The 204297-nt window shown below is 46.9% G+C and overlaps 6 protein-coding genes and 1 pseudogene across 13 annotated transcripts; 4 read left to right on the top strand and 3 right to left on the bottom strand.

Annotated features, from left to right (window-relative positions):
* Positions 1-2672: 2672 nt before the first annotated feature.
* On the top strand, positions 2673-13737 carry LOC138803093 (synaptotagmin-6-like; the record flags this gene model as incomplete). The annotated part of the gene is made up of 3 exons (XM_069986932.1): positions 2673-2844; positions 4492-4642; positions 10800-13737. Coding segments are annotated over 3 exons (395 nt in total), but the record flags the coding sequence as incomplete, so codon positions are not given.
* Positions 13738-50151: 36414 nt separating this feature from the next.
* On the bottom strand, positions 50152-52805 carry LOC138803089 (olfactomedin-like protein 3). Its single transcript, XM_069986929.1, has 3 exons — positions 52291-52805; positions 51483-51768; positions 50152-51107 (listed from the first exon to the last, which is right to left on the bottom strand). Exons 1-3 carry the CDS (start codon positions 52402-52404, stop codon positions 50287-50289), a joined length of 1221 nt encoding a protein of 406 aa, XP_069843030.1. The 5' UTR covers positions 52405-52805; the 3' UTR covers positions 50152-50286.
* A 1506-nt stretch (positions 52806-54311) lies between these two features.
* Positions 54312-111073, bottom strand: LOC138803087 (homeodomain-interacting protein kinase 1). Its single transcript, XM_069986928.1, has 16 exons — positions 110886-111073; positions 97301-98378; positions 84825-84948; positions 81604-81723; positions 80568-80654; positions 78651-78835; positions 77404-77566; positions 76445-76670; positions 70616-70737; positions 69664-69798; positions 66181-66320; positions 64354-64533; positions 63489-63692; positions 61315-61556; positions 60077-60207; positions 54312-58979 (listed from the first exon to the last, which is right to left on the bottom strand). The coding sequence occupies exons 2-16, from the start codon at positions 98374-98376 to the stop codon at positions 58491-58493; spliced, it is 3624 nt and encodes a 1207-aa protein (XP_069843029.1). The 5' UTR covers positions 98377-98378; positions 110886-111073; the 3' UTR covers positions 54312-58490.
* A 1034-nt stretch (positions 111074-112107) lies between these two features.
* On the top strand, positions 112108-142343 carry LOC138803084 (AP-4 complex subunit beta-1). Of its 4 annotated transcripts, XM_069986922.1 has the most exons (11): positions 112108-112189; positions 115170-115313; positions 127412-127636; positions 128957-129087; positions 131238-131385; positions 132200-132696; positions 134104-134187; positions 136335-136438; positions 139035-139242; positions 139446-139727; positions 139958-142343. In XM_069986922.1, the coding sequence occupies exons 3-11, from the start codon at positions 127416-127418 to the stop codon at positions 140383-140385; spliced, it is 2103 nt and encodes a 700-aa protein (XP_069843023.1). In that variant the 5' UTR covers positions 112108-112189; positions 115170-115313; positions 127412-127415; the 3' UTR covers positions 140386-142343. The 4 variants fall into 4 exon arrangements, with proteins under 4 accessions (XP_069843023.1, XP_069843025.1, XP_069843022.1 ...); XM_069986924.1 differs by lacking the exons at positions 112108-112189; positions 115170-115313 and adding an exon at positions 123059-123080; XM_069986921.1 differs by lacking the exons at positions 112108-112189; positions 115170-115313 and adding an exon at positions 123691-123867.
* Positions 117067-123479, bottom strand: LOC138803085 (5' exonuclease Apollo-like). 3 transcript variants are annotated; one of them, XM_069986925.1, is made up of 4 exons: positions 122985-123479; positions 121725-121890; positions 121301-121483; positions 117067-120606 (listed from the first exon to the last, which is right to left on the bottom strand). In XM_069986925.1, exons 1-4 carry the CDS (start codon positions 123171-123173, stop codon positions 119531-119533), a joined length of 1614 nt encoding a protein of 537 aa, XP_069843026.1. In that variant the 5' UTR covers positions 123174-123479; the 3' UTR covers positions 117067-119530. The 3 variants fall into 3 exon arrangements, with proteins under 3 accessions (XP_069843026.1, XP_069843028.1, XP_069843027.1); XM_069986927.1 differs by having other exon boundaries at positions 123362-123476; XM_069986926.1 differs by having other exon boundaries at positions 121725-121938; positions 122985-123063.
* Positions 142344-142457: 114 nt separating the features above from the next.
* LOC138803086 (cAMP-regulated phosphoprotein 19 pseudogene) lies at positions 142458-155624 on the top strand (annotated as a pseudogene).
* Positions 155625-156535: 911 nt separating this feature from the next.
* LOC138803083 (tyrosine-protein phosphatase non-receptor type 22-like) lies at positions 156536-202869 on the top strand. Of its 3 annotated transcripts, none has more exons than XM_069986917.1 (24): positions 156538-156631; positions 157088-157207; positions 167965-168073; positions 169007-169083; positions 169202-169297; positions 169731-169769; positions 170149-170220; positions 170308-170367; positions 171731-171873; positions 172653-172719; positions 174666-174743; positions 177989-178075; positions 179398-179474; positions 179565-180358; positions 182437-182520; positions 182620-182774; positions 184300-184327; positions 189911-189970; positions 190879-190959; positions 191140-191249; positions 192875-192905; positions 197095-197172; positions 201853-201959; positions 202679-202869. In XM_069986917.1, exons 1-23 carry the CDS (start codon positions 156590-156592, stop codon positions 201915-201917), a joined length of 2553 nt encoding a protein of 850 aa, XP_069843018.1. In that variant the 5' UTR covers positions 156538-156589; the 3' UTR covers positions 201918-201959; positions 202679-202869. The 3 variants fall into 3 exon arrangements, with proteins under 3 accessions (XP_069843020.1, XP_069843018.1, XP_069843019.1); XM_069986918.1 differs by having other exon boundaries at positions 156539-156631; positions 182647-182774; XM_069986919.1 differs by lacking the exon at positions 197095-197172 and having other exon boundaries at positions 156536-156631.
* The last annotated feature ends 1428 nt before the right edge of the window (positions 202870-204297 follow it).

Here is a 204297-nt window from a genome sequence, read left to right as displayed (position 1 = left end):
TGTACACATATACACACATGCATACATAGACACAGGTGTGTGCACATGCTTTCCTTATGGTAAGGAGGGCCCTCTGGGAGCTGGTGGGTGACAGAGCAGGAGCTTGAAGCTTGTGAGCTGAAAGCTCGCTGGGGAGGGCGGAGGCTGCAGGTGGACTGCCTGTGAGGATGCGCAGCCTGGGAAAGGCCCCATTTGTCTCCTCCAGGAAGCCCTCCTCTGATGTCTGTGTCCTGGGTCACACCACCCCGGAGGCGCCCCTCAGCTCCTATGGAATCTGCCCCACACCCCCGGCATTTACTGTGTGTTTCCTGGAAAGCTCTTAAATATGAGCACAGATGCCACAAAGCAGTCATGGTGGGCCAGGCTCTGGGGCTATGCCTGTCATCCTAGCTTCAGGAGGCTGAAATCTGAGGATCAGGGTTTGAAGCCAGCTGAGAAGGGAATTCTGTGAGACTCTAGTTAACCACCAAAAAGCCAAAAGTGGATCTGTGGCTAAAGTGATAGAGCCCCGGGATTCAGCAGTAAAGCTCAAAGACAGGTAACCAGGCCCTAAGTTCAAGCCCTAGTACTGGCAGGCACACACACACACACACACACACACACACACACACACACACACACCACACACACACACACACACACACACACACACACACACACACACACACACACACACACACACACACACACACACACACACACAGACAAAATCCTCCGAAAATCCCGAAGGGTGTCTCACAAAGCCGTAGAGTGCAAGAGCAGGCTGGTTAAAATTCCCTGCTGCCTCCCCCAGTTTCTTTGAAAACCTAAGCTCTCTCATGGGCTGGGAAGGTGGCTCAGTGGTAGAGCGCTTGCCTTACATGCATGAGGCCCTGGGTTCAATTCTTCAGCACCACATAAGCAGAAAAAGACAGAAGTGGCACTGTGGCTCAAGTGGTAGAGGGCTAACCTTGAGCTGAAGAGCTGAGGGACAGTGCCCAGGCCCAGAGTTCAGGCCTACAACCGACAAAGAAAGAAAGAAAGAAAGAAAGAAAGAAAGAAAGAAAGAAAGAAAGAAAGAAAGAAAGAAAGAAAGAAAGAAAGAAAGAAAGAAAGAAAGAAAGAAAGAAAGAAAGAAAACCTAAGCTCTCCACGGCTGAGCTGTGGACATGCCTTCATCTAGTTGCCTAACCGTTAACCCTAATCCCTAACCCTAACTCTAACCCCTAATTCTTACCCTAACCCCAACCCCAACCCCAACCCTCATCTGGTTGCCTGTAGGAAAGCCTTCAACGCTTGGCCTTCTGGGCAGGGCTGAGGTTTCTCTCCTTCACACTGAACTGCATGTCAGGGGCCATGAGTCCGGGAGGCTTTTGCACAGGAGGCAGGGCTGCACCCTCGGGATTGCAGGGTGGGAGGGCATTGGACTTAGCCCACACCTGCCCATGCACACAGCCTGGACAAGGCGCCAGCCCCTCTGTGTCTGAAAGCTGTTATTACCTGTGGGTCATCTTCACCCTTCTTGAGCTGGAAGCCTAAATACTAATTATGATGGTGACCAAAACACCTGTGCCATGCGATACACTAGGTGTCCCTTCATCTGGATGAGTAGAAAATTTCAGGGTAGGAAGAGGGCATGAAATCCCTATTCAGAAAAACAGAATGGAGAGCCACGCTTGGGAGGCACACAAACATTTCAGTAACAAGACAGTTGCTGGCAGCGTGGAGACAGTCCAAGACACCATGGAGAAAGCCTACCAGCCTGGCCCTCTCCCAGGGCGGACTCCCTCACCCTCCCGGCCATAGCTCCTTCCACTCCACAGCTCAGAAGTGGCCAGGACATGACTTCCAGGGGAGCAGAAAGCAGGCTGCATCCCCTTCCTGCTGACAAATGCAAATGAGAGTATTGAGATATGGGGACCCAGCGTAAACAGCGTGCGGCAGCAGCTGTTCATGTCTCTCTGACTCCAGGGTGTTCCTTCAGCATCATGGAGGCCTTTTTGTTACCCCCTTGATCCTTTGCTCAGCAATGCTGGTGAAAACCTCCGGGGAAAACTGTCTCCAAACACATGAGAGAAATATGGGGTCACCTGTCACCCTGGCTATCTGGGAGGCTAAGAGCTGAGGCTCACAGCCTGAATCCAAGCCCACAGAGTAAAATACATGAAATTCTTCAGTTTATCAGCAAAAAGCCAGAAGTAGAGGTGTGGCTCAAGTGGTAGAGCACCCACCTTGAGTTGAGGGACAGTGCAAGGGACAGGCAAGAAGAAAAGGAGGAGAGGAAGAGGAAGAAGGGAAGGAATGAAGGAAGGAATAAAGGAAAAAAGGAAGGGAAGGAGGGAGGGAAGATAAAAAAAGAGAAAAAGCAAGCCAGGCACTGTGGGACAGAGGTGCAGGTCTGGGGCATGGGCAGTGTGTGTCTGGTCAGGCTGCATCTCTATTAGTACCTCATAAGAGTAAAGATGCCAGTGCCTCCTCAGAGACAGGTGTGCACACAGGTAACTTCAGGTGGCTTTGTTTCTCTCTCTCTCTCTCTCTCTCTCTCTCTCTCTCTCTCTCTCTCTCTCCCCCTCTCTCTCTCTCTCTCTCTCTCTCTCTCTCACACACACACACACACACACACAGTCAGCCCTCTGTGGCAAACAATGCTCAGGACATACCCTCTCTCCTTCACTCTGTTCCCGTCTGCACAGACCCCTATGTCAAGGTGTCCCTGCTGTGTGACGGTCGGAGGTTGAAGAAGAAGAAAACCACCATAAAGAAGAACACGCTCAACCCCGTCTACAACGAGGCAGTCATCTTTGACATTCCTCCGGAGAACATGGATCAAGTGAGCCTGCTCATCTCGGTCATGGACTACGACAGGTACGTGCAGCCCAGCCCCAGGGACACGGCTCCTGCCTCCACCCTGGGGCTTCTTGGCCTAGGACCCGGAGTTTGGGGTGCGGGCTCTGCCACCCGAAGGGACTTGAGGGAACCACGCGGGCCTCGGCTTCCCTCCCAGTGGCCTGTTTCCACCCATCGCTTCCCGTTGTCCCAGGTGGCGCCATGACCACTGGCCGTCCTTTAACATGCCTCTCTGGCAAGCCCCACACCTGTGGCTCACGCCTGTCATTCCAGCTACTCAGGAGGCTGAGATCTGAGGAGGACCATTCAGAGCTGGCCTGGACAGGAAAGTCTGTGAGATGCTTATCTAATTAACCAACAAAAAGCTGGGCATGGCTGGAGTTCAAGTAGTTTGGGTTTAGCCCGGAGCATAGAAGCCAAGCAAGGGAATGTAGAAGCCAAGCAAGGACTTAGAACACCACCACCGACAGGATCAGTCCCTACCACCTCGGCCCCGCATAGCCTTAGGCGAATTCTGCCCCAACTCTGCCAGTTGACTAAAAACACATCTTCCTGAACACATTCCTCAGCTCTACTCCTCTGAAGATGGGTCATGGCTGTGTCCTTCCCCTGGGCTCCCACGACTTTCCGCCACCAGGCCCACCACGCCTCCCAGCCCCGGTCCTCTTTGAGGGTGTTTTTTCTCATTTTTTGATTCTGCTCCCCATCAAGGCTGCCTCAAAAACACTGCCCAGCCACTGCCCCTCACGATTCCCTCTCTCCAGCTGTCCCTTAACAGAAGGAGACTGAGATCTGCGCTAATGCCTCGTCCTGGATTTTTTTTTTTCTTTACTGCGGGGACAGTTCTAGGATTTGAACTCTAGGTCTTGCTCTCTTGCCTGGCTTTTTCTGCTCCACACTGCTGCCACTCTACCACTTGAGCTACAGCTCCACTTCTGGCTTTTTTTTTTTTTTTTTTTTGCCAGTCCTGGAGCTTGAACTCTGGGCCTGGGCGCTGACCCTGAGCTTCTTTTGCTCAAGGCTAATGCACTTGAGCCACAGCGCCATGTCCAGCCTTTGAAAGTCGTTTATTGGAGCCTTTTGGACTTTCCTATCCGGGCTGACTTCGAACCACAATGGAGGTAGGATTACAGGCGTGAGCCACCAGCACCTGGCCACTTCTGGAGTTTCACTGGTTAATTGGACACAACAGTTTCTCAATTCATCCGTGTGGGCTGCTTTCGCACCTGTATCCTCAGATCTCAGCCTCCCAGCTAGCTAGGATTACAGGTGTGCCACTGGTGCCTAGCTACAGTCCTGGATTTCGAACACAAGTTCTCAGGCTCCTTGACTAATGTTACTTGAGTGGTAATGGATGCTCTTGCTGAGTGAATAAATCACGGCTGGGGGAGGAGAAATGGCTCTCAGCATTATCTCTCGTTAATGGATTCTCTTCCAGTGCTGCTGTCTCTGGCTATGAAGGGCTGGTCAGGTCACAAGGTGAGAGGCCATTGGTCCCTGGGGTTCCAGGCAAGCCCCTGGCCCTTGCTTATCTCCCTGTGTCTGATGGAGGTCGAGCAGCCTCACAGGCTCTGACCTCCCAGGCCAGCCCAGTGTTGGCCTGTAGCGCTCACCCTTCTGCCCAAGAGCTGCCTGGTGGCCAATGGCGGGGTCTGTCTTCCGCAGAGTGGGCCACAACGAGATCATCGGGGTGTGTGGCGTGGGGACCAGTGCCGAAGGCTTGGGCAGGGACCACTGGAACGAGATGCTGGCCTATCCCCGGAAGCCCATCGCCCACTGGCACTCCCTGGTGGAGGTAAAGAAATCCTTCAAAGAGGTGGGTGAGGCTGCCTGCCCGGCGCGTTGGCCGCTTGGCATTGTGGGCTGAGAATGGCAGCTGTGGGGCATCCGGGGCATCAGCGGGCGGGGCACAGGGTCCCGTGCTCCTCCACATAACGGGCACTGGGGAGACGGAGGCTGCCTGATGGGGCCCCTGACATGGGATGTTTCACAAGCAATCCTGGAGGTTGTCTTGTTTTCTGTTGTTCCGTGTTGGTACTGGGGCCTGTTGGAACTCAGGGCCTGGGCACTGCCCCTGAACTTTTTCACTTATTGCTAGTGCTCTACCACGGCACCACTAACAGCTTTTTGCTAATTAAGTGAAGAGTCTCGTGGACTTTCCTGCCTGATCCTCAGATCTCAGCCTCCTGAGTAGCTAGGATCATGGGTGTGAGCCACCGGCACCCGGCCAATGCTGAGTTCTTAATGGGAAAATTTAAACCTTGAAAAAGCCTTCCCAGCAAGCCACTGCCGGGCCTGAAAGTCTCCTCAGAGCCCCTGAGTTAGTCCTTTAGGATGCACCCCAGAGGGGAGTGAGATCAGAACCTGGGCAGGAACTCCTGCCATCAGAACACCCAGCTCCCCAGGCCCGAGCCAGGCTGAGTTTGGCATTTCCTTTGTGGATAGATGGCAGGTCGACAACTGCCAGAGAGCAGCTCTCTCCTTGCAAGAAAGGCTTCACAATCTCTCCGGAGAGGCACTGCTGTCTAGTGGAGTCCCCAGCCAGGCTGGCAGAGGCTGTGGCTCCATTTTTGCCCTCTCCTGGCTTGCTATGCATGCTCCTGGCTTGCTATGTACGCTGGAGCCCAGGGCTTCTCCTCCACTGTCAGGAAAACATCCCTTTAGCTGGGCACCAGTGGCTCCTGCCTATAATCTCAACTACTCAGGAGACTGAGATCCAAGGATTGCAGTTCAGAGCTTGAGCAGGAAAGTTTGTGAGATGCTCATCTTCAATTAACCAGCAAAAAGCCAGAAATGAAGCTGTGGTTCAAGTGGTAGAACACCAACCTGCAGTGAAAAAGCTAAAGGACAGCACTCAGATCCTGAATTCAAGCCTTAGTACTGGCATGCACACACGCACGCACCACAAAGAAGATAGAGGAGGAGGAAGGAAGGAGGGAGAGAGGGAGGGAGGGGGAGGGAGAGAGGGAGGGAGGGAAGAAGGAAGGAAGGAAGGAAGGAAGGAAGGAAGGAAGGAAGGAAGGAAGGAAGGAAGGAAGGAAGGAAAATGTCTCTTTGAGTGACATCAATGCTTGTCCCACTTGCCACCTGACCAATTTAGATCCTGTGGTCATAGCCTTGGTGAGCTCTTAGCCTGCATTTCTCGGGTAGATTGGGTCCAGGTAGTCAGACCAGGCTGAGCCTCTGCTTCGAATCACAGCCCTGTCTACATAAAAAGCTAGGTGCTGTACAGAACCCCATAGAGAATCGAATACCAAAACAAAGGCCTTTTTTGTTTAGGTGCTGGTGCTTGGGCTTGAACTCAGGGTCTGGGTGCTGTCCTTGAGCTCAAACCTGGTGCTGTACCACTTGAGCCACTGCGCCACTTCTGACTCTTTTTTTGGTAGTTTTAGTGCAGATAAGAGTCTCACGGACTTTCCTACCCAGGCTGGCTTGGAACTACGATCCTCAGACCTCAGCCTCCTGAGTAGCTGGGATGATAGGCGTGAGCCACCTGCACCTGGCAAAAAAGAGTGTTTGGTGGGCATGGGGCCCTTCCACCAAAGCTTAAAGCAGAGGTGCCTTTAAAAAGTGCAGCAGAAAATGTCCACCCAGCCAAGGACCCCAGGGCCATTCTCAGCCCCCCCACCCCGACTCCAGCCCTGGATGAGGCTGCTGCACAGCCCTGTGTGTCATGAGCCCAGCTAGCAGCCCTGGGCAGGCTGCAGCCAGCCTTCAGTCCTCAGCATCTGTTGAGGGGGCTTTGAGGGTGGGCATGGGACTGTGAGAGTCCAGGCGGCCGCTGCCCACCCCAGGCTTTGACTTTGGGTTGGTGAGGGGTAGGCCCGTCCCCTCACCTTTCCCAGGCCCAGAGCTGCAAGGGGCTGGCTGCCTTCCTTGACACACGGGGCAGACCCTGCACCCCTGATGTCTGGCTAGCCTCAGCAAAGGAAGCGTGTAGCAGGAGAAATGGAGCGCGGCACGCTCTGGTGCCAGGCCTGGGCCCCCAGGATCCTGATAAGTGCAATCTAATTAGTCCACATAATTGATTCCAAGTCTGTGTCTTTGAGAACTCTGACTCACTCTTCTTGACAAAAGAGAAAGATAAAGTAGAATAGAGCCCTTGAAAATGAATATTTGGTGAGGCAGTCGAGTTAACGGTCCGCAGAAAACAAAAAGATTAAATTGATTCATATCCCTCGGCTTTACTTTTTTTCATCACCTGGCCCTGGAGTGAGCGATTGAGTGTGCACAGGACTGCCCCCCCTTCACACACACATTTCCTCCTCCTATGATCATTTCTCTGCACAAAGAAGCTGAAAATGACATCCGTCTTGGCGATGGAGGATTTCAGCAGTAGGGACTGGTATGCAGTCTTCATGGACACTTTTATTAAAATGCATCTATACATCTAGGTGAGGGCTTGCGGTTCACACCTGTAGCCCTAACTGCTCAGGAGGCTGAGCTGTGAGGACTACGATTTGCAGCCAGCCTGGGTAGGAAGTCTGTGAGACTCTTATCTCCCATTAACCAGTAAATAACTGGAAGTGCAGTTGTGGCTTAAGTGGCAGAGTGCTAGCCAGGGGCAGAAAAGCCAGGTAAGGATAGCGCAAGGCCCTGGGTTCAAGCCCCAGTACACTAACACACACACACACACACACACACACACACACACACACACACACACACACACACACACACACACACACACACACACACACACACACACACACACACACACACACACACACACACACACACACACCTCAGCCGGCTAACATGAACTAACACTCCTGTGTGTTCACATAGCACTCTGTGTCCTCAACTGTCCTCACTGCTCACCTGCCTCCTCTTTGCTCAGTCCTGACACTAAGAGCCTTGCTCCTGGAGGTTGGATCTCCCTCCCAGCCGCACCATCCATAAAGAAATCTCCTCCAGCCAGGCACTGGTGGCTCACGCCTGTAATCCTAGCTACTCAGGAGGCTGAGATCTGAGGATCGCGGTTCAAAGCCAGCCCGGGCAGGAGAGACCGTGAGACTCCTATCTCCAATAAACCACCAGAAAACCGGAAGTGGCGCTGTGGCTCAAGTGGTAGAGCGCTCACCTTGAGCTGAAGAGCTGAGGGACAGCGCCCAGGCTCAGAGTTCAAGCCCCACGACCGACAAAAAAAAAAAAGAAAAAAGAAATCTCCTCCAGTGCCAAGAAGATAAATGACCTCATATCTGTAAAGCACTCCGTGTGTATCTTGTACCTTTCCTAGCTGAGTTTCAAGTGCTGTGATCATTTCTCTTTTTATTAATAAGAATAGAGGGCATCAAACTGGCTTGCCTGTTAGGGGTTTAAAATAAGGTTGAGGGAAACAAATTCATTGAGAAAGTATTTTCCCCTGCTGGGATCTCCTGTGAATAAAAATGCATTAAGCCAGATCCAGCACCTGCCCAGCTACGTACCAGCCCATTTCTTCCTACGTTCCTCCTTGGCGAGGTGCGGCCATCATCCATGTTTCCACACGCAGAGCCGGGTGGCTGGGCTCCTCTCCAGCTTTATTGCCAGGGGCCACGTTCAGATCGCCTGCTGTAGATTTCTGTGTGGGTCATGGCTGCGGCTTGGCCTCAGGACCTTGCGCTCTTGCTTAGTTTTTTTTTTTTGGCTGATACTGATGCTCTCCACTTGAGCCATCGCTCCACTTCTGACTTTTTGCTGGTTCATTGGAGATTAAGAATCTCATAGACTTTCCCACCCCGGCTGGCTTTGAACCACAATCCTCAGTGTTATCCCCAGAATTTGCTAGGATGTCGGGTGTGAGCTGTGGCCCTGGCTTTCCATAAATTTTACATTTCAACAGACCGTAGCACACAGCTGCCTGGGAACAGTAACCTTCCTGTTGGTGGGGGACAGGGTCTCTGATTTCCCAGAGCCACCTGGGTGTGTATTCTAGAATTATCCACCTCTCCATTCATGCACTAAGCTCCTCCCTTGGTTTATCATCACAGGAAAACTTGAGGCCTTAGCCGACAGTCCATGTTCTTTCTCCATTCATTCCAGATAAACAGTTACGCTCTGTGCGGCTACCCTGCGAGGAGTATAGGACAGAGGTGCTTTGTGTAGCATTTTGTAGCATTTTGTGTTTCCCGCTCTGGGCTGGACAGTTGATCCAGTTGTCTCTGTGGCCTGTGATCTGGAGAGGAGCCAGCAGTGACCGGGTGCCTCTTGCTGACCATCGAAGGCGGTCACCTAGCTCCACACAGCAGGATCTGCTGGCGAGAGCATTCCTCACGGTCTCACGCCACCTCAGGGTGTGCAGACTTGAGGCAGAAGGCCCAGGGGCCCAGGGGCCAGGCACTTATTGATTGCCCGTATCTCACCAGGGAACCCCTCGGTTGTGATTTCATTCACGCGGACGCTGCAAGCAGAGGGACTGCACCGGAGTTAGGAGTAAGTACCTGGAGTCAGGCCATTGGTTGCGCTTCATCTCCTCCCTCCCCGCAGCTCCCGCCGCACCGTGGCAGGATGGAGCGGAAGGGGCCAGAAGACCTGGCTCTGTGGCCAGGCTCTCTCTGCTCCTCACTGGCCGTCTCAACCTCTGTGTCTTTGTTTTCTTACCTGTAAGAGAGCAGGCAGGCTTTCCACGCGCCAGTGCTAGGGCTTGAACTCAGGGTCTGGGCGCTGTCCCTTAGCTTTTTCACTCAAGGCTGGCGCTCTACACGCTTGAGCCACAGCACCACTTTGGGTTTTCTGGTGGTTCATTGGAGATAAGAGTCTCATGGGCTTTCCTGTCTGGGCTGGCTTTGAAACACGATCCTCAGATCTCAGTCTGCCGAGTAGCTGGGATGACAGGTGTGAGCCACCACTCACTCCCGGCCCCCTCCAGTCTGGCCCAGTGGGATTGGGCAGGTCTAGGTCACGTGATGGCAGCCGAGGCTCAGCTGTGAGCCTTCAGGCTGGTGTGCTCAGGAAGTGTGAAGGCCCCTGAGGGGAGCGTGGAGGCTGAGCTTGGGGCTGCGGCTGGGCGTTGTCCTGCCGGTCTGGCATCTCCTTGGCTCTGTGGCTGTTCCCTGGGTGACAGAAGGTTTACCCTCAGATAGCTTAGCTCTGTCTAGACATAGCTGCCAGACGCCGTCCATCCTCCTGCGTCCAAACCCAAGCTGCATAAACCCAAGCCCACCCTTCCCCAGGCGAGATGAGAGGCGGGAGGACCATCTGACCACTTACCCGAGCTCTGTCTCCCTCCTCCCCCCCCCACAACATGGACAGGAGTTGCAGGGGAAGACACTGGCTCTGCGAACCTAGGCCACCCCCAGACAGGTCAAGAACATTCCAGGACTGAGTTCCTTGCCCTGGAGACGGGGCGGGGCAGGGCCTGGATTTTCCACTCCAGGCTCCAGCCCATCAGTCCCGGAGCTCCTGTCCATCACGCATCACCATGTGTACTTCCACAGTGGGCTAGAGGCCTGCAGGGGGCATGGGTCTGCGAGGAGAAAGCTGAGGAGAAAGAAGAAGGGCCGCCTCCCTCCCCTCCCTCCCCCTGCAAACCAGGTGCAAATACTGGAGCACATATCAAGACTGGAGAGCCAAGGCTCTCCGGGGGTTCTCTGTGGCACTAACGGCTGCCAGACAAACTGCAAATAATTCTTGCGTGGGATCGGGGCCATGAAGCCTCACTCCACACACTGGTAGCGTCATCTGTTCACAGCAAGAACAGTGCTAGACTTGCACTGAAATGGTCCACCACGGCAGCTCCTTAACACACGCACATGCACACACGTGGGTACATACACACATGCACACATGCAGTACACATGCATGCATGCACACATGCACACACACCACATTGTGAAGAAAGCCAGACAAGGCACTCCCAGCCTTCCTCCCAATTCTGCACAGCGGACAGCAAATCCATGTTGCTTGCGAGGAGCCCAGGGCATAGCCAGGGTGGGGTTGGAGTGGAAGCGTTAGCTCAATGGCTGTCGGTAACTGGGTTTCCTCCTCTGCAGTGGCAGGGCCGAGCTGCCAGCTTCGACAGCGAGAGTTCGAGCCCATCGCCAAAGCCGCCTCTGACGCCATGAGGGCGGCCGCACCGCGCCGCCCACTCCCCCGTGTCCTGTCTGCACTCGCCAGTGTCAGCGTCTAAGCGGTGTCTATGCAGCTGCTCCTGGCAGCACTGGCCCGACATCCATCCTGCGGCTAGATCCGTCCTCGTCTTTCCTGTCTCCCAAGGTGATGTTGTTGTGGTTTTTGACTTTGTATGGGTCTAATGTCAAGACAAGAAGAAATAAACAAATGGGTGACTAACAAAAAACTAATGAGTAGAGGGGGAAATGCCAAGGATGGAGAGCCAGAAGCTGGTTCTAGAAAACCAGATGAAAATAGCAAGCCGACTGTCTAGAAGAGCAGACTGACTGCCTGAAATTTTGTCTCCACCAAGCTCTACGACCCTGGAGAAGGAAGCAGTGGGTGTGGCCATGGCTGCAGTGGGTGTGGCCATGACTGTAGTAGGTGTGGCCATGGCTGCAGTGGGTGGAGCCATAGCTGCAGTAGGTGGGGCTATGACTATTTTCAGCACCCCACAGGGATATACAGATGCTCCAAAGACCTTCACAAGGCCAACATCAGCTTCAAGCCTCTGTTGGTGTGACACAAGCCAAAATCTCAACTCCTGATGTGCTGACATGGCAAGACTTCTGCAGCGTGTGGGTCTCCTCAGCTTTTTTCATCAACTAGAAACATCTTGATTCCTTCCTCACATTCTTCAGGAATGATCCTGCTTAAACTAATCTCACCATAGGTTTTCTGACGACTCACCGCAGTTAATAATGGCTCATGTTTGAAGGCAGGCTCTCCATTCTTGAAAATAACTTTTATCATGAAGAAAGCTAGGTACATATTTCAGGATGATTTATGTGTTATGCATAGCTTTTTAATTCCATGAAGTATCAAACAGCTGTCTTAAACGCCTAAACAGATAAAAGGAAACAAATCTAGATGAAGTGTTCATTTCTGAAGGAGGACTTTGGAACTCTAAGCCACAGACTGGATCTCTCTGGGAAGAACATCTTCTTGGTTAAAACCAATCAGCCTGAGCTTATTTCAGCTCCACAAACTCTGGGACAATTCTCATCTTAAACTTCAGTTCCATGACATATTAAGTATTCTGTGTTGTTTTAGTACTGGTGTTTTGTTTTACCTTTAGGTCTCTACCGTAGGCCAAGTTTACTTTAGGAAAAAAAAAAGTTTGAACTCTTCTGTATTGTAATAGCACATTCCTACAGTGCGAACGGTGGTGTTCGGGCCAAGGCCTCTGTCAGTCTTAACCCTCTGCCCTGGTAGGCACATAGGGGTGGTTTCCACCTCAACTTGAGACCCCATAGTGCCCCTTTCCGGAGCTGTGTGTAGAACTCACTCGTAGCCACTCAACTGGCAAACCCCTTCTTTCAACAATGGAATATCAAGAGCATAAACACTATCCACACACCTTGTGTCTTACTCTTTATATGTGTTATGTGCTGTAGGACAAGCGACCTAATTAAGCAACTCTCACTTGAAGCCAAGTGATCTGGTTTCTCCACTGCTAAAACCTGAGGTAGTGTCTGCTTCCTAATGTGATGAGGTTGGGTATGAGCCAGCGGGATAAGGTGGTGGTAAGAAAACTTTTCCTGGAGAAAAGTAAGTGTCGATAAATCTAGACTCCTCTGTGTATGAGCCTGGGGCTAGAGACTAATGTATGGAGATAACTTTCCTCCCCAAATGTCTTGTGAAGGACAGGCCTTCTGAGTCAGGCAGCCCTGGAAGAACACACTCACATCCTGACAAGACTCCCAGCAGGTGACACACTTCATCACGCTTCTCCACTGTAGACCCAGGCGGCCACCTCAGGGTTGCCTCTAGGAAGGAGACAACTGTATTTCAGAAGGATCCTGGAGGTTAGTGTGAGAGGATCCTTCCAGAAGTCATCTGTCAGCCCTCAGGCAGGGGAGGGCGCCCTTCGTTGTCGGCAGAAGGGTGCAGTCAGCGCAGATCTCAATGTTGCCATCCTCCTGCTGTCCACGTAGCTCTCTCCCTTGAGTAAGCATCCCAGCTTCAGAAAATCGCCACCAGAACAGATCACAGCCAGCCCCTCTACCACCCCAACATCTGCCCATCTTGATACCTTCCCACAGGAGTGGGGGCCTCCTGGGAAGGTTCTAGTTCCTGAGCCCTGAGGCCCCCCCCCACCCCGCCTCATCTGTCCCAAGGGAGACCAGCCCTGGTGCTGAAGTTCAACTGGTGCATGAATCACTGTTCATCTCATTACCCAACAAAGCATCTGCCCTGTGCACAGGAGAAGAAACTGAAACAGAAAGAGAAGAAACATATTCAAAGTGTGTTCACCTGTCAGCTTCCTCTGCCAGGAGAAAGTCCTTGTGCAGTGGTTGTGAGCTTTGCCAAAGTTGTGACAGGGATCCTGCACATAGACTTATTATATTATTATTATTTGCTAGTCCTGGGGCTTGAGTTCAGGGCCTAAGTGCTGTCCTTGAGCTTTTGTTTTTGCTCAAGGCTAGCACTCTACCACTTCAGCCACAGCTCCACTTCCAGCATGTTGGTGGTTCATGGTAGATATGAGTATCGTGGGCTTTCCTACCAGGGCTTGGAAGCACAATCCTCGGATTCCACCCTCCTGAGGGGCTGTGATTGTGGAGCAAACCACCAGCGCCCAGCTGTGATTATGGAACGAACCACCAGCACCCAGCTCGCACACACATTTTTATTTAAAGGAAAGAAAGAGAATAGGAAAGAAAGAACAGAACAGAAAAGCAAAGTTTCTTTCCCATTTTGTGGAAGTATTTCTGGGTAGAAAGATGCCCCTCCCCTCTGTTAATGAATGGAATTACTGCTTTGTGTCTTCTCATCCCTGTCAAAGCCTGGAGTTTTTATTCAATTAAATTTCTGTTTCTTGCCCAGTTCTCTTGTCATTCCACGTTCTTGAGAGTCTGCAGGCCGTGTACGTGGCATCCTGCAAAGCTTTTGACTTTGTCTTCCTCTGTATCACAGCCACCTCCATCCTGTGAAGGTGGGTGGGGGAGAGGACACCTGTGCAGCACAGGCTGGAATCCAAAGCGTTTGGGCCTCAGGACGGGGTTGCTCCAAAGCCCCTCTGGGTACACCTGAGCACACCTCACAACTGAGCACACCTCACAACTGAGCACACCTCACAACTGAGCACACCTCGTACCTGAGCACATCACTTCCTCCCACCAGGAAGAATTCTGCAATGCTGACCACACACAACCTGCAGACTTGACATTTAAAAGAGCTTCCATTCACAGGCTCTCCTCCCTACTCACCCCTTGTGTGGCTCCCCTGCTCCCCCCCCACACCCACCTTGGCAGTACTGGGGCTTGAATTTAGAGTCTAGGCTCTGCCCCTTATGATTCTTGCTCAAGGCTGGCACTCTTACCACTTAAGCCATTACTCCACATCCATCTTTTTGCTGGTTAATTGGAGAAAAGAATCCCACAGATTTTCCTGGCTTCAAACTACAATCCTCAAATCTCAGTCTCTTGGGTAGGTAGGATTTCAGGTGTGAGCCACCGGTGCCCAGCTCATACCCAGTTAGTAACTAACTTAAAGGCAGCGAGGTGGGGGAGGCCCATTCATTTCCACACCAAGATTCACGGTACTCTGCAGGGAGTTGAGGGCCGAGCAGCTCGGTGGCTCAGGGGGCTGCTTTGCCTTGCTAGCGTGCGCATATCTGTCCGCCAGCAGAATTCTGCCACATTCAGCCAAGTCCACCGCTGGAAAGCCTCCGGGGCAAAGGCATCACAGGCACTGCTAAGCCGCACGCATGCCACCTGCCCATCCCGTGGCTGAGAGCAGCCAAGGCTTGGTTCTCAGTCTGGCTACTGGCCCGCCTCAGGCCAGCAAGGTCGGAAAATACCCCACACGCCTCCAGAGACCAGGCAGCAGCCACCATGGGCCTGAGGGAGGAAGCGGGCAGGGCCTCCTGCTGGTGAGGCTCTGGAGAGCTGCCTGAGCTCTGCCAGCCAAGGATTCCATCGCTTCCCTCGCATCCATTGCCACCACCACTCCTGACCCTGCTAAACTCAAGTGGTCAAGTGTCTCGAGGATGAAATAGTGAGTGTGTGGTCCCTGGGACATTGTGGTGCACCGGGCAGGCTTGTGACGGCCACAGCACACCCGGCAGGCTTAGGAAGGTCACGGTGCCGCACCGGGAAGGTTTGGGAAGGCTGACAGCTGCACTGGGAGGTGACACGTTCTACCCCTTGTGGACTGACTCTTACAACAGATGGTTAGTACAATGTTAGTAAAGACAGTTTAAGGGAGAAAGTAGACATACTGTAAGGGAGGTGGAACAGAAGGCTACAGTTGCCCAGTGAAGAATATTACAGCCTAGGCCAGGCCCAGTGGCTCAAGGCTGTAATCCTAGCCACTCAGGAAGCAGATCAGAAGAACTGATGCCACCAGAGCAGAATGTCAGTGAGGAACACCCCGCCCCCAGCTCAACCAGTAGCTAGGTGTGGGGTGCACCTGCCATTCTAGCTGCATGGAAACTTTTAGGAGTGTTGAGGCAGGCCCAGGCAAGCATGTGAAACCCCGTCCAAAAAATAATGAAAGAATGCCTGGCACCAGTGGCTCACACCTGTCATCCTAGCTACTCAGGAGGCTGAGATCTGAGGATCGTGGTTCAAAGCCAGCCTGGGCAGGAAAGTCCAGGAGACTCTTAACTACAATGAACCACCAGAAAACCAGAAGTGGCACTGTGGCTCAAGCGGTAGAGTGCTCGCCTTGAGCTGAAGAGTGCAGGGACAGCGCCCAAGCCCAGAGTTCAAGCTCTACGACAGACAAAATAATAATAATAATAATAGTAATAATAATGAAACAAAAAAACAAGGCTGAAGGCATGGCTTAAGTGGTAGAGCACTGGCCTAGCAATCACAAGACCACAAAGGCAAAGAAGAAGAAAAAGTATCACAGCTTAGAGGATGAAAAGCAGCCTTGGGCAGCCAGGTAGTAGTGGCCTGTGCCTGTGATCATCCTAGCTACTCAGGAGAGGTCAAGGGAAAGAAAGCAATGTAAAAGTCCAGCACCAATGGCTCATGCCTATCATCCTAGCTACTCAGGAGGCTGAGATCTGAGGATCACGGTTCAAAGCCAGCCTGGGCACGAAAGTCCAGGAGACTCTTATCTCCAGTAAACCACCAGAAAACTGGAAGTGGCGCTGTGGCTCAAGTGGTAGAGTACTAGCCTTGAGCAAAAGAGCTCAGGGACAGTAGCCAAGCCCTGAGTTCAAGCCCCACCACCAACAAAAACAAAACCTCAACCCTATAACCTAGCCTCTCCCTCCTGCCCCACCTCCCCCCAGCCTGCTCAAGAACTTCAGGAGCTTGAACCCAAGCTCAAGATCTCCATTATGGTCTTTTCATCTTTTTTTTTTCTTCTTACATAGGTCGTCACTAATGTATTCAGTCAACTAACAGGCATTGAGCACCAGTATATATCAGATAATGTTAATTTATACCAGGCCTGAGTATATGCACATTAATGACAATAATAACTAATAGACACTATGCACTTACCACATGCCAGGCCTCGTTCTAAATGCGTGAGACACATCATCTCACAGACCCTGCTCTCAGTCCTGAAGGTTAGGGAACTTGCCCAAGGTCACAAAACCAAACCCAAGGTACTGAAAGAGAGCTCACAGCCACCAGTGGGAGGCTACGCTTACTTCTAACAAAACAAGGATCTTCCGGGAGCTCCAGAGAAGAAAATGGCCACACACATGGAAACCGGCTCTCTGGGCCATGCCACGCATGCACCAGAGATCTGAGGCCTCCTCCAGAAGGAACTCCTGTGCACCCATGCGCAATCCTGCAGTGGTGCGCCCGTGTGCAATCCGGAACGGAGCACTGTGCCTGTGCGCAATCCGGAATGTTCCCTGGGCAGCTCTGGTCTCCCTTCCTGGGCAGGGGCTGGCAGCGACCTCTTGGAGAATCGCAGTTTTACGCATCACCTTGGCACCACGGAGTCCGCCCAGTCCGGCCAGCCGCAGCCAGTCAGCCATCCTTTCTACAGTGCTTGGGGACGGGTGCCCTGGTGCTACCTGGCAGCTCCCCAGGAAGCAGCCGGGGCTGGCCCTGTACCATGCCTGGCTCTCCACAAAACTTGGGCCCTTCCACCAGGAGGAAAGGCGACCCTGTGACACCATGGGGTGGAGGAATGGGGGGGGCAGAGAGCATGCAGAGGTTCAGCACAGCCCCAAAGCCCCCACCCCACCCCAGCCGGCTTTCACACCCAGTACTGGAGCCATCTCGGCCGAGAACTCAGTCCCCGAGGGGAGTGACCTGTGACTCCTTCCCCGAGGTTGCTCTCTTCCCTGCAGTTTGGTGACACAGCAGGCATTACCTGTGACACGGAGCACTCCCCACCCCCCGTGGGCAGTGCCCCGGCTTCCCTCCGAGGCTGCCTCCAGGGCTCTGTGCCTGGGCAGCTTCACAGGTTCCTTCCAGCGTGGGCAGCAAGAAGCCAGAAATTCTACCAGCTTCTGGAAGTGTGAGGCCTGGAGGCAGTGGAGGATGGCTGGCCACAGCTGAAGGCCAGCGGGTCTTTGTTCTCTGAAGAAACCACCGTGAAATCCAAGAGCCACACCAGCCTCCTATCTGTCTTCCTCACATTACCAGTAACTTCCTCTTCCCAAGAAGCTACATGCGCCTGACTCCGAGGCTGCCCAGCCCCTGCCGGAAAGCCGGGGTGCTGTGGCCCTCAGCTCATTGAACCCCCAAGGCCTACCTGTTATGGAGTGCTCTTTTTCCTGCCACATTGGCCAGGCAGGTGGATTTTACTTTGACACCAATGTTTTTGGTAACTTCAAGCATCTAGAGCCAGAGATCTCGAAGCCAGAGACCCCTTGAACTCCCCAATCTTGCTATGGCTTGAATATCCACCATGTCTGATATACCACGATGAAAACACTCACCAGATGAGGCTGCCCGTTCTCAGACTTCTGCCCCACAGAACCAAGAGGAAAATTTCTCTCTCTCTCTCTCTCTCTCTCTCTCTCTCTCTCTCTCTCTCTCTCTCTCTCTCTCTCTCTCTCTCTCTCTCTCTCTCTCTCTCTCTCCTTCCCCCCTTTCCCTGTTGCTATCTCTCTGCCTTTTCTTTCTTCTTTCTTTCTATCAATGTTGAGGATTGAACTCAGGACCTGGGCACTACTGTCCCTTGGCTTTTTCACTCAAGGCTGGTACTCTACCACTTGAGCCACAACTCTACTTCTGGCATTTTGCTGACCCACTGGAGATAAGAGCCTTGTGGACTTTTCTGCCAGGGCTGGCAGGTGTGAGCCACCGGGACCAGCCCATTTCTTTGCTGTATAAACTACTTGATCTGCAGTATTTGGTCATCGGGGCAGGTAACACACTGAGCTAGCAGCCTGCCCGGGCGGGTCGTGTGCCCGCTCTATGGAGCCGGCCGTGGTCAGGTAGCTCTGAGTCCTAGCAAGCCTCGAACGGCCTCGCCTTCCAAGTGGGCAGCTTGAGACGGAGAGCAGGACTGCCATGCTGCTCCCCAGCGGAGAGGGGGTGGAGGATGCAGCGGATAAACCAAGTGGCTGAGTAATTAATTAGAATAACGTAAGTACCGAGCACTCACCAAAGTGGTGACATTTAACGAATGTCAGCCGCTATCTCACCCCTTCCAGCTCCTCTCTAAATGTCAGATCTCTCCCAGTCCCTTTTTCCCAGGACCTGCCAGGTGTGTATACCTCCGTTGGCAGCCTGGCTCCTGCCCAGTAGGTCAGCATGGCATGAACTCTTGAAGCAGAAGGCCGTGCTGTGGTGATGAAGAAGACACCCCGCACCGGACTGCAGCATGAGCTGCTCCCCCCACCGAGCCCCATTCCCCAGCCCCTTCTTGGCACCGGGAGATGCGCAGTGTTCTGCTCTCTGCCCCACCTCGCTACCACCAGCACCCTCCAGACGTCTCAGAGTTTTCAGGAGAAAAGCTGAGCTAAACTCCGGAGAGGAAGCCAGGTGATGGGGGCCTGGAGACTTGGACTCAGAGACAAACTGCTAGATGCTTATTCTCAAGAAGGAGTGTGGACCTGGGTACCAGTGGCTCATGCCTGTCATCCTAGCTCCTCAAGAGGCTGAGATCTGAAGATCATGGTTCAAAGCCAGCCTGGGCAGGAAAGTCTGTGGAACTCTTATCTCCAATAAACCACTAGAAAGCTGGAAGTGGCTCTGTGGCTCAAGTGGTAGAGTGCCAGCCTTGAGTTGAAGAGCTGAAGGATAGTGCCCAGGCCCAGAGCTCAAGCCCCACAACCAACAGAAAAGGGGGTGTGTGGAGACACAGCACCCCAAATTATGTCCTGCTGGGAGTCCCCAGCCCCTCCCCCATGCAGGCTGCAGGAGAGAGGGGAGGAGCCGCTCAGGCTGCAGAGATGGGGCTCCCCCAGCTGGGAGTGGCCAAGGCTGTCCTTTGCACCTCCTTTATCTCCCCCATCCCCAGTTTTTATTTTGTCAAGCTGTAAATTCATTGCTCAAAGCGGTTCCACCACTGGGCCCCTCCTCTGAGGGACAGGACTCTGGCTGGCTTGTCTGTCTGTCTGTGTCTTGTATATGCTTATATGTTATGCTAAACTTCCACCTGTGCCATTTGTCTCCCTGAGCCTGACTCTACTCAACACATTGTTTTCAGGTCCATCCATTACTCATATTATTTTGAATAAAATCCACACATATACGTGTGTATGTGTGCGTGTGTGCCACATTTTCCTGACCCCCACATCCGCTGTATCCATGCGTTGACCGTGGTGAGTGTGAGTGTGGCCTCGACCTGGGCATGCAGTGTCTCACTGCACTCTCACTCGCCATCCTCGGATAAACAGAGGCAAGCTCGGCTCACGCCCGGTCCTGTCTGGACCTTCCTTCAGCCGCAGCTGCCCAAGCTGGGGCTGCTCAGCGCCAGTGCCGTGAGCCACACGAACTTGTTTTCTTTATAAATCCTTAGTGTTTTCTGTTACACCAACAAAAGTGGGCTGGGCGGCACTCTGTCCTCCATCTTCCCTGAGATCTGCGCCGCTCCCCCTGCCTCCCCGCGCCCACCCCCCCTCTCCAGGTCAACACTGGGCGCTCCGTGTTGTCCCCCGCCTGCCTGGTGCCGGAATCGAATCTTCCTTATAGTGAGAGCTCCCCACCCCCGCTGGGGGCGCTGTCCCACTCCTGCTGGCACACAGCAGGACCTCGGGGGTTTGTGGGAGTGGGTGAGTAGGGGACTTCCACAGGCCCAGACAAAGCTCAGCCCCGATGCCCAGAAACTCCCGGGGCCAGCGCTGGCCAGGGCACTACCTCCTGTCCCCGGCTCCGTGAGCACGCCCTGTGGTCCCCAAGGCCGGGGACACTGCGGACCCCACGAGGCCAGGAGGAGGGGGACAGACTGCTGACCACTCCACAGCGGCACCGTGCAGCTACCCCCCCCCCCTGTGCCCCCATCAGCCCCCACTTGGCCTGGGAAACCTGGCCAGCATCAGGGAGAGGCAGCAGACTGGACCGGCTGCCTCTGCCCCTCCCCCCTCCCTTCCTTCCCTCTCCCCCCACATGTCTGCTGATGGATGCTTTCAATATTTTGTCCATTCTACTGGGGAGGTTTGGTTATAAAGCCACGCAGTGGGAGAGGGGAATGAGGTAGTTCATTGCTGATGAGGCGGGAGGACGGGCAGGTGTGAGCGGGGATCCAGGTCCCAGGGTGCATTTAATTAAGATCTGTGCTGTTCCCACACTGGATGCCGAGCTTCCTGGATGCCGAGTCCTGGTGTGGGTGGAGGAGAGGGCCAAGGGTCTGCCCGCTCCAAAACACATCCACAAAACCCAGCAGCGGCCGCCCAGCCTCCTGCCTCCCCTCACGCCTAGCCTTGGATTCTGCAAAAGAGAACAGAGAACACTGGGGAGATGCTCGCAGCCAGGCAGACAAAAGGACCAGAGGAGTGGAAGGAATATTTAAACCTCCGTTAGGCCACAGCTTCCAGTCACTCCATTTAAATCCTAACAAGGCCGGTGTTCCGAGATAACAAAGGCCAGTGTGTTTAATTAAAGGTATAAATGGTAGAAATATGAGACAGGCGCTTTTGCGAGCTGTTAATGAGGTGGATAGGAAATCTCTAAAAATAAACCGGGGCAAGTTGAAAGGGTAATTAGGGGTGCAAAAATAAACAGAGGGCGTCAATTGGAAAGGAGTTGACTGCCAAGGCTTCAGCATCACATCCTCAGTAGGTAGGGCAGGAGAGAGAGACAGAGAGAAAAAAGAGAGAAACATCCTCTCAACTTGCCTTTGACTTTTGTGTGTGTGTGAACTCAGGGCTTGGATGCTGTCCCTGAGCTTTGTCTGCTCGTGGCTGGTGCTCAACATGTAAGCCACAGCTCTACTCCTGGCTTTTTGATGGTTCTGTGAAGCTAAAAGCCTCACCGACTTCCCTGCCCAGCTGGCTTTGAACTGTGGTCCTCAGAGCTCAGTCTCCTGAGCAGTTAGGATTGCAGGCGCCTGCCTTTGACTTTTAAAAGCAATGTTGCGTGGCCCCTATAACCATGGAGCCACTGCAAGGCAGGAGATACCTTGCTAAAATGGGAAGTCCCCAAAGAGACTTGAGTAATGAGAAACGAAGAGCTGAGTGATAAATATCCATCAGGCCCTGCGTGTGAGCTGATCACTTAGAATTGTCTCTCTGTGTGTGGGTGCAAGAGTGCACACACACACACCACACACACAAACAAATCTCCACATGTGAGGTTTGCAGCCAGGGCCAGTTGTGCATGAGCAGAGTGGGTGGTTGCTACTCTTGAGGTGGATTTGAGATGCTCTTAATTCCACCCCCTCCTCATAATTCCATCCCCCTTAATTCCATCCCCCACCTCCCTCACCCCACCAAGTATCTCTCCCTTTTCCCATGATACTCTTCTCTAGCAGGTGCACAGTAACACATTAAGAATGGTGGTCAAGAAAGATCTTTTAGTTTGTGTGACTCAATCTGATTGTACAACCTTTATTCCACAAAATACCACCCACTAAGCCGGGCGCTGGTGGCTCACGCCTGTAATCCTAGCTACTCAGGAGGCTGAGATCTGAGGATCGCGGTTCAAAGCCAGCCCGGGCAGGAGAGACCGTGAGACTCCTATCTCCAACAAACCACCAGAAAACCGGAAGTGGCGCTGTAGCTCAAGTGGTAGAGCGCTCGCCTTGAGCTGAAGAGCTGAGGGACAGCGCCCAGGCCCGGAGTTCAAGCCCCATGACCGACAAAAAAAAAAAAAAAAAATACCACCCACTATCCCTTCCCACAATCCACCTCCAACTAGTGAAGTCAAATGTGGGGCAGGAAGTGAAGCTGTGGCTCAAGTGGTAAAATGCCAACCTTGAGTAAAAAAACTAAGGGAGAGTATGAATTCAATCCTCAGTACCAGCATGGGTGCTCATACGCATGCTATACACACACACACACAAACACACACACACACCAACATACACACACATACACACTGCCAAGCACCAATGGTTCACGCTTATATTCCTAGCTACTCAGGAGGCTGAGATCTGATGATCATCTGATGATCAGTTCAAAACCAGCCTGAGCAGACAAATCTAGACTCTTATCTCCAGTTAACCAGAAAAATGCCAGAAGTGGAGGTATGTATGAGTCAAGTGGTAGAGCAACCGATTTAAGTGAAAACTCCAAGCCGGGCACCGGTGGCTCACGCCTGTAATCCTAGCTACTCAGGAGGCTGAGATCTGAGGACCTCGGTTCAAAGCCAGCCCGGGGAGGAACATCCGTGAGACTCTTGTCTCCAATAAACCACTAGAAAACCGGAAGTGGTGCTGTAGCTCAAATGGTAGAGTGCTAGCCTTGAGCTGAAGAGCTGAGGGACAGCGCCCAGGCCCCCCAAGTTCAAGCCCCATGACCGACAAAAAAAAAAGTGAAAATGCCAAACAAGAGTGCAAAGGCCCTGAGTTCAAGCCCTGTGCTGGCACAAACTATAATAAAATAAGATAAATCCATGGGGGTCATTGGACGGTCTGACAATGGGCATTGGGTTGGAGCAGGGACCTCGCTCCTCCATCCTCATCTCCCCTGGAGAGCATGGAGCAGCCAGATAGCCAGGGGTGGGGAGGAAGAATGCCACCAAGGGAAAGGAAGGGCCCTGGGACCAGCATCCTCTGTCCACTCACTCTCCTGCCACCATCTCTGCAGACATCGGACCACACAGGGAGTGTGGACGACTGAGAATCGCTCCTCGGGATGCTGGCCGGGTCATGGAGTGCGACCTGTGAATTGTGAATTCCTTCTGTCCCTAAGGAACTGACAATGAGTTTATTCCCAAGCGTTGGCCCTGGCACCGCCGACCCTGGCTCTGAGAGTTCTGTGACCCAGGTGAAGGGATCCCATCCTCGCCGGGTGAGAGCCCCACCCGGCCCCCGCATGAAGCTGCTCGGGAGGCGCCAGACCTTGCGTGCTGCCCGAGGACCACAGGCCGGAGATGCTTGGGGACGAGACCTGGACCCTTTTCTTCCTCTCCTCCCGCCTTGGGGACATCCATGCACATCCAGGGTCTTGGTTTTGTGGAAATATAGATGGATCTGAAAAGCCAGATTTCTCTCCCATTTCTAGATCTGCTTTGGCTTGAGATTCATCGCAAGCAGAAAGTCAATGAATTCCAAGGTCAGAAGAGGACATGGAAACCAAAGAGAGCCATCAGACACAGCAGCCCTGGCCCACACCTGCCTTGTCCTCCTCCTGTACCCCAACCTTCCTCACCCTGCTCCCATGCCCAAGCCCCAGCCCGGCCTCAGAGCCCACCCCGGGGGGGCCACACTCTGTGTTTCCTCCTCAAATGTTAAAGCATCTGCTTCCAAGACTATCCACTCAACCAGACAACAGCAGTCACAGGATTGGCTGCCCTGGGGAGGTAAGCAGCCCAGGCCCAGGCTGGGGCACCAGAGCCCAGGGACTGCGTGATCCGAGGGCTGACACTACAACGGGAACCACGTGATCTGAGAGCTGACCCTACAACGGGGACCGTGTGATCTGAGAGCCGACTGTACAATGGGGACCATGTGATCTGAGAGCTGACCCTGCCAGTATCACTGGACAGGCTAAGAAGGGAAGGCAAGTCCGTTTCCTTCCATGGCTCACCAGAGTCTCTCAGGGAACCCTGTCCTTTTGTAGACACTTTCAGAGACGCTTTCATCCCATTTGGTTACATTTACAGCTGTGAGTCATATGTGGTTTTTGTCTTGTCTGGGTTTGTTTTTTGTTTCTTGTGCTAATACTGGGGCTTGAACTCTAGGCCTCATGCTCTTGTTTGGCTCTTTGTGTTCAAGGTTAGTGCTCTACCACTGGAGCCACAGATCTACCTCCAGCTTTTTGCTGGTTAGAGCTAAGAGTCTCAGACTTTCCTGCCCAGGCTGAAGTCAAACCAGAGACCTCAGATCTCAGCCTCCTAGCTGGGTGCCGGTGGCTCACACCTGTCATCCTAGCTACTCAGGAGGCTGAGATCTGAGAGTCATGGTTCAAAGCCAGCCTGGACAGGAAAGTCCATGAGACTCTTACTTCCAGTAAACCACTCAAAACCCTGAAGTGCTGCTGTGGCTTAAGTGTTAGAGCACTAGCCTTGAGCTGAAGAGCTGAGGGCCCTGAGTTCAAGTCCTATGACTGACAAAAAAAATTTTTTTAAATTCTCCTGAACAGCTAGACCATACACTAGCACACCGCTGAACAGTGGGCCACACACTTGCACACCAGCTGAATCTCCACAGGGATGCCCTGAAGCCCTGTTCCAGCCTTCACAGATCACCTCTGAGTTGGCCTGCCCTGAGATACATTATTGACACGATGTCCCCTCTTCTGTCTGTGACCCTGCCCAGAAGCCACGTCTCCTGTTCGCACAACCTATGAGGGCTGTGCCCTCAGCCTCCACAGGGCAGCAAGGGAAAAACCCTTGCTTACTGAGATGGGAGGAAGAAGGATTCCTAGAACAAGTACCATTGTACAGCTTTCTCATCCAGGTGTTGATCAAACCCCGAAGCTACAAAGGGCCCTGCTGGCGCTTGTTAGGCCATTGTCCTCGGGACCCTGCCTGCTGTCAGCGGGTGACATGAGTCACGAGGACCAGGCTCATACACTTCCGGCTGTTTAGAACCAGGCACTGGCCTGGTCTGACCGTCCTCCTCCCACGGCTGATCCGCATTTCAGCTCTAGCTGTGGGGGCTTCTCGGTGAGAACGAGTCTTCGTGGCTGACGCTATGGGTGGCTGGTCCCAGGCCAGTAGCCCCTCTTCCTCCCAAAGAATTCTTGCCTAATGGTGCACATATCCATCTTGGTAGATCAGAGCTTTAGCTTTGGCCCTAAAAGCTCAATGAGGCAGAAAATTAGGACTAGACCACAGTTCGGCAAGGACTATTAGGCTCCGGAGTGGGTTGCCTCTGAGTATTCGGAGAGCTCCAGCTACAGGCAAAATAGGCTCCCTGCACCAAATTACATAATCGCCCTGCTTTTTCCTGTGTGCTGGGAGACAGGCGTACTGGACGGAGCGCTGAGGGCCATTAGCTGAGCTTACGAGCAACAGATAACCTCTGTCCTCTCTGTGCACCCAGCCTCCGATCTTGGCTTGGGGGCAAGGTGGTCTGGGTCGCAGGCTGACTTGGAGGCGAGGGTTGGTACACACTGTAGCTTTCTTATCATGTAATTTAAAAAAATGTTTACTTCACTCCAGTGAGTTCATGGTGAGCGTCACACTGCAAACACCTAGAACGTGAAACCCCCATTTCTGACATCAATCCCCACTCTTCCTGCCACTATGCTGGTTATATACTCACCAGAGCTGCAGGTTAAAAATAAACATCTATATGTCTAAATGGAGAGAGAATCTGGCCACGAGGGAGCTGTATTTCCACACCCCAATTCCTCTCCCTTCTGTGCTCCTGGCCATCCACAGAATCCTCCAGAAGACACGTCTTCTGCTCCTTCTCCCCGGCCCATGCCACATCTCATCCAATTGGTTCTTCTCACCTCCCAATCAGCTCTTCCATCCCGGCCCTCCCACAGCCCCCAGCTCCTCCATCCTGGCCTCCCGCAGCCCCCCCTTGCAATCTCACTGGCTCTGTCCCCACAGTCCCTCCTCTGTCTTTCGCCCCCACTGCAGGCCCTGGCATCTGATCATGCCCTTCTCTGCTTAAACCACGCTGTGCTCCAGTGTCCACCATCACCCAGGGGCCATGGACCTAAGACGGAAATGTCCTTCGAACAACTCATGACTGGTGGTAGCGAGGCTCCAGCCCTCCCTCCCCCCCTCCCCCCCCCCCCCCCCGCTGGAGGGGAGGCGCAGGGACACGCGGCAGTAAACCAGTTCTAAGCAGAGACATACTTAGCAGGGCACAAGGGTGGCTCGCACCTGTCACCCCAGCTACTCAGGAGGCTGACATCTGAGGATCATGGTTGAAAGCCAGCCCAGTCAGGAAAGTCCACGAGACTCATCTCCAATTAACCACTAGAAAGCCAGAAGTGGCGCTGTAGCTTAAATGGTAGAGCGTTCACCTGGAGCACAAAAGCTCAGAGCCAGTGCCCAGGCCCTGAGTTCAGGTCCCATGCTCACACAGACACACACACACACATACACACACACAACACAGTGAACAGTCACGTGGTCCAGGGCTCAGGACGGACACACCGACCCCTTCAGGAAGGCTACGGGACTTGTTCTGGAGTGGGTGGCCACTGCTTGGCCCCCATGGTCAGCACTCCGGCCCCGGGCACAGGTACCTCGGTCCCTGTGATGATTTATGATGCTGCCCGGAGCAAGGATTAGGTACGGCACAAGCTCAGTGAGCAGCTGACAAACCGTTGGCCAGTCAGGCACAGGGTGACCTGATTGTTGAGGAAACAGCCCGACCGGTTAGGCCGAGCAGCAGGAGGTAGTCAGGGCTCAGAATGGGCAAGACAATGCATCCAGGCGGGGTACACGGCCCCTGAGTGCGAGATAAGCCGTGATTCTCTCCGGCCCTGCCCACTGGGCAGCAAGCACGGCTCACAGCCTCCGCCCCACGACCAGGAGGCTGCTATTGTCAGTGCTCCCCTTGTTTGTGTTTGTTCTTGTTTGTGCCAGTCCTGGGGCTTGAACTCAGGGTCTGGGTGCTGTCCCTTCGCTTTTTTTGCTCAAGGCTGGTGCTCTACCACTTGAGCCACAGTGCCACTTTTCAGCCTTTTGCTGGTTAATTGGACATAAGAGTCTCTCAGACTGTAATCCTAGCCACTCGGGAGGCTGAGATCTGAGGATTCTGGTTTGAAGCCGGCCCGAGCACAGAAGTCCAGGAGACTCTTATTGTCAATTAACTACTCAGACAGAGCAGGAAGTGGTGCCATGGCTCAAGTAGTGGAGTGCTAGCCTTGAGCAAAAGAAGCTCAAGGAGTTCAAACCCTAGGACTGGGGGGGGGGGGGGCGGGGGGGGGTGAGTCTTGTAGGTTTATCTGCCCAAGCTGGCTTTGAATCAAGATCCTTAGATCTTGGCCTCCTGAGTAGATAGGATTATGAGTCACACACCAGGTTATTATTTTAATGCCAAGAGATCTTTGAGGATGTGAGCAACAACAACAAACTCTGCACACTGGGGGAAAAAGCAACACCTGGCTGCATTAAATAAGGTAATATCTAGGAAACCCAACCCACGCCAGATGCTCACGGCTCCATTTGTATCACCAGTAGCAACAAAGGAGCAGAAACGCAGTCACTGAAGACCAATGGTTCCCACCAACAGCCCTGCCCAAGGCGGAGCGGGCAGGAGGAGCTCTCCGCGGGCGCATCCAGGGCTTGTGGCTCAACTCGAGCTCCCCAAATGCTAACATTGTGACTCTCCAGCTAATGTGTGTGTGCAGAACTGCTCTGCCCATGAGGGGAGCTCAGATCCGTGCTCCCGGGCGCCACTGCCGAAATACACCGCTGAAATGCAGCCTTGGATGGAACAAGCAATTATTCCCAGAGCCAGTACACCAAAGGTCTCTGCTTGTAGCTCGGACTGTCCGTGTCCCCTAAAGCCCATGGTAGAGACCCTTCTGCAGCCACCAGCTGTTCTTCGGGAAGGGGCTGGGTGCTGGGTCTTTGCTGGGACCCTGTCACTTCGTGCCCGCCAGCTCCCGTCACGAGCTGCAGCCTCACCCTTGTGTCCCCAGGCCCGCAAGTGACACAGCCCAGAGCCTCCAGAACCATGGGACAAAACAACGCATTCTTCTCTTTAAGTCGATTGTGTCCGGGGTCTTGCTTCAGTGACTCAGAGCTGACAGCCGGTCTACCCCGTGAGATAACAGAATTTCCCGCAGCCCGAGATCAACGACGCGCCGCAAGCCCCAGTACCCACTTCGCCGTGCCCACTATGGGGCCCAGTGTTTACGAATGCAGCCCTGGGTGTGGGGTGATGGCTGTCACGCTCCCCAAGAGGCCAAGAGCCACGGATGTGCACGCTGCACACACTAGGTCCCTGCCACACCGCGCCAGCAGCCCTCGCTAACCCCTAGATGACTACGACAACTAACCAGCAGGTTTTGTGCCGGTGCTGGGGCTTGAACCCAGGCCCTCACGCTCTTGCTTGTTTTGTCCCTCATGGCAAGGGCTCTACCACTTGGGCCACTTCTAGTTTGTTGGAGGTTTATTGGAGATAGAAGTCTCACAGACGTTCCTGCCCAGGCTGGCTTTGAACCACGCTCCTCAGATCTCAGCCTCCTGAGTAGCTGGGATGACAGGTGCGAGCCACTGGTGCTTCGCTGCACAGGTGTTTTTGCTTTGGAAGCTGCTTTTGACGTTTCAGAGCAGTAAAGGTGAAGGATGGTTTTATATGTACACACACAGTTATATGTAACTGATACACAGATTTGTATATGTGTATACAATATGCAATATATAATTATATAACATATAGTGTGTATTGTAACACGTGAGGTACACACTCATCACGTAAATCACACGTGCGTGTGTATGGTCTGCCCTGTCTGCCCCATTTCCCCTCCTCACTGCCATTGTTGTAACACAGGTATTCTTAGGAGATGCTGGGTGGCCCTCCTTCCCCCAGCTTTGGAGTGGGTGTATCCTTTGCCATGGTTGCTCCCCAGTACCCATCTGCCTGAGGAGAGATTAAATTGTTTCAGAATAATGCAAAAAAGGCAATAAGGAGCTAATATTGTGTTACTGACATTTAAAATGAGATTGCTCTGTGAGGCACTAATCTTCAGATCCTTGAGGGGCAGAATTGTCATTCTATTCAGGCTCAGAGCCCAATAGCTGGGCTGACCAGGTTTGGCACTGGCCTGGGGTGTGAATCTCTCTCCAGCTCTCCTCATCTGTTAAATGGAGTCTGAATTGTGCCCAACTCTATGTACACTATCTACCCTAGTAGATCACATAGAGTGTCCTTCAACACATGATTGTTGAAGAAGCAAGCACATGGCCAGGTGCTGATGGCTCACTCCTGTAATCTTAACTACTCAAGAGGCTGAGATCTGAGGATCATGGTTCAAAAGCCAGCCTGGGCAAGAAAGTCCATGAGACTCTTATCTCCAATAAATCACCAGAAAAACCAGAAGAGATGCTCAAAGTGGTAGAGCGCTAGTCTTGAGCAAAAGAGCTCAAGGACAGTGCCCAGGTCCTGAGTTCAAGCCCCATGATGGGCAAGAAAGTCCGTGAGACTCATTCCTCCAATTAACCATCAAAATGCCAGAAGTGGATCTGTGGCTCAAGAGCCAGCACTCACACACATAAAATCACCTCCATTGAAGTGTGGATGGTTCCTCTGAATGTTCCCAAATCCTACCCTGAAAGACAAGCAGACATCATGCACACATGCAGACATCATGCACACATGCAGACATCATGCACACATGCAGACGTCATCCACACACGAAGACATCATCCACACATGCAGACATCATCCACACATGCAGACGTCATCCACACATGCAGACATCCGCACATGCAGACGTCATCCACGCATGCAGACATCATCAGCACATGCAGACGTCATCCACGCATGCAGACATTACCTGCACATGCAGATGTCATCCGCACATGCAGACATCATCCACACATGCAGACATCATCCACACATGCAGACATCATCTCCACATGCAGACGTCATCCACACATGCAGACATCATCCACACATGCAGGCTCACTCATTCCAGGCCTGGAACTCCCAGGCAGAACTGGGCTGTTCGGGGATGGAGCTTCCACATGAAAACAAATGTTAGGGAAGAAAATCTCCCTTCCCCACCCCTGCCTCAACTAGAAACAAGGGTATAGCCGAGGGGCTGCAGGGAGACAGTGGCTAGGGAGGGAGGGGCCGGTGGATCTCGACGTTTGAAGATGCAGGATGCAAAATCTGCAAATGGCCAGAGCCAGAAGGCAAGACAGAGGGGTGGAGAAGACCAGCTCAACCAGCCAGGCACTGTGGCACTGCTCACGGGATGGGCTGGGGGGAAGCATGGAAATCAAGTGTCTTTGGACATGAGGAGAAGCCGGAGCTGGGGGTGTGAGTCACACTCCAGAACCATCTCCAGGGAGGGAAGGAACTCTCTAGGAGGGAGGGGGCTGTTGCCCACCACCACCCCTCCCCCACACCCTGCCTACAATTATGCAATGGCACTGGAAGCTTTTCTTCCCTTCCTCTTTTGAGTTTAAATTTTACTACAATTTTGTGTAAACTGTAGAAGAGAAGCTGTGTTAACACGTTGTACATTGACCTAGTTTCGCAGCAGAAATTACATAGCACTGATTAAAAACCCGGTACAATATTTGGAAAGTTAAGAGGAAACAGAGAACGCAAAGAAAAAAAAATAATGAAGGCAAATGAATCATTAAATTACAGCAAATATGTTCCTTTTACCATTACTTTCTGAGCGTAAGGAGGATAATGCATGCACTCTGCTAAAGATTTTAATTGCACAAAAGGCCACTTTGTGCGACCGCCCAAGCTATTCTGAGCATCTGTCTTCTTCTTTTCTTTCCTTAAGACGAGAATAATGGTGTCTGTGCTGACCTCCTACAATGGTCGGGAGAGGGTCCGATGAGATCACGGGAGCACAAATACTTAGCAAGTTTGCCCAAGAGGTGACCCTGAGTTCGGGTTCAACATACTCGGTCCTTGCTGCCCAGCAAAGTGCCTAGAGCGCCTCACAGGATGTCAGCAGAGGGAGAAAGCAAAGCCAGGCATAGGAGGCTCACACCGGTAACCACAGCTCAGAGATCTGAGCTCAGGAGGCTCAGACCTGAAGATCAGGGTTCAGAGTCCCTGAGACCCGTATCTCCAGTTGACCAGCAAGAAGCCAGAAGTGGAGGCATGACTCAAGTGGTAGAGCACCAGCCTTGAGAGAAAAAGCCAAGCAAGAGCATGAGGCTGTGAGTTCGAGCCCCAGTGCTGGTACACATGCATGTGCACACACACACAAAAAATAAAACCCTCAAAAGCTTAAAGCAGGCCCCATATCTAGGCCACCCAGCACTGCCTCCCACCCGTGTAGGCGTCCAGAGAACAAGGGCCTTGCGCCGGCCAGCAGGACGCCCAAGGCAGCTCCCCCAGGACTGGGGTGCTGGAGAGAACTGAGCAGGCATCTGCAGAGAAACACCTGTTAACACCCAGCCACAGGTGGGCGGTGGGCCCAGCCCGCCTCCCGCTGCCCGTCTGCCCCAGACACAGGCCAGCCCCAGGTTTAGGCTGTTTCTCCTGCAGACAGGGCTGCTGGTGGCCAGCTATGCTGGGCCTGCTCCCCGGCCCTCGGGGAGCCATGTGTGGAGCTATGCTGCACAGGTGCCTGCTCACTTTGGAACGGAAGGCTGAACGGGAACGAGAGCTAGATCTTTTATTTATTGCTGGTGGTCTTCGGTTCTGAGGAGACCCGTTCTCCCAGGCTGGGCTGGGCCTGGAGGCGGGCAGAGCACAGCCCGGGCTGTCCCTGAGCCCCTGGCCTGCTCCTGTCTCACTGTATCTGTACCCAGGACTGCGAGCAGGGCTGGACTCGGAGCTCTGCAGAGCCCCGAGGCTCCCACCTTTTCTCCCCACTACAAGGCCCAGGGAGATAACATCCAGGAAGACCAGGATTGCCCAACACTGTTGACTCACGCCTGTCATCCTAGCTACTAAGGAGGCTGAGATCTGAGGATCATGGTTCAAACCCAGCCCAGACAGAAAGTGCAGAAGACTCTTATCGCCAATGAACCATGCAAAAGCCGGAAGTGACACTGTGGTTTAAGTGGTAAAGTGCTAGCTTTGAGCACAAAAGCCCAGGGACAGCACCCAGGACCAACACCACACACACACACACACACACACCACACAGCCTTCACCTGCCTCCCTTGGTACTTGACTGAACAATTCAAATACTTCCTGAACTTTCCATTCCTTCCTGTGCTGAGAACATATCTGGATCCCTGCCAGCCGTTCCACATCTCCTCCCACTCTGAAATGCTCAGAAAAATGAGTTTCTCCTGCCACAGGAGACAACAAGGAAACAAAGCTAAGGACTATTTTTTTAATTAAGTATGAATGTGGTGTTCTTTGTAATAAATGGAAGTAGTTTTGTATTTCTTGGAAATTGATTTCTTTCCCCGCCCCCCACCCCCCACCAGGCCGAGAACTATATTTTTTTCCTGACCCGTTCACTTTGAAGCCCCTCCAAATCCCCCCGGGGCCAGCCGGGCACCAGTGGCTCATGCCTGTAATCCCAGCTACTTGGGAGGCCGAGGCTGGGAGAGCAGTAATTTGAAGTCATCCCAGGCAGAAAAGTCCACAAGACCGCTTCCTTCCTCCTCAGCCACAGAGCTGGGTGAGGGGCACACGCCTGCCACCCCAGCGATGCTGGGAGCCTGAAATGGGAGGATCACAGCCAGGGCCCGGCGGAGCTGGAAGGCTGGAGGCCTGGCCTGTCAGGACGTTCCTGCCTGGCGGGCTGAGAACCTGAGCTCACGACAAGTCCAGGGAAGCGGGAAGCAGATGCAGCGAAGGGGAGCCCCAGACGATGAACCCCAGGCCTGCTCGGCAGCTCTGAGCCTGGTCCCCCGCAAAGGACAGAAGGCTCCACTAACCTCACAGTTAGTCGAAATGACTCTAGTCCCGCTCTGCCTATGCCGTTTCCTTTTTTCTTCCTTCCAGAAGCCTGATCAGAGATCACAAAACCCTTGGATCTTCATTACTTACTCCTTAAACCCTGGCAAGTGGGCCTAGCACCATTTTTAGTTAAGGCAAAAATAGGATGGTGGTGGTGGTGGTGGTGGTGGTGATGGCGATGGTGATGATGGTGGTGGTGGTGATGGTGGTGATGGTGGTGATGGTGATGGTGGTGATGGTGATGGTGATGGTGGTGATGGTGGTGGTGGTAGTGATGGTGATGGTGATGGTGGTGATGGTGATGGTGGTGTGGAGAGGAAAGGTAAGGAAAAGGGAAAGGAAGAGCTGGCATTGACTGGATATGTACCGCCGTCAGGCACTGGGGTGAGCACCTCAGAGTCCCAGTGAAGTCCTTCCCCAAGCCACGTGGAGCTGGCGGCAGCCTCCAGGAGTTACCGCCTGCCCCCCCCCCCCCTTGGGAAGGGCTTGGCTTTGATTCACAAAGCATTCCTGATTGCTTCATTTACATAAATAGCTTTCACTGGTACCTAATCACCTCATAGCACAAAGATGATTGTGTGTTGATTACCTTTGCTTAAGATTAATTTCCACGTTAAACTGCGCCTGCTACTTCAGGCTTCTTTGTTTTGAGTACAAAATTGATTGTGTACTCAAACTTAAACATAATTAGAAAGAACCCAGCTCTGGGATACTAGGCTAGAATCCAGAAGGCTCACGAGTCCTCAGAGCGGTGGGAATTGCTAACTGGATGTTCTAGACAACTGGCCCTATGCTTTCAAGGTGGAAAGAACCGAGAGCCAGGTGGGGCCAGCCGTGTGGTCGGGTGCTTATTTGTGTGTATATGCCAGGTGGGGCTTGAACTCAGGGCCCAGTACTATTCCTTAGCTTTGTCCCTCAAGGCTGGTGCTCTACCACGTGATATCTTGAGAGGGTAATTGGAGATAAGAGTCTTGTGGACTTTCCTGCTTGGGCTGGCTTTGAACCGCGATCCTCAGACCTCAGCCTCCGGAGTAGCTGGGATGACAGGCGTGAGCCACCGGCGCCTGGCTGCAAATATACCTTTTTGTTAGGCAGAAAATGTATGTTTTTCTTGAGGAAAATAGATAAACTTCCCTTGCTTCTTCTTCCCTCCCTTCGTCCTCTCTCCCTCCTTTTTGTTTTCCTTCTTTCTCTCCTTCCTTCTTCCCCCTGCTTTCTTCCTTCCCTTCCTCCTCCTCCCTTCCTTCTTTCCTCCCTTCCTCCTCCTCCATCCTCTCACCCCCCCCCCACTCTCTCCTCTCTCTCCTCTGCTGTCTTTCCATCCTGCAACAACTCCCCGCACACCACCCCCGCCTGGTTTGGGGACGAATTCACCAGACAAGTGAAGACAGTCTGCATTTTCCTTAGTCACCGGTGAGTCACTCAGAGATGGCTTTGTTCCTCTGAAGACAGAGGAGGTCGGAAAGTTCCTCCCTGCAGGGCTGGCTGCCCACCCAGGGGCTCGGGCGAGTCACAGTGATGGATGGTTCTGTTGCTCGGGCAGGGTGCCTGCCAGCAACCTGTGAGCAAGTGCTTCTTCTGGGAGCATCTTCCTTCTGTGCCCGGGGCGCCAGTCTGGGATCCTCCCACAGAGAACCAGGCCAGGCCCGCACCATGACAGGTGTTAGACTGAGGCCTGCTCTGGGTCTGAGTCACCCTTGAGCTACTTTTGTGCTCTGCAACTTCGGGAATGGTTTTTAAACCTTCTCTAAGCCTCAAAGCTTCCCAGGTACTCAAAGGGGACTGTGGTCACACTGTATGCTGGAAATGTATTAAATGTAAGAAATGGGAGTATGAAATCAGTAGTGGAGACTTTGCAGACTATGTGTATGTGATTAATCGCAAATGTTAGTTGTGATTTTGGGTTTTTTGGAGGGTGTTTGTTTTTGTGTCAGTACCAGGGCTTGAATCCAAGACCTCACATTCTTGCTAGGCTTTTTCTGCTCAAGACTGGTGCTCTATCGTTAGGCACTGGTGGCTCATGCGTACAATCCCAGCTACTCAGAAGGCTGAGGTCTGAGGATCAAGGTTCAAAGCCAGCCCAGGCAGGAAAAGAATGTGGGACTCTTATCTCCAATGAGCCACCAAAAATCTGGAAGTGGAGCTGTGGCTCAAGTATAGAGCACTTGTCTTGAGCTGAAGAGCTCAGGGACAGCACCAGTTCACCCCCAGTACAAGCACAAAAAGGAAACAAAGGCAGAAAACTAGATGAACAAAGAGCAATGAGTTCAACTCTTAAACCATGATCCTGAAAACTCAAGAAACCTGAGAAAACATAATACAACTCTATTTACATGAATTAAACACAAACTCACACAGAAGACATACAACTCTATCACATGAATTAAACACAACTCACGCAGAAGACACACAACACTATTTACATGAATTAAAAACCAATACAGAAGACACACAACTCTATTCACATGAATTAAGCACAACTCACAAAGAAGACACATGTCTTTTAAAAGATTCAGCACTAAACAAACCAGACTAGGGATGGGGTCAGGAACTGGGTTTGAGGAACGAACGAACGAATGAATGAATGAATGAATGGAAAGAGTTTTGAGCAGACCAATGGCATGGGTGACATGAGCTGAGGGATTAGATCCAAAAAGGCTCCTCTAGCTGTTTCTCCCTGGCTCCCAGTTCCAGCCATCTGGGATTATCTAGAAACTTCCAGTCAGGCCCACCCACCCTGCCCAGGAGGGCCCAGCTCCTACTTCCCTCCCCTCCTACCTCCCCCTTCTACCTTCCCCCTACCATCCTCCCTCCCCTCAAATACCTTCCTCCCTCCTATCTCCCCCCACCTCCCTCCCCTCTTACCTTTCCCCCTATCTCTTCTACTCCACACCTGCCTCCCCTGCTCCAAGCCCACTACCCTACCTTGCCTGGACCCAGCTCTCCATTCACAGGAAAGCCAGTAACTCACAGATTGTGATTCAATTATTCATTCGAATCTTAATGATACTTAGGAAATGCCAAGCATGGATGTACTGAGAATGCAGCCGAAGGAAGACAACACACCCTTGCCCTTGAAGAGCTTCCATTCCAGAAAGGAGGCAGGACCTAAACAGAGAAGTAAAAGACCATGTCAAAGGTGGGGAGAAATAAAGCATGGGAAAGCTGGGCACTGCTGTTCACCCTTGTGATCCTAGCTACTTAGAAGGATGAGCTCTAAGGATCGAGGTTCAAAGCCAGCCTGGGCAGGAAAGTCTATGAGATTCTTATCTCCAATTGACCACCAAAAAGCCAGAAGTAGAGCTGTGGCTCAAGTGGTAGAGTGGTAGCTTTCAACAAAAAAAGCTCAGGGAGGGATTGGAGGCCTGGCTCAGTTAATAGAGTGCTAGCCAATGAATGAAAGCATCAGATACCAAGTTCAAGTCCTGATTTCAGGAACTGGAAAAAAAAAAAAAAAGCTAAGAAAAAGCCAAGAGCAAGCACAAGGCTCTAAATTCAAGCCCGGTACTGGCATGTGAACAGACACACACACACACACACACACACACACACACTGATCTTGCAGTTAAGCACTTCCCTGATTTGGGACACAGCAGTTGTCATAGCTTAGTCTCTCATTTTGTCTGGTGTGTTTTTTGTTTTGTTTAGTTTGATACATGGTCCCACAATGTGGCCTAGGCGGCCTCTAACTCTTGATCTTCCTGCCTCCTGAGTGCTGGCATTCCAGTGATTAACCACCAGGCCTGGCTCCCACCCAGCCTTTCCTGGTTCATTGTAGATATTGTACATCCCTTGGAGTTTGGGCGCTTTTTTTGGGGGGGGGGGTCTGAGGCTTGAACTCAGGGCCAGGGCTCTGTCCTTGAGCTTCTCTTGCTCAAGGTGAGCGCTCTACCACTTGAGCCACTGCGCCACTTCCGGCTTTTTCTGAGTAGTTTCATTGGAGATGAGAGTCTCATAGACCTTCCTTGAGCTTCATTGAAGGCTCCAGACAACAGTTGCTGTCCTCAGTGACGTGTGGACTAGCTCTTGAGCTTTTATCAAATGCAGTCCTTTAACTAATTAACTTGTGTTTTGTTTTTGGTTTGTGGAGTTGGTTTTTTTTTTTAAGATAAGGTCCCACCAGGAGCCCAGACTGGCCTCGAACTCAGTCTTCCCACATCAGCCTCCCAAGTCCCAGGATCACAAGTGTGTGCTACCATGCCTGGCTAAATTCAGTCCTCTAAAAGAAGGAACACACATGCATGCCGACTTTAACTTGAAACAATTCTTGAAGAAACCACAGAATCTGAGCCTTCTCTGGCCTGTCTTTGTTCACCAAGCAGACTTGGGGCAGGAGGCGGCAGGAAGCCCTCCCCTGGCCGGTGGCCTGAGGAGCCTGCAGACTTGTTTGGAGACCAGTAGCTTCTCCCTGGTGACTGCCCAGTGTGGGGCCGGTCCGCGGTGGGGACCTCCCCCAACCCTGGAGTCAGCAGCAGACTTGCCCAAGACTGTGGGGAGCGGACTTTGGCAAAAGGAGGGAGGCTCGGGGCAGGGACAGGAAACAGAGTAACCCAGAAATGGGAGATCAGATTGGAAACCATTAGAGCAACTAACTAAATCCAGGTGCCGGTGTTCATGCCTATAATCCTAGTTATTCAGAAGAAACCTTGAAATTAGCTTAGACAGGAGAGCCCATGAGACTCTTCCCTCCAATTAACCTCCCCCCCCAAAATTTGGAACAGGAGTCGTGACTCAAGTGGTAGAGTGCCAGTCTTGAGGAAAACAAAACAAAACTAAGGGACAGTGCCCAGGCCCTGAGTTCAAGCTCTAGTACTGGGTACCATACACACACACACACACACACACACACACACACACACACACACACACACACACACACACACACACACATACAGAGCAGCTAAAAATAAGAAGTGTTGTGCCTCCTCCATCCCAACCAGAACCACAGGGTGAGAGGAAGCCTGGGCTGAGGATTTGTAGCTCGCATCTCTCAGACAACCCACTCTTCATTTTTCCTCTGTAGCAGAGGCCATCTGGGAGTGGAAATGTGGAGAAACCTTCTACCCTGGCTTTCCATGGTCTCTGGGCTTCCCCCACCCCCCACCAATGACATCTGGAAGCTTCTCCCAGTAGCCAGACCTCAGCAGTAATCAAATCAGCCACGTCCCCTCCCCCTGAGGGAACGGCTGGCTCTGAAGGGAGCAGGCTCGCTGTGCTGTGGGGCCGGGAAGCTGCCCAAGGCCCTTCCCTGGGCCTGCACTGGGCCGCCCAGCCTTCCTGTTTTTATGGAGGAAACAGCACTCACAAGATCTGCACTCTAGAATGTTCTCAGTGGTGATTGGGCAGGGATAGGCAGGGCTGACAGAGGCAGGGAACGGCTGGCGGAGGCCTGGGCCTGATGGTGGAGCAGAGGACAGAGCTGTGATTGGTGGAAGGATTAACACTGTTGTAAATCTGTGTGAATGTGTATGTGTGAGTGGATGCGTGGGTGCACGCACGTGTTGCTCCAAGGCTTGAACTCAGGGCCTACGCATTGTCCTGGAGCTTTTTCACTCAACGCTGGTCACAGCTCCATTTCTGGCTTTTTGGTGGTTAATTGGAAATTAGAGTCTCATTGACTTTCCTACTGATATGGTGGAGGATGTAAAGATGGAATATGATATTTGACTTGGATTGTGTAAAATGGATAATGAATGATTTTTAAGATATAAATGTAAATGTGCTGTGGATAAGACTTCCCTGGTAACTCATTACTTTAGCTAGTAACTGTAATTGTAACTCTGTAACTCCATAACCCTGTAACTCTGTAACTCTGCTTCTGCTATTTTCTGAGCAGTGCTCACCCTAACCCAGCAGAACCATCACCACCCTTTTGTTCTATTCCCCTGCTTCCCACAACCAAAACCTTGGCGGGAAATTTAAACTTAAGGTGTGTATTTCTTGTAACAATCATTGGCTAAAACCAACACCCAGCCTCCCCCTTTCCCCTCCCTACCCCAAAATGCTTAAAAGCCCCTATGGGCTGGCAGTCCGGGTCGTTTCCTGGGATCCCAACTCCAGGTGCGATCCTGGCGCATCATTTCACCAAGGACTGAGTGGTCTCACTGCCCCTCCCCACTACACTACAAAGCCTGGCTTCCAACCATGAACCTCACATCTCAGCCTCCTGAGTAGCTAGGATTACAGGGGTGAGCCACCGGTGCCAGGCTCCACTGCTGTTGAAATCAGGGCAATGAAACATGAGCTTGGCCTGGTGGTTCACACCTGCAGTCCCAGCACTCCAGAGGCTGAGGAGGAGGGTCTCGAATTCAAGGCCATTCTTGGCCACACAGTGAGACCCTGTCTGAAACCATCCCACCAACCAAAAAGTGATGCATTGTCTTCCTGAAAAACTCGCTTTACCCACAATTGAACACCGAACCTTTATCGCCTTTCCCCCTGAGAGATCAGAGTTATAACAGGGGAGCTGAACGAGGCTGTGCGGGGAGGCTGGACAAGGATGGAGCCTCGGGGGCTCTGGCTGCATCATTCGTGGCACCTGTGGCAAATGAAAACATCAGGGATCTCACCGCAGCCACAGCAGCGCAGCAAGCTGAGCCGGGACAGTGTGCAGCCACACCTCACACATCCAGGATGGGACCCTGGCCGTGGGCCCAGCCCTGGATGCCCCAGGGGCAGTGGTGAGGGAGCCCAGCACCCAGGGAGGGAGCTGACAGCCAGTCCAGGCCTGGCCTCCGGGTGGAGCTGAGTGAATCTGCATTCCTCACAAGTCCACCTTCCAGTCATTAACCCCGGAAGCCTGCCAGGCTACCATATATATATATATATATATGCAAATCAGAGCGGGAGGAGATAAACCCTGCATTCTGACCTCTGACTTTTTCTTAAGGAGGTTTTTACTTATCTATTTTAAGAATACCAGAAAGATGTCAAGCTGTCCTCAAATCTGAAATTAATGACTGTCCCCAACGGAGAACAGGACACGGGCATTTTCTTTCAAAGTGGTTTCTGATTGTTTTCTCTCTGGGGGCATCAAGAGTCCTGACTTAAAGAGGAACTCGTTTTTTCCCTGATCTGACACCTCCCTCCCCTCCCCCCCCCCCCAGCCAGTTCCTTCTTTTGGGGAGCAGAGAGGAAATTCATTAACAAATCACTACAGAGCATTATTCATTTTGCTTGTCTCACTCAGGTGTTTAATATTAGAGTTACAGTAAATCACCCGATGTGCTCACAGAACCCGGGGCCGGCTAACAAGGCCCAACGGGGTCTTGCTAATAACCAAGCGCGGCAAGCTTGGAGGAGTTTGTTGATTCCCCACGTCTGGGGCTGAGCAAACTCATTACCTAACTCTTGGATTAAATTATGTGCAAAGCAAACCTCTCTCTTTGCTGCCCGCCGCAGAAATCCAAACAACTCAGACACAAACCACATCAGGCCTCCCGCCCCCACCAGAGCTGCTGGGAAATGAGGGGAGTGGCAGAAACAGGGGCCATCCTCTTCCCCACTCTTCTCCAGAGGGGCTGGGAATGGTGCCTCCATCGTACCCTTGCCCCAACAGCCTTTCCTGAGCAGCTGGCAACCAGCTCGGTGCCCTCCATCGCTCTCTCTTGGTCTTTGCTCTTTGCATCTTGCTAAAAACAGAATAACAACCAAAATATGGAATGTTATTCCTGGGAGCCAGCGGCTTGCACTTTGTAATCCTAGCTACTCAAGAGGCTGAGATACTTGGACTGCTGTGCAGAGACAGCCTAGTCAGACAAATCCAAGAGACTCCTCTTCAACTAGCCAGCAAATGGCTGGAAGTGAAGTTGTGGCTCAAGTGGCAGAGCACCAGATTTAAGGAGGAAAACCAAGCGATGCCCTGACCTTAAGCCCCTCTACCAGTGTGTGTGCATGCACAACGCACGCACGCACACACACACACATACATACACATGCAGGCATGCATGTGTGAATGTTGGAAACATGGTGAAGGACCTACCTAATGGCATCCTCTGCACAGTTCCACACAGGTGCATCTGGCCTTTGCTTGAACAGCTCTGGGGTCAGGAGCTCACTACCAGCAGCAAGGCGTCCCGGCACATGGCATCTCTCCTACCTTTTCCATGGAGGCTTCTTTTACATTTGTAGCCTGATAAAGCAACTGCAGCAAAGCATGTCTCTTTACCAGTTCGGTTATTTGGAGACAGTGCTTTTATTTCCCAGAGGTCTTTGCTTAGCGGTATTATCCTTGTTGTGATTTTTCTCCATTACCTGGGCATCATGCAGGTGACATGCCCTGCTGGAAGCTCAATTCCCCTGTCCATCTACCTCTCAGCTTCATTGTTGGGACTTAAAGAATGCATGCAAGGCAGGCGCCGTGGCGCACGCCTGTCATCCTGGCTACTCGGGGGCTGAGATCTGAGGGTCACAGTTCAAAGCCAGCCGGGGCAAGGAAAGTCTATGAGTCTCTCTCTCTCTCTCTCTCTCTCTCTCTCTCTCTCTCTCTCTCTCTCTCTCTCTCTCTCTCTCTCTCTCTCTCTCTCTCTCTCTGATCACACACACACACACACACACACACACACGAAAAAGAGCTTGCATTCCTCCATCTAAAGAACCCCAGGCTACTCCAGACAGAACTGCTCCTCCGGGGCCTACCTCCTCCTCCTTGGAGCTCCCGGAGCTGCCCATGTTCTCTTTGCCCCGTAAAACCTGGCTCCCAGGAACTATGTGCTGAAGGGAGGGTTGTTCGGAGGACAAGACCACCCCAGTTGGCGGGAGGAGGGTCCAGTCAACGGCTGCTGTGGGTTAGTTCCTGGCCCAGCCAGAGACAAAGGTGAATTCATGAATTGTGTGCCCAGGTTTCCAGGGGACGCGGAGCTGACCAAAGGGCCTTTTCCAGAAGGCTTTATCTATTTGTGTTTATTGATTTATTTTTGCTATGCCATATTACACAAATGTATTCCTGTTTTATTTTCTTGTCATGCGGGAATGGAACCAAGACCTGGGGCATGTTAGTAGCAAGTTCTCCGCTGGGGCCGACATCTACCACCTGGCCACACTCACTGTCCCACGGCCCCTGAGACAGTGGTGATCTTAGGTGGGAGCTGGCAGGCCCAGTTCTTTGACACAGCAGGGGCTGTGGGTGGGGGGAGCAGACCCCAAGTCCTCTGGCTCCTACAGGGGTCTCCACATTCCACACACCCCCCCCCCCGGCTGACCAACCAACGCTGTAATCTAGTTGCCTTTTTAAATCTTATGCCAAGACCGGGTTTTAAACTCAGAGCTTTGCACTCTCCTCTAGCTTTTCTGCTCAAGGCTGGCCAGCTCTACCACTTGAGCCACAGCTCTACTTTCAGCTCTTTGCTGATTAGTTGGAGATAAGAGTCTCCTGGACTTTACTGCCTGGGCTGGCTTTGAACTGCGATCCTCGGATCTCAGTTGTGTGGCTTTATGATCTGCAAAATGCTTTTGCATTCATCCTGTGCAGATAAGGAGGCTGAGGTGGAGGGGCCCAGGCCCTGGGCCGAAGGGGTCTTCTCCACCTTGCCAGTCCCTGTGAACCTGAATCACCACATGCCGGCAATCATCACCATTTATAGACAATAATCTGTCTACAGTTTACAGGTAGGCCTTCCACTGAGTCCTGATGTTAGATTTAAAGCAGATTACTCACATCTCAACTCAAATCTGGTATACAATTAACATTTCTTCAATGTCTCCCCATACCTGTCTCCCCTTACCTAATACCTAATTATCCCTAAGTGTTTCTAGTTACATTTTTAAAGCTTCCCTTAGATGTCTAAACTATATGCCACGGTAAAAATATCTCACCTTGATTAGGATTAGAAAGAGCTGGGAAGTAGAGAGAGGGGAAGAGGAGAGAATTCACAAGGTCATAATTAGGACTTAAAAGGGGTAATTTACCACCCCATGCTGGGAGAAAATGCGTGTAAGAGTGCAGGCGCTCCGGTGGAGTCGGGGACAAGACCCTTCGCTGCTTCTGTGCATTTCTGCATGAAGCCCGCGCCTGTTTCAAAAGCGCAAACTAATGTCACGTGTAGAATGAACGGGATAGACATGTCCCCCAAGATCCACTTGCCTACTGAAGGTGCAGACCAGATGACTTTAGGGCCTCCTCCTGCTTAAAACAGGTGATAGGCCTGGGAAACATGCCTGAGAGGCTGGGAATGGCTTAGTGGTAGAGTGCTTGCCTGTCACCAATGAAGCCCTGGGTTCAATTCCTCCCTAGCGCATAAGCAGAAAAAGCCAGAAGCAGCACTGTGGCTCAAATGGTAGAGTGCTAGCCTTGAGTAAAAGAAGCTCAGGGACAGTGCCCAGACCCTGAGTTCAAGCCCCAGGACTTGCAAACAACAACAACAAAAATGTCTATAATCCCAGTTACTCGGGAAGCAGAGGAAGGATTGCAGTCTGAAGTTAAATCAGGAGAGAGGGAGGGAGAGAGAGAGGCCATGCTGGATTCTTGTTCAGCGTGCACCCTTGGAACAGCCCTGGGAATCTGAGACATCATCTTGCCTTTGACTTTGACAGATCAGATCCTTCAGCACCATTCTGATTGCACTTTAACTTACAAATCTTTTTATTCTAGGGCTGGGATGTAGCTCAGTGGCAAAGCGCTTGCCTAGCAGGTGCAATGTCCTGGGTTTGATCTCCAGTACCAAAAAAAAGAAAAGAAAAGACAAAAAAATACAGTTAAAATCAAAAAACTTTTTATTCTATAGCATACAATTGTGTGTGCGTTCATGCATGTGCGCACGCACACCAGTACGGAGACTTGAACCCAGGGCCTGAGTGCTGTGCTTTAGGTTTTTTGCTCAAGGCTGGTGCTGTACCATTTGAGCCACATCTTCACTGTTTGGCTTTTTGGTGGTTATGGAGATAAAAGTATCACATGCTTTTCTGCCCGGGCTGGTTTTGAACCTTGATCCTCAGATCTCAACCTCCTGAGTAGCTAGGGTGACAGGCAGGAGCCACAGGTACCAGCATTACAGGTACAGCATTACATTATATTACTGCTTTGTGGCTGCTAGCTTTTGTGTCCTGGCCCGTAAATCTGCGCAGCTGTCAGATGTCTGCTGGCCTGTCTTCTCTGATGGTTCTGAGAGGGAGGCAGGGTTCGTGTGGACAGAGCTGAGGATGGGGTGAGGCTATGGTTCTCTTTCTGAATGTCTCAGCTTCATGGTCCACAGCTGTGTGACGCGGTGCCAGCCCCTCTGCCCCTCAGGAGCCCCACTGTCAAGCCAGGACGCTGTCACCAGCATTGCCCTCTCCAAGGACCCTGGGACTGCCGGACAAGCTACTTTGGCTCCCTTCTCCCTTCAGTGGAGAAAGCAGACCTGCCTCAGCTAGGCCCCACCCCAGGACCCAGCAGCCAGGTGCGTGCTGGTGTCCAGTAAATGCTCTATAGATGACTTGAGGACAGCTCTCATGGCATCTCTGTAACCTAACTTCTCATGTCGGCATTAGTTACTACACTGTGCATCCACGGAGTCTCCAGGACCAACCGTGCGTGGCAGACACTGCCGGTTCTTGTTCATGATGTCCTGCTTGCTGTCTTCTCTCCCCCATCACCAGTTGGCAATCTGGGTAGCTACTGGATCCATGCTGAGGTTCTAGGCCGCCCCCTCCCTCGGTGGGAAGGCTGACGTGCCTGGCTTGTAGCTGAACAGACTGCTTTGAGTTTGCCGCTCATCTGGGCGGAACACTGCTTGTCTGTGTGCCTGCCCGGTGGGGGGCTCTGCCATGGCAAGACACAAGTGCTTGTGGACATTGTTTACTCAACAAATAGTTGGGGCGCTGTCACTGAGCTCTTCAGCTCAAGGCTAGCACTCTACCACTTGAACCACAGCAGATCTTCCTGCCCAGGCTGGCTTTGAACCACGATCCTCAGATCTCAGCATCCTGAGTAGCTAGGATTTCAGGTGTGAGCCACTGGCGCCCCACTCTGAACTTCTTTTGCTCAAGGCTAGCACTCTACCACTTGAGCCACAGCACCACTTCTGGCTTTTTCTGTGTATGTGGTACTGAGGAATCAAACCCAAGGCTTCATGCATGCTAGGCAAGCACTCTACCACTGAGCCACCTTCCCAGCACAACATGTAGTTACTTTTTGTGTGCCAGTAGTGGCTTGAACTCAAGAGTCTTGAGTGCTCACTTGGCTTTTTTGTACAACTACAGAGTTCAGAGTTCATCAACCATCTTCAGTTGAGGATAGTCAGCCTGGTTTTGACCAAGTGCTGTTTAAATAAACACACACATGGACTGGGAAGGTGGCTCAGTGGTAGAGCGCTTGCCTTGCATGTCTGAGGCCCTGAGTTCGACTCCTCAGCACCACATAAGCAAAAAGAAAAAAGCTGGAAGTGGCGCTATGGCTCAAGTGGTAGAGCGCTAGCCTTGAGCTGAAGAGCTGAGGGACAGTGCTCAGGCCCAGAGTTCAGGCCCCACGACATGACCCTAAATAAATAAATAAAACACATACATGAAAAGATGTGTCCAAAATTAAAATGTTACGTTCCCGTTCACGCATTTCACTCTTGGTCCCTTATTGTCAACGTGTTTAAATCTTGTGAGATCTGTTGTTTCCCTGCCCTTGATTTTGTTTTTTTTTTCTTTTTATTTATTTTTTATTGTGAAAATACTGTACAGAGGGGTTACAATTACATGAGGTGCTCTTGATTTTGTGAAAAATCTGCTCCCCACAAAGCAAATGGTGCCCCCAAATAAAAGTGAATGTGCGGGGAAGGGAGGGAGGGAGGGGATGGTAGGGGGAAAACAATGGAGGGGGTAACAATGTTCAAGAGGAAGTGTACTCATTACCTCACTCATGTAACTGTAACCCTCTGTATAGTATCTTTACAATAAAAAAAAACTCCACCAAAAAAAAAAAAAGTGAATGTGCTTTGTTGAGGAGCTAGACTTGCCCCAAGGTGTATCCCATTAGTGGAAGTCAGATAGTGTTTTGGGAGAACTAATCAAGCATCTACAGGGTGGTACCGAGCTTGGTCCTGAACACGTGTGGGTTAGCTCAGCGGATCTCCTTGGATCTACACACTTGCAGACACTAAGGCTCTGCTGTGGATATTCTTCCGTGATGAAGCATTAAGTAGCGTTAGCAGATGGTTGAGGCTCACTCTGAGCTCAGACACTCTGACCCCAATGCTGCCAGACTCCTAGGTCTATGCTCCTTCTGAGAATACCAACTCGGATAGAAGAGACACCACTCTGAGCCAGTCGGCTTTCAGTCACTCTGACAAAATTTGTGAGAACAGGAACTCAAAAGGAAAAAAGATCACCAGGTGCTGGTGGCTCACGCCTATAAGTAAAGGAGATTCTTGTCTCCAAGTAACCACCTAAAAACCAGAAGTGGAGCTGTGGCTCAGGTGGTAGAGTGCTACCTTTGAGTGAAAAAGCCAAGCAAGAACATAAGGCCCTGAGTTCAAGTCCCAGTACCAGCATACACACACACACCACAACCATCATCATCATCACCATCATCATCATCATCATCCCAGAAGACAGAATCTGATTTATACACTGCTATGGGAGCCTGGGTGGCTCTCCTAAGAGTATTTGAGAGGCAAAACCCCAAGAAGTCATTATTTTGAATGTTCTAGAGAACTGTCTGCCTAGGTATTGCTGGAACCCAAGTTCTGGTGAGAAGGGGCTGGAGTTCCTCTTGAACTCTTCCCTTTTACAGTAATAGATTAGCCTCCACATTTGTAATTCTTATACGCATATAATAAATCCATAAATAGAGACTTAATCTGCACAGCTCTGCCTTGTGAGAACGGAAGATGCTGGCAGAGGACAGTGTCCAGCCTCTGTCGGGGCAGGGGAGGGCTGAGGAGCGGAGGCTGCAGCTGGGGGCAGCACTTAGCAGGGCAGGCCTGACTGGCTCTCTGGCCAGACACACAGAGTCTGGACAGCAATCCCTGGACCTCAACCCTGAAGGCAGGGAGACCCCGCAGCTCAGACGCTCTCATGGATGAGACCCGACCTCGGCCAAGAAGTGGGAGCCGTGGAAAAACACTGACAAGAGCCCACGAGGAAGATGTGCTGGGTTAGGACCGGGCTGGAGAAGGTATGCAGATACCCTGAGCCAGGGAGGAAGAAAAGGAAGGAAGGGGCTCCAATTCCTGCTGAAGCCCAGAGGAAGCAGATGGCTGGGCCAACGTCATTCCTGATGTTCCCCCCTTTCCCGGACGTGCTTCCTTTCTTCATTGTCTATTAGAAGATACTCTGTTGGACAAAGCGGTGCATTGATGCTCCCTGTATTACACGTGCTATACTGTATCTGACAGATTCCATCACTCTATTTTCACCTGCGTGCACAGTGCTTGGAGCACATTCACCCTGACATGCGTCCTTCATAGCCATCTTGCTACCTCCGGAGGGAACCCAGGACCCCTGGTTAAATGGGTAGAGGAGTACCGGGTTTTCTCTGGTAGAGGTGCTAAGGCAAGCCCCGAGGAGCCAGACCATGCTGTCAAAGAGGAGCGCTCAGCGGGTGGTGGACAGGACCCTTGGGGGGGGCACCATCTCTGCATGGCGATGGAAAATCCACATCTAGATGGACCTCCTTGGAGGACCCTGGGTTGGGGTCAGGTGTGGATCTCCTTTGTGGACTTTTAGCCCTACTCTCCCACATCACAGCCTTGCCACCCACCAGCGGTGCTCAACCACACCAGCGGTCAGCTCCTATGTCAGTTAGGCGGCAGGGGGAGGGTGTGTGTGTGGGAGGGTGTGCTGTGTGTGTGTGTGTGTGTGTGTGTGTGTGTAAAGCGGGATCAGGCCATCTTTTGCAGGCATCAGCTGCGGGGCTGCTTTCTAGAGCCACAGGTAACTCATATAATGAACTTGGACAGCTCATGGACTGCCCACCGCTCCACTCACCTTCTGAAAGAGCAGCACTGCTGCACAGAGGCCAAAGAGAAAAAAGCAGAACTAAACAGCTCTGCAGACACTCCCGCCCTTCCAGAAAAGCCTGAATGCGCTTCTCCAGGGCAGTCTTTGCCTGAGCGGATGGAGGGAGCCATTCTCTCCTCTCACTGAGGAATCTGGCAAGAAAAAAAAATGTCACAAGAACGAGCAGAAGCTCACCGAGGCCGTGCCAGGTCTTTGTAGAACAGGCCGGGCATGAACCGTGGAAGCCTCGCCGGGCACCGCGGCTCATGCCTGTGATCCCAGCTACTCAGGAGGGAAGGAAAGTCTGTGGGACTCTTATCTCCAACCAAGAAGCAAACACTGCCAGTGGAGCTGTGGCTCAAGGGGTAGAGTGTCAGCCTTGGGTGGGGAAAGCAAGCAAGAACACAAGGCTCTGCGTTCAAGCCCCAGTACTGGCACACCCAAGAAAACCAAACTTATTCCTTGCACCAATGCCATTTACACACACAGTCTAGAGTTACTGCACCTTGGCAGGGTCAGCAAAGCTATTTTAATCCCCAAACACCACAGGCACGGTGCCAGGCTCCAGCGGCTTTTTGTCCGCCCCATGGAGGACATGAGGAGCACCCTGCGGTGTGCACAGCCATGGGCACACGTGCACAAGCACTCTGGTCCCAATGCCACGCTGCGGCCCGCTTGGCCTGGGCCCGCCCCCCCTGGCCCGCTCTGACAACGCCTCCACGCCCCTCCACACGCACCCTGCCCTGGAAGGAGCCAGATGTTCCGTGGGCAGCAGGCTGGCAGGCGGTGATTACTGTTGCCAGCCACACATTAAAGAGGGCTGAACGGGAAGAAGTCCCACCCGCCCCAGACTCCCCACAATAGCGCCTTTGTGAGGTGCTTACCCCCACCCCCTGTTTCTCCCCCCTCCCCAGCCTGCCTCAGGAGCAGCCCTGCCTGAGAAGAAAGAAGACAAAAGGTGGATCACAGACCTGCCACAGCCACCCGTCTGTGTGTGGAAAGAAGCCCGAACCTCCGTACGTCCCCAAATAACTGCAAAGTGCCCTGCTGCCTGAGGTAAAGCACCCTAGAGCAGGGTTTTAGTCCAGGGGCTCATTCTGATCCCCCAGACAGAGCTCAGGGACGAGGCTTGGTTTACAGACTGGGGCAAAGACCAGCAGCATCCAAAGCCAGAGCCTCCTCCCAGCCTCCCAGACTCCCCTGCTGGCCAGGCCTGGGCTCAGAGGCCTAGGATGGAAATGTTAAGTTGCTAGGACTTCAGGGTGAATGAACTTCAGCCAGTTTCCACGCTGGTGGAATACATGAGTGGAGAGAAGGAAAAGTGGGGATGTGCTGGACAACATCTGGGCCGGTCACTGCCCCCTTCGAGGCCCACACCGCAGACGCTGTGACAGCAAGAAAATCAGAGCCCCACAGACCTGAGATTTCACAACCTGCTCAGGGTGGAGGCAGGCTGGAGGTGAGCACCAGGATTTGGGCTGGGGACAATCCACATCCAAGGTGACACTTGAAAGTTCTCACTAAGAACATGTGTAAGCTCGACTCCAGTTCCAACAGCAAAGCCAGGCTGCAAAGCCAGCACGTTCCATTTTTCCCGGTTCAACCCGTGGTGAGAATTGGCAGCCTGCTCTGGGTCCACATCTTGCAGCCAGAGCTCCGTGCTGTTGGAGGTACTGGGGGACGGGGTGTGGAGGCAGGCAGGCCCCGGCTGCTGCCTGCCGTCTCCCGGGAAGTCTGTGACTAGAGAGGTCCGGCTCTCTATGGAGAGGGCCAAGGCCCTCATACAGAAGAGGAGGAGGAGAACTGATCCAAGGGCAATACATAAACACAGGAGGAGGAGGGGTGGGGTTTCCCTTTAATGCAAAATGTTGCCACCCAAAAGTGATGTGGGGAAAGCCACAATCTTCAAACAGTGGCAGGATTGGAGAGGGTCAGTTACCTGCAGGTCCTGCCCTGTCCTGTGAGAATACTGCTGCTTATTGCCTGGGGTCATCCTCATTGGAGGCTCAGAGCTCTGGGCCTGAGCTATTCTAGGGCTAAATGAGCTGTCACGGGGCAGGAGTGAAGCTTCAGGGGTCACTGATTTAGCTCTAAAAGAATGGATGCCTCGAGATCTGGAGTTCCACACGAAACCAAAAGCCAGTGGCCACCCGGCGTCATGGCTCACGCCTGTCATCCTAGCCACTCAGGAGGCTGAGATCTGAGGATCTCATATTGAAGCCAGCCCAGGCAGAAAATGTCAGAAAATTAACCAGCAAAAGGCCAGAAGTGGAGCACCAGCCAAGGCCCAGTACTAACACTAAAAATAAAAACAAAACATTCAGGTGCAATTGGTTTGTTTGTTTTTAAAAAGTAGGCGACTGGAGTCACAATTTGGCTATATTTGATGAATGAGCAGCAGGAAATCTAGCAGGAATGAAAATGTATGGGGATAAGAGAGTCAAAGAAACATGGCTAGACCTCCTCCTCTTTCTTCTTCATCTCCAGCTTATAGACAATCTGGTAGCCATCATCCCAGGCATAGAGCTGGCGCTCGCGAGGGTTATAGCGGAGGCTGGTGTGGGCACCGTACCGTCGGGGAAAGTAGGAGAGTGCCGCCTGCTCGGGGGTCAGGGTGCCGCTGGCATCAAATGTGCACTGGATGCGGGCCCGGCTGGCAGGGCGGGTGTTATAGACGACGTACAAGGTCCCACAGATGACAAAGGCCGCCTCGGCGTTCTCCCTGGGACACGGGGTGTCCCACTGCTGCTCTGTGTCCAGGGTCTGGGGGTCTAACTTGGCTAGACACAAGTGCCTGGCATCGTCCCGGGTGGCATAGACGGCCCACAGGCCCTCCTCATCGGCCGCCAGGTCAATGTAGGTGTCCTCGGAGAGTGCGTACGGGGGGAGCAACTCCTCCGCGGGGAAGACCGAGCTGTCCACCACGGTTCGGTTTGCCAAGTGGAACTTGATGAGCTGTAACGTGTTCTCCAGCTCACCCGTGGCTTTTGGCCCTCCGGGAGGCCTCCGGGCATAGTAAAGGAACCCACCATATACCAGCTGCCCTGCGCCCACCCAGGGGAAGGGCACTCGGATTCGGGAAGCCTTCCGGGCCGCCATGGCAAGCGTGAAGTCCCGGAGCCTGGGGAAGACCAGGGCTGTGTCATTCTGGGTCCCGTCGAACACATAGATCTTCTCCGCAGGCCCCAGGGGGTCCTTGGTCCACATGCCCGCAGGGCCTCCGAACCTCTTCAGGATCTTCATCGACCTCACCTGGGCTACTGTGTAGTCACAGTCTGGTGCAGGAGAAAAGCAAGGGAGGGCAGGTAAGAGTCAGAGGCCTACGGCAGGACTCCTGAGGACCGGCTACCTGAAAGAAGGTGGGCACTGCCTGTGGGCGCCTCTGTTCTTGTGGCTGAGAGGGGACATCAGCGAGGCCAGGGCCCGAGGAACTCCCATCCTCCCCCCCCAGAGTGCCAGGGATAAAACCCAGGCCTCACACAAACCAAGCACTCAACCACTAAGCTACACCTGCAGCCCCAGGGACCTTCCTTCCCGGACAGAGATCCTCCTCAAACGGGTTCTGGAAGATAGAGCTACACAGGCCTAAGACAAAGAGAAGAAACCTAAGACTCCAAAAAAGAAAGCTGCAGATTGAGTGCATCACTGACCAGTCACTCTGTCGTATTTCTCATTTCTCCGGCTCTTGCCTTTGGCCCCGGGGCCTTCGGTCTCCTTCTCCTGGAGGTCCACACAAGGGGGAGCTGAGTTCTGGACCTCCAGATAGTCCACCTCGCGCTCCAGGCGGTCCACTCTCCCTGCGATGGTGTCCGCCTCCGTTCTCAGAGCCTCCCGCTCCTTTTCTGCCACCTCCAACAGCGGCAGCATCTTGTTCTTGAAGTCCCGCAACTCAGCGGCATGCCTACTGCTCTGGTCCTGGCACTGGGCCAGGCGCTCCTGGAAACGGGGAGTGGGTCGGGAGGGAAGAGGGGAGATCAGAAGGGAAGCAGGCTGCTGGGCTGTGGAGCTGCAACCACCAGCTGCGGGCCAGGGGGAAGAGGAGGAGCAGACTTGGCCAAGCCCGGCCACCCCACAGTAGCCAGGTGTCCAGACGTGCTAAGTGGACAGCAGCAGGCTCAGCGTCCTTCAGACTGCGCATCCCCTCGGGGCCTGGGACCGGGGCACAAACAGTCCTCCTCCATTACAGAATTGTCCTCTTGGAAATGACAACGCTAAGTACTTCAGACTGTTAAAGCGTGCACAGCCACACGTTCACTGCAGCTTCTCTGAGAAACCCCAACTCCAGCGGAACAGTCAGCGGCGCCTGGAGAGCCGCCCTCCTCGGTGCCTCCTCTTCCACCCCGCAAGGCCTGGGGACCCCTTGCCCTGGAACTGCTTTGGGGAGGGGGGGAGGGAAGCAGAATTATCAGGGATCCTCAGAGCCCTGACCCTGTGTGGCACCGGAGGGAAGCCCCTCACCTCCAAGGTGGCAAGCCGGCGCTCCATGTACTCCACAAGGTGGTGCTGCTGCGCTCGGAGGGGCTCAGACCATGCCAGGAGGAACAGGAGGAGGACTGAAGAGCAGGGCCCCATGGCGGCGGGGACGTGGGGCCGGAGGAAGAGTGTGGGCCTCTTCCTTCAGGCCTGCTGGGCTGCTGCGCTGGGCGTTGCAGGCGGGGCGGGGCTGGGCAGGGCGGGCCTTCCTTTCTGATCTCTGGGTCTCTCACTCCTCTGGAATGCCTTCAGTCTCTCTACCCCCCACCCCTTTTCCCGCCTGGCCTGATCAAACACAGATGGCCCCCAAGCACTGGAGCCAAAGCCTTAACCATCTCCAACCCGGGCCTCCTGCTCCCCAGGAGGGCACTGCAGCACGCAAGGCAGAGGCTGGGCAGCCAGCCACGCAGGAAAGGGACCTGGCCTGAGGAGCGGGCTCCGAGCTGGCACCTCTCATCACGCCTCCGGTCCCTGAAACAACACAAAACACATTTCCTGCCTTGAAGCGGGGTGGGGGGTGGGGTGGGGGCAAAGGGAAATAGACCGATAGCTCACGGGCGCCATCTTGTGGCAACCACCTGGTGCTACCTCCTGATTAAACCAAGGTTTAAACTTTACCCCAAAGGCAGTTTCCACAAAGCATTCAGCCAAATGGATTGAACTCACTGGGGTTTGTTTAGTAACTAAAATTAGATTTCCTATAGACTTCCCAATTTCTTTAAGAACCTATGCTGATCCCTCTGACTTAGACCAAGGAGACTACAACAGATTAAAAAAAAAAAAAAAAAGCTAGGCTCACGCCTGTCATCCTAACTACACAGGAGGCTAAGGTCTGAGGACCATGATTCAAAGGGGTAGGGAAGTCTGAGTCTCTTATCTCCAATTAACCACCCAAACTGGAAGTGGCACTGTGGCTCAAGTGGTAGACTATTAGCCTTGAGCAAGAGAGTTCGGGGACAGTACCCAGACCCTAGTTCAAGCCCCCAAACACACACACACACACACACACACACACACACAGAGCTCAGGGACAGTACCCAGACCCTAGTTCAAGCCCCCAAACACACACACACACACACACACACACACACACACACACACAGCTCAGGGACAGTACCCAGACCCTAGTTCAAGCCCCCCCCCCCCCCACACACACACAGAGCTCAGGGACAGTACCCAGACCCTAGTTCAAGCCCCCAAACACACACACACACACACACACACACACACACACACACACACACACATCCTGATGATGGGCAGACAAGGCTGGCAGTAGTTCTCCAGATAGTCTTGTACCAAAATTACAAACCTCCATTGGTCAGCACCAATGTATAGTCACTGATTTCAGGGACATTCTGTAATCTAAATCAAGTCTATTCCAACCTTCCTATTACTGAGAGAAAGCAGCCTGCTGATCATTTCTCCCCATTAAGAGTTCAAAAGGGTGTTTGCAGGCATGGCTCATGTCAGTACTCCACGTAGGGCTGCAGTGGCCCAAAATGGTTTGGCGCTGTTCATACAGTGAACTTGGCCGGAAGCACGTGTCAAAAGACATCAAAACTAAGGGATTTAGAGATCTGTAGTGACTACCATAGGCAAATCCCTTCTCCTTATCAAGAGATTGTGTTCACTTCAGAACCAGGAGAAATCTGGTGGCGGGGGTGGCATCTTCTCCACAAAAGGAGGCCTTAACAGCGTTGTCATCTTCCAGTGTAACCCTTGTTTGCATTTGGCTATTTTAGATGCTTGCTGCAACAGGGCAGGAAACAGTTTGGTTATCTTACCTCTTTAGTCTATTTCTTTCAAAGGGTCAAATCAGATGATCGTTCAGCAAGGGCCCAGGACATTCCATTTTACAGCAAGTATTTCCTACCTAATACTCATTTCCCTTAAGGGCATCTGTGTAATCTATAATGCCCTGCTGATGTTCAAATGCAATGTGTTTAGCCACTCCAAAGGTGTCATCTGTTTATCTTTCTACGGAAGAAGTAAAAACAATCACATGAATCAGAAAATTTACCCATTTTATTGATGCATTGCAATTGCTCTACATTTTACCATATTATGTAGAAAATACTGAAAATACAAGCTACTTTGTAAAACCAAAGACAAACATTGAATCCAAAGATAAAGTATGTTTTACACAATGGACCCTTTTCCCCGTAGTTAGTAATAAATTTTAAATATCTATTTCTTTAGTTAAAATGATTATTTTACATACTCCCTAAGTACATCTGCATTACGAACACAGCTCAGTCATTCTCAGAAACAATCTGTTTCTAGAGGCTTGTTGTAAAAGGAAGTGCACACCAGAAAAGGGAGAAAGCAAAAGTTTAAATCACACACAATAACTAGCATATCAAATACATTTAATAAAGTAGGAATTCCATTGCAATACCAAGGATTCAAAGCAGAAATACTAACGTTACATATAATGTACATATAATGTACTGCTACATGGAGTGAGATTATTTTTCAAGCTGAATTGAAACCACACATTATATAAAGTTTAGCAACAAACAACCATGTACACACATGCTGCACCATCAATCAATTAAAAAAAAATCAAAATAGGAAGCAGGCTTGGGCCACTCCTATAACTGGGGGGCAAACTCATTTCCTATCATAAAACAAACCACCTCAACGGTGGATTTCTGCCTAATAATGCGAAGTAACACACACTGCTGAACTGCTTGCCTGGCTCAGGGCAGCCAAGCTTGGCCTCTCTGGTGGAGAATGATGGGTGAGCAATCACAGAAGCAGGCTCAGGATGGCCAGAATGGGTTGACGTGGAGTTCTTATTCCTGGGGCTGGCATTTCAGCTCAACCCAGACAGCAGCAGAACTTCTGGGAACTATTAAACACTCTGGAGCAATCTAGTGTCCCTAAGAGCCTGGATAGCTCTACTAAACCCTTTCATACATCCCCTCACTGAAAAGTACAAGTTCAGGGAGGGCTGGACACCATCATCTGCTTTGAGACCAGCCATGCGGAAGCAGGCCGGCTGCTCACTCCATTCACAGGCCCCAAAAGCCAGAGATGTTCATCTAAGCTCCAAAGCTGTGTAGAGTGCACACACATGTAGCAGACACCTGAGATGTCACCAAGCAGAGCATGAGATGCTCTCACGCTGCTAGTCACATGACCCCACAGTGATCCAAGCTCCGCTGTTCCCTATCTTAAATGATGTCTGCCTGTTGGACGAGGGCCTGAGGTGGGGATTTGTTTGTTCCCTACATCTCACTTCTTACAAAAACAACAAATCCTGTCCCTTGATGAGGAAAGATAAAGGAACAATAACAAAATGTTGGAAACTAGAAACTAGACTCCATTTAAACAAGATAATTAGAATGTACTCTGCCAAAAAAAAGTGGGGTGGGCAGGGAGGAGACACAAAGATGATACACACTGACCAGAAAACTGAATGACACCAGTAGCAAACTACATAATCTGTTTGGCGATCCTGACCAAACAGAGTGCTGAACACATAATTAACTTTTTAAATTTTACAGAAAATGCAACGTGCTCCTGGCAGACTACGCAGGCTATCTGCCCCACCAGGAAGCCCTTACTCCCCACAGCGAAGAAACTCTTAATACACCGACTGCTCGTCGGTGTTCAGCCTGGTAGTGTGTGTCAACCAGGCTCCATGAAATCTCCCGTCAGCATCCTGCACCTTCTATCACCATCTCCGCACAGAGCCAGTCCTGGAATTACCCCTCAAGTCTCGTCTTCAGCTCAGATGGAACACACCTGTGTCTCAGGGCTCATCTTCCTCCTCCAAATCGACCCCCTCTGTCCTTTCTGCTTCACCCACATCAATGGTGGGGTTATCGCTGGGACAAGTCCCAGTTGGAAGGGCCCCAGGAATATACAAGTTGTCACAAAGAAACCTCAAAAGCCTCAGAGATTCGACAGGCTTTAGCTCCTTCTTCATGTTCTTCACTGATGAAGAAACACCCCTGTGAGTCTCTTGCCACCAGCAGCGCCACAAAACTCCTCCTCACAGTATGGGACACAGTAAGCAATACAACAGGCTCTTTGGTATAAACACATCTGTTACATGTTTTTTTCTCAACAAGCAAATATTTGACTAGCAATGTGAACTACTAGCAGAAAGAACTACTACACAGGAAAAGGAAAAGAAGATCTCATTCCAAGTGATTGCACATACTTTAAAAGATGCATATTCAATATTGGCTTGACTTCTCTCACCTGCTTCCTGAATTCTCACAGAAGCAAGGTAGCGCATTGTGAGAGCCACCTGGGAAATGTTTCTGTGAGAACACAGCTGAGAGTCCAAGTTGGAAGGGGGCAGAGTGGCGGTACACAAGAAAAGCTGCTGTTTTTATTTCGCTATGTCAGCAGGAAAACGGAGAACAATGCTTTACACAACAGCTACTAGTCCTGTTCTGATAAATCCCAGGGAACAGCTCAACAGCTTAGGGTCCACGGGGCTTGCTGGTCCATCCTAAGGCAAGCTCACTGTAAACGCTATTAACCACTACATTATCATATAAGGCACTACAATATGGGGAGGAGAAAAGGAAGGGAAAGACGCATACTGAACAACTCCTCACCAGACACACCTGTGCAAAACAACGCCAAGGGTCTCCTCTGCTTGCAGGCCAGGCCCCTGCTCATCCAGCACGACAGTAATACACTCTATGTAACTTGCAATTAGTTCACATACATTCCAACAAGTGTCAGTTCATTTTGGTTTAAATACAATGGAGACATTAATTCCATCTTCGGGGTAACACTGGAGGATCAGATACATACTAAATACACAATTCAAGTGTAATCACTACACATTTGATTACGAATAACATTTTGGGTTAGCAGGAAAAATTGTTATATTTTTCTAATCAATATGTACACATTTAATTATGCAAAATATTAAAACACCACCATTACAAAACTTCTAAAATATTTTTAAATTCAGTAATAAACTTTTAAAATATTTTTTTGCAATTCCTACATGCACTTATTATAGAAGTCTTAATAAGAGAGCATTCAGTTTGCTGCTGGCATACGAAGGAAGCTACTTTGAAGTATAAAAGCTATACATGACATTTGCATCTGATTTCAAACTCTTTAGCTTTCTCCCCCAAATAAGTCACATAAAACAGGAGAGAGAAAGTCACATAAAACAGGAGAGAGAGAGAGAGAAAGAGAGAGAGAGAGAGCGCAGAGATGTGTTATTGAGAATTCATATCATCTTTCGGCAGGGCTCACCGAAGGCAACCATCTGAAGACAAGGCTCGCCAAGGCCAAATGTCTCATAATAAAGAGATCTTGCATGAAGTAAAACGACTGCCACCTTATGCCAAAAAACACCTGAATGGCTTTGTTACTAATAAAACTTTAGTTGAATCAGAAGAGTTTTAACAATAAGTTTAACAAGAATTCATGGTGTTTCATTTAAAGACAATACTTGGTGCCCGCATGTTCAGGCACAGGTTCTCTCACACTGAGTTATCAGCAAATGGAGAACTACCTTTCCAACACCACTTTGCAACGAACACAAGAGCCACTGAGAAAATCTCCATACTCAAGGAGTTTTACAAAACATGAAAACAAGTGTCCGTTAAGTATAATGCAACATGGAAACAGAATTAAAACATTTTAAGTTTAAAAGCTCCATAAACTAATGCTCAAGGAAAAATGCCTGATGATATAATATAGATTTGCATAAGCTGTTTTTAAAATAAAAAAGGGCAAATAAGCCTTGGGTTTTTAAACAAACAAGAAGTAATGCCAGATCAGCATATTTCCTCTTATCAGCTATCATAATAAAACAAAAGTTAAATAAGAGAGGCCTCACTGTTTTTAAAAGCATTTATAGAAGTCAAGTCAGAGAGAGCAAACATTTTTCAAAGGATAATTTTGGAGTGATCTCTCTTCCTTGGTAACTTCAGAAGATGAGCTTCTGAGTTCTTCCAAATACCAAAGTGCTGTCACAAAAGAAAAATTAAAAAACGGGGCAGACTTTGGGAGACTACAACAACGCAGTCAACACTGAGACAGGTTCCCAGAGAAAAGCCTTCTGTGTCACGGCTCTGCAGAATGAGCTGCTGGCTGCAGAACTATGAGAAGGGCAGGGGGCTCACCACGCCAGCTCTCCGAGCTCAGGGCCAGGCACGGGCGGAGGTGAGTCCTCCTCCCTCACGCACACCCAACTACAAATAGGAAAACTGGCTGATCTTGGTGGGACTCAGAGGGTACCCAGCAAAAACGGTCGAGCCTCGGGAGGACCCGATGTAAGACCGAGTGGCAAACTGGTGTTGGTATTGAGTGGGGGCCACACTGGCTGATGCGAGGAGGCTGGGCCCAACGCTGACGGGGACCTGGTGCACCAGGGCACTGGCGTGGGCGCCGTAGGCCGCAGCAGGCCGTGAGGAGCTCTGCGGGGAGAAAAGGTGAGCAATGGAGCCAGGGGTGCCCAGTGTGGCAGCAGAGGTTGGGGCGGCATACGTGTAGAGGTGAGGCTGGCTTGGCAGGGGAGCAGGGGCGGGGGCCAGATGTGGGTGCCCCGTCGAGTGCAGTGGGCTGCCATGCTGGAAGGCGTAGGGGGCGTGGGAGAGCGGGGCCACAAATGCCTGCTGCCTGTGGGGGGCGGGATGGCCACTTCTCTCCTGCGAGGATGGAGCTGAGGACGACTGCTGGTTCTGGAAGGAGGAAGAAGGGAAGGAGGAATCTTGAGGTCACTCTGGTTCAGGGCACCAAAGGGAAAGCGTTGGCTCTGACAGTTTCTGGACTGCACAGGATCTCCCAGACTGGCAACGAATGCTACCGGACGTAGCCACCCGTCCTTCTGATCTTGGAGAATAGTCCTTGACCCACCTCAGACAGAAGCGTGACAGAAGAAGAGTTCATACGCAGATGGGCTTCATACACAGACAGAGTTCATACATGGACAGGGTTCATACTTGGACAGGGTTCATGCGTGAACAGCGTTGCCTGCTCCTGCAACTCACCCTATCCTGGAGCCAGTGCGTTTTGCTTTTCCCTAACCCCTCTTTCTTGCCATTGCTTTCTTTTTGCTCTCCTCTAACTTCTGGAAATGTAGAGTTCAAAACACACGCACTGACGGGAGCTTTCACTTAGCTCATCTATGTCTCCCAGCTCCCTCACACAGAGCAGAGTACACGCCATGGGATGATGCCGTGACCCTGCTCCATAGTGAAGCTATGCAAACACAGGGCAAGTCCTGGGCTCTGGCAACGGGCAGGATTAGGACCAGTTGAGTGGCCAAAATGCTTTTCCTGTCTCGAAATAATGTATGAGGCTCATGTTATTTGCGGTCTAGAGATAAAGGAAGACTATCTGTTCTTGAAGTGATGGTACAGAACCAGGAAGGGCTCAAGCATCCCAGTCCCTAAATCATAAACATTTTTATCTGGGCTGCCCAAGGGAGGTCTAGTGGAAAAACTGGAATGTAACACACACACGCACACACGCGCGCGCACACACGTGCACACACACACACACACATTATCTGGGCTGCCCAAGGGAGGTCTAGTGGAAAAACTGGAATGTAACACACACACACACACACACACACACACACACACACACACACACACACACACACACACACACACACACACACACACGCAGATAAGATGCGGGCCATGAAATACCACACGGCTGGACACAGAGAGCATCATTTGGCTTTATTCAGCAGCGTGGCCAGGAGCTGGGTCCTCCAGAGAGTGTTAACAGGGGAGAATGCAAACAGAAGGCAGCGGCCCCTGGCGCTTACCTGGCTAAGGTTGAGTGGCTGTGCTGCGCCAGTCCCCCCACGCTGCGCTCGGTGGCCTGTGGGGGTGACACAGCATCCAGACGACTGCCCGCTCACGGAGGCCACCGGCTTGGTCTTACCGCTCAGGAGACCTGTAAAGGGTCAGGGCTTCGTATTACCCATCTAACCTCAGATGGCATCAAACCCAACATCTGCAGACAGCCTGGAAGTTACAAGCTTGCATATGTCTTACTTCTTCCAACACATATCAGAAGAGGACAGCTGTATCATCCACTGCTGTGCTATGAAAGGCTCCTTACAAGCTACTTGGGTAAATATGATCTAATTTCCTGTAATATAAAAGGAACCACTGGAAATAAAACCTGAGTAAGATACAATCCTATTCCCAAGGTGTTCTAGTTTTATGTAGGATGGGATTAAACAAGTCAGAAATGACAATGTGGAGCTGAGAAAGCCATTGGTAATTCTTAGGATATTTAAATGTCACAAAGGGTTTAAAGGCAGGCAAGATTCTATTGGTACTTACCGCCTTCAAATTCAAGAAATTACAGGACAGTTGAACACAACATTTTGCTTCCATGTTCCCAGTAGAAAAATTAAAGCACATTTACGCAGTGGCTTGTGAGCTAGCCTATAATTCTTTATGCCCAAGAATGGACAGAAGACCTAATAATTATATTCACAAGCCTGGCATCAAGATGTTCTACCTTGCCTTCAATGGGATTGTCAACTATTTCTGAGGTGAACCACACTGAGCCTTCACATAATACCCCTATAATTTAGAGCTCCATTTTCCCCATGGGAGTGACATCATGACTAGAACATGAGAGATCTACTGCTACCAAAACCATCCCTCCCTCCTGGGAGTAAAGCTGTCACTTGGAAAAAAGGATGCATTTCCCAAGTACTTTTGTAGTTTTTAAGTTCTATCTTCTTCTTGATTGCCAACTTCAAGTCACCTGTGTAGTCTAATTGCCTGCTAACTCTTGATCCCATATAACAAAGCACTGAATGTGTTTCAGACATTATGCTGACATCAAACACAGTCTCACTTTTACATCTAAGCAAAATAAATGTAGGAAGAAAAACTGACGCCTGTTCCTCAGGGAACAGGATTCTGGATGTATTCCTGAAGGACGTTTATGTTTCCGGTCCCAATCCCTGCCTAAGTACAATGAAAATATGAAGCAGGCATGCAGCAAAGGGATTTCCCCTCTAGCTGTGTGGACAGCACTTACCTGAGGCCTGGGTTGCTACAGTGCAGTCACCAGGCTGAGTTTTCAGTGGAGGCACAATAATGGTACGGGCGCCAGTGCCATCTGCCACAACTCTGCCGGGCCCTTCCAGAAGTGGTCCACTATTGCCCTGGAGAGTGCTCAGGGGGTCAGTGGAGTACGGGCTGCTCAAAGATGAGTCAGAGTCTGGAGAGTCATTGACAGTAACATAACTGATGACATTAGACCTTGGCTTCAGGCCAGAGCTGAGGAGAGGAAAATGTATGAGAATTGAACTGCCCCGTTTAGGTTTTGCAGAGACCTTCCCATGATCTCTGCCAGGGATGATGATAATACAAGCAGGGGTAAATTAGGTATCTATCAAGTGCTGTTCTTACACGTCTATACATCTTGCCACCGTCCTGTGATGCAGGACTGCAGGCCCCAGTGCAGATGAGCACACTGAGGCAGGAGGATGTGTGCTGCCACACCTGGCCTTACCATTCATTTGTTGATAAAAGGCTCCTTCACTGCCTCTCACCTTATTCCTTTTAGCTCCTTACCTTTTAATAGGGCTGGCTTCTGTGAAAGTAACAAGGCCCAGTGTGTGCTTCTACTGAGCCATATTCCTGTAGTAAAGAACTGATTTTCCTTTTTTCCCAAATCAGTTTAACTCAATAACCACTTTTTCCAAAACTTAGTTTCAAGTTCACCATTCTACACATCACCCTTTTGAACTAAAAGACTCTAATCTAAATGTACATCTGACTTTAGACATATGTAAGGTTTACTTTGCTATTTCCTAAGTTTATTTACTTTATTTTTTAATGGGGCCTGAATGCAGGTATACCATCCTTGAGCTTTTTTGCTCAAGACTGTTACTCTACCACTTGAACCACAAGTCTACTTCTAGCTTTATGGTAGTTAAGTCTCAGGGACTTGTCTGCTCAGGTTGGCTTTGACTGCAATCCTCAGATCTCATCCTCCTGAGTAGCTAGGACTACAGGCATGAGCCACTGGTGCCTGGCTCCAAGTTTACTTTCATGTGTGAATCCTATCTTCTCAGGTAAAAGGCTAAGTTAGGCTATGGCTAAACTTCAAAAGCCTCATGGAAAATATATTCAATCAAGGAAACTGGGCTCATACTGAGAGAGAAGTGAGGATCCCAGTCCTTATGTTTTCCCGTACCCTCTTGTAAACTGCCTAGCTGTGGACCTGCATTAAAGAGCAAGAAGCAAGATGAAATGACATGGTGCTCAGTCTTCTACTTTCAGGGCTGGGAAAGTGGCTTAGTGGTAGAGTGCTTGCCTAGCATGCATGAAGCCCTGGGTTCTATTCCTCAGTACCACATAAACAGGAAAAGCCAAAGTGGCGCTGTGACTCAAGCAGTAGAGTGCTATGCTAGCCTTGAGCAAATGAAGCTCTGGGACAGCGTCCAGGCCCTGAGTTCAAGCCCAGGACAGGCAGAAAAAAATAAAGAAAAGTCTACTTTTAGATTTCACAAAAGGCCATTGTACTTAGTTCCACTTCTACCACAGAGGCCTTTTCAGATTAAGGAAAGTCTCAAATAATCCCTTACCTATCTACTCAATCCAATTAACTGTTGTTCCAATGCTTCTGTTATGATATCTATTTTTGGACTATAAAGCTCCTTAAAAGCAAGGACCATGGTTGCAGCACAATGTGAATTTCAAGGCAGAGTAATCCATCAACTTCATATAACCCCTCTCTCTAAGGTAATGATAAGTGTAAAACACTATAGAAAACGTTACAAGTCTCAGCTACAGGAACTTAAGTATTTTGGACTGACTTATTCAAGATCATGCTTCCAAAATATGTATGTGTGTGCGTGCGTGCGTACGTACGTGTGCGTGCGTGTGTGTGTGTGTGTGTGTGTGTGTGTGTGTCTAAAATGGGGCTTGAACTTAGGGCCTGTGCTCTTGCTGGGCTTCTTTTGCTCAAGACTGGCACTCTACCACTTGAATCAAACCTCCACTTCGAGTGTTTTGCTGGTTAATTGGACATATGAATCTCACAGATTTTATCTGCCCAATCTGGCTTCAAATCTTGATCCTCACATCTTAGCTTCCTGAGGAGCTAGCAGATATGAGTCATCAACACCTGGCCAAAATACCTCTTTTTGTCCTTGTAAAAAGAAACACAGACAACAGACAGAGATGCTTGTTCACCTGCCTTACCTGCTGGGCTTATACTTGCCGTCCTCTTCTTCGTCAGTGTCACTGCGTATAGTGATAACACTCACAGGGGGGCTGGGAGTGTCTGGAATGACGATTGGCTGATGCTGATCTTGGACGGGGATGAGGGAATGGTAAGATGCAGTGCGAAGAGGACTGCCCCCAACCAAGGAACAGACTTGGGAAGGCAGAACATCCACAGCAGGTCTGTGGAAAAGTTTACAAGTCAACACCATTCGACCTTAGGCCCTCAAATTGCACATCTTTTCCCTAGATTGTCCCCTAATTTGCTGATTCTTTTCTACATAACCATTAAGCTAACACACAACTATAAAGGTTCTGATAATAAACTACTCACATAATAGTTTCCAGAGATAAGAAGAAAAAAAAAAGGAAATTTTATTTTTGTGGACATTTTACCTGAGGTTTGAAATTCACTCTATTAGGTAGGCAGGGGGGAAAAAATCATAAAGGTGGCCTGGATTCAAAATGGCACCAAGAGAAAGGCTACACCCAGTGTGCATGAGAGAGGGGTTATAACCAGTACACATTTGGGATGGACATTCACGAGCTGTTGCTCAACTCAGCAGGTGCTTTGCAGATTCAGACCAAAAGTATCTACATCACAACAGTATCTACATCACAAATGCTGGACAGCAGATCTCTGCAACTGGCACATCACAACAGTATCTACATCACAAATGCTGGACAGCAGATCTCTGCAACTGGCACAGTTTTTGTTTTCTTAGAGTGCTGGGGATTGAACCCAGGGCTTTTGTATATGCTAGGTAAGCCCTCTACTGCTGAGCTATGCATCCCGTCTTGGAATCTGGCATAGTTTTAACCATCTGTTCTACCACAGACTTACTTGGAGGAGATTGGAGCAGATGGTTTATTCTTCTTGGAAGGGAGGGAACTGGACTGTTGCCTGACAACATGGGCAACCCCGACATTCAGAGGCTGGGCTGTCGCCAGGGCCACATGGTTAGTAAGCAAGGATGGCTGCTGCATGATGGTGCTGTACTGGTTACCATGAGAGTGGGCATTCCTATACCAAGGGAGAGAAACAGACAAGCATTGAGTCCCAGAGCCATTGAGAAGCAGACTGCAACAGGAGTTTAAGAAATATTAGGACAACCGAATGTTCTAGTCATGTGTTAAAAGTGATTTGGAAAACTGAATACAAGCCAGGTACCGGTGGCTCATGCCTATAATCCTAGCTACTCAGGAGGTTGAGATCTGAGGATCATGGTTCAAAGCCAGCCCTGACAGGAAAGTCCGTGAAACTCTTTTTTTTTTTTTTTTTTTTTTGGGGGGGGGGGGTCCAGTCCTGGGTCTGAACTCTGGGCCTGGGCGCTGTCCCTCGGCTCTTCAGCTCAAGGCTAGCACTCTACCACTTGAGCCACAGTGCCACTTCCCAGGCCTCACGCATGCAAGGCAAGCACTCTACCACTGAGCCACCTTCCCAGCCCCTCCGTGAAACTCTTATCTCCAATAAACCACCAGAAAACCAGAAGCGGCCCTGTGGCTCAAGTGGTAGAGTGCTAGCATTGAGCTGAAGAAGAGCTGAAGGACAGCGCTCAGGCCCAAAGTTCAAGCCCCACCACCAACAAAAAAAAAAAACAGCTGAATACAGCAGCAGCATGGATTTTGTAAGGCTTCAGGATTTTACTCTGTCCTCTCTAATCACTTACGGCTTTCTTTAAACACAGAGTAAATGATTCCTGACATTTATAACCTATTTTCCTACACTTAAAAGTTTCAGTTCTTTTTCCTTTGATGTTGATATGGATGCTTGAACTCAGGCCCTCCTGCTCTTGCTTGGTTTTTCTACTTAAGGCTGATGCTCTACTACTAGAGTCACACCCCTACTTCTGGTATTCTGCTGGCTAGTTGGAGCTAAGAGTCTCATGAACTTGTCTGCCTGGCTGGCTTTGAACCTAAATCCTCTGATCTTAGCCTCTTGTGTAGCTGACACTATAGGCATGAGCTACCAGCCTCTGGCTTAAAGTTTCTTATGATTCCATCTCCTAGCCGGATACAAGTTCATTTTTTTTTATTTTTATTCACTTATTTATTTATTTATTTTAAGAATTTCAAATAGCCAGGCACTGATGGCTCACACCTGTAATCCTAGCTACTCAGGAGGCTGAAATTTGAGGATCATGGTTCAAAGCCAGCCCAGGCAGGAACATCCATGAAACTCTGATCTCCAGGGGCTGAGAAGGTGGCTCAGTGGTAGATCGCTTGCCTTGTATGCCTGAGGCCCTGGGTTAGATTCCTCAGCACCACATAAGCAAAAAGAAAAAAGCTGGAAGTGGTGCTGTGGCTCAAGTGGTAGAGCACTAGCCTTGAGCTGAAGAGCTGAGGGACAGCGCCCAGGCCCAGAGTTTAGGCCCCATAACCGGACCCAAAAAAAAACAAAACAACAAAAAAAACTCTGATCTCCAATAAATCACCAGAAAACCGGAAGTGGAACTGTGGCTCAAGTGGTAGAGTGCTCACCTAGAGCTGAAGAGCGCCCAGGCCCAGAGTTCAAGCCCTACAACCAACCAACACCCCCCCACCCCCGCCAAAAAAAAATTTTTAAATAAAGACAAATTTCTTATTTATTTTCTTCTTAGTCTCTCCACACCAAATCCTCCCCCCCTCAATATGCACTTGCAGGTTTCAGAGAGAGACACAGGGCACTTGCCTCCAGTCTGCTAGCTGCTGGCTGCTACCCATGGCTTCTGGAATCACTGTGGGCTGGACAGAATTGTGCAGTGCCACCCCAGGCAACTGTTGCCACGTTGAAGGCAGGAGGATTTGCTGTGTTCCTCCAGGCCAAGCTTGCTGCAACAAAACACACACACACAAACCCAGACTTGATTCATAGTTGACTTTTTCTTCTGCTTTTAAGATGAAAGAAAATATCTTTTATAAAAAAGTTGCTTGTAGATTGTTAACTTGCAGAGACAAAGAAAGGTCAGAGGAGCGCATGGCTGTTAAGTGTTACAAGAAGGTAGAGCATACTACTTGCTCTTGGCCATTTCCATAACCTGAGTATCAGCACACTACAAGAAACAAAGGTCCTTAACAGGTAAGAGTTTCTATTAAACTGTAAAGAGAAAATTCAGAGGCAAACTCTAGTTAAACACTGGAGTTTATCTTTGTAAAACTGTAAAATACAGCCCTAGAAAGTTAAGAAAACATACCTGCTATTAAAAAAGAAAAATGCTAATATTTGAGCGCCAATCATCTAAGACAGCAGGTCAATCGCACCCATAAAACATAAGGTGCAACTCTTCCCTTGTTTAAAAGGGTAGAAAACGGAGCCAAGATGACCAAAGGCAAAGCCCTTTGGCAAACAGTTTTGTGCCAGCAAAAGAAAGCTAACACAGGGGCTGGGAAGGTAGCTCAGTGGTAGAGTGCTTGCCTTTCATGCATGAGGCCCTGAGTTCCATTCCTCAGCACCACATAAGCAGAAAAAAAAGCCGGAAGTGGCGCTGTGGCTCAAGTGGTAGAGCGCTAGCCTTGAGCTGAAGAGCTGAGGGACAGCGCCCCAGCCCAGAATTCAGGCCCACGACCAGACCCCCCCCCCCAAAAAAAAAAAAAGAAAAAGAAAGCTAACACCAACATTTACAGACCTATGACAGAATGAAAAATTGAGGCAACCAGCTAAGTATTTAAAAAATAGAGGCAGAAAGCATAATATTATTTTTAACAGTTATGTAAAACTGTTTTATGTATCCTTTCTGGAAACATGCTTTCATATAAAAACTAATCACGATAAGAAAATACATCACGGGGCTGGGAAGATGGCTCAGTGGTAGAGCGCTTGCCTTGCATGCCTCTGAGGCCCTGGGTTCGATTCTTCAGCACCACATAAGCAAAAAGAAAAAAGCCGGAAGTGGCGCTGTGGCTCAAGTGGTAGAGCGCTAGCCTTGAGCTGAAGAGCTGAGGGACAGCGCCCAAGCCCAGAGTTCAGGCCCCACAACTGGACCCCCCCCCCAAAAAAAAAAAAGAAAATACATCACTTCTGGTTTTAAATAAGCAATGCCACTTGCTAAAGACAGAGCAACAGCCAGGTACTGGTGGCTCAGGCCAGTAATCCTAACTACTCAGGAGGGCTGAGATCTAAAGATTGTGGTTTGAAGCCAGCCTATGCAGGAAAGTCCATGAGACTCTTATCTCCAATTAACCAGCAAAAAGCTGGAAGTGGAGCTGTGGCTCAAGTGGTAGAGCATGCTAGCCTTGAGCGAAAAACCCTGCACCAAAAAAACAAACAAACAAAAAAAAACTGGGCTAGGAATGTGGCTTAGTGGTAGAGTGTTTGCCTAACATGCATGAAGCCCTGGGTTTGATTCCTTAGTACCACCTAAACAGAAAACGCTGGAGATGGTGCTATGGCTCATGTGGTAGAGTGCTATCCTTGAGCAAAAGAAGCTTTAGGACAGTGCCCAGGCCTTGAGTTCAAGCCCCAGGATTGGCCAAAAAAAAGAAACAAAGCAATAAATACTTTTTTTAATACTTCTTACAGAAATTGTGGTGTTTTCTGAAAAAAAAAAAAAAAAAAGGCACATTTTCTTTTTAAACTTGAATCCGGCAGTGTAACTGCCCACAATACTTGAGCACATATGGTTGTTTCATAGATTTCAAACAGCAAAGCCATCAACACACTCTTAAAAATATTTCTGCAAGTAACAGATCCACTTGTAACAAGTACTGGTTCCAAACAAGAAGCCTTCCAAGCAGAGAAACTGCAAACAGGTCTGTTACCATATGCAGAATTTAAAACAAAACAAAACAAAACAGAAAATAAGAGAGGTATGTTAAGTCACACCATGCGTCTTTCCATAAGCCAACACCTGCACAAGACAAAGCATGTAGTTTAATACAAAGCAAGAAATAACATTCCCACGTGAGGCAGAAATCTGGCGTTCCAAGCGACGAACTGCTTTGACAGAGGAAGAACAAAAATATGCAAAGCTTAGCAAATGGCTAGTGCAAACTTAAGAAAAACAGCAAAGGAAAGGTGTCAACTAACATCTCAAACCTCAAAACTATAGATAAGCAAGGAGAAAACAGTGGCTTGGATAAAACAAGATGGATTCTGTCTGACTCCCAGCCCTCAAAATTAATGCTCATGAGGAAATTCACGTGGAGGTGGCGTAGACTTTTAAATACAAAGCAAGTGTTTTCCACTCACAAGTACTTCAGACATAACTAAAGTCCAAAACTATTTTCTGAAGGATTCAATAATATTCATCAGGTTTTCAAATGTTTAATTTTAAATCTCAAATAATGAAATGTTAAAATATGCAATAAACAATTCTAAGTCCCCTAAATAAAACACATCCAAAACTCACTCTGGCGCTTACAACTGCTGAGATATACCTCAAAGTCCTGTTCATTTGTTTTTTCTTTCTCCAAGTCTGATGCTACTACAACTGCAGTGCTACTCAATGACTTCTCCCAGAAAATTTCAGTAGAAGAGACTGCATTGGCTCTTCATATTGGTTCTTTAAATCCAAAGAATTGAGTTCTCCTTTAATGTTCATTAGCAACTTGAACTATATTCTAAAGGGAACAACTTTTCATGGGAGACAGAAGTTGCCACTGATTATGAGTGCCAAAAAGACCTATCTTCATGTGTTTACAGAAGGAAGATAGATGTTAACCAATAAAGAATTAAGAGCATCTTAAAATTTCCACATGCACAGAGTTTTAGAAGCTTAAAACAATGGGAAAATTAAAAAGCTAACTTGACAAGGAGTTCAGTTTTTGGACATCTGGGCTGTTTGCCAGTCAAACTAAGGCCATTTCCTTCCTTCTGAAGGACCATAGAGGGCATAAGAGGGCAGAAAATGGGGAACAGTGTTGAGGCTCTTCTGAGGCTAAATCAAGAGCTTCACCACTCTGGCTGGCAAAGAAGAATCAAGGGGTCTGGCTCCTGACAGAGCCAGACTGAACACCAACCCGTGCTTCAGCCAACGTTGGGGTGGAGCAGTGTGACACTGAAGATGCAGCAAGAACACAGCCACAAGATGGCTCATGCTTCCATGCCCTCTGCAAGACTAAGCTACTTTTTTAAAATGAGAAAACCAGAAGAACAGAACAATAACGAACAGGAAAAATTAAAAAAGAAAGAAAACAAAGAAACCCCGTTAGTAACACAGTCAAGTGAGGGAATTACCAGTACAGCAGTGGTCTGTTCAACCAGCGCCGGCCGGCCGGCTGTGCAGCTCAGGGTAAAGGGCACCGCATACTGCGGTGCGATGGTGGCTACTTGAGGGTGGAGAGTTGCTACCATTAGTGGTGTACAGCTTCCCTGAAATGTAGATTAGGCAGGTGAGTGAGACAAACACTGAGGCAGGTCATCTGGATTCAGAAGGGTCCTCAGACCCCATGTTATTACCATCAAAGTTAATTCAAATCACCTAAGACGTACAAACCTCTTCCCCCTCACTGCACAGCTTGAGTTCACTAGGTCAAACATCCATGGCCTAAAGCAAAGAGTATAGAATCTTTCTTGGGCCAGACCCAGAGAATCTGTTCTGGGACAGAACTCACAAAATAAGATTTTTGTATTTCTTGTATGTTTCTGGGCTACAAACATTTACATATAGAATTTATAATGTATACTTGCTATTATAAATCTTGCATGGTTTTTCTCTACTGTCTTAGTTTCTCAATCATCTGGCAAGTGTGACAGCGTAAAGCTTATTACAGCCTAGTTCAACAAGGAATGAAGAAATGGTGACTTCCTGATGTGACTTAGCCTCTCCACTGAAAGCAAAACAGACAATGAGAGGCAATAGTGGAGCCTTGCTTTTAGAATAAAAAGTGCTGCATGTATACTGTATCTTTAAGATATCTAGAGGTAGGGGACCTGATTCCATAACGTTAAGAGTAAACTTAGTCAGATGACCCTTTCTCAGCATCTGGATATTACCTATCCCTGTCAATCTGAGGGAGACACAGGGAGTTGTAGTAATGAAGCAATGAGTATACTGTTACATTGTAATGTTGCATTTTAAGACCACTGAGTCAGAACCAAGAAAGATTTTATAGTCAAAGCAAATACCATATTCTAAAACAAAGTGTCTGTTTTCCAAGTGCTTCAGCAATACCATTCTGGCTTTTACCTGGGTGAGCACTCCAGACTGGATCTGCAGTGGCTGAGCAGCTGGCGCCTGGGGTACAATTGGCACAGCATTATCCATCCTCACAGGGAATCCAGAATGCTTTGTTGTTGCTTGTAGCCCAGCTGTCAGGGAAAAAAAACATCATTGGTAAACTGCTTTGCTGGGTCTGAGGATCATTTTGTTTTTTGTTTTCAGCCTTTTTTACTGCTCAGGTTTTAGTTTCAGACACTCCAGACAAAGGAGCTTCAGTCAGAAATCTTAAGTTAAGAAAAGGTAACTTGGTTCTATCAGTTAGCCAAATGTAAAGACATCTGACACAGGGAGGGCTGACTGTAGGGAATTCTCAGTTTTGTGTGTGTCTGTGGGTGTGGGTGTGCACACTTGTCCATGCACAAGTCTTGGGGCTTAAACCCAGGGTCTGGGCACTGAGCCTGTGCTTCTTTTGCTCAAGGCTAGTACTCAACCACTTGAGACACAGCTCCACTTCTGGCTTTCATTTTGGTAGTTGAGTGGTGATAAGTATCTCACAGACTTTCCTGGCTGGACTGGCTTTGAACCATGATCCTCAGATCTCAGCTTCCTGAGTAGCTAGGATTAGAAGGTGTGAGCCACCAGTGCCCAGAAGGAACTTTCATTTTAATGTTACACAATTTAAAACACAATAACCATCCCATCTATCAGATCTAATGATCTGTCTAACAATCTATCTATCTATCTATCTATCTATCTATCTATCTATCTATCTATCTATCTATCTATCTATCCCTTCAAGTAGTATGATATTTACCTTTTAGTTCATTGGGGAGGAGTGCCTAAGTGCTTTTTCAAATTGTTATCTACTAAAAATAGACTTGAACATAATTATAACTTTATTTATTTGCTTGTTTATTTTGTCAGTGGTGAGGCCTTAACTCTGGGCCTGGGCACTGTCCTCAGCTCTTCAGCTCAAGGCTAGCACTCTCCCACTTGAGCCACAGTGCTACCTCCAGCTTTTTCTGCTTTTGTGGTGCTGAGGAATTAAACCCAGGGCCTCATGCATGCAAAGCAAGCACTCTACCACTGAGCCACCTTCCCAGCCCCATAACTTTAAAATTAGACAGTTGAATTTGCAATCTAAATTACCCTTTTGTTCAGATTTGGGGGGGGAAGGGTTGTGGGGTTTAAACTCAGGGGCTGGGCACTGTCCCTGAGCTTCTTTGTGTTCAAGGCTAGCATTCTACTACTTGAGCCACAGCACCACTTCTTGGTTTTGGGTAGTTTATTGGCAATAAGAGTTATCACAGGGACTTTTCTGCCCAGACTAGCTTTGAACCTCTATCCTCAGATCTCAGCCTCCTCAGTAGCTAGGAATATAGGTGTGAGCCACCAGCACCCAGCTATTGAGAATACTTTAAAGGATGTTTTGTCTCCTCAAAAAACTTCAACCAAGTTCAAACGTTAGTCATACTATCTTTAACCTGCAGAAAATGAAAGATAAATATACTTTTTGGGTTATGGAAATCTGCTTTTGTCAGTGGTAGCTTTCTGATATAGTTCTCTTATGGTTAAAGAGCAGCTAAGAAAATGGAAAAAGTCTTTGCTGCCTTTGAAAACAGTGACCATATTTTATTTATATTTTTAATTTGCTATGCTCCTGGGATAAATGCTGAATAAATTCCTATAAGATAGAGGTATCTATTATAAATTCTTACAAATAGGAACCTCAAACTAGGAAAAGGGGGTTCAGCATAGCTCTTGTATTTATTTACTTATGTATTGTGCCAGTCCTGAGGCTTGAACTCATGGCCTAGGTGCTATCCCTGAGCCCTTTAGCTCAAGGCTAGTACTTTACCACTTGAGCCACGGCTGTACTTCTGGCTTTTTGCTGGTTAATTGGAGTCTTGCACAGTTTCCTGGCTGTGTTAGTTTTGAACCGTGATCCTCAGATCTCAGCCTCTTGAGTAGCTAGGAATATAGGCATGAGCCACCATGGCTCACTCAACCAGCTCTTTGTTTTTACCAAGACTTAAAAAAAGAGGGCCTTTGAAGTTTTCTCCTATACCTACCCTTTCAAAACTTTCAATTTGGAGAATTTAAGTTTCTGTTTCTTCTAATCCTCTTTAATTTCGCTAACACATTTTGTATAGTGAAGAGGCAAACATTTTATTCAGAAGACTGCATCAGTGACATTTTCTAAGCTTCTTTTCTCTCTTTCTCTCTATCTGACAAGGTTCACTATGTACTCAGACTAGTCTTGAACTCAAGGTCTTCCCATCTCAGCTTCCCGAGTACCACAATTATAGGCAGGCACTATCACATCCAGCTTACTTTCTCTTACTATTACTATAGAGGTATCAAAGGAGTATAATGTATAAATCAAATGTGTAATGTATAAACTTGCTTTTTCCAGCAAGCTAGTTTCCCAATTTTGCACATCAGTATTTTGTGAGTAATTTAACAATAAATTTTAAAGTCTGGATAAGGGAGCTGGGAAGGTGGCTCAAATTCCTCAGCACCACATATACAGAAAAAGCCGGAAGTGGTGCTGTGGTTCAAGTGGTAGAGCGCTCACAGAGCGGAAGAGCTGAGGGACATTGCCCAGGCCCAGAGTTTAGGCCCCACGGGGGGGGGGGGGGGCATGAGTCTGGATAAGATGTAAAGGTTGCCAGCCATGCAGACCTAAGCAATACAACCTAAAATCTTGTATGCATTCCTAGGACACAGGGACAGTATCCTGACCTCAAGAGGTCAGGATGGAGGAGGTCAGGAGGCAATGTTGGCTAGAAAAGCAAATTTACGACTCCCAGAGTGACAAAAGTGAAAGGGGACAAATATACAAGAATAGCTGCCACTCTACAAAATGTATGTCTATTTTGGTCAACTGGAATTAGTATGACCTATAAAGGAGACTACAGTTATGTAGGCTAAGCCACAGGCACAGAGCTAGGTTAAACTAGGCCTTTTTCCACCATAGCTGGAAACAAAGAATAACAGTACTTTGGGAAGGCTCTCCCAGAAGGCTGAGCTGTTTTATTGATAGTCCTTTAAGCCACTTGGTGAGGCCTAAGGAGGACTGTGTCCTCCAGTGCCAGCATCTGTAGAGGAAGAGGAGGAAAGGAAAGTGGCAACTCAGAAGACATCAGCACTTGGAGGGGCTGGCAAGATACAGTTCCTTAAAGTATGGAATAATACCGCAAGTGACTCATGGTAAGCCCCAGTGGGGGGAGAGGTGCTAATCACTGTCTTGAGTAAATAGTCAAATTACTTTAAGCACAGGAGGATTTTGTCCTTTAGGAACTGGGGATAATGGTTGCTTGGAAGAATATGTTAACACATGTGAAAGTATTTAAAACACTATTTGGCAAGTAGTGATATTATCAGGTATCATCACAACCACTGTCACTTCAAACCTCCCTTTTGTTTGAAAAAAATTATTTTTTTCCCTTTGATGCTAGGACTTAAACTCCACTTCCCACTTTTTGGTGGTTACCTGGAGATGAGTCTCAAGGACTTGTCCACCTGAGCTAGCTTCAAACTGAAATCCTCAGATCTCAGCCTACTGCGTTGCTAGTATTACAGGCAAGCCACCAGTGCTTAGAGGAGCTCTACTAGCTCCTCAGAGGTTATTTATACTTCTAGACGGGGAGGGGGGAGGTAGTAGGACCTTTCCAAAGTTTATACTTACCTAGTTCTTATCAAAAGGGACTATCCCATGCTCCCCCTACCTGTTTATTTTGGTTTACTAAAGGAAAATATCAGGGTCCCACATATGAAAACTATTCCAATGTAATTCACTTTGGAAAAGGTAGGGAAGACTAATTTTCTAAATTCAGTGGAAGAATCCTTCAAAATCTGATGACCCAACATATAGAGTTTTACTACTATAAAGCATACATTAAAGATAATTTGGTAAGCGAAGCTAAGTTTGCATTTACGGATTTTGAATCTGCTCCTCCGCTCGCCCTGTGGTCTCTCCCTGGTTTACATGGCTACCGCTCTCCTGGCCTCCCGGTAATCTCTCAGTCTCCCCCAGACCCTCACTTCCTTCTGCTTGCTCCGACTCTGTCAGAAACCAAACAAACAAGAGAGTCACAATCAACAAGTAACTGAAGTAAAAAGATAAAAATGCTACCTACTTCGATGAAAGCTATATATAAGAAGCCTGAAACCCAATTTATTCCCATTGAGATTGACCTTTTATTCTTTTCCTTATTTATTTGTTTTTTTTTTTTTAAAGGAACAGGGCCTTGCTGTATAGCTCAGACTGGCCTCCAGCCTGTCTCCCTTGTATGTGTGTGAGCACCAGGCCTTGTATTAACGTTCACAAAGTGTCATCAGAAAAAATCTACAAAGTAATTTAACCTTCCTGTATTTCAGGAAAAAAAAGAAACTAAACAGACTGAATTACAGAACAATAATAATAAAATGAGAATGTAAAATTACTACCGAATGAAACACATTGGGTCATACCCTCTTTCTTCAGCTATTTTCTTCCTCTGTTGATAGAGTTTATAGGAATAATATGATTTGTGAGCTGAAGCAGATATTCCTAAAGTCTATCCCACATAAGCATGCCAGCCTGTAGAACTTTCCAGATCACTATGTCATGATCTTTCTTATTGAAAGTAACTTAAAAGATTTCTACATTCTTCAGCGTGACTTTTACATTTTAGAATAAATTTTTAAATGGGGCATAATTTTATCTTAAAAGATAATGATAGGAAATTCGATTCAATATTTAACAATTCTGCTTTTAAACATTTTTTCCCCTACTACTAGGGACTGAATTCAGGTCCTTACACTTGCCAGACAAGTCCTCTTCTATGTGAGCCATGCCTCTATCCCCATTTGGCACTGGTTATTCTTGAGGTAGGGTCTTACTTTATGCCTGGGTAGGCCTGGGTTGTGATCCTCCTTCTCGTACATCCCCATGTCACTGGGGATGGTAGGGCACAACAACGCACCCAGACATTTTTCTTCCTTTGTACCTGGAATCATGGGTATGCACCATCATGCCCAGACATTAGCTGAGATGGAGTATCAATAATGTATATGAGCTGGGCACTGTGGTATACACCTGTAATCCTAGCTACCTGAGAAAAAGTCTGTGAGATGATCTCCAATTAGCCACCAGAAAACTGGAAGTAGCAATGTGGCTCAAAATGGTAAAATGCTACAGCCTTGAGCAAAAAAGCTCAGGGACAGTGCCCAGGCCCTGAGGTCAAGCACCAGGACCAACAAACAAGCAAAGAACTTATATGATACAGCTGGCCTTGAACTGTGATCTCCCAAGTAGCTAGAATTACAGGCTTTGAACCACAAGGCCTAGCACACAACCAAATTTTTAAGATGTATATATATTCTATATACTGAGATAGATTATACATGTTTAATTCAAGGTTTGTATTAACAGAAGGCCTCAATGTATAGGAAGAAAGAAAAGAAGGAAGGAAGGAAGGGAGGAAGGAAGGAAGGAAAGAAAGAAAGAGAGAGAAAGAAAGAAAGAAAGAAAGAAAGAAAGAAAGAAAGAAAGAAAGAAAGAAAGAAAGAAAGAAAGAAAGAAAAGAAAGAAAGAAGGAAAGAGAAAGAAAGGAAAGGAAAGAAAAAGAAAAACAAAAACCTGGTAACTGGTAATTCAGGTAAGGGAAGAGACACTGAGTTTCTATAGTAATCATAGAGAAATTACCGTGTAAAAAGGAAAAATCTACTTTGTGATTATCACACAGTTCCAGTTACCGTAAACATCAGAGGCAGAGTTTAACTGGTCAGAGATCAAAACTAAACCACTAGATCTGCCTAGAACAGTAGGCCCAATGTCATATTACATAATACAAGAGTCTCACTACTTACTTTGAAAAGCAGGTGGACATACAATAAAGGTTTGCTGGAATGGATCTGTCTGAGTGCAAATTTGGGTGGTTCCGGGCTGCAAGGACACACCCTGCTGGGCAACTCCAGGGACCGGAGCAGCAGAAGACGGATACAAAGCTGACTGGTAGTTTAGCAATGAGACATCTGAATTAGCCAGAGAAAGAGTAGCAGCTGCTGCAGTAGAACTGGAAGCTAAAACAGTGGCCTAAAAACAAAAGGATGGTATTTTCACACAGCCAGAGATAAGACAATATCTTTACATATACAGAATCTACCCAGAAAAAATTAGGACTAGGTTTAAAAATGTAACAGTAACTATCTGAAATACCTCTCCACTTAGAACTTTTCCCAATCCATAAATGTAAGGCATACTATAAAGTCAAATAAGCAAAAAGTAACAAATGGCTATTCTTTTGTTACTGTACTAGTGGTAGTTATCTATGATTTCTACATAATAAACTGCTGGATAGAACAATATGATTTTTTTTTAAGTACAACAAACTGAGAAATTGGGAAGCTTGCATCTTCAAAAATAAGCCTCAAATTATTAGCAAACAAATGTAAATTTACCCTTGAAAATAATTATTTTAAAATGTAAAACTACCCTTAAAGATAACTGTTTTAAGTATCTTTCAATTAAGTGATGAGATATAAAATCCTTCTCCTAACAGGGAAAAAGAATGTCATTCAATTAGGAGCAAGTAATAAGGAATTTAGGACCTCAGTTATATGACTATGTTTAAGACTTATGAAGTCATGGATTAAGCCTCTGTATTTAATTGTTGTCAGCACATGACATTCCACTCAATTTTCTATCACTTGTGTCAGACAGAAAGTTCTTAACAGGAAGATCATCTGAACACAGGTGTCTTCTTTATCATGCCTGCACCCTCACTCCTTTCTATCCCATCCACGAGGCAAAACCATTTACTGAATACCTGATTATGCACTGTATTGAGCTGGTTGCTGAAGCTCATGGTTAGATTTGTGCTTGTATTTGGTGCAACATGAGTAGTAAAGGGACTCTTGATCTGACTCACTGTATCATACATGTGAACCCTCCGCTTACAGATCTCCATGTTCTGGAAACAAGACTTAACACTGAAAATGAGATGAAAGATTGGTTAAGTGAATATTCAAATTTAAACTGGAAATAATTCAAGATAAAAATGGATCAAAGTTATGTATTAATTTTGCTAGTGCTGGAATTTGAACTTAAGCCTGGCACTGGCTGATGCCTGTTCAGCTGGCACACTACCACTCAGACATGCTTCCAACCTGGCTTTTCACTGGTTATTTTGAAGATGGAATCTCTCAAGACTTTCCTGCCTGGGCTGGCTTTGAACTACAATCCTTCTACGATTCTACAAGCCTTCCACAAAGCTAGACTAATAGGCTCACATTCATCCAACTATTTTGTTGAGAAAGGGGTCTTGAGGTTTTCTGTCCAGGCTAGCCTCAATATGCAATCCTCTTATTCTAAGCCTCCTGAGTAGCTAGAATTACAAGCACTGAGCACAGGCACTGGTTTCAAAGTTTATTATTTTCTAAGCACTTTCAGAAAAAATGAGAGGGGTTTTTGTAATCATTAAAATCGGGGGAAAAAAAGATATCTAATTTTTTTGGGGGGGTCAGTTGTGGGGCTTGAACACTGGGCCTGGGAGCTGTCTCTCGGCTCTTCAGCTCAAGGCTAGTGCTTTAGCCACAGCGCCACTTCCTGCTTTTTCGGCTCATGTGGTACTGAGGAGTTGAACCCAGGGCCTCATGCATGTGAGGCAAGCACTCTACCACTGAGCCACCTTCCCAGCCCCGATATCTAACTCTTAATCTCATGTTTTTGTTTTTGTTTTTTCTTTAAATGAGAAAGATAAGCATCAGGGCTAGGAAGGTGGCTCAGTGGTAGAGTGCCTGCCTTTGCATGCATGAGGCCCTGGGTTCAATTCCTCAGCACTACATAAAGCAGAAAAAGCCACAAGTGGTGCTGTGGTTCTAGTGGTAGAGTGCTAGCCTTGAGCTGAAGAGCTGAGGGACAGTGTCTAGGCTCAGAGTTCAGCCCCACAACTGGCAAAAAAAAAAAAAAAAAAAGAAAGACAAGCACCAGTGAGCCAGTTATGCACCAAGGCTGTTAACCAGACAGTCCATTTATAAGATGGATACACAAATCAAAGCCACATACTGTACTCACTGATTACTATGTGGAAAATCCAGAAGATGAGTCATTGTCACAAACTGATGGTTGAGAGTTTTCAGAGGAGTAATTCTCTTATCTGCATCAATTGTTAACATTTTCTTTAACAGATCAATGTATTCTCTTCGATCAGCTTTCTCTGCCAGCATGTCCGTTCCCTCTAGGTCTGTAGACATATTGACCTTCCAAGGAAGATTCAGAAACGTTTTATTTCTTCATCTAAGCTTAAAGAGCAGATTACGGACTTACTGTATCTGCTTTTCTCTCCAAAAGGAGGAATTAAAGTAATTTTTGGTCAGCATTTAAGCAATGAAAATTCATTTTACAACAGTATAATGATTTTCACAGGAGGAAATGTTTTGTATACTAAGAGGTAGAATAAAGATGAAGAAATTTCTGACATTAAAAATTTGGAACAAACAAGTTAAGCAAAAACAACTGTTACTACATAAATGTAACTTTCTGTTGTTGAAAACATTAGTGCAACATGTTTAAACTGAATCTGAAATATAAGCACTATCATTAAATGTTAGCTATTAAGCAACTACTTATTTAGTAGACAAAAATGGGACAAGAGGGCTGGGAAGGTGGCTCAGTGTAGAGCGCTTGCCTTGCATGCCTGAGGCCTTGGGTTCGATTCCTCAGCACCACATAAGCAAAAAAGAAAAAAGCCGGAAGTGGCACTGTGGTTCAAGTGGTAGAGCGCTAGCCTTGAGCTGAAGAGCTGAGGGACAGTGCCCAGGCCCAGAGTTCAGGCCTCACAACCAGACCCCCCCCCCTCAAAAAAAAGGGACAAGAAAGAAACTTATAAAAGAACATTTTAAAATATTGATATGTAACAAGAACAGCGAAATATATACAAGTTGAATATCCTTTCATCTGAAATGCTTGGGACCAGGAGTACTTCAGAATTCACAGCTTTTGGATTTTAAAATATTGGCCCAGGAACAATGGAAGGGGTGACATAGTTAAGAAGCACTGCGCTTATAAACCTGACTTATGGAATTATAACTTCTTTGTATACCTAAACATTAATAATAGTAGAGGGACTGGGAATGTGGCTTAGGGGTAGAGTACTTGCCTGACATACATGAAGCCCTGGGTTCCATTCCTCAGTACCACATACACACAAAAAAAGCTGGAAAGTGGTACTGTGGCTCAAGTGGTAGAGTCCTAGCCTTGAGCAAATGAAGCTCAGGGACAGTGCCCAGGCCCTGAGCTCAAGCCCCAGGACTGGAAAAAATAAACAAATTAAAAAGCAGAAGTGGTGCTGTGGCTCAAGTGGTAGGGAGCTTGAGCTCAAGAGCTGAGGGATAGCACCCAAGCCCAGAGTTCAAGCCCCACAACCAACCAACCAACCAATCAAAATAAATAAAGAATATCAGCAAAATTACCAACTGAGCAGAGATCTATAATACCTAAATATAAATGCTCCAAAATGTGGAAAACCTTAACCTATTTATTTATTTTGTCAGTCCTGGGGCTTGAACTCAGGGCCTGGGCACTATCCCTCAGCTTCTTTTGCTCAAGGCTAGCACTCTACCACTTGAGCCACAGTGCCACTTCTGGCTTTTTCTGTTTATGTGGTACTGAGGAATCAAAGCCAGAGCTTTGATCATGCTAGGCAAGCACTTTACCACTAAGTCACATTCCCACCCTGAAAATTGCAAGTTTTATGCCAGTACTAAAAAGCATTTCAGATTTCTGAGCAGTACTAGGATTATTGACATCTAATTCTTATTATTAGGGCTCAGGTGTTCTAATAATACATGGCAGAATACCAATGTGCTTTTTCTTTCAAACTGGAAACAAACAAAAAAGACAACAAACTAAGTCTGTCTTTAGTATCGCCAACAGAAATGCATGACTGGAGAACAATATAGACGTCTTGCCTTCTGAACCCACCATTCTTACCTGTGCCATGTCATCTAAGCAGTTAAAAATGTATTTCCGAGCTTCTTTCGATTTTATGCCAGTCTCTAATTCATGTTCTTCAGGTGTCTACAAAATATGCATGTTATTTCCATATTTTAGTCTAAATTAAAGTTGGAACACAAAGAGATAAGTGTCATCATCTTGCCAACCGATGATGAAACAGATTATAACCAGAACACTTGAGCCACATGTGTCCTTGATACCTGACCACCTTTCAACAGTGACACAAATAAACATGAAGCCGCGATGCCACACAGTTCCTGAAGCAAGTCAGGGGAAGAGGCACATTGCCATCTTTCTCTTAAAATTTCTTTGAAATGAATTGATAAGGTCAATGCTTATAGCTCAGCAGGTTCAGAGGCAGAGCCACAGACAATCAAATTACTCAGAGATTTCTCAAGTTAAATCAAGAAGTGCAGAAGTAAAAAGTAGGTACTTGCTGCAAGGAAACATGTAAAGCCTGAATGTGGGGAAGTAGACTATTCAGTTCTTTTTTTATGTTTACTGAGAAGGCTCTAAAATAGTCATTACTAAATTTCACTTAACTGTGAACACTATCCTCCATTACCTGTCCCATCCTCCCCCTGCAACTTCTGGTTCTAAGCACATAAACTTCAGCTAACTGAGTCAGCACTTAGTTATCTTGGGTTTTGTTTTGTTTGTACTGGTTCTGAGGCTTGAACTCAGGGTCTGGCACCATCCCTGGGCTTTTGTGTTCAAGGCTGGTACCACAACTCCATTGACAGCTTTTTGCTGATTAACTGGAGATTCTCATGGACCTTCCTGTTCTGCTGGCTTCAAACCACCATACTCAGATCTCAGCCTTCTGAGAAGCTAGGATTACAGGTGTGAGTCACCAGTGCCTGGCTAATTATCTTGCTTTAACCAAGAATCAATGAGTACAGTGAAGTAATTTTTCCTCCTCCTCTTCCAAGTCAAGGATTTAACAACTAAAGCCTGAATTAAAAAATGGGGGTGGCAGTATGTGAACGGGCAGTGCAGTGGGAAGACAGACCTTAAGCCTCCACAGTGGGTATCCCAAATTAGGATCTCTGTTGAAAAACCTGGTTGTTTTCGTTCCAGCACTGAGAAGATATTCAGCTGGCAGGCCTTGTGTTTGTGAAATGTAGCGAATCTGAAATATCAAAATCATCAATTATCAATTTGGAGTGAAAAGGAAATTAATAAAGTATTGTGAATCCATCCATAGGTAAACATTCATATATTTATTCAGTAACTTCTGTGTTATAATGCCTGCTACTTAAGGAAAGCTGGCTTTGAGGTCTGGGGGGTCTTGGGGGGGCAGTACGAGGGTTTGAACTCAGGCCTCATGCCTGCTAGGCAGATGCTCTACCATTCTCCCCTAGACCTTTTTTGCTTTATTTATGACATAGGATATCACATTTATGCCCAGACTAGCCTGGACTGTGACTCTCCTGCTTAGCTGATGTGAGCCAGCTTTTTATTGGTTGAGATGTGATCTCATGATCTTTTTGCCCAGGTTAGACAAGACCCACAATTCTCCCAGTCCCTGCCTCCCTGGGATTACATACATCATAGTCTATTGAGTGTAATCTTTTCTGTCTTTTTTCTTAGGTTTCTGATAAAAATGTTCGAAACTTTTAGATTCTAGAACAGATCAGAATAACTTTCAGTAAACTTTCTCATGAATTATGTTTTCCACCTGAGTAGCTAGGAGCCACTGGCACCTAGCTTTTTTTTTTTTTTTTTTAACGTATTACCAACTTAAAAAGACTAGCAAAAATTCCCTAAATTGTCTTTCTTTTCTTTTTTTTTTTTTTTATTTTGTCAGTCATGGGGCTTGAACTCTGGGCCTGGGCGCTGTCCCTCAGCTCTTCAGCTCAAGGCGAGCGCTCTACCACTTCTGGTTTTCTAGTGATTTATTGGAGATAGGAGTCTCACGGTCTTTCCTGCCCCGGCTGGCTTTGAACCGCAATTCTCAGATCTCAGCCTCCTGACTAGCTAGGATTACAGGCATGAGCCACCAGCCCCTGGCAATTGTCTTTCTTTCTTGAGTGCTAGAGCTCTTAACAACTGCCCTACTTGAAATAGCCATCCCCCAAAACTTAACACTCCACTGAGCTCTCTATCTTACACTGTTTCTAATTCAGTCAACACATATTAATCACTTGTACCAGCGAGGACAACAGCTCTCAAATTATGTGTGGTACAACCACAGATGGTCCAAGACCCTTTTCAAGGGGTCTACAAGTAAAAATTAGTCCATAATAACACTAAGAAAGTTGTTTGCCTTTTTCACTCTCCTCTCATAGACAGAGATTTCCAAAGCTGATGTATGATGAGGTCACTGCTGTGGTGGTCAGGAAATCCTAGCTACTAAACCCAAGAGGCTGAGATCTAAGGATCACAGTTCAAAGCCAGCCCAGGCAGGAAAGTCTGTGAGACTATTCTCCAATTTTAACCACTAAAAAGCTGAAAGTGGAGCTGTTGCTCAAGTGGTAGAGTGCTCTTGAGCAAAGAAAGTTCACGGACAGCATCTAGACAACGAGTTCAAGCTCCAGGACCAGCATCATACACAAAAAAAGTAGTTTTAAAAAACTATATGTAATGCATACTCATTCATTCTTTCACTAAGTAGTCAATGAGGCAAGCAACAGTAATGTTTAAAAACAGCCACAGTTCTTGTGTTCATATAGCTTTTATTATAGCAAGGGAGACAGACAATGTGTAATTCAAACTGAGTTAGCATTCTGAAAAAGAAAATGGAGGTCTATAAAAAATGTGCAACAAGGCTGGGAATGTGGCTTTGTGGTAGAATGCTTGCCTAGCATCCATGAAGTTCTGGGTTCAATTTATCAGTACCACATAAACAGAAAAAGTGCCAGCCGGATGCCAGTGGGTCACGCCTATAATCCTAGCTACTCAGGAGGCTGAGATCTGAGGATCTAAGTTCAAAAGCCAGCCTGGGCAGGAAAGTCCGTGAAACTCTTATCTCCAATAAGCCACTTGAAAACCGGGAGTTGTACTGTGGGCTCAAGTGGTAGAGCGCTCGACTTGAGCTGAAGAGCTGAGGGACAGCACCAAGGCCCAGCGTTCATGCCCCATGACCAACCAAAAAAACAAAAACAAAAACCACTGGAAGTGGCGCTATGGCTCAAGTGGTAGAGTGCCAGCCTTACACAAATGAAGCTCAGGGCTGGGAAGGTGGCTCAGTGGTAGAGCACTTGCCTTGCATGAATGAGGCTCCGATTCCTCAGCACCACATAAGCAAAAAGGAAAAAAGCCGGAAGTGGCGCTGTGGCTCAAGTGGTAGAGCACTAGCCTTGAGCTGAAGAGCTGAGGGACAGCACCCAGGCCCAAAGTTCAGGCATCGCGACCAGACCAAAAAAAAAACAAAAACCAAAAAAAAACCCCACAAATGAAGCTTAGGGATGATACCAGGCCCTGAGTTCAAGATCCAGGACTGGCAATAATAATAATAATAATAACAATAATATTTAGCTTGTGTATGTGAGCATATCTACATGTGCACACTAATACTAGGGTTCTAACTAAGGGCCCTGAGTGCTCAGTGCCCCCTCCTTTTTTTTTTGGCCAATGCTGGAGCTTGAACTCAGAGCCTGGGCTCTGTCCCTGAGACTCTCTGTGTTCAAGACTAATGCTCTACCACTTGAGCCACAGTGCCACTTCCAGCTTTTTCTGAGTAGTTTATTAAAGATGAGTCTCATTGACTTTCCTGCCTGGGCTAGCTTCCAACTGTGATGCTCAGATCTCAGCCTCCTTAGTAGCTAGGATTACAGGGGGTGAGCCTCCAGCACCCAGCTTTTACTTATCTCTTATTTCCACCTTTTTGGTAGTTAACTGAAGATAAGAGTCTTACGGACATTCCTCTGCCTGGGCTGGCTGTGAACCATGATACTCAGATCTCAGCCTCATAGGTAGCAAGGATTATTGGTATGAGCCACTGGGAACTGGCTAATTTTTAGGTATATGTGTATTTGTATTATATATTTTATATATATTGTATTATTGTAGTAAATGTAAAATAGACTATTATCTATGTATATTTCGTGCATTTATGATATACCTAATTTTTCTAAGAATTTCAAGACTGTGAAGTTCAGTATTTTTCAAATCATTGCAACTCTAAAAAAAAAAAATCATCTATTCAGACCCATGCACTTTAATTAAGTCCATGTTGTTCAAGGGGTCATTACTTGTGCTTTCTACTTCCATTCAGATACATACTCATACCTGGTCATATTCTGAAGCACCAGGATAAAGAGGCCATCCCAGAAATAGCTCGGCTATTACACAGCCCAGGGACCACATATCGATAGCTTCACAAAATGGCAATCCAAGAATAATTTCAGGGGCTCTAGCAAAAATAAAAACATCAGGCAAAAATAAACATTATTTGAGGGAATTAACTATGTTGATGTATTGATTGAAGTTATTTAGTAAAACTACAGTACATTTAGTTAATAAAACTGAGAACAATCTTTGGTATGTAATAGTCACCCAAAACCCTTGGAGCCAGATGTGCTTTAGAACTCAGGATTTTGTTAATTATAGGAGAATAAGATACACTCTTAGATGTCCAATAATCAAACATATTCCATTTCTGAAACAGAACACTCAGCAGGATTATTAGTTAGATAAATAAAGACCTGAAGCTGGGCACCAGTGGCTCATCCTTGTACTTTTTTTTTTTGAGTCCGGTTGTGGGGCCTGAACTCTGGGCCTAGGCGCTGTCCCTCTTCAGCTCAAGGCTAGCGCTCTACCACTTGAGCCACAGCGCCACTTCTGGCTTTTTTCTTTTTGCTTATGTGGTGCTGAGGAATCGAACCCAGGGCCTCATGCATGCAAGGCAAGCGCTCTACCACTGAGCCACCTTCCCAACCCCCATACCTGTACTCTTAGCTATTCAGGAGGCTGAGATCTGAGGATTGTGGTTCAAAACCAGCCCAGACAGAAAAGTCCCCATGAGATTCTTATCTCCAATTAACCACTCAAAAACTGGAAGTGGAACTATGGGTTCAAAGTGGTAGAGTGCTAGTCTTAAGCAAAAGAGCTCAAGGATAGCACCCAGGCCCTAAGTTCAAGCCCCACAGCAAACAAAAGAAGAAGAGGAAGAAGAAGAGGAGGAGGAAAAGGAGGAGGAGGAGGAAAAAGAAGGAGTAGGAAAAAGAAGAAGGAGGAACAGGAGGAAGAAGGAAGAGGAGGAGGAGGAGGAAGGAGAAGGAAGACCTGAAATAACCTTACAGTGGCTTAAGTCAGGTTTACCAACAAATGAGTACACCAAATATGGGAAATACTTTTCAGTTCTGAGAGCTTTCTGAATACTGGAATCACAGATAAAGGATCATTCTAGGGGGCTAGGAAGGTGGCTCAGTGGTAGAGCACTTGCCCTGCATGCATGAGGCCCTGGGTTCGATTCCTTAGCACCACATAAGCAAAAAGAAAAAAGCCGGAAGTGGCACTGTGGCTCAAGTGGTAGAGTGCTAGCTTTGAGCTGAAGAGCTGAGGGACAGCGCCCAGGCCCAGAGTTCAGGCCCCAAGAGTTCAGGCCCCACGACCGGACCAAAAAAAAAAAAGGATCATTCTAGGGATGGCCTGGCAAGCACTGTACCACTGTTCTTTGCCCTTTGGTGTCTTACTTCGTTTCTGAGGCAGAGTCTCAACTAAACCATTCTCTTGCCTCTGTTACCAATTTGTAGTGTGCCATATCACCCCAAGACCGCTTTAAAATTATTTTTAAAATATCAACTAAATGGCATGGCCAATATCCTTTGTGACGAAAATGTTTTGAAGGCATATGGTGGTTGATGACAGACTCTCTATCTAGCCTGTCTAGGTTTGAATGCTACTCCATCATTTAATAGCTTCAGGCATTTAACTTGATCTCTCTGTGCCCCAGGTCCCTCATTTATACCATAAAGAGTATCTATCATCCAGGGTTGTTGTAAAGTCTATGTAAATCAGTATTTTAAAGCTTTTCAGCCACTGTCTAGCACACAATAAACATTTTATTTTATTTTATTTTATTTTGCTCTGTCATGGGGGCTTTAACTCAGGGCCTAGATGCTGTCCTGAGCTTTTTCTTCTCAAGGCTAATCTCTACCACTTTGAGCCAGGTCTCCACTTCCAGTTCTCTGGTGGTTAATTAGAACTATGAGTCTCAAGGACTTTCCAGCCTGGGACAGCTTCCAGCTGAAATCCTCAGATCTCACGAGGCCTCCTGGGTAGCTAGGATCACAGGCATGAGCCACCAGTATCCAGCAAACATTACCTTAACTTAATGTTAGACACAATAACTATTATTATCATTATTATATTATCATTTTTTAAATCTTGGAACTTTGTCCTTTTGTAAATATGCATTTCCACTAAAGCTTCAAGTAAGAAATATAACGCTAAGGAAAGTTAAAGAAGGTAATCAATCCATAAACTAAAAGCCTTTCAAACATAAATGCATCCAAAATAAATTATTCTCACTTATAATGAAGGAAAGTAAAGCAAAGAGAGGCTAATTTGCCCAAAATCACAGTGAGTAAACTGCAAAGCAAGGATCTGAATTGGCAATCTGATTCCACAACTAAGTATTAGACTATCTGTCAATGAACACAAATTATATGTATAACTAATAAATCTAATAGGCATGTATGGTATATTTTCACGTGGGCATTTCTCAAAGAAATTTTCTCAAGAAATTTTCTCTTAAGAAAAAAATGGGTTCAAAAGGGAATGGCAGGGGTGAGGATACAGTTCAGTGGAATGAGTGCTTTGTATGAGCACAGCTCTGAGTCTGACACCTATTCAACAACACAAAGAGAGAGAGGATGAGAAAGGAAAAAGCAACACCAAAAACAGTAACATTATTAATACCAGGAACAGTGTTTATTACAATGCTTCACATTGTTCTAAGTTCTTTATAAACGTTGCTCAATTAATCCTTATAATCATTTAAAAGTAGCTATCATTTGTATGTCACCAATTCTAAGCTGTATTTTTTTGCACTTTAAGATCTCTGAAATGTTAAGATCTTTACAAATATGGTATATTTTAATGGTAATGCTTTTTACTTTCTGAATTGAAATTCTTGCATATGATGATTTATTTTAGCACAATGGTAATATTTTTACTTTCTTAAGGGTATATACTGTTTCAATAGCATCTTAGATTCTGAGACAAAAGCATAACCTGCATGTCTCCATTTGACAAAGAACTTAAGAGGAAGCTACCCTATACTAAAGCAGAACCCAGGTCTGAATTTTATCATTTTCTCAAAATTTCCTTTCCTTCTTAGAAGTCAGGGAATTTGGATCTGTGAGGACATGGCTAGCTTCCCTCATTTAACAGGAGGAAAACTGGAAAAAGCAGATCTCTCTATAAAGAAATCATCTAAATGGTTCTGACACAGAGCCTTGCCTAGCACACTTTTGTTTCAAATACTACATGCCTATTATATTGTGTGTATATGTATGTTAGGACTGAGAGTTGAATGAACATGGAGAAATAAAATAAAAATACTTACCCTTATGGATATCCTCCCATGTAATTTTGTATTAATAGCCCTTGGAAAACAGGATAGATGAGGAACTCCACGGGGTCTAAAAGCTAATACTTACAATGAAATAACAAAACTCAGGCTGTTCAGATTACAATGAAATAACAGAAAACTCAGGGTGTTCAGATTTATTCTATTTGACAATTAAGGGAGAATTAGTATCACCAGTTTTAATAGCATTTGATAAAAACTGTGGTTTTGTTCACCAAGGAAAACAACCTTCAAAAGTAATAAGCCAGGCCCGAGTGGGAGACTCATGCTTATAATCCTAGCTACTCCAGAGGCTGAGAAGTGAGGATTGTGGTTCCAAGACAGCCCAGGCAGGAAAGTCCAAGAGATTCTTATCTTCAATTAACCACCAAAAAGTGGGAACTGGTAGGTAGCAGAGCTCTTGCCTTGAGTGAAAAAGCTAAAAGACAGCAACCAGGACTGGCACAAACAAAAACAAAGAGTGATAGGAACTGTTTTTCTTATTTGGTTTCATCTTGTTTCTGGAATAACAAAAGCAAGCAAAAACCAGGAGCCACTCCTATAATCCTAGCTATTCTGGGGGCTAAAATCTAAGGATCACAGTTTGAAGCCAGTCCAGGCAGGAAAGTCCATGAGATTCTTATCTCCAATTAACAATCAGAAAACCAGAAGTGGCGCCCGTGCCAAAATTATCAAAGTATTAAACATATAATGAAGCTGTTCACTGGGTTCATGAGGGCTTTTTCTTCTTTAGGACCTGACTCTAGGAACAAGACTAAAGCTTTTATTTTTTCTCCCTTACCCAACATGCAAACATCATTATAGACCTGGGAATGTGACTTAGTGGTTGAGTGCTTGCCTGGCATGCAGGAAACCCTGGGTTCAATTCCTCAGTACCACATGAACAGAAAAGGCTGGAAGTGGCGCTGTGGCTCAAGTAATAGAGTGTTAGCCTTGAGCAAAAGAAGCTCAGGGGCAGTGCCTAGGCCCTGAGTTCAAGACCTAGAACTGGCAAAAGAAAAAAGAAAAAAAATCACTATAGCATCATTAAACTCTACATTAAGATGTAAGTCTTGAACATAATTGGGCCTGTTATTTCTTAATTCCTTAACATAAACCTAAGCAGGTGTGGGGCACAGCTCAGTGCTAGAGTATGTGCTTAGCATGAATGAGCCCCTAGACTTGATCTCAGTACCGGCACTTGCTAAGCAGGCCCTCTTCCCCTGATGTACACCTCTAGAGCTGATTTTTGTTTGTTAATTTTGAGATAAGTTTTCACTACCTGTCCAGGCAGATGATGGAGCATGATTCCATTAGGATTCCTGCATTGCCAGAATAATACACAGGCACCACTGTATCCAGCTCTTGGTTAAGAACAGGTTTTGAGGACGTTTCTGCCTGGGCTGAACCTCAAACTACAATCATTATAACCTCCATTCCCAAACAGTTAGAGTTACAAGTGTGAGCCAATAGTACCAGGCAAAAATCGCACAAAAACAAAAAATGAAGGTTGAGTTAGATATTACTCTATAGGTCCCTTTTCATCTCTAGCATTCTAACAACTGGGAAGTAAGGGAGATTATCTACTCAAACACAGGAAAACAACAGCTAAAAAAAAATATGGCAGTATCCACTTCAGTAGGAAAATGGCATTACTTGCTATTCTGACCATTGTGAATCTCTTCATTAAAGATACATCCCATCCTTAAAGAAAAACACTAAACAGGTTCTAATTGTTATAGCTAAGTAGAAGAAAACAGCCTTTTGCCTTCTCAACCTTTACTTTGTAGTAAAAAGCTCCTCCAAGGTAATAAAGATTTATTTATGCTCTGAAACTGGAAGCCAGATGAGGTTGGGATCACTTACCAAAACAAATCATTCTCACACACATGGTTTCTTACTTCCCATCTCAAAGGCCATCAAACCCACTAGACTAGAGACCTTATATACATATATATAAACTCCAACTTTTTGCTTTGGTGGCTTTGGTCAAATTATAGTTTCCTCCCCCTTTTATTTATTTTTTTTGGTTAGTCATGGGGCTTGAACTTTGGGCCTAAACGCTGTCCCTCAGCTCTTCAGCTGGAGGCTAGAGCTCTACCATTTGAGCCACTGCACTACTTCCGGTTTTCTGGATGGTTTATTGGAGATAAGAGTCTCACTGACTTTTCCTGTCCTGGCTGGCTTTTGAACTGAGACCCTCAGATCTCAGCCTCCTGAATAGCTAGAATTAAAGGTATGAGTCACCTGGTTCCTCCCTTTTTTGTAATAACTAGGATAATCTTAGCAGATGAGCAGAATAGCTCAATAGCTATGAACATATAGCCATATAAAATGATGCTAAGTGAAACGAACTCCAAGACAAGGATACAAGAGGTTTTTCTTTGTTGTTTTTAATGTACTACATTATTTCTTTTTTCTTTTGTGTTTTCCTCCTATGGTTTATCCCCTGTTGTCACTGTATTTGATTTTGGTACCCTGGGTATTGTATGTTTATCTGAATTAGGGAAGGGAAGGGGAACAAAAAAATAGTGAGAAAAAGGACAAGGGGGGAACCTATGCAACAGCAACACAAGACAAGATGTTGGAAATGATCTGTACAACTTGGGGGGGATGTGGGGGAGAGAAAGTGGGAGAAAAATGAAGGAGGGGTTAACAAGTTCCACAAGAAATGTAATCACTACCTTACTTATATAACTAACCCCTCTGTACATCACCTTGACTATTAATTTTTTTAAAAAAGAAATTAAGATTGTGGCTGGGAATGTGGCTCAGTGGTAGAGTACTTGCCTAGCATGCATGAAGCCTTCAGTTGGATTCCTTAGGACCACGTAAACAGAAAAAGCTTGAACTGGCACTGTGGCTCAAGTGGTAGAGTGCTAGCCTTGAGCAAAAGAAGCTCTGGGACAGCACCCAGGCCCTGAGTTCAAGCCACAGGACTGGCCAAAAAAAAATTAGATTGTCTAAGGTAAAGGCAAGCTATGCTTTCCTTCTGGAGATTTTTGTCCTTTCATAAATAACCAAGTTATCTCATCTTGGAATAAAGGCTAGAGAGTTGACTCAGAATGGAAAAGCACTGAGTATAAGTATGGCAAAGCTTGTTGTCTGAAATCAAGTCCCAGAGACAACTTTGTTAGAGTGAGTTCACATTTACGGTGAGCCAGAGAATAAAGTACCTTATTTTTCCCATTGTCTGAATCATCTAGCTATGCCCAGGGCCAGTGTAATGGCAGTATGACATATTTCTGCCATTTGATGGCATTTTGTTATGTCACCAGCCAATGCAAACTGAAAATCTACGCGTGGGGCCAAAAAGCTAGACTAGCCCCAAAGATTTCAGAAGTTTCTGAAAGATAAGTATGTGAGAATCTAATGGATTGTAACAGGCAATCATGTAATATGAAAGAAGTTTTAAGAAGACCATGGAAGGGCTGGGAAGGAGGCTCAACGGAAGAGTGCTTGCCTTGCATGCATGAAGCCCTGGGTTCAATTCTCAGCACCACGTAAGCATCAAAAGCCCGAAGTGGCGCTGTGGCTCAAGTGGTAGAGCACTAGCCTTGAGCTGAAGAGCTGAGGGACAGAGCCCAGGCCCAGAGTTCAGACCCCATAACCAAAAAAAACAAAAAAAAAAAAAACAAAAAAAAAAAACTATGGATAAAACTAGTGATAAAGAATGTCTGAGCTTGCTGGGTGCCGGTGGTTCATGCCTGCCACCCCAGCTACTAGGAGGCTGATATCTGAGGATTGTGGTTCAAAGCCAGCCCAGGGTAGTCAGTGAAATTCTTATCTCCAATTAACCACTTAGAAAAACCAGAAGTGGTGCTGTGGCTCAAGTGGTAGAGTGTTCGCCTTAAGCTGAAGAGCTGAGGGACAGTGCCCAAGTCCAAAGTTCAAGCCCCAAGACTGACCCCACACACACCCCAAAAAAAAAAAAAAAAAAAAAAGAATGTCTGAGCTTCTTATTCCATCTGCTTTAGCTCATTATCAACCATTACTGTAACCCAACAGAATATCCATGTTAAACCCTAAACAAAGTCATGCCAGAACTTCAGTATACACAGTCATTTCTCAGTAATGAACTCCTGTCTTTAAGAAGTAAACTTAGTCCTACGTGAAATTATTCTTGTAGTTAACAACTACACTGGATTGATTTACAAGGACCTTTGTGAGAAAAGTTAAAAAAAATTGAAAATCTTGTTTTCTATAAAAACAAAAGCAGTGGCTCATGCCTGTAATACTAGCTGCTTAGGAGACTAAGTCTGAGTATCATAGTTCAAAGCCAGCCAGGGCAGGAAAGTCTGTGAAACCCTTAACTCTAATCAATCATCAAAAAGCTGGAAGTAGACCTGTGACTTAAGTGCTAGAATGCTAGTCATGAGTAAAACAGCTCTGGGATAGCACCATGGGGTATCGTACTCACCCCCTGCCAAATTACTCAGATGATAGCTTAAATTAAAAGGATTAGGAAAAAATACAAAGATCAGCAATCTAACACTGAAAATTATCCAAGTGAATTACATAGTAAAGAAAGCTAAACAGCCAGGAACTCTCAAATCATTTAGCCTTTAAGTGGAAATTCCATCAAAAATGCTCTCATAAAAAGCATATCCTGGGCTGGGAAGGTGGCTCAGTGGTAGAGTGCTCGCCTTGCATGCATGAGGCCCTGGGTTCAATTCCTCAGCACCACATAAGCAGAAAAAGCCAGAAGTGGGTGCTGTGGCTCAAGTGGTAGAGCGCTAGCCTTGAGCTCAAGAGCTGAGGGATAGCGCCCAGGCCCAGAGTTCAGGCCCCACGACCGACCCCCCCCCCAAAAAAAAAAAACACATATCCTTTTTGGTTTTAACTTTTTCAGTCTTAAATTTTCCTATCTTTGAAGACACACAAATAGTTAAAGATTATCTCATACAAACATCTTGTATCTTTTTTGGTTCTCCTTTTTTTCAGTTTTAAGTCATTCTATTCATATCTTTGAAGACACACAAATAGTTAAAGAACACCTGCAGGCACCAAATAGATTCAAATAGATCTAAGTCCTCACACTTCAGTTATGACCTGCCTCTTAACTCCCAGGTGCTCAGCAGAACTGAGTGCACCAGTAGCGTTTGGGTTATTTGCCCTGTATGTGTGGTTAGTGCATTTGTATTATATGCTTAAAGTTTACTTAAAAGCAAATGTAGGAGTCCAGACCACTGGCTCACATCTGCAATCCTAGCTGCTCAGGAGGCTGAGATCTGAAGATAATGGTTCAAAGCCAGATTGAGCAGGAAAATCTATGAGACTCTTACCTCCAATTAACCACCAAAAAGCCAGAAGTGGCACAGTGGCTCAAGTGGTAGAGTGCTAGTCTTGAGCAAAAGAAGCTCAGGGACAGCGCCCAGACCCTAAGTTCAAACCCCAGAACCAGCATACATACAAAAAAAAAGCACAAATGTAGAAATAGAGGTGTGTTCAAGTGCTACAGTATTAGCCTCCCCCCCCCCCCATACCTGGGGCTTTAACTGAGGGCTTGGGCACTGTCCCTCAGCTTCTTTTGCTCAAGGCCTCAAGGCTAGCACTCTACCACTTGAGCCACAGTGCCACTTCCAGCATTTTGTTTATATGGTACTGAGGAATCGAACCCAGGGCTTTATGTGTGTCAGGCAAGCATTCTACCACTAGGCCATCTTTCCAGCCCTAGAATACCAGCCTTGGGTGGAAAGCCAAAAAAGAGTACCTGAGGCCCTGAGTTCAAGTATCACCACTAAATAAGGGGGATGTAGTTCAGGAGTGGATTTTTTGCCTAGCATGTACAAAGCCCTGGGTTCTATCTCCTGTATTATGCAAACAAAGCAAATACCATAACAAGAATAAATAAGCAATCATATACTCTGATCGATAAGCACTGGATACTTAGATTATCTAGCTGTCATGTTAAACTGTAACCCCCTTGTAAAACCTTCTTAAGTTCAGAAGATAAAAAAGGGAAATATCATTGTAAAAAAATTTATTGTGAGGGGAAACAAAGGAGGGAGGCTACAATGCTTGATAAGAAATGTACTCATCATCTTGCCCATGTAATTGTAACCTCTCTGTACAGTATTTTCACAATTAAAAAAATATCTTAAAAAAAATTTATTGTGAAAATGTCACTCTTCATACAGAGTGGCACTGATCAAGATGCACTGTACTCATAACCTGACACATGGAATTGTAACCTCTTCACACAATTACTTAATAAAAAACTTATATAACAAAGTATGCAAATAAAAAAAACACAAATGTAGTTGTAATCTAAATCTCCTAGGACATAAATGAATTAATTTTTAGAAGGTGCAAAACCTCAAAATTAGCCAAGGCTGCCTATAGCAGAATGAAACCAGAAACCATAGGCTTTCAGTTTCAATGCAAACAATGTTGTTTTATAAAAAGATTTTTTAAAATGAAGATGGATTAAAACATTTAAGATCATTAGAAGCTCAATACACTATCTGCAAAACAATTTACAGATTCAATATTAATCCTATCAAAGTTCCATGCTTTTTACGAAGAAAAAGAAAATATCCCAAAATTCATATGAAACTTCAAATAAAGTTTTTCTAAAACTTATTAGTAATCAGAGAAACATGACACTAGCATAAAGACCAACATATAAGTCTAATAGAACAGGATAGAGTCCAGAATTAACCCATAAATACTAGGCCAAATGATTTCAACAAGGGTGCTAAGATCGTTCAATAGGGAAAGGGCAGTCAGCCAATGGTGCCTGAAGAGCTTGAGTCACAAGCAAAAGAACTTTTTTGGTTGGTCATGGGGCTTGAACTCTGGGCCTGGGTGCTGTCTCTCAGCTCTTCAGCTCAAGGCTAGCGCTCTACCACTTGAACCACAGTGCCATTTCTCCAGTTTTGGAGTCTCATGGACTTTCTGCCAGGTCTGGCTTTGAACCGTAATCCTCAAATCTCAGCCTCCTGAGTAGCTAGGATGACAGGCAGGAGCCACTAGTACCCGACAACTTTAAAATTCTTAAAAGAAATCATTCCAATGGATTTGGCAATGATTATCTTGGATATGATGCCAAAAGCATAAGCAAAAACAAAAAATACAGACAACTAGACTCAAAGTTTGTCACATCAAGCTGAGAACCAGAGGTTCACATCTGTAATCCTAGCCAATCAGGAGGCTGAGTTATCTGAGGATCACAGTTCAAAAGCCAGATATTATTTCCAAGTTACCAGCAAAAAATGGAGCTGTGACTCAAATAGAGAACTAGTTTCAAGCATAAAAGTTCAGAGACAGGGGCTGGAAAGGTAGCTCAGTGGTAGAGTGCTTGCCTTGCATGCCTGAGGCACCACATAAGCAAAAAGAAAAAAAAGCTGGAAGTGGCGCTGTGGCTCAAGTGGTAGAGCGCTAGCCTTGAGCTGAAGAGCTGAGGGACAGCGCCCAGGCCCAGGGTTCAGGCCCCATGACTGGACCCAAAAATAAATAAATAAAAATAAAAATCAAAGTGTAACAATCATCCATCAAGCCTGTAATCCTGGGCTGGGATGGTGGCTCCGTGGTAGAGTGCTTGCCTTTCATGCATGAGGCCCTGGGTTCAATTCCCCAGCACCACATAAGCAAAAAGGAAAAAAGCCAGAAGTGGTGCTGTGGTTCAAGTGGTAGAGTGCTAGCCTTGAGCTGAAATGCTGAGGGACAGCGCCCAGGTCCAGAGTTCAAGCCCCAAGACCAGACCCAAAAACAGAAAGAAAAACAAAAAAAAAGCCTGTAATCCTAGCTACCCAGGAGGCTGAGATCTAAGGATTGATTCAAAGCCAGCCCAGGCAGCACAATCCAGAAGACTCATCTCCAATTAACCACCAGAAAACCAGAAGTTGTGCTGTGGCTCAAGTGGTAGAGTGCTAGCCTTGAGCTGAAGAGCTGAAGGACAGCATCCAGGCCCAGAGTTCAAGCCTCATGAAAGACAAAAAAAAAAAAAAGGAAGAAAAGAAAATAATCATCTAACAATTCTCATTAGTGCCAAGAATGAACTTGGAATGGAGCTATAAAAAAAAAAGCAGCATATGCTCAGACTCATTATAAATAAGTAAATATCGTTATATTTTGAAATGTCCTTAAAAATAGGAAAACTTTGAGTACAATAATGGTAGCAAATAAATAAATACATGTCTGCAAATTCAAGTAGTAACAACCTTCACAATCAGACTGAGCTTATTTTTCCAGTGCTAAGTAAGGAATGCCACATATACTAAATGGGGTCTCACCTATAATCCTAGCTTCTTAGGAGGTGGAGATCAGGAAGATCAGAGTTCAAGACCCACCTAAAGAAAAAGTCTGAGAAGTTGGGTGCCGGTGGCTCACGCCTATAATCCCAGCTACTCAAGTCTGTGAGACTCTTATCTCCAATAAACCACTAGAAAACCAGAAGTGGTGCTGTGGCTCAAGTGGTAGAGCGCTTGTCTTGAGCTGAAGAGCGCAGGGACTGTGCCCAAGCCCAGAGTTCAAGCCCCATGACTGACCAAAAAAAAAAAAAAAGAAAAAGTCTGAGAGACTACTATATCAACCAATAAAAATCTGGGCATGGTAGCTGCACTTGAGCCACAGTGGCCACTTCCAGCTTTTTCTTATCTCCATTTAACCAGCCAAGAGTGGGAAGTTGAAGTGTGGCTCAAGTAGTAACCAGCCTTGAAGGAAAAAGTATCAAAGTTCAAGGGAGAACGTGGGGTGCAAGCCCCAGTACCGGCACAAATAAATACAGCGTCAGGCACCAGTGGCTCACACCTGTAATCCTAGCTACTCAGGAGGCTGAGATCTGAGGATCACAGACAGTTCAATGCCAGCCTGGGCAAGAAAGTCTGAGAGACTCATCTCGAATAAACTACTCAGAAAAAGCTGGAAGTGGCACTGTGGCTCAAATGAGAGCTAGCCTTGAGCACAGAGAGGCTCAGGGACAGAGCCCAGGCCTGGAGTTCAAGCCCAAGGACCGGGGAGGAAAAAAAAAACACACACACAAAAAAGCAAAAACAAACAAACAAAAAAATAGAATAAAAAAGCAAAAGAGAATAGGCCTAAGTGTTAGAAGACCTGCCTAGCAAGGGCAAGCAGGTCTTCCAGTAAACCACAATACTTCCCCCAATCTTTTTTGTGGTCTTACAAATTTTAAATGTAAGGACAGACCCCCAGCCTAGCATATGTTTTTTCAATATTTTCCACTTGCCTGTAGTAGCGTGACTGAAGGTAAGTTGAACACACAGCTTTGGAAACGTGACTAGCAGAACCAAAGTCAATGACCTTTACTCGGTAGGGTTGGCGAACTGGATCGACCAGCATTATGTTTTCAGGCTTAAGGTCAGCGTGAATCAGACCCAGACTCTTGAGTTTCATCAAAGCGGTGGCCACCTGCTGCAAGATGGGTCTGATGTACTTGAGTGGCAGTGGGCTAAACTTGTTCTGCTTTAGAAAGTCATACAGGTTCTGCTCCAACATCTCAAACACAAGGCAGGTGTGATTCTTATGCTGAAAGCACTCGTAAGAACGAACAAAATTATACTCATCAGCATTCTCACTGCTTAGGCGGGAGAGGATGCTCACTTCAATCTGCCCTTGTCTGGCATAGGAGGGGTGGTTCTTCAGGATTTTAATAGCCACAATTTCCTTGGTGCTCCGCTTCCAGCACTTTGCCACCTGACCAAACGTCCCCCGGCCAAGGAACTCCAAGACTTCATAGCTGTTGGTCATAGAGCAAAGGATCTCGTGCTGGACAAGCTGGTAATCCCCTTCCCCACTGGAACTGCTCGTTTTGGTGGTCACAGTGGTGGTCGTGGCAGCAGCACCCACCACGGTTCTGTTTTGCAGCATGAGAGGGGGGTGTTCTTCTATGATCTGCACGCTACCGTTGCTGTCAACTTCCTCACTTTTTCTTTTCAATCCACATTTTTGATATGGCTCGAGCAGAGAAACGTTGCTTCTGTGACTCAGGGTCTGGCTGCTTTGGAAGGTGGATGGAGCGGCACTGCCTGAGCTGTCAGCGGCTGTTACCACAATGTGCTCTACGGTGGGTGCTGGGAGGAGGAGACCCTGGTCGTAAGCAGGAATACTGAAATTTGCTACCTGGCTTGAGGAGCTAGCTTGCCCTTGTGTGGCTGGGAGGGCTTTGCTGTGGGTGTAATACTTGTCGCTGCTGCTCTGTCCTGAGACATCCCAGCCAGAGGGTTCTATTTTCAGCTTCTTCGCACTGCAGAAGGCACTCGACGACACTGATGGGGGGGAAAACACCTGCAGCTGTGATGCCATACCTACACAGAGAGAGAAAGATGAGCCAGACCACAGGGAGAAAAGACGCATGTGCAAAGTGTCACGGCCTGTTCTCCCAATCATGAATAGCGTCCAACAACGTACTACATGAACCAAACCCAAAAGTGTTCAGGAATATTATATTTGAAAAGGACAACTCATAAAAACTGACAAAAGAAAGTAATCAGGTTGGTGACAAGGGTGGAGAGAATCTTCTGAAGAACTTCAGAAAGTTGCTTTATATGAAGAAAACCTCACTAGTAGCTCACGCCTGTAATTGTGGCCACTCAGGAAGTTAAGATCTGGAAAGCCAGCCTGGGCAGGAAAGTTCATGGGACTCCTGTTTCCAATTAACCAGCAAAAAAGACAGAAGTGGAGGTGTGGCTCGAGTGGTAAAGAATGCCAGCCTTGAACAAAAAAGCTCCGGGACATCACCTAGGCCCTGAGTTCAAGCCCCAAGACCAGCACCAAAAAATAAAATAGAAAGAGGAAAAGGCTGAGCCTGGTGATGAACTCCTGTCAGCCTCCCACAAGGCCTGTACTACACAACAAGTTCAAGACCATCTGTTCTCCATTGTGATAATCTATCTCAGCAGGGGGGAAAAATTACTAGGCACAGGTGGCTCACACCTGTAATCCTAGTCACTCAGAAGGCTGAGATCTGAGGATTGCAGTTTGAAGCCAGCCTGAGCAGGAAAATCTGTGGGACTCCTATCTCCAATTAGGTACCAAAAACACAGAAATGGAGCTGTGGCTCAAATGGTAGAGTACTAGCTTTGAGCACAAAAGCTCAGGGACAGCACACATGCCCTGAGCTCAAGCCCCACGGTCTACTCAAAAACAAAAACAAAAAGAAAAACAAATAGAAAGTGGAAGTGAAAACACAATCCAGTTGTCTAGATCAATGCCTCAAACTCATTAAGCCACAGATTAGATCCAGATTTTTTTTTCATAATAAAGTCCAAGCATTTGACAAAGAATACACCCCATTTCATACTATCCGCTCCCTCCTGACAATCTGACCTTCAGAGGCTTTAAGCCCCCTTTCTCTTTTCAGTATTACTACACTGGATTCGTTCTGTGCAAGTCTAAATCTCCATTGCTAACTCAGACACTTCTCCCTCCCCACCCCATCCAAACCCTAAATGCAAATGATCACTTGATACCTCAACTTGGGACATCTAACGGACACTTCAAATTCAAATTTAACACACACACACACACGCACACACACACGCACGCACACACACCCTCAGCTTTCGATCTCCATTACAAGATGACATCACATATCTAATACTCTGGAGCAATAAGCCTGGGTGTACTCTTCTATATAATGGCAATAGCCCTCTCACACGGTTGTCCTGAGACACCAGTTATTTAATCAAGGTAAAGTGGTAGTTTCTGACACAAATTTAAGGCATTATCCTCCAAATTCCTGTCCCTGTCCTTCCATGTCTAATGTATATCAATCCTTATCAATTCTATCTCATAAACATACTTAATAACCTTAAAAGCTCGCAGGGAATCTGCATTTCTAAACAACACAAATCTTCCCTTTTCCCCAGGGATCTTCCACTACTTTGAGCATAAGATTAAAAATCTTGGGGCTGGGAAGGTGGCTCAGTGGTAGAGTGCTTGCCTTGCATGCATGAGGCCCTGGGTTCGATTCCTCAGCACCAAGATTAAAAATCTTGAACCATATTAAATTTGTACAACATCACCTTGCTTTGCTTTCTTTTTTTTGGGGGGGGGGTCCAGTCGTGGGGCCTGAACTCTGGGCCTGGGCTCTGTCCCTCAGCTCTTCAGCTCAAGGCTAGCGCTCTACCATTTGAGCCTCAGCGCCACTTCCGGCTTTTTTCTTATGTGGTGCTGAGGAATTGAACTCAGGGCCTCAGGCATGCAAGGCAAGCGCTCTACCACTGAGCCACCTTCCCAGCCCCTTGCTTTGCTTTCTCTAACCCTTCTTTCTCTAGTTTGTTTTGAAATATGGACTCCTTATGTAGCCCAGGTTGGCCTGCAGTCCTCCTGCCTCCGTTTTCCATGTTATTGGAAGTGCTGGTATTATAGATGTGCGGCCCTCACCTGGCTTTTTCTTTAGTTCTCCTAGAGCCACTCCACATACTCTCAACTCCAGACACTAAAGACTTCAGGCTGAGCACTGTTCCCTAACATTTCTCCCTTCCTCCCTCTTCTCTCCCTCAGGCAATATACACTCCATACAATCATTCCTTATCATGGTTTACCACAGACCCTGTGGAAGCTGAGATCTGAGAATTGTGGTTCAAAGCCAGCCCAGGCAGAAAAATTCATGAGACTCTTATTTCCAATTAACCATCAAAAGGCCAGAAGTGCAGCTTTTGTTCAAGTAGTAGAATTCTAACCTTGAGCAAAAGCTCAGAGACAGCATCCATGCCCTAAGTTCAAGCCCCAGGAGCAGCACCAACACTCACATGCAAAAGGCAGTGTGTTGGGCTGAAGATGCAGTTCAGTAGAAGAGCTCTTATCTAAAGTATGCAGGGCCTGGCTCATTTCCTAGATACATTTTTTTTGTGCCTTGTTTAACACATGTACACTGGAGCTGGAGTTAGGTAGTAAGAAAATATTCTCGGGGCTGGGAAGGTGGCTCAGTGGTACAGTGCTTGCCTTCCATGCATGAGACCCTGGGTTCGATTCCTCAGCACCACATAAGCAGAAAAAGCCAAAAGTGGCGCTGTGGCTCAAGTGGAAGCCTTGAGCTGAAGAGCTGAGGGACAGTGCCCAAGCCCAGAGTTTAGGTCCCACGAGGGAGAGGAAGAGAGCGAGCACAATATATTCTCAACCTTCAGTTTCTAAAATGTAATTTGGGTTTACTTTAAGGAAGAGTTTCCCTAATTTATCTGAACCTTGAAGAAAGCATAAATGAAAATCTAAGGTCACTGTCCTTTAAGAGTGAGGCCATGAAGCAAAATCTATCTATATTACTAATGAAATGTCAAATAAAAGAAAAATATGAAAACAAAATAGTTCCTTCATTAAAATGTCCTGTTAATATATGTGAAGTATTTATCATCGTAAAATTAAGCCAAACTGAACAAGGAAGTAAAACTTCTACATTGTTTTCCTTGTATCTGCTGAACTCATTGTACTGATCTATCCAAAACATAAACACAACTTTCAGTAACTAGAAGTACTATGAGAAATAATATAAATTCTTCAGTTTGTATCAACTATCTAGAAATAAGGAGTTATAAGGTTTATTCTGAAAAGAATTATGAAATACAATACCTTAGGGAAAAAAACCATCCTGGCTGGGAATGTGGCTCAGTAGTAGAGTGCGCCTAGCATGCATGAAGCACTGGGTTTGACTCCTCAGTACAACATAAAAACAGAAAAAGCAAGAAGTGGCGCTGTGGCTCAAGTGGTAGAGTGCTAGCCTTGAGCTAAAGAAGTTCAGGGACAGTGCCCAGGTCCTGAGTTCAAGCCTCAGGACCGGCAAAAACAAAACAAAAAACAAAAAAACTATTCATAACTACTCTTTAAAAATACAGCATTTAAGCAGGGAGCTGATGGCTAACACCTGTAATCTTAGCTGCCCAGGAAGCTGAGATCTGAGAATCACCATTCAAAAACCAGCCAAAACCAGCCCAAACCAGCCTGGGCAAGAAAGTCTGTGAGACTCTTATCTCCAGAAAGAGTTGGAAGTGGTGCTATGGCTCAAGTGGTAGAGCACTAGCCTTGAGCATAGAGAGGCTCAAGGATAGAACCCCCACCCTCAGTTCAAGCCTGAGCTCAGGCAAAAAAAAGATGCTAGAATCAACAAATTTGCCTTTGCAAATGGAGATACAGTTCTTGTCGTAGGCAAGACCTCCCAAACAAACTACAAACAGAATTAACATCTGTGGAAATTTTACTAAGTATGAGTCTGTTATAAAAATTACAAATACTTTCAACTCACATGAGAATAGTTCCCATGTTATTTCTGACTTCCTGATAATGTACCCCTTGACTCCAGGAACCAAGTCTTTTCAAACCTCACTTCCCAGAACTTCACCATCTTAGTATAACTGCAAATATGCCACTGCACCAATCTAACACAAGTTGATAGGCACAAGTCTAATGCTCAAAAGAGAAATGGAGATCTGCTCAAATCAGACTTTGAAAAACATTCAAAATAACAGCTTCAGGCGCTGATGGCTCAGGCCTGTAATCCTAGCTACTCAAGGAGGCTGAGATCTGAGGATTACAGTTCCAAGCCAGCCTGGGCAGGAACGTCCATTAAACTCTGACCTCCAATAAACCACCAGAAAACCAGAAGTGGCACAGTGGCTCAAGTGGTAGAGTGCTGTCTTGAGCTGAAGAGCTGAGGAACAGTGCCCAGGCCCAGAGTTCAAGCCCCATGATGGACAAAATAAGTAAATACATACATACATACATACATACATACATATGTAAATAAATAAATAACAGCTTCCCCATGCCACGGCAGTCACATTAGCAAACATCATTTACTGGGTACCCCAACTGTATATAGATAATCATATGACAAAGAATTCCAATATTAGAACCCTGAATGGAATGACTAGGTGTGACCTCCAAGAGTTAATTTTTCCCAACAGACCTCTAATAAATTCCTGCTGCTGTTGTTCAGTGTCATCTTTGCCTCTTCAAAACAATGTAATAACTAGTGACCTAAATAACCTAAAAGCAGTCTTATATACTAATTTCTTCCTCTAGAACTTGCCCTTAGCTAACATGTACACAGATATACACATGCTCTGTACACACTCGGGTACATGAGAGGGAAATTATTTTCCTTTAGCTGGATTATTCCTTAGTCGACCTTAGCAAATACATTTGGAGCCGGGCGCTGGTGGCTCACGCCTGTAATCCTAGCTACTCAGGAGGCTGAGATCTGAGGATCGCGGTTCAAAGCCAGCCGGGGCAGGAGAGACCGTGAGACTCCTATCTCCAATAAACCACCAGAAAACCGGAAGTGGCGCTGTAGCTCAAGTGGTAGAGCGCTCGCCTTGAGCTGAAGAGCTGAGGGACAGCGCCCAGGCCCAGAGTTCAAGCCCCACGACCGACAAAAAAAAAAAAAAAAGCAAATACTTTTGGAAAAACCTTTAAAACTAGGTTTCTTGCCGGGCGCTGGTGGCTTACTCCTGTAATCCTAGCTACTCAGAAGGCTGAGATCTGAGGATCTCAGTTCAAAGCCAGCCCGGGCAGGAAAGTCCATGAAACTCTTTTTTTTTTTTTTTTTTTTTTGCCAGTCGTGGGGCCTGAACTCTGGGCCTGGGCGCTGTCCCTCAGCTCTTCAGCTGAAGGCTAGAGCTCTACCACTTGAGCCACAGTGCCACTTCTGGCTTTTTCTGCTTATGTGGTGCTGAGGAATCGAACCCAGGGCCTCATGCATGCAAGGCAAGCACTCTACCACTGAGTTACCTTCCCAGCCCCCGTGAAACTCTTATCTCCAGTAAACCACTAGAAAATCGAAGTGGCGCTGTAGCTCAAGTGGTAAAGTGCTAACCTTGAGCTGAAGAACGCAGGGACCACGCCTCTAAGCCCAGAGTTCAAGCCCCATGACTGACAAAAACAAAAAACAAAAGGAGGCTTCTTCATATTGGGTCAGGTTCCCACAGCACCCTGGGATTTTTTTTTTTTTTTTTTTTTTTGGTCAGTCGTGGGGCTTGAACTCTGGGCTTGGGCAAAGACCCTGCGCTCTTCAGTTCAAAGCGATCACTCTACCGCTTGAGCCACTGCGCCACTTCTGGTTTTCTGGTGGTTTTTTTGTTTTTGTTTTTGTTTTTTTTTGTCGGTCGTGGGGCTTGAACTCTGGGCCTGGGCGCTGTCCCTCAGCTCTTCAGCTCAAGGCGAGCGCTCTACCACTTGAGCTACAGCGCCACTTCCGGTTTTCTGGTGGTTTATTGGAGATAGGAGTCTCACGGTCTCTCCTGCCCGGGCTGGCTTTAAACCGCGATCCTCAGATCTCAGCCTCCTGAGTAGCTAGGATTACAGGCGTGAGCCACCAGCGCCCGGCTCAGTAGGCTCAGTAGGGTCTTTTTTTTTTTTTTTTTTTTGGGTCCGGTCATGGGGCCTGAACTCTGGGCCTGGGCACTGTCCCTCAGCTCTTCAGCTCAAGGCTAGCACTCTACCACTTGAGCCACAGCGCCACTTCCAGCTTTTTTTCTTTTTGCTTATGTGGTGCTGAGGAATTGAACCCAGGGCCTCAAGAATGCAAGGCAAGCACTCTACCACTGAGCTACCTTCCCAGCCCCGTTTCTGGTGGTTTATTGGAGATACAAGACTCATGGATTTTCCTGCCTGGGCTGGCTTTGAACTGTGATCCTCAGATCTCAGCCTCCTGAGTAGCTAGGATTACAAGTATGAGCCACCGGCACCCAGCTAGCACCCTGGGATTCTTTATACTTCATCACACTTACACAAATATATTTTGTTCGTTAAACAAAGTTATTGTTTTTCTTTTTGTTGTTGTTGTTGCTTATGTGGTGCTGAGGAATCGAACCCAGGGCCTCATGCATGCAAGGCAAGCGCTCTACCACTGAGCCACCTTCCCAGTCCCAAGTTATTTTTTTCTTTAACAAACATGTTGAGACCTATTATCTTTCTGCCAGAGACTATTTTACACGTAAGAGTGGCATTCAATATGGACAAAATCCCTTATCTCTTGAGCTTATATATACATAGAAACACACACCTTCTCTCTCCAAGAAATAGCAACTAGTGTTAAATGCACTGAAGAAAGCAAACATGTGGATATAAAGGATACAGTGGCCAGGAAAGGCCATTTGTTGGTGGTAGCATTTAAACTAAGACCTGATAGGGAGCCACTCAGTGAAAAGAGATAGAAGCACTTTTGAGGAAGAGATGACTGTGACAGAATGGAACAGTAGAGAAAGTAGTGAAAGAAGCAGTACCCAAAAAGGCAGACAAGGAGAGGCTCACATTCTAACTTGTGGGTTGCTCTGGATTGTAAGTGTCACCATTCATAATTACTTCAATAAATCTGACTGCTACACTACAAGATCCTTAAGGACAATCTTCAATATACAATACTACAGTGTCATTAACTGTTGTCCCTTTTCCTTTCTCAATCTCTCTCTGCCTCCACTCTTCCAGTTCTGCGTAATGACTGGCATACACAATGGGTAAACACTAGCTAGAATAGAAAGGCATAACTCACATATACCTTTCTACACATACTTCTCAAATATATAAACATATGGAGATCTCAGAAGGCGATAAGACAGTATATGTGTGTCTATATACACACATATACACACATATATATACTGATATATATATACACAAATATACATATATATACACACACACGTGTGTGTGTGTGTGTGTGTGTGTGTGTGTGTGTGTGAAATATAGTCCTATAGAAGGAAAAAGTGAGGGCTGGGAAGGTGGCTCAGAGGTAGAGCACTTGCCTTGCATGCCTGAAGCCCTAGGTTCAATTCCTCAGCACCACACAAGCAAAAAGAAAAAAGCCAGAAGTGGCGCTGTGAGCTGAAGAGCTGAGGGACAGTGCCCAGGCCCAGAGTTCAGGCCCCACGACCGGACCCCCCCAAAAAAAAAAAAAAGAAGAAGGAAAAGTGAGCCTGGAACCTGCAAAACACTACTGAATCAAAGTTCACCCCCTCCTTCCTGTAGTATTTACTTCCCTCCAATGCAAATATATGACAACCCAGTTACTCAACCGGTATTGCAAAATCAGGGCATGGAAAAAAGGAGTGCTAGCTACCAGCATAACTACAATTATACATAACTTCAGCTGTTTAAAAAATGCTCTGGCCATGCGCTGGTGGCTCACATCTGTAATACTAGCTACTCAGGAAGCTGAGATCTAAGGATGGATGATGGTTCAAAGTCATCAGGGCAGAAAAGTCCCCATGAGACTCTTATCTCCAATTAACCACTCAAAAACTGGAAGTGGTGCTGTGGCTCAAAGTGGTAGAGAGCTAGCTTTGAGTACAAGAGTTCAGGGCAAGCCCACAACTGACCAAAAAAACAAAAACTCTGAGGAGAGAAGGATAGTAGGCAAATGCAGTTATGATACTCAATTACATATGTGAAAATAGGTAAGGAGAGAATGGATGGGGTTGGGACAGATGAGAAAAGAAGGAAGGAGTGATGCTGATCAAGATGCACTGTATTCATAAAAGATGTGAATTAAAACTCCTATGTATAACTACTTCAAGATAATAAATTTTAAGCTGCAGATATTAGTAAACTGGCTGAAGGATGCTTTCTTTGTATGCGGGATATGGTTTTCTAAATTTCAATAATTCTCTTTGATTTGGAAAAACAAATGTAAAATGAAAAAACAAAAAGTGCTTTGAGAAAGGAAAAAGGCACAAGAACAAGGTCAAGTTAAGAAAGCAGAAATCAGTAAGAAGTATAAATAATATTAAGAGGGAGAATTCCATTCAGTTGGGCTAGTAGAGGCAGAAGGTTCTAAGTAAAGTAACAATGGTTTGGCAGATGGCGGTGGAAGTCTTTCACAGAGAATATGATAACTTTTGCCAGCATGCCAAGGGATGTGACAAAATGAGTAACTGTGTAGAGCATGAAGACATTTTTGGCTAGAAAACACAGTGGCCAAAAAAAAAAAAGATCAGTACAAGACTTCCCCCACCCCTCACCCCCGGTTTTTTTCTGTGTATGTGGTACTGAGGAATCGACCCCAGGGCTAGGCCACATTCCCAGCCCCAGAGTGCAGGACTTTTACAGCTAACAGATCTTTCTAAAATCCCTAATTCTAAGATGGAAATAAAGGAGACTCAAAAAGACTTAAGGAGTTTCACACACAGCTAATGAGCAGAAATGCCAACGAGGAATTCAGATCTTCTGGTTCTTTTCTGTTAAGCATATGGAAAAGCACAGTACCAGTTGCCCTTAAAAATATCCAAAAGAAATACAACTAAGTTTCCTTATCTCCAGTGACCTCAGAATGCTGCTAAAAGTGATATAACCCCCAAAAGAGGAAAAATGGACTTTACACCCTGCTATGTAATTGTTTAAAGCACCAAATTATGTGATATAGAAACAGTAGGCATGTAGGAGCTGGATTTCAACAACTAAAAAGGATACTAAGAACAAAACAAAAAAGGATTCAAAGGGCTGGGAATGTGGCTCAGTGGTAGAGTGCTTGCCTAGCATACATGAAGCCCTGGGTTCCATTCCTCAGTACCACATACACAGAAAAAGCCAGAAGTGGCACTGTGGCTCAAGTGGTAGAGTGCTTGCCTTGAGCAAAAAGAAGCTCACAGAGTGCCCAGGCCAGATAACGGGAGAATCCCTTGAGCTGGAGTTTGAGGTCAGGTCAACATAGCAATATCTAGTCTCCTTTAAAAAAAAATATTGGTAACTTGTGTTCAGAATGGTATGAACCATAGGGGAAGAAATTGAGAAGGAATTAATAGTAATCATTTTAAGAAACAAAAACATTCTGGCAACTGGCAGATCAAGCAGCTTGTTTACAAAATTACTTGAAATTACGAAAAGACCAATTACACAAAGGTCAGGTGCCAGTGGCTCACAACTCTAATTGTATCTGCTCAGGAGGTTGCAATCAGGATCAGGGTTGGAAGCCAGCTTCGTGGCAAAGTTGGGAAGACTCGTATCTCCTATTAACCACCAGAAAATCGGAAATGTCATGGCTCAAAGTGGTAGAGTGCTAGTTACAATACACAACTAACAACCTATACAAATTCCCAATGTAAGAAATTCACAAGGCAGATTTGGTTCATTCATTTCTGCCAACAAAACAGTGACAGAGCAGTACTTACAAGAACAAATACATGTAATGAAAAAATTCTGTTTTCCAGAGAACTGTGAATTTTGACAATTTTTTTTTTTTTTGGTCGGTTGTGGGGCCTGAACTCTGGACCTGGGCGCTGTCCCTCACTTCAGCTCAAGGGTAGCGCTCTACCACTTGAGCCACAGCGCCACTTCAAACCAAGGGCTTCATGCATGTAAGGCAAGCACTCTACCACTGAGCACATTCCCAGCCCCTGACATTTTCTTCTAAGAAAAAGTTCTAGTTTGGTTGTAAACCTCATTGTTCTTAAACCTGTAACAGGGGCTGGGAAGGTGGTTTAGCGGTAAAGTGTTTGCCAAGTATACATGAAGCCCTGGGTTTGATTCCTCAGTACCACTTAAGAAAAAGCTGGAAGTGGCGCTTTGGCTCAAGTGGTAGAGCACTAACCTTGAGCAAAAGCTCAGGGACAGTGCCCAGACCCTGAGTTCAAGCCCCAGGACAGGCAAAAATTAAATTAAATTAAAAAAACAAAAAACCTAGAATGTTCAGATGTGGCTAGACTATTCCATCTGCCAAAAGACTCCAAGTACAGCTTAGGTGGTAGAGCACCTCCAACCTGAGAGTGGCTCAGTATTCAGACCCCAAGGAAGAGTTACCACCAGCCGAAACCCTACTGCTGACCAAGGTATACTGAGTTCTCATGCGCCATTCCACCCAGAGGCTGTGCGGCCTCCAAGCTCAAACCCAAACCCTGCACCGAATACATTCTGAACAGAAACACTGTCTTCTTAAAGCCAACGACAGCCTTAGCCCTGTCATTAGAGAACAGAGAGACCCCGAGGTCCTGGCACCCAACCACAGCGGCACACAGCAAGGACGTTTAAAGGCTTAGAGAAGGTTCTAGGCCCCGCGCGGAGGGAAGGGCTAGCGAAGGCTCGAGCTCCCTGTCGTCCAGACCACTGACAGCGTTACAAACACAAGGGCAGCGCTGTGGCTTCTATGAGGACCCGGGCCACTGGTTCGGCCCACTGCCCTCTGTGTCACGCCGCTGGCCACGCAGGGGCCCAGGGACGGATGGGCGTGCGCACACACGAGTGCGCGGCCGAGGACGGGCATGCGCACACACAAGTGCGCAGCCGAGGACGGGCGTGCACACACACGAGTGCGCGGATGGGGACGGGCGTGTGCACACACGAGTGCACAGCCGAGGACGGGAACGGGCATGCGCACACACAAGTGCGCAGCCGAGGACGGGAACGGGCATGCGCACACACAAGTGCGCGGCCGAGGACGGGCATGCGCACACACGAGTGCGCGGCCGAGGACGGGGACGGGCATGCGCACACACGAGTGCGCGGCCGAGGACGGGGACGGGCATGCGCACACACAAGTGCGCGGCCGAGGACGGGCATGCGCACAAACGAGTGCGTGGCCGAGGACGGGCGTGCGCACACACAAGTGCGCGGACGGGGACGGGCGTGTGCACACACGAGTGCGTGGCCGAGGACGGGGACGGGCGTGCGCACACACGAGTGCGTGGCCGAGGACGGGCGTGCGCACACAAGTGCGCGGACGGGGACGGGCGTGTGCACACACGAGTGCGCAGCCGAGGACGGGAACGGGCGTGTGCACACACAAGTGCGCAGCCGAGGACGGGAACGGGCATGCGCACACACAAGTGCGCAGCCGAGGACGGGAACGGGCATGAGCACACACAAGTGCGCGGCCGAGGATGGGCATGCGCACACACGAGTGCGCGGACGGGGACGAGCATGCGCACACACGAGGGCGTGCGCACACACAAGTGCGCGGACGGGGACGGGCGTGCGCACACACGAGTGCGCGGCCGGGGACGGGCATGCGCACACACGAGTGCGAGGCAGAGGCTGAGGACCGGCTTGCGCACACACGAGTGCGCGGCCGAGGACGGGCATGCACATGCATGCACACATGCGCGCACACACACACACACGAGTTCGTGGACGAGGACGGGCGTGCGCACACACGAGTGCGAGGACGAGGACGGGCATGCGCACACACGAGTGCGAGGCAGAGGCTGAGGACCGGCTTGCGCACACACGAGTGCGCGGCTGAGGACGGGCATGCACATGCATGCACACATGCGCGCACACACACACACACACGAGTTCGTGGACGAGGACGGGCGTGCGCACACACGAGTGCGCGGCCCAGGACGAGCGTGCGAACCGACGAACGAGGTGTCATGACCTCCGAGGGCCCGGGGACCACGCTGCTCCAGGGGTCACCTCAGGACCCCCGCCCGGGTTTATTTCCGGTTCATTTCCGGTTTATTTTGTTTTCTAAGACAAAGCTCTGGGAAGCGGTGCGGGCGGCCGAACTTCCCCGGAGCTCCTGGGCGGGAGGAGGACGGGGGTGGGGTGGGGGTGGGGAGAAAGAGGACCGAGAGGAGGACGGAGGGGGTGGTGGTGAGGAGAACCGGGAGGAGGGCCAGGAGGACAACGAGGAGGGCTGAGAGGACGAGGAGGACCGGGAGGACGGAGAGGAGGAGGAGCGGGAGGAGGACCGGAAGGAGGAAGATCGGGAGGACGACTGGGAGGAGGAGGACCCAGAGGAAGAGGAGGACTCAGAGGAACGGAAGGAGGGCCGGGAGGACCGAGAGGAGGACCGGGGGGAGGAGGAGGTCCGAGAGGAGGAGGAGGAGGACCGGGCGCCGCGTCCCCCGTCCCGTGCCCGCCGCCGCCGCCCGCGCCCCGGAACTCACCGCCGGTGTGTCTGGGTCTCAGCCGCGCGCCGGGGCCGCCGCGAGGACGCTGAGGAGACGACGCGATCCCGGCCCCCGCCGCCGGGTCATCCTAGCCCCCGCGCGAGCCGGCCCGGGTCCCGGCCCCGCTTCCCGGAGCCGTCCCCGCGCCCGTGCCGCGGGGGGGAGCCGCCCAGACTCCCGCCCGCCACGCCGTCCGGCCGCCGCCAGCCACCGCCGCCGCCGCCGCCGCCTCGGCCCCGCGCGCGCCCGCCCGGCCTCCCGCCGCCGCCCGGGGCCTCAGCCGGGCCTCGCTCCGCGGCCCCGCGACCGCCAGACGCTACCAGTCGAGCGCCGAGCGCGAGCGCCGAGGCCCCGCCCCCAGCCTTCCCCTCGGGGGCGCGCCTGCACTTCCCTCCCTCCGCGGAAGCACGCGCGCATCCTCCCCCCCGCCCCCACCCGCCTCCGCGGAGGCGCGCGTGCACACTCCCGGTCCCTCCAAGGAGGCGTCCCCCCCCTCCCCGCGGAGGCGCGCACGCAAGTTCTCCCTCCCTTCGCGGAGGCGCGCACGCGACCTCCTTTCTCCACGGAAACGACCTCCCCACTCTCCTCCCCGCGGGGGCGCGCACGCACGCTTCTCCTCTCGGGCGCGCGCGCACGCCCACCCCGCGGAGGCGCGCACGCCCGCGCCAGGACCCCTACCACGGCGGAGCGCAGCTCGGGCCCCCAGCGCTGCGGCGTCGCGGGGCGGCGCGGGCGACGGGGGCGGGCGCGCCTCCGCGGGCGGCCGGCGGGGCACCGGTGCGGGGCGCCGGCTCCCCGCCCCGTCGCTCGGCAGGCGCCAGGGTGGCTGGTGGACTTCTGAGGGCAGCCGCGGGGTCCAGAGTTAAGAGGCCACTGGCCAGTGTGACATCACCTCCTGTGTGACCCCGCACGCCCGCACGGTGCCGGGCGTCGGCCCGCGGGAAGGTGGGGCCGGTGCGGCCCTGCGGGGTCACAGGGTCACGTGGTCAAGGGGTCCCGCCATGCTTCCACCCCCGGCCAGGGAGGCGAGGGCCGCGCGGGGCCCGGCTCGCCCTGTGCCTCGAACCTTCCTTGAGGACCCGACTCCCTGACCCCAGCAGGACGTCCTGACGGGGTCCCCAGGGGGAGGGAGGCCTGACCCCTCCACACATTGGGGTCAGAGGGCAGGGGAAGCCCCTGGCCTCTCCACACATTGGGGTCAGGGGGGAGACCTGTCCCCTGTGGGCCAGAGGCCGGTGTGCAGTGCTCACAGTTTGGTTGGGAGAAGGAGGAAGGAGGAAACACTGAGGATCCCAGTCAGGGTGAGTGAGGGACAGGAACTGAAGTGGACTGACAAGTGTGGGTAAGACGTGGCACGGGCACGAGTGACCCGGTCCTGCCGGTTCCCGGGGCTCACCACGCAGCCGTGAGCACGCGCCCTCCAAGCCAGCGCCAGCCAGGGTGGAGACTTTATGTGCTCTAAACCGCAAGAAGGAAGTTTCTGGTAAAACAAGCAAACAAAACAATCCCTGTGGGATTGATCTCTGTTCTCTAGCTAACTCTGGTCTCTCTTAGGGAAGTAAACGTCCAGGTTCTCAATGCAATGGTACGGCTCCCAGTGTTTTTAAGCCAGGAAGAAAACCAAACTGTATATATGTATATGTACGTACATGTAATATACATACGTGTGTGTGTCTACACACACAGATACAAACATATATCCTGGTCCTGGGGCTTGAACTCAGGTCCTGGGCACTGTCCCTGGGCTTTTGCACTACCACTCTACCACTTGAGTCACAGCATCTGGCTTTTTGGTGGTTAATTGGCAGTAAAAGTCTCACAGACATTCCGGCCCAGGCTGGCTTTGATCTGTGATTCTCAGATCTCAGCCTCCTGGGTAACTAGATTTACAGGTGTGAGCCACTCACACCTGGCAGCTTGTCTTTTAGTGTGGGAACTGGGACTCGAACCCGGGGCCTGGGTGATGTCCCTTAGCTTTTTTTTTTTTTTTTTTTTTTTTTTTTTTGCTCAATGATAGTGCTCTATTATTGAGGAATCTCATAAACTTTTCTGGGCTGGCCTCCTGAGTAGCTAGGCTTACAAGTGTGAGCCGCCTGTACCCGGCTGAACCATAGTACTGAGCTTGGTCTTCGAACAGTCAGTCAAAGAGGGGCAGCCACACTTGGGGGGAACTGGGAAGTAAACACTGGCCATGCAGTACAATTTCCAGTCACCATGCAGAAGGGAAGTGAGCCTTTACAGTGAAGATATCAGGGAATCCAAGCAGCCAGAGCACTGGAGACATCTGGAGCAATGACAGGGTTGTGAAGAAGACACAAGTCTCGGTAAGAGGAGAGGATAGCCAATCCAGGGGACCAGCACTTAAAAGGAGACATTTTCACAGACACAATGGAATAAGAGTTAAGAGGCAGCAAGGGAAGGAAGGGGAATGGCAGCTTTGCCTCCTTCCCCTGAGGTTGGGAGAAAGCTGGCCCAGAGTGTGATGTGCACTCTCCTTTCTCATCTGAACCAGTGTCTAGAAGAGTAACACAGAGCAGGCAATATAAGCAGCTTGAATCACATTACAAAGGAGAAAATACTATAAGAATCCAAGACAGATTGAGAAAATGATTCAAGAATTAGATTGACAAGTTTAAGTAAGGTGCACATAAGTAAATAGTCAGATGATGATGTAGAATTAGGATAACGTGGGAGTCCACCAGGAAACTGTCAAATACAGAGAAGGTATAACAGAAGAAGCTAGAATCGGGTCAGAGTAGGAGGCCTTAGTCCACCATGTTCTGACATGCTCAGGCTGCTCTTTCTCCCACTGGACCAGTGCATCTTTTTTTTTTTTTTTTTTGGGTCCGGTCTTAGGGCCTGAACTCTGGGCCTGGGTGCTGTCTCTCAGCTCTTCAGCTCAAGGCTAGCGCTCTACCACTTGAGCCACAGCGCCACTTCCGGCTTTTTTCTTTTTTTGCTTATGTGGTGCTGAGGAATCGAACCCAGGGCCTCAGGCATGCAAGGCAAGCGCTGTACCACTGAGCCACCTTCCCAACCCCTGGACCAGTGCATCTTTAAGTGCTTTTGGTAGCAGCCTTTCCAGCTGGACTTGGCTACGGGACTCTCTATGGGTACTGTTATCAGCAACCTCTCAGGAGACTTCAGAGTCAGCCAGTGACATTACCTAGGAGGTGCTCAGAGCACCAGCACTCACTGATGCTATATAAGAGGCTTTGGTTGCTTTGTCCCATGACATGCTTTCAGAAATCTTAGGAAAGTGGCATTATTATTTCCTACAAATAAGGAAACTTGCATGCAAAGCTGAGTGCTTATGGCTTGCTCCTGTAAACTACCTAACAATGCTGGGTTGGAGGCATGGTACAAGTGGTAGAGCACCAGCTATGAGCAAGCCAGCCAGCTGAGAGATGAGGCACTGAGCTAAAAGCCCCAGAATTGGCTAAAAAAAGAAAAAGAAAAAACGATGCTGGGTAGTGGGACTCAAGCCTGTGATAGGAACTACTCAGAAAGCCCAGGTCTAAGGACTGAGGTTCAAAGCCAGCTCAAGCAGGAAAGTAAAAAATTCGTGACTTTTTTTTTTTTTTTTTTTTGCCAGTCCTGGGGCTTGAACTCGGGGCCCGGGCACAATCCTGAGCATCTTTTGCTCCAGGCTAGCACTCTACCACTTGAGCCACAGTGCCACTTCCAGCTTTTTCTGTGTATGTGGTACTGATGAATTGAGCCCAGGGCTTCGTGCATGCTAGGCAAGTACTCTACCACTAAGCCACATCCCTTCCCCCACCAGACTTATCTCCAGTTAACAGCCCAAAGCCCAGAAATACATCTGTGGCTCCAGTGGTAGTGCTAGCTGTAAGCAAAAAAAGCCCAGGGAGGGGCTGGGAAGATGGCTCAGTGGTAGAGTGCTTGCCTTGCATGCATGAGGCCCTGGGTTCAATTCCTCAGCATCACGTAAGCAGAAAAAGCTGGAAGTGGTGCTGTGGCTCAAGTGGTAGAGTGATAGCCTTGAGCTGAAGAGCTGAGGGACAGCGCCCAGGCCCAGAGTTCAGGCCCCACAACCGACAAAAAAAAAAAAAAAAAAAAATGCCCAGGGACAATACCCAAGCACCGATTTCAAGCCCCAGCACTCACACTCACACACACACACACACACACACACACACACTACACATAGTTCACATGGATCCTAGAGTACCTAAAGATTCATGAATGCAGAAAAATTTGTCTCCCTGGCTGTTGACTTGAGCAAACTTACATGTCTGTCTCCTACTTTCTCTTACACAGGGCACTAAAGGTGGGAGTGAGAGATAGGCCCTAATGTATGTCGTTTGTAGACTAAGCCACTGAGACAGAAAGAGTGCCAGGAAAAGTGCAAGTTCTTCCAGTGGAACCAGGAACCCAGTGACCAGAAAACACGGATTTTTCCAGGTACCTTCAAGTTTAATAGCAAAAATTTCAGTGCGTCTATGGGGTCACCCTTAAGCAGCTAAAACTGATTTTTTTTTTAAATTTTTTATTGTAAAGATACTATACAGAGGGTTACAGTTAAGCATTGTTACTCCCTCCATTGCTAAAACTAATTTTTAACTGGCTACTTAAAGATATATTGGGGCACATCATTTTTTAGAAGAGAGCTTTGAAAAATCAAATAAGGCAACTTCTGATTTCTTTTTTTCAGGCTGTGTGTGTGTGTGTGTGTGTGTGTGTGTGTGTGTGTGTGTGTGTGTGTGTGCTGGGCCTGGGGTGCTGTCTCAAAGCTTGACTTGCTCAAGGCTAGCACTCTACCACCTTAAGCCTCAGTATCATCACTGGCTTTTGGTAGTTAATTGGGACTAAGAGTCTCATGGATTTTCCTACTTGAGCTGGCTTTGAACTGAAATCCTCAGATCTCAGCCTCCTAGCTAGGATTACAGGGGTCAGCCTCTAGTACCGGCTTATCATACACTTTTACTTCAGTAAACTAGAAGTTTCTATTAAAACAAAAAGTGACACCACCTAAACTACTCAAAGCCTGTTTCCATCCCCATTTGAGTTTACAGAGACCCACTTCAGGGAACCTGTACCAGAGGACAGGCCCCCTTGCTGCCAGCAGATAAGCCCCTGGGCAGGGCGGGGGCAGTTCAAAGAACTACCTTATCTCCCCCACCACCTGTGGGCCCACCTGAGCCAGGCAGCAAGAGAATCAGAAGTAATACATTTCCTATTTATTGTAAATATTATTAGTGGTAAATATTTGTTGACAACATACAAAATGACTTCACTATCATTCTAGAGATATTTGCACTTAATGAGTCTCCAAGGTATTTTAATGCTATCTATTCTGCAGCAGTGATGCCAAGCTAACTTTTCTGGAGGGCATTTTTTTTTTTTTGGTCCGGTCGTGGGGCTTGAACTCTGGGCCTGGGCGCTGTCCCTCAGCTTTTCAGCTCAAGTTTCAGCTCAAGGCTAGCGCTCTACCACTTGAGCCACAGCGCCACTTCTGGCTTTTTTCTTTTTGCTTATGTGGTGCTGAGGAATTGAACCTAGGGCCTCATGCATGCAAGGCAAGCGAACCACCTTCCCAGCCCAGCATTTCTTTATTTCTGCTGGCCCTGTGGCTTGAATGCAGGGCACTGGCCTCAACTTTTTTGCTCAAGGATAGCATGCTACCCACTTGAGCCACAACTCCACTTTAGGCTTTTGCTGGCTATTCGGAGATGAGTCTTCTGGACTTTCTTGCCAGGGCTGGCTTCAGACCTCCAATGTCAGATCTCAGGCTCCACGGTAGCTGGAATTACTGGTGTGAGCCACTAGTGCCCAGCCTGGAGGCCATTTTCATACAATTTTTTTTTTGGTCCGGTCGTGGGGCCTGAACTCTGGGCCTGGGCGCTGTCCCTTAGCTCTTCAGCTCAAGGCTAGCACGCTACCACTTGAGCCATAGCACCACTTCCGGCTTTTTTTTTCCTGCTTATGTGAAGCTGAGGAATCGAACCAAGGGCCTCATGCATGCAAGGCAAGCACTCTACCACTGAGCCACCTTCCCAGCCCCCTTTCATACAATTTTTATCAAGAACTGGAAATAGGATTATGGGCTTGAGCCTCTGACAGGGGTATAATTTAAAAACAGTACACAAAATGTTGAATAATGAAAATGATTTAAAGTATACTCACCTGACAGGATATCACACAAGTATTAAAAGACTTTTTAATAATGTGACATGTTTAATTGAAACCCTCTTGCACAAAAAATTACAAATAAGTTAAAAATAGATTTTTTAAAACACATTTTTGAATGACACAGTAAAATACTGAAGGTATTAAAATGCAGGATTCAAAATTACGTACATGAGCGAAATGCTGGTAGCTCATGCTGGCAATCCTAGCTACTCAGGAAGCTAAGATCCGAGGATCACGGTTCAAAGCCACCCCAGGCAGGAAGTCCTTGAGACTCTTATCTCCAATAAACTACTCAGAGAAACCCGGAAGTGGGGCTGTGGCTCAAGTGGTAGAGCACTCTCCTTGAGATGAACAACTGAGGGACAGTGCCCAGGCCCAGAGTTCAAGCTCCACGACTGACTAAAAAAATAAATAAATTCAACTTGTGTACACCAGAACTGGTGCCTGAACTCAAAGCCTGGACAGTCTCATAGCTCTTTCATTTATGGTTGGTACCTTATCAGTTAAGCCACAGCTCCACTTGAGCTTTTTAGAGCTTATTTAGAGGTGAGGATCTCGTGGACTATCCTGCCTGGAATAGCTATGAGCTGCGCGCCTCCTAGGGTTACAAGCACGAGTAACTGATACTCTATATTTTAACAAGATTTCCAAATTTTATTTTATATATAATTTCTAGAACCAGACTCAAACTGTGCATGTGATGTTCCAAATTCAACTCGGCCTCCAGCATGCTGAACACACACTGTACGACAGAGCAGTACTGCCAGCCACAGAATCAGTATGTGAAAAACTGTTGTGGGACAGACTGAGTTAGTGTTCTATAAGCGTTATCTCCACAGTAATCATGAGCAGCAGGTATCACAGGCCACATTTAACAGCCCAGTGACTGAGCTGTCCTCGCGGGAGCACTTTACCAGGTGTCCCGGACATGAGCAGTGCCGGGGTTTCCTCAGCGACACACACTTGCCTACTGCACATCCCCACAGGCCTTGGACACCCACAGCCAAGGTCACTGACAGCTGAGCTGGGTGCAACTTGCCCAGGAGCAAAGCCTTCCACTCCCCGCTCCCTCCCCCCCCCCCTTGGTTGCTTGTGGGGCTGGAACTTGGGGCCTGGGTGCTGTCCCTGAGCTTTTTCACTCAAGACTAGTGCTCTACCACTTTGAGCCACAGTGACATCTAGTTTCCTGCAAGTTAATTGGGAGTCTGACTGACTTTCCTGCCCATGCTGGCTTCAAACCCCAATCCTCAGAGATCTCAGCCTCCAGAGTAACTAGGATTACAGGCGTGAGCCACAGGCACCTGGCTCTTATTTTGCTTTCTAATTTCATTTTTCCCTCCTGAAATAGCAAGCTTGAGGCTAAGGAATAGCCTTGAGATCTTGTTGCTAGGGCTGGAGCTTTGGTCTACACGCCCAGTTCCATGTGCGCTCTCAGAGCCAGCTCTCCTGCTTGTTGGTTTGGCATGTTGTCAGGCAATGAGCGGAAGGCCAGGGCTGAGTTGCGAGCCTCACCCCTTCCAGCCAGCTGGCCCCATATCTTCTCTGGATACCAATACAAACAGGCTGTGCGCTTGCTCGCTCGGGCTATCTAACTCTAACCAGTGGGGGCGGGGCAAAAAAATCCTCGCTATGCGAACAAAATCTGGCAGCACATTTTACCTTTTGTAACTCATTTCAGCCAAATAGTCCTCCCCACCCCCCGCCCCCCAAGTTCAGCTGGGTTCCAGGTAGAGCCTGGGGACGGTGTCCTGGCCCTGGTCCTGGCTGGCCGGCCTCTATGTGGGCTCAGGTGACAGGAGGAGGTAGGAAGGAGGTAGAGGTGGAATTTTTTGCCACCATCCCTCCCTGAGGGAAGTACAGGAAGTCAGTGGCATTCAGGACCGTGAAATGCTGGCTGAACGCTGGCTGACCCTTTAGTACACCATTATAACAACAAAACACCTAGAACTTTCCTGTAGGAAAAGGAGAGACGCAGAGAATAGCACACACAGGAAATGAAAATAGAAATAACCTACTCTCTGTACCCTAATAAAAAGGCTAGTGGTTGGAGTAAAAACTGGGTTAAACAAATGAAGCTGCTTAGGATTTCTAAGAAACCTCCATGTGGCAGGCACACAGTAAAGAATTTATAACAACAATCAGCTACAAAGTCAGGATTTCAAAGGCACCAGACTCCAGACCAGCTTTTTGGGAAGTGCTGCTGGAGGTAATTCCATAGGTTCCTGTAAGATGAGGCCCAGAAACAAGAAACCCAAGCTCATGCCTGTAATCCTAGCTACGCAGGGGGCTGAGATCTGAGGATTGCAGTTCAAAGCCAGCCTGGGCATGAAAGTCCAATAAACCACCAGGAAACCAGAAGTGGTGCTGTGGCTCAAGTGGTAGAGTGCTCGCCTTGAGCTGAAGAACTGAGGGGCAGCATCCAGGCCCAGAGTTCAAGGCCCATGACTGACAAAAAAACCAAAATTTTAATGCTAACCCAAACAGCACGGTCACTGTGTACCACTCCATCTGTGCTCCAGAGATCTATGGTATTTTTCCACTTGCTGATCAAAGCTCTGGGAAGAGAACCCTGCCTGGGAAAAGCACCCTGGAGTGAGCAGGTATTTCTGTGCCAGGCCCCTGGGCTCAGTGGCTGGAGGAGGGGTAGGCCTGCTGCCGCTCCCAAGGGGAGAGCCACCTGTCCAGGCATCTTGGTTTTCTGTGGCTACAGGACCGTTGTCTCTACTAGGTCTCAAGGGGGACCCTAAACCAATATCCTCCTGGGTCTGTAGAGAGAAAAACTCCTTGTCTGTGAACTTTAACTGCACCGAAAATCCCAAGGGATCATTCAACACAGACTCCATCTTCTGGGACTCACAGCAAGGGCCTGCCTCCTCCTGTGCCTGGCTGCCAGAGTCTGGGAACAACTGCTTCTTGACCTGGTGAGGATGGCAACAGGGCTTCTTGGGGAGCCCAGCCTGGGGGGAATGGTTTTCCTTCTTGGTCCTCTTTGAGTCTCTGTCAGTTTGTGATTGATTAGCACTTTTCTCAGGGGATTCAAACACAACCCCTTGGATTCTTGGCCTCTTCAGTCTCTTTTCCAGCAGCCAGAAAATGCCGGGTGTTTTAGAGGAGGAACTCATGAACTGCTGTACTGGGTCTGGGATCAGGGGCACAGAGCACCTGGGGCTCAGGCTGTCCTGAAAGTAGCCCTCACAGGGCTGCTGGCCGACGATGGGTACCACCTGGCAAGGCTTCAGCGCTGCAACAAAGGCACGAAGCTCCGAGAAGGGGGAATGGTCAGAGTAGGGGATGATGTGGACATCCGGGTGGGGCCTGCCGACTTTCCGGCCTGTGGGAATGATCGCGATGGTGGGGTGGGTCTGATTCCAGCGCAGCATGGCAGCGTGGCAAATTTCCCTGTGGTCCACGGCGTGGATGCGGCCAGCCTTCTCCTCCACGGTGAACACATCGGCCAGGCCTAGCAGCTGTACCAGTTCCAGGCGCTGAGGACTCAATACCACCCAGGTGCGAAACTCCAGGGCCAGCTGCTCCAGCAGCAGCTCCTTCCCCAGGCTATAGAGTCCTGGACAGTGTTGCAGGAATAAGGAAAAAGCAAGAGAAAGAAGAGAATAAAGCAACCGAAGAATCCTCATACAGCAATTTAACACAAATATATTAAACTCATGAAGCATCGGGCACTGGAGGCTCACACCTGAGATCTGAGGATCATGGCTGAAAGCCAGCCTGGGTGAAAAATTGCATCAAGACTCTTATCTCCAATGAACCATTAAAAAGCTGGAAGAGGCGGCTAAAATCTGAGGATCCTGGTTTGAAGCCAGCCCAGACAGCAAGGTCCATGGGACTCATCTCCAATTAACTACTAAAAAAGCCAGAAGTGGAGCTGTGGCTCAAGTGGTAGAGTGCCAGCCTTGAGCACAAAAGCTCATGGACAGTGCCTTGAGTTCAAGCTCCAGGGCTGGCAAAAAAAAAAAAAAAAAAAAAAAAAGAAATGCAGGTGACCTTTTTCACCAGGATGGCGCCAATGTTCAATCTTTAATATTCCCAAAAAGAAAACAAAGCAACAAGAACTGAAACCTAGTACTTCAAAAACACAACAAAACCGCCGCTCATGCCTGTGATCCTAGCTACTCAGGAGATCTAAGGATCTCAGCACTCCCCCCACAAAAAAAGGGGAAAAAAGAGGCACACAAGCTTGAAAGTTATGAGAACCTTCAAAGAAGCTAGATTCACTATAAGAGGAAAAGAGAACAACTCACCGATCTTTATGTTGTGGTGTGGGTGCTTTTCAATGAGTTGGATGATCTGGCGCGTAGCTTCTTGTCGGGAAGGAAGAATCAGGGCTGGGTTGCAGTAGGTGTTGTCCAGGTATAGTGTATGGATCTGCTTCCCTGAAGCCAGAGCTGGCTCCTTCAACATGGATGGTGTATACCGAAAATCACCTGGGTGAGGGGTAGAGGGTAAAGATAAAAGGAAAACATCTATTAACATCTACCAACAGCTGGGCATCTGCTTAGAGGGTCTCTGGGAAAACATGGGGCAGCACAGCTTCTCTGTGGGAGAGTTTCCATCCTCACATTCCCTGCCAGGTCTTGACGGTCAATGTACTTTTATGTAATCGAGTCAGGAGGCCACTGGGCTTCCATGAGCAAAGTGCTGGAAGGGAGACTCGGAGAGGCCCACCTGTGTAGAGGATGGTTCCAAAGTATCCTTCAAAGAGAAACATGACCGAGCCGGGGCAGTGATTGGCGTCCAGGAGTGTTACAGTCATGGTCTCCTGTCCCACATCATCTAGAGGCAATACATGGCTCTCCCCGACTTCCAGAGCTCGGATCCACTGCTCAGACACCTGAGGAAACAGCGGGTCATCTCAGGAGCCACGGTCTCCCCTCTGCATCTAGGAGGACAGATGAAGGCCTCATCCACCCGGGAGTGTTAGTGGATGCTTTAGGGTGGAACTCCAAAGCAGCCTGCACTTCTGCCTGCTCCCTCTCGCCTTAGACAGCTCTAGACTGAATGTGAGGGAAGCTGTCAGACCAGAGCTCAGCCAGACTCAAGAGCTGGCCTTGCCTGCTGAGTGGAGCGGGTGAGGGCTGGGGTCTGCGTGTTTACAGGGTGTCACATGAAGAGCTGGCCTTGCCTGCTGAGTGGAGCGGGTGAGGGCTGGGGGTCTGCGTGCTCACAGAGTGCCACATGAAGAGCTGGCCTTGCCTACTGAGTGGAGCGGGTGAGGGCTGGGGTCTGCATGTTCACAGGGTGTCACATGAAGAGCTGGCCTTGCCTGCTGAGTGGAGCGGGTGAGGGCTGGGGGTCTGCGTGCTCACAGCGTGTCACACGCATTCTGCGTTCTGTTCTTTTTTGATGGCTCGCAGAAGAGGTTGGGCGCTCTGAGCCGCTAGGGTGCCCACTCTTGTTTTTATTTTTGTTTGACAGTCCTAGGGCTTGAATTCAGGGCCTGGGCGCTGTCCCTGAGCCTCTTGGGCTCAAGGCTGGAGCTCTACTACTCGAGCCACAGCGCCACTTCCGGCTTTCTGAGTGGTTCAGTGGAGATGAGAGGCCCGGACTTCCAGCCGGGCTGGCAGGTCCTCGGGCCTCCGAGCCTCCAGAGCAGAGGACCAGCGAAAGCCCCCAGCCGGCCTCTGCTGTGCTAGCTGTGCCTGCCTGGGGGGCGGGTGTGCTCGCGCGTCAGATGTGTCGGGCACACCCCACCGGCTACCGGCGCACCGGCTCAGGCTCTCTAGGGACGCGGGTTCCGTTGGACGGCCAGGAGTCCGCAGCCGAGCGGCGCTCCGGCCCGGCCGCGGGAAACTCAGGGCCCCATTCGGACACAGGCCGGAGGCCCGAGGGGCGAGCCCGCCGGACCCCGTACCCTCGGGGTGACCCCGCCGTACCCTCGGGGTGACCCCGCCGGACCCGTACCCCGGGGGTGCCCGGCCCGCGTACCCGCAGGCGGCGGCGCAGGAGGCGCGCGGTGAGCGGGGAGCAGTAGAGAGGCCGCGCCCAGCTGCTGCCCAGCCCCGCCGCGTGGTCCGCGTGCAGGTGCGACAAGAAGAAGAGCCGCGCGCACCCGGCGCGGCGCAGGCTCCACAGGTCCACGGCGATGGGCGTGTGGGGGATCGCCACCCCGCTCATGGCGGTGGCGGAGGGTGCGGGCCGGGGGGGCGGGGGACAGCCGGAGCCGACGACCCCGGGCGGAAGGCCCCGCGGAGCGGGCCCCGTCGGGCGGAGTCAGGCCGAGCAGCCGATCCCCGAGCGCCGGGAGGGGAGAGGCCGGGGGAAGGGCGCCCTAGGTCGGGGTCTGGGCTAGGCTCGGCGCTCACAGGTGAGTGGCGGCTCCCCACGGGCCGGACTGCACGCCGAAAGCCAGATCGGGCCGACCCCGGACCCTGGACCCGGGACCGCGGCAGTGGGGGAGCGGGAAGGCGAGGCCTGCGGCCGAGCGGGTGGGTCGGGTTGTGCGTCAAGCGGCGTGTAGGCGGGGCGAGCTGCGGACCGAACGGAGCGGCGTGTGGGCGGGGCGAGCTGTGGGCGGGGCGATCTTAGGACGGAACGGAGCGGCGTGTGGGCGGAGCGAGCTGCGTACGGAACGGAGCAGCGTGTGGGCGGGGCGATCTTAGGACGGAACGGAGCGGCGTGTGGGGCGGGGTGGGACGCGAGTCGCCGGCGCTGCGGGGCTGAGGGTCCGGAGCGGATAACGCGGCGGCCGGGCGAAGATGCCCTACCTGGGCTCGGCCGACGTGGTGAAGGAGCTGGGGAAGGCGCTGAGCAACCCGAATGTGCAGGCCGATCGGCTGCGCTACCGGAACGTCATCCAGCGCGTGATCAGGTACCGCCGCGCGCCGGCTGGGCCGGGGCCCCGCGCTCAAGACCCAGGGCCGGGAAGACGGCCGCCACGCCGAGCCGGCGGGACCGGAGCGCCTACCGACCAGTGCCGCGCGGGACTGCACGTGACCCCGCGACCGCCGCGCGCGGCTGGGGGCCGAGGGAGCTCCTGAGGAGAGCCGAGCCGCCAGCCCGCGGGGGTGGAGGCGCGCCCGGGATGACGACGGAGGCCGCGCTAGGGAGGGGCGGGAGGAGGGGAGGCCGGGGGAGACCGAGCCCGGCCAGGGGCCCGGGCCGCCCGCCCCCGGGTACTCACCGAGCAAGAGCAGTGGGGTAGAGGCCGCTCGCTCTCCTGGTCCGACCGAGCCCGGGCTCCTGGACTCGGAGCCCTGTGCTCTCGGCCTCAGCGCCTCAAGGCTGGCGTTCTACTCCCTGAATCACACCTCTACTCCAGCGTTGTTAGTGGTTTGCGATGAGTCTCAAAGATTTGTCACCGTGCTGGCCTTGGGATCAGGTCCCAGGTCCCAGCCTCCACCGCCCAGCAGGGATGGGCTGTACCCTTCCTGTCTGTTGCATAGAGGTGATGCGCAGAGGGACATTAATCATATCATTACCTTATCTGCCTGATGAGCTTCATAACCTTTAGGCTACAGTATTCCTGCTGCAGCAAAGAAACATTTCTGACTTTTTCTGATAATGTCAGGCCTCAGGACTCCCCCTGCCTGTATTCTGTATATTCTGTTTAAGTCCTTATCTACTGTATTGTAGTTAGTGGTAGTCTTCTGCTTTACTAGTCTAGACGTCCTATGGGTCTTAAGATTATGTCTCATTGATAAGGGCGTAGCTAACAAAATAAATAGAAAACCCACAGAATGGGAGATTTTTTTTTAACCAGTTATGCATCAGACAAGGGCCTCATATCTAATATATACTTAGAGCTCAAAAGAGCAAGCCTCTCCCTCCTCAAGTAAATCTCAAAACAACATACAAGTAATAAACAGGCTAAAGACTTAGAGACTTCTCAGAAGTAGTAGTAAAACAAAATGGCCAGTAGACACATGAAGAAATGTTCAACATCTCTGTCCATAAAAGAAATGCAAATCAAGACAACATTGAGATTCCACCTCGCCCCAGTTAGAATGGCCAATATTGGGAAAACTAACAATAACAAATAATGGCAGTGATGTGGCCAAAAGAAAAGTCTATACACTGTTGGTGAGAATGTAAACTTGTTAAACTACTATGGAAAGCAGTATGGAGGTTTCTCAAAAGACTAAACACAGAGCTCTCCTATGACCCAGCAATCCCACTCCTGGGCATTCACCCAAATGACCACAAACAAGGCCATACTAAAGCTACCAACACAACCATGTTCATTGCAGCATCGTTTACCATAGCCAACATGGAATCAACCCAGGTGCCCCTCAGTGGACGAGTGGATCAAGAAATTGTGGTATATCTACACAGTGGGATTCTATGCATCCATCAGAAAGAATGATATTATGCCATTTGTGAGGAAATGGAAAGACTTGGAGCTGGGTGCCTCATGCCTGTAATCCTAGCTACTCAGGAAGCTGAGATCTGAGGATCATGGTTCAAAGCCAGCCCGGGCAGGAAAGTCTGTGAGACTCTTATCTCCAATAAACTACTAGAAAACTGGAAGTGGGGCTGTGGCTCAAGCGGTAGAGCGCTTGCCTTGAGCTGAAGAGCATAGGGACAGTGCCCAAGCCTCATGACCAACCAAAAAAACAAAAACAAAAACAGAAGTCTTGGAAAAAGTATTAAGAAAAGTAAGCCAGACCCAAAGAAACAGGTTGCCTGGTTTTCCTCATTTGTAGTAACTAGAATGTGCCTATAAGTAACACACTAGATGGTAAAAGAAAAAAATACTGGGAAATGATTTATTTTTTTCTTGTTGTGGGGCTTGAACTCTGGGCCTGGGTGCTGTCCCTGCACTCTTCAGCTCAAGGCGAGTGCTCTACCGCTTGAGCCACAACAACACTTCGGTTTTCTAGTTGTTTATTGGAGATAAGAGTCTCTTGGACTTTCCTGCCCAGGCTGGCTTTGAACCCTGATCCTCAGATCTCAGCCTCCTGAGTAGCTAGGAGCACAGGCGTGAGCCACCAGCGCCCAGGGGAAAGTTGAATTATACAAGTTTCTAGACATCTACACAGTGAGACCAAAGGAGGATGTTCTTAGGAGAGGATCACATAGGTGCTATAGAACCCTATACCATATAAATAATATTTATCAAAATGAACTCCAAAAAATGGAAACGAGGTTTCTTTTTCTTAGTTGCTGCTTCTGTTTTCCTTTCCCTTTATCTTGTTTGTTTGTCTTTGGAAAGGTTAGGGGAGGCACAAAAATGGTTGGACAAGCCCAGTGTCAGTGGCTTATGCCTGTCATCCCAGTTCCTCAGGAGGTTGAGATCTGAGGATGAGCTTCAAAGCCAGCCTAGGCAGGAAAGTCCAATAAACCACCAGAAAACTGGAAGTGGCACTGTGGCTCAAGTGGTAGAACGCTAACCTTGAGCTGAAGAACTAAGTGACAGTGTCCAGACCCAGAGTTCAAGACCCACAACTGAAAAAAAAAAAAAAAAAGAAATGGTAGGACAAAGAGTGAACAAATTCAGCAGTGATGCTATATCCTATGTGGAAAATGAACTATACAACTTGTGGGTGGGGACAAGTGGGAAAGACTAGGAGAGAGTAAGAGAAGAGGTGTCAGTGTTAAAAAAGAAATGTACTCTTTATCTGACTTATGTAAGTGTAGCCCCTCTGTATATCACCTTTACAATAACAAATTTTTTTTTTTTAAGTTTATGTCAGCCAGGCACTGGTGACTTACGTCTATAATCCTAGCTATTCGGAGGCTGAGATCTGAGGATCATGATTCAAAGCCAGCCCAGGCAGAAAGTCTGTGGGACTCATTTCTAGTTAACCACTAGAAAACTGGAAGTGGCACTGTGGCTCAAGTGGTAGAGTGCTCACCTTGAGCTGAAGAGCTGAGGGACAGCACCCAGGCCCAGAGTTCAAGCCCCATGACTGACAAAAAAAAAAAAAAGTCTCAGCTTATTCCTGGAATGAAAAAGCTCAATTTCATTAGAAGGTACTAGGGATTCAACAAGTTTTGAACACATAGAACAATATTTATTGCAGGCCCTTGGTGTAACATATTGTATGACAGCTGGGTGCTGGTGGCTCACGACTGTAATCCTAGCTACTCAGGAGGCTGAGATCTGGGGATCACTGTTCAAAGCCAGCCCAGACAGAAAAGTCCCCATGAGAGACTTGTCTCTAGCCACTCAAAAACCAGAAGTGGAAGTGATGAGTGTTAGCCTTGAGCAGAATAGCTCAGGAACAGCACTCAGGCCCTGAGTTCAAGGCCCACCCCTGTCTCCCCCCCAAAAAACAGTATTGTGACATAATGAGACAAAGTAGACATGCTTGCATCCTTTCTACGTGGTTGCAACTTGTGTGAATGAATGAAAATCCTTCTGGTTGGGGCTTTTGTATTTTACTGATTGCTACTGTGTATGTTGGTTCCAGACACATGACTCAGGGCCTGGACATGTCTGGTGTTTTCTTGGAGATGGTGAAGGCAGGTGCCACTGCAGATGTGGTTCAAAAGAAGCTGGTTTATCTGTACATGTGCACATACGCACCCCTGAAGCCGGACCTGGCTCTCCTGGCCATCAACACCCTGTGCAAAGACTGCTCGGACGCCAACCCCATGGTGCGAGGCCTGGCCCTGCGGGGCCTGTGTAGTCTCAGGTGAGTCTGGTCCGAAGAGGCTGATGTTTTCACCTTGATGTTCGCTTTCTTTAATAGAACGTACTAACTTCACAACACGCAGGATTTTGTTAAAACATTATCAACCGGGTGTAGACTGTAGTTTATCATACTCCCCCACTACCCTTCTAGCCTTCCTGTGGTCTGCCATGGGGTATATTTTTTATGAGGACAACTTATTTGAGCTTCTCCGTACTAAAGAAGACACTGTGGGCCAGATACCAGTGGTTCACGCCTGTAATTCTAGATATTCAGGAGGCTGAGTTCTGAGGATCACAGTCCAAAGCCAGCCCCAGGGAAGAAAAGTCCATGAGACTCTTATCTCCAATAAACAATGAGAAAATAGGAAGTGGCACTGTGGCTCAAGTGGTAGAGCTCTTTGGCTGAAGGGCTCAGGGACAGCGCCCAGGCCCAGAGTTCAAGCCCCATGACCGGAGAAAAACAACAATGACAACAACAACAACAACAAAAAAAAAACACTGTGGATGGGAAGGTGGCTCAGTGGTAAAGTGCTTGTCTTGCATGCATGAGGCCCTGGGTTCGATTCCTCAGTACCACATAAGCAGAAAAAGCTGGAAGTGGCACTGTGGCTCAAGTGGTGGAGTGCTTACCTTGAGCTGAAGAGCTGAGGGATAGTGCCCAGGCCCTGAGTTCAAGTCCCATGACTGACTAAAAAAAAAAACAAAAAAACACTGTGATACCCCAAATCTGACTTTTAGCTATTACTTTGACTTTCTGAAGTATTTTTTTGTTTTGTTGGTTGTAGGGCTTGAACCCAGAGCCTGAGCACTGTCTCTGAGCTCTTCGCTTAAGGCAAGTACTCTACCACTTTGAGCCACAGCTCCAATCCTGGTGTTCTGGTGGTTAATTGGAGATAAGAGTCTCATGGACTTTCCTGCGCAGGCAGGCTTGAACTGCAATCCTCAGATTTCAGTCTCCTAAGGAGGCTTGAACTGCAATCCTCAGATTTCAGTCTCCTGAGTAGCTGGGATTATAGATGTGAGCCACCCGTGCCTAGCTGTATTATTGATTTTATTAAAGGAAATTTTCAATTCTCGTTCTTGGTAAATATCCTCAGTTTTAGTAAAGATGTTTAAGTAATTATTAGTGAACAATTTATTCTGTCTATACAGCCTTAATCCAAATGAAAGCCATGTTAGACTTGTTAAGTTTGGTAGAGGCTTTCTCTGATTGTTTGTGATTTGATGGATGTACAGTGAGACATCTAAATTATATCTAAGCAAAGCCCTCCATTAAATGAAGAGGTATGAAGGCTGACTTCAGGATGCATTTATTGTCTAGGGTGCCCGGAGTGCAGGAATATACCCAGCAGCCTATTCTCAATGGTCTGAGGGATAAGGCTTCCTATGTCCGTAGGGTGGCAGTCCTTGGTTGTGCCAAGATGCACAATCTACATGGAGACTCTGAAGTCGGTAAGTTCAGTGTCGTTCACTGGCGCTTTCACTATGTCTAAGAGGCTCTACTGCTGGGTCTTAGCAGGGTGCAGGGCTTCCTACTAGAGGTTTTTGTGGGGGAAGGGGGAACGGGAGCAAGATGAGAACTATTGCAGTAAGCTACTTAGAACAGTGTAGATATGTCAAGTTTTCTGACACGTGCTTCTTTTTTTTGTTCGTTTGGTTTGTTTTTGGTCGTGGGACTTGAACTCTGGGCCTGGGTGCTGAACCTCAGCTCTTCAGCTCAAGGCAAGCACTCTTTGTACCACTTAAGCTATAGTGTCACTTCCTTAACTTGTACTTTTTTTGGGGGGTAGGGGGGAAGTCTGGTCATGGGGCCTGAACTCTGGGCCTGGGCGCTGTCCCTCAGCTCTTCAGCTCAAGGCTGGCGCTCTACCACTTGAACCACAGCACCACTTCCGGCTTTTTTCTTTTTTGCTTATGTGGTGCTGAGGAATCGAACCCAGAGCCTCATGCATTCAAGGCAAGTGCTCTACCACTGAGCCACTGAGCCACCTTCCCAGCCCAGACTTGTACTTTTTTTAACCTCTTTTTTTTTTGGTGGTTATGGGGCCTGAGCTCAAGGCATGGGTTTTGTCCCTGAGCTCTTTTGCTCAAAGCTAGCACTTTACTACTTTGAACCATGGCTCCCAATTCCTGTTTTCTAGTGGTTAATTGGAGATAAGAGTCACAGATTTTGCTTTCCAGGCTGGCTTTGAACTGCGATTCTCAAATCTCAGCCTCCTGAGTAGCTAGGATTACAGGAATGAGCCACCAGCTTCCAGCTCTTTTTTTAAAAACAAAAAACAAAACTCTTCTTTAAAAACATTTTTTGGTTGTGGGGCTGGAACTCTGGGCCTGGGTGCTGTCCCTCAGCTCTTCAGTTCAAGGCAAGCGCTCTACCACTTGAACCACACCACCACTTCCGGTTTTCTGGTGGTTAATTGGAGATAAGAGTTTCTCCAACTTTCCTGCTCAGGCTAGCTTTGAACCACAATTCTCATATCTCAGCCTCCTGAGTAGCTAGGATTACAGGTGTGAGCTACCAGTGCCCAGCAAAATTTTTTCTTTTTCTTTTTTCTTTTTGTTGGTTGTGGGGCTTGAACTCTGGGTCTGGGCGCTGTCCCTCAGCTCTTCAGCTCAAGGTGAGTGCTCTACCACTTGAGCCACAGCACCACTTCCAACTTTTTTCTGTTTATATGGTGCTGAGGAATTGAACCCAGGGCCTCATGCATATGAGGCAAGCACTCTACCACTGAACCACCTTCCCAGCCCCTGTCTAAACTTTTTTTTTAACTTTTAGAACATGTTTTCAATGCCTCTTCTCATTCTTTAGTGATATATATATATATATATATATGTTACATATATGATATATACATATTATATAGATAACATACATATACAAAACCATTTTACATCTGCCATATGTATTCTATATAGATAGATATTTACTTTTATATTTCTTTGTTGCCCATACTAGGGCTTGAACTCAGCTCCTCAAGCTCTCATGTGGCTTTATTGCTTGTGGCTATTGCTCTACTACTTGAGCCACAGTTTTGGCTTTTTGCTGGTTAGAGATGTGGTCTCAGATTTGACTGCCTGGGCTTTGCTTCAAATGTTAATCCTTAGATCTTAGGCTCTTGAGTAACTAGGATACAGGAATAAGCTACTGGCTCCTGAGTTGTCTTTTTTCTTCCTTCCTTTCTTTTTTTTTTTTTTTTTTTTGCCAGTCCTGGGACTTGCTCTCAGGGCCTAGGCACTGCCCCTGAGTTCTTTTTTTTTTTGGTTGGTCGTGTGGCTTGAACTCTGGGCTTGGGCGCTGTCCCTGTGTTCTTCAGCTCAAGGCGAGAGCTCTACTACTTAAGCCACAGCACCACTTCCGGTTTTCTAGTGGTTTATTGGAGATAAGAGTCTCACAGACTTTCCTGCCCGGGCTGGCTTTGAACTGTGATCCTCAGATCTCAGCCTCCTGAGTAGCTAGGATTACAGGTGTGAGCCACTGGCACCTGGTTCCAATATGTCATTTCTTTAGCAAAGAACTTTATCTGCCTAGTGTTATTACGATGGCTCTATACCTGTGACTCTGAAGGTTTTTTTCATCTGTTTGTGTTTTTTCTTTTTTATAGATGGTGCCCTGGTAAATGAGTTATACAGTTTGCTGCGTGACCAGGACCCTATTGTAGTTGTGAACTGCCTGAGGTCTCTAGAAGAAATCCTAAAACAGGAAGGCGGTGTTGTCATTAACAAGCCCATTGCTCACCATCTCCTAAATAGGTTTGGATGTCCCGTCCTCATTTTGTTGTGGTGACTGCATTCTGTTGGGACCTGCTGAAAGGTTGAAAAAAAAAGTTAACCCTAAGTTTTAACTTCCTTACACTTCACTAAGAGAATTTCTTTTGTTTGACTTAATTTTTCTTGTAGAGATAGCAGAAGCAGCACAAGGGACATGTTCTTCCCTCCTCTACAGCTTTGTGTCCTCCAAACTAAGCAATTTATGTTGTCTTAAAATGTAGAGAATCTGAGGTGGATGCTGGTGGTTCACACCTGTAATCCTAGCTACTCAGGAGGCTGAGAACTGAGGATTGCGGTTCAAAGCTAGCCCGGGCAGAAATGTCCGTGAGACTCTGATCTCCAATAGCCTTCCCTCCTCCTCCCCGCTAGAAAACCAGAAGTGGCGCTGTGGCTCAAGAGGTAGAGTGCTTGCCTTGAGCTGAAAAGTGCAGGGACAGCATCCAGGCCCAATGACCAAAAAAAAAAAAAGTAGAGAATCTGGGACTGGTGATGTTCATCAGTGGTAAAGGTCCTGGGTTCAATCCTTAGTATGGAGAAAAAGAAAAATGTAGAATCTAGTGTATGCTGAACATGACTTCAGTATTAGACAAGTGTGCCTTTGTTTCATCAACCTGACTTGGACTTAAAAACTTACTTTGTGGGAACTCATAGTAAAAAAGAATAATTATGGAATAATTATGGAATCCCTGTTAGGAATTCTGTACTTGTTATAATAGCTGCCTGGTACAGGACAGTAGTATGCAGATATTTCTAATTTTGTTGTTAAAATAGCGCTTTTCTTTTCTTTTTTGGACAGAATGTCAAAACTAGACCAGTGGGGCCAGGCTGAGGTGTTGAACTTCCTGCTTCGCTACCAGCCTCGCAGTGAGGAGGAACTCTTCGACATTCTCAATCTGTTGGACAGCTTTCTCAAAAGTAGCAGTCCCGGGGTGGTGATGGGAGCCACCAAACTCTTTCTGATCTTAGCAAAAAAGTTCCCCCATGTACAAAGTGATGTGCTGGTGCGAGTCAAGGGGCCTTTGCTTGCTGCCTGTTCTTCAGAGAGCCGGGAACTCTGCTTTGCTGCTCTCTGTCACGTGCGTCAGATCTTACGCAGTTTGCCAAGTCACTTCAGCAGCCACTACAAGAAGTTCTTTTGCTCCTACTCGGAGCCCCATTATATCAAGCTCCAGAAGGTGGAGGTGCTGTGCGAGCTGGTGAATGATGAGAACGTGCAGCAGGTGCTGGAAGAGCTTCGAGGGTACTGCACCGACGTGTCTGCTGACTTTGCTCAGGCTGCCATCTTTGCAATAGGTGTGCGTCTGCAGCTTCTCCTTAGAGCTGGAGCCAGCTAGCTACAGCACTGTAGTTGGAGGAACCGCAGAACACAGAAGAGAATGAGTTGCTTCAGGGGAAAAAGTGTAGGTTACAAGCAAGGAGAAAGGGAGTTTTTTTTTTCAATCAAGACTCGTGTCTCGGGCTGGGAAGGTGGCTCAGTGGTAGAGCGCTTGCCTTGCATGCCTGAGGCCCTGGGTTCGATTCCTCAGCACCACATAAGCAAAAAGAAAAAAGTCGGAAGTGGCGCTGTGGCTCAAGTGGTAGAGCGCTAGCCTTGAGCTGAAGAGCTGAGGGACAGTGCCCAGGCCCAGAGTTCAGGCCCCATGAACGGACCCCCCCAAAAAAAAGGACTGGTGTCTCTGTTGTGATAGAGAATACAGGTAACTCAGACTATCATACTTGAAATGTGTATTACCTGTTGTCTTCTATCCATATACTTTTCCATACATCATCTTATTGTAGTCTTTTTTTTTTTTTTGGTCAGTCATGGGGCCTGAACTCTGGGCCTGGGCGTTGTCCCCTCAGCTCTTCAGCTCAAGGCTAGCGCTCTATCACTTGAGCCACAGTGCCACTTCTGGCTTTTTCTGCTTATGTGGTGCTGAGGAATCGAACCCAGGGCCTCTGCATGCAAGGCAAGCACTCCACCACTGAGCCATGTTCCAAGCCCTTATTGTAGTCTTATGAGGCAGTAAGGAAAAGTGGGTATTTCTCTTTTTCCTTTGTGCGCTAGTACTGGGTCTTGCTTGAACTTGGAGCCTCACGCCCTCCCTTAGTGTTGTTTGCTGAAAGCTGGCACTCTACCACTTTACTGAGCCACAGTTCCTCTTCTGCTTTTTGTGGTTAATTGTCCATATAAGTATCTTGGATTCAAAGCTCAGCTCAGGCTGTGGTTAATTGTCGATATAAGTATCTTGGATTCAAAGACAGCTCAGGCTGGCTTTGAACCAGGATCCTCAGATCTCAGCCTCCCGAGTCCCTAAGATTACAGGTAGAAAGCCAGATGCCTGTGGCTCGTGCCTATAACCTAGCTACTCAGGAGTCTGAGATGTGAGGATCCTAGTTCAAACCAGCCCAGGCAGGAAAATCCTGAGACTTATCTCCAATTAAGCACCGAAAAGGATAGAAGTGGCCCAGGTGGTAGGGTGCTATTGTTGAGCAAAAAGCTCAGAGACAGCGCATAGGCCCTGCATTCAAATCCCAAGAACCAGCACCAGAAACAAAAATAAAGAAAAGATTACAGGTGTGAGGCACTGGCACCCAGCTGAAAATGAGTGTTTTAAAGATGAGGAACTATGGGATTGTTGAATTGGTAAAAGGTCATTACAGGCATGAGCCACAGGGCCGAGCTTGACTTACCAGTCTCTCCCTTTCCTTCCTCTGTAGGTGGCATTGCCAGGACTTACACAGATCAGTGTGTGCAGATTCTAACAGAGTTGCTGGGGCTTCGCCAAGAGCATGTTACCACGGGTAATGGCCACCTTTCTAGGACTTTTTTTTTTTTTTAATGCAAAGTGTCTGCTTTATAGTAGTTGCTCCAGAAATCTTTTTGGGGGACTGGTGATGATATTTCACACCTGTAATCTCCACTGTTCAAGAGGTAGAGGTGAGAAGATTATAGTCGCCTAAGGCTAGCTGGGCAGAGTTAACACAAGACCCTACTTGAAAAACAAACTAAAAGCAAAAAGAACTGGGGCAGCCTGGTACCAGTAGCTCATGCCCAGAATCCTAGCTACTTGGGAGGCTGAGATCAGAGGATCCTGGTTCAAGGCCAGTCCAGGCAAGAAATTTGATAGCTGAGTATAGTGCTATATGTGTGTCTGTCATCTTAGCTGTAGCAGCAGGCAAAAAAAAAAAAAAAAGGATGGTGGATTTCTGTGTGTTCCTGGGTAGGAAACAAGACCTAATCTTTCTCTCTCTCTCTCTCTCTCTTTATCTCTCTCCCTCGCTCTCTCCCCCTCTTGCCCCCCCTCTCATCCTGGAGCTTGAACTCAGGGCCTGGACACACTCTCTCAGCTCAATGCTAGTGCTCTACCACTTGAGCCACAGTGCCACTCCAGTTTTCTGGTGGTAAACTAGAGATAAGAGTCTCACAGACTTTCCTGCCTGGGCTGACTTTGAACCATGATCCTCAGATCTCAGCCTCCTGAGTAGCTAGGATTACAGGCATGAGCCACCTGTGCCCAGCTGACATAACTTTTAAAAACATAATTTATTGTTATTGGAAAGGTGCAGTCCTGAGTTCAGATCCCAGTACTGCAAGACAGGTTTTCTTTGAATGAGTAATCTAAACCTGCTGCTCTCAGAGACGCACAGGACCGTCGGTGTGACAGGGTCTGTACCACACATAACAGATACACACAGGATCTTCAGTGTGACAGGGTCTGTACCACAGATAACAGAGGTACTAAGAAGGCCTTGCTTGATTTTTTTCCCCCCATGATTTTTTCCTGTACTGGGCTTTGAACTTAGGGCCCTGAACTCTTGCTTGGCCTTTTCTGCTCATGGCTGTTTCTCAGTCAGCCACAACTCTAGTCCACCTTTTTTTCTGATAATCTTATAAATGTTCTTTCCCCAGTTTGCTCTGAACCACGATTCTCAGATCTTAGCCATTGACACTTAACTTGGCTTAATTTCTCATCTCTTTTTCTTTATTTCTGTGAGCTCTTGTTTTCAAGATTGGGACTATGGTGAGGCAGCAAGGTTATAGCAGTGCAGAATTTAGAGAGGCCTCTCCTACGATTCCTGCAAGCCTCTGCCTTCATAAACTATTCAATTCTGGAACCTTGCTAGCCTCCCCACAGCCCTAAGGTCCAATTATACTGTCTTCGGAATATTGTTTGATCATATTATGAACTCACATTTGCATAAAACATTTATATTATATTTATATTTGTGATACACATTTATTTTACTGTGTCTACATATAGTTATTAACATTTATAGATCACATTTTTATATGAATATGTTACATTTTATATATGTCTGTATTGTCTGTGCTAGTGCTGAGGCTTGAATTCAGGGCCTGGGCATTCTCCTTTAGCTTTTTTGCTCAAGGCTAGCAGTCTGGCTTTTTGCTGGTTAGTTGAAGATAAGAGTCTCAGGGACTTTCTTGCTCAGGCTGGCTTCAAATTAGATTCTCAGATCGCAGCCTCATGAGCAGCTAGGTGCACAGGTGGGAGCCATCAGCGCCTGGTTACATTATATATTACAGAGTTCATTTCTATATATTAGCCATTTATCTTCAATCCATCTGACAAGAATAACAGTCATGGCTGGGAAGGTGGCTCAGTGGTAGAGTGCTTGCCTTGCATGAATGAGGCCCTGGGTTTGATTCCTCAGCACCATATAAAAAGCCAGAAATGGTGGTGTGGCTTAAGTGGTAGCCTTGAGCTGAAATGCTGAGGGGACAGTGCCCAGGCCCAGAGTTGAAGCTGTGACCTACCCCCCCAAAAAAAAAAAAAAAAAGTCATATAAGAGTATTGCCCATGTCCTGCCTTTCTCAGATAAGGGTCATCCTACCAAACCTTATTTCATAAATCTAATATAAGACTTGCTCGGGTTCTTTGCTGTGTGCAGGTTCTAATCCTATACTCTTGTCCTGGACTTTATTTTAGCGGTGGTGCAGACTTTCCGAGACCTAGTTTGGCTGTGTCCTCAGTGTACTGAAGCTGTATGTCGAGCCCTGCCGGGCTGTGAGGAGAACATTCAGGACAGTGAGGTACAGTGTGATTCTCTGGGCACCGGATCTGTTTGTTTTTGTTTTGTAGAGCTAAGGATTTAACCCAGGGCCATAACAGTATTGTGTGCAAGCGGGCGAGCACATACCACTACTGCTGTTTGATATCAGGGCCTTGAGCTTTTATTCTGCTTTTTGCTCACAAAGGAACTCTACTGCTTGAGACACACCTCCACTTCTGGTGTTTTGGTGATTAGTTGGAAATAAGAGTCTCACAGACTTTCCTGCCCAGGCTAGGTTCAGTGACCTTCCAAATCTCATCTTCCTGAGTAGCCATTGGCACCTGGCTTAGCTATGTTTTTTAGTACAAATTCTTTTTTTTTGGGGGGGGGGGTCTGGTCGTGGGGCCTGAATTCGGCCTGGGCACTGTCCCTCAGCTCTTCAGCTCAAGGCTAGCACTATACCACTTGAGCCACAGTGCCACTTCCGGCTTTTTTCTTTTTGCTTATGTGGTGCTGAGGAATTGAACCAGGGCCTCATGCATTGCAAGGGAAGCACTCTACCACTGAGCCACCTTCCCAGCCCCTACAAATTCTTTTATACCATTGCTCTCCTGAACATTTTAAAGTCAGAGATTTAGATCATGGAGGATTTTTTTTTTTTGTGAGGTGTGGGGCTTGAACTCTGGGCCTGGATGCTGTCCCTCAGCTCTTCAGCTCAAGGCTAGCACTCTGCCACTTGAGCCACAGTGCTACTTTTGGTTTTCTGGTGGTTGGTTGGAGGTAAGAGTCTCATGAACTTTCCTACCTGAGCTGGCTTTGAACTGTGATCCTCAGATCTCAGCCTCCTGAGTAGCTAGGATTACAGGCGTGAGCCACTGGTGCCCAGCCATGGAGGATTTTTTAAATTATAACTTTATTGTTATTAAGGTACTGTACATAGGGATTACCATCTCATAAGTTAGGTCACAGGTATGTGCTTTTTCCTTCACTCTCCCCCTAGTTTTCCCCTCCTCTTCCTGCCCACAGTTGCATGGTTCATTTTCTGCATAGTGTCTACTGAGTATCATGCCTGAATCATTTCACCCTTCCTCCTTCCATTTATTTGTGTCCTCCATTACCCCTCACAAGACAGAAAAAAGAACAAACAAAACAAAAAGCAAAACAACAACCATCACTACCAACACCAACAAAAACTCCATGTTTTTAATTACAGGCTCATACCTGTAATCCTAGCTACTCAGGAGGTTGAGATCTGAGGATCATGGTTCAAAGCCAGCCCAGGCAGAAAAAGTCCATGAGACTCCAATAAACCACCAGAAAATAGGAATTGGCACTGTGGCTCAAGTGGTAGAGCCCTAGTCGTGAGCTGAACAGCTGAGGGACAGTACCCAGGCCCAGGGCTCAAGTCCCACGACTGACCAAAAAAAAAAAATTACTATTTTCATGTCCTGAAATTAATTTTAGTAAATAATATTTTAAATGTTCAGAGGTATTATGCCATTGTGTTCTTCTCCTACAAGTATTTTAAGTGTTCAGAGGTACTGCTGGGCGCCAGTGGCTCAACACCTGTAATCCTAGCTACATAGGAGACTGAGATCTGAGGATTGCCATTCAAAGTCAACCCGGGCAGGAAAGTCCATGAGACTCTTAACTCCAATAAACGACTAGAAAACCAGAAGTGGCACTGTGGTTCAAGCGGTAGAGCGCTTGCCTTGAGCTGAAGAGCTGAAGGACAGCGTTCAAGCCCCATGGCTGACCAAAAAACAAAAAAACAAACAGAGGTGCTCTCCTCTAAGAGTATCTTCTTTAGTCTTTTTTTTTTGGAGGGGGGGTGTTCCAGTCGTGGGGCCTGAACTCTGGGCCTGGGTGCTGTCCCTCAGCTCTTCAGTTCAAGTCTAGTGTGCTACCAATTGAGCCATAGCACCACTTCCGGCTTTTTTTTTTTTCTGTTTATATGGTGCTGAGGAATTGAACCCAGGGCCTCATGCATGCAAGGCAAGCGCTCTACCACTGAGCCACCTTCCCAGCCCCCATTTTTACTTCTTAAGAAGTCTCTTTTTACCTCCTTTGCCCATTTAGTAATTGGTTTATTAGCTTTGGGAGGGGTTAATTCCTTGTATGTTTTGGATAGTAGACCTTTCTCAGATGTATTGCTGGTAAATAGATCATGAACTTTTAACTGAAATGAGAACCAGAATTATTTGTGGAATTTTTAAGCTTGAGTATTCCCTTTTGTTTTTTGTTTGTTTGTTTGCTTTTGGGGGGGGGTCCGGTCGTAGGGCCTGAACTCTGGGCCTGGGCACTGTCCCTCAGCTCTTCAGCTCAAGGCTAGCGCTCTACCACTTGAGCCACAGCGCCACTTCCGGCTTTTTTCTTTTTGCTTATGTGGTGCTGAGGAACCGAACCCAGGGCCTCATGCATGCAAGGCAAGCGCTCTACCACTAAGCCACCTTCCCAGTCCATGAGTATTCCCTTTTGTATTAGTATTTCTTTTCCTGTTTGTCATAGTATAGCAGTGAGAACCAATATAATAATTATACCTTGTCTGCTGGAACTCAGGAAAAGCGAAAGCAGTCATTGTCTACTTACATCCTAGGCCGCCCAGGGCTGAGCTCTTGTGACTTGCTCATTTCTAGGGCAAGCAGGCGCTTATTTGGTTACTTGGTGTCCACGGGGAGAGAATTCCCAATGCTCCGTATGTGTTAGAGGACTTCTTAGAAAACGTGAGGTCGGAGACGTTTCCTGCCGTGAAGATGGAGCTCCTTACTGCCCTGCTGCGCCTTTTTCTCTCCCGCCCTGCCGAGTGCCAGGACATGCTGGGCCGCCTGCTACACCACTGCATAGGTATGAGAGGCAGGCTGCCCTCCCCCAGCCTGGAAAATGCCCGTAGCTTTGTTTGCTGAGTCAGTTGTCCTGTCTGGGACCTGGAAGAAAATGTTAGTGCTTCCTAGTGTCTTCACTTTTTTTTCTTTTTTAGTTTGCACATGGTAGGAGGATAGCGTGAGCTGTTTGTCTGTTTTTAATAACTGAGTCTTGTGTCATCTCAGAGGAAGAAAAGGATATGGCTGTTCGAGACCGAGGGCTATTCTATTACCGCCTCCTGTTAGTTGGCATTGATGAAGTTAAGCGGATCCTGTGTAGTCCAAAATCTGACCCATCTCTTGGACTTTTGGAGGATCAGGCAGAAAGACCTGTGAATAGCTGGGCTCCAGACTTCAACACCCTAGTCCCAGTGTACGGCAAAGCCCACTGGGCAACCATCCCTAAATGTCAGAGGGCAGAGCATCGTGGCCCAGAGCTTCCTCCCAGGACATCCTCTGCCACATCAGGTAAAAGTAAATAGTCCTTACTTATGTCTTCATCTCCTGTAATGACTGGTGGAAAGTAGATTACCCTAGCTAAGATTGTCCCCTGCGTTATGAAGCCTTTGTGAGCAAGAAAGGAGTTCATCCTTGGTTACGAATCCAAAGACAGAGTCACACAATATATTTTGAGGACTGTAGAATAAAAATGTAGCTTATGCAGATTATCTTCTACAAAAGCTTTCTAATTCCTTTAGGACACCTGACACCTGGGGAGAGCAAGGAGACACTACAAGAACTTCCTGATTCTGATGCTTTGGTACTGGTCCCCAATCACCAGCTTACTGCTGAACATTTTGAGAAGACTTGGCTTAGCTGCGAAGTAACTCATCAGCAGGCGCTGCCTTGGCGGGGAGCGATCCATCCAGATGCTCTGCAGACGGCCCTGCAGGTGGTGAACATTGAGACCATCGCAGTGAGCAGGCCTGGGGCTCAGCCGTGGAAAGCCTACCTCAGTGCTCAGGATGACAGCGGCTGTCTGTTCCTAACAGAACTGCTGTTGGAGCCTGAGAACTCAGAAATGCAGATCTCGGTGAAGCAAAGCCAGGAAAAGATGAGCTCACTGAGCAGTTTTATTTCTGTATTAGAAACTGTGATTGGAACAGTTGGGGACATTAAATCATAACGGATTCTTGCTCCTTTCCCTAAGCAAATGGACAGCTATCAGAATTTCTTAGATTTTCCTCATTAGATCTGCTTATAAGTGCAGGTGATATCAGATGCAAAGGAGAGTGGGAAATTTAGGAATGTGGACACTTTTTTAAAGTTTTTGTCCAAAGACCCGCTTACCTCCTTCTGCCTAATGGTAATGATAAACCCCATTTACAGTAACGGTATTGTAGAGATGATGTTGGTTAAGAGTTGGGGATGAGGTGGGGATAGGATTGGGATCTTTTTCAAATCAGTTTTTTTTTTTTTTTTTTTTTTTTTTTTTTTTTTTTTATTTTTTTTCCGGTTGTGGGGCCTGAACTCTGGGCCTGAGCACTGTCCCTCAGCTCTTCAGCTCAAGGCCAGTGCTCTACCACTTGAGCCACAGCGCCACTTCCGGCTTTTTTCTTTTTGCTTATGTGGTGCTGAGGAATCGAACCCAGGGCCTCAGGCATGCAAGGCAAGCGCTCTACCACTGAGCCAACTTCCCAGCCCCTCAAATCAGTTTTGAAGGCTAGGTTACTTATTAAATATGCCTGACATCTGTGGAATCTGATGGGTCATCATTTCTAAGAGGTCATCTTTTTTTCAGGGAACTGACTATTCTCATATTCCTAATTATGCTTTTTTAGGCAAGGGTCCCAAGTATTTCGTGTGGTATCTAAAGTATTTCTTCAGTCTCATATCTCAGCGTTATCAAAGCATCTTCTCTTCTGACAGAAGCAAACTGCTGCATGCTGGGAAGGTGGCTCGGTGATTGAGAGCTTGCCTAGCATGCATAAAGCCCTGGGTTCAACTCCTCAGTACCACATACACAGAAAAAGCCAGAAGTGGCACTGTGGCTCAAGTGGTAGAGTGCTAGCCTTGAGCAAAAGAAGCTCAGAGACTTCTAGATAATTTATTTTGCAACACATTACTGCACAGTTGTAAATAACTTATATACTGTAACATCACTTTCAGTTATGTGTAAATAAATAAATTAAGGGGCTGGGAAGGTGGTTCAGTGGTAGAGCACTTGCCTTGCATGCTCGAGGCCCTGGGTTTGATTCCTCAGCACCACATAAGAAAAAAGCCAGAAGGGCTGGGAAGGTGGCTCAGTGGTAGAGTGCTTGCCTTGCATGCATGAGGCCCTGGGTTCGATTCCTCAGCACCACATAAGCAGAAAAAGCTGGACGTGGTGCTTGGCTCCAGTGGTAGAGCGCTAGCCTTGAGCTGAAGAGCTGAGGGACAGCGCCCAGGCCCAGAGTTCAGGCCCCATGACTGGCAAAAAAAAAAAAAAGAAAAAAGAAAAAAGCCAGAAGTGGCGCTGTGGCTCAAGTGGTAGAGCGCTAGCCTTGAGCTGAAGAGCTGAGGGACAGCACCCAGGCCCAGAGTTCGGGCCCCATGACTGGACCCAAAAAAAAAACAACAAAAAACAGCTATCTCTGTCTCCACCTTTCTAGTGCTGAGATTAGAGGCACATGCCAAGACCTGGCTTTTTCCTGGCCATCATATATGCCATCCGTTCTCCTGCATACAGTTGTATTCCTCCCTGTTTTTGCTCAATGACTCCATACTTATCCTTCAGAACTCATCCCAGGTGTCAGCCTTCCCAACCATTGTATTGGCTTTCATGTTCTGATAGGGCATTCTATCTCAAGGACACAGGATGTGATATGACTAGTCATGACTAGTCATATCACATGGCTATTGTTTCTGTTGGATTGTGAGCCCCATAAACACAGTAAACTTTCCCTCTGTCATTTTTCTGTATCACTTTCAGTGCTGTGTGTAGTTCTCTGCACATAGGCGCTCATCAAATATTCATCATAGATTGTGATCACTCAGTGCCATGATCCAAAATTGAATGCTGTATTTGTTTTATTTTTATTTTTTTGGGTCCGGACGTGGGGCCTGAACTCTGGGCCTGGGTGCTGTCCCTCAGCTCTTCAGCTCAAGGCTAGCGCTCTACCACTTGAGCCACAGCACCACTCCGGCTTTTTTCTTTTTGCTTATGTGGTGCTGAGGAATCGAACCCAGGGCCTCAGGCATGCAAGGCAAGCGCTCTACCACTGGGCCATCTTCCCAGCCCCTGTATTTGTTTTTAAACTTCAGAATCTTCCTTAAGTTTCATCTCAAACAGGAAAAGGAAGTATCTCTTAATGAAATTACCCAAGAAGTTCTTCCTCAACTCTGTTTTACAGAGGGTAATTGGATATTGGCTGGCTGTAATGATAAAAGCTATTAATTAATCTTATGTACTAGTTGTATGGTTCAAGATAAGGAACTGAAGTCATCAGCAGGTCTCCACTGGTGTAGGTGAGCTCTGGAGAGAAGGCTCACCTTTCTGAACAGCTCTTTTGTAGAAAGGTCCAGGTCTGCATGTCTCATGTATACATAAGAAACTTTATAAGAAGTAGATACATTTCTGTTTTTGACGTCTCTGACTTCCTGCTTAGCTGACAACTGATTATTTTGTGGGAAAGCAAAACTCAGCAAATACCTAAAATGAGCGACCTAAATTTTGAGGAGCAAATAAAACACATCGTGAATGCTCTTCTCAAAGACTTCCTGACACCATTACAACCTGCTAACCAGAGTGGTGGAATGGAAACATACTCAGGTAAGACTCCTGGTGTCAGGTGGCAATGACATGTCCATAAGAGAATGGAGTCTGCTTTTTATTTCCTCCTAAGTTTCTAAAGGCAGACTCTAGCCAGGTGCTGGTGGCTCGCGCCTGTCATCCTAGTTATTCAGGAGGCTGAGATCTGAGGAGCATGGTTCAAAACCAGCTGAGGCAGAAATGTTTCAGTGAGACTCTAACCTTCCCATTAACTGCTCAAAAGAGCCAGAAGTGGCGCTGTGGTTCAAAGTGGTAGGCCCTAGCCTTGAGCAAAAGAGCTCAGGGACAGTGCCCAAGCCCTGAGTTCAAGCCCTCACCTCAACCGACAGAAAAATAGGAAGGCAACCTAAACTTCTAGCAACACTCGGGGAGAAATGAATTCTAAACGCAGGAAGACTGTCAGAGTATTGTTGTTAATATTTGTGTGTGTTCCGTACTTGGGTTTGAGCTCAGAGCCTCACTCTCACTTGGCTTTCATTTACCACTTTTGGAATATGGCTCTTACAGGGATGTTGCAGTCCTTGGGAGAGAATAGTACCACAACTGTTATAAAGACTAGAAAACTCTGTCCCGTTGCCCAGGTCCTGAGCTCATCATCCCTCCCAACATTGTGACAAAGGTGTTTGCTCTCTCTCAGGAGAGTCTTGGCTCTTCCGATGTGGCTGTCATTGTTGGTCACCTTCGGATCTTGGGTGACCATTACAATGGAGACTTGGAAATGTCTGCCTAACACATTGCAGCCAGTCCAGAAAAGGTCAGGTTTTTATTTCTTGCTATTGTTTGCTGCTGTTCTTGTGTAATTTTATGACTAGGAGAGTTCAGTGAAACTTTGGGGTTTATATTCATTCAAAGAAATGCCAGTTGCTAATCTTGTGTGTGTCTGTGTATGCGTCTGTGTCTGTGTCGGTGTCGGTGTCGGTGTCCTGGGGCTTGAACTCGGCCTGCATGCTGTCTCTGAGATTTTTTTTTTGTCGGCTGTGGGGCTTGAACTCAGGGCTTGGGCACCATCCCTTAGCTCTTGAGCTCAAGGCAAGTGCTCTACTGCTTGAGCCACAGCACCATTTCTGGTTTTCCTGTGGTTTATTGGAGATAAGACTCATGGACTTCCCTGCCCAGGCTGGCTTTGAACCATGATCCTCAGATCTCAGCCTCCTGAGTAGCTAGGATTACAGGCATGAGCCATCAGCGCCCGGCATTGTCTCTGAGATTTTTTTGCTCAAGGCGAGTGTTCTACCACTTGAGCCACAGCTCCACTTCTGGCTTTTTGGTGGTTAATTAGAAATAAAAATCTTGGGCTGGGAAGGTGGCTCAGTGATCGAGTGCTTGCCTCACATCCATGTGGCCCTGGGTTCGATTTCTCAGCACCACATACACAAAAAGTCAGAAGTGGCTCTGTGGCTCAAGTGCTAGAGTGCTAGCCTTAAGCAAAAAGCTGCTCAGGGACAGAGCCAAGGCCCTGAGTTCAAGCCCCATGACTGGCAAAAAAAGAAAAAAAATCAGGTTTATTTGTCCAAGCTAGCTTCAAAACATGATCCTCACCGGGTGTTAGTGGCTTACGCCTGTCATCCTAGCGACAGGGATCATGATTCAAAGCCAGCCTGGGCAGTAAAGTATATGAGACTCTTATCTCCAATGAACTAGCAGAAAACCAGAAGTGGTACTGTGGTCCAAGTGGTAGAGTGCTAGCCTTGATCTGAAGAGTTGAGGGACAGTGCCCAGGCACAGAGTTCAAGCCCCATGACTGACAAACAAACAAACAACCATGATCCTCAGTTCTCAGTCTCCTGAGTAGCTGTAGATGAGAGCCACTGTCATTGGGCCCAGTTGCTGGGCGTTAAAATGTAAATGATAAAGAAATGGAACTTTGTGACTCTGTAGGCTGATCAAGCCCCATGACCAAAAAATCCCCCCAAAAATGAAACAACCAAAAAAGGAAAACAAAACCCAGCCCTCTGAAACAGCCTCAAGCTCATTTGGAAAAATTTCAGTACAAAGAATTTCTAATTATTTCAGAATAAGGAACTGACATGATAATTGATCATGCCTTAATGTTATTTCCTTCAAAGAACATTCTTTTATATAACCACAGTCTAATCAAAACAAGAAAATTAACATTGATACAAAATCAGCAGATCCTTAGGTACCATTCAAGCTTTGCCAGTTCCCCCCAAAAGTACCATTTATAGCAGAAAGACTAGGCCAAGCACTGGGCTCTTGGATCTACTAGAAGTGCTTTTATCTAGCAAGTAAAAGGCCTTAAGTTCAAACTTAGGACCACAAAATACATATATCTGTCAAAATTATATATTGTTTAATTATCATGTCTGTCTGGCCGCTTCAGTCTGGAATAATTCCTCAGTCTTTTCTTGATTTTGTTTTTTTTCAGTTGTTCATGGGGCCTGGGTGCTGTATATGAGCCTTTTCACTCAAGGCAAGTATTCTACCACTTTTAGCCACAGCACCACTTCTGGTTTTCTAGTGGTTCATTGGAGATAAGAGTCTTACAGACTTTTCTGCCTGGGCTGGCTTTGAACCATGATCTCAGCCTCTTGAGTAGCTTGAATTACAGGTGTGAGCCACTGGCACCGGATTCCCTTCTTTAATTTTTTTTTTTGGGGGGGTCCAGTTGTGGGGCCTGAACTCTGGGCCGGGGCACTGTCCCTCAGCTCTTCAGCTCAAGGCTAGCGCTCTACCACTTGAGCCACAGCGCCACTTCCGGCTTTTTTCTTTTTGCTTATGTGGTGCTGAGGAATTGAACCCAGGGCCTCAGGCATGCAAGGCAAGCGCTCTACCACTGAGCCACTTTCCCAGCCCCTCCCTTCTTTAATTTTTAACAGAAGATCTTACACTTTCTATGACTAGCTTGGAATCAGCCATTCTCCAGGGACTTTTGTTTCTTTTAATGAAGAGTCATATGTAGAAACTAAGATCTAGGTATCCTTCAATATGTATGTATTCCCTTCTTGGCCTGCTTGGGTTCTGACACTCTGTCCTGACTGCTGTTGACTCCTTTATACCCCAAAAGATTTTTTGTGTGTGTCTGTGCCAGTACTGGGTTTTGAACTCAGGGTCTTACTTTCTCTCCTAGCTTTTTTTGCTTAAGGCTAGTGCTCAACCACTTCAATCATACTGCCACTTCCAATTTTTTTGTTAATCGGAACTGAGAGTTGCTCAGAAAGCTCCATGAGACTCTTATCCCCAATTAACCACCACCCTCCTTTAAAAAAAAAGCCGGAAGTAGAGTTGTGGTTCAAGTGGAGGATGCTAGCTTTGAACACAGGAGCTACCAAGAGTGATCAGGTTCTGAGTTCAAGGTCCCAGGACCAAAGGGAGAAAAAGAAAAGTCTTTTGGATTTGTCTGCCCAAGCTGGCTTTGAACTGCGATCCTCAGACCTCAGCCTCTTGAGTAGCTAGGATGACAGGTGTGAGCCACCGGCATCTGGCCCCCCTGTACTTTTGAGTGCTACTCCAGTAATGGCCATTCTGTCCTCAGTTGGAAGCTATACTTTGGCCTGGTGTGCTCAGGATTCAAGCTTCTCCCATGAGAGGGCCTTTCTTGCGGTGTTGGTGAAACTTCTTGAATCTGTGGCCCATGTGGTTCCTAAAAATGTAGAGCAGCTGACTGCTCCAGTGGTACGCATAATCAGCAGGAACAAGATCAATGGGACCAGAGCCATCCAAGAGTTCATTCAGAAAAAAAGAGGATGGGTGAGTTTCCTGGGAGACCCTGGCTTTGCTAGGTATTGTACTGTTTAGCTAGTTATTAGGTCTCTGTATTATGACCCTTGTTTAAACTTGGAAACTAGTCTCGAAAAGAAGTCTCTTTACATCGCAGTATTTTGTTGCCAAGGAAAGAGGAATGGGCAGCAGCTCAGCTGTGGGGTTGGGCTCCTCAGCCAAGTTGCCTAACATGTCACGGACGTCCTCTGTATAATTAACCTCAACTTCAACACAGTCATTGCAATTCACTGGTGGTGTAGTTCTAACTGCAGCCTGACTTTACTCTGCTCCTTGGTAGATTTCTTTTTGTTGGTGGTGGTGGTTGAGGGGCTTGAACTCAAGGCCTGGGCACTGTCCCTGAGCTCTTTTTGCTACCACTTTGAGCCACAGCTCCATTTCCAGTTTTCTGCTGGTTTATTGGAGATAAGAGTCTCATGGACTTTCCTGCCTGGGCTGGCTTTGAACCGCGATCTTCAGATCTCAGCCTTCTGAGTAGGTAGGATGATAGGCATGAACCACTAGCTTCCTTGGTAGATTTTTAGGTCTTCTTTCTGACTTATTTTTTTGGGGGGGTGTTAATATCAGGGGCTTGCTTTTTTTCTCAAGGCTGGTGTTCTACCACTTGAGACATGCTCCAGTGCCAGCTTTCTTTTTTTTTTTTTTTTTGTCGGTCGTGGGGCTTGAACTCTGGGCCTAGGCGTTGTCCCTCAGCTCTTCAGCTCAAGGTGAGCGCTCTACCACTTGAGCTACAGCGCTACTTCCGGTTTTCTGGTGGTTTATTGGAGATAGGAGTCTCACGGTCTTTCCTGCCCGGGCTGGCTTTGAACCGTGATCCTCAGATCTCAGCCTCCTGAGTAGCTAGGATTACAAGGCGTGAGCCACCAGCGCCCGGCTCAGTGCCAGCTTTTTGCTAGTTAACAGGAGATAAGATTGTCTGCTCAGGCTGGCCTCAAACCTTGATCCTCAGATCTCAGCCTCCTGGGTAGCTGAGTTTACAAACACCACGGCCTGGCTCATTCTGTTGTTTCTTGGACAGTTCCCAAAACCATCGCTTTGACTGTAGGTTTTTTAGGAAAAGCTGGAGAGCAAAGAAGAGTAGTTCTTCTCTTGACTGGACGTACTGCCTCTTTGACTAATCAGGACATTCATCATTTCTGGTCACTAAAAAGACAAATAAATCAAAAACCATCTTTGCCTGGGCAGAACACAACCTAGCTGAATAAAATGCAACCTTGCTGAATAAGTTGTTTTTTACTGATTAGTAAAATTGGGAGCAGCTCCCAGGATTCTACAGAGCTTTTATACTTTTGTCTTTTGTATGAGATTTAATGAGGGTTTGTTGAAACGAAGCCTTCTAGGGACAAAGTAATGACTTGTTATTAGTGACATTCCAAGCCACAGAGCAGGCCTGAAACACAGGACAATGGAAACTTTTTTCAGATTTAACCCAGTCTTGTCTGGGTAATTTATGCAGCCTAAAGGATCCTCAGGAAAGTTTTTAGTTGAAAATTGTTATTTTATGTTGAGTATTTTCCTTTTTTTTTATTGTGAAAATACTTTACAGAGGGGTTACAATTACATGGGTAAGATAATGAGCACATTTCTTAGCAAGCATTGTAGCCTCCTCCTTTGTTTCCCCTTCCCGTCCCTTCCTATCCTCCCCTCTCCTCCCCCTCCCCCCGTCCCCCCCCCACCAAAGTTGTAAAGTTTGTTTTTCGACATACATGTTGAGTATTTTCTTTCAAATGTATCCCTAAATTTCAAGTTGCTTTTACCTGCACAGAAAGGTAAAAGTAGCTTCGTTTTAGAGTTTAAAGTCGAAGGCAGCAACTTATTCAGCTACTCTTCTATTAGAAAAGTTTCTGCATTTTGTCACCACAGGATGCAGGAAGTACCAGCCCACATCTGAGACAGTTGGACACAGCAGCATAAGTGAAGCCATCTGTGCAGAGCTTTTCTCAGTATGGTTCTCATGCCAGTTTGTGAACCTTATTAAATTGCTGATTAACAGTTGTGGCCTTGCCTGTAATCTTAGCTAATCTGGAAGTAGAGACAGGATTATCTCCCGGCTAGCCTGGGCAGTTCTTGAGACTCAAAAACAAACTTTGAGAAAAGGGGTCAGCATTAGCTCAAGTGCTTACTTCCTTACCCCAGATTTCAGCCACCCAACCCGCACCTGCGCAGGGTCTCGGAGTTCCAGTCCCACAGATCCCCAGGGTCCAGGAGGCTACCTCTTCAACTCTACAGGTGATCCTCATGCAGCCAGGTTTTGTGCAGGAGTTGGCAAGTCTTCTTTTGTAAATATTTGGTGTTTTGTCCAGGGCTGCCTTGCAAGACAACAGAGCTGAATGGTGATGACAGATCCCACACGGCCCAACAGAGCTGAAGTATTGATGAGCTGCTCCTTTTTAGAAAGCCTTGCTGGTACCTGTTCTAACTGTCTTGGTAACTGTCTTGGGCTGGGAAGGTGGCTCAGTGGTAGAGCGCTTGCCTTGCATACATGAGGCCCTGGGTTCGATTCCTCAGCACCACATAAGCAGAAAAAAGCCAGAAGTGGTGCTGTGGCTCAAGTGGTAGAGTTCTGGCCCTGAGCTAAAGAGCTGAGGGACAGCGCCCAGGCCCAGAGTTCAGGCGCCACGACCAACAACAACAACAACAAAAAACTGTTAGTCTTGAGCCACACCTCCACTTCTACATTTTTGCTTGTCAACTGGAGATAAGAGTATCAGATTGTGGGGCTGGGAAGGTGGCTCAGTGGTAGAGCGCTTGTCTTGCATGCATAAGGCCCTGGGTTCCATTCCTCAGCACCACATAAGCAAAAAGAAAAAAGCCAGAAGTGGCACTGTGGCTCAAGTGATAGAGTGCTAGCTTTGAGCTGAAGAGCTGAGGGACAGCGCCCAGGCCCAGCGTTCAGGCCCCACGACCAGAACCTCCCCCCCACCCCCCAAAAAAAAGTATCAGATTGTCTTCCTGGTTTTTTTTTTTGTTGTTGTTGTTTTGCCAGTCCTGGGGCTTGAACTCAGGGTCTGGGTGCTGTCCCTGAGCTTCTTTTGCTCAAGGCTAGCACTCAACCACTTGAGCCACTGTGCCACTGTCGTTTATGTGGTTTTGAGGAATAGAACCCAGGGCTTCATGCATGCTAGGCAAGCACCCCATCACCGAGCCACCTTCCCAGCCCCTACACCCAGCTTTTAATTATCTTTTGAATGGAACATCAGACCTCAGCAAGAGTGCTGACTTCATTAAATATAAATTGTTCAATGACAACTTATCAGTTGACATTTGCCACTTGGCATTCTGAAAACAGGCAGGAAATGCTTTACTGTGTGGTATATGGGAAAGGACTGAAGTCTGTGGCAGGTGAACCAAGGAATTTGACGGTGTCTCCAGATGTTGTACAGAACGGCGGCACACCAGGGATTCTGCTGTGGATGGTATAAAATGGGACAGACCAGCAAGTTAGAGGTGTTTTGTAAGCTTCTTCTCTGACCATTACAAAAGAAGAATCAAGACCGTGTGCTGGTGGCTCACGCCCGTAATCCTCACTACTCAGAAGATCTGAGGATCAAAGTTGGAAGTCAGTGAACTCTTTCCACCAGTTAGTCATAAAAATAGCCAGAAGATGATGGAGGGTGAGAGGAGGACACAATCAGAGAAAAAAGGGTGAAAAATTGCAGCGGTGGGGCTGGGAAGGTAGCTCAGTGGTAGAGTGCTTGCCTAGCATGCATGAAGCCCAGGGTTCAATTCCTTGGTACCACATACACAAAAGGCCAGAAGTGGCGCTGTGGTTCAAGTGGTAAAGTGCTATCCTTGAACAAAAGCAGCTCAGGGACAGAGTCTAGGCCCTGAGTTCAAGCCCCTGGACTGGCAAAAACAAAACTGCAGCACTGGCCGTATGGGACATGGATGAATGTGAACTGTGCAACTCGTGGGTGGAGGCAGGAGGGCAGGAGTGGGAGAGCCAGGGAACAGATGACACTGTCAAAGGAGATGTACGTGTCACCTGACTTGTGTAACGGTGCTCCACTGTGTACAGAGGTACAGTTCAGGTGGATCCCAGAGTACAAAGCTGGGGGAGAGTGCCTGGGTCATGAGGACCAGTGCACAGGAGAACCAAGTTCCTGCTAGAGGGGAAAGGACTTGTTTCCTTGGGCCCCTCCAGCTTTTCTGGGCCCCTCTGTGGCTCAGAGTCTTGGAGACCTCATTCCTTCCATAGCAGTGGTCCTGCCAGCTTCCCGGCATGGGGAAGGGGGGCGGGAGGATGTCTACTGAACACAGTGGCACTCTTCAAAGTCCAGAAGCAATGTGTGCCAGGCAAGGGACCTTAGAGTAATGGGTATAGTGAATAGTCAAGGCAATAGGTTTTACACCAGAACCTAACTATGTAATATGCCTGTTTTAGGTGCTGTGATGTTTTTTTGTTTGTATGTTTGTTTTGGGTTTTTTGTTTTGTTTTTTGTATGTAGCAGTACTAGGGCTTGAACTCAGGATCAAAGTACTTTCCCTTAGCTTTTTTGCCCAAGGGTGGTATTCGACCACTTGAGTAATACCTCACTTGTGTTTTTGCTAGTTAATTGGAAACAAGAGTCTTTGAACTGAGATCCTCCACTCTTAGCCTCCTGAGGAGCTAGGATTTACCGGCATAAGCCACTGGCACATGGTTCTTTTAGGTATGTTTAAGACCATTTCAAGCATTGGGGTTTATATAAATGTCATAGAAGACAGTATCATTGATAAACTTACTGCGAAGCTGACCCTGAGGTTATAAGTTCTTGTAGGGTGTGTATACACATGTTCTTGCACGCACGCACACACACACACATGCAAAACAGTCTGCAGGGAGTATTTTGCATGTCTTTACAATAAATTCTAAGGAACAAGGAACATGTGAAGAAACTCAGCAAATGTCTGTAGCTGTATATAAATAATACTTCAAGGACCGAGGGTAATTGAAAATAAGAGTTAGATGGAGTTAGGGAGAGGTGCTGGCTTAGTGGCTTTATTTTTAGCTTGATCAAAGGTAAGAAAATAGAAGAGGTGCTAGAATGAACAAAGTCTACACCACGTGGGTAGATGGTTGGGTGAGGATGGGTTTAGTAAGCTGAGGAATCTGAATTGTTCCTGTAGCCCACCAGGATGGGTTTGGTTCCTTTACATGGAAGGAAAGTTATAAGGAATTCCATCCAGCTTCCATAGCCAGGAAATTCTAGAATGGAAGAGGTCTTGGCAGGAATATCACCTGAGAGTTCACTGCTGCAGGAAAGTAGACACACAAATGGGAAAGATGCTTAACAGGAATGGTAAAGACGTGTTAAATCTAAATGGTACTGAGAAAGGACAAGAGAATGAGTATGAAGGACTGTTTCACAGATAACTTGTAACCCACATTAGCTCAAAGGTCCTCAGATGAAGGGAAGGTGAGAATAATGAATTAAAGTTAAGATTTTTTTTTTTGGTCCATCGTGGGGCTTGAACTCTGGGCTTGGGCACTGTCCCTCAGCTCTTCAGTTCAAAGCTAGAACTCTACCACTTGAGCCACAGCACCCACTTCCAGCTTTTATTGTTTATGTGGTGCTGAGGAATCGAAACCAGGGCCTCATGCATGGGAGACAAGCACTCGCACTCTACCATTGAGCCACCTTCCCAGCCCCTAAAGTTAAGATTCTCCCAGGTAAACGCCCTGGCACAGAGAAGGTGCTCTGAGAAGCTGGAGCGGGTGTCCTCTCTCAGCTGCCTTGATCATCACCATGGAGATCTCCTTGAAGTTGTTTGTTGTCTCCTTCTTAACTTCTGGGATCTCTCTCTCTCTCTTCTCTCTTTCCTTCAACTCAGGGAGCCTGGGTGCTGTCCCTGAGTCTCTTTGTTCAAGGCTAGTGCTCTAACACTTGAGCCACAGTGCCACTTCTGGTTTTTTCCTGTGTATGTGGGACTGAGGAATCGAACCCAGAGCCTCATGCATGCTAGGCAAGCTCTCTACCACTTAGGCCACCTTCCCAGCCCTGACATGCTGGCCTCTTAGTGACTTCCAGTGGCCTGTCAGCTGCCTTTTTTCTGAACCCTCGAGCCAGCAGTGAAATCACCTCTGCCTCACTTCCCAGGTGCTTATATACCAGCTCAGTCTTGCTAGTTTTGGCAGTGTTTGCAAATCTTATTTATTTATTTTCATTTTTTATTTTTTGTCAGTCGTGGGCCTGGAACTCCGGGCATGGGAGTGGTCCTACTCTTCAGCTCAAGGTGAGCACACTACCACTTGAGCCACAGCACCACTTCTGGTTTTCTGGTGGCTGATTGGAGATAAGAGTCTAAGGGATTTTACTGCCTGGGCTGACTTTGGACCACGATCCTCAGATCCTAGCCTCCTGAGTAGGATTATAGGTGTGAGCCACCAGCTCCCAGGTGCAAATCTTATTTATTTTGTGTGTTGGTACTGGGGCTTGAACTCAGGGCTTTCTGTTCTTGCTTACCTGTTTTGTTCATGGCTGGTACTTTACCACTTAAGCACAACTCCATTTCCAGTTCTTTGCCAGTTAGGAATATAAGTCTCTTGTCTAACCTGGCTGGCTGGCTTTGAACCACAATCCTAGATCTCAGCCTCCCGAGTAGCTGGGATGACAATGGGAGTCACCGGCACTTGGGTAATTTTTTTTTTTTTTTGTCGGTCCTGGGGCTTGAACTCTGGGCCTGGGCGCTGTCCCTCAGCTCTTCAGCTCAAGGCGAGCGCTCTACCACTTGAGCTACAGTGCCACTTCCGGTTTTCTGGTGGTTTATTGGAGATAGGAGTCTCACGGTCTCTCCTGCCCGGGCTGGCTTTGAACCGCGATCCTCAGATCTCAGCCTCCTGAGTAGCTAGGATTACAGGCGTGAGCCACCAGCGCCCGGCTACTTGGGTAATTTTTTTGTGTGGGGATGAGTACAGGGGCTTGAACTCAGGATCCCACGCTCTCACTGGGCTCTTTCTACCACTTGAGCCATGCCTCCATTTCCATTATTTCATCAAAAGTTCCTCATTTCTCCATGATACCTGCTGACCTTCACTGGTGACTTGTTTCCTTTCCTGACTCCTGAGCTTCCCACATGATACAAATGAGTCAACGTGCTGCCCTCGGAAAAGAATTACGTTCCCACTGCCATTCTCTATCTGTAAGAACAACTGTGAACAGGCTGGGAATGTGGCTTAGTGGTGGAGTGCTTGCCTTGCATCCATGAAGCCCTGGGTTCGATTCCTCAGTACTACATACACAGAAAAAGCCAGAAGTGGATCTGTGGCTCAAGTGGTAGAGCGCTAGCTTTGAGAAAAAGGAGCTCAAGGAACAGTGCCCAGGCCTGAGTTTAAGTCCCAGGTCTGGCCAAAAAAAAAAAAAATTGTGAACAATGAAGTAGTTTAAGTTTTTGTTTTCTCTTTCAGTGTGTTCTCTGCTGCTGGAGTGGTCTGTGCAGGAAATGGCCTTTCAGCTAGGTGATTGAGGTTGAGTTATTTCACAGTATTTTTTCACCTTTTGGGTTTCACAGGAAACTCAGTTTTTTTGTTTGTTTTGGTCCTGGGGCTCAAATTCAGAGCCTGGGCACTGTCTCTGAGGTTTTTTTGTCCAAGGCTGTAGCATTCTACCACTTTGAGCCATAGCACCACTTCTGGTTTTCTGATGGTTTATTGGAGATAACAATCTCACAGGTTTTCCTGCCCAGGCTGCCTTCAAACTGCAATCCTCAGATCTCAGCCTCCTGAGTAGGATTACAGGTGTGTCACCAGCATAGGATAATTTTGTTTTTTTCCTTTAGCCTTTTTTGCTCAAGACAGGCACTTTACCACTTGAGCCACACCTCCATTTCTGAGTTTTTGCTGGTTAACTGGAGAAAAAATTGTATAAGTTTTCTGCCTGGGAGACATCGAGGAGGTGGAGGAATGGGGTTAAGGAGCATCATGTCAGCGGAAGTCCTTAAGGCAGCCTCAGCTGAGGAGCAAAAGGAAGTGGAAGATAAAGTGACTAGTCCAGAGAAAGCTGAAGAAGCACAAAATTAAAAGCAAGATATCCTCCCCTGGGACAGAAGCCTGGGGGTTCAGATTTTCTAAGGAAACGATTACAGAAAGGGCAAAAATATTTTGATTCTGGAGATTACAACATGGTTAAAGCAAAGATGAAGAAGAAGCAACTGCCCACTGCAGCTCCGGACAAGACAGAGGTCACTGGGGACCACATTCCCACTCCACAGTACCTTCCTCAGCGGAAATCATCCCTTGTCGCTAGCAAGCTGGCTGGCTGATTCAAAGAGCTGAACTGCATGAATCTTCTAATTCCCAGTATTCCTCCTTAATATGTTACTTATCCACTTCTGTTTCTTTTCATTCACTAAGTCTTTTGAGACTGACAGCTTTGCAGGTAGCGGTAGTGTGTGCTGCTATTGTAAGGGACTGTTCTTTTGTAGAGGTTTGCTTAGCTTAACAGTGCATTGATGAGAAGGACATGTTAGAACAACATAAGCAATCTACTTGAAAATAATTGTGTATATTATCTAACTTCTAATGTAGGACTGGTTTCAACAACTAACAAAGCAAGTTGTACCCTTTTAATGTTCTTTCTTTCTCCATCTTAATTATATCTTCATACGCTAACTCCTGTTTAATATGACCTCTCTTGATTTCTTTTGTATTTCCTTCTGGATTTTGTAAAATGGAAGTTTAAGACCACAAGTTGGAAGAAAAGTCACATACTCAAACACAAGTTGATGGGGCTCCAAAAGATTGGAATAACTATGTTTCATAGCCTTCAACCTGTCTCAGCGTTCACAGTAGAATCCATTCCAGTATCACATGTGGCTTCAGTGCTTAGCAGCTGTTGGTGAAGTTTGCCCCCCCTTTTTGTGGCATTACAACCTTTTCATGGTGGAAGATGTGAATGAAGCGTGCATGTACAGTGACTGTGTTGCATTCATTTTTGTGCTATTTTTGTAAATACAATAGTTTTGCACAACCTTTCAAAAAAAGTTTTCTGCCTGGGCTGACTTTGAACCTCTATCCTCAGAACTCAGCCTTCAGAGTAACTAGGATTGTAGGTGAGAGCTACTGGTGACCAGCCAGACTCATTTTGTTCATGTATTATTTATCTAATGTCTGCCCTCAAAGATCTAGTTATTTTGGAGTTAGGTCTTAGGTAGATTTGTACCATTGAGAAGAGAATTTATGTAAATACATGTGGGAGGCTTTTCTAGAACATTTGGCCTGTATGGCCAAAAGACCACAAACAGGGCCGGGCACTGGTGGCTCACACCTGTCATCCTAGCTACACAGGAGGCTGAGATCTGAGGATCACAGTTCAAAGCCAGTCCGGGCAGGAAGGTCCATGAGACTCTTATCTTCAATAAACCACTAGAAAACTGGAAGTGGTACTATGGCTTAAGTTGTAGAGCACTCGCCTTGAGCTGAAGAGCTGAGGGACAGTGCCCAGGCCCAGAGTTCAAGCCCCACGACTGACAAAAAAAAAACAAAAAAACAAAAAACCCACACAGGACAGCTTCATTCACAAAACAGTGTCTCTGCTAACTTTCTGACCTGGAATCTCTACGTCTCAGCCAAGGGCCCCTTTTCCTTTCATCTGTCCCTTCCCTGTTGGCCAGCAGTGCCTGGGCGTCCAGTAGCCGCCTGGTTGCGCTCGCACTGTGAGGACCGCTGGCTTCGTGTGCATGCACACCAGCACATACAACCACAGGAAGCTCACACATGGCAGGGGACTGAAGTGCTGAGAACGCCACCACACCCCAGCCCCGGGAGAGGAGGCTGAGAAGCAGCCCATTTTATTTCATCCAAGAGCGAATTTGATGTCTGTGTGACAGATGGAAGAGTTCTGAATTAAACTGCACTACTTGGATGATGACGGACCATTGTGACAAGAACCTGCTCACAGTCCGGGTAGGAGCTGTGCAACTGCTTAGCAGTGTCCTCTGTTTTCTGCAGTTTGTTCAGTATGGGAGGGGCTTTGTGTTCTCTGGAGGTGGGGAGAGGCAGAACTCACCCCTCAGACCTGTAGTTCTGGCTCTCTTCTGAGAAGCAAAATGAGAGGTAAAGCTCACTTCAAGGTGATGGGGTGGAACATTCTCAGAGCTGAGACCACATTTGAAGTCCTGGTGAGCCTTGTGTCTGTTCCCACATGAGCTGTAGCCAGGCTCCTCGGCTAGGGGGAAGGCGCTAGGGCCCTGCCGGGGGTGATGGCTCTGTGTGTAGTGTGACCACAGGCTGCTTTCGCACTAATTTCCTCTAGGCTTTGATGATGTCACTAAACCACAACCTTCAGCATGCTAAGCTCCGGCAGCAGAGGTAGCTTCTTGGTGGTGTCTGGGCCCTGACACACATTTGTACACCCTCCAGCTCTCTCACAGACTGCTTCTGTTGTCCGGCAGCATGGACCAAAGAGAAATTCTGCAGAAGGTCCTGCATGCCATCCAAAGCAAGCAAGTGAACAGTGAGGAGATTGCTAGTGAATTTCTGGTGAGTCCTGTGGCGCACACTCTTATCCTATTTACTTGTTGTGGCAACTTCTCCAGACCAAATGGCCCTTGGAGAATAGGTGCCCAGCACCACAAAGGAGGACGTGGAGGAGTCAGACTGCTCTGCGGTGTTCATGGATATTTTAAGTAAGGCAGAAATCATGCTTGTGATGTTTTGTTTGCTGCTACTTTTGAATTCGACTAGGAATTCCCCAGAGGAATATAAAACTCCAGATATGTAGATACTAATACCAACTGATGTCTGGTGTTCCCTGGGAGGGATTATAATTTATGCTTCAAATTACTAAGTTTTTGTGCCAGTACTATGGCTTAAAACTCAGGACCTAGGCATTGTCCTTGAGCTTTTTGCTCAAAGCCAGTATTCTTACACTTGAGCCACTGCTCCACCTGCAGCTTTTTCTTTGATCCTTAACTGAAAATAAAAGTCTCATGGACTTTTCTGCCTGGACTGTAACCCTGCTCATTAGGTCTCTACCTCCAGAGTAGCTAGGATTATAGTTGTGAGCCACTGGCATCTGGTACAAATTACTAACTTTAATTAGGAGGAAAAGGACCACAGTTAACTTTTCATGGATCTTATGTTTTTAGCCTCCTATGGGATTCCATTTGAAAGAGCATCAGAACTACTCATTGCCACTTTTTTCTCTGTTTTAGGACATGTGTGTGTGTTTGTAGTAACAGGATTTCCTTTAACGCTTCTTTTTTGTGCCGGTGCTAGCCTTAAACTCAGGACCTCTGTCACTTGGCTTTTCTGCTCAAGGCTGGCTCTCTACCACTTGATTATTTATTTATTTATTTTTGGGTCCGGTTGTGGGGCCTGAACTCTGGGCCTGGGCGCTGTCCCTCAGCTCTTCAGTTCAAGGCTAACGCTCTACAACTTGAGCCACAGCGCCACTTCCGGTTTTTTCTTTTTGCTTATGTGGTGCTGAGGAATGGAACCCAGGGTCTCATGCATGAAAGGCAAGCGCTCTACCACTGAGCCACCTTCCCAGCCTTCTACCACTTGAGTCTAGATGTGGATCCGCTTTTATTGCTTGGAGAGGTAAACTGGCTGGGGGGGGGGGGGAGAGGGAGGTGACAAGTGGACAACTGAGGGCATGTAGAGAGACGTGAGTGTTCGATGGTGCTGGCCAGGCCTCATTCACCCAGGAACCTGGCATGTCAGATGACACCCAGTGTTGGATAATAACTGATCATGTGTTTTGGAACACTTCCAACTGGTGATTCAAAACTATAAGAGCATTAAGCCTCAGCGTTTTAGATGTGAAGTGGGAAAAAAACAAGGGGATGGACTTGATCCCGACAACCAGATTACCAACTTGACATGTTCCTTAATGTCTCCAAATCTGTTTTCTAACTTACAAAATGAGGATCATAATTTATGTCCTACTCATCCTCACAAGGCTCTTGTGATGATTATCAATAGTTTTCCAGGCTCCAGTGGCTCACACCTGTCATCCTAGCTACCCAGGAAGCTGAGGTCTGAGGATTGCAGATCTAAGCCAGCTGGGCAGAGAAGTCCATGAAACTCTTTACTCTCTAATTAAGCACCAAAAACAGCCAGAAGTAGAGCTATGGTCAAGTGGTAGAGAGCTAGCCTTGACTTTTGAAAAAAGCTCTGGGACAGCCCAGGCCCTGAATTCAAGTTCCATGGCCTGGACCAAAACAACAACAACAACAAAAACAATAGTTATAATAACCAATTAAACGTGAGCCCAGCATGATAGCGCATGACTGTGCTCCCAGCTACCTGGGGATGAACAGGACTACCCTGGAGGCAGCTTGGCCAACTTAGGGCCAACCTGCCTCAAAAAAAAAAAAAAAAGGCAGTCATTTGTAATATTTATTTATTTATTTATTTATTTGGGTCCAGTTGTGGGGCCTGAACTCTGGGCCTGGGCGCTATTCCTCAGCTTTTCAGTGCAAGGCTAGTGCTCTACCACTTGAGCCACAGTGCCACTTCTGGCTTTTTTCTTTTTGCTTATGTGGTGCTGAGGAATTGAACCCAGGGTCTCATGCATGCAAGGCAAGCGCTCTACCACTCAGCCACCTTCCCAGCCCCTTGTAATACTTATTGAACACCTACTATGTGCCGGATTTGGTTTTGGTTTTAGTGAATGGAATAAACAATTCTTTTACTGACTAGGGATATCACTCAGCTGGTAACAAGTGTAAGGCTCCGAGTTCAAACCCAATACCACCAAGTAAGTTAATAAATAACAACCATGAAAAATGCCTTTGCCCTCCAAGACTAGCACTCTGCTGCCAGGCTTCTGCTGTCAGCTCAGCTCAGCTCAGCTCAGCATCATGGCTGGCCAGGCTGAATGAATGCTTTTTTTTTTTTTGTCATGGGGCTTTAACTTGGGGCCTTGGCGCTGTCCCTGAGCTTCTTTTGCTCAAGGCTAGCACTCTACCACTTGAGCCACAGCCCCACTTCTGACTTTTTCTGTGATTAATTGGAGATAAGAGTCTCACAGACTTTCCTACCTAGGCTGGCTTTGAACGGTGATCCTCAGATCTCAGCCTCCCGAGTATCTAGGATTAAAGGCTTGAGCCACCGGTGCCCGGCCAGCACGAACTCCTGAGTTACTACAGAGTGGGTAGAGAGGAAGTATGTGCCGGCCTCTAGATTACCAATCCCGAGCCAAATTCGGTGGGAAAAAGAGCTGAGGGGTAATACCAGCATTTTATTCTGTTTATGTGTTTGTTTGTTTAAATAGTGCAGTCTAGGGGCTGGAAAGGTGGCTCAGTGGTGGATTGCTTGCCTGGCATGTATGAGGCCCTGGGTTCAATTCCTCAGTATCTCATAAGCAGAAAAGACTGGAAGTGGTGCTGTGGCCTTGAGCTGAAGCACCCAGACCCAGAGTTCAGGCCCCACAACCAACAACAACAAAAAATAAATAAATAAAATAAATAGTGCAATCTACATCTCTAATATTTCACCTCTCTTAAGCTCAGGCCACCAAATTATAGCAGTTACCTACCTTCCATCTAGTTTCTCTGCTTCAGGTTTTGTCCCACCTTTCATTTTCTTCCCCCTGTGTGTACTGGGGCTTCAACTCAGGGCCTCATCGGCTCACTTGGCTTTTCCACTCAAGCAGTTACTCTGCTACTTAAGTAACACCTCTACTTCCCCAAGTGATCTTTTCATAATACAGAATACGGTCATGTCTTCTCTGCTTAAGAACTTTCATAGGTTGTTTTTGTTTCTGTTTGTTTGTTTGGGTGCTGGTCCTGGGGCTTGAACTGGGGTCTGGGCACAGTCCCTGAGCTTTTTTTTTTTTTTTTTTTAATTTTATTTTATTTTATTTGAGAACATACTGTACAGAGGGGCTACAATTACATGGGCAGGATAATGCATACATTTCTTACCAAGCATTGCAGCCTCCTCCTTTGTTTACCACCCTTCACCTCCCTTCCCAGCCTCTCCCCTCCCCCCACCCAATTCCCTGAGCTTTTTTGCTCAAGTCTAGCATTCTCCCACTTGAGCCACATCTCCATTCCAGCTTTTCGGGGGTGGCTAACTGGAGGTAAGAGATTCATGGACTTTCCAGCCTGGGATGGCTTTGAACCACCATCTTTCAGATCTCGGCCTCTAAAATAGTTTGGAGGCTAGTACCTGGCTTAGGTTTTATGTTTTTAAGCTGGTTCCAATTGAGAACTACAGCATACACTTAGAAAAGTACATAAAAGATGTGCGTATAAACTTAAAGCAGCTATCTCAGGGGCCAGCCCGTGATCAGGTCTGACCTAGAAGACCTCCAGCCCGTGATCAGGTCTGACCTAGAAGACCTCCTTCCTCCCTGCGGCTGGCCTCCACCCCCACTGTACCCATGGTACTCATCACTTCCTTGCTTCCCTGGCTTCTAATTTGTGTTGGGTGGGGATTTAGTGGAACCTCACGACTCACTGACTCACGTCCTCCGGTGGAAAAACAGCCTTGCCCTCAGCCCAGACACAGGTGTTCTGTAGCTCTGGGGAGGGATGGCTAGCATGGACAGTGCAACTGGTGCTATTAAATCATAGGGCTTTCCATCTGTCTTAAGGCCTAAATGAATTCTCTCCGGACAGGATGCTTCTGGTTTCAGGGCTCGTTCTGTGACACCTGGCCACCAGTCGTCTAAGTGGTGATGGACATGGGAATTACCAAAAGATCTGGGTACTTCTGGGCCCATGCCCCATATTACCTCCCCCTTCTCACCCCCTTCCTCCCCCCTGCCCTGTAGGCCCTCTCTCCTGCTTGGCTGGACACCTCTGTGCCGAGCCTAGGATCTGTGATGGGACTGACAGCCCTGATGTGACTGGCAGCCAGGCAGTGCCAGGTACTCGGGCCTTGCCCTGAGACAGAGGAAGGTGGCTAACTTCCTTTCAGTATTCTGTGCCTTCATCATTCCTGCATTCCTCTCCCTCATTAGCATTCAGGAATTCTGCTGTCCATTCATGGTTACTTCCTCAGAGAAACCTACCCTCCCTTCCTCTTCTCTTTCTCCTCCTTCCTTCCTTCCCCCCCTCCTTCTTCCCTCCCTCCCCTCCCTCCCCTCCCTCCTTTCCTTTCCCTTCCTTTCCCTTCCTTTCCTTTCCTTTCTTCCTGTCTCCCTCCTTTCCCTTCCTTACCTCTTTCTTTTTCCTCCCTCTCTTCTTTTTCCCTTCCTCTCTCCCTCACTCCTTCCCTTCTCCCTCTCTTCTTGTTCTCTTTTGAAAATGACCTTAATTCAGTTTAGTGATAGAAAACCATGCACAAGCCAGGTGCTGATGGCAGGAAAGTCTGAGTGCCTTTGTTGTTGTTGGTCATGGGGCTTGAATCCAGGCCTGGGCACTGTCTCTGAGCAATTTTGCTCAAGGATAATGCTCTACCACTTTGAGCCACAGCTCCACTTCCCGTTTTCTGGTGGTTAATTGAAGATAAGAGTCTCCCAGGGCTGGGAAGGTGGTTCAGTGATAGAGTGCTTGCCTTGCATGGCTGAGGCCCTGGGTTCGATTCCTCAGCACCACATAAGCAAAAAAGAAAAAAGCTGGAAGTGGCGCTGTGGCTCAAGTGGTAGAGTGCTAGCCTTGAGCTGAAGAGCTGAGGGACAGCACCCAGGCCCAGAGTTCAGGCCCCATGACTGGACCCCCCCCCCCAAAAAAAAAGAGTCTCCCAGACTTTCCTGCCTTGTCTGGCTTAAACCTCAGTCCTCAGATCTCAGCCTCCTGAATAGCTAGGTGTGAGCTACCAGTACCCAGATGTCTCTCCCTCTCGCTGGCACTCACCCTCTCCCTCCCTCTCCCTCTCCCCCTCCCTCCCTCTCTCTCTCTCTCCCTCTCTCCCCCATCTCTTTTTTTTGGGGGGGGGTCCGGTCATGGGGCCTGAACTCTGGGCTTGGGCACTGTCCCTCAACTCTTCGGCTCAAGGCTAGCACTCTACCACTTGAGCCACAGCACCACTTACGGCTTTTTTCTTTTTTGCTTATGTGGTGCTGAGGAATGGAACCCAGGGCCTCATGCATGCAAGGCAAGCACTCTACCACTGAGCCACCTTCCCAGCCCCCCACCCTAGTCTCTTTTTTGTTGGTTAGTGGGGTTTGAACTCTGGGCCTGGGCACTGTCTCTCAGCATTTCAGCTCAAGGCTAGCACTCTACCGCTTGAGCCACAGAGCCACTTGCAGTTTTCTCGTGGTTTATTGGAGATAAGAGTCTTACAGACTTTTCTTGCCCAGGCTGGCTTTGAACCTCAATCCTCAGATCTCAGCCTCCTTAGTAACTAGGATTACAGACAGGAGCCCCCAGTGCCCGCTCTCAATCTCTCTTGTGAGACTCTTATCTCCAATTAACCACCAGAAAACCAAAAATGGAGCTGTGGCTCAAAGTTGTAGTGCACTGTCCTTGAGCAGAAAAGCTCAAGGACAGCACCCAAACCCTGAGTTCAAGTCCCACAACTTACACAAAAAGCTTAGTCCTGACTTCGTGAGGCCAGGATCCCATCTGTGGTAGTTTCTTGAAGAGAGGGGCACAAATCTGCAAGCTGAGTGAATGAGTTAGCTTATGAGCACACACGGAATCTAGTTTTCCACCCATCCTACCCTATCTAGGATCTCGCCACTCCATTCTCTCAGCCACTCTTCCCTGGTGTTCCTAACAGTGCCTCCTCCTGGGGAGTTATTCCTCACTTTGTTGGCTGGCAGAGAAATCCTTTTACCCTTCGACCTCCCTTCTTTCCAAACTTCAACTATAAACTATGTGGGGTGGCCACATAGTCCAGCTTTCTCCTTGAGTGTGTGTGTGTGGCGGGGGGGAGGTTGCGTGGTGGCATGTGGCAGTACTGGGGTGTGAACTCAGAGGTTCAGACTTTTACATTTTTCTGCTCATGGCTGGTGCTCTATCACTTGAGCACACCTCTCCTTCCATTTTCTTGCTGGTTAGTGGGAAATAAAAGTCTGTTGGATTTGTCTGCCTGGGTTGGCTTCAAACTGCAATTCTCAGATCTCAGCCTCCTGAGTAGCTAGGCTACTTTTACTTTCTCTCTTCTACTCTTTTCTTCCTATTTTCAGGCTCCCCTGATTTCGGGGAGTGACACCTATTCCAAGTACATGCTATGGAATTAGCACAGTGACCTCTCCCCAGACTACTGATACACGCTAATAAAATTCCCTCATCTCTAGTGTGGTCTGTCAGCTCTGCCAACTCTGCACTGCTCCATTCTCTGTTGGGCACCGGAGCCTGGTGTCTGGCAGGGAGAGAAGAGGAATTAAAAAAAAAAAAGTGCTTTGCCGTGGTCTGACCCTGGGTTGATATCAGGGGAAAACTCAGAATTTCCACAGTAGGTTATCCGTTCTGTAGGTGTTTTCTGTATGATGTTACTGAACGTCTCCTTTGTCCCCAGCCTGAGGACTCCAGGAAAGAGAAAACAATAGGAAAAGAGAAAGCCATTTTGTTCCTTGTGGAAGGTTCCAGTGGAGGCTAAACAAGAATATACGACACCCATTCAGAACCTGTATCTGTGGTATTTTATCAAAATCATTGGAAAGACTTTGTCTGTAGCATTCTTGGAAAGCATTCTACAGCAAAGCAAAAACAACAACTAAAACCCAACAAGAACACAGTATGACAAGGAGCATGTTCTGGGATATGTTCTGGAGATTTCCAGAAAGTTCTCTTCAAGAAATCTAAATCTTTGCATGGCAGAGTGAAAATGACCATTCAGAGGGTGCATAAGGTCAATGAGTGTAGAAATACTGTATAGTTTCCTATGTGCCTGGTGTTAGTTAAATGTTCTGAAATTTCTAAATTAGGTCACTAGTATTTCTATCTTGATATACGAATATGATGTACAGATAGCAGTCCAGCATCCCTTCCTGCTCCAACTACGGAAACCCAGAAGGATTCAACCCATGATGCAAATAAGACTAAAGAACTATGTAAGCTGGGCATCAGTGGCTCACACCTGTAATCCTACCTACTCAGGAGCCTGAGATCTGAGGATTGCAGTTCAAAACCGCTTCCAGTTTTTTGAGTGGTTAATTGGAAATATGAGTGTCATGGACTTTTCTTCCAGGGCAGGCTTCTAACCACAATCCTCAGATCTCAGCCACAGCTAGGATTACAGGTGTGAGCCACCTGCACCTAGCTCTGAAATTGTTTTGAGTTTAGGAAAAATGTGCAAAGCACAGATGACATAATTATGCCTAATGAATGAGCAGAGAAAGAAATGAGTAAAGATCAGCATCAGTCCTCGTAGCTGGCTATAAGGGAAAGACCCTACAGTTAAGTATTGGTCATACTTGTGGACGGCATGTCTATTAGTTGCTGCTGTATCACAGCCATGCAGAATGCTTGAGAGAGGAAAGACTTGCCTCAGCTGTCCACGGTTTCTGTCCACGGCTGCTTGGCTGCGGGGCTGCGGTGATACTGAGCCATCTCTGCCGAGTGAGCACAGGGGAGCAGTTACTTTCTTCATGGTCCCAGAAAATAGAAAGACATCAACAGACAGGAACTGGACAGAGTACACCCTCTGAACACACCTCTAATGTCCTCCTTCCACCAGGCTGCTCTGCCTTGTCCTGTCACTGTGTTCCATAACACAGTGTTATGGAACGTTATGGGCGTTGATCAATCCATTGAATAGGTCAGAGTTCCCAGGATCCAAGCACGCCCCTAAAGTCTGTCCATTTGTATCAGCCCAGTCTCCAGGACCTGAATCAGTGGGGAAACTTTATACCCAACCCAGAACATTCTGTCCCTTACCCCTAAAGAGTCGTGGCCATCTTAAAAAGCAAAATGCATTTAATCCAACACTAAGAGTCCTCAAAGATTCAAAATTCTGGCATTCTCCAGAGTTCGAGTCTATATTTGAACTGTGGTGCAGCATCTGCAGCTCAAAAGCTGAAGTCTAAAGCTGCCTCTAAGACTCAAGGCAAACACTTAGCTATGAGACTTAATAAAATTAAAGATAAATTACATATTTCCAAGATGCAGTGATGCAGTCCCATTCTACTAGAAAGGAGAGTGAGGCCAAAGGGAGACAAAAGCACAAGGCAAACAATTAGGGTTGAAATGTAAGTAAGTCTGAATCAGTTACATAAATCAACAAGCACCTATATGCCTTCCATGAGTACACTTTGTCTCCATGCAAATGTGTGTGTGTGTGTGTGTGTGTGTGTGTGTGTGTGTGTGTGTGTGTGTGTGTGTGTGTGTGTGTGTGTGTGTGTGTGTGTGTGTGTGTGTGTGTACTCTATACAGGTACTGGGACTTGAACTCAAGGCCTTGGGTTGCTCCTTAGCTTTTTTTCTATTCAAGGCTGGTGCTCTATTACTTAGGCTACACCTCCACCTCTGGCTCGTTGGTGGAGGTAAGACTTGTCTCTTGAGTTGTCTGACCAGGCTGGCTTTGATCCCAAGATCACAGCCTCCTGAAAAGCTAACCACTGGAGCTAAGATTTGAGGATACCATGCTAAAACCGAGTAATTCTCAATCAGAAGACAGAAAAGAAGAGAGGACTAAAAGGATATAATGGGAAGTGGCAAAGACGAGTCAAACAAGGAAGAGAAGCAAGATGTAATTTAGACTAATAAGGGCCAAGGAATGAGGAAATTTCAAAACAGAAGCTAAAGATTGAGAAGATGGGGGCTGGGAAGGTGGCTCAGTGGTAGAGTGCTTGCTCGCATGCATGAGGCCTTTGGGTTTGATTTCTCAGTATCACATAAACAGAAAAAAAATGGAAGTGGCATTGTGGCTCAAGTGGTAGAGTGCTCACCTTGAGCTGAAGAGCTGAGGGACAGCACCCAGGCCCAGAGTTCAGACCCTATGATGGACAAAAAAAAAAAAAAAAGACTGAGATGGCCCAGGGTTGTAGCCCATGGGAGAAACTCATGTTTCTCATATAACCAACCCTACACTGAATAGTGGGGAAAATGATGAAAATTATTTTTTTTAGCATAAGCAGATATTTTTATTGATAGTCCTAGATGCTTTTCTCCCTTTGCTTTTGGAAACTGACCAGGTCTCACATAGACTTAGTTGATGAAATTTAGAACAAGAATAATTTCTAACATAGAGCCAAAGAGGAATTGCTTCCTCTAACCTGTTTTTCTTTCTTTCTTTCTTTCTTTTTTTTTTTGTCAGTTGTGGGGCTTGAACTCAGGGCCCGGGCACTGTCCCTCAGCTCTTCAGCTCAAGGCGAGCGCTCTACTACTTGAATCACAACACCACTTCCAGATTTCTGAGTGGTTTATTAGAGATAAGAGTCTCATGGACTTTCCTGCCCAGGCTGGCTTTGAACCATGATCCTCAGATCTCAGCCTCCTGTGTAGCTAGGATTACAGGCGTGAGCCACTAGTGCCCAGCTAACCTAAGTTTTGTTCCATAGTATAGTACTAGAAAATGGGAATCATTTTAAGGAAATTATTATCATGACGACTCCTGTTCAGTACTGTTGAGTTATTTCCTGCCTGTCCCAGATGCTATTAAGAGTATTATTTGAGGCTGGGCTGAAGTGGTAGAGTACCAGCTGTGAGCCCGGAGGACCTGGATTCAAGTCTGAATACTGGCACCAAAACCAAAAACGCTGTGGAATGGAAACATTTGCATTTCAATAGATGTAGACAGAGTTTGCTTTAGCTTCATTTCCATTTAGGAAAAAAAAAGTCATCAGTAAAAAGACTGATGGAACTTACTGACTTTCCTGTTGACCAGTGTAGTGCAGAGCAATTGTAAGGAAAATAAATCAAGTTTTAGTGTCTGCTGGTTGGGTGGAACATTTAGCTTGCTTTCAGAAGGTATTTGCTTCCTTAAATACTCACCAGTTTCACCTTTAAGTTTTTGTTATCTGTGGCACAGCTGCAAAAATCGTGATCTTTTACTTCTCCTTTTACTTGCTGTTCCGATGCCCTGCTCTGAAAGCAGTCCACCCCAGAGGATGCTAAAAGACTTGAGCTGCAGTGTTTGGAAAGTGGAGAAAGAGGGCTGGGAAGGTGGCTCAGTGGTAGAGCGCTTGCCTTGCATGCATGAGGCCCTGGGTTCGATTCTTCAACACTACATAAGCATCAGAACAAAAAAGTGGGAAGTGGCCCTGTGGCTCAAGGGGTAGAGTGCTAGCCTTGAGCTGAAGAGCTGAGGAACAGCGCCCAGGCCCAGATTCAGGCCCCACGACCAGGCCACCCCCCCCCCCAAAAAAAAAAAAAAGTGGAGAAAGAAAGCTCTCTAGCATTAGCCTTTTACCTCCTTTATTTAGTAAAACTAACTGTTCTTGGAATTTTATTACAGAAGCTGAAAACGCAGTCCACCAAGTACAAGGCAGACAAAACCTACCCCACTACTGTGGCTCAGAGACCCAAGAATTTCAAGAAAAATAGATATAAGGATATTTTGCCCTGTAAGTTCCATTTTTCCCTCTAAACTTGTACTTTCTCTGAATTTCAATCATCTATCTTTTCTTTCTTTTTCCTTTTTTTTTTTTTTTTTTTAAGCTGGGGTCTTGAACTCGGGGTCTGGGTGCTGAGGGCCTGAGCTCTTTTACTCAAGACTAGCACTCTATCACTTTTAGCCACAGTGCCACATCCAATTTTCGAGTAGTTAATTGGAGATAAAGAGTCTCACCAGGACTTTTCTGCCCTGGCTGGCTTTGAACTGTGATCCTCAGATCTCAGCCTCCTGAGTAGGTAGGATTACAGGCGTGAGCCACTGATGCCCTGTTTCAACCACATATATTTAACCAGCAGATCAGAATGCACTATTTGTGATTGTAAAGATAGTACTATTGGTTGGGAATGTGGCTTAGTGGTAGAGTGCTTGCCTAGCATGCATGAAGCCCTGGGTTCAAATTCCTCAGTACCACATAAACAGAAAAAGATGGCAGTGGCGCTGTGGCTCAAGTGGTAGAATGCTAGCCTTGAGCAAAAGAAGCTCAGGGACAGTGGACAGGACTTGAGTTTAAGCCTCAGGACTGGTAGAAAAAAAAAAGATTGTACTATTGATAATTCGTTCATTCATTCATTCATTTGCTGTCACCAAACACTCATAGAGTTAGGCCCTGACTGAACCCTCTATGTCAGCCTTCTTTTTTGGGGGGGGTCCGGTCGTGGGGCCTGAACTCTGGGCCTGGGCGCTGTCCCTCAGCTCTTCAGCTCAAGGCTAGTGCTCTACCACTTGAGCCACAGCGCCACTTCCGGCTTTTTTCTTTTTGCTTATATGGTGCTGAGGAATCGAACCCAGGGCCTCAGGCTTGCAAGGCAAGCGCTCTACCACTGAGCCACCTTCCCAGCAATGTCAGCCTTCTTACTTACACTGTTGTTCTTTCGTATTTCAGATGATCATAGCCGGGTAGAGCTATCCCTGCTAACTTCTGATGAGGATTCCAGCTACATCAATGCCAACTTCATAAAGGTACTGTGAAATCAAATCATTTCATAGTTCTCTACAAACCTGAAGAAGGGGGTTGGGAAGAGAACTGAGAGGAAGGTATTTTCAGTACTCACTTCATGCAATTTCTGTTCCCCTTTAGGGAGTTTATAAACCAAAGGCTTACATTGCCACGCAGGGTCCTCTGTGCACAACCCTTCTGGACTTCTGGAGGATGGTATGGGAATATGGCGTCCTGGTAAGACAGCGTTGCTGCTCACGCTTCATCTCCTGATTCTTAAGGACAAAGAGATGACATCTTAGGGATATCAGGATGTGCTTGAGCTTTCTCATCCATTAAAACTAGTGCTTTTCTTATTGGTGGGCAGAATTTCAGGACCAGGCATGTTTTATTCAAATGTCATTCTAGTTCAAGGAAACGAAAGTTTATACCTTGACAAGCTCTTTTGCTAACAAGAATTTGCTGACTTGAATAGAGAAAATAAAAGGAAGTGAGGACAGAAAAAGGAAGAATAAGAGAAACATTTTATCAGTCACCAGGATTTCTCTTTTGCTATAGAAACAAAACAAAACAGAAAAACAGTGATGAAACCCTTCTGACTCAGGGCCCATGTGTCCTTTCTAGCTGTGCAGATATGCCAGTTTCTTTCTCTTTTACTCTTCCTCCCCAGGTCATTGTTATGGCTTGCATGGAGTTTGAAATGGGAAAGGTGAGTGGCTGCCTAGCACCTAGAGACCTAAAGGTAAAGGAAGAAGGAAAAATTGGAAGCTGGACTTTCTGTAAGTGTACCTGGGTAAAAATCATATCATCTTCTTAGTTCAAGTGAGGAATGAGTCCTAAAAGCTTTTCAACAAGAAGGACCTCTTTTATATACTTTTCCAGTATACTTAAAAAAAAAAAGTGAAGCCAGGCGTCGGTGGCTCACGCCTGTAATCCTAGCTACTCAGAAGGCTGAGATCTGAGGATTGTGGTTCAAAGCCAGCCTGGGCAGGAAAGTCTGTGAGACTCATATCTCTAATAAACCACCAGAAAACCAGAAGTGCTCTAGACTATGTTGAGAGAAATCACTGTTTGGTTTTGTGTTACAGAAAAAGTGTGAGCGCTATTGGGCGGAGCCAGGTGAGATACAGCTGGAATTTGGTCCTTTCTCCATATCCTGTGTAAGTATGATTGATGTCTGTTCTAGGATCTTCTGAGAAAGCTTATCTTTGAACTTACTAATATTTCAATCTTCTTCTTCTTCTTAGGAGGCTGAAAAAAGGAAGTCTGATTATATGATCAGAACACTAAAAGCCAAGTTCAATAGCGTAAGTGTAGATTAGAAATGGTAAGCTGGGGGGGGGGGTGGATGAGGGGGAGGAGTTGGGGGAAGAAAGGGATGGTAGAGGAAAAACAAAGGAGGGGTAACAATGCTCAATAGGAAATGGACTCATTACCTTTTCATGTAACTGTAATACCTCTGTACAGTATCTTTATATATATATATATATATATATATATATATATATATATATATATATATATATATATATAAATGTAAGCTCAAAAGCCTACAGCAGGGGCTGGGAAGGTGGCTCAGTGGTAGAGCGCTTGCCTTGCATGCATGAGACCCTGGGTTCAATTCCTCAGCACCACACAAGCAAAAAGAAAAAAGCTGGAAGTGGTGCTGTGGCTCAAGTGGTCGAGCGCTAGCCTTGAGCTGAAGAGCTGAGGGATAGCGCCCAGACCCAGAGTTCAGGCCCCACGACTGGACCCAAAAAAAAAAAAAAAAGCAAAAACAGAAGCCTACAGCAATCATGCAGATAAATATGTATGTGTGTGACTGGGATAGGCATGAGAGTTGGAGTCTTTGATGTCCCAAATAAGCCTTCATAGTCAAAGGTAGTAATCTGTATTCTCTGGTCTGTCCCACATCATGCATACATAAAAATGATAATATTCATAGGATGAACCTCGAATAGACCAGGGACCAACTTAGGGGCTCAGGCTGATTTAGATCCAATCTTGCCCTTTCTAAGGAGAGGGATTTAATGTCAGCCTGTCTATGACTATATGAGATAAACGATTAGGGAAAATTTGCTTTGGACTATTTCCATATTTACCTTTCTTGTAAATAGGGATATTGGGGATAAGAAAGCAGTGAGTGAGTTGGGTTCATGCCTGTAATCTTAGCTATTCATTGGAGGCTGAGATCTGAGGATCATGGTTCAAAGCCTGTCCAGGCAAAAAAGTCTTCGAGACTTTTATCTCCATTTAAACAGAAGCCAGGAGTGGATGACTCATGCCTATAATCCTAGCTACTTGCAGTTCAAAGCGAGCCCAGGAGGAAAGTCTGTGAGACTCTTATTCACAAAACAAAACAATAGCAACAAAAACCCATACTAAAAAAGCAGCTGTGTTCAAGGGTGCTAGCTTTGAACAGTGACAGAGCACAGGCCCAGAGTTCAACACAAATAAAAAGCTACAGGACAGCACCCAGACCCTGAGTTCAAACCCTAGTACTGGCAAAATAAAAGAGGGGAGGAGAATAAGTGACTTCCTGTCCTTTTGATTGTTCTCGTAAGCACTCTTGTTGCCAGAGATCTATAGAACAGAAAGCAGAATAGATGGCAGAAAATGCTATGAAGAATTAAATCAGACTCATCACTTCTTCTGCCTGCATTTTTATAGGAAACTCGAACCATCCACCAGTTTCATTATAAGAATTGGCCAGATCATGATGTTCCATCATCTGTAGACCCTCTCCTGGAGCTTATCTGGGATGTGCGTTGTTATCAAGAGAATGACCACGTTCCCATCTGCATTCACTGCAGGTAGGGTGCTGCATGTGAACTTTCCACTGAGAACTGACCGAATGTCAGTCTGGCTCAGGAAAAGGTCAATAGCAGAAACAGTCTATGAGAAATGTAACCAGAGCATCAAATTCATGTTTTTCTGTTGTTACTTTTGAGCAATATAGCTCTAGTGACTTGTAGGAGAAGTTGCTTGAGTCCTGGGCCTGATGTTTACTGTTGTGGTTTGCTCAGGAAAATGGAAACATTTGAAGTTTCATTGCCTCCAGGTTTCTTTTTCCCTCAACTCTGTTGATGAGTGGAGCTTGTGGCTCAGGTGGTGGAGCACCAGCCTTGAGTGAAAAATGCTAAGCAAGAGTGTAAGACCTAGAGTTCAAGCTCCACTACTGGGCACACACACTTTACACAAAGCCGGGTGGCTCACACTTGTAATCCTAGCTACTCAGGAGGCTGCGATCTGAGGGTTGTGATTCAAAGCCAGCCTGGGAAGGCAGACTCTTAACTCCAACCAACTAGCAAAAAGCCAGAAGTGAGAGGTTGGCTCAAATGGTAGAACACTAGCCTTGAACGGAACAAATAGTGAGAATGAGAATGTGAGACCCCAAGTTCAAGCCCCAGTACCAGCACACACACACACACACACACACACACACACACACACACACACACACACACACACACACACACACACACACACACACACACACACACACACACACACACACACACACACACAAATCTGTGGGTGGAATTGCCTAGCTAGTCTTTACAAGTGCTCATGGTACTGTGATCTGTTTCAGTGCTGGCTGTGGAAGGACTGGCGTCATTTGTGCTGTTGATTATACATGGATGTTGCTAAAGGATGGAGTGAGTTTCTCTCAGCAAGGACTTCCTATTTGCTTACTGTGTTGCTTTCAATCTTAGGAATAGTCCCCTCCCCCATGGTTCATCTTTTTTAGAAAATTCACTTGTAGGCCCATTCTATCAGATGGTTCAGCTCATTCCCAAGATGATGGATCTAAGGGTGGAGTATGCAGCCCAGTGTTAGCAGGCTTGTCACACTTGCATTAGGCCCTAGAATGGTAAAGTAGGATCCACAGACAAAAAGCATCATCAGAACCTGAGAATTTCCTAAAAATACATATTTTGGGCCTTACCTGTGAATTAATCCAGTAGTTCTGGAGGTCCAGCAGGCTCTCTGGGTGAGTTGGGTACTTCCTAAAGTTTGAGAGCACTGCCCTAAATTACATTGCTATCTGCACGGTCTTTATCCATACTGCTTTAGCAGATGGATTCAACATATGACAAACAAACTTTGAGATTTAATTAATAAATCTTTTTTTGTTGTTGTTGTTGTTAGTTGTGGGGTTTGCACTCTGGGCCTGGGCGCTGTTCCTCAGCTCTTCAGCTCAAGGCGAGTGCTCTACCACTTGAGCAACAACGCCACTTCTGGTTTTCTGGTGGTTTATTGACGATAAGAGTCTCTTAGGGGGCTGGGAAGGTGGGTCAGTGGCAGAGTGCTTGCTTTGCATGCATGAGGCCCTGGGTTTGATTCCTCAGCACCACATAAACAGAAAAACCCGGAAGTGGTGCTGAGGCTCAAGTGGTAGAGTGCTGGCCTTGAGCTGAAGAGCTGAGGGACAGCGTGCAGGCCGAGTTCAGGCCCACAACCGATCAAAAAGAAAAAAAGTCTCTCAGACTTTCCTGCCTGGGCTGGCTTTGAACCACAACCCAGATTTCAGCCTCTTTAGTAGTTGGGATTACAGGTGTGAGCCACCAGCACCCGGCTATTGTGGGTTAGGAAATGGGAAGTTGTAACAAGTGGGCTTTAGACTTTATCTACTCATTTATTTAAAGTCTCATATTTGCTTATCTACTGAACATTTGTTCATTTTTAGTTTTGGACATCAGACCTGCCCTCCCTTCCATGTGAAATCACTGTGCAGAGTTTCTTCAATCTATTCTAAGGAAAATACCAGTCTCTAAATCATGAAACAAGTGATTATAAACCACTGGTGGCTCACACCTATAATACCAGTGACTCATGGCTCTAAGCCGGCTGGGGAAGGAAAGTCTGTGAGACTCTTTTTTTTTTTTTTTTTGTCGGTCGTGGGGCTTGAACTCTGGGCCTGGGCGCTGTCCCTCAGCTCTTCAGCTCAAGGTTAGCGCTCTACCACTTGAGCTACAGCGCCACTTCCGGTTTTCTGGTGGTTTATTGGAGATAGGAGTCTCACGGTCTCTCCTGCCCGGGCTGGCTTTGAACCGCGATCCTCAGATCTCAGCCTCCTGAGTAGCTAGGATTACAGGCGTGAGCCACCAGCCCGGCTTGTGAGACTCTTATCTCCAATTAACTGACAAAAAGCTGGAAGTGGAGCTGTGGCTCAAGTGGTAGAGTGCTAGCCTTGAGCACAAAAGCACAGGGACAGTACCCAGGCCCTGAGCTCAAACCCCAGGACTGACACACACACAAAAAAAACAAAAACAAAATACATGTTCTTTCTCTGACATTATTCCAGTTAGGAGAGGAAGATGTCACAGTGGCAATGATTTAGTCACCAAGGAGAAAGAGGATATTTCCTTGGGCTGGGAAAGTAGCTCAGTGGTAGAGCGCTTGCCTTGCGTGCATGAGGCCCTGGGTTTGATTCCTCAGCACCCCATAAGCAAAAAGAAAAAACCCGGAAGTGGCACTGTGGCTCAAGTGGTAGAGCACTAGCCTTGAGCCGAAGGACCGAGGGATAGTGCCCAGGCCCAGAGTTTAGGCCCCACGACCCGACCCCCCCAAAAAAGGAGTATTTTCTCTTCTTATTTGATAGATAATTCCAGAGAACTTCAGTATCTTTAATTTGATCCAAGAAATGAGAACACAGAGGCCTTCATTAGTTCAAACTCAGGTAAGGATTATGGCAAACAGATTTGAGCATGTGAATATAAACCCCAGGAATGGCACAAAATAAATGAACAGTCATATAGATAAGTGTTTCAAGAGCTTTCTTTCCCCCTCTTGTTTTTCTCCTTTTGGAGTACTGAGGACAGAGCACAGGACCTGGCATGTGCTAGGCAAGCAATCTACCACTAATCCTCTCCCCAGACTGCAAGCTCTTGTAAATAAACTTGTACCTAGGTTTACAGAGTGAGCACCTGATAATGGCAACTTAAATATTTTAATCTAGAAATTGTGAATCAAAGGGAAAACGAACACTTAATAATGCAAAAGTTATCTCTTTGCCCCACATAGCTTTGGGAAAAAATACTTTACAGTGGAAAAAAAATACTTTTTTCCCCCATGTGCTCACAGCCTTGCAGGCAGTTTATGTATTCAGCATGTAGGAGGAAGTTTATGTGAGGTGAAAGCATTAGCTGCTTTAGTGCTGTAAGACTGAAAAGATGATCATTGTAAATATGTAAAGACTCCAGGAAGTATGTGGCCCAGGTATGCAAACTGTAATATTAAACTAAGAAAACCACACCATTTTGGGGAAAAAAAATTCCATTGCTGCCTTCCTTTTAGGATTTGAAGACAGCTGAACAAGACCTCAGATTTTGGCATTATCAGTGACTAGATGAACCGATATCTCAATAGTTGTAGCTTCTTTTTCTGATACCACTGTAACCACAAAATGGCAGTCTAGCCAGGAGTGCTTCCTGTCTGAATATTCAAAAAAAAGTTTAAAGCATGACAGTTTTGGTTGATATAGATGTTATATTGTTCTGCTAAGAACACCTTTAGAAAATTTATTAGATTGTTGTGTTTGTATATTGTACAGTACTGGGATTTGAACTCAGGACCTTGCACTCAGTCTTGGTGTTTTTGCATAAGGCTGGCACTCTACTACTTGAGCCACCGCTTCACATCTGGCTCTTTACTAGGTGGTTGGACTTTCTTGCCTGGGGTGTCTGGTTCCACAGATCTCAGCCTGCTGAGTAGCTAAGATTACAGGTGTGAGCCATGAGAGTGCCCAGATATTCTTTTATTTTTATTTTTGGGTCCGGTCGTGGGGCTTGAACTCTGGGCCTTCGTGCTGTCCCTCAGCTCTTCAGCTCAAGGCTAGCGCTCTACCACTTGAGCCATAGTACCACTTCTGGCTTTTTTTTTGCTTATGTGGTGCTGAGGAATGGAACCCAGGGCCTCATGCATGCAAGGCAAGTGCTCTACCACTGAGCCAACTTCCCAGCACCCAGCTATTCTTTATTTGTATGGGGTGGTATAAAACATGAGAGGAGGAAGTTCCTGAGCAGACGGAAAGGCAAAAACAGAATAGTAAGGGCCCTTAAGTCTTGTGGTAAGTTGAGTCTCATTTTGGTGCCAAAGGTAATCACAAACTTCCACACTTGATTTAGTGGTTTACTTTTCTTTGGTATCTTTACTGGAACAAACTTTCAGCAACTTGTTTTTTTTTTTTTTTTTTTGTCGGTCCTGGGGCTTGAACTCTGGGCCTGGGCGCTGTCCCTCAGCTCTTCAGCTCAAGGTGAGCGCTCTACCACTTGAGCTACAGTGCCACTTCCGGTTTTCTGGTGGTATATTGGAGATAGGAGTCTCATGGTCTCTCCTGCCTGGGCTGGCTTTGAACCGCGATCCTCAGATCTCAGCCTCCTGAGTAGCTAGGATTACAGGGCGTGAGCCATCAGCGCCCGGCCAGCAACTTGGTTTTTGGGGTTCTTTTTTGTTTGTTTCTTTTTGCCAGTCCTGGGGCTTGAACTCAGGGCCTGGGCGCAGTCCTTGAGCTTCTTTTGCTCAAGGCTAGCACTTTACCACTTGAGCCACAGTGCTCCTTCTGGCTTTTTCTGTGTATGTGTTACTGAGGAATCCAACCCAGGGCTTCAAGCATATGAGGCAAGCACTCTACCACTAAGCCACCTTCCCAGCCCTGTAACTTGCTCTTAAATGGACTAAACAAAAAGACAAGATTTGTTTTCTAGCCCAAGTCCTTCAAATTGCTTCAGAATATAGACAAACTGTAAACAGATGTAGTTGCCCACTTGTTTCATAGAGCAATCTCAAGAATCAAGGTAGATAATACATGCTAAGGCTGTTTTATCTATAGGACAACTGTGACCTGCCTTTCTCCAGGGAAGATGAAAGTAGTTAAAAAACACATATCTAGAAAAAAATAAGCCTTTAAAAACATGAGCAAAAGCTGGCTCATACCTGTAGCTACTCAGGAGGCTAAGATCATGATTTGAAGCCAGAATGGACAGACAGATCTAAGACTTTTATCTCCAGTTAACCAGCAAAAAGCCAGAAGTGGAGATGTGGCCAAAGTGGTAGAGCATCAACCTTGAGCAAAAAGCGAGGAGAGACTATGAGGCCCTGAGTTCATGCTCCTGTACAGGCATTTAAAAAAAAGTAAGCAGAGGAATAGTAAGTAGTAGAAGATAATAAAAGCATGCCATTAGATTTTTTTTTGGGTGGGGTCTGGTCATGGGGCCTGAACTCTGGGCCTGGGCGCTGTCCAGCTCAAGGCTAGCACTCTACCACTTGAGCCACAGTGCTACTTCCGGCTTTTTTCTTTTTTTGCTTATGTGGTGCTGAGGAATCAAACCCAGGGCCTCAGGCATGCAAGGCAAGCGCTCTACCACTGAGCCACCTTCCCAGCCCATCCATTAGATTTTTACATTAGCTAGCTACAGTGAAATAAAATACTTAGCTGTTTAGCTGTCTAAAGGCATACTGTCATGTAGAATGGGCTACATAGAACATTGCTATACAAGTGGCGCTGTGGCTCAAATGGCAGAGCACTAGCCTTGAGCTGAAGAGCTGAGGGACAGCGCTCAGGCCCAGAGTTCAATGACTTATGCTGACCACGTCCCTTGTCTGCTCTTAGTATCTGATGGATGCTTTCCCAGAGTTTAAAAGAGATTTTCTAGCTGGGTACCAGTGGCTCACACCTGTAATCTGAGCTACTGAGGAGGCTGAGATCTGAGGATCGTGGTTCAAAGCCAGCCCGGGCAAGGAAAGTCCGTGAGACTATTATCTCTAATAAACCACCAGAAAACTGGAAGTGGCACTGTGGCTCAAGTGGTAGAGTGCTTGCCTTGAGCTGAAGAACACAGGGACAGTGCCCAAGCCCAGAGTTCAAGCCCATGACCGACCAAAAAAAAAAAAATTCTCCATTTTTCTGGTTGTGATGCTTTTCAGGAACAGTATGAACTGGTCTACAGTGCTGTATTAGAACTATTTAAGAGACATTTGGATGTTATTGGAGGTGGATGCTCTGGAGAAGAGGTAAGCTTTAAGCTAGTATTTTTATTTATTTATTTTTTGTCATGGGGCTTGAACTCTGGGCCTGGGCACTGTCCTTCAGCTCTTCAGCTCAAGGTGAGCTCTCTCCCACTGAGCCACAATGCCACTTCCTTAAGCTAAATATTATGTCATGTTTTTCATAATTGTTTTTCAAGAGATCTCAGAACTGTGGACTTTTCTATTGTCATAACTAAATTGGAGTGTCAGGCATGCATAGGGCTTTACTAAAAATCTCCTATGGAAAAGGATAATTTGAGGAAGTTTAAATTAAAAATTAATTTCTAACAATTTTCAGCTAAATTTAGGAGCAATATACTTAGGGCAAGCATTTATCCTGATCCTATGTTTTAGATGATTGTTGGTAAGTTAGAAGAGTGATAAAGTCATGCCTGAATGATTTTTCAGGTTAGACCTGCCTTACTGTGATCTCAAATGTTTCATCAGATATTTGATTATAAAGACTGCTAAGTAAAATTAAAAAAAAAACTGTTAAATAAAAACTCTGTATGTTATTACTGGTCCATGCCTGTAGTCCTCGCTATTTGGAAGACTATGTAAGGATTAGTGTTTTGTTTTATGTTTCCTTTTTTGCCAGTCTCAGGGTGGACACTATCCCTGAGCTTCTTTTGCTCAAGACTAGTGCTCTACCACTTGACCCACAGCACTACTTCTGGCTTTTTCTGTGTATGTGGTACTAAGGAATTGAACCCAGGACTTCATGCATGCTGGGCAAGTACTCTATCACTGAGCCACATTCTCAGCCCTTAGAATTTCTTTTTTTTAAGGCTGAATTTTTTTATTTTCTGAAAAAGTACTTCATGGTCAGCTGAATATTTAAAGTATTTCAAGTCCTTCCCGGTGCTGGTGGTTTACACCTGTAATCCTAGCTACTCAGGAGGCTGAGATCTGAGGATTGAGGTTAAAAACCAGCCTGGGCAAGGAAAGTTTGTGAGACTCTTATCTCAATAAACCACCAGAAAACCTGAAGTGGTGCTGTAGCTCAAGTGGTAGAGCACTAGCCTTGAGCTGAAGAGCTGAGGGACAGCACCCAGGCCCAGAGTTCAAGCCCCACAACTGAGGAAAAAAAAATTTCAAGTCTGGCACTGATGGCTCAAAACTATAATCCTAGTTACTCAGAAGGCTGAGATGTGAGGATCACAGTTCAAAGCTAACCATGAGTGCCAGCCTTGAGCAAAAAGGATTAGAGATAGCGCCCCGGCCTTGAGTTCAAGTCCCAGGACTGGCACATACATGATATTGCATTGACATTACTTCACTAAAAATCAATCTTGTTTCTCCTGAAGGTTCATGCAAAATGCTTAATTCCTGAGCACAATCCCACTCTGCAAATAGACTCTTATTCTCCTAAGTTACCAAAAGTGTGAGTACAGGTTATATCTTTGAAACCACATGTTCTTTCCTGTGACACTGGGGAGACCTGGTAGAGTTACCATTACTCTTTCTATTTCAGTGTCACAGAACCAACCAACATGAGCCAACTGAGCAAACCAAGGACAACAACAGAAACAGTGTCAGCTTCTTCCCTTGAAGAAATCTGTGCAAGGGCAGAGGTAGTTCTTCACCCTGACAAGTCAAGCCTTTCTTTTGACTCTCTGGAGCTAAATTATGATTCTAATAAAAATGCCAACTCAGCCTTAAACTGGCAGACAAAGGCATTACCAACAGTTGGGAAGCCTCTTCAGAAGCATCAAAGTTTGGTGTTGAGCTCTTCTTTGTTTGGGGTATGTCCTAATTCTGAATCTGTTGCTAAAGCAGGAAGATGTCTGAATTCAAAGGGGCCAGTGATACGAACCAAATCAACGCCCTTTGAATGGATAGAGCAAAGAAAAACAATGGAGGTGGACATGGAAGACTTTTCCTACTTGGAATCTCAGCCACAGGACTCTGGTCTTGCGGAGTTGCAGGCTCAAAAGATGGAGTGTGCTTCTTCAGAAGAACTGAGCTACTCACTGCCTCATAACTCTGAGCTCCGAGGGCCTGACACTTCCACTGGGAAGTGGTGTGACTCTGGTGCTTTCGGTGTACATTTTTACCCTTCTTATTTTTCATCACTGCTTCCAAGTTCTGCTACTTCTAAGATGTCTCTCGACATGTCTGAGAAGCAAAATGGAACTGCGATTCCTGGTTCCTCACCACCAAGGTCCTCCACAGCCCTCCTGTCCCAGTGCCAGTCACCTGATTCTTTAGTATGGGACCCTCACATGAGTTTTTCCACACCATCCAGTCAAGAGACAACCATAGTAGGTGGGTTGATTGTGACAGTCTGCATGCTTTTGTGTGTGTGTGTGTGTGTGTGTGTGAGTGTGTGTGTGCGCGCCAGTCCTAAGGGCTGTCCCTGAGCTTTTTTTTTTTTTTTTTTAACTGCTCTACCATTTGAGCCACGGATCCATTTCCAGCTTTTTTGGAGATAAGAGTCTCACAGTTTCCTGCCCAGGCTTGCTTCCAACACTGAACATATAATAACCCATGAAACAGGCAGCACTGGAAGCAGTCAGATCTGGTACAGGGCCAACAGGAGGGCTCCTAAGAAGGCAATCTTCATTCTAAAAATGTCTGTCAAAAGCCCACGATTTTCCTATAACATATAGAAGCAACTTCCAAAGCACAGTAGAAAGAAAACACCTGATTAACAGCACTACATGGTCACCTAAAATTTTTGTTGAATAATCATGGCTATCATGAGGTGAACATATTGCTAAGCACTGAATTCTTTTTCTGCAGAAAGAAGGGTAGGGCCTGACTTCTTGTCCTTTTGTAGTAACTTGGTAGGTGAGAGAATCTGTTCAGTATTTTGTGTGGATTTTTACTTATTTATTATTATTTTTTGCCAGTTATGGGGCTTGAACTCTGGGCCTGGGTGCTGTTCCTGAGCTCTTCAGCTCAATGCTAGTGCTCTACTAGTTTGAGCCACAGTGCCACTTCCAGTTTTCTGGTGGTTAACTAGAGATAAGAGTCTCCTAGGGCTGGGAAGATGACTCAATGGTAGAGTGCTTGCCTTGCATGCATGAAGCTCTGGGTTCGATTCCTCAGTACCACATAAGCAGAAAAAAGCCGGAAGTGGTGCTATGGCTCAAGTGGTAGGGTGCTAGCCTTGAGGTGAAGAGCTGAGGGACAGCGCCCAGGCCCAGAGTTCAGGCCCCATGACCGACAAAAAAAAAAAAAAAAAAAAAAAAAGTGTCTCCCAGACTTTCCTGCTCAGGCTGGCTTTGAACTATGATCCTCAGATCTCAGCTTCCTGAGTAACTAGAATTACAGGCATGAGCCACTGGCTCCCTGCTTACAATTCTTATTTTCACTAGTGTTAGTAACTCTGACCTATGTGCCTTCTGGTGGCCTTTTTTTTGGGGGGGGGGGTGGTCCGGTTGTGGGGCCTGAACTCTGGGCCTGGGCGCTGTCCCTCAGCTCTTCAACTCAAGGCTAGCACTCTACCACTTGAGCCACAGTGCCACTTCCTGCTTTTTTCTTTCTGCTTATGTGATGCTGAGGAATCGAACACAGGGCCTCATGCATGCAAGCAAGCACTCTACCACTGAGCCACCTTCCCAGCCCCTGGTGGCCATTTCTTATAATAGCATCTTGGATTTCCTGTGCAATTTCTGAATATTTTTTATATTTAGAAAATCATGTTAGCTGGGAGCCAGTAGCTCACGCCTGTAATCCTAACTACTCAGAGGCTGAGATCTGAGGATTGCAGTTCAAAGCCAGCCCAGCAGGAAAGTCTGTGAGACTAGTATCTCCAATAAACCACTCAGAAAACTGGAACTGGCACACTGGCTCAAGTGGTAGAGCGCTAGCCTTGAGCTGAAGAGCTGAGGGACAGTGTTTAGGTCCAGAGTTCAAGCCCCATGACCAACAAAAAAAAAAAAAGAAAAAAAAAAGAAAAAGAAAACCATGTCATACTATTACTGTGTGTGTGTTCTCTATAAAAGGAAAGAGTGATGTAGAAAATGATCCAAAGAAAGCATTGTAAGGGGCTGGGAAGTTGACTCTGGTAGAGCGCCTGCCTTGCATGCATGAGGCATCACAAAAAGCAGAAAAAAGCTGAGAGTTCAGTACCCACAACTGACCAAAAAAATAAAAGTATTGAGCTTGTAAAGCAAGTGATACATTTTGAAAAATAGTTAAAACCTCCTGGGTTTGTACCAAGCGCCAACTTTATCTTTCCCTTGAGTGAACAAATCCCAGCTAAAGTTTTGTTAATGATGAATGGAATTTAATTATAAGTTCTCTGAAACTTATATTTAGGGTTAGATTAGCATATAAGGCTTTCCTTTGTGTTGCTCTGATTAAAAATTTTGATTCTGTTTCTGGCAACTGGATAGCACCTTCTCCCAGGGCAGATGATGAGACACCCCCACCACTTCCCGCACGGACGCCAGAGTCTTTTATTGTGGTTGAAGAAGCTGGTGAGTATAGCTGAGCAAGTACAAAGTACCTAATACTGCTCAGGTCTCATCAGGAGTGTGTGCTAAGGATGAGCACATACGACTGGCACCACTTCTAAGAGCGGGACCACATTTACTCTCTTCCAGAATCCCCATCAAGTGTTCCCACATCCCTCGCTCCCTCCATGAAGGTCAAGTTTGGCACATCACTGGAATGGAACGGAACCTCTGAATCAAAGTGTTTTGGTGACTCTGTGAGACTTAGGCCAAGCAAGGTCAATAACTTTTTTCTGAGTTGACTATTTTGGATTTAATGGATTGTAGTCCTTTCTGGGCTGTGTCATGTTAACTGGGACAATGTAGTGTGGTTACATATATACATATCATTTAAGATAAACCTTTTGGAATGATATTTCCTGTGTCTAGAAGAAAAATATGCAAAAAAATCTGATACACATTTCTGTGCATTCTTTAGACAAACTTTAAAAATTTCAGAGATAATTAAATGGATTAAATAAGTTCTTAGAGTTGCAATGCTTATAGGAAATATCCACCACCTTTTAATTAACTATTTTTTTGTCGGTCATGGGGCTTCAACTCTAGGCCTGGGTGCTGTCCCTCAGCTCTTTAGCTCAAGGCCAGCCCTCTACCACTTGAGCCATAGTGCCACTTCTGGCTTTTTCTGCTTATGTGGTGCTGAGGAATCGAACCCAGGGTCTCATGCATGCAAGACAAGCACTCTACTTTTCCAGCCCTAACACCTCTTATTTTTTATTTATTTTTTGTTGGTCCTAGGACTCTGGGCCTGGGGGCTGTCCCTGAGCTCTTCAGCTCAAGGTGAGCCCTATATCACTTAAGCCACAGTGCCACATCTGGTTTTCTGGTGGTTAACTGGAGATAAGAGACTCAGGGATTTTTCTTGCCCAAGATGGCTTTGAACCATGATCCTCAGATCTCAGCCTCCTGAGTATCTATGATTACAGGTGTGAGCCACCAGCGCCCAGCTTCTGCCACCTTTTAAATCATAATTTTAATGTAGTGTTATTATTTATTTATTTTTGGTCAGTTGTGGGGCTTGAACTCTGGGTTTGGGTGCTGTCCCTGCGCTCTTCAGCTCAAGGTGAGCGCTCTACTGCTTGAGCCACAGCGCCACTTCTGGCTTTCTAGTGATTTATTGGAGATAAGAGTCTCACAGACTTTCCTGCCCGGGCTGGCTTTGAACTGTGATCCTCAGATCTAAGCCTCCTGAGTAGCTAGGATTATAGGCGTGAGCCACCGGCGCCCGGCTGTAGTGTTATTTTTAATAAATGCACACATGTAAAACAATCATTCTTTTTCTAATGTCATGAAGTAACTAAAATTTCAAATGAACTTTTAGAGGCATAATTGAAGAAGGAAAAGAAATACCAGCAGGGGTCAATTAAGAAATAATTGCCATGTGATATAAAAATCACTAAGAGGACTGGGAATGTACCTTAGTGGTAGAGAGCTTGCCTTGCATGCATGAGGTCCTGGGTTTGATTCCTTAGCACCACATAAATAGAAAAGCCCGGAAGTGGTGCTTTGGCTCAATTGGTAGAGTGCTAGCCTTGAGCAAAAGCAGCTCAGGGACAGTGCCCATGCCCTGAGATCAAGCCCCAGGACTGGCAACAACAACAAAGAATATCACTAAGAATGGTTTTTTATGATTCAGTATGCTTTGAGTTAACTATATGAAATATAATGGCTTAAAATGCAATTTAATGCTTTGATTTTATATAATGTATATATGTATTCTTTTCCCTTTCCTTTCTTTTTCAGAGTATGAAACTCCGGAGTCCTAGATCAGGTAAATGTTGTCTTGCCTTTAGGTGACATTTAACTATAAGAGCCTGTGCTACAAGAACAGCCCATTAGGTTTAAAGTAACCTTCTCGGGAGGCTCCAGGGTCTCACCCTGGCTCCTACCATGCATGAAGTGATTTCTGGTTTCCCAGGTTTTGTTATAAGAAAATAAAGGCAGGGTTTTAGAATGCTGCTCCTTGATATATCATCCTTTATAAACTATACTAGGTAGGATCTTTTAAAATTGAACTATGCGAGCAATCTTGAGGTGTCTGTGTATTGGTGATGGGGAGGGGAGTAGCACACTACACACACACACACACACACACACACACACACACACACACACACACAGGAGATCCACACACCCCCAGCCAACTGAGGTTTTTGTTTTTTTTTTTAAATTTTTAAAAAATTTTGTTTATTGTGAGAATACCATACAGAGGAGTTACAATTACATGGGCAAGATATCAAGTACATTTCTTTTTTTTTTCTTTATGTGGTGCTGAGGAATCGAACCCAGGGCCTCAGGCATGCAAGGCAAGCGCTCTACCACTGAGCCACCTTCCCAGCCCCCTTTTTTTTTGGGGGGGGGTCTGGTCGTGGGGCCTGAACTCCGGGCCTGAGCGCTGTCCCTCAGCTCTTCAGCTCAAGGTTAGTGCTCTACCACTTGAGCCACAGTGCCACTTCCGGCTTTTTTCTTTTTGCTTATGTGGTGCTGAGGAATGGAACCCAGGGCCTCATGCATGCAAGGCAAGCGCTCTACCACTGAGCCACCTTCCCAGCCCCCCAACTGAGTTTTGACAAAGGTGCCATGAACACCTTGGAGACAACAATGATATTTCCAACAAAAAATGCTGTAAAAGTAGACCCTATCTCTTATTAGTTATGAAAATCAACTCAAAAGGAGCTGAGCACAGTGGCTCACATCTGTAATCGTAGCTACTTGGAGAATGAGATTGGGGGGAACTGCACTTTGAAGCCAACCTGGGTAAAAATGTTCACAAGATCCCATTTCAGCAGAAAAAGCTGGATGTAGTGGCACACACTTGTCAACCAAGCTATGGTAGAAAGTATAAGAGGATTGCAGTTTAGGCTAATCTATGCAAACAAAACAAAACAAGAACATGAAATCTTATTTGAAAAATAAAGCAAAAAGGCCTGGGAACATATTGCAAGTGGTAGAGCACCTGCCTAACAAGCCTTAGTACCTGAGTTCAAACCACAGTGCTTTAAAAGACAAAACAAAAAACCTCAGAAGGGATGAAAAGCTTAAATGTCTATGGAATGTCTGTGTCTATGAAACTTCTGGAAAACAGGGGAAGTGGGCTGGGAAGATGGCTCAGTGGTAGAACGCTTGCCTTGCATGCATGAGGCCCTGGGTTCAATTCCTCAGCACCACATAAGCAGAAAAAAAAAAGCCGGAAGTGGCGCTGTGGCTCAAGTGGTAGAACGCTAGCCTTGAGCTGAAGAGCTGAGGGACAGTGCCCCGGCCCAGAGTTCAGGCCCCATGACCGGACCCACGAAAAAAAAAAACAAAAAACAAAAAAAAAAAAAGTAGAAAAAAAAAAAAAAAAAGAAAACAGGGGAAGTGTGTCAGTCAGGACACTGGAATACTTAAAGATTTTTTTTTTGACAAAATTCCCCAAGCATAAGAAACAAAAGCAAAAATGGACAAGTGGATCCCATCAAATAAAAAGGGTCTGAACAGCAAAGAAACAATCATAACAATGAAGAGATGATCCCAGCCTGGTAGAAAAGATCCACAATGTATACTTCTGACAAACTACTAATGCTCAAAATTGCTTTAGCTATTCAATTTTAAATTTAAAAAATTAAAAACAAATTAAAACTTTGGGGCTGGGAAGGTGACTCAGTGGTAGAGTGCTTGCCTTGCATGCATGAGGCCCTGGGTTCAATTTCTCAGCACCACATAAGCAGAAAAAGCCAGAAGCTGCACTGTGGCTCAAGTGGTAGAACGCTAGCCTTAAGCTGAAGAGCTCAGAGTTCAAGCCCCATGACCAGCAAAACAAAACAAAAAAACTTCATGTGAAAAAGATATTCTGGCTATTAAGGCAGAATTCAAATAATTCAGAACTCAAAAAGTCAACAGCAAAAACCCAATAAATTGACTTTAAAATGGCAATAGATCTAAATACACATTTCTCAAAAAAAGAATGACCAACAGGTATAGAGATATCTAATATTACTAGTCATCAGGGAAATACAAATAAAAACCACAAAGGCTGAGATCTGAGGATCGTGGTTCAAAGCCAGCTTAGGCAGGAAAGTTCATGAGATTCGTATCTCCAATTAACCAGCAGAAAACTGGAAGTGGCACTGTGTGGATCAAGTGCTAGAGTGCCACCTTGAGTTGAAGAGCTGAGGGACAGCATCCAGGCCCAGAGTTCAAGCCCTATGACCAAAAAACCCCCAAAACAAAAAAACAAAACAAATAACCACAAAGAAATACCCCCTAACTCTATTAAGAATGGCCATTATCAGGAAGACCAGTAGCAAGTACCAGCCAGGATATAGACAAATGGGAATACTTTACACTGTTGGTGGGAATGTACGTTAGTATAGCAATTACTGAAAACAGCATGGAAGCCAGGCATGCTGGACCCACACCTGTAATCTCAGTCCTCAGGAGGCTGAGGCAGGAAGATCCAGAGTTTAAGGCTAGTCTGAGCTACATATGGAGACCCTGTCTCAAAATATCTGGGTGCCAGTGGCCCATGCCTATAATTCCAGCTACTCAGGGGGCTGAGACCTGAGGCTTACAGTGTTAGGTTTTTAAAAAGAGGTAGCCGAGTAAGAACAGCATCACGCACGTGGTATTCAGGTAAGGGGTATGTTTATTTAGTAGACCTGCTGGGACCAGGCCAGGTTGGCCCTCCACGCAGTGGGGAAAGGCCTGGGAAAGAGAGCTGGGAGATCTGGGAAAGAGAGAGAGAAAAGAGCTAGAAAAGAGAGCATCTGGGAAAGAGGTGGGAAAGAGCAAGCTAGGAAAGAGAAGAGAAGGAAAGAGCTGAGAAAGAGCTAGAAAAGAGCAGAGAGAGTGTCTGGGAAAGGTGGGAAAGAAGAGCTAGGAAAGAGAAGAGAGCTGGAAAAGAAAGGATGAGAAAAGAGTTGAGAAAGAGCTAGAAAAGAGCACAGAGAGTGTCTGGGCCTGGGCTAGGCCTTATCTAGGGTAAGGATAGAGAAAGGTGTGGCCACATCAAATTCAGATGTGACCTCAGCGGATGAAGATGTGACCTTTTCCAGGTGTCCCAGTTGCCTAGGTAACGCAGGTAACTGGGCGGAGACTTTGCTGGGAGGAGGGTAGAGTCTTCTTGACATCCAGGAGCGGACCTTACATAGTTTGAAGCCAGCCTGGGCCGAAAGTCTGTGAGACACTTATCTCTGATTAATCACAAAATAAAGCTGAAGTGGGATAAGTACTAGCCTTGAGCAAAAAGCAGCTCAGGGATCGGCAACACACAAAAAAATTAAAAACAGAACTACCATATGATCTAGTGATGCAACTCCTGGGTATCTATCCAAAAGAAATGATAACTGAAAAGAGACATCACATGTTCATTGCAGCACTATCTACAATAGCAAGAAATGGAAACAACCTGTTACAATGAGATCCCTTGTATTATTACTATTATTATGCCAATAAAAATGTTGCACTTCATATAGGGCACTGGTGGCTCACCCTGCTAGCTAGTTGGTAGATTGAGGTTGTTGGGATTGTGGTTTGAGGCTAGCCTGGGCAGAAATGTTCCTGAGAGCCCTTCTCAACAAAGCTGGGTGCCATGGTGTGCTCCTGTTACTCTAGCTTCCTGGAAGCCTGACAATGTATGTGGATGATACCTAGGCCAGTGCTTGGGCTGGATACAAGACCCAGTCTCAAAAATAACCACAAAAATCTGGGCTGGAGATGTGGCTCAGTCAAAAGAATACCTGTTTATCTAACTGCAAAGCCCTGAGTTTAAACCCCAGTGCCTCAGAGATAGAGAGACAGACAGACAGACAAAAAGAACAAACCAAGTGTTCATCAAATGATGCCTGATGGAGAAAATGTGGACACCTTGGATGGAGCTTATTGGTAAAGTGCTTGTCTGGGCTCAATCCTCAGTACCAAGAATGAAAAGGAAAAATGTACAGTTTTGCATTGTTCCTGTTCAGCAGGAAAAAAGAACGAAACCCTTACATTTGCAGCAACCATGGATGGAACTGGAGATCATGTTAAGTGGAATAAACCAGGCACAGAAGGACAAGTAGCACACATACTTAGTCTAAAACAGCTGATCTCACACAAGTTGAGAGTACCTTTCAAACACGGCACAAGCTGGGTGCCCGTAGCTCACGCCTGTAATCCTAGCTACTCAGGAGGCTGAGATCTAAGGATCTCGGTTCAAAGCCAACCCAGACAGGAAAGTCCGGGAGACTCTTATCTCCAATAAACCACCAGAAAACTGGAAGTGGTGCTGTGGCTCAAGTGGTAGAGTGCTCACCTTGAGCTAAAGAGCACAGGGACAGTGTCCAAGCCCAGAGTTTTCAAGCCCCACGACCGACAAAAAAAAAAAAAAAAGGGGCTGGGAAAGTGGCTTAGTGGTAGAGCACTTGCCTTGCATGCTTGAGGCCCTGGGTTCGATTCCTCAGTACCACATAAACAAAAAGAAAAAAGCCGGAAGTGGCGCTGTGGCTCAAGTGGTAGAGCACTAGCCTTGAGCTGAAGAGCTGAGGGACAGCGCCCAGGCCCAGAGTTCAGGCCCCACGACCGGACCCCCCCCCCAAAAAAAAGAAAGCAAAAAAATGAAACACCTGGAGTAGGTAGACCTGTGAATTCTAAGTTACAATAAGATAAAGAGTAAAGTGCCCAGTATTGTAACTAATTATATAAGAGAAAGGGTTTTCAGTATGAAGAAATAGTAGCCACGTCTAGGACCTTATTATTATTATTATTATTTTGTCGGTCGTGGGTCTTGAACTGTAGGCCTGGGCGCTATCCCTCAGCTCTTCAGCTCAAGGCTAATGCTCTACTACTTGAGCTACAGTGCCACTTTCAGTTTTCTGGTGGTTTATTGGAGATAAGAGTCTCACAGACTTTCCTGCCTGGGCTGGCTTTGAATCTTGATCCTCAGATCTCAGCCTCCTGAATAGCTAGGATTACAGGCGTGAGCCGCCGGCACCCGGCGATCTTATTATTATTAATTTATTTATTCTTTTGTTGGTCGTGGTGCTTGAACTCAAGGCCTGGGTGCTGTCTCTGACCGTTTCCACTCAAGGCTAATTAGTGTTGTACAGCTCTGAGCCACAGGACCACTTCCGGTTTTCTAATGGTTCACTGGAGATAAAAGTTTCACAGGGAGATTCCCTCACAGGGTGGCTTTGAACTTCGATCTTAGAGTAATGATGATGACAGGCATGAGCCGCCAGTGCCTCGCTTATTATTTTGTAAACTGGTGGTACTGAAGACTGAATTTAGGGCCTGGCATTTGCTAGGCAGGCACTTTCCCACTTAAGTCATGACCCCAGCCCCTTTTTGCATTTGTTAGTTTTTTCAGGTAGGATCTCACCCTTATTTTTCCTCCCAGAGCTAGCCGTGGATCATGATCCTTCTACTGATGATGTGTACCATATTGCTGAGACTGCAGGTATGAATTACAACACCAACTTTTTTGTTGAAATAGAGTCTTGTTAACCTTTTTCCTGGGATTGCCTTAATACATAATTCTCCTGATCAATACCTCTGAGTGGCTAGGATTACAGGTATACATTAATAAGCCTGACCTATTTAAATTTCCATATTATGGAAAATTTCAGACTCAACCATAGTTGCATTATCATATCAATATAATAATTCCTTAATATTATCTAGTATCTAGAGTGTGAATAATTTTCACCAGTAGACTAAAAATGTCTTTTTATGATTTAAATTTAGATTCAAACCAGTTCTATATTTTGTATTTTGTTTATATGTTTCCTACATATTTTAAGTTCTTTTTGTATTTATGCTTTTTGTTTACAAGTCCTAAACATGGCTTACTATTCTAGATCTGACCAATTATATTCTCATAACTTTATTAAATATAAGATTGCTGTAAAATAGTATTTAGATTTACAAGCTTGATAATCTGTGAACTCTGAAGTTTTTTTGTTTTGTTTTGCCAGTCCTGGGCCTGGGTGCTATGCCTAAGCTCCTTTTGCTCAAGGATAGCATTCTACCACTTGAGCTACAGCACCACTTCTGGCTTTTTTGGTGACTAATTGGAGATAAGAGTCTCTCAGACTTTCCTATCTAGGCTGGCTTTGAACTGTGGATCCTCAGATCTTAGCCTCCTGAATTAGGATTACAGGTATGAGCCACCAGTGCCTGATAAACCACAGACTCATTTGCTAAAGAAGAAGAAGCACAAAGTTCTTGAGGTTCTGGTCATTTTGATAATTTTTATTTTGTGGTTTCAGTTAATATTGGCTAATTGAAAAATTATACAAAAGGGGCTTGACTTACGACTTTTAACTGCTGGAATGTTTTGCTTTCTGTGTACTTCTCTTACGACAGATCTGTGTCACGATGGTTCTCCATCTCCACCTCCCCTTCCAGAAAGAACACCGGAATCCTTCTTCCTTGCTGATGAAGACTGTAAGTGGCAGTAGTTTCTCTCCAAAAAACTTATAAAATTAGAATATGTGAGATCAACAGTAAAGTAAGACACAGAAAAGGTACAAAGGATAAAAATGATAAAAGAATACATTAAAAACCCACAATATATAATAGAAATATTATATCAAACCTAAAAGTTTAAGAAACTTTTTTTTTCAGGTATGGAGGCCCACTCTACAGAAACTATTAGCTGTCCTGAGAATATAGGGCACTCAACATGTCCAAAACAAACACTGAAGACTCCTGGAAAGAGTTTCACGAGAAGTAAGGTAAGACAGACTGGAGATTTAGAAAGTTTGCCTCAAGTTTTCCTTATTGAAGGTTTGCTGCTCTCAGAATTAACATTGAAAATTGAATCCCTTACCTAAAACTTAGTTCTGATCTCACAACAGTCAAAATTATTAGAAAACAAACAATGAAAAAATTACTACATTATGATTTTATTTCTCCTTAAATTTTATTTACCAATTTATAAAATGCCCAATAAGCTGGGGGCTGGTGACTCATGCTTGTAATTCTAGCTACTCAGGAGGCTAAGATCTGAGGATCAAAGTTTGAAGCCAGTCCAACAGAAAAATCTGTGAGACTCTCAGCTCCAATTAATCAGCAAAAAGCCAGAAGTGGAGGAGTTGCCCAAGTGGTAGAGTGCCAACCAGCCTTGAATGAAAAAGCCAGGCAAGAGTTGAGTTTAAACCACAGTACAGCACACATGCAGGCACACACCCATCCTCACATCACCTGCACACTCAGGAAACTGGTTATCTATGGGACAGGATTAGAAACAGTGTAAAGACAAAGATTGAAACATTTTATTGGGATTTTTTTAAGATTGTGAATAATTCTGTGAAAGTATAAACATTTTACAAAAAAAAAACACGCTATCTATTACATGGAATGTCCTATTTCTGTTAGGTGTTAGGAGTATGGATAGCTTATAAAAGATACCTTACCGGCCTTGAAGACAGTCTAGTTAACCTATGGGAATAGAAGACCTACATGAAACCTCTGTGAAAATTAGAAATAAAAAAATAACCAGGGGTGGGCTGAGTGGGCTGGGAAGGTGGCTCAGTGATAGAGTGCTTGCCTTGAATGCATGAGGCCCTGGGTTCGATTCCTCACCACCACATAAGCAGAAAAAGCCGGAAGTGGTGCTGTGGCTCAAGTGGTAGAGCACTAGCCTTGAGCTGAAGAGCTGAGGGTCTGCGCCCAGGCCCAGAGTTCAGCCCCACGAATGACAAGTAATTAAGTAAGTAAGTAAATAAATAAATAAAAAGAAAGAAAGAAAGCTGAGCAAAGAAGAAATCTGGGTAGGTTTCTTGAAGATATAAGCTAAACAGACAGCCATACGTAGGCCAAGACTTGGGTTTATGGAGAAACAGAAGGAAATTGAGGGGCTAAAGATATGAAACACAATGGGCAGAATTTCTTGGCTTGAATGCTAACTGGCTGTGTATCACAGTGTATTCAGAGCCAAGCCCTTAGAGTACTCCTAATAAAAGAGCAAAGGAGGACCTTTATTTTTAACCTGATATTATTCTGACAGCATTATTTGTAAATATGTACTGTGGTATTTATACTGGTAGTAAAAGTAGAATCACATGGAGGTCTGAACAGAATTAACAATGGTAAGATGGGAAGGTAGGAGGTGGTTTAACCATCAGGAAAGTGCTTGCCTAGGAAGTATAAAGCCTTATATTCAAACCCCAGAAACACAGGCATGCATGCACACACACACACATATACACACGCATGCACATAGAAGATAGAAATATTTTCATGGCTGATTTTAAGAATACTAATCCTTCTGTCTTAAGTCTTTATTTCTATTTCATTAAAGTATTTTGAAGTTTATAGGAAAAAAATCTCAATTCTTTTCCTTTTCTTCACTTTGTAGAGTTTGAAAATTTTGCGAAACATGAAAAAAAGTAAGTTTTTTTGTACTTATTTCTAAGGAGTTTATGTGTATATACAGATGTCACTTTTACAGTTATGCAGTTTTTCTTTCTATAACCACTCTTGGAAAAAATTGGTAATTTGATGCCTAAACAAAGTCACCATAGAGTCCTGGGACGAGAAGAGCCTCAGGCTAATGCTCTGCAGGCTCCACAGTGCCGACCTAGGCAGGGTGCAATGCATACATAATCATTATTTCAATGCCTGTGCTTGCTGCCATAAAGTGCACTACTTAACACTGCTATCAGTCTGATCTCAGATTATTTTCTTTGAACATAATCACAGCAGAAGCATACTGTAAAACAAATGTGTTGATTTAAGAAATAAGCAAATTGTTAACACATTTCCATTTAGCAGTAAAATTCTGTCCTTTATTATTATTTTGCTATATTGTAATGAAAATAAAACCCACAGGTGGCTCACACCTGTAATCCTAGCTACTCCGGAGGCTGAGATCTGAGGATTATGGTTCAAAGCCAGCCTGGGCAGAAAAGTCCGTGAGACTCTTTTTTTGTGTGTGTGTGTGTGTGCCAGACCTGGGGCTTGAACTCAGAGCCTGGGCACTGTCCCTGAGCTTCTTTTGCTCAAGGCTAGCACTCTACCACTTGAGCCACAGCACCACTTCTGTCTTTTTCTGTTTATGTGGTTCTGAGGAATTGAACCCAGGGCTTTATGCATGCTAGGCAAGCACTAAGCCACCCTCCCAGTCCCCTGTGAGACTGTTATCTCCAATTAACCTCCAGAAAACTGGACATGTAGACATGACTTAAAGTTGTAGAGAGCTAGCCTTGGGTGAAAAAGCTCAGGGAGAGTGCCCAGGCCCTGAGTTAAAGCCCCATGACTGACAAAAAACAAATCAACAAAGAAAACTCCCCCAAAACTCCACAGTTGCTTGAAACTTTGGAAATTGTCATAGATATCCTTGTTTATAAAAGCAAGTGTAGCTGGGTGCCGGTGGCCGCCTGTAATCCTAGCTACTCAGGAGGCTGAGATTTGAGGATTGTTGTTCAAAGTCAGCCCGGGCAGCAAAATCCATGAGACTCTTACCTCCAATAAACCACTAGAAAACTGGAAGTTGCTCTGCGGCTCAAGTGGTAGAGTGCTAGCCATGAGCTGAAGAGCTGAGGGACAGTGCCCAGGCCCAGAGTTCAAGTTCTACAACTGACCAAAAAAAAAAAAAAAAAAAAAGCAAGTGTATAAAATATGGTAATAATTTGATTTAATAATCACAAAGGCCTAAACAGCTGTTGATATTATACTTGCAGTATAGGTAGAGACAAAGAGCCTTGAGAAAACTTTAAGAACATTTCTTGGATCTAGGTGGGTTTTACCTTCATTTTTTAATAACTACTTTGATTCTATGATTTTTTGCACATAAGAACAAACCTAGCCATTCAAATTGATCCTGAAGCTTTAAATCTAAACACCCATACTTGCTCATGTGTTCTCTGTCTCTCACTATACAACTGGAGAAGTGCATGTTTACTGGATTACAGTTAAAAATTTTTTTAAACAAAATTAATATTTTTATGTCATTTAAGCCTCATTGTAATCTGCATTATTCATTCATTAAGTGCTTGTTGAGTGCCTACTATGTGCCAGACATTGTGTAAGGCACTTACACAAATAAAATGTTGGCTTTTAGGGATATGTGGAACTTAAGTTTAGTGAGAGATTCAATAAGTTCACAAATACATAATAACATTGCAATAACTGCAAGAAATAACATTAAGGAAAATGAGAGTACAAAACAAGAGAACAAAAGGGGTCTGTGAAGCACTTTCAAAGAACATGACCACTGAACCTGACATGAACAGCCAGGTAGGCAAACCATGGGAAGATCATTCCAGGAAGAAACTGCATATACAGAACCTCCGTCTCCATATTGTAGGAGGCCATCACAGTGCACGGTAGTGAGTAAAGGGCAGAGAGAAGTAGACAGGGCTGGAAAGATAGGGGAAGAGTGTGGATTGATGTAGGTCATGTTAGAGTTTATTCCAAGTGCAGTAAGAGGCCATACTGGGTTTTAGACCAAGATGTTATATACTGCACTCATACTATTTCATAAAAAGGTCATCCTGGCTGCAGTATGGAGAATGAATTATAACTCAAAAGAGTAGAGGTTGTTAACCATGGTGCCTGATGCCAACTTTTGATGGGAAATTTTAATTGATCAAAAATCATTCAATTGCCTACAACTCATAGGTGGGGATGGGAGGGAAAACTGGGAGAGAGCAAGAGAAGGTATGACATTTTCCAAAAGAAATATACTAACTACCTGTACTGTAACCTCTTTGTACATCAACTTCATAATAACAATAAAAATAACTTAAAAAAAGAAATAAATGGAAGTGGCCCTGTGGCTCAAGTGGTAGAGCGCCAGCCTTGAACTGCAGAGCTGAGGGACAGCACCCAGGACCAGAGTTCAAGCCCCACGACCAAAAATAAATAAATAAATAAAATAAAATCCAGTTACAAGTGATAGAAAACCTAACTTGGGTGCTGATTAAGATGGGGGGGTGTTTACTGGCTATAATCAATTGCTATAATAGCACCTAATCACTCATTCCATATTTCTCGCTGTTTCATTTTACTACTTTACTCATAGGCAGGTTGTTTTCAAGTGGTTCCAGGTATGTGAAAGGAAAAAAAAGCTAGCTCTTTTTTGGTTGCTTCAGTAGGAGGACTAGTCTTACTTGGGTCTGATTTTATTGGTGGGGTTCATTTGCCCATCCTTGAACCAGTTCTCAATAGGACAGTGTAGGCATAGTATTTAACCATTGTTACATAAGCATATGGACTGACTAGGAATGAGGCCAGACCTTTACCATGTACCAAGAGCTATTGGTCATTTAATTCATCAGCTCCACTAGAAGTATAGAGACTGAAAACTGGGGCAGATTGATTGAAAATTAGAGTACTATTATGAGAAGGAATGTGGGGCTGGGAATGTCGCTTAGTAGTAGTAGAGTGCTTGCCTAGCATGCATGAAGCCCTGGGTTTGACTCCTCAGTATCACATACACAGAAAAAGCTAGAAGTGGCACTGTGGCTCAAGTGGTAGAGCACTAGCCTTGAGCAAAAGCAGCTCAGAGACAGTTCCAGGCCCTGAGTTCAAGTCCCAGGACTGGCAAAAAAAGAAAAGAAAAGAAGTAAAAGTAAAATAAATGCACAATATGAAGAAAGGCAATTCAGGCTAATACACACCTTTGCCTCCTTTAAGAAAAACAGCAGTATGCTCCTTTGGGAGGTGTGTGTGTGTGTGTGTGTGTGTGTGTTTGGGAGGTGTGTGTGTGTGTGTGTGTGTGTGTGTGTGTATAAAACTCCCAATTGACATGTAGTTGACTGCAATTTCTTGAACTTCCTCATTTTAATCCACTTGTATTCCTGTTCTCCTCAATGCCTAGCCCAATACATGGCATATAGTAGGTATTCAACAATACTCATTTAATACATATAACTAGAACTACTATGTGTTCTAATGATGTATACTCAAGTACTTCCTAGAAGGGAAAGATGTTTCTAGAGTCCTAATATTAAGTGCGTACATATACAGCCACACTGAGTTCTGATGTTAAGAACAAAAAAAGAAGGGCTGGGAAAGTGGCTCAGTGGTAGAGTACTTGCCTTGTATCCATGAGGCCCTAGGTTCGATTCCTCAGCACCACATAAGCAGAAGAAGCTGGAAGTGGTGCTGCGGCTCAAGTGGTAGAGCGCTAACCTTGAGCTGAAGAGCTGAGGGATAGTGCCCAGGCCCCGAGTTGAGGCCCCACAACTGACAAAAAAAAAAAAAAAAGTGGCTGGGATATGAAGAGATCCCAGGAGCATAAGATATGTAAGAAAGATTTTTTTTCTTTTTGTCTGACACAAGAACTGGAACTTCTATCAGACCCTTACGATGACTGGCTGGCACTCTACCACCTGAGCCATGCCTTCAACCTCTGCAAAGAAATCTTTTGAACACATATATAACACATACAAATGAGATTATAGTGTCAACCCATTTGTAAGCACTTATATTTTCTTATTTGATACTGATGTATTTATTTGAGAGTACTAATTTCTAGGGAGAAAAATGTTTATTGTCAATAATTATGTAATCTGATAAAGTCATCTGAATCTGTATTCATTCTTTCCCTTACATTTTTTCCTTTGATTACAGGCATCTGTAATTCTAACCCACCAAACAAGCCAGCAGAATCTGTTCAGTCAAAAAACTCCAGTTCCTTTCTGAATTTTGGTATGGGCTTTATTTTATAGCAGTTTTTAGAATTGGATAACTTATAGCACCAGAAATACAGCTTTAGCATTATTTATGGCTGCAGGTATAGTCATTATATTTAGTTCTTTTCAAGCAATTTATCTTTTTATTATTTTATGTCAGTTGTAGGATTTGAACTCAGGGCCTTGGTGCTGTCCCTGAGCCTTTTCTGTTCAAGGCTAGGGCTCTACCACTTTGAGCTACAACACTACTTCTGGTTTTCTTGTGGTTAACTGGAGATAACAGCCTCACAGACTTTCCTGCTGGGGCTGGTTTCAAACCACATCCTCAGATATCAGTTTCCTGAGTAGCTAGGATTACAGGTGTGAGCCACTGGTGCCTGGCATCTTTTTATTTTTAAATTCAGCTACTTAGCATCTCAAATAGGATTGAATTGTCTAGCACATGTGGAAAATAAAGCTGAGAGACAAAATTATTATGCTGGCATGTAGAGTAATAAAAATGACTAACCAGATGAAGAAATTTGGATGTAGTGGTACTTGTTCCCGTCTACAACAAACTTACAGTGTTGCTGTGGCTCAAGTGGTAGAGCACTAGCCTTGAACTGAAGAGCTGAGGGACAGCTCCCAGGCCCAGAGTTCAAGACCCATGATGGACAAAAAACAAACAAACCAAACAAACAAACAAACAAAAAAAAAGCCAACCCATAAAAAACAAAAACTATAGCAAACATAAACAAAGTGATAATTTTAAATTTTGTATAACTTCAAGATTCCATTATTCTGACAGCTATCATATAAAGTAATATACTATAATTTTTTAACTTTAATGGTTATTTTCCCCTTTCTTTTATTAATTTTATTTATTGTGTATATGGTACCAAGGAATCAAACCCAGGTCCTCATGTATGGTAGGCAAGCATTCTACCACTAAGCCACATTCCCTGTCCACTATAAATTTTTTGTAAGAATTCTACAATTGGGCTGGGAAGGTGGCTCAGTGGTAGAGCGCTTGCCTTGCAGGCATGAGGCCCTGAGTTTGATTCCTCAGTACCATGTAAGCATAAAAAAAAAAAAGCCGGAAGTGGCGCTGTGGCTCAAGAGTGGTAGCCTTGAGCTGAAGAGCTGAGGGACAGCGCCCAAGTCCAGAGTTCAGGCCCCACGACTGGACCCCCCCCCCAAAAAAAAAAAAAAGAATTCTACAATTAACATAGGATCCTGCTAGTAGAAATTGTTGTTAGTACAAAAACAGATATGTGAAAAGATCTAGGAGATCCCAGGAATCTCTGGTACTTTTGGGAGTGGTGCTTAAGGGTGTTACCCTTCTCTCTTTTTCTTTTCTGAAAGCAGGACACACACTTGGTACCCAGTGCATTTGCACACTGACTGATGGTCTGCTGAGCCGCACTTCCAACCCTGGTATTACCCTTATTTGCATGGTCAAAATTAGACTGCCACATGTCCAGATTGCAGGTGGCAGGGGACATGAGGAGCGTGGCTTCCATCTTCTCCTCTTTTGGTTTACTCATTGGCCTGGAAGTGGCAGTATCAGTCAGCTCTTCTTCCCCTGAAGAAAATTTAGACATAACTAAGTTGTCAGAGAGATTGGGGGGACATATATTATAACTCCAGTATAATTTTATTTCTGAGGAAGCAGAGGCGGCAACCTCTTATCTCACTTGGAGAAAATGTTTAACTAGAATATATGTCTCTTTAGTCATAAAAGTTTGTTTGGATTAACACTAAGATTTCAAGTGTTATAATTAAAAAAGTGTTATAATTAAATAAAGTGTTATAATTAAATTTTATGAAATTAACATTTAGTTGAAAGCATTGATGTAGGATATTGCAGAAACTATGAAAAAAAGCTCCAAACTTTGCCTGGACCACCAATAGTTCCTTTCATAGCTTTAAATGAATGATGCCACTCAAATAACTCATGGTCTGTGACCTGACATAAGGATAAATATCATGTTCCTCTCAAATATACCAGTATTTGAATAATTTATCCGCATTTATTTTCATTGCTCCTTTTGAAATTAAAAAAATTTAGGTATCTTTTTATTTTCTAAACTTCAAAAGGTTGTACAGGGTTACAATTTAACCTGTCCATCTAAGTGTTCAATGCTTCTCCACCAGTCACGCCTCCCATCTGCTCCTTCCCCGAAGACTCGCCTCATGTTTCCACTTCCTCTTTCACATCTGTACATTGAGTGTTCTGGCATGTCTGCGTCCCATTTTCTTTTTCCTTCATCTCCTGTGCCCACTGCCCACATCCAGTCCTATCCTGATTCTGTGAGTCATCTCTTGAGAACTGACCAGTCAAAGTCAGGTGTCCTCATTTCTGTGCCCAGGCCATGAGGATCATGGATCAGCTGTCCACACTGAGATTTTTTTTTTGGGGGGGGGGGGGAGAATGGATCAGTCATGGAGCTTGAACTCAGGGCTTGGGTGCTGTCCCTGAGGTTTTTTGTTGTTGTTCAAGGTTAGTGCTCTACCACTTTAAGCCACAGCGACACTTGGAGTTTTCTGGTGGTTAATTAGAGATAAGAGTCTTTAAGACTTTCCTGCTGGGTTGGTTTTGAACTGAGATTATCAGACCTCAGCTTCCTGAGTAGCTAGGATTACAGGTGTGAGCCACCAACACCTGGCTGAGATTTTTGACTCTGGCATGCCATTATGTATCCTGAAATGTTTTTCCTTCCTTCTCCTTCTTTATTAGGGTGTTTTTTTTTTTTTTTGGGAGGGGGGTCTGGTTGTGAGGCCTGAACTCGGCCTGGGCGCTGTCCCTCAGCTCTTCAGCTCAAGGCTAACGCTCTACCACTTGAGCCACAGAGCCACTTCCGACTTTTTTCCTTTTACTTCTGTGGTGCTGAGGAATCGAACTCAGGGCCTCATGCATGCAAGGCAAGCGTTCTACCACTGAGCCACCTTCCCAGCCCTTAGGGTGGTTTTGATTCATCAGGGTTTTTTTTTTTTTTGCCAGTCATGGGGCCTGAACTTTAGGCCTGGGCACTGTCCCTCAACTCCTCAGCTCAAGGCTAGCGCTCTACCACTTGAGCCACAGTGCCACTTCTGGCTTTTTCTGTTTTTAATTTTTTGGTCTGGTCGTGGAGCCTGAACTCTGGGCCTGGGCGCTGTCGCTCAGCTCTTCAGCTCAAGGCTAGCGCTCTACTACTTGAGCCACAGTGCCACTTCTGGCTTTTTTCTTTTTGCTTATGTTGTGCTGAGGAATCGAACCCAGGGCCTCATGCATGCAAGGCAAGCGCTCTACCACTGAGCCACCTTCCCAGCCCACTTCTGGCTTTTTCTGCTTGTGTGGTGCTGAGGAATTGAACTCAGGGCCTCATGCATGCGAGGCAAGCACTCTACCACTGAGCCACCTTCCCAGCCCCTCATCAGGTTTTTGTGCTTGCTAGATAAGTGCACTACCATGGAGCTACATCCCCAGCCCTCTTAATTTTTTTTTTCTCTTTTCCTACTAGACTACACTTCCATTTCTGGTATAGTTTCTGAAGGTTGAGATTTAAGCAATACAGGAGTAGCTACTAGGTTATGAAGAAACTGTTCTCTGTTCACATCTTTTATTTCTCAGTTAATAAGGCCCTAGTTGCCACTAGGAATTAAAAAAAAATTCAGTGTCCTCAACTGGAAAGTCTTTTTTTTTTTTTTTTTTTTTTTTTTTGCCGGTCCTAGGGCTTGAACTTAGAGACTGGGCACTGTTCCTGAGCTTCCTCTGCTCAAGGATAGTGCTCTACCACTTGAGCCACAGCGCTACTTCTGGCTTTTTCGTTTATGTGGCACTAAGGAATCGAACCCAGGACTTCATGCATGCTAAAGCACTCTACCACTGAGCCACATTCCCAGCCAATCTGAAAATCTTTTAAAGTATCCTGAAATAGACTTCATTATTGTGAAAATTTTCCTCATTTTGCTTCTGTGTGGGAGTTGAGGGAAATGAGTTTGAGGATGAAAGATAAGTAAAAAGTTATTTTACTGCTTAGGTTTTTTTGGGGGAGTGGGGTGGGGTCTTGAACTCTGGGCCTGGGTGCTGCCCCTCAGCTCTACTACTTGAGCTACCAAGCCACTTAGGTTTTCTGGTGGTTAATTGGAGATAAAGAGTTTCACAGACTTTACTGTTCCCTTAGGTTTCAGCTTCCTAAGTAGCTAGTATTACAGGCGTGAGCCACAGGCACCTGGTTACTACTTAATTTTTTAGAATTGTTTATTTTTCTAAGCTTTTTCAAAGATAATCTCCATAAATCCTGGGATTTCTTACAATAATGTGCAAGTAACAGTGCTTACTTTTGTGAAGTTGAAAATTTTCAAAGTTGTGATTAGATGGTGAGTGTATAGAAAGGTGTATAAGTGATATGACTAAGTTATAACTGGGGCTTTTCACTCAGTTATTACCATGATAAAATTTGGGCTGTGCCCAGCAGTAGAGCACTTTTACTCAGCATGTATGAGGCTGAACTCAATCCCCAACACTGCCTCTACACTCAAATATATAATTGCTATCACTACACTTTAATTATTATAATGTCTTTATAATCTGTTACTAAATTGATCAAAGATGCTGCCTAAACTTCAAAAAATAATCCATATATTTACATATATTATTATATTCTAAAATCCAACTATCCATTTATATACAAAAAAAAGCTCTCTTTTTATTGAAGTTTATTTTTGTTCCCAGGTTTTGGAAATCGTTTCTCAAAACCCAAAGGACCAAGGAACCCACCACCAACCTGGAATGTTTAATACAACTATGGACTTATAAGAACACAGACTGCAAGTGCATCTGTAAATAAAGTTACCAGAATACTGATTCTAAATTTTCTATATTCATACCAATATATGCTAATACATTAATATCTTTACCATAAAAATAATATGTGATAAGATGCAACTTTTTTCATATTATTTTCAGTGGGTTAGAAACTACTACCAAAAGTTTGCCACTTGAATTTATGCAGAGAATGATCTATGAGAAACACTTTTTTGGTGCCAGTTCTGGGGCTTAAGCTTAGGACCTGGGTGCTGTCCTTGAGCCTTTTTCCTCAAGGCTGGTGCTCTACTACTTGAGTCACTTTGGCTTTTTGGTGGTTAATTAGAGAAGACAGTCTCATGGACTTGCCTGACCTGACTGGCTTTGAACCTGAGTAGCTAGGATTACAGGTGTGAGCCCCACGCACCTGGTAGTAACACTTTTAAAACGGCCTTATTTTATTTTGTCGGTCATGGGGCTTGAACTCAGGGACTGGTGCTGTCCCTGAGCTTTTATGCTATGGCACTTTGAGCCACAGTACCACTTCGTTTTTTTCTGAGTAGTTTATTGGAGATGAGAGTCTCATGGACTTTCCTGCCTGGACTGGCTTCTAACTGTAACCCTCAGATCTCAGCCCTGAGTAGCTAGGATTACAGGTGTAAACCACCAACACCCAGCATTATTTTAAAATTTGAAAGTCACTCTATTTTATTTTCTATTTCTTTTCTTTCTTGCTTTTATTTTTATTTTTTAGGTGGAGCTTTGCTATGCTGGTCTTGAATCCCTGGGCTCAAGCGATCCTCCTGCTGCATCGTCCTGAGGCCAGACTACACTTGCCCCTACCATGGCCAGCATGAGTGTAAAATTTAAAAGTGTGCAAAGTGTTACATCTCAGTAAAATATCTACATTGCCCTAATATGGTATAAAGCTTCTTTAAAATCTTACCTTGTAGTTGTGGAATAAAATAACTGCCTAACAATAAGTATCCCCCCCCCTTTTTTTTTGTTGGTCATGGGGCTTGAACTCTGGGCCTGGGCACTGTCCCTGAGCTCTTTTGCTCAAGGCTAGCACTCTACCATTTGAGCCACAGCACCACTTTCAGTTTTTTGTTTTTGGGTCCGGTTGTGGGGCCTGAACTCAGGGCATGGGCACTGTCCCTCAGCTCTTCAGCTCAAGGCTAGCGCTCTACCACTTAAGCCACAGTGCCACTTCCGGCTTTTTGCTTATGTGGTACTGAGGAATCGAACCCAGGGCCTCATGCATGCAAGGCAAGTGCTCTACCACTGAGCTACCTTCCCAGCCCTACTTTCAGTTTTCTGGTGGTTAATTGGAGATCTCTTGGTCTTTCCTGCTCTGGCTGGCTTTGAACCGCGATCCCCAGATCTTGGCCTCCTGAGTGAGTGTAGCTAGGATTATAGGCGTGAGCCAACTTTCCCTATTTTTGCCTAACTATAGTAAATCCCAATGTCATCTCAAATGTTGTGGAAACTAAGATAAGAAAAGAAATGCTGGGGCTGGGAAGGTGGCTCAGTGGTAGAGCGCTTGCTTTGCATGCATGAGGCCCTAGGTTCGATTCCTCAGCACCACATAAGCAAAAAGAAAAAACCCGGAAGTGGCACTGTGGCTCAAGTGGTAGAGTGCTAGCCTTGAGCTGAAGAGCTGAGGGACAGCACCCAGGCCCAGAGTTCAGGCCCCACGATCAGACCAAAAAGAAAAGAAAAGAAAAGAAAAGAAATGCTATTTAAGAGAATAAAAAGTACAAATATCAGTAATCTATTTTATTTGGATATACCAACTTGTAACAGGTGCATCTACATTCCAGATAACTGAATGAGTTATTCAATTACCAATTCTAGAAAAATAATGAAATAGCCACTGTCCTTTGGTACCCTGTTTTGTTTTGTGATTCCCCTGGGCCTTGCATGGGTGCTGTCCCTGAGCTGTTTTGCTCAAGGCTAGCCCTCAGCCACCCACTTGAGCCTCAGCTTTACTTCTGGCTTTTTTGTGGAGATGAGTCTCACAGACTTTCTTGCCTGTGTTGGCTTTCAGCGATGGTCCTCATATCTCAGACTCCTGAGTAGTTAGGATTACAGGTGTGAGCCATCGGCACCCAGCTTCTAGTAACATTTTGTGAATAGAAAAATGCCCTAGCCCTGTAATTCTAGCTACTCAGGAGGCTGAGATTTGAGGATCACAGTTCAAATCTAGCCTGGTCAGGAAAGTCCATGAGACTTATGTCCAATAAACTGTTCAGAAAAAGTCTGAAATGGCCCTGTGGCTAAAGTGGTAGAGCACTAGCCTCAAGCAAAAGCTTAGGATCCAGGGCCAGAGTTCAAATCCCAGGACCACCACACACACCAAAAAAAAAAAAA

Source organism: Dipodomys merriami, unplaced genomic scaffold (genome assembly GCF_024711535.1).
Source record: "Dipodomys merriami isolate MVZ:Mamm:240054 unplaced genomic scaffold, mDipMer1.0.p SCAF_332, whole genome shotgun sequence".
Lineage (NCBI taxonomy): Eukaryota > Metazoa > Chordata > Mammalia > Rodentia > Heteromyidae > Dipodomys > Dipodomys merriami.
Note: the sequence above shows the minus strand (reverse complement) of the source record. Positions and strands in the feature narration are given on the sequence as shown.

What these genes read in the sequence shown, in the direction of transcription:
- LOC138803085 (XM_069986925.1), bottom strand. Translation starts at nt 123,173, where the DNA reads ATGAGCGGGGTGGCGATCCCCCACACGCCCATCGCCGTGGACCTGTGG. An exon ending in TCCTGCGCCGCCGCCTGCGG is followed by an intron (nt 121,891 to 122,984) that starts GTACGCGGGCCG and finishes CTGTTTCCTCAG; the next exon opens with GTGTCTGAGCAGTGGATCCG. An exon ending in ACACCACAACATAAAGATCG is followed by an intron (nt 120,607 to 121,300) that starts GTGAGTTGTTCT and finishes AACACTGTCCAG; the next exon opens with GACTCTATAGCCTGGGGAAG.
- LOC138803087 (XM_069986928.1), bottom strand. Translation starts at nt 98,376, where the DNA reads ATGGCATCACAGCTGCAGGTGTTTTCCCCCCCATCAGTGTCGTCGAGT. An exon ending in CTTCAGTCACGCTACTACAG is followed by an intron (nt 84,949 to 97,300) that starts GCAAGTGGAAAA and finishes TATTTTTGCTAG; the next exon opens with AGCCCCTGAAATTATTCTTG. An exon ending in CAGCAGCTAGCAGACTGGAG is followed by an intron (nt 64,534 to 66,180) that starts GCAAGTGCCCTG and finishes CCCTTGGTATAG; the next exon opens with GAATGCCCACTCTCATGGTA.
- LOC138803084 (XM_069986921.1), top strand. Translation starts at nt 123,755, where the DNA reads ATGCCCTACCTGGGCTCGGCCGACGTGGTGAAGGAGCTGGGGAAGGCG. An exon ending in CGGGGCCTGTGTAGTCTCAG is followed by an intron (nt 127,637 to 128,956) that starts GTGAGTCTGGTC and finishes TTTATTGTCTAG; the next exon opens with GGTGCCCGGAGTGCAGGAAT. An exon ending in ACATGGAGACTCTGAAGTCG is followed by an intron (nt 129,088 to 131,237) that starts GTAAGTTCAGTG and finishes TCTTTTTTATAG; the next exon opens with ATGGTGCCCTGGTAAATGAG.
- LOC138803089 (XM_069986929.1), bottom strand. Translation starts at nt 52,404, where the DNA reads ATGGGGCCCTGCTCTTCAGTCCTCCTCCTGTTCCTCCTGGCATGGTCT. An exon ending in GCCGGCTTGCCACCTTGGAG is followed by an intron (nt 51,769 to 52,290) that starts GTGAGGGGCTTC and finishes CCCCGTTTCCAG; the next exon opens with GAGCGCCTGGCCCAGTGCCA. An exon ending in GAAATACGACAGAGTGACTG is followed by an intron (nt 51,108 to 51,482) that starts GTCAGTGATGCA and finishes CTCCTGCACCAG; the next exon opens with ACTGTGACTACACAGTAGCC.
- LOC138803083 (XM_069986917.1), top strand. Translation starts at nt 156,590, where the DNA reads ATGATGACGGACCATTGTGACAAGAACCTGCTCACAGTCCGG. An exon ending in TGAGACTTAGGCCAAGCAAG is followed by an intron (nt 182,775 to 184,299) that starts GTCAATAACTTT and finishes TTTCTTTTTCAG; the next exon opens with AGTATGAAACTCCGGAGTCC. An exon ending in ACTCCGGAGTCCTAGATCAG is followed by an intron (nt 184,328 to 189,910) that starts GTAAATGTTGTC and finishes TTTTCCTCCCAG; the next exon opens with AGCTAGCCGTGGATCATGAT.